General features: G+C 35.4%; 16 protein-coding genes, 3 long non-coding RNA genes and 1 pseudogene across 26 annotated transcripts; 6 read left to right on the forward strand and 14 right to left on the reverse strand.

Annotated features, from left to right (window-relative positions):
- Window positions 1-32,344: 32,344 nt before the first annotated feature.
- Window positions 32,345-34,000, reverse strand: LOC145628086 (peroxidase 57-like). Its single transcript, XM_081680412.1, has 5 exons — window positions 33,888-34,000; window positions 33,502-33,736; window positions 33,149-33,328; window positions 32,861-33,020; window positions 32,345-32,754 (listed from the first exon to the last, which is right to left on the reverse strand). Exons 1-5 carry the CDS (start codon window positions 33,998-34,000, stop codon window positions 32,345-32,347), a joined length of 1,098 nt encoding a protein of 365 aa, XP_081536538.1.
- Window positions 34,001-36,999: 2,999 nt separating this feature from the next.
- On the reverse strand, window positions 37,000-38,784 carry LOC145628087 (peroxidase 57-like; annotated as a pseudogene).
- Window positions 38,785-45,299: 6,515 nt separating this feature from the next.
- LOC145628088 (peroxidase 57-like) lies at window positions 45,300-47,359 on the reverse strand. Its single transcript, XM_081680413.1, has 5 exons — window positions 47,191-47,359; window positions 46,679-47,046; window positions 46,320-46,499; window positions 46,043-46,202; window positions 45,300-45,820 (listed from the first exon to the last, which is right to left on the reverse strand). Exons 1-5 carry the CDS (start codon window positions 47,357-47,359, stop codon window positions 45,411-45,413), a joined length of 1,287 nt encoding a protein of 428 aa, XP_081536539.1. The 3' UTR covers window positions 45,300-45,410.
- A 4,984-nt stretch (window positions 47,360-52,343) lies between these two features.
- LOC145627200 (peroxidase 57-like) lies at window positions 52,344-54,747 on the reverse strand. Its single transcript, XM_081679594.1, has 4 exons — window positions 54,456-54,747; window positions 53,692-53,871; window positions 53,112-53,283; window positions 52,344-52,983 (listed from the first exon to the last, which is right to left on the reverse strand). The coding sequence occupies exons 1-4, from the start codon at window positions 54,678-54,680 to the stop codon at window positions 52,559-52,561; spliced, it is 1,002 nt and encodes a 333-aa protein (XP_081535720.1). The 5' UTR covers window positions 54,681-54,747; the 3' UTR covers window positions 52,344-52,558.
- Window positions 54,748-55,852: 1,105 nt separating this feature from the next.
- Window positions 55,853-65,977, reverse strand: LOC145629270 (putative serine/threonine-protein kinase At1g54610). Its single transcript, XM_081681819.1, has 8 exons — window positions 65,085-65,977; window positions 63,361-63,645; window positions 62,866-63,183; window positions 62,244-62,471; window positions 61,351-61,451; window positions 60,644-60,758; window positions 56,958-57,437; window positions 55,853-56,375 (listed from the first exon to the last, which is right to left on the reverse strand). The coding sequence occupies exons 1-8, from the start codon at window positions 65,532-65,534 to the stop codon at window positions 56,169-56,171; spliced, it is 2,184 nt and encodes a 727-aa protein (XP_081537945.1). The 5' UTR covers window positions 65,535-65,977; the 3' UTR covers window positions 55,853-56,168.
- Window positions 65,978-73,003: 7,026 nt separating this feature from the next.
- On the forward strand, window positions 73,004-73,852 carry LOC145627201 (uncharacterized). The gene is made up of 2 exons (XM_081679595.1): window positions 73,004-73,500; window positions 73,611-73,852. Exons 1-2 carry the CDS (start codon window positions 73,204-73,206, stop codon window positions 73,620-73,622), a joined length of 309 nt encoding a protein of 102 aa, XP_081535721.1. The 5' UTR covers window positions 73,004-73,203; the 3' UTR covers window positions 73,623-73,852.
- A 424-nt stretch (window positions 73,853-74,276) lies between these two features.
- Window positions 74,277-75,149, reverse strand: LOC145627202 (uncharacterized). The gene is made up of 2 exons (XM_081679596.1): window positions 74,602-75,149; window positions 74,277-74,462 (listed from the first exon to the last, which is right to left on the reverse strand). Exons 1-2 carry the CDS (start codon window positions 75,127-75,129, stop codon window positions 74,454-74,456), a joined length of 537 nt encoding a protein of 178 aa, XP_081535722.1. The 5' UTR covers window positions 75,130-75,149; the 3' UTR covers window positions 74,277-74,453.
- A 4,251-nt stretch (window positions 75,150-79,400) lies between these two features.
- LOC145629271 (uncharacterized) lies at window positions 79,401-80,952 on the forward strand. Its single transcript, XR_014111627.1, has 2 exons — window positions 79,401-79,946; window positions 80,721-80,952. It is a non-coding gene; the product is annotated as an uncharacterized LOC145629271 (long non-coding RNA).
- A 3,258-nt stretch (window positions 80,953-84,210) lies between these two features.
- Window positions 84,211-91,962, forward strand: LOC145627203 (putative hexosyltransferase MUCI70). Of its 3 annotated transcripts, none has more exons than XM_081679599.1 (11): window positions 84,211-84,486; window positions 84,637-84,693; window positions 84,803-85,242; window positions 86,031-86,294; window positions 86,730-86,934; window positions 87,111-87,220; window positions 87,301-87,500; window positions 89,201-89,304; window positions 90,674-90,861; window positions 90,975-91,174; window positions 91,475-91,962. In XM_081679599.1, the coding sequence occupies exons 3-11, from the start codon at window positions 84,978-84,980 to the stop codon at window positions 91,679-91,681; spliced, it is 1,743 nt and encodes a 580-aa protein (XP_081535725.1). In that variant the 5' UTR covers window positions 84,211-84,486; window positions 84,637-84,693; window positions 84,803-84,977; the 3' UTR covers window positions 91,682-91,962. The 3 variants fall into 3 exon arrangements, with proteins under 3 accessions (XP_081535725.1, XP_081535723.1, XP_081535724.1); XM_081679597.1 differs by having other exon boundaries at window positions 84,214-84,486; window positions 86,721-86,934; XM_081679598.1 differs by having other exon boundaries at window positions 84,214-84,486; window positions 84,839-85,242; window positions 86,721-86,934.
- A 5,907-nt stretch (window positions 91,963-97,869) lies between these two features.
- On the forward strand, window positions 97,870-99,545 carry LOC145627204 (uncharacterized). The gene has a single exon (XM_081679600.1). It carries the CDS (start codon window positions 98,676-98,678, stop codon window positions 99,108-99,110), a length of 435 nt encoding a protein of 144 aa, XP_081535726.1. The 5' UTR covers window positions 97,870-98,675; the 3' UTR covers window positions 99,111-99,545.
- Window positions 99,546-113,623: 14,078 nt separating this feature from the next.
- LOC145629272 (uncharacterized) lies at window positions 113,624-114,288 on the reverse strand. The gene is made up of 3 exons (XR_014111628.1): window positions 114,162-114,288; window positions 114,006-114,047; window positions 113,624-113,920 (listed from the first exon to the last, which is right to left on the reverse strand). It is a non-coding gene; the product is annotated as an uncharacterized LOC145629272 (long non-coding RNA).
- Window positions 114,289-116,939: 2,651 nt separating this feature from the next.
- On the reverse strand, window positions 116,940-118,051 carry LOC145629273 (uncharacterized). The gene is made up of 3 exons (XR_014111629.1): window positions 117,892-118,051; window positions 117,484-117,531; window positions 116,940-117,249 (listed from the first exon to the last, which is right to left on the reverse strand). It is a non-coding gene; the product is annotated as an uncharacterized LOC145629273 (long non-coding RNA).
- Window positions 118,052-119,974: 1,923 nt separating this feature from the next.
- On the reverse strand, window positions 119,975-121,840 carry LOC145627205 (F-box/kelch-repeat protein At3g23880-like). Its single transcript, XM_081679601.1, has 2 exons — window positions 120,734-121,840; window positions 119,975-120,504 (listed from the first exon to the last, which is right to left on the reverse strand). Exons 1-2 carry the CDS (start codon window positions 121,767-121,769, stop codon window positions 120,428-120,430), a joined length of 1,113 nt encoding a protein of 370 aa, XP_081535727.1. The 5' UTR covers window positions 121,770-121,840; the 3' UTR covers window positions 119,975-120,427.
- Window positions 121,841-124,910: 3,070 nt separating this feature from the next.
- Window positions 124,911-126,112, reverse strand: LOC145628090 (uncharacterized). Its single transcript, XM_081680414.1, has 3 exons — window positions 125,878-126,112; window positions 125,676-125,801; window positions 124,911-125,584 (listed from the first exon to the last, which is right to left on the reverse strand). Exons 1-3 carry the CDS (start codon window positions 126,110-126,112, stop codon window positions 124,911-124,913), a joined length of 1,035 nt encoding a protein of 344 aa, XP_081536540.1.
- A 131-nt stretch (window positions 126,113-126,243) lies between these two features.
- LOC145627207 (F-box/kelch-repeat protein At3g23880-like) lies at window positions 126,244-127,607 on the reverse strand. The gene has a single exon (XM_081679602.1). It carries the CDS (start codon window positions 127,399-127,401, stop codon window positions 126,244-126,246), a length of 1,158 nt encoding a protein of 385 aa, XP_081535728.1. The 5' UTR covers window positions 127,402-127,607.
- A 1,877-nt stretch (window positions 127,608-129,484) lies between these two features.
- On the reverse strand, window positions 129,485-148,416 carry LOC145629274 (vesicle-fusing ATPase-like). Its single transcript, XM_081681820.1, has 21 exons — window positions 148,088-148,416; window positions 147,124-147,218; window positions 146,950-147,034; window positions 146,644-146,694; window positions 144,874-145,041; window positions 144,541-144,695; window positions 144,347-144,455; window positions 142,555-142,654; window positions 142,302-142,357; window positions 138,058-138,123; window positions 137,897-137,979; window positions 137,667-137,800; window positions 136,160-136,370; window positions 135,846-135,977; window positions 135,704-135,764; window positions 135,555-135,614; window positions 135,076-135,134; window positions 134,901-134,988; window positions 131,114-131,236; window positions 130,071-130,136; window positions 129,485-129,893 (listed from the first exon to the last, which is right to left on the reverse strand). Exons 1-21 carry the CDS (start codon window positions 148,244-148,246, stop codon window positions 129,750-129,752), a joined length of 2,205 nt encoding a protein of 734 aa, XP_081537946.1. The 5' UTR covers window positions 148,247-148,416; the 3' UTR covers window positions 129,485-129,749.
- A 5,922-nt stretch (window positions 148,417-154,338) lies between these two features.
- On the forward strand, window positions 154,339-159,834 carry LOC145629275 (putative ubiquitin-conjugating enzyme E2 26). Its single transcript, XM_081681821.1, has 8 exons — window positions 154,339-154,433; window positions 154,559-154,673; window positions 156,678-156,770; window positions 156,946-157,683; window positions 157,788-157,848; window positions 158,060-158,199; window positions 158,279-158,590; window positions 159,168-159,834. The coding sequence occupies exons 1-8, from the start codon at window positions 154,390-154,392 to the stop codon at window positions 159,432-159,434; spliced, it is 1,770 nt and encodes a 589-aa protein (XP_081537947.1). The 5' UTR covers window positions 154,339-154,389; the 3' UTR covers window positions 159,435-159,834.
- A 17,004-nt stretch (window positions 159,835-176,838) lies between these two features.
- Window positions 176,839-179,823, forward strand: LOC145629276 (ferredoxin--nitrite reductase, chloroplastic-like). Its single transcript, XM_081681822.1, has 4 exons — window positions 176,839-177,417; window positions 177,818-178,172; window positions 178,268-178,556; window positions 178,843-179,823. The coding sequence occupies exons 1-4, from the start codon at window positions 176,991-176,993 to the stop codon at window positions 179,581-179,583; spliced, it is 1,812 nt and encodes a 603-aa protein (XP_081537948.1). The 5' UTR covers window positions 176,839-176,990; the 3' UTR covers window positions 179,584-179,823.
- Window positions 179,824-186,990: 7,167 nt separating this feature from the next.
- On the reverse strand, window positions 186,991-192,411 carry LOC145629278 (protein WEAK CHLOROPLAST MOVEMENT UNDER BLUE LIGHT 1-like). Of its 6 annotated transcripts, none has more exons than XM_081681825.1 (5): window positions 192,330-192,411; window positions 191,627-191,710; window positions 191,324-191,511; window positions 189,394-189,653; window positions 186,991-189,257 (listed from the first exon to the last, which is right to left on the reverse strand). In XM_081681825.1, exons 2-5 carry the CDS (start codon window positions 191,704-191,706, stop codon window positions 187,323-187,325), a joined length of 2,463 nt encoding a protein of 820 aa, XP_081537951.1. In that variant the 5' UTR covers window positions 191,707-191,710; window positions 192,330-192,411; the 3' UTR covers window positions 186,991-187,322. The 6 variants fall into 6 exon arrangements, with proteins under 6 accessions (XP_081537951.1, XP_081537952.1, XP_081537955.1 ...); XM_081681826.1 differs by lacking the exon at window positions 192,330-192,411 and adding an exon at window positions 192,102-192,274; XM_081681829.1 differs by lacking the exon at window positions 192,330-192,411 and adding an exon at window positions 191,856-192,094 and having other exon boundaries at window positions 191,647-191,710.
- Window positions 192,412-202,330: 9,919 nt separating this feature from the next.
- On the reverse strand, window positions 202,331-232,546 carry LOC145627208 (uncharacterized). The gene is made up of 13 exons (XM_081679603.1): window positions 232,165-232,546; window positions 225,647-225,759; window positions 225,485-225,541; window positions 224,169-224,264; window positions 221,462-221,532; window positions 211,996-212,038; window positions 210,409-210,489; window positions 210,244-210,303; window positions 208,852-208,902; window positions 206,285-206,382; window positions 206,084-206,132; window positions 205,842-205,886; window positions 202,331-203,178 (listed from the first exon to the last, which is right to left on the reverse strand). Exons 1-13 carry the CDS (start codon window positions 232,514-232,516, stop codon window positions 202,738-202,740), a joined length of 1,557 nt encoding a protein of 518 aa, XP_081535729.1. The 5' UTR covers window positions 232,517-232,546; the 3' UTR covers window positions 202,331-202,737.
- Window positions 232,547-288,358: the final 55,812 nt, after the last annotated feature.

Genomic DNA, 288,358 nt, shown 5'->3' on the forward strand with positions numbered 1-288,358 from the left:
GTAGGATTGAGTATTTGAGAGACGGAGATTATGTGAGTCTCGGCTGGGGATTAGGCGGGTCTTTGGTGGGGATTAGGTGGGGATGGATATCCAAGTGGGGGTGGAGCGGAGATGGTTTTAGAGTTGTACCCGCCGGGACGGGGATGTGGATGAATGTTGGACCCGCCGCGGGGATGGGGATGGAGATGAGGATGAAAATGTTAGGTGGGGATGGGGATGGGAAGGCCAACATCTGCCCCGACCCGCCCCATTAATATCCCTACGGATTATTGGTTAGAGTTAACAAGCAAATGACCCAGTCTATTTCGTCAACGGCAATGTTGAATTGGGCCAGGTTACCAACATTTATAATTAAATACTCGTATCAAGTTTATTACAAATACTACTTCCTACGGATTGTATTATATGCAACTTTGGGGTATTATTTGTGAGATAAAAAATTCTAAAGTTGCATATAATATGATCCGGAGGTAGTAGATTGTTTTAAAATAAGAATTGAATTATAAACTTTTAACATGTACCGAAAGAAAAATAACTTCGTCATTTTTCCTAACTAATTTCTAATTAAATATGAATATACAATTTCCAAAAGTGCATAATTTCCATATTTAATTTAGAAATTTCAATTAAATTATATTATTAACTATTGTTAATAACTCGTAAATAACTAAACATCATAATATGTGTAGAAAACCAAAAATTTAAAGTTAAATAGGGTAGCTTAAAAAGGAAAAAAAATGGCATCATCCTTGCATTTTGGAGAGAAAAAATTAAATAAAAAAGTGACACGTAGACAATGATGACATTATATCGGTTGTTATTTTAGTGTATACAAGGCTGTACTCTTTAATTCCTTTATAAGGAGTAATATTTTTAAAAGCTAAATAATCACTCAAAAAATCAGTCATTTTTAAAGGGAACAAAAGTATATAAATGAGTTAAGAAAAACAATGTTAACCATATATTTGATTCAGGCGGGGAAAATTTATTTGAGAGTTTGACATGTGTATAATATTGGAGACTGATAATGTCACCAGTTGTTATTTTAATATTAGTTATAGATATAGATTAGGAGATGACAATCCAAAGGCCCATGATTATTTTTTAATAATATAAAATTCGGATGATTTTAAGCGGTCATATGAAAAATTACTACCATATTATTTTAATGATATATAATAAGATTGGTTCATTTTTTCACATTATAGAATGGCCGCAATTAATCTTATAATATCTACAATGTAAATATAAATTTTGAAAATTTTAATCCTACATAAAATAAATATTATTTGAGAAACTTAAAATAAGAATAAAAATTACATAAATGAAACTAAAAATTTGATATATCAAAAAAATGTTGATAATACTATTAAATACCATTAATAAAGTAATATAATTAATTACTTGGAAAAAAAAATATGTCACTTATGAACTATTTAATCATTAAAACATTATGGTAGTCATATTTCAAACGACTACTGTAAAATTTTCAATTCGGTATTTCAAACATTATTAGTTTACTACTTTCTCTAAGTTTTTTTTTTTTTTTTTTTTTTTTTTTTTTTAAATTTTTTTTTTTTAACATGTCTAATACAAATGATAGCTATTACGGAGTATGAAATTAAAGTGGATCAATTAATTTAGGGCTTATTCGTGATCGTTTTTAGTTTTTTTTTTTTTTTTTTCAAAACTAAATACCAAAAGGTCAAGAATAACTTTATAGTTAATACATTGACAATCAATACTGGGATCAAATTCTTTATTTGACTGTATTAAAAAGTCATACTTTGTTTCTTCAAAAAAAAAAAAAAAAAAGCCATACTTAGTACAACTTTTATTCAAGTATTAGATAAAATTTCCATACTCAATACACAACGTAGCTCAACTTAAAAATCGTACAAGCCTAAACACATGCAGTACCACATTAAGTTGAGCTCTAACCACTTAAGCTATATCTCAGATTTTCATTATTAATAGATACAAGTAACATTTGTACTTGTGAGTCTCGACTCTTAGAGCCTTAGATTAATTTACATTACTACAAACCTTCCTTATTTGGCCTTGATCGCCAAGGAGGACGTCAAGGGCTTGCATTTTAACCATAACACTTGCAAATTTTGCATTGAACAAAGCAGCATTTCGAGCAAATCTTAGAACAAAGCCCCTAGTTCGAGGATCACGAGCTAATTCTTGGTCAATTTCGAGGATTCCTCGTTGCTTGAGAATTTGATCAAAGAAAGAGTTGTCAAATTTGTTAGAGCTTTGTGAATTTTGATCAAGAAAGGTGAAATTGTTTGAATTGGTGCCTTGAGGGCAAGTAGGAATCAATTGTCGACGAAGGTTTGGATCCATTTTAGGGTCAAATTCGCTTGTCCCTTGGTACAAACGATCTTGGAAGAAAATACATTGCGAAATTCCAACCGTGTGTGCACCTGATTCAAAGAGTATTATTATTGTTTTAGGTCCCATACAACGTATGATATTCATTCATTTCAAAAAAGCTACTACGTATTTAAAATAGAGTTATAATGGTTGAAGGATAAAATATGTTGGACGGTCAACATAAAAAGAAATTAGGTTGTTTCAAGCCGTGGTTGTAGTAATAGTCAAATAGTGTACTTATTAATATTGTTTTGCAATTTGCATTGAACGTATGATATTCATTCACTTTACCAATTGATTGGCTTTAACGGTGAAAAAAATTACATACTTTCCTTCTAACCATTTGTACAAAATTTCATAAAAAAATATGTATAATTTATTTTCCTTCTAACCATAATTAATTTGTATAAAATTTTATACTAGAGAGAAAAAACAAATTATGAATGGAGCAAGTAAATAAAGATAAACAAAAGTAAATATTAATATTTAGATATAAACTCTGATATCTTACTAGTTATGAGTTGTGACAATCCCAAACTTTTGATCAAATAATCTATTTCATTGTTTTCTGACTTGATCTCTGATCATCAATTAAATATTCCTTTTATTTCATAACTAGTTTTATGTCCGGGCGATGCCCAGATGGTTGATAAAATTGTATGATAATATTTTTACTTGAATGTTAAATATGGTCAAATAATTCGTTCTGATAATGAAGGATATTTACACATACGATATCATATGGAGTGTACTTTTTGTAATTTGGTTTGTGAATAGATATCTATGATATAATTGACTTGAAATTACTTTTTTATTGAACTTAAATTATTTTTACTGGTTAAAACTTATTTTTACTGATTCTGTAATTTTTTTTAATAAATTAAATAACAATGCATTTATGCGGCTAGCCACACCTATGTAATCCCTATAAAGTTGACTGAGATCGACTTTAAATATTAGTGATATGATATGATATGATATTTGCAATACACCAAAAACCGTAATATAACTTAAATTGAGTAGTAGGAATGTAGGATAATATGTTATTTATAAGAAATGTTTCAGAAAAAAAAAAAAAAAAAGCTCCATTATTTTTTAGAAAAATGTTAATGGTCCTAAGAAAGAAAGTTGCATAAATAGGCTAAAAAAGAAAAGATTACGAGTAAGTAAGCATTAATCAAATTGGTCTACGCGTTATTTTGTCATAAATTTTAAAATTTATATTTCGTACTGTTTTAAAGATGCATGCAACATTACCTCTATAGTTAACTAGTTAATGCTCGAGCTATGCTCAATTTTTTCAATTAAGCTATGCTCGGTTTTTTCAGTTAATACATAGTTGGATTGCTTTTTTTTTTTTTTTTTTTTTTTGAATGAATAGTAGTTGGATTGTTTTTATTATAATATGAAAAATTAATTTTGATGGTTGATTTATTTAGTAGATCAATATTTGAAATTACTAATATGTAACAAACCTTTTTTTTTTTTTGATTCGGTCAAATTAAACATATGATTGTATATGTTAAAATTGAAATCATCTATTTATCTTTTTACCCTGATAAAATTAGCTTTTAGTTCTTATTGCTGTTAAATATCAAGTTTTGACACTATTATGATTTTTTTTATAAAAAATATATATATATATAGAAAAAAAATTACAATAAAAAAAAAAACAATAGTTTTGGCGGAATTTTTTTTATGTGGTGCTACATGTGTAATCTACAAATTTTTCTGAGGATTACTAAGTATAGTAGCTACATGGATGGTGGATTACATATACGTATATTGGTCCAACATTTAAATATGAAGACTAGTAAAATAGGGTGAGTCCATGTCATGCCATCTAAACTTTGTTTTGTTAATGGATATCCATTTAGCTTAATTTCTTTTCAATAGGAATTGTGTAAGTTGATTTAACGGAAACAAATTAGTTTTAGAAGATGAATTTAGCTTCAAAATCATTGTCTTGTATAAATATTTAATTGGGACATCTTAGGGTCTGTTTTGTATAGTTATGGTTTTATGTTTTTTGTTTTTCAAAATCATATGAAATATACATATTATATAATGAATAAAAAATTGGTCAAACTTATTAAAATCAAGATTATTTTGAAAATTAATAACAAAAAGTGGAAACATCTTTTTCTTGTTTTTAGTTTTTGGTTTTTTGTTTTCAAAAAATATTGAAAACTAAAAACAAAAAACAATGCCGAATAAGCCCCTGATTGTTATTAAGGAAAACTTTGCCTCCTTTAGTTTTAAAACGAAACATGAGGGCATAATTTTAATCTTTTCTTCACCTCTTTGATTTCCTAACCATAATCATATCAACCAAATTGAACCTAAAATAATTTTAGCAAAATGCTTTGAGCTTTAGAAACTTGCACGATTTAGGTTAGTAGTACCTCCGTTGCATATTATTTGCAATGATTAGACATTTTCCCTCTCTATATTATGTCAAAAAAAAATCGTTGTAAATAATATGAAACGGCGGTAGTAATTTCTTTTGATTTGTAATTAAAAAAAAACAAACATTACAAACTAACATGATAAAGTAAATAATACGAAGTAATAAACTTACCAAAAAGAGCAACCATTTCTTCTGGAGAAAAGTTTTTGTCAGCAAAGGCTAATATACTTTGTCTGACAGATCCGAAGGGGCTTGGTAGGCTCACATCTTGGGCTTCAGATATAAGTCCATCTCTTCTCCCCGTTTGTACTAAATAATCTGGTCCTCCACCCTATTTAAAAAAAAAAAATTAAAGATCCATAATTAAATATGTATAATTAATTTTTGATTTTGAAGATCGACAAAAAGGAAATTTTGACTTTTACCACAAAATAAAATCAAAAAAATGTTTTTTTTTTTACCACCAAAACTTCTAAAACTTTTATTTTACCACCAAATAAAAAATAAATTTTTTTTTACCCCCTATCGTAAAAACCCTAACAGAATTTTTAAAATACTTCGAATTTCGTGTCAAACACATGCTCTTTAAAGGTTTTGGGGGGCATTTTGTCCCTATGGATCCAATTTGAAGTCAGAATTGACAAAAAATGATCGAAAATGCCTCGTTTTGCGTGTTTAAAAATACCTCAATTTGCGTGAATACGCAAAACGAAGCATTTCCGGTAATTGTTTGTCAATTTTGACCTCAAATTGGACCCATAGGGCCAAAATGGCCTTCTAAAACTATGAAAAGCATGTTTTGCGCACAAAATTCGAAGAATTTTTTCTAAAAACGGTTAGATTTAACGGTTTTCTTGACGTTAGGTGGTAAAAAACGATTTTTCGAATTTTTTTTTGTGGTAAAATAAAAGTTTTAGAAGTTTTGGTGGTAAAAAACATTTTTTTGATTTTTTTTTGTGGTAAAAGTCAAAATTTCCTGACAAAAATTATGTAGCAATTTGATAAACAACGTTGAGAAATAATTTAAGAGCATGATATATTTTACTTACCATCTTGATAAGCTCTTTAGTAGCAATAGCGATGATATCAGCGCAAGAAACAACCCCTGGGCATTCTTCTTCTGCTACATCCTTCAAAGAGTCAATAAACTCATATCCTCTAACACTCAAATTAGGGCCGGCAAATTTCTCAGTCGAAGGTCCATCAAGTAATATTGATGCGTCACATCCCTAATTGAATCAAACATGAAAGAGTTACTTATTAATTTATTAAGTAATCATATAATAATAATAATAATAATAATAATAATAGTAATAATAGTAATAATAATAATAATAATACGCTATCTAATATATGATAGGTTGTAAATTATGAAACATACTAAATTACTAATGTGAAACTATTTATATTCATATTGTCACCATAGAGGATAACAAATTCAATAGAATGATTGAAAATGATTTGTACGTACATGGACAAAACAATCATGAAATTGCATACGAAGTATGGCCGGAAGAAGAGTTGGATCTTTAAGAAAATGCTCTTGGATTTTAGATGTAATGCTAGCTTCGATATCCACAACTCTATTAGGGCATAAACCTTTGTAGAAGCCTACTTGCAAACCAAAAGGTCTTGGAGAATTAGAAGAATTAGTATGAAAAGGGTTAGAAGGACTCATTGATGGAGTAGGAGCATTAGTGGGAGCATTAATCGGAGGACTAGAAGGATTTATTGAAGAGTTATGTGTATCTATAGGAGAGGTAGTTGGGGTTATTGAAGGTGTAAATGAGATTGTAGGACTAGGAGGGAAAATTAAGGGTTTCGCTAATGATCTAGGAGAATCAGAAGGACTTGGTGAAGGGGAGAAAGAATTGGTAGGAGGATTGAGAAAAGGACTTATTGGAGGTTTAGGTTGAACCGTAAAAGAACTGGGACTTAGGTTAGGAGATGAAAGAGTTGTTAGAGAATTACTAGGAGGGTTTGTGTGAAAAGAACTAAAAGGACTCATTGATGGAGCGGGAGCATTTATGGGAGAATGTAGTAAGGGATTAGAAAGATTATTTGAAGAGTTAGGTGTGTTTGTAGGAGAGCTACTAGGGGTTTCTGAAGGCGTTAAAGACACTATGGGAGAACTAAGAGGAGATCTCAAAGGATTCCAAAAAGAATTAGGTGGATTAGAGATAGAATCAGAAGGACTTATTGAAGGGGAGAAAGAATTGATAGGAGGATTAAGAGAGTGATTTATTGAAAACTTAGGATTGTTAGAAATAGGACTTATGGAAGGAGATAAAAGAGCTACCGGGGAGATAATAGGAGGGTTAGATGGATTTATTAGAGGTTTTGGATTTTGCATAGGACTAATTAAAGGAGAGAAGGAATTTTTTGGATGATCAATAGGACTCAAAGGATTCATTGGGATTGATGGGGTATGTGAAGGACTTATTAAAGGGGAAATGAGATCTTTTGGTGCAATTTTGGGAGGTTGTGACATAATTGTTGAAGGGTTTGAAGCATGATTCGGATTGCTAGGGCTTATTAATTGAGGGAAAGAAGTTATAGGAGGATTAATATTTTGATTAGGGCTTATTGATGGAGAAAAATGATTTGAAGGATGATTGTTAAAAGGGCCTAAATTTATTGAAGGATTAAAATGATGTATAGGAGAATTAATAGGACTAATTGAAGGGGAAGAAGGATTTATAGAAGGGTTAGGGAAAGGAGAAGGGGAGAAGGCATTATTAGGAGAAATAAGCGGACTAGAAGAACTTATTAAATGGGTAGGAGGATTTATATTAGGACTAGGACTTACTGAAGGGGTAAAAGATGCTATCGGACCATTAAAAGAACGGTTAGAAGTAGTTATTGGAAGATGATTAAGAGGAGGACTAGAAGAAAATATTAAAGGATTTGGAGAAGAGTTAGATGGACTTGCCAAAGGGGAAAAATATTTTATTTGGGGATTGAGAGGGGGACTAGAAGGAGCAATTAATGTATTACTAGAACTATAAGGACTTGTAGAAGGAATAAAAGTATATGTAGGAGGATTAACAGGAGGGCTAGAAAACTTAATTGAAGGATTATAATAAGGGTCATAATAAGGATCAGTTATAGGGTTAGAGGGGTTTGATGGAGTATTGGAAGGACTAGAAACGTAAGGATTTGAATTAAAGTTAGTCGGATTTATTGAAGGGGTATAAGTATTTGAGGGAGAACTAAATGGGGTTGGAGGAGAATATGTGTATTGACTATAAGGGTTGTTCGACCCATGATTAATGTTTGGGTAATTGCTTCTTTGTATTGCTCGTCGACTAAACGAACCAACATTTACCCGTCGACCCTTTTGCAAACCAGCGGAACCATAAGGTCTCCATTGATGGCCGTTTTGCTCTCTATATTGATCATGTGTACGTATATGATCCTCGGATGTACCAACATAATTATAAAGCTTACTTTGATGACCAAACTTCTTGGACCGCTTATTATACAAACCAAAGCCAGGAGGTTTATTACCAAGGTGGCTAAATTTGAAGTGCTTCTCATGCAAATTGGAACCATGAGACTCACCAAAATTGCTCATTATTAAAATGAGCCAAGTGGTTAATGCAATAAGCAACGTACCAGAAATTGATGTATTCATCATAAAATTACTACTACGTATATTGTAGTAAATAATTGTACTTAAGAAGTGATAGTTTTAAGTGTTTGAATAAGAGGAATTCTGGTTTTTTGTTCTATTCAACACATAACACATATATATATGAATTCCAATTCAACAATCAACAGGATACATAATACGTAGTACAATAATACCTTATTCACATGTCAACTGTAATGTATAGTATTTTTTTCTTGGCTCCTAAAATCATGCATTAACGTGAAAGCAAGATCCCTTTTGTCTCTATGCATTGTAAACATTAGTAATAATGAACAAATAATTACAAATAATTATACTTGAACATGAGATTATTAGTATATAAACATGGGATTAATGATGATGTATTTTATTGTTTCCATCTCTGATGTATTGTTATGATTAAAATATTAAACTACCTTTGTTATAATTATTTAAAATTGTTTTTGTAAACAAACAAGGAGTGTACGGAAGAGTGTATAGCAAGTAGAGTAACTTTTGTTTATTTATAATTCTAAGGTAATTTTACATTTTTTTTATTGCTTGTCTAAAATAATTATACCTTATTATGCTTTCAACTACCATTTCTATTATGCATTATTACAGCTGTCAAAAACCGACCCGAACTGGTGAATTCGAATAGTTTCGAACTGTTTCGAAAAGGAACCGAACCGCTAAGAACCTGTTATTTTGAAACCATAAACCGACCTGACCCGGTTTTTTAAAACCTGAAATTGAACCGATCCGAATGTTTGAGAACCGTTAATGAACCGTACTCGTTATCAAGCCAAACTGATACAACCCGAAACCGAGAACAACCCGAACCCGATAGTAACCCGAGCCATTGTAAACCGAAACCGTTTAAACCCGACAATAACTCGATAAACCCAAATCGTTTACAACCTATAACTGGTTAGGATTGAACCGTTTGTAACCCGTAATAAGTTATGACCGAACCGTTTACAACCCGTAACCGGTTATAACCGGTCATTGAAACTCTTATGCTCAAATATTATCGTCCTCTAACGAGTAATGGCTTATAGAACACTATATTGTATTAAAAAAATTAAAAATCTAAATTAAAAGCTAACTCTAGATTTGTTATTATTATTTGATCCTTAAAATCATTATATAAAAAAGGAACATAAAGTTAAACAACTAATTAATACTCTGTATGATCTATTGGAATAACTAAGTAAAGAATATTGAGGTTATACTAGATGATATACATTAATGAAACCCGTTTAAAACTGGCAAAACCAGTTGTCAAACCGACTGAGTTCAACTCAAACCGATTAAACCCGACCCGATTAGGATCCGATATAAGTTGACCTAAAACCCGCTTCAAATTGACAAATCCCGTTTTTAAATCGACCGAATTTAACCCGAACCGATTATGACCCGAATCAATTATAATTCGACCCGATTAGAATCTGACCCGAAAAGAAAGTGTAATAAAAATAAACCAAACCGAAACGACCCGAAATAAATTAAAACCGACCAGAACTAACCCGCTAATAATTCCAATCCTTTAAAAACCGACCCGTTACAAACCGAAAATCGATAAACCAAACGCAAAACTGAACCGAAAACTCGATTGACACCCCTATGCATTATTGCTTTTTCGTCAAAATTTTATAATTATTTGTCGAACGAAAATTAGTGAAATATTCCCAACTATAGGCATTCATACCAAATACGAATTACCCCCTCCTTTCCATAATAGTTGACGCTTCAGACTTATAATATGTGTCAATTCATTACTCAAGCCACCAATATATATAATTGAAAGTTAATACTTCGTAAAAGTTATTAAAATATTGATATTATGAAACTTCTATAGTGATACATACTTTATTGTTGAGCAATTAAATTTTGATGATTATAAATTAATGATGATTATCTGTCTAACATGTTTGTCTAGTTGTGCGTAGAAAGAACAAGTTATGTTGGAAAGGGTAGAAGGAACCTAAGTAATGACAGGTATATATATAAGGAACTTGAGCAATATATGATAAGCAATAGAGGGAACAACAGAGCAATGATGAGTGATGTTTGATGAACATGATGATGGCGAAGGAACCATGAAGGTAACTATATAAATAGGAGTTTACATATGTTAGCTTCACGAGGTAAGTATCCTATGCATATATAGGTTATGTATGTGTAGGAGTCTTTTAATTTAGTTTTGTTTTCCAGTTTGCTAGCTCTAGCTTAGTTTGGTTTTGTTTTAGTTTTCTTTATTGTTTTTATAAAAAAAAAAAAAAAAAAAAAAAAAAAAAAAAAAAAAAAAAGACGTTCTTTTTTATTCTGTTATCCTCAGAAGTTTTCTCATTTTGTCATCATTAAAAAGGGGGAAAATTATTGACCCTGATTAGGTCTTGATGATGATGTTAATGATTGAGCAAACTTCTATCTAATAAGAGTCTTTTAGTGTTTTGATGTTTGCAAAATAAGTAAACTCTGGGAGTTGAAGCGAGGACTGAAACAGAGGAACCTTAGAAGACTAAGGATGACAAGTAAAGCAGAAGAAGAGTTCTAGAAATGGAACTTCAAGGTGTTCCCTGACAGAAATATATCAACGGGTTGTAATGACTTGGTTCCGGTGTAATGCTGGGCAAAGGTGTTTCCTGATAGGAACATATCAACGGGTTGTAATGACCTGGTTACGGTGTAATGCTGGGGCAAAACCTGAGATCCAGAATACATCAAGACTACAGGATTCCAGAACAAGAGTTTCAGAGAAGCAACATGAAGATGGAGAAATAGAAGTATATTGCTCTAGGATTCATGTAAGTATGTTGGACATAAAAGTCGGTCTGGAACAAGTTTATATAGAACCAAGACAGTCGATTAAATTAGAGTTACTGACTTGTTAGGACCCCAGAGACTGTCAGAGTTCCGAAGCTAATAGGAACTTAAGTATGTACGTCTTTAAAAGTCGGTTTTAATGATATATATTTATCTAATACGTGCATATCTTTTAGGGATTTGGTTTTACTGAATAAAGATATTTATTTTCTAATAAATCCCTTTTGGAAGTTTGTTTAAAAATACTTTTTAAACAAAAAGATAAGTTTTGAATAAAATATGATTTTATATCTTATTAGTATTGACAGATTTTATTCTTAACAAAAAGATATATTTTCGGAAAACTTATTTTTAGAAAATATCTTTTAAACTTATCTTTTCATAAAACCTATCTTTTTCAAGATGAAATGAAAATTTCGAGGGTACTATAAATATGCTCATATGTATTCATTCAAGATTGAGGCTGACAAAGTGTAGTGGTCGTGCTTAATGATTTTATCCTTCAGCACGAAGCTAAGTCAGTCCTCCTGGTCAAAGTTCCTCTCAGGTTTTGGTTACAGTACGTCCAGTGAGTTCCAGACAGATCTCGAGTGTCCAACATATTAGTTTTATCTCTTTATTCATATATATGTATTTAGAATTATTCAATGAGATCTTGTAATGGGAAAAAGAGTTTGAGTATTTTGGGTATTGGGGTGTGATGAGTTTGAATTCTCTAAAATTCATGTATGTGTTTGAATTCTCTAAAATTCAAGTGGTTGCTGTGAGTGCACAGTGAGTGAAAGGAACCTGAGTGTGTCTTGGGTCAAGTGAAAGGAACCTGAGTGTGTCTTGGGTCAAGTGAAAGGAACCTGAGAAGTGTCTTGGGTCGGTAGGATGTGTTCCTTGGTGGAACTTGTGAGAAAGGTCTGTGTATAATAGGATGTAACTAGGTGTTTCGCCCTATTATAGTGAAATGGTTGTGTTGAAAATCCCTTGGTGGGTCGAGGTTTTACTTCCAGTTGGGCCCTGAAAGGTTTCCTCGTAAAATCTGATTTGCACTCTTTAAGTTCCTAACTATAACTGTTTTATATTCCACGAAAATTAGGCACTAGGAACTTACTACAATTCACCCCCCTTCTTGTAGTATACCATCTAAAATAACATTTATGTTTCACAACATTTTGTATGAAAATTTAGATTTAATACATCATTAACATCAATAATATTCCAACCTCCCGCTTCCCCCCCCCCCCCCCCCCAAAAAAAAAAAAAAAAAAAAACACTTGTAAATACAACATTTTGTTTCGGGTGATTAAATTGATTTTGTTTCAAATATTACAGTATATATGTAAAGTCCTGTTCAATTCACCTTAAAAAAAATATTCAGTAAAAATAATTTCAGTTCAACAACATTAATTTTAGTTCAATTTTGTTGAACTGGAATTATTTTTGTTGAACTAAAATTAATATTCTACGTAAAATTAATATTCTACGTAAAAATAATTTCTATATCTTTTTTTAGTTCAATAAAAGTTCAATAGCATTAATTTTATTCAAAATAATATTTTAGTTCAATAACATTAATTTTATTCAAAACTTATCTTTTTGTTTAAAAATGTTATTGAACTAAAATTAATGTTATTGAACTAAAATAATAACTGAAATGAATTTCTTAAAACTATGTTCTACATAGGTAACCTGTGAATGTATTTATATTTTAATATTTTTTAAAAGGAAAAATTGCTCCCATTAATCAGAACTTTGCCTCATCTGCCAAAATTAATCCCAACTTTCGTTTATTATCTATCACTCCCAACTTTAGAGGGTATTAATTTCTATTGCACCCAAATGACTTGCAACCGGTAAATCAGGTAAACATTTGTGATTAATTTTTTTGCACACGTGTCAATATGTAATTGGTTGAGAAAAATAAAGAAAATAAAAAAAAAAGAAAAATGTAAAAAAATAAAATAAGAAGAAGAAGAACAACCCAGCAGCACCCCCACCACATGAACACCACACCCACCACCACACGAACACCACCGACGCACACCAAACCAGCACCACCGATGGCTAAAAATGGCCGATATTGGCCACAAATGGCCGAAAATGGCCGATGTTGGGGCTGAATACCCTAACCCGATCGATTTCGACCGTTTGTGGCCGATTTTGTGGCTAGGCGTCGCCGATTTTGTGGCTGGGCTTCGCTGATTTCGAGGGTGGGGAGGGGTTATCGGTGGCTGGGGAAGGGTTATCGGGGGAGGGGAGGGGTTATCGGTGGCTGGGGAGGGGTTATCAGCGCTGGGGAGGGGTGTTATCGGGGCTGGGGATGGGTTATCGGGGGTGGGGGAAGGGAAGGGGTGGCTGGGCGGCGGTTTCTGGTAGCGGGGGAGGGGTTTTCGGGGAAGGGGCCGATTTTCCGGTGGGGTGGGGGTAGGGGTGGGGTGTTTTCCGGGATAGGGTGGGGGCTGGGTATTTATCTTTTTTTTTTTAAATTTTTGTTTTAATTTTTATTTTTGTTTTTCTTTTTTTTTTACCTATCACGTGTTGACACGTGTCTAGGTAAGCTGCTACATCAGGTTAGATGACCTGTTGGGTGCAACAAAAATTAATATCCCCTAAAGTTGGGAGTGATAGATAATAATCCAAAGTTGGGATTATTTTCAGCGGACGAGGCAAAGTTCAGATTAATGGGAGCAATTTTTCCTTTTTAAAATCAATAATCAAGCAACTTAAATATTATTCTATATCTTTTATGTCAAATATTATTTTTATTTTTATTATTATTCTAAATTTCGTCTACAATGCCTTTTCTGTATGGGTGGCTGACACACGCCAAAACAATGGTCAGGTAACTCTTAACCAACCCATTAACCCTTGATCAAGTAACCCCTTACTAATTAAGTAACCTTTGACCAAATGTAAACCCTAATCGATTAACCCATGACCGACCGAGTAACCTTGAGCACACAGTGTGACCAGTCACTGATGAAACTTTGTGTTTCTTCTATTATGAAATTTTATTGCTCATCATTATATTTTCTTTTATTTTTAAATTATGTTATGTCAAGCTTTTCATTTGTATATATTTTATGATTAATCTCATTTCACATATTTTTTTGAACTTTATTCTATTAATTTAATATTTACTACAAAGTGTGTATATTAGTTTATTTATTTTTGTTGTATAAAATGATATCTTATCAATTTTTTTATTTAACAATTCTTATAATTTTTATGGCATATCTTTAATTTTGTTAGATAATTCAACTTGCATAATCCTTTGAAAATTTAAACTATATTTTGTCAATATTTTTATTAAAAAATTATTCAATACCTTTATTTGATTTCATAAAATCATTTACCATTGAATTATAGCTAAATAACTAATTGAAAAATAAATAGCAAAAAAAGGCTCACTGAGAATCAATTTGTGTTGTTTTTGGCAAGTTTTATTGTAGGATGATAGTATCCATATTTATAGATTATTAATTATTTATAAGTCGTCTAATCATAAACTATTCAAGGAAATATATAATAGTATTAATCGTAGGTTGATATTCACATTATTTTGCTGTCGATTCTATTTCGTAACTAAATAAAAATCTATAAAGTAAATTGGTGTTGTAATAAACGTAGTACATCAATCAGTATGTCACATGTTAAAAACTTTTTTTGTTTGTTTAAAGTTATAGTTGTAAATAGTTTTGGTGGAAAGATATCAAATATTTTATTTTAAGTAGTTTTTTTTAATATTTGATATTCTAATTACTTTCTTGGAGCTTCTAATATATAATTTGATAAAAATATTCAAAAATACTAAATTTCTTATTGTAAAAATTTAGTACATAACTATATAACACTATCTTTGGCAAAAATTATGTTAAAAATAAATTTCTTATTGTAATAATTTAGTAGATTAACTTTGAATTTTTTCTTTTCACATACTTAAGTTTATATAGTTATCAATATATATTATGGAAGAATACATCAAATCTTTTATTAATGTATGAGTTGTTATGTTTTATTTATATAAGATTTGTATTTTAAATAGATTTTTTTTTTTATTTTTATTTAAAAAAAAATAAGAACACACCAGAATATGACCAATGTCATTGATGGTGTATCTTTTTTAAGTTTTTAAATTAACCAAAAATACAATTGTGCGTGGTGAGTTTGACATTTTTTTTTATTTTTTTAAAATATGTATGTAAAGATATAAACGATTGAAGTTATATGCATTGGCAAACGTGAAAACAAGAAACGTTGCAAGTAAAAAAAAAAAAAACACAGTGAAAGTATGTGTGATAGAGTATATAAACTGACCTTGTGCTTCAACCATCTGTTTAACCTTTTGGTTATATTAGTCCTTTAACATAGTATCAGAGCCAAAGTGAGACAAAAAGTCATGGGTTTAAATCTCATCCTCCTCGCGTAAGGTATAAAAAGGCCAATGTTACATCCATATTTCAAGCCCAAAGGGCTCTCATGTGAGGGAGCGTGATAGAGTATATAACAAATTTTGGGCTTTAAATATCAGTTTAAGCTTTTGGTTGAGATGATCCATTAGTAATAGGTATAATGATAGAGCAAATAAATCACTCACGAGCTTTAACCATCTGTTTAAACTTTTGGTTGAGTTGGTCTTCGAACATGGTATCAGAGCCAACATGATAAAAAATACAAAAGTTCAAATTTCATCCACCCCCATTATCAAGTGGAATATTTTACACTGGGTATATGGAGGCCCATGTCATATCCACACTTCAAGCCCAAAGAGCTCTCATATGAAGAGGCATAATAGAGTATATAAATAAATTCCAAGATTATTTAACCATTAGTTTAAGCTTTTAGTTGAGTTAGCCCATTAGCATATATATTAGTTATTTCGTCCTCGATTTTAACATGAAGGATATAAGAAATTAGAGGAAATATGCAAAATTCTATGTATGATTAAGTATCAATAAATCCGTAATAGTGCTAGCAATTGGATGTTTATTTATATATAAGTCAACATTTAAAAGAATAATTTCTTCCTTTTTTTGGTAAAGAACTAGCATACTACCTGTATCCAAATCGATCTCTTAAATCACCTGGCTGTTTGTAATATTTCTACAGATACTTTGAACAATAATTTCAATCTTAAATGTCAACTCAAATATACACCTATTTTGATGTTAAAGTCATAGATATGAATGCTTAAATTTAAACTAATAACTGGTGTGTGTCGGGCGATGCCCCGCATTGGTTTGTATTTTGTACTTCTTTAATTTGATAATTATGTTCAATTGTTTATATAACTAGTATGTGATCCGGAAGTTGCCTTGGATGTTACAATTTTTTTATTTTTTTTTTCAACCTCATATGTATTTTTTTTTTCTAATCTTGTGAAGAATAAATAAATTAAATAACCTCTAATTTGGAAAGAATATTTAATGTTAATTATATGAAATTTAAAACACTAATAAAATTTGGTCGAGATGGTAAGTGTGTAAGCTTTATTTGTTGGAGGTTGGGTTCGAAAATGAAGTTACAAGCTTATGTGTCAAATGTACTTTTAATAGTGACGTGGCATTGTGACATGGTGTCATATACGTTAAAGAGTGTCATGTGGTAGTGTGGCACTGTTCCTTTCCTTTAAAAGAAATGTCTTTTAATACTCCTTTAAAATAAGTAAACTCTGGGAGTTGAAGCGAGGACTGAAACAGAGGAACCTTAGAAGACTAAGGATGACAAGTAAAGCAGAAGAAGAGTTCTAGAAATGGAACTTCAAGGTGTTCCCTGACAGAAATATATCAACGGGTTGTAATGACTTGGTTCCGGTGTAATGCTGGGCAAAGGTGTTTCCTGATAGGAACATATCAACGGGTTGTAATGACCTGGTTACGGTGTAATGCTGGGGCAAAACCTGAGATCCAGAATACATCAAGACTACAGGATTCCAGAACAAGAGTTTCAGAGAAGCAACATGAAGATGGAGAAATAGAAGTATATTGCTCTAGGATTCATGTAAGTATGTTGGACATAAAAGTCGGTCTGGAACAAGTTTATATAGAACCAAGACAGTCGATTAAATTAGAGTTACTGACTTGTTAGGACCCCAGAGACTGTCAGAGTTCCGAAGCTAATAGGAACTTAAGTATGTACGTCTTTAAAAGTCGGTTTTAATGATATATATTTATCTAATACGTGCATATCTTTTAGGGATTTGGTTTTACTGAATAAAGATATTTATTTTCTAATAAATCCCTTTTGGAAGTTTGTTTAAAAATACTTTTTAAACAAAAAGATAAGTTTTGAATAAAATATGATTTTATATCTTATTAGTATTGACAGATTTTATTCTTAACAAAAAGATATATTTTCGGAAAACTTATTTTTAGAAAATATCTTTTAAACTTATCTTTTCATAAAACCTATCTTTTTCAAGATGAAATGAAAATTTCGAGGGTACTATAAATATGCTCATATGTATTCATTCAAGATTGAGGCTGACAAAGTGTAGTGGTCGTGCTTAATGATTTTATCCTTCAGCACGAAGCTAAGTCAGTCCTCCTGGTCAAAGTTCCTCTCAGGTTTTGGTTACAGTACGTCCAGTGAGTTCCAGACAGATCTCGAGTGTCCAACATATTAGTTTTATCTCTTTATTCATATATATGTATTTAGAATTATTCAATGAGATCTTGTAATGGGAAAAAGAGTTTGAGTATTTTGGGTATTGGGGTGTGATGAGTTTGAATTCTCTAAAATTCATGTATGTGTTTGAATTCTCTAAAATTCAAGTGGTTGCTGTGAGTGCACAGTGAGTGAAAGGAACCTGAGTGTGTCTTGGGTCAAGTGAAAGGAACCTGAGTGTGTCTTGGGTCAAGTGAAAGGAACCTGAGAAGTGTCTTGGGTCGGTAGGATGTGTTCCTTGGTGGAACTTGTGAGAAAGGTCTGTGTATAATAGGATGTAACTAGGTGTTTCGCCCTATTATAGTGAAATGGTTGTGTTGAAAATCCCTTGGTGGGTCGAGGTTTTACTTCCAGTTGGGCCCTGAAAGGTTTCCTCGTAAAATCTGATTTGCACTCTTTAAGTTCCTAACTATAACTGTTTTATATTCCACGAAAATTAGGCACTAGGAACTTACTACAATTCACCCCCCTTCTTGTAGTATACCATCTAAAATAACATTTATGTTTCACAACATTTTGTATGAAAATTTAGATTTAATACATCATTAACATCAATAATATTCCAACCTCCCGCTTCCCCCCCCCCCCCCCAAAAAAAAAAAAAAAAAAAAACACTTGTAAATACAACATTTTGTTTCGGGTGATTAAATTGATTTTGTTTCAAATATTACAGTATATATGTAAAGTCCTGTTCAATTCACCTTAAAAAAAATATTCAGTAAAAATAATTTCAGTTCAACAACATTAATTTTAGTTCAATTTTGTTGAACTGGAATTATTTTTGTTGAACTAAAATTAATATTCTACGTAAAATTAATATTCTACGTAAAAATAATTTCTATATCTTTTTTTAGTTCAATAAAAGTTCAATAGCATTAATTTTATTCAAAATAATATTTTAGTTCAATAACATTAATTTTATTCAAAACTTATCTTTTTGTTTAAAAATGTTATTGAACTAAAATTAATGTTATTGAACTAAAATAATAACTGAAATGAATTTCTTAAAACTATGTTCTACATAGGTAACCTGTGAATGTATTTATATTTTAATATTTTTTAAAAGGAAAAATTGCTCCCATTAATCAGAACTTTGCCTCATCTGCCAAAATTAATCCCAACTTTCGTTTATTATCTATCACTCCCAACTTTAGAGGGTATTAATTTCTATTGCACCCAAATGACTTGCAACCGGTAAATCAGGTAAACATTTGTGATTAATTTTTTTGCACACGTGTCAATATGTAATTGGTTGAGAAAAATAAAGAAAATAAAAAAAAAAGAAAAATGTAAAAAAATAAAATAAGAAGAAGAAGAACAACCCAGCAGCACCCCCACCACATGAACACCACACCCACCACCACACGAACACCACCGACGCACACCAAACCAGCACCACCGATGGCTAAAAATGGCCGATATTGGCCACAAATGGCCGAAAATGGCCGATGTTGGGGCTGAATACCCTAACCCGATCGATTTCGACCGTTTGTGGCCGATTTTGTGGCTAGGCGTCGCCGATTTTGTGGCTGGGCTTCGCTGATTTCGAGGGTGGGGAGGGGTTATCGGTGGCTGGGGAAGGGTTATCGGGGGAGGGGAGGGGTTATCGGTGGCTGGGGAGGGGTTATCAGCGCTGGGGAGGGGTGTTATCGGGGCTGGGGATGGGTTATCGGGGGTGGGGGAAGGGAAGGGGTGGCTGGGCGGCGGTTTCTGGTAGCGGGGGAGGGGTTTTCGGGGAAGGGGCCGATTTTCCGGTGGGGTGGGGGTAGGGGTGGGGTGTTTTCCGGGATAGGGTGGGGGCTGGGTATTTATCTTTTTTTTTTTAAATTTTTGTTTTAATTTTTATTTTTGTTTTTCTTTTTTTTTTACCTATCACGTGTTGACACGTGTCTAGGTAAGCTGCTACATCAGGTTAGATGACCTGTTGGGTGCAACAAAAATTAATATCCCCTAAAGTTGGGAGTGATAGATAATAATCCAAAGTTGGGATTATTTTCAGCGGACGAGGCAAAGTTCAGATTAATGGGAGCAATTTTTCCTTTTTAAAATCAATAATCAAGCAACTTAAATATTATTCTATATCTTTTATGTCAAATATTATTTTTATTTTTATTATTATTCTAAATTTCGTCTACAATGCCTTTTCTGTATGGGTGGCTGACACACGCCAAAACAATGGTCAGGTAACTCTTAACCAACCCATTAACCCTTGATCAAGTAACCCCTTACTAATTAAGTAACCTTTGACCAAATGTAAACCCTAATCGATTAACCCATGACCGACCGAGTAACCTTGAGCACACAGTGTGACCAGTCACTGATGAAACTTTGTGTTTCTTCTATTATGAAATTTTATTGCTCATCATTATATTTTCTTTTATTTTTAAATTATGTTATGTCAAGCTTTTCATTTGTATATATTTTATGATTAATCTCATTTCACATATTTTTTTGAACTTTATTCTATTAATTTAATATTTACTACAAAGTGTGTATATTAGTTTATTTATTTTTGTTGTATAAAATGATATCTTATCAATTTTTTTATTTAACAATTCTTATAATTTTTATGGCATATCTTTAATTTTGTTAGATAATTCAACTTGCATAATCCTTTGAAAATTTAAACTATATTTTGTCAATATTTTTATTAAAAAATTATTCAATACCTTTATTTGATTTCATAAAATCATTTACCATTGAATTATAGCTAAATAACTAATTGAAAAATAAATAGCAAAAAAAGGCTCACTGAGAATCAATTTGTGTTGTTTTTGGCAAGTTTTATTGTAGGATGATAGTATCCATATTTATAGATTATTAATTATTTATAAGTCGTCTAATCATAAACTATTCAAGGAAATATATAATAGTATTAATCGTAGGTTGATATTCACATTATTTTGCTGTCGATTCTATTTCGTAACTAAATAAAAATCTATAAAGTAAATTGGTGTTGTAATAAACGTAGTACATCAATCAGTATGTCACATGTTAAAAACTTTTTTTGTTTGTTTAAAGTTATAGTTGTAAATAGTTTTGGTGGAAAGATATCAAATATTTTATTTTAAGTAGTTTTTTTTAATATTTGATATTCTAATTACTTTCTTGGAGCTTCTAATATATAATTTGATAAAAATATTCAAAAATACTAAATTTCTTATTGTAAAAATTTAGTACATAACTATATAACACTATCTTTGGCAAAAATTATGTTAAAAATAAATTTCTTATTGTAATAATTTAGTAGATTAACTTTGAATTTTTTCTTTTCACATACTTAAGTTTATATAGTTATCAATATATATTATGGAAGAATACATCAAATCTTTTATTAATGTATGAGTTGTTATGTTTTATTTATATAAGATTTGTATTTTAAATAGATTTTTTTTTTTATTTTTATTTAAAAAAAAATAAGAACACACCAGAATATGACCAATGTCATTGATGGTGTATCTTTTTTAAGTTTTTAAATTAACCAAAAATACAATTGTGCGTGGTGAGTTTGACATTTTTTTTTATTTTTTTAAAATATGTATGTAAAGATATAAACGATTGAAGTTATATGCATTGGCAAACGTGAAAACAAGAAACGTTGCAAGTAAAAAAAAAAAAAACACAGTGAAAGTATGTGTGATAGAGTATATAAACTGACCTTGTGCTTCAACCATCTGTTTAACCTTTTGGTTATATTAGTCCTTTAACATAGTATCAGAGCCAAAGTGAGACAAAAAGTCATGGGTTTAAATCTCATCCTCCTCGCGTAAGGTATAAAAAGGCCAATGTTACATCCATATTTCAAGCCCAAAGGGCTCTCATGTGAGGGAGCGTGATAGAGTATATAACAAATTTTGGGCTTTAAATATCAGTTTAAGCTTTTGGTTGAGATGATCCATTAGTAATAGGTATAATGATAGAGCAAATAAATCACTCACGAGCTTTAACCATCTGTTTAAACTTTTGGTTGAGTTGGTCTTCGAACATGGTATCAGAGCCAACATGATAAAAAATACAAAAGTTCAAATTTCATCCACCCCCATTATCAAGTGGAATATTTTACACTGGGTATATGGAGGCCCATGTCATATCCACACTTCAAGCCCAAAGAGCTCTCATATGAAGAGGCATAATAGAGTATATAAATAAATTCCAAGATTATTTAACCATTAGTTTAAGCTTTTAGTTGAGTTAGCCCATTAGCATATATATTAGTTATTTCGTCCTCGATTTTAACATGAAGGATATAAGAAATTAGAGGAAATATGCAAAATTCTATGTATGATTAAGTATCAATAAATCCGTAATAGTGCTAGCAATTGGATGTTTATTTATATATAAGTCAACATTTAAAAGAATAATTTCTTCCTTTTTTTGGTAAAGAACTAGCATACTACCTGTATCCAAATCGATCTCTTAAATCACCTGGCTGTTTGTAATATTTCTACAGATACTTTGAACAATAATTTCAATCTTAAATGTCAACTCAAATATACACCTATTTTGATGTTAAAGTCATAGATATGAATGCTTAAATTTAAACTAATAACTGGTGTGTGTCGGGCGATGCCCCGCATTGGTTTGTATTTTGTACTTCTTTAATTTGATAATTATGTTCAATTGTTTATATAACTAGTATGTGATCCGGAAGTTGCCTTGGATGTTACAATTTTTTTATTTTTTTTTTCAACCTCATATGTATTTTTTTTTTCTAATCTTGTGAAGAATAAATAAATTAAATAACCTCTAATTTGGAAAGAATATTTAATGTTAATTATATGAAATTTAAAACACTAATAAAATTTGGTCGAGATGGTAAGTGTGTAAGCTTTATTTGTTGGAGGTTGGGTTCGAAAATGAAGTTACAAGCTTATGTGTCAAATGTACTTTTAATAGTGACGTGGCATTGTGACATGGTGTCATATACGTTAAAGAGTGTCATGTGGTAGTGTGGCACTGTTCCTTTCCTTTAAAAGAAATGTCTTTTAATACTCCTTCTGTCCCTAATTGTTTGCCCCAAACTATAAATTTACTTTATTAAGGCTTTGGGCAAAAAAATGGTGCACATGGGTTGACACAAATATCAATGAGAGAGATAGAAAGAGTGCAAGTGGGAAAACATGTCAAAAGTAGTATGGGGCAATCTTTTGGGGACACCCTAAAAAGGAAAGTGGAGCAAACAATTAGGGACAGAGGGAGTAGTTAGTATAGATGTCCCATAGTATTGTGTTTTCAAATCAATAACACATTTAAACTATTAGTTCTTAAGAAAAAATCTTGTAAGACTAAGCTTTTAGCTATAAATTTCTCTGATACTTAGAATATTTAACCCATTTTAAATTTCTAACAGGATACCCTACCGAATGAATTTAAGGGTCTGTTTTGTTCACCTTATTTTCACTTATTTCAGGTGTAATAAGTTCTGATAAGTTCAGATAAGTTTAGTTCTGATTTAATAAGTTTTGATAAGGGTTACCCAAATATAAATTACAACTAAAAATAAGTTTGAATAAGGTTTAATAAGTTCAGGTAAATTTAGATAAGTGCATATAAGTTCAGATTAATAAAAGTCTGGTAAATAGAACACACCTTAACTCCAACATCGATTATTGTGGATTCTAACCACAAAAATGATATCAGAGACATTACAATATGAGAATTCAAGAAATAATAATAGTAAAAAAAAAAAATCTTTATGTTATATCTTTTGGAGAATACAAAATGGAGTCCAATCAACCCCCCCCCCCAAAAAAAAAGGAAGAATACCCACTAATAAATAATGATTATTGTAATATGAAAGAGTATATAAACTGGTTTTCATCAGCTTACACTTTTTGACATAGTATAAATCATATTCAAGGGTCTCGACCCTTGTAGTGATAATTTAACATAGTATCAGAGCCAATAATGTCGCAAGTTTAAGTCTCATTCACCCCCACTTTCATGTGGAATATTTCGCGGTATGTACGAGTGGCCCATGCCATATCCCCACTTCAATCCCAATACGCTCTCATGTGAGGGTTGTACGTGATAGAATATAAAACATATTGTTATGCCTCAATAATTAGGTTTGTACTTTGGTTAAGATGATTCTTTAATACTTTTGATCAGGGGCGAAGCCAGGAACTGAAATATGGAGGGGGGGGGGTTGAGATTTATTAAGTAACAAAATATTGTATTTCCCGATGGTATTTGCGATATTATAAATTAGATTTGACTATATTTTATTAAGCAACATAAAGTATTTCATCAAAATAATCAACATTACAACCTATGAAGTCTTGCCTTATTAGTTCAAGCGAAGGATTTGTGTACGATATAAGAGTATAGGCTTGATAGTTCATTTGCACAAAAATCAATAAAATAAATACTTTTTTTTGGTGAGAAATCAATAAAAAAAATATAGAGGAATAAAGAATATTTTTTGTAAAAAAAAAGTTATGCAATTTACTAATTTAGTAAATTAGAATATAGAAAAAATAATTAAAGAAAGTTTGAAATCAAAACAATTGATAAACAAATAAAATGTAAGATTGAAGGGATAAAAGAAATGTAAAGTAAAAATAATAGTACTAGTAATTTTAAGTGGGGAAAAAATTCCCTTAAAAAAAGTGAGGAAAAAAAAAGTAGAAGATTGCCGTAAAAAAAAAAAAGAATAATTAAAAAAAACATAAAAGTGACACCCATAAAGATTAAACACCATACCAACATGTAATAAAGTTACATATTCCACTCTAACCACTAAGCTATACACTAGAAAGTTATATATAAGTCCACCTTTATTGTATATATCTATGGGGGCCAACCTTAAAAATACAAAAGCCGTCAATTGGGCCATGGGGGGCCGGGCCTCCACCAGCCCCCCCCCCCCCCCCTCCATGGCTCGCCCTTGCTTTTGATTGAATTGATCCTCATATAATTAGTGAACACTAGACCCTAATGTAGGTAGGACACCCTACACCCCCCTCTAAACGCGTCATTTAGAGTACTACCCACACCCTCCACTAACTTTCAATTTATCTCTCCTCACCCTTTTTTACATTTTCTCTCTCCACATCCATTTCTCTGCAAGTTTCTCTCTCATCAAAAGTTTCAATTGCAAAATTGTTTTAAATTATAACAAAAAAATCTTTAAGCACTATGAAATTCAATAAAACAAGGCGCAAAATCTAAAAAAGTAAGTTATTTTGTTTAAATTTGGAATGAAAAAGAGTATAAACCCTAGATTTTACAAATTTTTTTGTTGCGATGTATTTCGAAAATGTAATCGAAAGTTCGAATCATCAACCATGAAAATTGTATATCAATGTAAGTATTATACTATAATCTTAGTAATTTTTATTGAAAAACTAGTAAATTATATCAGTTATTCTTCAGTTTTGTTTGCATAGCGAAGGAAACCATTGCAGAGAAGAGAAACAAAGATTATAGTTCGTAGTTTTTTTTTTTTATTATTATTTCTTTATTTTTTTTTTTTTTTTAAATGTTCATTTTCATTTTGTTAAATGTTCATTCATAGGTTAGTATAACGTCATTCACATTTTAATAAATAATAAATGTTAATTTACGTATTGATAAATGTTCATTTTCATTATATACAAATGTTAATTTACATATTGATAAATGTTCATTTTCATTCTTATTCATGATCATTTCATTTTTAACAAGTAAATGCATTAATTTTAAATGAACATGTGCATATACTTAAAAGTTCATTTTTATACTACTAACTATAGCACCCAATTATATCATGAAGTAGTTATTTTTACAATTTTAATAAGGAATTTCAATAAGAGTGTGTGCTATATTGTAGTTGTCATGGAAATGATTCTTACAATTGCAATAAGGAGTGTGTGCTACCTTCAAAAATTTTCAATAACAAACAGAAGAATTATAAATTTTATACATTTTTCATCTATAATAATGCTCCTTAATTAAATGTTCAATTATAAATAATTGTATGTTCATTTACAACTATTAAATAAATATGTTCAGTTTTGAAATATTATATGTTCAATTACAAATATTAATTAAATATGTTCATTTTTGAAATATTATATGTTCAATTATTTATAATTGTATGTTCATTTACAACCATTAAATAAATATGTTCATTATTTTGGAAATATTATATGTTCAATTATAAATAATTGTATGTTCATTTACAACTATTAAATATATATGTTCATTTTTAAAATATTATATGTTCAAGTATAAAATTATATGAGTATAATATCTGTAAAAAAATTTAAAAATTATACACTTCTCATTAAAATCAGAAAGCAAGCTTTATCAATGGTGATTTGAGCTTCTTTATATTTTCCCTGCTTCTTAATCCTTTTTACTTTCCCCCTCTAACCCAGTCAATTAATTAAGCCACAATAACCACTGTTGCCTCATTGCCCCACGACCATTGTTGTCTCGATGTCGCCGCTGCCACAATAACCACCATCATCTCGCCACCACCGCTGCCATAACAACTGCAATTTGTTTGTAATTGCTTCGATTAGGCTTGCAATTTTCTTATTGAGTTTATTGCTTGTGAGTTAGGATCATTAATTGTTTTTTTAGTTTTTTGAAACAAAGGATCATCAATTGCTTTATTATAATTGATACCATGGTAATCTCTTCACACTCTTTATTTTATACGAGTACAATAATTTTTACATGGAATTGAAACTCAAAACAAAATTAACTTGCAATGGTAAACAACTAAAAAAGAAAAAAAAAGAAGTAAACGCAAAAAAGGACCAAATCACGTCACTTGGGGAGGGGGGTGTAGGTAGCAGAAGCTACACCAGGGTGTAGTGTAAAATTTTAAATCCTCTTACCCATTTGTTGAGTTGGTCCTCTAACAATTAGCATGAGCCTCCTCATACCCATTGCAAAATTTGGTTGGATGGGCTTGTAGCCCTCTAACACAAAACAACTTAGGTTTTTTGTCCATTGCAAATTTGGTTGAATGGGCTTGGTCCTCTAACACAAAACAACTTAGGTTTTTTTTTGTTAAATTGATCCTTTGACATGAAATTATTCTACCTTGACAAGATGTAAACCTTATACACAATACTATCTTACACGTCATCTAATTAGCTCGCAGATCTTGAAATTTTGGTAACAAAATCATGATTTCCCTCACATGTTTTATAAATCATGATTTCCCTCACATGTTTTATGTTACCACCATTACTTGAATTTCCAGCCTCTAAATCTCTAGCTATATATAAATTGCATAAATTGCTAAAACAATAAACACATACCAAATTTCTTACACTTTTTTTTAATTAAGTTCAACCATGTCTAGTCCAAAAATTGTCTCTGAAAGGGCTATGATGATTAAATTAGGACAAAGAGCAGTTAAGAAATTTTTAGATGAGATGAAAAAAGAAGATCATGAGGCGAAGATGAGTAACTTACACCATTTGATTTCACGGGGTGAAAAAAGCTAAGGATTGAAGAGCTATCCAAGGAAGAGTTGGATGGTTTCATCAAGTCTCTCCATGCTCTACCTGTTACCGAAAATAGACCATAAAATGTAAAGCATAATCATGCTTTGTTTCTATGTGTTTGACAAAAAATATGAATAAAATTTGGTTCATTATTATCTCCTTTCTAATGTTATTTGATACCATTATATAATTGTTTATGGGAAAATTTGTTTGTAAGGACCTTATATGTTTAAAGTGGTCTAAAGGGCCTAATAAATTTGTTTTGTTGTTTAGGGGGGCCTTGAGGTTGGAATCCGGCAATATTTGGTTGTTTTCTCCGACGTTGACCTCTCATGTGACCTTAAAAAGTTTTTATATTAAAATAAAGGTTATTATGTTGAAATAAAAGTCATTATGACATTACAAAAGCAATACGAGGTTATTTTTTATTTTATTTTTTTTTTGTTTTATGAAAATTTTAATATATTGGTCAATATGAATAATGAAGGTCACTATGTTAAAATCAGGGTCACTATGTTCAACATAACTCATACTTTAGATTCACAATAACATTAAAGGTCACACAAGTTTTAATACAGATTACTATGTTAAAAATAAGGTTACTATGTTAAAATTAGAGTCAATATGTTCAATATAGCATCATGTGTATATAAACCTCATGTGCACAATAATATTATTGTGGATTTGTGGACCAGGTCCACGCAAGATTAGTTGATTGGGAAAATAGTACATCTTACACTAATAAAGTTTGGAAAATACAAATATGTTTTTTATTAAGGTATTTTTTTGGACATGAATTAAGTTTGTTATTTTTAGATTAAAATATTGTTTATTGCAGTATTAATCCTTTCTACAGGTTTATATATGGATATAAATAAATTTTGTGCGGAGTATTAACTTTAGGCTTTAGTCCATTTGATCAAAATCAGAGCTTTTTGTTATTCGATTCCTAATTTATCCAACATTTGACCATGTTGACTTTAAGTGAGTTACATAGTACATTACAATAGAATAAGGCCATGATCTCTTCACCTTATTTTTGATGAACTAAAATATTTTTTACTGAATTGAAATTAGTTTTGCTGAACTGAAATTATTTTTACTGAACTGAAATTATTTTTACTGATTCTCTATTATATTTCTTCTTTAGAGTTACTGATTTTTACTGAACTGAAATTAATTTTACTGAACTAAAATTAATTTTACTGAACTAAAATTATTTTTACTTAATATTATTTTTTTAAGGTGAACTGAACAGGGCCTAATTGTCATTGATAATATAGCTAATGTGTTAGGATATAACTTTTTTTTTTTGATTGAGTCAATCGTTTTTATTAAATAATATATCTTTTATTTACCGTGTAAATCGATAACTATATACTAAAAGACACACCATCAATGACACATGTCGTTTTCTGGTGCGTTCTTAGTTTTGTTTTTTGTTTTTTTTTTATTTTTTAAATTGAAAGCTTATTTTGGGCAAAATTTTCTAATCAAGTTAAAAACAATTAAGTAAAATGTAAATAGCCATAATGGTAGCAAAATAATTATAACAAGAATTTATGTAGCAAATCAATCCTAGCAAGAGTTTTTTATTTTATTTTTATTTTTATTTTTTTTGTCTTTTTCAACAATCTTCTCTACTTTCTATACTAGACTTAGGCTAAATTAAATTTCATTTTTTTTTAAATGACTAAAGAATCAAATACGAAATATTTTTTCTAAAAAAAAAAAATTCAAATAATCATAAAACATATTTCATTCAAGTACTCTAATGTTTTAATTTAAGAAAAATAGTATGTATATATTCAATAATTTTAAGTAAAAATTACAAACACTCTTTTAATGATAACTTTGATAATATCAAAAATATTGAGTATAGTATTAAACTAATGATAAATTATGAAGAACATCGTGCATGGCAGGGGACCTAACCTAGTTAATATTTAAAGCATGATATGAAAGATTACACTCTCTCTATTTTGTAATTGTTTGAAAACTACACATTGATACAATTCTAAGTACAATTAGTTAATATGGTGTATGTAAATTGGGAAAAAATGAAATTGAGAAAGGTGACAAAAATTCTTATATTTACTTGGGGTGTAATGTGTACCTAAGATTATTTTTTGCATATTTTTGATAAATACTGTTAATTTAACAAATAATTAGCAAATGTGCAAGAAACAATTTTGGGTGTACTTTGTATTGAGTGTATTACAAAGTGTATTACAATAATCTTCATAAAATTTTAATTAATGATATAAGATATTTTGTTAAGTCAAAATAATTAGCTAGTCAAATAATACTTTACTTCCCTGTAATTCCCTCTTCCCTCTCCTCTCCTTTCTCCTCTTGTCCTCTCTTTTAGAATTTTATAAATTGTTGGTCGTTAAGCCTGAAATAGTCTAATTTCTCTTGAAATTAGACTATTTTCGACCCTTTATCTTGTTTTTCTGTAACTTTAATTTTTAGTTTTCTATATATCTACACAAGTAATATAGATATTCACTCGTCTCTCAATGGCGGACTCGTTATTTTTTGTTAGTATAGTTGTTTGTCTTTTGCTAGAGTTTATATGTGAATTAGGGCTTATAAAATAAATCGTTAGACTGTCTCTTTGAAAAGGCTGCATATTTCAGCGATATGTACGAGATATGTACCACAGTGCAGCATCTATTCAACGATCGTAGATTTGAAGAAAGGAACCTTTAGTTGATTCTATTTTATTTATGCATTTGTTAATTTATATTTCATTTATAGATGTCGTATGGATTCTTATTAATGAACTAATTTTGTTGAAAAAAAAATTTCCTCTATTTTTATTTTTAGTGCCCCATTTTAATTAGGCATGTCAATGCAAAATTTGACCAATTGTTCTTTAATTATTAAACAAAATATATAAATTATTAAAAAAAATTATATTTGAAGACTATTCTAACAAGCACCCACACGATTAAATTTGTCTTATAAATGAATCGATAACATTGGTTAAAGTGGTTTAAGTGTATAGTGCAAAATGTCTATATATAACACTTAAATAAACACAGAGTAAAATTAATTTCAGTTCAATAAAATAGTTTTAATTAATAAAAATCATTTTTTTTAACGAACAAATATTATAGATAATCTGTAAAATAATTTTAATTCTATAAAAATATTATAGAAACTAGTTTTATGCCCCGTGCAACGCCCGAGTTGTTTATTGAATTTTGAGATAAATTTTTAATTTATGTGTCAAATTTTAAAATATATCTCTAATACAAATTAGTTAGGAATTGATGTACTTTTGTGACGATTTAAACTACGTAATAGGCATGTAAATGACTAATAATAATATTGGTATTTTTCTTAGAGTTATAATCTAATATTTTTTTTGAATAAAATTATAATTCAATTTATACATATGAAATATTTGTATTTTATTGAAAATAAAACTCTCAACTAACAATTTTATCGTAAAATTCTGTCCAAATTTGATTGAAAATAGAATTCTAAACTAATTTTTTTTTATCCTATGAAGCCTATATTATCTAAATATATCCAACGTGGCGCGACACTTGACGAAAAGTTGGAATGCCAAGTGTCGTTGTCTCGTGGCATGACTAAAAGTTTAGCTTTATATATTAGTTGTATGATTGGGGCCACTATCTCTTTCTCCTTCCCTGAGGCAAATCGTGATATTGAGCAAGAACATACACCGCAAATCACCTCATCCCAGCAAATTAAAACCCACCAACCACCGCATCCTAGCAGCAAATCACCAACCACCGCATCACCAGCCAAACCCACCAACCACTGCATCACCAGCCGCAAATCGCACCGTATCACCGCAAATACATCGTCATCTTCGTTTTGAGGGGTTTTTGATTGATTAAGAAAATGCATCAATTTCTTCAATTTGGTTGGATGATTCAAGTGTATCAATGTTATTTTGTGATTTGTGTGCCCTAAAATCCTATATTTCTTTGAAAATTGAAATGAATTGAATGGGTAGTTGTGTTTGAAGGGGAAAGGGTTGTTGAACGAAATATTGGGTGCGAACTGCCGTACCTAATAGTTGCGTATAAAATATAGTCAAAGGTATAGATTATTGGGTTTTAGCCCATTTAACGGCCTTAATTTTGGAATTTTGACAATTACCACCTTCTATTATGTCCATTTTAGCAATTACCACCTTCTTTTTTTTTTTTTTGAAAATTACCACCTTCTATTTTCAAAAACATCAAAAGTTACCACCTTCTTGCCTCCCAACTACCACATGACGTCATTTTAGGCCCATTCTTTTCCTTCCCTCCCTATATCCCTCACATTTCTCATTCCTAACTCGATTCTCACCCCCCCCCCCTTTCACCTTTTTCCCCCAAAAAATCAGAAACACTTCAATTCAGTGCTCCAAATCAAAATTGACGAACAATTATTGGTGGTTTGAGGGAAAAAAAGTGAAAGAGGAGATGAGAATCCAAATAGGAATGAGAAATGGGAGGGAAATAGGGAGGTAAGGTAAAGAATGGGCCCAAAATGACGTCATGTGGTAGTTGAATTGGGAGGCAAGAAGGTGGTAACTTTTGATGTTTTTGAAAATAAAAGGTGGTAATTTTCAAAAAAAATAAAATAAAAAAAAAAAAAAAAATAGAAGGTGGTAATTGCTAAAATGGACATAATAAAGGTGGTAATTGTCAAAATTTCTAAATTTCTCTAAAGTAGTGCATGCACTTGATTGACTATACTTTGCCAACCTAAGTCATGATTACTGAAGTAGCTAGTTTAGCATATAAATTACCTAAATTGACCATTACCCTTTCAAAAAAGAATTAAAGTTTAAAGCTTAATACACAAAGGAGTTTTCCTTTAAAAGAAACAAGGATTTAAAACTCAAAAAGAGCCCAAATATACTAGAGACAATCTAAATCAAACAATTTAGGGATACACTCTTTGCGCAAAGAGAATTGAGACATTCTCGGCACTTATTATTATATTCCGTGCTATAAAAATGTGCGAGACTTAGTTGACTTTACTACAAACCTTCCTAATCTGTCCTTGATCACCTAGGAGGACATCAAGGGCTTGCATTTTAATCATAGCTCTTACAAATTTGGTATTGAATAGAGCACCATTTTGAGCAAATTGCCGAACAAAGCCACTTGTTAAAGGATGTCGTGACAAGGCTTGATCTATTGGTAAGATTCCTCGTCCTTTGAGGAGTTGATCAAAGTAAGAGTTGTCAAATTTGTTCGAGCTTTGTAGATTTTGGTCCAAAAATGCAAAGTTATTTGTTCTTGTGCCTCGGGGGCAAGTACGACTTAGTTGTTGACGAAGGTTTGAGTCCATATTTAGGTCAAATTGGCTAGTACCTTCATAAAGTCGATCTTGGAAGAATGAACAGTGTGATTTTCCAATAGTGTGTCCACCACCTAATTCAATGAATTACACATTTATAAGAATTCTTGATTATTTCCAATAATTATTAAATGGTTGATTCATAAAATAGAAAAAAAATGAGAGAAAATACAACTATACCAAAAAGAAGCACCATTTCTTCGGGAGTAAATTTTTTTTCCTTAAAGGCTAAGATACTTTCGGTAACAGATCCGGATGGGTTTGGAATTCTCACATCTCGGGCGTTAGATACGAGTCCATCTCTTCGTCCGGTTTGTACAGAATATACTGGCCCACCACCCTATTTAGGTAGATCCATAATTTGATTAAAAATGTTATTCACTAGAAATAATAAACATTAAGTTTAATTTACTAAATTAGAAGGGCAAAGAATGAGGATGTAAGTTTAGAACATGATTATTAATTTACCAGCTTAATAAGTTCTGTTGTTGCAATTGCAATAATGTCAGCACAAGAGACGACTTCAGGACATTCTGCTTCAGCCACACCCTTCAAAGTATCAATAAACTCGTACCCTCTAACACTCAAATTAGGACCCGCAGTTTTCTCAGATGATGGTCCATTAATTAAAATTGATGCATCACACCCCTGAGAAAAGAACCAACTCGTTAAATAAACCATATCTATATATTAAAACGAAATCTCATGTACTCACGTGAAATTTTTTGTTAATTATTTTTTTTCCATGACAATTAGCTACTATACTACAAATATTGAGCTAGGTTTGATAAAAAAAAAAAAAAAAAAAAAAAAATACTTACATGGACAAAGCAATCATGAAATTGCATGCGAAGGAGAGCCGGAAGAAGAGTTGCATCCTTACGAAAAAGTTCTTGGACTTTTGTAGTTATGGTAGCCTCAATGTCAACATTTCGTTTAGGACATAAACCCTTATAGAAGCCTACTTGCAAACCCGAAGGCCTCGATGGAGTATTCGAATAAATTGGTTTCGGACTTGAAGGACTTGACGGATTCGTAGGAAAAGGGCTCATAGGACTAAAAGGAGTAAACGGGGTAAATGGAGTGAACGGGGGTAAATGGAGTAAACGGGAAAGAATTGTCGTCTTCTAGTGAAGAATGTAAAATACGTGAATGTTTACGACCCTCTAATGTTGCTTGACCATCAAATGTACCGCGATGACCTAACCTAGAACGCTTTGGCAATTTGGAAGCATGACTCTCACCAACATGGCTCAATACCAAGATGAGCAATATGGTAGTTGCCTTAAGTAATAATGTAGCAAAAGTTGGAAGACTCATTATATTTATTGAACGCTCTCTTCACTTCTTTAGTACTAAACTGGTTAGTATGTTGCTCAATTATAATGATTTGTTTTTGTAATATGAGCAATATTTGGTGGTTTAGTCCTTTGAGAATGCATCACTTATATATGCTTGGAAGAGCAAGCATAAGAATTTTGTTTATTCAAGATACCAATTAAATAATAATGCAACATGGACGAAGTTTCTTTTATTCCTATAATGTAGTAAGATGATTAGAATTAGACTACATTTTCTTATTCGATTAAGATCTAACATGAGATTTATGCTTTTAAAAGCATATGATAGGGTAAAATCAATAGAACATGAAGCCGCAATGATATGGAATACACTAAAGAGTATGTAACATAATATGTATGCCACCTGTTTTAGTTTTTTAGTGACTCATTATATTATGCTTGGAGTTTTTGGAGACTTATATGTGGAGATCGAGTATAACATTTATAACCTCTATACCTCAATACAAAAAAGTTTTTAAGGTATTATAGAGGAGTTCAAACATTGGCTAGAAGCAAAGAGAACCACTCCAGTCTCTAGACCGGGAAGACCTTAGATCAAACTGGAGCAAAGAGAACCGATCCAGTCTCTAGGTCAAGATTTTATTTTTTTAAAAAAAATTGATTATTTAATTCAGTCTAATAATCCACAACCCCTTTAAAATAAGTCTGGTTTTTTTTGTTTAATATTATGAATGAAACTTGTATAATGATTTTATCTTCAATATGGTATAAATATTCTTATATTATGCACTGTATATTTATTTATTTATTTTTATGTTAGGTACTTAAAACAAGCCGATATTAATTGAAATTTAGTTAAACCTCTAACTCTTGAATTTTAAATATTCAGCCATTGAGTCCTATCTAATTTGATCTGGTCTGGATTAGTGAATAGTCCTAAGATATTCACTTACAGTCCCACAAAAATTTCCAAATATATGAGTAGCTACCTAGTATGGAGTACATTTTGGGTTCAAATAAGTTACATCATATAATCTTCCCTGCAAAATTATTGCTACCTTAAACATCGGTTTATTCCTAATGTATCTAACCTAGTTGTGATTAATTTTAAATCAAACGCCCTAAAAACTAGAATTATTGCATGTCACCCTACTTTTAGGACTACCTATTTAATTATATATGAACTATGATTAGCTTATATTTTTAGTCAATCTGCACGTTGTTCAAATGAAGAATATTACATTTTATTTACAACTTTTTTGTTAATTGTTTTATTTTTTTTAAAGATCATATTACATACAGCTTATATTAACGTTACATTAGATCTTAGACTTATTTTTAATGCCAATGAAAATGTTTGCAAACGAAAGTCAAATTTATAATTTTAATTAAAAAAAATGAAAAGTCAAATTTATTTTACCTCATCTATGAATATCCATGTGATTAACACATGTATTATAAAGTTGTTTGAGTTGTAGTTGATGTTTAGAAAGATTAAAAACTACTGCAATTGCCGTTATTGTTTGACTAGCTATATATTCCAGGTAGTTGTTGTTGTTGGAGAAGAAGTAGAATGTAAATGCACATGATCGATCTCCATGCTAGCATATACTCGATCGTCACTATATGTATTAAAAACTTATAGATTGCATGACTTGATTTTGCTTTTTTGTTAAAATGTTTGTTTATATGTATTAATATATATACTTGTGAATTGTGATATATACAGTATCATATAATCGTATACAAGTTTTTGAATAAGACTGTATTGAAGTCATATGAACGCCTTGTACTTGCGTTAGGCCAAGGGAACTCGGAACCCTAATATGTTTACAATGACTCACAAAAGTAGTTTTTTTTACTCGTATTTTATTTTAATTTATTTTTAATTTTTATTTATTTTAAGACACAATTTTTAAATTATAATCTTATATTGATACTATTAACATATATCAAAGGGTATTGAAACTTTTACGTATATGTATTAGTTTCTGCATCAATTTAGCTTAATTAAAAAATTGGGAAAAAATTTGGCACATATTTATAAGTGGATTTCATATTTATATATGCTAGCTAGGTTAGATGTAATTAATTTTAATGTTTGTTTGAACCTAATGATGATGAACGACGTAGGTTGGATTAAGATGATAGTGATCAATTAATTCAATAAGGCAATGAAATCTCTATGAGAAGAGGTTGAACAAATTATTGTTAGGGCATGAAATTCTCTATGAAAATAGGTTGAATAAATTGTTAGGAAATTGCGATTAATGTCTCTGATATGCATTCTATGAATTGTAGTTAATATGTTAGGAAAGCATAAACCTAGGTAAAATGTTTTCTCTGTGAAATCGACACTGACTTACCATATTATATATATTTAGAATGAATAGTTAGGCTATTAATTTTATTAGATGCGGGAATTTTAATCAAATTTTTGTTCCTTTTTCGGGGAGATGATATTGTTTCCTGTTTTACTTAGTTGGCTTTTATTTTTGGTGCGGTAAATCGTATAAGTTATATAATCCATATATATATATATATATATATATATATATATATATATATATATATAGAAATTCCATAGTTATAGGGATATTCTGTATGTTTTATTGTTTTTGCATCTTTCCCGTGCTAGCCATGCCATGTTGACCTTTTTATAACAACCTTATGCTACAAGCTTATTATAGCCTCGCCTAGTTGTGAGATTACGTTTAGATGCGTGGAATTATATTGGAAGTTATTTTTAATTGTATTGTTGTGCTACTTGAAGGAAGTTTCTACAAAAATAAAAGAATTGAATTATGGAAAGGTTAATTTATAGAGTAGAATCACCATAGATTTGTTGAATTTTTAATAGATTAAAAGTGAATTAAGAAACGAGTTGAAACTAAAAAGGCCTAGGAGCCCAATTACAATAAAGATAATCATAAATCAAACAATTTTGGGATACACACTAATCCCCTAAGAGAATTGAGATTTTCTCTGCAATTATTATTTTCCAACCTAAAAAACAAAAATGCAAGTCTTAGTTGACTTTGCTACAAACCTTCCTAATCTGTCCTTCATTGCCAAGGAGGACGTCAAGAGCTTGCATTTTAATCATAGCTCGTACAAATTTGGTATTGAATAGAGCATCATTTCGAGCAAATTGCCGGACAAAGCCACTTGTTAAAGGATTTCGTGTCAAGCCTAGGTCTATTGGTAAGATTCCTCATCTTTTGAGAAGTTGATCAAAGTAAGAGTTGTCAAATTTGTTCGAGCTTTGTGGATTTTGATCCAAAAATGTGAAGTTATTTGATGGTGTGCCTCGGGGGCAAGTAAGACGTAGTTGTTGAAGAAGGTTTCGGTCCATAGTTAGGTCAAATTGGATAGTTCCTTTGTAAAGTCGATCTTGGAAGAATGAACAATGTGATTTTCCAACTGTGTGTCCACCACCTATTTCAATGAATTACTCATCAATAAGTACTCTTGATTAATGTTCTTCAAAAAAAAAAAAAAAAAAAAAAAATTTCTTGATTAATGTCAATGTATGTTCATAGAATGGTTGTTTATTTTTTTTTTAATTAAATGACAAAATTATAAAGCTATACCAAAAAGAAGCACCATTTCTTCGGGAGTAAAGCCTTTTTCTTTAAAGGCTAAGATACTTTGAGTAAGAGATCCTGATGGGCTTGGAAATCTCACATCTTGAGCATTAGATACAAGTCCATCTCTTCTCCCCGTTTGTACTGAATATACTGGTCCACCACCCTATTTAGGTAGATCCATAAATAGGATAACAAATAAATATTATTTTCTAGAAACAATAAACATTGATTTTACCATGTTATGAGGCAAATAAATAGAATAATTTACTAGCTTAATAAGTTCTTTAGTTGCAATTGCAATAATGTCAGCACATGAGACGACTTCAGAACATTCTGCTTCAGCTGCATTCTTTAGAGTATCGATAAATTCGTACCCTCTAACACTTAAATTAGGACCCGTAGTTTTTTCAGATGATGGTCCATTAATCAAAATTGAAGCATCACATCCCTTGTATAGATATATAGGCAAAAAGGAATCAACTAGTTAATCAACAATGTCTTGAAATTAACAAGAAATCTTAAGAATTCATGCACGTGAAATTTTTTGTTATTCTTTTCTTCATTCCACTTACTACTGCCTCATTTAATATTAAGTTGCAACAAAGCAATTTTATACGTCTTTGTCGCAACTAACAGCTAACGAAGGTACAACACTACTACGTAATATATTTTAGATCATTTTGAAATGGATTAGAAAAAAATTACTTACATGGACAAAGCAATCATGAAATTGCATCCGAAGGATTGCAGGAAGAAGAGTTGCGTGCTTGCTAAAAAGTTCTTGGACTTTTGTTGTTATGGTGGCCTCAACGTCGACATTTTTGTTAGGACATAAATCTTTATAGAAGCCTACTTGCAAACCAGAAGGTTTTAGAGGATTATTTGGAAAATTAGGAGGTCTTGAAGGACTTAATTGTGAATTAGGAGCATTTATAGGAGGGCTATATATTACTTATTGAAGGAGAAAAAAAGTCGGTTGAAGGATCGAAAGGAGAATTAGGGTTAGGAGGACTAAATGGATTTGTAGGAAAAAGGTCTCGTGGGACTATGAAAGGGAGTAAACGGGGTGAATGGAGTAAACGGGGTAAAGGGAGTAAACGGGGCAAATGAATTGTCATCTTCTGGCGAAGGAAGTAAATCATTTGAACTTGTATGACCATCGTTGTTATGCCAATGACACTCACCAACATGGCTCAATATCAAGATGAGCCATACGGTAATTGGCTTAACTAATGTTGCAAAAAATGTAATACTCATTGTGTAGGTGGAGGGTGGTTTCGGGGTTATGGGTCGGGAAACGAAAATGGGGAAAGGGAAGGGGTGGGGTGCATAGGTGGAGGAAAGGGTGGTAGGGGTGGAGTCGCCGGCGTCGGGCGATTCTCTAGGACGTCGGACGCCGGAAGGGGGTGGGTTTGGGAACGGCGGTGGTGGCGCGGTGGGTGGGGCTGGGGTGGCTGGGGTAGTTTTAGGTTTTTAATTTTTTAATTTTTATTTATTTTTTATTTTTTTTAAACAAATAAAATAGTGACACGTATCACTGTGGACCACATTTAACGGAAGTCGTTAAATGGTGGTAATACCAATTTTTTGGAAATTTGTATGGTGTTAATACCCATATTTTTTTTTTTAGGTGTTAAAAATCATTTTCGTGTTTTTAGCAGGTGTTAAAATCTAAAAAAACCTATTTAGAATGTATTTTTATTGCTTGGTGTTGTCTTTAAGAAGATCAAGTTATAAAAATGGGAGAGCAAAAACTATTAGAATAAATTTTAAAAATTATACATGACCCATGAATTTCATTAATTTTTTGCAAAATGGGGATGCAAGTGCTCCCCTTGAGAGCCAAATACATCTTCCAATGTGGGCAGTGTTAGAGTAGAGTCAATTTCTAGTCAATTCAATTCGAGTTCGAGTTCAAGCTGTTGCTTTATAAGAATACTACAAGAGGGGGGTGAATTGTAGTTTGGAGGAATTTAGCTAACTTTTTGCGGAATTGATAAAATAAAGCTAAAGGAACTTTAAGATAACACAGAGAGATTTTACGTGGAAAACCTCTTGACCATAACAAGAGGAAAAACCACGACCACTTGGGATTTTAGAAAAGATTCTTCACTATAACAGGGCAAACAACCTATTACAAACTAAAGAATCAATCTTCAAGTTCCTCTATGAACTTGAAGTTCCCAACAGCAAGTCCCTCTACTTGCCACTCTTCTCTTCTCTATTCTCTTCTCTCTCTTTCTCAACTGATTTCTCTTAGAGTTCACTCAAACTCCCAATTCCCAAATTACAACTCAAGTAAATAAAACTCTAGTGAAAGTAATTAAGAAAAACACTTAAGTGGAATGCGACACTTGACTCTTTTAGAAAACAAGAAAGATAGATAGATATGATTGAGCCAGGTCAAGTTATCCAAGAATAACTTCAATATTTATAGAAAAACATTGCTTGGGAAAAACGCCATAACTCCTATCACTTGAGCCACCACTGCTGCATATCAACGCCACTACTTTGCACCACTTCCAGATTTTCAATCATGTCCTAAAAACCAGGGCACGTTGATCCTCTTAGAAGCAGTTTGTACGCAAGTGGTGAAGACTGAATCAACAGTTAGTAGCGCAAGTTTAGGGAGTTAGTTTTTCAAGGATATTTTTCTGAAATCAAAAGATATTATCTGAAGAACAAAATAGAAAAGATATTTTCCAAAACCGTTTTTCCTATTTTCTAGCAATCTAACAAATTCTATCTTTTTGACAAATTCAAAGACGCATTCACTAAGCATCACTTCCTAATTAAACTCACTTACATAAAACCTAAAATATATAAAATATCCCATACTTTATTTTCTCTAGGAAGTCTCTTCTCCGAGTCTTCTTTCCTTAGCCTCAGCTCTGATCTTCAGTTCCTTTATAGGAACACTGGAACTAATCTCTTTATTCTTTTAGCTCTTGTTCCTTTGCCTCAAGTTATCCCTGCAACTTGTCATAACAAACTACAAAACTCATAAGGCATTAGTCGATCTATTTATTTGACTTGTGTTATCATCAAAACATCAAGGGGCAACACAAGTCAATTTAGTTCAGGTTTGAAACATGTTCTTTGCATGTTACATGTTTGAGTCAAATTTGGTCCAGGTCAATTTTGGGTTGAGTCATTATCGTAAAGGATGAGTTTGGTTTAGGTCATTACTGTGTTCAATTCAATTATGAGTCGGACCGTTGTCAGGTTAGTTCAAGTACAACTTGAGTTATTATCATGTCCCTAATTCAAAAACACTTTGCATCAATTTAATAAATTTATGTAATATTTTTCACAAAAAATATAAGATTAATCCATTAACCATGAGTCCATCCACCCAACGCATAAAATTCCTAAAACTAACATGTCCATAGCTTATACTGAGTGAAATTTTAAAATTAAAAACTTATACGAAGTACTAAAGGTCTAATTACTTAAATCTAATTAATTTTCTAAAGATGAGATGTTCAAAACTTATATTGAAATGTCCAGTGACTTATATAATTTGTTTCACAATAAATCAAGACTCATACAATATTTTCTCTTTCAAGAATAGATTGCTAGAATTATTTTCTAATTATTTATTTGAGTGAAGAGTAGTATAGCTAATAAATATTAGTTTTGACACAAATAAGCAGATGATTTCCATAACATAAAAGTGTATGCCATAATAACTGGAAAAAAAACAAAATAATAATAATAATAATAATAATGGAACAGGTTGATTTGAATTCAGATCATGTCATTAATATCTTGGATTGAATTTGAATTTCAGCAGGTTAAATCAGGTCATCTCTAGGTTGGGTTATATTCAGGTGAAAGCCACCATTACTTTCTCAAGTTCAACAAAACATAGTATATGTAACTGATGAACTTGTATTTTTCACTAAATTGAAATTATTTTTATTAAATATTAGTTACATGCTCAAAATTTGAATAATCATGCATTGACACCCCTTGTTTTAGAACTACCTAATTATGATTAGCTTAAGCTTCTAGTCAATCTCCAAGTTGTGTTCAAATAAAAAGCAATTTAATTTATTCATAACTTTTTTTTTTTTTTTTAATTTGAAACTAATTTTATTTTCTTAAGATCATATTATTCACAAAATCACAACCAATAATAACGTTGTTACAGAACATATTTTTTATTTATTATGTTATGCTAATGAAGTCGAATTCATTATTTTAATAAACAAAAATAAAAAGTCAAATCCATAACACTTCATTATTTAAACATCCATGTGGTTAATCATTATTGTTAATTTGTTTTTAGGGAAAGGCATGAGATCAACACGTGCAGTATTTGTTATTTGAGCTGTTGCTTCTTTTAGAAAGGTTTAACATTATTGCAATTTTTTTATTTAATTAATGATAAGAAAATTAGGGAATATTAAAATAAAACGCTAAAAATTATTATACAATTGCTGTTATTGTTTGACTATAGGAAATCCAGGTAGCAATTGTTGGAGAAGTGGAATGTAAATGCACATTAGTATTAGGCTAATGTTGGAATTATTACCCTAAAGTTGGCATTATTCAAGAACAATACCAAATTAGAATCATTAAAAAAATCACCTAAATTTGAGGTTATTAAAACCAATTTTAGCTTATTAATTTGTTTTTGTAACATATATACTTTTATGTCTTCAAAAAAAGTTTTGATTAATTAATTTACTTAAAAATACCAAAAAAAAAAAATAATAAAGAGGGGGGGGGGGGCACATTATATTGCATTTTAGATAAAAGCAAATAATTTTTCTCAAAAAAAAAAAATAAAAATAAAAGCAAATTATATAAGTGGTTTTAAAACCATTATTCGATCAACATCATATGAAATTTTTTATGTACACTCAAGTACAAAATACATCATGGTTATTTCTTGCTCATTTAATGGTTAAATGAGCAATAACTATCTTTTTAATCATCAAAATAAACTACAAAAATACATTGGATACACTGTGCACTAAGGTATATATAACAACTTTTGCAAATCATAACAATAAAAAGCACCTACAAAATACAGAGTATATACCACTGTTTATGCTACGGTTAGAAACTAAGCAAAAGGACCTAAGATAACCGCCACATATGTACTTCTTTTTTACAAAAAGAAAACTGACTTCATCACATACAAGATAGCTAGCCAAACTACACTTACATACAATTTCTAAGTAATCTAAAAAACAATACAAGTACGAAACACCTTACAACTCATTACTTCCTCCGTTCTATATTAATATAACAAGGATGAGATTATGCATCCCAAAACAAATTTCATATGCTAATTATATATAATTTTGTAAGAGTAAAAATTATAAAAAGCTCATATTGTGAAAGTATTTTGTGAGACGAATCCAACAAGATTCCAGGTGACTATATTTTGCTTAACATATAAATCATGTTATATGGTCAAACAAGAGTGATGAATAGTTTCAAAAGTCCATTGTTGCAATATTAATAGAACAAATGAAATACATCGCAAATTCAATCAACAATCACCTTAAAAAAAACTTCATCTTAATCAATACAATATGTGAGTTAACATTGGCTTGAAATCCACTGATGCATAGTTGTTTGGGTGAAAATACTCATGAGGTCCTCCTGATCCTTTGGTGATTATGAAATCCTAGATATTCAATCATTCCTAGACGAATAAACAACGAAATTAATCATAATAGGAAAAAAATACCATCTCAAGGATAAGTTCTAATTATTGAAGCGTTTAAAACTTTATAAGGTTTACAAGTCACAACTAGTAAGAACACCAGTGGAAGTCCTTATAAAAATCCAGAATTGAAATCAAGAAGAAAATAAATGACATTTTTTCTTATTTTTCTTCTTCCTTCATGGGCTCTTAAAAAGGGTAGTCCGGGTGCACCATGCACCCGGAAAGAACATTAGGTATATTTAAAAGAACATGGGCGAAAAAAAGAACATTATAGATATTTATAAAGAACGTGAGCATAATATGTTCTTTAAGTTTGATCATTATGTTTTTTGAGTTTAAACAATATGTGCTTTACATTATACAATATGTTCTTTAATTTATGTACATTAAAAAAAATAATAATAATAAAAATCAATCACCCGAGTAATCAGGGAAAAGAACATGTTCTTTAATGTATTATCATGTTCTTTTTGTAAAGACTTTATGTTCTTTGGCTAGAGGTGATCAAAGTTAGACCGGTCCTATTTTGGGTGGGTTTTGGGCAGAATTTTTTCGCCCCCAAATCCGGTCGGACACAGCCCGTAAATTTAATTTTTTGGGCGGGTTTGGAAATGCGTTTTTATGCATTTTAGTTGATTTTTTTACTCGACCCGAAAAGCCCACACCGCCGGACCATTGTGGGCGAGTTTGGACACAAAAACTTCGGCCCAAAACTTAGCCCAACCAGAGAAGTGAGCCGATTTTTTAACCTTGGCCCGGCCCGCCCAATGATCACCTCTATCTTTGTCAAACACAAACATGTTCTTTTTGTCAAATATTATGTTCTTTTTCAAACACGTTCAACCACCCAAGTAACCATGAAAAATAACATGTTCTTTTTATAAAGACTTTATGTTCTTTATATTGTCATGTTCTTGTCAAACACAAACATGTTCTTTTGTCAAACACAAGTATGTTTTTTTTCAAACACTATTATATTCTTTTTTTTTTGCCATGTTCTTCAAAATATGTCTAATGTTCTTTCCGGGTGCACCATGCGCATGGTGCACCCGGGTGCACTATACTATTTTCATCAAAATATGAGCTCTACCATGTATGTCACATTTTTATTCAATTCCCACGTTACAAACTTACAATTGGATTTAAGTGACATACTCCCTCTGTTTTTAAATACTTGCTCCTCCATTTCTTCTATTTCTTCATGCACGAAGTTTTAAGAGAAATCAGAGAAAGTAATGAAATATGGGGATAGTGGGGTAGGTGGAAGGATAAAAAATTGTAAAAAGCAAAAGTAGTGGAGAAATTGGAGGAGAGAGAATATGAAATTAATAAAATATAATTTATGTTGGGTCTATTAGGTGAGAGAAATGAATTAAATATTATAAAAGCTTTCCAAATAAGGAAATAGAGCAATCATTTAAAAATAGAGAGAGTATATGGTTAATACCTTAGGAGGTTTATGCAACAAGGTAGAGAGGCATTAATTCGGGTGTTTGAGTCTGGTTTGGTGAGTTTTTTTTTTTTTTTTTTTTGGTGAAAAGGGTTTGGTGAGATTGGCTCGAATCTATTATAAATTTGAGTTATGATAAATAATTGTTTTCATATAAGTCAAAATCTAAATTCAGATTGAATGATCGATTCTGACACCTCTAAACGAGTACATATATTTAGAATTTGGTTCATGTTGGGTTACAGCCCATATTTAATTGCTCAATTATTTATTTTTTTTTTTTATTTTTTTTTTTTTTTTTTTTATTTTTTTTTTTTTGCTTACAGTTTTATCTAAATAGTGCACTTAATTGAGAGAATGAGAGGTCGATTTGTTTTCTTTATGTCTAATAAAATCATGGAGCATTATGAAGTGAAGGATCTACACATTTCTTTGGCATGCATATGGCTCACCGGCATACATGTTCAAAAATATTCAAAAACAAAATAAGAAGCTATTTGGCTATTAAAATGAATGAAATTTTAAAGCTTAATACATTATACATACATGTTTCGAAACTCAAAAGATCAAGAAGCCCATTTACAAATAATATACTCACAAATAAATCAAACAATTTTGGGATATACTCTTAGTGCTAAGAGAATTGAGAAAAGAATAATGTCTACGACTATTATTTCTCATGTTCTACAAATATGCAAGTTTAGTTAACTTTACTACAAACTTTCCTAATTTGTCCTTGATCGCCAAGGAGGACATCAAGGGCTTGTAATTTAATCATAACACTTGCAAACTTAGCATTGAATAAGCCAGGATTTTGAGCATACTGTAGAACAAAGCTACTCGTTTGAGAATCACGTGACAAAGCTTGGTCTATTGGTAAGATTCCTCGTCCATTCATGAGTTGATCTAAGAAAGAGTTGTCAAATTTGCTCGAGCTTAGTGGATTTTGATCAAGAAACGTGAAATTATCTGAGTTTGTACCTTGGGGGCAAGTACCACTTAGTTGTTCACGTAGGTTCGAGTCCATATTTGGATCAAACTGGCTTGTACCTTCGTAAAGTCGATCTTGAAAGAACAAACAATGTGATTTTCCAATCGTGTGACCGCCAGCTGTTTCAATAAATAACACGTTCATATATAAGAAATTTCTTGAACAATGTCACTATATACTATAATTGTAACAAAGGAATATTTTATATCTCACAAATAATACCCCTTTATTACAATTAAAAAGTAACGGAGGCAGTATATACATTCTTTTGGATATCGAAAGGTTATAAATTTAATAAATATTATGAAATTAATAGAGCTAAGGTAGAAATGTAAATTTACCTATAAGAAGCAACATTTCTTCGGGGTTAAAGTTTTTTTCACCAAAGGCTAAGATACTTTCGGTAACAGTTGCGAATGGGCTTGGAAGTTTTACGTCTTGGGCATTAGATACGAGTCCATCTTTTCGCCCTGTTTGTACAGAATATCCCGGTCCACCACCCTATTTAGATAAATCATACTGAGATTAATTAAAAGTGTTATTCAAAAGAAATACGAAGTAATAATAAACTTAAGTTATATCAAATTATGAGGGTGAACAATGAGGATAGTAATTTACCAATTGAATAAGTTCTTTGGTTGCAATTGCTATAATGTCGGCACATGAGACAACATCAGGACATTCTGCTTCAGCTACACTCTTCAAAGTATCAATAAACTCGTACCCTCTAACACTCAAATTAGGACCCGCAGTTTTCTCAGACGCTGGTCCATCAAGTAAAATTGAAGCATCACATCCCTGTTATAAATACGTAGACAAAAAAAATATTAGCTCATTAAATTAATTAACTAATCATATCTAGGAATCAAAAAGGAATCTCAAGTACTCACGTTAAATTGTTTGTTAATAATTTTTCATGCCACCTAATAAATAAAATTACATTATTTTTTAAAACAACATTAAATAAAAGAACTTACATGGACAAAACAATCATGAAATTGCATACGAAGGAGAGCAGGAAGAAGAGTTGCATCCTTGCCAAAAAGCTCTTGAACTTTAGTAGTAATGGTGGCCTCAACGTCGACATTTGGTGTAGGACATAACCCTTTATAGAAGCCTACTCGCAAACCCGAAGGTCTAGTAGGGTTGGAAGAATTTGGAGGAGTACTTGACGGACTTACTGGTGAAGAAGTGGGAGCATTTGTGGGAGGACTAACCACAGGACTAGAAGGCGAAGGCGAGGTTGTAGGAGGATTTGAAGGCGTTGAAGGGGCCGGAGTTGTAGGAGAACTCGAAGGACTTATCGAAGAGGAGAAAGAAGTAGGACTAGGAGGACTAGAAGAATCTGTAGGAAAATTAGGGCTATTCATAGGACTAAAAGGAGTAAACGGAGTGAAAGGACTAAACGGACTTTCGGATTCTCGTGATTCAAGTAAAACACGTGAGAGTTTACGACCCTTGAATGCATTCATTTGACCATCGAACTTACCTCGATGACCTATTCTAGTTCGCTTTTCGGGCAAACCCGAGCCGTGACACTCACCAACATGGCTCAATGACAAGATGAGCCATATGCTAAGTGCCTTAAGTAATGTAGCAAAAGTTGGAAGACTCATTTGGTTTTGTGATTTGAGAAATATTTTGGTGGTTTGGTCCATTGAGAAAGCAACACTTATATATATGAAAGGGTAGGAAACATGAGCATAATTTGTTTATTCTTGTTACAAAATAATGTGGTAACGTGGAAGTTTCAAATGTTGGTATTATGTAGTGTGATAACTAATGAGTGATCATTAGACTACATTTTCTTATTCGAACACGATCTGACATGAGATTTATATTCTTTAAAACCATATGGATCTCATATGAAACAGGAAAGCCGCAATGATATAGTATATACTAAGTTTAATGTATTTATCGGTTATTTATTACTATACTAAGTTTAATGTATTTATCGGTTATTTATTACTTCGTACTACGTATTAATTATATACAGAGTATATGGGATTTTTTTATTTTTTTTTGAAAACCCCTTAGGGATATAGGATTCCTTAAATTATATAGATCAGCAATTTTTATTTTATTTTATATTTTTAATCGGTTCGATGAAAAAACTACTAGATCATAACCCTTATATCATGAGTCAATCCAATCTGAATTAGCAGGTTAGACATTTTCGAATTGGTCAGAAAAGGATAAGTAGATTTCATTCCCAAATTGGTTCATGATGGAGACAAAAAGTGGATAGTATTATTTGATATATATATATATATATATATATATATATATATATATATATATATATATATATATATATATATATATATTTGAAAGGTGCTTTTCTGTCCACTATCCAAAGCTTAAATTAGAGTAAATCAACAATATTTATACCTAATTAAAATAAGATTTTCAAAATCACTCCCGATATATATTCCAAACATTTAAGTTGCTACCTAGCACGAGGTGTTGTAAAAATAAATGTTTCAAATGCTACAAATGATAGAATAAATAATGTAATTGTTTAATTAAAAGGAAGATGGTGTGGCGTGAGTCATCACTGAATTTGAAAACGAATTCTAGCGCAATCAGGATGTAACGATTTTACCTAGTAAAGTTGTTATGTATACCTTGAGTAGCAGAGTAATTTTTATCCCGTTGTAGACATGTAAATAATTTACGCAACAAACATGCGTAAATGGTTAATTTTCAATGTAGCAAAATTTTCCAATATGACCAATTGGGTGCACCTAGAAACAAGAATCCTAGATACATTGGCTAAATTAGACATTTATTCTTGAGATACTTTGTGGTAAGTTGATTGTCTTTTCCACCATTTATTAGTCATTGATACTACTAGCTTGCTAGATTACTACTCCCTACCATATAAATTAGACAAATTAGCTGTTCCTAATCAATCCACAAAATAAAACGCGCTCAAAATTAAAATAATCGCACGTCACCCCCAATATTAATTAGAACCACCTATTTAATTTATTTTATTATGATTAGCTTAAGCTAATAAGCTTTTAGTCAATCTGCCAGTGGATTCAAATGAAGCGTATTTCATTTTACAAAAACTTATTATTAATTAGATATCAGACAGCTTAAGAACATAATCTATATATTTTTAATGTTTATAAATTTTAACTTAATTTATTTAATTAATTAAATGACGGTGAGATTATGTCCAAAGTCAAATTGATCGATTATTTTTATAAAATAATAAGGAAAAAAAAAAGTCAAATTCATTATACTTTGTATATGAACATCCATGTGGTCAATCACTAAGATTAAGGTGATCTAAGAGTATAAAATGTTTATAAATTATAATGATGGAGAAAATGCTTGTTCTTTGCTAAAAAATTATACGTTGCAGAATGTTGATGGAAATTCCTTAAGTTGACTTAAACAATAATCCCACCGCTAAACTTACTTTCATTATTGATTAATGATAATCCATCATACAACGCACGTCACTAGGTCTCTTGTATTGGGACAATATAATGTATTATGTGTGTTTATACAACAAGTATATGTTTGTCTTCAAATTACACAAAAGTCACCCCTTTAAGTTTTTCCGCATTTTTTAGAATCAAGTTTGTTACACATAATATGTCTCTTGTATAGAAGGTTATAATTTTGATCATCTAATTAGTGTATTCTTGATACTTAGAAACATCTAAAGTCCGAGTTGACTCATGTTATTTCTAGCACGCGAATTAAGGCTCCTATGGCCGCCTTGAAGATTGATATGTCTAAGGCCTATGACCGAGTTAACTGGACTTTTATCCTCAAAATTCTCAAGGCTTATGGTTTCCCTGAGAAGTGGGTTCGATGGGTTGAACAATGCATTACTACTGTCTCTTACAAGTCTCTAGTGAACGGAAGGGTTACGGAATCTTTTAAGCCCGAATGTGGTCTTCGTCAGGGGGATCCTCTTTCCCCGTATCTTTTTCTTTTCTGCATGGATATTCTGTCTAGGATGCTCCTCCTAGCGGAAGATATTGACCTGATTAAGGGGATAAAAGTTACGAGGCGTTCTCCTTCCATCTCTCATTTGTTCTTTGCAGATGATGCGATGATTTTCTTTAAAGCCACGACCTCTTCGTGTGGGTATTTAGCTGATCTTCTAAGGAGGTTTGAAAAGGTCTCAGGCCAACAGCTTAATTTTCAGAAATCTTTCATTCGCTTCAGTCCTTCTACGTCAACTTCGGACAGGAAAATTTTCAAAGATATTCTGAAAATGGACCAGAAGGATAATTTGGGTTCTCATTTGGGATCCCCTATCGATTTCACTAGTAGAAGGGCGGATAACTTTCGTTTCTTGGTGGATAAAGTGGCCAACAGAATTTTACAGTGGAGCTCGCTTAGGCTTTCACAGTCGGCTAAGCTTGTCCTGATCAACTCTGTCCTCATCATAAGTATATCCTCCCATGTGATGAAATGTTTCAAATTACCGACCTCCACGACAAATGCGATCGACTCCATCATTGCTAGATTCTTCTGGGCTTCGAACAAGGAGAAAGGGATGCATTGGGTTAAGAAGGATATTCTGCATCTCCCAAAGGGGATGGGGGGCCTGGGGATTAGAGCAATGGGCACGCTAAATGAGGCTATGCTTTTCAGACAAGTTCAGAGAATGCACTGCAATCCCCAGCTTCTGGCCTCTAGGGTGCTATACCAAAGGGAGGAGAGTCCGCTTACTACTGGTCGTAAAGGATCAAAGTTAGGCCTCTCTCCATCGTGGGGAAGAAGGGGTATTTTCTCTATTTCCAACACTCTAATTGAAGGTTTTGCTTGGAAAGTGGGTTTGGGTGATAGGATCAAGTCGGCGAATATGAAATGGGTGAATGGTAAGGTGCCCATTATGGCCTCCAGCCAACCGTTAAGAGGGGTGGGGGCAGGAGTCGTTAGTGAGTTTTTGCTCAATGGTCCCGGGAGGTGGAATATTCCCCTGGTGAGGAAAAGGTTTGAATGGGAAAGTGCGAAGGAAATCTTGGGCATGGAACTGTCTAGTAACCAGGATGAAGATCTACTTTACTGGCCGCACCATAAATCAGGGAGATATACGACTAAGACAGGATATGCTTTCCTTCAGGGCTTAAGAGATGTGGAATCTTATCATAGCAGATATAAGGAGGTGTGGAAGATTTTGTGGCGTCTTAATATTCCTCCCAAGTGGGGCCTTTTTCTCTGGAAGTTATTTCTGAATGGTTTGGCAGTCAAGGCTAATCTCCATCATAGGGGTATTCCAGTGCAGTTAAGGTGTGACTTGTGCGGAGAGGTGGAAGAGGATTTCCAACATCTTTTTAGAGAGTGTGCAGTGGCACGGTATGCGTGGGATAGTTGTTCCATTAATCTCAACTTGAATCTTGCTAAATCTACTCCTGTGCGACAATGGATTCAGACATATATCCCGCTCTTCTATAGCGAGGATGGCATTCATAGCGATAGGATCATTAAAATGATAGTGACTCTATGGTGCTTATGGATAACTAGAAATGGTCGGGTCTTTAGAGGGGAAGATGGTGACGGGGAGGTGTGGCTCCATCATATGAACAGAGCAGTGCAGGAGCTGGAGACATTCCGGGAGAAAAAGGGTAAGTGCCCTCAAAGAATAGATGATGTGATGACTCCTGCGGATACTCGTCCACCGGGGTTTCTTTATACTTCTGTGGGTATAGAGGACTATACTATCCTCCACTCGCCAATTACAACGCAGGGGGTGACAGTTCTTGTTGATGGTTCATGGACGAAGAACAATGGCAATGCAGGGTTAGGATGGGCTTTTTCTTCAGATGGTAACATCTTTGAGGATGGTGGAGGGCACTTCTGCAAGGCAGTTTCGGCTTTGCATGCGGAGGCTCTTGCCTGCTTAATGGCCTTACGATGGGTTGTTTCGAAGGGGTTCCCTAGGGTTTTCCTGTTCTCTGATTCTTCTATTCTGGTTAAAACTCTAGGTAATCAGCTAGCAGCGGATATCAGTATTTTGTGGACTATCCGGGACATCCAGATGATGGCTGCGAATATTAGGACTTGTGTTATATGGAAGGTTAGTAGGGACCAAGTGGCTCAGGCTCACGTTATAGCTAATGACTGTAGAATTAATTTATCTTCTTTTGTTTCTTAGTTTCTTGTGTTTTGCTGTTGTCAAAAAAAAAAAAAAATCTAAAGGCATATGATGGACTTAGCAAATTATGATAGCTTGGAAGGTTGACAAAAGATATCACACTTTTGTTTGTTCCCATTTGAAGAATTTAATCTCGCTTTTATATGTATTAAAACTTTTTAATGTGAAAGTAGAACTAGTACATAACGAAAGTTAATTTTTTTTTTTTACTAATTAATTTGTTCATCTTGGAGAGTTTAAGTGATCGAGCATATGAGAAGAACATGATAGTGAAGTTGTATCATGTGTATGGTATAGTCGGTTGTTAAATGGATGATAGGAATCTAGTAAAAGTATTAGGTGAGACAGATTCATTATGTATACAGTGGGATACACCCTTCATCCTCAACGCAAGCTCAGAAGTCATGACTCCCTCCCTCGTCTCTTCATTAATAGTGCATCACGCATGCCCCAACATATATATTATGCATCAATCTCATGACAAAGAGTAGCTTAAAATTTTTCAAGAGTAATAAACTTCGTTGCAATTCAATTCAATTTGTTATACTTGTAACCCATAAAGTACAAAATGTACCTTGCCTCTTAGGTACGAGAAATCATAATTCCCTTCAAAATAAATGTAGATTAACACCATAATAAAAATAATGAATGATCATCACAAAATCCAAATTATTTAATTTGGATTTTAATTACTTTGTAATAAAGTCTATCCAAAATTTTAGATGACTTAACCAATTATACCCTTGTTAACCATGCGACAAGTTGTCCTAATTTGTCCATGTAATCCGGTAAGAACATTAAGCCTAGCCAATTTATCCAATGCCAATGCAAATTTAACATTAAAATCAATTTTGTTAGCTGCTAAATCTTCCACAATTCTGCGAGTTGCTCTATCATAAGCAATGTCTTGATCAATTTGGAGGACTCCAAGATTTTTTATGATCGAATCGTAGAACTTTTTGTCTACTTCATTAGGAGAAATTTGATCTAGATCGACAAGGTTGGTCTTCATCCCATTTTCGGGACAAGTATTTTTTAAAACGTTTAGAAAAGTGCTATCGATTCTAGGGTCTGATCGTCCTGCTTTGCCGTTGAAGTTGTACATACGGTCTTGAAAATTAACGCATTGTGCTTTTCCAACCGTATGTGCACCTATATATGTACATTGATAAATGGTAATTAGTAGAAACAATAGTGTGTGCACGTTAACAAAAACATAGTTCAAATAATAAAATTTAATACGCGGTATATATTTAGGGCTATTCGTTTATATGATTTACCCAAAAGGAGGACAAAGTCTTCAGGAGTGAATCCCTTGGCACCAAATGTTGTTATGGCTTGAGAAACGGGCACATTTGGAGGAGGTAAGCTCATGGCATCGCTAGCTAGAGAGGTTTCACCGTCACGTCTCCCTGTTTCAACTTTATTGTATGCAATTGCGCCGGAACTTGCCTATATAATTTTTATACGTGTATAAATAATAATAGTACTTAATGTGAGACAGTTTCTCATAAAGTAATGACAAAAAAAAAAAAAAAAAAAAAAAAAAAAAGGCCTATTTGACACTTGTATTCGTCAAATAAATTTAATGTTTTTTTCTTTGAAACTACTTGTATTCTATCTTTAACTTTAGCACCTAATTTGTTAATGTAAGTATTTTTCGTATATTGTTAATAACTACAACTACCTTTTTTACGATTTATCAAAATAAGTTATATATGATCTTTTTTCATATCGATATGGTAGTGAACTAGTGATACCTAGCTTTGTACATTCTATCATAAATTCGTAATAGCTCAATGGCATCAAATTAGAAACAAATTAATTTATTAATTAAGCAAAAACATTAAATTTACGTACCAATTCAACGGTTGCTCTTGTCACTATAACAATAATATCAGCACAAGAAACCTTGTTAGGGCAAACATTCTCTACGTCTCTCTTAATATCATCAATGAGTTCATAACCTCTAACTGATCTATTTGGCCCTGCAGTCTTCTCAGTGTTTTCTCCGTCGAGTAGAAGTGATGCATCACATCCCTATTCAAAACATGATTAACATCGAAAATATATTAGTTGTTAAGTTACAAAATATAGAAGTAACCAACTAATAGACCATCAAGCATTCAAGCATTAGATGATAGGAGAAATTAAACCCTGTTTAACTACAAAGTTAGAATACAATAAAAGATATAAATTTTTTCTTAGTTATGCAAATTTTATACAAATCTAACTTTAATACCTAAAACTTAACTATGTTTGATAATTATATATAATTGGTATTCATGTCTTAACTTTAATTTATGTAATCAACGTTGTGCCCCAATTCTCAACAACAACAAAAAAAAAAAAAAAAAAAAAAAAAAAAAAAAAAAAAAAAAAAAAAAAAAAAATTGATAGGAATTTAAGATGAACATACATGCATGAACTTTTTAAAACTTATTTAACCTTTTCTTTCCGAAGGTAAACTGAAGATGCCTACTAAGTCATTTTTATTTTGTTATTTACACCTTTCTAAACAATCGGTTACTCATAACTTCAAAAATAATTCAAACAAACAAGTACATTTTAATCATAAATCTAGATGAATACTAAATGAATCAAGAAGGGGCATTGGAGTATACCCTAACAAAGCAATCATGGAAGAGCATACGAAGCATGGCAGCTGCTAGGGTTTTATCACTCAGGAAAGCCAATTGCACTTTCCCACGGATAAACTCCTCAACCTTAATATCACCACACTGGCCATTGTAAAAACCAACGACCAACTGACCGTAACACTGGCCGGCCAGGGTCATGACAATGAGCCCGAGGGCTAACAAGGCCATCGACGAATTGTTCCTCCTCATGACTACTTATCTATCACCTTCACCTCCTTCCTGAAACGGTCTAGTTATGAGTATATAAATGAATGGGAAAAGAAATTGGAAATGAAAATCATTTATAGAGGACATTTATCAAAGTTATGGTTTTAATGTAATGTTATAAGGTAGATTAAGTCCATGCATATAATGCATGCTACGTGCAACCTACTAATTAAATGACTATTTCCCATGTCTTTCTTTGTAAAGCATGAATTTGATACATTGATTGTATTTTTAAGAATAGTTCAATCATTTTATATTGCCAAATTGCCATTTTTATATAGAGGCCTTGAAAAATGAAGACTAATTGAGAATATTATTTTGAAACAGTATGGAATCACCAATTTTTAAGGGTCTAATTGAGGATCTTAGTGGCCCTACACCATTTAGTAAACTCTTCATCCACCTCTTTGATTCTTGTTTGTACTCCCTCTAACCCTCGGTTTGTTTCTAGTTGTTTCACTTTGACTTTGGACATGTTCTCAAAACCCGATACAAACATATAAAATCATGTACTCTGTAAATTATTTTCGGGTTTGTCTCAACATAATTTAATACAAACTATGAAGTAAAGTTTGTGGTTTAAGATAGTTAAAAGTTTTAATGATTCAGGTTATGCATTGCAAACTTGCATGTCAATGTTGACAGATTTATACTCTGCATCCCCTTTTGTTTGCTCATTAAAGTATTGATCAATCATTAATAACTATATACGAAGTACTAAAGACGCCACAACAATACACGTATCATCTCCTAGTGTGTCCTTAATTTGTTTTGTTAATATAGTAATTACTTAAAATAAACTATTTATACTACATATCTTTTAACACAACTATAAATAAATAAAGGTTCTCCGTAATAATTTCATAACACTAAAGTTAAGTGATATAGGAGTAAGATGTTTTCAATGTTGTCAGACTGATAAAGAATAATTTTTATAATAACGGTGCATGACATAGGATCTAAACTAGTAAGACGCTCCAACATAGTTGACATGATCTTTTGAGTTACTCGAAGCGAACCCTAATAAGCTGCTGAGGCAGTACTACAACCAAAATTTGTCATCTGCAGCTGCTGAGGCGGTAGAGAAGCATACAGATGCATCTATACTCGCCACTAAGATGATTCTATAAACTATCTTAATTGACTGCTAAGTATGCTAATATTTCTGAAGAGAATTAACACTACAAGAATGTCATGTATTGATACAGTATTTGCAGATAAATAGCTGATTACATGTGAGCTGTAAATTAATTGGAGGAGCCACAAGCTTGGCAGCAAAACGGCTATATTAGCCAACTTAACTGGGTAAGTTAAAACTGTACAAGGAAAAAAAAAAAATGGATTTCTCCTAAAATGAAACGTGACTCGTTACTCCAGAAGCCAAAAATCACAGATTTCAGCTTTCTGCGGCAATCTCTTTCTAGCCAAATTTGTGCTCTAAATCTTTACATTGATTTTATCTACTCTGCTTCAACGGCCAGCAACAAACAATGAAGTGGACGATACCTGCTTTCCTTCAGCCTGCATCTTTCTGAGTTTAGCCTTGTCAATTCGTGCTCTCCTTACAGCTTCTTGAATATGGCGATCATGATCTTTCAACATCTGATCCATGTTGCTTGAAGGGACTATTAGAGGTCCTGAGTAGTGAATTTTGCTGCCCTTTGACCCGTAGCCAAGCTAAATAATAGTGTAAACAACACAAAAGTTTAGGGGCACAGGATTGAAAAAGAAAAGAAGCTGATCCTAGTTATTGATTTTGCAACTACTAGTTGAAAAACATAGACAAAAAAAAAAAAATAAAAAAAAAAAAAAAAATTAATTTAATTAAATTTAATTTTTTTAAAAAAATAAAAAAAAAAAAAAAAAAGATATAAATTGAGGATGCCTACTCAAGTTTTACTTGAACCAAGGGTACATGGTTTTAGGATGTTGCAAAAGCAGATCAAGTGGTTTAATAATTCCCTCCATTTCAAATTACTCAACACATTACGACTTTCAACACTATTCACAAACTCTACTTAACTAATTTTTGTAATTTATAAATAAGAAGAAACAGTTATATAGAAACTTCTTAGATTTCTCTCAATGTGTATTTTCAAAACACAATGTTTATAATTTTTACTTGTTGATAAACAGAGATATTTATTATGACTGAAATTATGCATTGGCTAATGTGATAATAAATGTATCATTTAATTTGGAACGGATGATATATTAAGATAAGTATGGCTAAAAGAACAGATGAAAGAAAGAACTTACAAGCACAGGATCATTATTGCTACTTCTTCCATCTTCGTTTTGATGAGAACTTGCAAGACCCTGCCCTTGATCTGCTTGATCTCGCCTCTTCATAGACTCTGACGATTCTTTAAACGATCCAGGGAACCTCGCTACTAGTTTTGGAGCACCAGATCGCAGAGAACTAGACTTTTCTCTCTTGTCCTCAGATAAGAAGCTCCTCCTCGCTGTCATTGGACCAGACAACGTTGATGTATCAGCCCCATTAGACACATTGGAAGCATCGTCCAAGTTCTTCCCAGCCTTCACCCATGCTGCAGGGTTAACAAGTGGTCCTGAATGCGATGCTCTCTTATGATGGAGCCCATGCCTGCTTATACCAGAATCTTCTGCTGCTTGAGATGCTCTAGGGGGTTCGATTGGAAAGCCAGAAGCAACCTCCTCTTGGTGAGGATTAAACTTCTCACTTCGACTCTTTGAATTGGATTGAGCCTGCCTCTTCTGAAAGCAGCATATACATGAGTACAGAAACAAAGTCCAAGAAATGGAAGGTAGAGAAAGTAGAAGAAATATATAATCTAGTAAATGGTGATTTAAGAATTTTTTTGGCACAAAAATACTTAATCAGCAATGGAGGAACATGGTGAAGGGAAACAGAATATATTTTACAACTGTCAGCAAAGGGACATGACACGACATTACTCAGAAAAATATCTAAGGCATGTCAGCTATTCTGGCAAATCAAAATATAGGATAAGTACTTCCTGATCTATTCAGTATCACTTCGGGTTTCCACTTTCCAGTTTTTAATTTACAGTTCAACTTTGATTCTTGTTTTCAAGAAATATAACTGAACTCACAATGATAGGGAATGGTCCCTAAACTAAATATCCTTCCATGTTAGGCATAACCATCCACCCTTCAACAATTATAAACACAACCAAAGTTTGGAGGGAATTATTAAACCACTTGATCTGCTTTTGCAACATCCAAGAGCCTTGCGCTTTTCCCAGAGCCTTGCGCTTTTTAAAACTAAGAACCAAACCATATTGTGAAAAATATCACTCTTAGGTATTGAGTTGCATCCAATAGCACGAACCTATCCTTACGGCTTTACTTGGATTGGAGCATAAAGTATCAAAGATGATAATAAAATTTAAAACACAACGAATGAAAGTCGATACAGGTGGAGGTAGAATAGATGAGGTATTGATTGCGCAAGGAGGGAATAATTAGGGGGATATTTCACCCTCTTATTGAAGGTCAGACAATAGTAGAGCACTCTATTACCCCAAAATTGCCCATTCCCTCCCTTCTTGTAATATCACTACCGGTGTATGCAAAAGCACACCTAGGCAATAGGGGTGAGCTCTTTTTCAGATCTAGGCTAAACACATTTAAAGTACACTTGAGGCACAAAAGAGGAACAGAAGGGGCACATCAGTCAATTATTTTGAATTTTAATGTATAGTACTAGGTTAAATCCCGTGCCATGCACGATCATAATTAAACTTTACAACAAAATTTATAAAAAATGGTGTTAATTCAACAAATTTATCCAAAAAAAAAAATATTTGTAACAAAATAATATAATAGTCTCTAATTAAAGATATTGATGCTATTCAAAAAAAAAAAAAAAAAAATTAAAGATATTGATGGTCAAAGTTGTGTCTCAACAAATGTGCAAATTCAACCATAAGTCGGTCATAACTTATAAAAAAACAGAGGAACATAATATAATAAAATGATTTTGTTCGGTTGTTCTTATAAACGTTATGTATATTTGTAAGATTTATACAAAGTATCCTACCAAAATTATTATTCCTATTTTTAATTAAAATAAATTTTAAGTCGGAGGAAAAAAAAAACTAATATTATGATAATCTTGGATGATGATATATGTCAATACCTTAATTTAAAACTATGTTAGTATATTTGTAACTAAAAGATTTATAGTATATAAAATATATGTTGAAAAATAATAATAAAAATTTAAATTGAGTATGATTGGATTAAATGTGTTGTCAAAATGGAAATAAGTATTATGGTAGGTTATAAAATGGAAGTCATTAAAATTTGGCAAAAAAAAAAAAAAAAAAAAAAAAAAGGAAAGATAAAAAGGCGGGAAATTTTTTTATAACATCGTGACAAGTGTCACTTTAGGTTCGCTTTTAGTATAAGTTAATTGATGTCTCATTTCAATGAGGCCTACTGAAGCAAACCCAAGGCACAAAAAGACCCATATTGCCTTTAAAAGTTTATTTTTCTAATAGATTTTAAATATTACACACCTCAGCTCACTCGAAACATAAATACGTAATTAAGTAAAAGCCCAACCCATGGCCAGTACAAATCTCTAATACTCCACTACCCCAGGCCAATAATATATCTGACCCAACAACATGATGTGGCCTGCCCTAACCTAATCAATGCTAAGTTCAAGGCCAAGCATTACGATCAATAATTGGAAGCAGGACTTCTTAAGATCAGAGCCATTTATAGGCTTGACATTTTGCAGAGTTTAATCACCCCTAACGTGCCTCTGATCCATGGCTAGTCCAAATCGAGATATTCAGGCCAAGAATATATAACCCAACAGCATGATGTGGCCTCCCTAACCCAATAAATGCTAACTTCAAGGCCACAAATTACAACCAATGATTGCAAGCAGGACTTCTTGAGATTTGGGCAATTGTTAGCTATTACCATTTTGCACAGAAATTAACCATCCTATTCTGCTCCAACTATCTAACTTCCATTGAAATCATTAAATCAAATGGTAACTAATATGTTATAACAGTAATCCACCACTGAAATAATTACAAATAAGATCATGAGATAATGTCAAAATCTGTTGCACAAGTTGTAACTCATAACTCATCCTGAATGGACAAACTTGCAAAACAGGGGTTTCTAACAAAAACATTCTTTTACTTAATTTTCCTCCATTCATTCAAAATTCCGACTCAAATAATAATTCAGGTTGAATATTGAGATTGTAATGAAAATCTAAAATTCTAGGTGAGGTCAGGTTAGAATAGGCTCTCAAGCCATGTCATCTTTTGGTGGATTCCAGAAGCGACTGCATGCATATTAAAATCCCTTCCTATATAAAACTATACTGTTACATTTCCTTGCCATCCCAACAACAACATCATCAACCCCATATAACCCAAGTGAGGTAGAGCCTATAGAATCCAGAATTGATAGTCTTACTCATAACCAGTCTAGAAAGGCCAAAATAAATGAAAATGTTAAAATAAATACTTCCTCTGTCCCCAAATATTGCAGGATGGGGCATAGATTTTACAAAGAGGAGAGAGATAGAGAGGAATAAAATAGGGACCCATGTGATGAGAGAAAAAGAGAGAAAACATGTGCAAATAAGGAATTTTTGCATATTTGTGAAACTTCCTAAAATGGTTAATTGTTGCAATATTTGTGGAATAGAGGAAGTATTTATCACATTTTAGACAGATACACCACGGCTATGGCTCATGCAAAGTGCCTGAATAAGTCATAAACTCATAATGAGCTCAAGATATAAGCCAGAATAAGTTATGGAGAGCTTAACCACAGTATATTCAAAGAGAAATACGCCTACTAAGAATCCCTTAGCCAATCTCAATATGTGGACTGCTACTGCTGCAGGAAGCAGCAAAAAACACCCAAAAAAATTCATTAAAAAAAATGGAATAGAAAGGTACCTGCATGGACACAGCTAATTCAGCATTGGCATCCGGTGCGGGAATGGCTCGGGACTCTCTTGTTCCCCTCTTTTCAGGGTCACCCCTATGAGCCCTGCTTCCAGCAGCTCCTTGTCTGCATGCATGCACAAATTCGTAAGTTCTCATTTCTCAAAAAGGGCCGGAGGGGAGAGGGGTGGTAGAAAACCAGGAAGTTGATATGTCTACTTTCAGTACGTTATAGATCAGCCTACAGTTCAGTTGCATTGAAGATTGTGGAAACAGAAATGAAACCATACAGTTCAGATTACAAGATGATGTGGGGATGGTATAAAGAGTGTGCTGACATGTCCTCTTTCGGCATACTATAAATAAACCTTAAACTACACTCTAGTGTTGTCCTTGAAGATTGTGGAAACAGAATTATAGGTAAACCAATTGTTCCTCAAAAATAGTATTAGGACACCAATGCTGCCATAAAGAAAAATGTCTCACTACATTCAAATTTTAGAATACTTGTCCAACTTCTGTCATTCATGTTGATCAAAAAGGGACTATAATTTCTAGATTGCAAGTAGATGTCAAATCCGGGATGTCTATCTGTCTTAAAAGTCATTGCTCTGTTCATTGCATTCTCATTAGAACACTTATTTTCAGTATAGGAACCTTCAGAGCCAAAGCTAATTAGAAATGCCAACATTTAAAAAAAAATATATGAAAAAAATCACCTTCTAGCCTCCTCATCTCTCATTTTTGCATCAAACTCTTTGCTTGGAGGATATTTCGGCAAGCTTGATGGATCACAGGGAAGTGGTTTCGTAAAGAAGAACTGAAGAATAAAAAATACACTATTAAGCACAGGACGCAGCTTGGAAAAAAAAAAAACTAAAAATGTTCACGATACACAAATTAAGGATGGGGATCAACACAAAAATATAATACTCTCCAAAAACGTCAGTTAATTCATAACGTTAAACTAAATAAGTAACACATATTTCCCTCAAAAAAAAAAATTAAGTAACACATAAATCAGGATACGAGGGGAAAAAAGAGAGGTAGGAATGAAGGGAAGATGCAAGAGAGATAAAAGCTATCTTCAATAACTGAATCTTATGCTAGAACACATCTATCAGAACATCAAATAATGCAATACTTTCTAGAAAATGAAGATGAAATTCAAAGGAAATCAGTTGATACCCCATCAAGGTGAGTCTTTAAGTCGCTTAGTGAAGGTTTAGCCGTTTGGCAACCTTATCACAAGCTACAGCTTAATGATGAAATTAAAATTATTATGTATAAATATCTGATACATAAAAATCTCAAAAATGGTTTGGAAACCAAGAATATAGCCAAATGCCAAATATTCTAAGGAAGTAAAGGTGTCAAAGAATTTAAAGTTGAAATGAGCTTGAATATCAAAAGCTCTAACTTCCCATCAATCAATCAATCAAAGCCTTAATCCCATAAGTGGGGTCAGCTACATTAAGCAAAAGTGATTATTCCGTGTAACATTCCATAACTTCCCATCAGAATACAAAAAACATCGAAAAATGAATACTACTTGATTCAATGTAGAACAGTCCTTAATTTCTACAGATACTAGTAGTTAACAAAACTCTACCTCACTCTTTAAGGCCGAAGATGCAGAGCCACGGTCAGCAGGATCAACTGAAAGTAGAATTTCCAAAAGGCTTAGAGCTGGAGCAGGAAAGTCTTTAAATGTATCCGCAACACGACGAATGTATGGTTGTTGGGGTTTGAAGATCGTTGCATGAGGTAACTTCGATTTTTTCCAATAATCTTCAGAAGGTGAGCCACAAAGCTTAAAAATTTTGTGTAATTGTTCCACCTATAAAACATAGCCAGAGATAGGGCATCAAACCATTTTTCACAAGAACCAAGGTTGGTCCTGATCGGGATATTCCACTGTCAAAATATTCAGCATGGAAATTAAATGCTACAACAAAATCTCCAAAACGTACTTATTTACTTCTAAAAAAAAATGATTTTAATTATTGGATACTACTCCCTCCAAATTTCAAATTTAGCTTATCTTCAAGCATAAGACGCATGCAAGAAGATGACAACCCCTCATCCAACTTTATATATAACTGTTAACTTACCCAATCTTTCACAAAAATAACTACACAGAAGCCAGAAAGTACAGACCTAACAGTGCCAACTGCATCTAAAGTGCACATTTATTCAATTTTATATCCTTGAGAAAGAAATAAACCAAATACCTCTGTTCGTCCAGGCATTACTGGCTTGCCAGCATAGAGTTCAGCAAGTATGCAACCAGCACTCCACAAGTCCACAGATGTACCATAATAAGTTGCACCAAGTAAAAGCTCGGGAGGACGATACCAAAGTGTTACAACTCTGCTTGTCAGAGGCTGAGTTTGACGGGGGTCATAAAAGCTTGCCAGACCAAAGTCTGCAATCTTCAGTATCCCATTGTTATCAATTAAAAGATTAGATCCCTTAATATCCCGATGTAAAACTCCCCTGCTATGACAGTGTTCAAGTCCACATAACAGCTGTTTCATATAGCACTTAACCTGTACATATATATGCCGGTTAGAAGATTGAAACACCATGCAGGAGGAAAGAATCAAAAATCTCAAATAATTAGAAACAATTTTGTTTTCATTAATTAGGCTTTCTTACATGGTAAATGCTACAAGGACAAACTGAGGAATTAGAATGCAAAGATAAAGAAACTAAAGACTATATACCTGTGGTTCAGTGAACTTTACAGCTGGATGAGAAGCAAGCCCTGCAAGGTCATGCTCCATGTACTCAAACACAAGGTATAAGCTGCAAGACATCCTTGAAGTAACAAGACCCTCCAGTTTTATTATATTAGGATGGTCTAATCTACGAAGAATATGGATCTCTCTTGCCATGAAACGAACACTTTCAGGCTCCAAGTTGTCGAATCTTACTTTCTTCAAAGCAACAATTTTCCTTTTTTCAAGATCTCGAGCTCTATAGACATTACTGTAGGTGCCCTGCCCAATCTGAGAAGAAATGACACAAATTGACAAAGAGTAAGGAAATATGCCTAAATAAACCAGGCCATACTAATCATATCAGGTTATCAATTTAAAAAAGATACATAATGATCAATCATGCTTGGAACTGTTGAGCATTTATCAATGAAAATTAGAACCCTGACAAAAAGTGAATGCAGAGACTGCACTTTTTCATCAAAACCAGTCCACAATATGAAAGGGAAAATATGAGTCACTAATTCCTCCACCTAAATCTTTGTATTGTTTGGTACGCGGGAAAAAATGTAGGAATTTTATCTTTAAATGAATTAGATTTTTGACATGGTGTTTGGTTGACCAAATGTAAAGAAAATGGGGGCCTGGGGGGAGTTAAGATTCTGGGGAATTTGCAATTTCGACAAATCATGGGAAATAATTTACCTAGCCTCCCCTTGGTTAATTAAAATTCCTATGCCAATTCATGGAAATTATACTTTCCCTAATGTCAACCAAACTTAGTCTTGGCAACTCCCATAAATTACAAACGGGAAATTAATTCCCATAATATAGAACTTCCTATAGGAATTAAATTCCTACACAAACAAAACAAGCACTTAAGTAACTGTGTAAGCCACAGAAATAAATATATAACCCTGTAAACCAAAAAGGAACCAGTAAAATATGTATCCAAGTGGTCATTAGGAAGCAAGTCATAAGACCATCCATCAACACCATTCGCAAAGATAAATTATCTAGCCTTTGTCCAGTAAGACAGTTTTATACTCAAGCATGTGATTTCATCTAAACTGGGAGAGTAGAGATCTAACAACTTCAAAAGCATACTCACAACCCACAATATATTCCTACAGGGTCGCTGAAGAAGTGGCTCAAGTGCTCACTGATAGTCAAAAATTCAACACGTCAAGTATTTCTAATGATGTGTTCGTAGTAGTACATGCTTCGTAGAATTCAGATGTTATTTCAACAATACTTTTTAATCTTTCTGACCAATTCTCCACAATGCAGACGCATTTAATAATAAATACATAAACAAACAAAAGATCAAGAAGAAACTTGAAAGCAACCTGTAAAATAGGACGTTTCCTATAATTTAGTATAAAACCATATTTTCCAAAAAAAATCTTAGACATGCTAAAATATTACGATTGACCAAGTAAAGCTTTACCCAATTCTTCATAAATTCTAAGATAAATTAAAAATAATCCAATTGACCAATTAGTTCACCTAGATATCAACCTAAATTCAACTCTAGTCCAAACTTAACACACATAACCAATAAGCAACAATATCAGCAACCAATTAAACTGTCTTTTTTTGGTATTCTAAATCCTAATTATATCAGTAACATGATTGAATTAAATGCACCAAAATCAACAAAAAAAAAACCAAAATTGAATTACATAACAATCCAAATCAATAATTACAACGGATACATTGAACCATACCTTATCCAACTTCTCAAAGGAATCCGCCCGCCGTGGCACCCATCCTTTAATAGCCTCCCCAGCAACGGCGGCAAGCCAAGTCGGCCACCCAGCAGCAACCTGCTCTCCTTCAACAGACACCGATTTCGGAATCGCCCCAATCACCGGAGGATGATGATGCGGAATAACAAGCTCCGGTTTGTCCCTCTTTCGCTCGAAACTCTCACCATGTAAACGAATACTCCCATTATTCACCTGCTTATCAATCAACATCACCTTCTCATCACCTCCATTACCATTACTGCTAATACTATGACTACTATGATGAGTATTCCGATCTTCCCTCCTCAATGAAGCTACTCTTGATGAAACCCTTGCCTCCGACGATACCGCCTTACTCGAAAGCCGTTCCCTTGGACTCTCCTTACTATCATCTTCAATTGCAGATGGTTTGCAACAAATGCAACCCATTTTACCCCCAATTTCACACTAACACTCCTTCACTGGAAAATCGCATCACTCCATTACACTACAAAAGGAGGCAAAACCCAGCAATTTCGCACAATTCCCAGTAAAAATTCAATACCCATCATCCCAAAAAAGGGGAAATTGAAATTGAAATTGAAAATCCCAGAAAATTCAGCTACAAGATCTGAGTCAAATTCGTACAAAACAAACCCTAACTTGCAGTAAATGTCAGAGTAAATAAATAAGTTAAGCTAATATAAACAAAATCATCAAACCCTAGGAAAAGAGTAAATTGGGTAAATAATTAGGATTGAATTAAAGCATAAAAAACAATGGATCTAGGGCTCCGATTTCCAGAAATATGAGAGGATGAAGAGGAGAGAGAAGAAGAAGATGCATTAATTTGGTTGAGAATGTGAAGAGAGAGAAAGTAGAGAGAGAAAGAGTGTATTATTCAGAGTTTTTACTGTCGAAGAATTTATATACGTTTTTGAGAGAGAGAAGAGTGAGACATAGACATTCTTTGTATTTGAGAAGAGGGATTGCTCACTCGCTTCTCTTTGACGCGTGGTTTCTATAAATAGAAAGAAGGATGATTAGTGAGAAAATTAGCAACTTTATTAATTAATTATGGTTGGTTACAAAAAATGTTGTCTTTTTTGGGTTGTTTAGGGGAAATTATAGGTCATTTGGTCAGATATTAGAATAGATATTATAAGGGTCTTCATAATTGGATACCTGGTTTTTGGGTAATTGAAGTGACGGGAATAATTTTTACGAATAATGGTTAAGAAGTAGCAGATGATGATTTGACAATAAAAATTTGAAATCAGTTTTCATGGGTTGATCAATGGGTACTCAAAATTTATTTATTTATTTATTTATTTTTAAATCTCCCAAATCCTAATGCTCATTACAAACACCAACTTAAGTAATGTCGTCAAGAATTTTGAAATTGTTGAGAAAGGTTTGAGTTATGAATGAATCTTTAAGTTAAGTATAAGGTTTTGGATTTGGATGATTTTGGTTAATTGACTTCGTGTATAGTTTTTAAGTTATTAATATTAGTATAATTAATTATTATACAACCATTATTAATGTACCCTTAGTGGAAGATCGAGAAGATGAAATTGGTTGCCTCAATTATTAGGAATGAAGGACCATGAAAATAAGAACTACATAATGTAGAGACTTTCTTTGCCTTTTTAAGTTCATCTTGTTTATCGATATGCTTGGTTGAATGTCAATAGCATGATAGTAGGTCTTTGGTAGACAGTTAAGACGACATAGTTAACTAAAATAAGTAGATAGAGCACCATTAGATGAACCATTCCCCTAAATTGATTCTCATTGTTGATATTCCATTTTCATTTTGCTTAGTTTGTAAATGAATTGATTGGTGGTTCTTCTTCCCAAGATTATTAATTTTTTTCAACATCATTTATCTCCTAAAAGAGACTTGACACTTGACCTAACTTGTCATAAATCAATAGTTATAAGTGCTCTCAAAACCTTTTGTATGTTGAAATTTTGAATAAAAGCTAGTAATTGGCCCAAGATATGCCCTAGGTCATTATATGCCCTAGGTCATTATATGAAATTACATGGAATTTGTTTTACTATGTTTGACTTAATTCACACTTATCTTAATTTAATTTAATTTCTCACATTTTCATTCACTACATTTTGATATTTTATTTATAAATTAGAATAGGAAATATGACATAACTTAGTGTAAAGACATGGTTTACTTGAAGCTAAATGTTCCATAATACCATTTTGATGATATAGTGCCAACCATATTGCCCGTAAACTTCATTTGGGATGCTATCCTATTACTAATTTGTGGTTGGTGCACCCGGGTGCACCATGCGCATGGTGCACCCAAAAGAACATTTAGTATATTTAAAAGAACATGGATAAAAAATGAACATGTTTTTATTTTCTTGTAACTGCAAATCCATCACTCTCTTCTCTTGCAATTTCTCACTCCTCTTTCCCTTCCTATCACTCCCTTTCTTGCTGTCAATTTTTTCTCTCCTTTACACCATCGTTTTCATTTAAGAATTTCAATGAATTTGGGTAAAAATCATTTCCATAGTACTCATTTTCTCTCTCCATAACTTTTCTCTCTATCTTTTTCTATTTTTCAAAAAAAAATTCAAAATAGCAAAATTGTTCATCTTCAAAGTGAAACCCAAGAAAAAAAATTGAACTTATTTCAACAATTCAACCTTCAAACTTAAACAAATGGTGGATTCAAGTAAAATGTAAGTATAAATTTTGTACATGCACATTGTTTTCCGTCAATAATTTTAAAGTCAAAGTGTTTAATTTTGTGAATTTGGGGTTTTTTTAAAAAAAAATAATAATTAAAGCTATAAAGTACAAGTTGTTCAAAAAAGAACAATTAGAGGAGAAAGAAGAATAGTAATGAATTGAAGCCAACTGGAAGATAACCAAGTAAGGTTAATTTTTCAAACACTAGCTTGTTCTTTTTCAAACACTAACATGTTCTTTTTATTCCATGTTCTTTAAAATATGCCTAATGTTCTTTTCGGAGGTCATATTCTTTGTCAAACACAAACATGTTCTTTTGTTGAACACTATTATGCATGTTCTTTTTCAAATACTATCATGTTCTTTTTCAAACACTAACATGTTCTTTTTATTCCATGTTCTTTAAAATATACCTAATGTTCTTTTCGGAGGCCATGTTCTTTGTCAAACACAAACATTCTTTTTCAAACACTCGTATGTTCTTTTTTTTTCTTCTCATGTTCTTTAAAATAAGCCTAATGTTCTTTCCGGGTGCACCATACGCACGGTGCACCCGGGTGCACTATACTATTTTCATCCTATTACTCCGTGTAAATTTAAGTAGAATAACAAATAGAGCAAGTAAACATTGAGGGATGAAGGGACGGATCGGATAATCCGTAGTAGAAGAAAGAACTAATTATCCTGTCAATTTTTTTTTCTTTTTTTTTTTTTTTTTGTAAGCAACCAAATTGCCAAATGGAAATGTGTTTTTTAAACTACCAAATGGCAAAGTGTTATTGATAGGTACCAAAGTTTAAATGAGAAAAATACAAGTTTATCAATATGATAAACAAAATTTGTTTATCAAATGGCAAAATTACAATTTTTTATTAAATATGGGTCTCATTGTTGTTGATACATTTACGAAAATGCCATAATGACTAGGCATTTATGCTGTTTTATTTACCATTTTGTCATTTGATAAACAAATTTTGTTTATCAAATTGATTGATTGGGACTTCCTCGGTTAAAATTAGTGCACATAGCTAGATTATTTAAAAGCAAAGTTCATATATTTACATTTATTTGCCTACGTAAAGGCCACAGTTAGAAAATAAATAAATTTAGTAATTGCTTACACCATAATTATGCTTACACCATAATTATTAAAGAGCATGTTTATCTAAAATCCAAAGAGAAAATGAAAAAGATTTTATCCAAGGTTAGATCCTACGTACCAGTACAAAATTCACTTGAACAAAAGCACAAAGAATATTCACCGAACAAATGGTTGCATGCTGACTGCTTGTAGCCTTGTATGATTGTATTTCATTCAACCAGTGTCATTTTTATTGCTAAAGGACTGACTGGTATAAAGTTCAAGCACATAACTAACTTAAAATACCAAGCAAAGATTGATGGAGTTGGTGGAGAACTCGCCTTGTGACACTAACTACAAAATGCTTAGGACTTATTTAGGACTAACTAACTACAAAATGCTTGGGAGTAGGGGATTCTTTTACCTCCCTCCTCTACTCAAACTTAGGACATATTTAGTTCACCTTATTAGGTGGGGTTTTGTTAAACTTGTAATATTATTGATATGTAATTTTCATAATTTTTTTCATTACGAAATTAAAGATATTTAGCGATAAAATAATAATTTGATCTAAGCTCTTTTTTTTTTTTCAAATTTAAACTTTTTATTTCTAATTTGATCTGAACTTATTTTTTCTGAAATAAGTAAAAATAAATAGAAATATACAATGCCATACGAAAGCAAAGGAACAATACATTGTAGAAAGAAAATTGCGAACTTATAGAAGAAGACGTGTGAAATGATATGCCAAACTTTAGTGGGTCCATTAATAATCTACGACTAGATGAAATGATTTTGTTAGTAAAACAAAATCTGGGCAACAGATATCCCAATATATATGCTTCCTTGACCCACAACTTCATAATTAGTTTAACCCTTTTGGTTAGTGATTCAGTGATTCTGTTACACTTTATGTCACACTACATAACCCTTTTTATATTTTTGATTTGAGATCACATCATGAAAAAATGGCATTATTACATTGCTAACACCGAGCTAGAATGTGCAAATCACATCATTAATCCGGGACAACCATGAACAGCCATAGGCTCTTGCCAATGTTTTGGGTGAATGTGAAATTGTGAATGTGATCAGTTTAATTATAATTTGTTCTTCTAATATGTTGGCGAGAATGGTGTACAAGTCATCATGCACCCTACCTATTTGGAAATGAGTTTGATTTTGCGTTGTAACTTAATGTTACATCGTTCTAAATTAGTTCACTGATAGAGTATTTATAGTACATAAGGAAGCATTAGATTATGACTAGATAGACACATTATTAGAGTATTTGTCTAAATACATCAGCTAATAAGAATAAGGGATGTGTTTAACTATCAACCTACGTGAGTAAATTAAGGGATTACAAAATAAACTAAGGGCTTGTTCTCTTCACCTGAAATAAGTAGATATAGTATGAATTTTGTAAGGTCTGATCTGAATTTTTATGATCTAGTCTGATTTGATCTGATTTAACAATTTGACTAAGGGCCTGTTCTCATACGTTGAAATTTAGTTCAGTTCAGTTCAGTTCAGTTCAGCTGAGTTCAGTCAATGAGAACAAGCCCTAAATTTTGATCCGCGTTTTAATACTAATCTATAAAGAAAAACATTATCAAAAGAGATCTTATTAGATTCGTCTCATCATGAACTTTTATAAAAAAAAAAAAAAATTTATACGCAATCAACGATAAATAAATGATAATCAAAAGTTCTTATCTGGTCTGATCTGAATCTTTCTGATCTGGTTTGATTGATCTGAATTATTAAGGAATAAGTAATAATTATCTGAAATAAATTGAAGAGAACAAGTCCTAAAAAGAGTAATAAATAATGATAAGAAATCATCATCCTTTATACACCCCCGCAAGGTTGACGACCGAAGGAAAAGTACAACCCTCATAACTAAAAGGTACTTCCTCCTTTTATTTTTAGCTGATACGTTTTCTTAAGTCACGTTTGTCAAGACACAACTTCAACCATTCATATCTTTAATTACTGATAAACAAAAATTATGAATATTTGATAATTTGAAAATATATATCATGACGAATCTAACAAGATCCCACTTGACTATAATTTTCATTATATATAAACCATAAAACACAAACAAAAGAGAGTATGTAAATAGTGCTAAAGTCAAACCATGTCAACTAAAAAAAACGGAGTAGTATGTCATAATTTAATAGATTACTACGGATACTCTTATTCAATGCAATAGTGATATTGAAAAACCTTTTTCCAATAGTTACAATTTATAAATATTAGAAAATATATGTATCTCCTCAGGAGAGATTGTTATATACACCGGATGCCCCGTACGCCTATGCGTATTTTGTTCTCATTTTGAGAATTGTTTTTCATTTAATCATTAAATAAAGAGCAAAAAACTAACTTTGGGTTAGATTAGTGTACGACTTACCTCAGTGTATATAGCAAATTCTATCCCCTTGGCCCCTCTCCATCGATACCATCACTTAATCTAAGGGCCTGTTCCGATTGATTAAACTCAGCTGAACTGAACTCAACTGAACTGAACTGAGCTGAACTGAACTGAACTGAACTAAACTTATTAATTAGTGATTTTTAACTACGGATTAGTGATCTTTGATTATTTATTGATTATTTATTACTATACATATGTGTATATTATTATTATTATTATTATTATTATTATTAATTATTGATTATTATTATTATTATTATTATTATTATTATTTATTGATGATTATTATTAGTAGTATTATTTCAATTATTATTGTTATTATTATTATTATTATTATTATTATTATTATTATTTATTGATGGTTATTATTATTATTATTATTTATTACTTATTGATTATTATTATTATTATTATTATTGTTAATATTATTATTATTATTATTATTATTATTATTATTATTATTATTATTATTATTATTATTATTATAACTGAACTGAACTGAACTGAACTGAATTTCAACGGAAGAGAACAGGCCCTAAGTAGTGACATATTACCGCCAACAGAGAAGGTATGAGCAAGCAGGGATATGATATTGGCACGCACGATAAAAAAATAAAATGAACTATACACGAACAAAGAAATGCATAACTAACCACACAAGTGAGATGATAATTGAAGAACGTGAAGAAGCAAGGAACATGGTAATATGGCCTACTTACAATGGATTCTACCTCTCTAACAAGCAGATTTAAACACAAGGATGATGCTTGGGTCGCGTATTTTGACTAATAAACACAAACTTACAGGCAGAATTTGGAGGGATCGACTTTGTGATATCTATTATAACATGTGAAGTTTTCTGGTGTGTTTTTGGCATTAAATTAGTTGTCTTTGGTCTCAAACTTGTTACATACAAATGAGGGAAGCGTATAGGGATTGAATCATATATATGCTTGGGGTATGGCCGTATGGGGATTCCCTTACTTTCACCTCAATTCTTAAATCTTAATTGCCTACGTAACTAACTGGTTAAATGGTTATACTCCAACGAGGGTCCTTCTTACCAAAAAATTAGAAAAGAAGGCAATACCTATATTAGGGTATGTCCTGTTCAGCTTATTTTCAGTTTAGTTCATTTCAGTTATTAATTTTTTTCTCTCATAAAATATTCAGTTCAGTTCAGTTCAGCTTCAATAAGTTTAGTTCAGGTCAGTTCAGTTGAGCTCAGTTCAGTTGAGCTCAGTTCAGACCCTAGATTTATTACAATATATTATAGGGTTGATATCAAGCATAAACTACCCTAGTAGTAAATTAAATTGGATGTAATCTAGTGTTGTTCAAGTGATGTATGTTGGACCCGAGTCATCCACCCACCTTGTTGATATGAGCTGCACACACAATATTAGTAAAATATTATCAGCTTAGCCCACACAGAATTGTTTTTGGGCTCCTTTTCAAAAGGCCTCTAATGGATCGGAGTGTGCACGTGTAATAACTTGGATTGCATACCCTCAAGTCCTCAACGCCAACCCTTTGGTTATTGCTTAGAGTCTGTTACATATAGTACTGATTATTTCATTCACAAAAAAATACCCGAATTCGAACAACTTTAAGACCTTCCAGATGTGATATATAGCTAAATTCCATCAACAAAAGGCATACCATAGAAAAGGCAGAATATATGCTGACAATTTTTTTTAATTTTTTTTTTTGCTTAGTAATAAATTTCTAGATTATGTTATATGTAAACCTACCAAATCCTGCATTTCTATATAATGCCCCTTAAATTGTAATTTTCTTAGCATCAAACAATAAGCCTATAATATAGAAAATAAATAACCAAAATTAAACTAGTTTAATTCGAAATGGCCTCTTGTAGACCAGTAGTATATGACAAAAACTCCTACTATGGTACTGAACAGGCCAAAATTAACCAACATGGTGTGTCTGAATATAGCACGGTTTATAAGCATGAGGATGTTGTGGCTGCAGGCGCGCCAAAGCATAACCAGCATCATCATGAGCAGGGGATAATCGGTAAGATCACCGGGATGTTCCATAAGAAGAAGAAGAACCGAGAGGGGCGTTGCCATGATGGTAGCAGCAGCAGCAGCAGCAGCAGCGACAGTGACAGTGATCATGAACGCTGTGAGCCTAGGAAGGTCTGTATTTTTATTTTATCTAAGAGTTTTTAAGATTGAATTATTTTGAAAGAAAATTTTAAGTTTATTTTGTGTTTATTGAATTTATTGTGCATATTTGGTTTATGCAGAGGTGTGACTGAAGTCTAGGACTGGAAAATCGGAGTTTGTTTACTACTTATGACTTGTATGAAGTGTGATGATTTGTGTGTAATATGTAATGTAATGTGTAACCAGAAATCTATGTACAAGTTTTACTTTCCTAAGATCAAATAAACCCAACTTTGTATTACTAGTAGAACTGTTTGTTGCACTATACTACGTATATAATATGTGTTATATTGCGTTCATGAGCAACCGGTCACGTACTGATAAAAAAACACTTCTCATTTTTGGGACGTTTTTGGAGGAATCCAACCAAAGTTGATCACATCTCATATTGCATCTATTCCCTATTTGTGTGCACAATATCAACAATCATTATGTTTAGTGCAATGTTAAGGGCCTTAAGGCCAGGGCAACCATTATTTCTTTCTCTTCGTGTAAAGAGAGCCACAAATGGCGATATTAACCAGCAGATTTGATACCAAAGGGTTTGCCTCAAAAGCCTTAACCTGCTAAACTAATTGGAAGCCACATCTTATGTTGATTTTTTTGTTGTCTTAAATTCTCAATAATTTGACCCAAATTTATTTACTGTGTTTTTATTTTCTTTTACAATGACTTATTTCCATCAATTTCGCAATAATTACAGTTTCTCTTGTAAAAACAAAATTAATTTGAATCCAATCATAATATCTTAAATATCTAAATCATATTCGAGTTTTTATTTTGTATTGAAAAGATAACATTACAAACATAGTGCAAACAAATTCATTAGATAAAAAAGTACAAACTTTCACTCATTAATAATACTTAGATCATTATGTTTTTAATCCACAGCAAGTCAGCAACTCCTTCCAATCTTCCATAAATTAGCATCTCTGCATGCATGTAACAATACAACAAATACAATTGTTAGAAATTTCATATTTGTATTATTTTTTTATTTTTTTTTTTTACTATAAACTTATTTAAATTAAAGCAGAAAAAAAAAAAGAGGAGTTGAATTATAAATCATACGTCTAAATGCTTGGCTCCTTCCTTGTGGTCATGACACTTCCTAACATGGCTAATTACCACTCTTTCTTTTATTTTCCTCTCAATAACAATTGTTTCAGTTTCCTCATCAACGTCCGAATCTGCAAGGCCGGCGGCCCCATGGCCGAAGCACTGCCTTAACTTGTGACCTCTAGGGTTACTTGTAGTAGTCACCTCGTGTTGGTGCTTGTTATTAGCAACTTGACCTTGCGCTTGCCCATGCACAACTTTGACCTCAGTATTCCCTTTCTTAGGGTGTCCGCCAACATCCTGGCACGGCTTGTTGGCGGCTTGCCCATGTTCATTTTTATGCTCAAATGTTACATGCTTGTAATTAGGGTGTCCAACATCGTTTTGATGCTTGTTAGTTGCTTGCTCATTTTTCTTTTCATTCCCATGCTTCTGCCAGAAGTGGAAGTGAAGTTTTTTCTCATTGTTTTGCCCGGTTTTCGGATTTTTAGTTTGATCACAACTAACTTGAGCAGGCTTACACAATTGCATTGTAGCCATTTTTATGAAATTGATGTAGGATCTTTTGCTGGTTTATGCTATAAGAGAAGTATTAACATTAATTTTATAGGTGTTCTTTGTCGATGGGTATTTTTCTTTTGCTTTCAATAGACAATATTTTATCAATTATTTCATAATGGGATTAATGGTACATATTCTTATTTTAGGCTTATTCATTTCTTTCAATTTAAAATTACCATTATATGTGATCTTGAATTGGTAGAGAGAATCATGTATAAATTAATTTATCATAGCAATTTGGCTTATCATTTCTTTCAATTTAAAATTAACATTATATGTGATCTTGAATTGGTAGAGAGAATCATATATAAATTAATCTATCATAGCAATTTAAAGTTTTTAGTCTCTCTATTTTGATTGAATTTTAAATTGGGTGGACATGAGTTTTTCATTGATTAAATATATATAGAGAGATTGGAATATATATTCTTAAGAACCAATTCACTCAATTGAAATTTCAACAATTTAAGTTTTACAAAAACAGGATTCTCAGTTGTGCATGCATTTGCCCAAAAAAAGTAACACACGTCACACAACTACACAAGCCATACATGAACATAAACCAGTTTGTAACTCCTAAAGAAGATGAAACTTATACGTAGTTATTGTGTTATGTTACATAGCCGGTCTGTTTCCCTTCTTAAATTAGTAATATAATAACGCTCAAAGAGACCTGTTGTCTCACTTATTAGCTCTCTTATTAATCACAAAGAGACCTGTTACACTAAACAAGTCTCTTTACCAAAGAGATCTGAGAGCTAGAGACCTCCTCTTAACAGGTCTCTTAGCCCTATTTTAACAGGTATCTTTGGCCTTTATTGTAGTAGTGCTTGCTAAGAATAATGGAGAAAGTCATGTAGATCGAGAAATAAGGAGTTTTGTAAATCATACTTAGTACCTCAAATTTGTTCAAGTAGAAATATAGACTAATAAAATATTGACTCACTTAGTAAGGTTCTTACCTCAAATTCTAGAGATATATATAGGGTTTGAATCCTACTAAGTGAGTGCACTTGAAGGTAAAGAATTTTATTTATTTATTTTTTTTTTTTTTTGTTTTTGACAAAGAGGTAAATTCTTATCCTCTCTTATACTCTCAAGTATCAAGGTAAACCCATCTGTCACCCGCTTCATCTTTCACCTACCCTTCATCTTAAAGCGGATTACTAAGGGCCTGTTCTCATTGACTGAACTGAACTGAACATAACTGAAATGAACAGAAATTAATATTTTATAAGAGAAGAAAATTAGGAGCTGAACTGAACTGAACTGAACTGAGCTGAACTGAACTGAACTTCAACGTAAGAGAACATGCCCTAAATCAGGTAGATTGAGTCATCGATATCCGATCCAAACAAAAGTCACAAAAACATACTTTGTATCATGTAATAGTAGTTCATTATCAAAATAATATGTCCATATTGAAAAGAATATAATGTAAAAGAACAAATAATTCATCGTAAAGAATGCCATAGAGTTCAGCCTCAATAATAAACATAAGTTTTTATATTGACCACATGCACCATTAACTTTGTACAAGTGTTAAAATATGCAGATGGGGTTGATTTAATTTGGATCAGGTCAATCAAATTGGGTCAAGTAATTTTAGGTTGATTATGGGTTTCAATTAAGATATATTTCGGGTAGAATAATTGAGTATGAGTAGAGGTGGGCAACGTGTCGGGCCATCGTAGGTCGTGCTTGGTGGTGGCTCGTGTCGTGCCTGTATTTTGGCGTGTCGTGTCGTGCCGGGCCACCATTTAGCACATCCCAACCCACGACACGACACGGCCCACGTGCTAGGCCGTGTCGTGCCGGACACTGGGTCGTTCATAATATTTTTATTTTTTTAATTTTTTTGAACAACTTTTAGTATGGATACACTATTTAAATAAAAAAAATTATTAATTTATGTTTATGTTTTTTTTATTGTTATATTATTATTCTTTTTATTATTATAGTTATTTATTATTATTTATTATTATTTACGTTATTTTATGGTCGTGTCAGGCGTGCCGTGCTGGTGGGCCAAACTACCATGCCGCCCGCGGGTTCGTACCGTGCTCGTGCCGAATTCTTAAAATTGTGTTCACGACACGGCCCATGGCCCACTCCTTGGTGACCGTGCCACTGGCGGGCTTGTGCCGTGCTGGGCCAATCTAGTATCGGGCCCGTGCCGCCTGTGGGCCGGCATGCCCACCTCTAAGAATGAGTCACTTTTGCTAGAGTAGCACTATTATTCATTTATTCTGTTAAACATGTCTATTCCACTAAACTTGAAAAAAATACATTATCATTGCATCAAATTCGATTCCATCTGGCTCTGATAAAACTATTGGACCTTTTATTATTTCTTTTATTGATTCTTCCTTTCCAAATGTTTCACTACTATGAAGAATTGGGACTCTTTGGGTAACTATGATCGCATAATGTCACTTTAACCAAAGGCAGCATATATCATTAATATCAATATGCAATGTATGATTCCCAAATTCCATTGAATTGTCCACTAGCTATGACAAATTTGCTTGAGAGGAATTTCAGGAAGGTCAGATTTTCTGAGTAGTAAAGATAAGTTAAGAATATATACCATTTTTAACTCAAAACTAAGATGTCACACCATCAATTTCAGGTGAGGCGGACTTTCAATAATAGTGAATTATTAGTGAGTCATTATTTAAAGGTTTTTTTAGATTTTAACACCTGCTAAAAACACGAAAATGGTTTTTAACACCTCAAAAAAAAAAAAAAAAATGGGTATTAACACCATACAAATTTTCAAAAATTTGGTATTACCACCACTTAACGGTTTCCGTTAAAAAATTCCGTTAAATGTGGTCCACAGTGACACGTGTCACTAATTTATTTGTTTAAAAAAAAAAAAAAAAAATTGAAAACCTAAAACTACCCCAGCCCCACCCACCGCGCCACCACCGGCGTCCCCAAACCCACCCCCTTCCGGTGTCCGGCGTCCCAGTGAATCGCCCGACGCCGGTGACCCCACCCCCACCACCCTTTCCTCCACCTACGCACCCCACCCCTTCCCTTTCCCCATTTTCGTTCCCGACCCACAACCCCGAAACCACCCTAAACGGGTTTTAGGGTTTCGTTTGGGGTGGTAGGGAATCGATTAAGGGAGGGGGAAAGGAGAGGGAGGGCGTTTCCGGGGGAGGAGGAAGGGGAGGAGGGGCGTTTTCCGGAGGAGGGGGCGTTTAGGGTGGTTTCGGGGTGGTGGTCAGGAAATGAAAATGGGGAAATTAAGGGAAGGGGTGGGGTGCGTAGGTGGAGGAAAGGGTGGTGGGGGTGGGGTCGCCGGCGCCGGGCGATTCTCTGGGACGCCGGACGCCGGCAGGGGATGGGTTTGGGGACGCCGGTGGTGGCGCGGTGGGTGGGGCTGGGGTGGCTGGGGTAGTTTTAGGTTTTTTTTTTTTTTTAAAAAAAATTTTTAAAATTTTTATTTTTTGTTTTTTAATTTTTTATTATTTTTTTGGCCAATAACAAAGCGACACGTGTCTATATGGCCCTACTTAACGGATTTGTAAACGGAATCAGTTACGTGGTGGTAATACCCAATTTTTTGAAATTTGGTTGGTGTTAAAATCAATTTTTTTTTTTTTTGGAGGTGTTAAAAACCATTTTCGGATTTTTAGCAGGTGTTAAAATCTAAAATAACCTTATTTAAAATAGACAGTCCCTTGTTCACATCAATCTCACAACGTTACTCCTTTCTGTCCATTCACTTTTAATTAATCGTAATATGGGTTTGCATAAAGTTTACTGAAAATTTTATTTGTGAAATAGAGTTGATCGATGAAGAAATTTTTACAATGTCCTCTAATTTGGACTGGATTGATCAAATTTTCTAGTTTGACTAGATTATGACTTATTTGTACAATAACATTTGACTAGAGAGTATGAATTTAACTGTACAATAAATCAATAATCTTTTAGATGAAACATTATCAAATGAGATTTCATTAGATTCGTATTAGTCAAGGGGAGAGAATAAAGTGGTAGTAGACTAATAATAATAATAATAATAATAATAATAATATAATCTATAGGTTGTATCTCCGTTTTCCACTAATTTTCTATAGGTACTTGTGCAACTGCTCACATATTCGGCGGGATCGGATTTACTATAACTAGAGGAGTGAGGGCCCAAATTGTATCTCGACTCTCTACTAATTTCTTGTAAATCAATTAATTTTGTTGGTTTTTATTTTATAATAATAATAAAGAAAGTAGAATTGATGGGAGAAAAATAATTCAGAGTATAACTCTCAACAAAAAAATTATGGAGTATATGTTCGCCTTCTCCCCCACTATCAAACTCCTATATAAGAGTGCGAAACTCCTTTGTTACAACTTACAAGTGCATAACAACTTATCTTCTATACTAGACAACTTAAGTGTACTACTAGCAATGAACTCATATCCTTATTACCCTGGTCAAACTGACCACTACAACCATCAGCAAGGCGGCGTATACCATACTAACAACCACCACAACCAACACACTGTCCCGTATTACGGCCATGGTGGAGGCCATCATGGCTATGACAGCCACCACGCTACGGCCGTCCCATATTATGGCCATGATGCCCACCATGGTCATCATAACAACCACCACGCCACCCCGTATTATGGTCACGGTGCCGGGTTAGGCGGCATGGCTCAAGGTTTCATGAACCATGGAAGTGGACACCATGGGATGGGTTACAAGAAGAAGAGCAAGAAACACCACTTTGGACATCATGGTGGTGACAGCAGTGGCAGTGACAGTGATTAATATGGTAATAATTAAGACTTTTGTACTGTATTTATATTAACTTACTTTTTTTTTTTTTTTTTTTTTTGTTATGGATTAAAATATAAGTGTCAATATTAGAGGTTACAAATAGGTTAATCTGATCGAAGTTTATTTGGTTTGACCTGTTTGTCATCATTAAGTCGGTCCAGTATTAACTTAGATTATTATATTTATGTTGTGTGACATTTAAATTATGTGACTCGTATCTAAAAACGGTTTATTACAGTAGATTAGATACTTAGGGCCTGTTTTAATAGACTGAAATCAGCTGAACTGAATTGAACTAAGCTGAGTTAAACTGAATTGAATTGAGCTGAGCTGAAATGAATATTTTATAAGAGAAGGAAATTAGGAGCTGAATTGAACTGAAAATAAACGTATAAGAACAGGCCCTTAGTCACGTGAAATCTCATATGAAGATGTCTAGTTCAATTTTGGTCAAAATTCTGTTTTTATAAATTTCAAATATATATATCAGAGTTGTGTAGAAAATTTTTATGTACGGATTTATTTTGCCTAGTCTAATTAAACATCTCCTACATCATATGAGATTAGGGAATCAAAGGCACGTACGACCCCATAACTTTTTCGAGCGATGACATAGATACTATTCCCTCCGTGCCCTTAATACAATGCCTCTTTTGAGCATTTATTCCTCACATAATGAAGAGAAAAAGGCATTAAGGGACGGAGGGAGTAATAATTAATCACGTTAATTTTGCTAATTAATTAATGTTGCTTGGCTTTGATGACACAGGATGATCGAGCAAGTAAGCGAAGAGGAATTGGAAATCTGAGTACTCCGATATATAGTCCGATCCTTAGCTAAGCTATCTGATCCATGCATGCAGGAGTTTGTAGTAAAATAATAAAATGGCATATCATCAGCTTATGATCAATGTGTCTAATTAATGAGTTATGATGTACTAGTACTACTCTTGTTCTTTGTACTAAAAATTATATATGAATGATGAACTTTTTATCTATTATATATTGAATTTTAAATATCGGCTTCTCATCTAATAATTACCATGCATGCATAATTTTTGCAATTGTATGATTAATGGAAATTTATGATCTGAATTCTTGATAGTATTCATTGACACATAAGCCAAACTAAAATATCTCAAAGAATGTATACTTGTATTCCTTCCGTCCCTAAATTACATTCCTACTTCTAGCATTTATTCCTTACCTAATAGAGAGAAGTAGGAATATAATTTAGGGACGGAGGGAGTATTAAAGATTTAAAGTTCTGTTTCATATAAAAGTATTTCAAAGTTTTTAAACACTGATTATACTCCCTCAATCCCATCATATAGTGTTAGTTTATTTGTTTTTTTGTGGTTAAATATTTAAAAACTTAAGAAAAAAATATCATTGATATGTACATTCATGGGAGATATATATTGTTGGATACTTCACAACAACATTTTCATAAAATCAAATTTTTTTTCTCCATATATAATTTATTTATTACCCGAGTGGTGGGAGAAAAATTTCACCAATTAATCCTTCCACGCACTATGTAGTAAAACCTTGAAGATGAATGAAGCAAGATATGATCTAACACAACTTGAAAGTTTGCACCTCTCAAATTCTCAATCCTCTCTTTATCTTAAACCCTAAAAGTACGTATGAGCAATTATGTACAAGATGCTATTTCGTTCTCTGTCAATATCAATCTCTCGTCATGACCTAATAATGAAATAACATGAGTATATATATACATGCAAGACTTTTCTCCTTCGTGCGCAACACGCATAGTCATGACGAGAGATTTTACAAAAAAAATATGAATGACTTTACAAAACCTTGAAGATGAATGAATGCAAGATGAACGTCTTGTGCGCAACTGTGCGTGTGCGTATTCTCCTTCGTGCGCAACACCCTCTCTTTCCATGCCCTTTTGCTCATGCCTTAAAGCATTGTCTACACTTCTCAAACCCAATAGTATTATCTCCACACACCATATACCCAAATTTGTGCATTCTGGGCTCATATTTGACGTCATTTACAAAAAAAATATGCGCACAAACTTTTAGTGCATGCGCAAACATTAGAGATGCATGTAATTAGGTTATTTTTAGTGAGCCACTAGCCAATTCATATGAATGGGGGTATGGGATCGATGATTGCAGAGGGGGACCTTCCACCGGAGCCATTCGGGGCCAGACCCCCCCCCCCCCCCCCCCCCCCCCCCCGTAAATTATTGTAATTAATTAGTCAATGAACTTAAAATATTATGGTACAAAGATTAGTTTTGAGCAAGAGGTAAACTTTTTAAATCCCCGACCCCTCTAATATTTTTTGCCAAGATCCGCCACTGGATGATTGGAATGAAAATTTGATGGCTTAATGAGCGCTCATGATATGATGGGAAAGATGCTCAACGCTCTTGTCAATGACGGTGGTGTAGGGCCCTTTTAAGTTCAACTCAAAGTCCATTTTTATATATTCCATTTATCTCATGTTTATAAAATAATTTTTAATAATGTAAAATTTAATAGATTATTTAAGAAAAAATAAAATAAAATGCGATTATATTTCTTTTGCTTCTATTTAATTATATGTGTTTGATATTCAAATTTAATTTGACTTCAAGCCTTTAAGGGAAATTTAGGACAAGTAATTTGAGTATTAAGTTGGTGTGGATATTCAATTTGCTTAGGATAAGTTGTTACATCCATTTTGTAATAATCGCAACCATTTGACTTTTGCAAAATTAAAATGTTTACTTTAACTATACTTTTATTTTTACATTAATTATTAATGATCAAAGTTATACTCCGTACATTATTATACATGCCGGTCAAAGCGTGCAAATATACAAATCGGAAGGAGTAAATTTAGGTGGGGGTTTTTGCACCCGCCCCGCCCCGCCTGCGGCCTGCCTGCCCATCTCTAGTGACATGGTACCGGCCTGGATCTACCATATAAGAGCCGTTGAACATGTATGGGAAATGTAGAGAAAGTGGAAAATAAAACAGTAAATGACATATCATATGATAATTTCATATCATCATTATCATTAAGATATTAATTAAAACTTCCCTAAAATCAATCAATCAATCAAAGCCTTAATCCCAAAAGTGGGGTCGGCTAACATGAACCAAATTTGATTATTCCGTGTAGTCATCAACATAAATCTTTCTCCTCCATCCCTTACGATCCAAAACTTCATCCTCACGTAAATCCATGCACTTCATATCCTTCCTCACTCCTTCCAACCAAGTCATCTTTGGTCTCCCTCTTCCTCGTTTAATCCCTCCATGGTCCCACTCTTCCACTCTTCGCACCGGTGCACCCTCGGGTCTCCGTCTTACATGTCCAAACCAACGCAGACGATTTTCCCTTAATTTATCTACAATGCCCGCCACACCTACTTTCTTGCGAATAACCTCATTTCTGATTCTATCTCTTAAAGTGTTTCCACACATCCACCTTAACATGCGCATTTCCGTAACCTCCATCTTTTTAATATGCTCTTTCTTAGAAGCCCAACATTCTGTACCATAGAGCAACACTGGTCTTATGGCAGTCCTGTAGAATTTTCCCTTCAACTTTAAGGGAATGCTGCGGTCGCATAGCACTCCCGTGGCCGCTCTCCATTTAAGCCACCCTGACTTAATCCTGTGGGTCACGTCTTGATCAATGTCACCATTCTTCTGGATGATCGACCCTAGGTACTTAAAACATTCACTCATGGTCAAATCCTTTCCATCCAAACTCACCACTTCATTGCTTGTCCCCCTCTGAGTGCCAAAACGACATACCAAATATTCAGTCTTACTCCGACTTAGCTTAAACCCTCTAGATTCCAACCTTTGCCTCCATTGCTCCAACTTGACATTAACCCCATCCTTAGTCTCATCCACCAAAACGATATCATCTGCGAACAGCATACACCATGGAACCTCATCTTGAATTGGTCTAGTTAATTCGTCTAGAACCGTTGCAAAAAGAAAAGGGCTTAATGCAGACCCTTGATGCAATCCGATTGTAATAGGGAAATCTTTTGTCAACCCTCCGCATGTCCTCACATTTGTTGACACATCCCGATACATATCCTTAACTAGGTCTACATACCTTCGTGGGATACCTTTCTTCAACATTGCCCACCAAAGTATCTCTCTTGGCACCTTGTCATATGCCTTCTCTAAATCAATAAAGACCATATGAAGATCTTTCTTCTTTACCCACATAATATAATCAAAACACATTAATTATAATATTAAATGAAATTATTCCCTGACATACCTGTTTAGAATATCACGCCTATAAAATTTTGGTTTTAATCCTATCCAAATTCTATACTAATCTTTCTTCACCATTCTTATCATTTTCACCCCCAATAAAATAAAAAAAATAAAAAAAAAAACCCTATTATTTCGATCCTTATTGCAAGAACCCTAGAATTCATTTTGATTTTATTTTTTGCCGAATTAGATAATCTAATCTTCCGAATATCCCTGCTTCTACTACTGATTGAGCGATTTGCTCATAATTCTGCTAATTTGGAGGTAATGTCGCAATTTTATGAATATTTGATTGTTTTGATTTTTAGCATTGTTACTCAATCTGTAGTTTCTTTTGAAATTTTTGATGCATTGCAGCATTGGTATGAAAATTCAGCGTTAATTACTGAAATCGATTAATGTTTTGTGATTCAGATTACTGATTAAATTTGCGCTTGGAATTACATTGTTGACTTATTGATTTATTGTTTGGTAAGTGATATTCTATCTTTAATTTGAATTGTTGATTTGATGAATGTATTGGGTTATGTAAAATGCAAGATTTTTTTTGATGTTGTTGGGTTGATTTGTTTTGGTTCAGATTATTGAATTGCATTGTTATTTGGGATTGATTTAGGAGTGAATAAGTTGGTGAACTATCGAAAAGTCGAAGGCATAGCAAAATTTGCATAGGGGAGTTAGTGTTTTTCATTGATGTGAGAAGGGGTACTGGGGAATAAGGCAATGAGAGGTCAATTTGTGGGTTTGAAGATACAATGACCACTAAGTCATTGGGATTACGTACCGGAAGTAATGGATCACTGCATTTACAGCAATCGAATGGCCTATTGCAGAATCATACCTCCTATGTCTTCCCACGGAAGTCATCGAAAGTGCAACTTTCAAGTTACCGGGAAAAGGAAAGGGAAAGGTGCATCCCATTTGTTTGTAGATACTTGTGCCGAGGAAAAGTTGGAATGGTGATACTGTTTGTCTTTGCCCTGCTGATTTTTGCTTCAGGCTTCTTCACAGTTAACAAAGGTTTGTTAAATTCTGCTTTATTTTGCTGAATTATCCTTCAGTAATTGTGCTATTTAGCGACTTGTGTTTGGCCCCATTGTATGATCTCTTATACAGTACACAAGCTGTCTACTGTAATATTTTACAGATGATTGAAAAGTTTTTGTTTTTAAGTCGCTAGAATACAGTTACTATGTTCTTATTAGGGCATGCTTAGACTGAGGGAAATGTATTACTAGGGTAATAAAAGTTAAACTAAGCAAAATGAAAGTAAATAGAGAAGGAGGAGATAGTGATGGTGGTGCTTGTAAGAAAAATTATGTAGTGATGGTGAGGTGTAAAGTGAAGAAAGAGGCTCATTTTGGGGTAATAGCTACACTAGGGGAAGGTGTGTAACTATTACCCTCACTATGAGGGTAATAATTCCTCCATTTCTCTCATGGAACAACTACCTTATGTCATTTGTAAATACCATACCTCCTACAACACCACCTCTAATTACTTATGTTTTTTCGAGTTTGACTTTTATTACCCCTTTATATATTACCCCCCAATCCAAGCATGCCCTTAGTAGTATTATACTTTAGAAGGATTGAAGATGAAATTATTATTGAGCATTTTGTACATGATAGTTTTCTGGCTTCTGTATCTCTTTCTCTTTTTCCCCTGTGACTTTTCTGTGCTGGTCTATTTGAAGTTCTTGATTTTAGGACAAAATATTTTATCTGATGCAATCAAGAATTCAAGATAATTATGGCATTACATTGTGTGTTTAGCATTGGTGTAACCTTTTGATGTTCTATGTGTAGAAACGAGTGGTAGCAACCATAGAGGTTTTCTTGAAGCTCTTCAAGAGACAAAAGTTCGTGGAATAAGTGTTATTAGTTCCCTATCTTCAACTCCTACATCAAAGAATCTTACGAAGGATGGAGACAACTCAACATTACAAATTACTGGGAATAGGAACAGTGGAAAATCTCTTGCGTTTATCATAGATCCTGGGCTTCATCCATGCAAAAACTTCACTTTTCCCCCTCCTCCTCCACATAGCACTAAACGGATCGGGCCAAGACGTAAGGCTCATAAATCTATTGTCTATTACCTCTGATTTTTGCATAGAAGTTAGATTGAGTTTCTCAGTTTTGATTGACCATATATTGATCAAACCTTTCTGGTCCATATAGCCCATATGTATGATTGATTACATTCAACAAGTTATGAAATTTTTCTCTTTACACTTAAAGTTGTGAATTGAGATAGAAAAATCACTGCAAATTTGGCAAAAGCACAAAGTTTTTAATTGTTTTATTTTATTCTATTTATATATCAGCGATTGATGAAATTTGAATTTAATTAAAATTTATAGTTTTTATAAAACTGAAATTAATTATATGTACCGAAAGAATTCTTCCCCATTGAATTCTCAATTGTCATTTTTTTTTAAAATTTTTTTGATGTTGGTCCGTGGTTAATGTTACTTCTCCTTTTAAATGTACTAGCTTGTCCAGTATGTTATCTATCAAACAAGCAAGCTGAAGCAAGTATGCCAAGTTTACCATCGGCATCTCCAGTGCTTCAACATTTGACTTTTGTGCAAGGGGAGAACTCTACTAAAAGTGAAACTCATCGAGGTTCAGACTTTGGTGGATACCGTTCTTTGAAGCAGAGGAATGACTCTTTTGACATAACAGAGTCAATGACTGTACACTGTGGGTGAGTACTGGCCATTATGGATCATTTATAGAACTCAAATTCTAATGTAGAAGAAAGTAGTCTTTCAATTGGCGACAAACACAGATAACTGATGTTGCTGTTTTGGTGTCGCTTAAGTATTAAATTTAGATTAGATGACAGTTTTGCTTTTTGTATGATGATGTGTTCTGTTACAGGTTTGTTAACAGTAGTAGGCCTGGTCGTGGAGGTGGATTTGATATTGACGAAGAAGATCTTCCTGAGCTGGACAAGTATCATGATGTCATAGTTGCATCTGCAATATTTGGTACATATCTACATCTCCACGATTTGTAAAAACTGTGTGTATTATTCTGACTTTCCTTTGAAATTTGTGGTCTTATGTAGGAAACTATGACATTATACAAGAACCAGTAAATATTAGCGAGATTGCAAAGAAGCGTGTTCCATTTTATATGTTTATTGATGAGGAAACTGAAAATTACATGAGAAATAAGAGTATCTTAGATAGCAGCAAGATGGTGGGCCTTTGGAGAATTATTGTTGTCCGTAATGTTCCATACACTGATGCAAGGCGCAATGGAAAGGTAGAACATGCGACAGTGTATTCTTGTCAATTTTGCAGAACACTAGAGCATTAAATTGGCAAATGAACCTTAGAACAGTGATAGATTTTTGAGTATTGTCAACATTATAAGCCTTTTGCATTACCCGACTTATCTTTTCACAGCTTGTCAACTATAGGATTCTAACTTTTTAAAAGCTGGCTTACCATAGCTAAAGCTAATATGATAACCTCTTGGTGAATTGCCTCTTTCAATCATTTCTTCCATCTAGTCTTATACATGACCTGAAGCAAATAAGTGAAGTGTGGCCAACAAATCATATAGAACATGACATCTTGTCTGAAATTCTCATTAGAGGAGTCTTCTCCAGCTACTTAAGGCTCAGTTAAGTGCTTTCTCTGTGCCCCTTTTAATTGCTCTCTATCACATATTTTTCAATCTGAAATCCTGAATTAAGAAAGAAACCAGGAAGAAAGAGAGATAACTTGATGATTTCCTTTCTATGGTTAAATCTATAGCAATTAGAAAATCAGGAAAATGGGAGCTTGTTAAATAGATAATTGATGTCCTGGGATGGGGTTTCTACAAGGGATGCATAGCACAGTGTGTTGGCCCAAATCACTACCATGAGTATTTCACTGCTACCCTTTTTTGCAGTCTTCGTTTAGGTGCACATGTTTAGCAGTTTACTAAACCTGAGTAGCCAATCAATCAAAGCCTTAATCCCATAAGTGGGGTCGGACCTCAGCTACATGAACCAATAGTGATTGTTCCGTATAGTCATTTACAAAAATCTTCCTCCATCCCTTACAATCAAATACCTCATTCTCAACTACTTATCTTGAGTAGTCAATTGTTTTAAATTTAAATATTAGTAAATTTTTGGTAAACACTAACTGTAGTCCGCATATGAAGTAGTTAACGTAAATTAACATTACTTATTTAATTAAACCAGTTGCACAAGAAAGTTTGGCACGGGAGGCAGTTACACCTTCCATTATGACTCTCTCTCTCTCTCTCTCTGAGTTTTAGTATACTGTCAGATTTCCGTTGGGTAGAATTCCTCTGGCAAGGTTCTGGACTTCATTTGCCATTTGGATCTTTGCTGATAATTTATGAAACTGTTATGGATTTCATATGTCCATACTGTTTACAGTTGCTGTTTCACACTTTTGGATGAATTAGCTCTCCTTTCCTCACCCATTGCTACTGCTGTGTACTTGAAGTGAGGTCTTATAATATGCAGACATTATTACCTTTTGATTGACCGCAGAGCCAGCCTTTTGATACTCTCTTACAATTATCCATATCCATTGTAAATGCATACCATTATACATGCTCTTGATAGTGGAGCTTAGGCCATATTAGAAGGATTTAAATTACTTTCCCTTTGATTATTTGATGTCAAGAAAAGTTTTCAGAGATGTGCTATTTATGAGCAGGATTTTGATTTTGTTTCCATTGTTTTAAAGTTTGCACAATTTTGATCACTTAGTTGATCATCCATTTTATGTTCAGTATGTCTATCTTTACAAGTCAAATTGCTTGCTTCAGCTATAGTATGCTGTTCTTCTTCTAGTCAAAATAATTTATGCCCTCCTTCCTTTTCTTGTCCTTTCTGGGGCATGTATTGCGCAGAGCAGGGTGAGCAATACAAGTAGTAGACTATTTTATTTATATTATTTTAGACTCTTGCTGATGATGGATATATTTTTTTGCAGGTTCCTAAGCTTTTATTGCACAGACTCTTTCCCAATGTCCGATATTCAATATGGATTGATGGAAAACTTAAGCTTGTACGGGATCCTTATCAAGTTCTTGAAAGGTAATCGTATCTGCAAATAAAGACTTGTGCGTTGTGCCCACTTCATTTTCTGGATGATAACATGTAGACAAATAGTTTATGGTATTCCCTGTGCTGTCATTGATGCTAAACGTATTTGTTAACCTCATCATAAGGGTGTGTAAAATTTGCTATTCATTTTTTTATGTATTGGAAATGAAGGCTATTATTGACAATATGCCGAACAACAATTGCTAAAAACAATCTACCACTCTCCGTATGATAGGCAGCATATATAAAATATCAATACAAATTTTTAGATCCTGTTCTACCTATGGCTTTGGATCTTTTTGGCACCCATATTATGGCTCAATCTTAACCATGAATTATCGTTGATGTAAAAAAAATAAAAATTGATTTTCAAGGAAATCCACATATTATGGTATATAGCAAAATAACCAACTAATCAGGCTAATCTCATAGAGAGAGACAAATTACTGAATCGCAATAACATCAATTGATTGGTGGCTGAGAATGGGAATAAATTTAACACTTTTGTTGATGGAATATGTTCCAGAAAGGCAGATCCCCATGAAAGATTTCTTTAGATGAAAAGTGAAAAGAACGCAAATGGCCTTATAAGACTATTTGGAGTGCTGAAACATTAAATAATTTAAACCTTGTGTTGATGGAATATGTTCCAGAATGGCAGATCCTTGAGAGCTTTCCTTCTACAAAAAGAATAAGCATTAACAAGGATGTTTAGTTTGCTGGTTTTTATCTGAAGTTATAATGGTTTCATAGTTTCAGACTTTGGTGCATTCAATCCTCAATAGTAAATCAAATTACATGAATGACTTGCTTAAGAATAAATGACATTGTATCAACTCAACCTTTTTCCTCCTCTTTTTTTTAGTGTTGCATTTTGTCAGTTTTCTTTCTTTTTTTTTTTTTTTTCATTTTCATTTCAAGAAAGTTGATGTTTTCTGATATAATAGGTGGAAGAGTGGTACCAGGTCAATAAGTACCTTTCTGAATATTGAGTTATCATCCCTTATTTCTAACACAAATAGATGAGTCAATTTGGTTAAACTCTCTTAAATGAGTTGTTTAAAATATGATAGGGTTTGTGTGTTTGGGGAGAGGGAAAGAGGGGGGGGGGGGGGGGGGGGGTGTATCATTCTTTTTATGATTTATTTTGTGCAACCTAGCAGGAATTTGCTCATTTATTTACAATTAAAATCTGCCAACCCTCATCCAAAGATATTTTTTATGCACCTGCATTTATCTCAACAAATGATGCAAAAGTAACTGGGTGCATTTCTTTTTCCATCACCTGAATATGATTTGTCTAAATATCCTTTGCCTATCTTACCGTCTCATGCTTTCAGTTAATATATGGCATTATCAGGTTCTTGTGGCGTGAGAATGCGACCTTTGCCATTTCAAGGCACTATACAAGATTTGATGTGTTTGTAGAAGCTGAGGCAAATAAAGTCGGGGGAAAATATAACAATGCCTCTATTGATGAGCAGATTAGTTTTTATCGTAATGAGGGTTTGACCCCATATACTGAGACAAAATTTCCTATTACTAGTGGTGCGTAAGTCAAACTTGCTTTCATCTTCTTTTTCTAGTTTGGAGAATCCATTGTTTTAATTAAAATTATCTACCAATTTTTAAGTTGCAATGTATTGATTGATTTTCTGCAGATGTTCCTGAGGGTTGTGTGATCGTTAGAGAGCACATTCCAATTACAAACTTATTTACCTGCTTGTGGTTCAATGAAGTTGATCGTTTTACTTCTAGAGATCAGCTAAGCTTTTCTATTGTTCGTGACAAAATAATGTCGAAAGTTAACTGGAGTATTTACATGTTTCTTGATTGTGAAAGACGGAACTTTGTGATACAGGTAATCTCATCATAATATAACATAGTCTGATCACTGTATGAAGCATTGATATATGTTGAGCTGCTGAAGTGTGTTATCTATCATACTTGCCTACCAATTTTTAAATTGATAAATAAACAATGTTAAGGTAAACCATCAATTTTTTTTGGAAGGTTTGTGTTGATGCAAATTTAACCAAGCATTATGTTGGGATCTCTTCCTGAAAACAACTAACATGCTAGAGTATGTGTTTGATTTTTAAAGAATGACTAGGATCCAAATTCATTTTTTGCTGATTTTTATAAATTAATCAATGTGCAGGCATACCATAGAGGAGTTATAAAAAATCGGCCCCCTCCACCACCTCGTAGAATCATAGTACATCGAGAACCAGCTATACGAATGTCACCAACTATAAATAGAGAAGTGGGTAGGAAAATTCCTTCAAAGCGTGGAAAAGATAGGAAGTCTGGTTCAAGGCGTCACCGCAAAGTTGTTGCAGGTAGCAGGGACAGCAATTTTTCCTAAGGGGTTCTTCCGTTTTATGTCTTTTTCTTGCTTGCTTATATTTTTTAGCCCACTTGATCTCAATATAACCTTGAAATTAAAATTTTTGCACTGTGAATCCATTACAACATGATTCATCAACAGTATAGATAGTAGACTAGACATACTGCTTGTAGGACAGTTAGGAAGAAAAGCAAAAGAGAACCCATTTGGTTGAATCGATTTGTCAATATCGAACTCACAATTTTACTCTTGTAAATACATTTTAATGAAAAAATTTCATACAAGTTTCTCTTATCTAAGTTCATGGGTGGTGGTATTGTGACTACCTGTTGCTTGGCTCTTTATTTATTTGTTTACTTAGTTAATTTTTAATATGAGACACTAGTGCCATATTTCTATATTTGGGTTTAAATCTAATTCTACAGTATGTAATCTAATTTGTACCATGAACCTTGAGCTTAAGGTGTGTTATTAGCCTAATTTAGTAATTTATACCATTCTACCAATGTCCTTCAGAAATTAGTAAATTCTCACAAAATTTGTCTCTAAAACCTCAATCTCATTATTCAACAATGGATGATGACAATCTTCGCTTTTGGATAAGTTTTGTGTCATCAATGACAAACATGGCAATGTTTTTCTTGGTTATTTTCACATCCATCTTCTTTACATAACCCTCTGAATTTTAACTTCAGCCCATTAGCCCAATACTACATTCGGCAATGGTCATGGTCGCCATGACCATTGCCTTAACAACATTACGGTTTCAGTATCACTTCTGGCTTTGTAATCCAATTATAAGCATCCTCTACAATGAAGCCGATGTCTCAATGTTCTACAAACACCATAATGTCCCTAAGCACCAAATTTCCGCTTTCTGCAATAGTCCTGCAATACATTCTTATCACCTGGGTACCTTCCACTGTTGTTTCAAATGATGGCTTGCACTGCTTTCTCTTCTATGGTTTCGGACATCAAGTGCTGCTAGCTTAACCTAACTGTCAAGCTCACGTCGGACAAAGGTTGGACTATTACTTACCCTCCATGCTCAAGGTGACGTGCAACCACATTGAGGTCCGTCGTCTTCTGGCTAGGCTTGGTGCTTCCATGAGTTCCATCCCTTGCGAAGTCAATTGGAAAGTCCTTGAATTTAAGGAGTATTTGTTTTATTCAATTTTTCTGCTTCTCTTTTTTGCCAAATTAAGCCACTTGTTTTGTGAGGATATGTGGTTAGTTTTATGGATGGATTGATGAAGTTTAAACAGGGTGCAATCTAATTGTTCAAGCAGGATCCATTTAGGTCTATTATTATTAATTGTGAGTGAAACACTTTAAAAGTTTTCAATGCATCTAATTTCAAAGCAAGTCTATTCAAGGCTGTTCATTTTCATGTAGGAGTTGGACCTTTCAAATAGGTTCATTTTGTTAAGATTATCTGTAACACTCTCAATTTCTTTGAGTTAATCCCTCTTTGAGTTCAAGTCCATTTAGTTAAAAAAATCTTTCTCTTCCATCTCTTTATCCTGCTATATGAGTTCACTTGGATAAACTCAATTTGGGCAATACGAGTAGTGATAGACCACTATCAGATATGGGCTCGTTGGGCCCATACTAGGAGCAAAAATGTAATTTCACGTATTATTTACCCATGTTGTAAAAATGCAATCTCTCTCTTCTCAATAACAGTACATAAAATAAGAATAACAGTATAAAATCAACAATTGGTCTTAGGTGCATCCTTATGCACCTAAGATAGGTGCAACAAGGGAGGGCCCAAAACGCACGGCCCAAATTAATAACCCAAACAACATATCCGCGATCCGCCAAAATCAACACTACGCTCTACAAAATGAACATTTAGTAAAAAAATATGAACATGAAAAAAAAATGAACATTTAATAATAAAAAATGAACACGTAAAAAAAATGAACATTTAATACTTATAATGCATATGTTTCTTCTTCAAAATATATATATATATATATATATATATATATATATATATATATATATATATATATATATATATATATATATATATATATATATATATATATATATATATATATATATATATATATATATATATATATATATATATATATATATATATATATATATATATATATATATATATATAATGCATATGTTTCATAATCATATTATTTTTTATTTCTTCAAATTTTTATGTTCATAATTAAATGCATTATATTCATAATAATATTTTATATGTTCATACATAATTTAAAATATTCATAATTTTTCGCATATTCTTAGTTGCACACTCATGCATATTTACATTATGAATATTTTATATGTTCATACATAATTTCAAATATTCATAATGTAAATTAGTTGCACACAAACCAATAATAACAGTATAGAAATTAATAATAACTAAGCATCGACAAAAAATTACTGGCGTCAATTTCGACCGAACTCAGCGATTTCCAGTATAGAACTCACCGTTTTTAATGGCTAGAGTCATAATTTTGTGTCTCTTGTTTTTGGGTTATGTTTTTTTGGGTGGTTTCCGGTGATTTATAATGGAGGTAGTTGCGTGTTTTTGGATTTCGACCAAGGTAGTAGCTGGTGGGGTGGGCTTCTTGCTGTCGGAGGTGAAGGTGTGGTGGGCGGAGGTTTGGCCGGCAATGGGAGCTATCCATGGAGGTGGGGAAAAGGGTTTAAGGAAAGAAGAAGATGAAGAGGAAAGGGGAAAAAATGTGGTATTGGGTAGTATTACCCAGTATTACCCATACCATGGTAGTGGGTAATACTTACTCGACAATATCTCTACCTACAATGCCTTATTATTATTTTTTAAAGACAAATACAGCAAATTCAATTTATTAAGTTAAGGTTTGTCAAAATTTGAAAATTTTAAGGGAACGGATTCATATAATTATGTTCTTAATTTATATCCGTATTCTACAAAAGCTTTATTTGTTTCTCTTGATAATTTTAGAAAAATTGTTATTGTGATTTTTTCTAAATAGGTAAAATATATTGAAAGAATGCAATGAGAAGCTAAAAATAATAATGTTCGAGAAGCAATACAATATTAGATGGACCAATAATACCAAAATAGAAAATTGGTATATCTACCCTCAACCTTGAAGACTAATCATAAATATGTGGGACAGAGGAAATGATACACATGTTTTTAAAGTTACAACTTTATCATTCCCAAAAAAGACTAATAAAATATCTACCATCATCATCTATATATTAATATATTTATGAAAAATTTAAAGTACAGTCGCTTGTACCTTGCTTAGTACAGACAAAAAATACGAAAGAATATGTAGTTGTCTTGTAAAAAACATATAGATGTTTTATAAGAACAAATAATTGTTTGGAAAATTTGAAAAGAATAATCCCACATTTAGCACATCTGCTCAAATTAATCCTACATTTGCATATTCAAGAAATAATCCTACCTTGTACCCCCATTTTCCCAAAATGGTCCTTTTTACTTTCAACCTAAACAGGTTAGATTTTTTTTTTTTTAAAAAAAATTTCCTTTAATCCCTCCTCTCTCACCTTACCCCTTCCATCACTGTCAACCACCTCTACACCACCACCCACATTCTTAATTCGACACCACCACCACCACACACCAACTCCCACGCAGTCACCGCACAACCACTTATCCCTGCTCCACCCTCCACGTACAACAACAAAAAACCACAAATCACTACTAATCCCCACCTTCTGCAGTCCCCATACGACCATACTCAACCCCAACGCAGAATTCCAACTCCAACACCCCTGCCTTCTCTTACCAATGTGCACTACTTGCGAGCTCTGGCACCACCAAAAGCTTACCCCTCGGGCGAGCCGTTTCAGTCCGGCGATGAAGGGTGTGGTCGTACACGGGCTGGGAGTTTATTTTAATTATTTTGTTTTTTTAGTTATTTAAAAATAGGACCAATTAAAAGGTGATAAGTGTCAAGTCACCTTCTAAAACAGGTTACTAATGTCATAAATCGGTAAAAGAACCATTTTGGGAAGATGGAGGTATAAGGTGAGATTATTTTTGGAATACGCAAAGGTGGGATTATTTTGAGCAGATATGCCAAAGGTGGAATTATTATTTTCAAATTTTCCTAATTGTTTTATAAAAAAAAAAAAAAAAAATCTAATTTTATGTTTTTTTATATAATTTTTATATCTAAAGAACATTTGCAATATTAATAAAGAAATATATATATATATATATATATATATATATATATATATATATATATATATATATATATATATATATATATATATTATACAAAGGATTATATACATTTGTATGTTCTTTTCATTTGTATAATATGTTCTTTCCACAAAGCGTCTGTACGATGCAAGGTACAAACGCTTGTAGGAACCACGCACTAATATATTTAAGAATTCCATTGCTATTGTTAGAAATTAAACATGTGACTATGCCAACAATATTTTTTACAGTTATAAATTTTCTTATGTGGTTGACTATATCGTGTGACTAGGGTTACTTATTCAGGGTTAATTCATGACCGACTGAGTAACCCCTGACTAAATAAATACCTGACCGACTTAGTAACCCCTGAATAAGCAACTCAAGTCACAAATAAACTGAAGTAGGGATTAATTTTGACGGATGGAGCAAAGTTCGGATTAATGGTGACTATTTTTCCAATAAATAAATAGGGTTTAGGCAACCTAAAATGTCCATTTTTAGTTTAGCTCAAAAATCCGCTAATTTACAAGTTTGGGCACAATTTTCCAGCTCAGAGCCTATTTTTCAAGGTTAAACTTCAGCCGACCTGGCCTGTAATCACCTCTAAGTAACATAGAAAGAAATGGTAAAACATCTTACTAGCTAGTATTTACAATCAAGGATGATATAGAACTAATTCAATCTTTATAGGGTAGAAAAGCTGTGGATTTAATTATTGGTTGGAAAAATTGCTCCCATTAATCTGAACTTTGCCTCGTCTGCCGAAAATAATCCCAACTTTCGTTTATTATCTATTGCACCCAACTTTAGGGGGTATTAATTTCTATTGCACCCAAATGACCTGCAACCGATAAATCAGGTAAACATTTCTGTTTTTTTTTTTTTTTTTTTTGCGCACGTGTCAACATGTAATTGGTTGAAAAAAATAGGAAAAAAAAATTAAAAACTTAAAAAAAGGAAAAAAAAAAAAAAAAAAGACCACCACCAGCAACCCCCCAACCACCGCCAAACCCTAACCGTTCCCCTAGCCCCACCGAACACCGGCCGGCCGCCGCCATAAACCCATGAAAACGGCCGGCCGGAACCCCTAAATACTGAAAACCACCCCGCCAACAAAACCTACCCCCGAAATTACCCTGTGACGCACAATCCCACCTCAGAAACCACCATAACCACCACCCTGAAAATCGCACCTAGCCGCCGTAAACCCGTCGAAACCCCACACAGGCGCCGAAAATACCACCCAGCTACCGATAAACCGCCGATAATTACCAACAACTTCATCCCAAACATCCCTAGACCGGAAATTCCCACCCAACCTCTTGGGTGGGGGAGGGGTTTTTGGGGGTGGGGGAAGGGAAGGGGTGGGTTTCGAGGGAGGGGGAAAGCTGGGCGGTGATTTTCGGCAGCAGGGGAGGGGGTTTTCGGGGGTGGGGGTGATTTCCCGGCGGGGTTGGGGTGGGGGTGTGGTGGCAGCCGCTGGGTATAGGTGGTTTGAGGGGTTTTTTTATTTATTTTTGTTTTTTGTTTTTTTTTAAAAAAAATTTAAGCCAATCATACGCTAACACGTGGCTAAATAACCTGCTACATCAGGTTAGATGACCTGTTGAGTGCAACGAAAATTAATACCCCCAAAGTTCGGTGCAATAGATAATAAACGAAAGTTGGGATTATTTTCGGCGGTTGAGGCAAAGTTCAGATTAATGAGAGCAATTTTTCCTTATTGGTTAGTCAATCCATGGTTGGTAGTAAAAATAGAGATCCATCAACTTTTTTACAAAGAAAGACAATTATTGTCTTATTGCAATTTATTCTTAATGTAGGGTGAAATAACAAATTTATGGATCCAATGCCGACATACCAAATATACAAAAATCTTCTACGACTACATTGTACATTAAATTATTTATATTTATTAAATTATTAAATTATTGTTACTACTTGTATAAAATTAATCAATAGCATTGTCTTCTAAGATCCAAAAGGCAATCGTTTTCTAAAAGAGGGAACCAAATAGCCAGTGCCAACAAATCAAATTAATATCAAAATCAAAGAGATGGCCCCTCAATCAATCTTCCGTCCTCATCCCTATATTTTAATATTATATCATGTTTTATGTCATATAAATCTTTATCTTTGACCCTAACTTAATAACTCATAACACCCCAACATTAATTAATTATTAAATTAATACTTAATTATAGTAAATCTCTTTAATTAGAAGTTTAGAACAAACACCATTAACCTTGATACCAAATCCAAATTCATTAAATCCCCAATTTTTTTCCTGATTTCTTCTCCAACCCATTTAACTTCTAACGTGCAAAAACTCTTTCATGCTCCCTTCAATTTTCTTAAATGCAGAAAATTTATTTGTGGGTCCAAGATTAAAGGTTTCAGTCTTTTCTTCTTCTCTCTTCTAGTATTATAAGTTGAATTAATGGTTGATTAAACTTGTCGATTTCATATTTCTTGATCAAGTTGTAATCTTTAGGTGCTTAATTTTTCTGGGTTTTGATCAATTGTTTTTGAATTGCTCTTATTTGTGCATATAATTGTAGAAATGTAAAATTGAATTTAGGGTTTATAGGGTTTTGTGATTATAATAATTAATCTTTGTTGGGATTGTTAATTGGAAAATTTGCAGTGAAATGGGTATATATTAGGAATTCAGCAGATTAATCTTGGGGTTTGAGAAAGAGGGATTGAGTAATTTGTTTAGAGGTTGAAGATTAAGTTTTGGTGTTGTTGAATTAATTTGGTGGAAAGTTGGATAATTCAAAACTTAAGGGTTTTTAGGAAATGGGTTCTTCTGGTTTTCCTGTAATATGTCTTCTACACTCAGTAATTGCTCTTGCTTGTGGAGCTATGATGATGTTTTATACCAAAGAAATCGCGGTATTTGGTCATGGTAAAGAAATTGGTAGTAAACTTCAAGGATCAACCCCTCATGATGAGCTATTAATCCAAACATCTGAATCATTTTCTGGGTTGCTTCTGTTTGTGATTGGATTTCTTCTGTTTATGGTTGCATTTGTTAAGGACAATAAGTTTCAGAGCTTTTTTGCCAAGGGATGTGTGATCCTACACCTTTTGATGGCTGTTTGGAGGGTATACTTTGAGACGAATGTCGAGGATCTTGCCCATGATTTGCCTAGGCAGGTTGTTGGCGATGTTGCATTAGCACTTTCATGGGTTTTCTTTCTCCTCTATTCGTGGCGAGAGAAGTATGATTGAGTGTTATGGTAATGGCCTAATGGGGGTTGTGCAAAGTATTTTTTTTAGCTTTTACAATGGAAATTGCTGATCACTACAACTATTTCACATTCTTTGGTTGCACTCGTGCACTCTTTAGTGATCCAAAGAATTTGATTTGAAGATCAACTTCGACAAACGAATTCTTCAAAGGTTTTTAATGCTTTCTGTGCTGCTGATTCAGTTATGAATTAGGGTCAAATTATTGTAAAAGCAGAGCTCATATGCCAGTTTCATGTGCTACCCTGGTACCACATCCTGAATAAAATTGGCCTGTGTGTTATTGAGTGTCCTCTTCCCTGTAAAAAAAAAATGGTAAAGCTTGTCTATAACTGCTAGCTTGTTATCTTTAAAATCTATCCAATCTGTACAGCACACAGTGTAAATTTCGTAAATAAATGTCACTTGTCATTGTAAGTATTGTTTGGTTGATATATGATACGATCTTATACGCATGACCATCTGCACTCTTCTGTTAGTTCTGCTTCTGCACTTAAAGGTTGTTATTATAGAATCTTTCGATGTCTTATTACCAGTATTATTTGATTCCTCTGTTGATATTGGAAGACCTATAATCATATCAAAACTAACAGGTGAAATCTTGCTCTTTTAGCAAGCAGAATGAGCTCGTTATAGGCAGTATACAAGACAAATTATAATCTCCATCTACTGCGAAAATAGTCTTTACTTGAGTGAAGTTTTTCTGATGCTGAAGTATGTGTCTTTGAATGACTACTATTAGAGCTCAACAATCTTCGATGTTACAATTTGATACATCCTAATGTGAGAGATAAATTACCAGTTTGGCAATTTGTGGTGCTAGTACTCCTTTGGAAAATCGGATTTGTTCAGTGCTTTGTCCAGGTAGTTTAGTTATCTTCATGCTTCAGATTGTCTTATGGTGTTCAAATCAAGGTTTGCACCCTGCAATTTGGTTTGCAAGTACGTTAGACATGTCCACAAATCACACGTGCCATTTTTATATTACTCTAGTTTGGGGCTTCAGGCCACTGGCCATTTCATGGGTGACACAGCGAATGTGGAACACCCTCTTCTACTGATTATGCGGTTATGCCTGTTATCTCATGGATGTTTAATACAAGTAGAAGTTTGTAATGCTTTTCTAACCGTGTGTTTTGGTTCCTCTGTGATTGTATTGTATTAAAACCGAAAGCTAGGCTTATAGCAAGCAGAAAGATAATTTTAATTTTCAACACTAATGTTTTACCGTATAAGTAACAGTAGAGTGAAGTCAGTGAACCATATTAAGTGCACACAATATAAGTGTGTTCAATATGCATGAATTAAGGCTAAAAAGCCAATAGCAGAGCGATTTTCCTCAATATTATTGAAGCAAACAACAAATTTCTATCATGCACTTGTTTAAAATAAATTCTCAAAGTACCGTCCATATAGGATTGGTCTTTGGTTCAACCTAAAACCACTAATGTCAGCACTAAATTCTAGTCTCTTTGTATCACTCTAAATGTAGATGATCTCTCCTAAGACTCTAATAAATGGATATTATTCATATGAATATCAAAAGTCATACTTGTCCCGGGTATTGGGTAGTTAATGAGTCGATGCACTAGTTTTTTACCTGAACTGTTAAACCCAACTGTTTCGAACCGATCCGAAAAGGAACCAAACCATTAAAATTCCATTTTTTCCAACTTGAAACCGAATTGAATCGAATTTGTGCAAATCGTTAATGACTTGACCCGTTATCAGGTCAAATCATAACAACCGAAAATTGAAACCAACCTAAACCAATTATGTTCGAACCCGATAATAATTCAATCCATATTAAACCGAAAACCGTTTAAACCCGACAAAAATCTGATTAACCTGAACTCTTTCAACACGTAACCCGCTGTGACCGAACCATTTATAACATGTAACTCGTAAGGGCCAAACCATTTACAACCCATAACCTGTTGAGACCGAACTGTTTACAAACCGTAATCCATTATGACTGAGTCGTTTGCAACTCGTAACCTAATATGTTTATGATCTGATCCTTTTCAACCCACTATTCAATAAACCAACGTATTGACTTAACTCGGTTATAACCTAACCCGTTCCTACCCATTATTTGATTAACCAGACTCGATAATGTGACCGAACCATTTATGTAACACCCCAATAATTCTCCCTTTTTCAAACCACTTACTTTAAATAAAATAGTGGAGAACCATTGACATGTTACCGCCACGTGTTAAAACGTTAAGGCTTTATCAAAGTATCGCAGCGGAAAAATCAAACTTAAGTATTTAAAATAACACAATTTAGAAAACGAATAAGTCAAAGCTTACAAATTGGAACCATATAAGGCCCTTATTTAAAACCAAACCAATATTAAAAATCCAAAACATAAACGAAATAGCAAAGCATAAATAAGTTCAACACAAGAATCGAATACTCTCAATCACACCAATCCCTTGACAATGCGTTTGTCAAATCCCTTAACTTCACATCATCAAGCTAACCTGTGCATACTGCTCCCCAATAATACAAGTGTAATAATTGGATCATCACAGGGTCATTGAAAGGCGAAGGCCATGACCAAAAGAAAACACACACAAAAGCACGCAATCAGCAAAGCTGAGTACATACAAGCTACAACGTACCAAACCTAGCATGCTCAATTAATTAAAGTAAATAAACATACAATGTGAATTCAATAATCAAGACTCCACACTTAAACAATTCAATTGACTCAACATACTACTAACCAATTCCAAACACTTGACTCATCATATTCAATTTAATAAATTTAATTTAGTTTGGAGTAAGCAATAGACCAGGTTGTCCAATCCAGGTCCCAAATGACCATTTGAAATAAAAGTTTAGCGCGATGCAAGAATGGGCGCGACTCCATTCTCACAAAGTTAGTCTAGGATAATCAACATTACTAGCTCAATTAAATAATGTAGTTCAAAACTACATAACACATTGTACTCTGAAAATAACCTTTATCAACTCAACCTCGAATAATAATACAAACCTTTACTCAACTCTTTATCCCGTAAGTGTGCCATGCTCATTGTTCTATACCTAGCCTTGGACATGGGTAATTCGAATAAAACCAACAAGTATAAAAACTTGAATACTCCCAATAACTAGAAAACACCTTGAACCAGACCACATACGGGTCAATTCCCACTGTAGGGGACCATAGAAAAATAAATAATAAAGATGGTACCTCATTCTTAACTCATGATCATTATCTCATTACCAACATGCCAAGGACTAAGGTCTATAACGCCGAGCCTCAAACCAATAACAAAATAATCATTCTCAACCTTTTGATCGCATAGTCTGATCAAATTATCGTTCACGTGATAATAAATAATATCTCAATAATGGCACATGTTCCCAAATAACATAACAATTCACTTCATAAAACGTCTCAACCCTAATAGGGAAATAATACTAGCACCCAAAAATAATCAAATCCCAACCCAAAAATAATACTCTTCATTAGCAACCCTAAAACCTCGATAAAACAATACTCCTTATGGAAACAACATTAGAACCCTAGAAAAATAACACAATCATTCAATATAACAATAGTAGCAAGACAATTAAATCAGATCATATCATAAAATTATATACGTCAATTATATATACATACACTCAAGCATATGAATATCCAATTATACAATAATAATATAAGGTAATAATTAATAAATTCATTCCATTTAAACCATTAAATTTCAATCCTTTACTAATCCAAATGTGGTTAACAAACCAATCCAATAAAATTATGCTTGTATCAACATTCCATACAAACAATTAATCCAATATAATTCAACATGTTTGCATCCATAATTCCATACAAACATAATCAATTCACCAAAACATGTCTCATAAACATAAGCACATGAATTAATTAAATGTATAACCAAACAATTTTCATCCAAGTGTTCTCTAATCATGAAACTAAGTTCTTTTCTTTGGTACCTAAACATGATACTACTTACAACGAAGTAGACATGTACGTACCTCATACAAACAATCCTTTTGAGCCACTTTTAATCACTTAAAATTCTCCTAGGGAATAATCACTTCCTAGAAAACAACCAACAATTAATATTACTATCCCAAGTAATTTCCAACAATATAATATGATGAAAAACTTATTAAAATAAATAAAACATATATTTATATGCTTAATTAACTTTAAAAATAATTAATTTTATTAATCAAACTCAAGGATAAAATTTTAAAAATAAAAAACTTCGTTAAAAATGAAAAACTGCCCGAAAATCATATTTAGAGGCAGAATTTGGCCACGAGAGGGTGGTGCTCACTACCAAAGGTAGTGAGTCTTTCTTAAAACATCGTTTCCACATGGAAAACACTACTTTTTTGTCAAAATCGGATGAGTTCAGAACCTGATCGGGATTAAAACGGGATTAATATTAACGAACCGAAATCTAAACATTAAAATACGAATTTACGTGTTCAAAATAATCTGGAAACTAATTAGTAATATAATCACCAAAATTTCAAAACATCATTACTATAAAAGCCCTAAATCAATTGTTCATAAAAACCCTAAAATCATGATTTTCAATAAATTGAAACCCTAGGTTTATAATTCATAAAATATGAAATTTATAACATAAATATAATCTGAAATTTATAATCTTTATACCATTAAAATATAATTTAATACTAAAAATATAATCTTTATACTAAAATCAAAACCCAAAACAATTAAAATAACATTAAGCAAAATAATGAAACAAAGGAGGATGAAAATAAGACTAACCTTTTTGTGTGGGAAATTTTGGGGATGTATGGGGTATTTATAGGAGAGAGAGTGGTGTAGGGTTAGTTTTAAGATTGGGCCTCATAAAATTAATGGGCCAATTAAGAAAAGAAAGTGGGTTTGGTTTGTTTGCTGGATATAAATTAGTGAAGAAAGGTTCATAAAAAGTTCTTTGTAATAAAATCGTTCATCAAACCCAAAAATAATTTGAAACTTTTGAAATTAAATCCGAAAAAAAATACAAATAAATATTATGAATAAAATATAATTTCATTAATAATATATTTAAAAATACGGGGGATTACAATCTACCCCTCTTAAAAGAAGTTTCGTCCCGAAACTTAGCACAAAATCCCATAAATTGCAAAACTTTTGCATAAAGCCATTTCAAAAATTACAAAATTATATCCCAATTGTGTCATAATATCGACACTAATACTTTATCACCATTCCAATTTACGCACTTCACTAGATGCGTAAACAAATAAAATCGCTATGAAAAGCATGAAAACACCATAAAATAGCATAAAATAGGGTAAAAAGCGTGAAATTATACGCATTCTACCCCCCTTAAAGAACAGGAGTTACGCCCTCGTAACTCACCTCATTAAACAACTTAGGTTATCTCTTTCTCATATCATCCTCGGCCTCCCAATGGCTCATGTTTTCCTCACTTTTCGAGTATACCAAAATATCATCAATAAAAACAACTACAAACTTGTTCATGGAATACTCGATTCATCAAGTCTATAAAAATTGCAAGTGCATTGGTCAACTCAAAAGACAAAACTGTAAACTCGTAGTGCCCATATCTAATCCTAAAAGCAGTCTTAGGTATATCCTTATCAGCCACTCTTAATTGATGATACCCCGAACGTAAATCAATCTTGAAAAACACACTAGCTCCCTTCAATTGATCAAACAAATCATCGATCTTGGGTAGTGGGTACTTATTCTTTATTGTGACATTATTTCAACTCTCTATAATCGATCCACAATCTCATGCTCCCATATTTCTTCTTCACAAAATACATCCAAAACTCATTCACAATTGGCACATCTTCCACATTCACTTACTACTCATTTCCAAGTCTTGCACACAACAAAAGAACAAAGGATGCCCCTTACGTACAAGTTTTGACAACTTTAACGCAGAAATAATCCCAATACCATTTGGTTTCCCAAAACGTCTGTAATACACAATCTCCCCCAAAGAACTCCTTAAGTAAACATTCTTTATCTCACAATCAATCTTATATTAGCTTATAAGTGGCTAACCAATCTATTCCCAAAATGACATCAAGGTCATCCAACTCAAATTCTATAAGATCAGATGGAAAATCAGTCTCTCCAATCCTCAAAGGTAAACCCTTATGTATCTTGGTGCACCTCACAACCTCACTAGTAGGCAAACTAATAAGCAAGTCAATCGAATTTGGTTCAACTAGTCCTAATAGCAGCAGCTAAAGCATCATTGTTAGCCATCCTCCTTCTCTACCTAGAAATGTAACACACTCTTAGGCTGACATCAGCGCGAAAAAAACTCTTCTTGCTTAATAAATCACATTCATAATCATCAAATATATATATTAAGGTAGAAAGGTGGACATGGCCACACAATCGCCCCTAATAAGTCACTTTCAAAGGAAATGATTATTTATTTTTAATCATTCCTACGCACACGAAAATTAAATAAAATAATTCCCTTGATTCAATTCCACCAAAATTCATGCATCAAGTGCATAACATCATTAAATTAACACACATTAGTAGACACATAATTACATGCTTCACACAAATAAATTAAATCATTTAAACATTTCACATTACACAAAGAATCTCATTCCATTCCATTCCATATGACATGCTTTAATCCTTAAACATGATACTAAGTGATCACTCAAGTTTGCACCATTACATGAACATACACAATTAAATAACTTGCATGATCACTTCATACAATATAAAAGCATTAAGTAATTAATTACAATGCATAAAGAAATAAATAATCTATTCTATACGCCCTTTCTAATGCTACCCAAATCTCACCGATAAGCAAAATAAGCACACAAGTTAGGAATAAAAATAAATAATTAAATTCATTTTATTTCAAAATAACAAAAATACTTTGAAAATATATAAAACAAATAAATAAACTTTTTTTATTAAATGCCGAAATAAATATATTAGAATAGAATAATTTTTGAAAATCTAAGTTAACTTTAAATAAGGTAGTCGAATAAACTCATTAGATTTAAAACGTTAGGCGCCTAAAAACTTTAAATTAATTTTAGTGGTAATTAAATCGAACCTAAGCTCTCAGATACCACTTTGTAACACCCCAATAATTCTCCCTTTTTCAAACCACTTACTTTAAATAAAATAGTGGAGAACCATTGACATGTTACCGCCACGTGTTAAAACGTTAAGGCTTTATCAAAGTATCGCAGCGGAAAAATCAAACTTAAGTATTTAAAATAACACAATTTAGAAAACGAATAAGTCAAAGCTTACAAATTGGAACCATATAAGGCCCTTATTTAAAACCAAACCAATATTAAAAATCCAAAACATAAACGAAATAGCAAAGCATAAATAAGTTCAACACAAGAATCGAATACTCTCAATCACACCAATCCCTTGACAATGCGTTTGTCAAATCCCTTAACTTCACATCATCAAGCTAACCTGTGCATACTGCTCCCCAATAATACAAGTGTAATAATTGGATCATCACAGGGTCATTGAAAGGCGAAGGCCATGACCAAAAGAAAACACACACAAAAGCACGCAATCAGCAAAGCTGAGTACATACAAGCTACAACGTACCAAACCTAGCATGCTCAATTAATTAAAGTAAATAAACATACAATGTGAATTCAATAATCAAGACTCCACACTTAAACAATTCAATTGACTCAACATACTACTAACCAATTCCAAACACTTGACTCATCATATTCAATTTAATAAATTTAATTTAGTTTGGAGTAAGCAATAGACCAGGTTGTCCAATCCAGGTCCCAAATGACCATTTGAAATAAAAGTTTAGCGCGATGCAAGAATGGGCGCGACTCCATTCTCACAAAGTTAGTCTAGGATAATCAACATTACTAGCTCAATTAAATAATGTAGTTCAAAACTACATAACACATTGTACTCTGAAAATAACCTTTATCAACTCAACCTCGAATAATAATACAAACCTTTACTCAACTCTTTATCCCGTAAGTGTGCCATGCTCATTGTTCTATACCTAGCCTTGGACATGGGTAATTCGAATAAAACCAACAAGTATAAAAACTTGAATACTCCCAATAACTAGAAAACACCTTGAACCAGACCACATACGGGTCAATTCCCACTGTAGGGGACCATAGAAAAATAAATAATAAAGATGGTACCTCATTCTTAACTCATGATCATTATCTCATTACCAACATGCCAAGGACTAAGGTCTATAACGCCGAGCCTCAAACCAATAACAAAATAATCATTCTCAACCTTTTGATCGCATAGTCTGATCAAATTATCGTTCACGTGATAATAAATAATATCTCAATAATGGCACATGTTCCCAAATAACATAACAATTCACTTCATAAAACGTCTCAACCCTAATAGGGAAATAATACTAGCACCCAAAAATAATCAAATCCCAACCCAAAAATAATACTCTTCATTAGCAACCCTAAAACCTCGATAAAACAATACTCCTTATGGAAACAACATTAGAACCCTAGAAAAATAACACAATCATTCAATATAACAATAGTAGCAAGACAATTAAATCAGATCATATCATAAAATTATATACGTCAATTATATATACATACACTCAAGCATATGAATATCCAATTATACAATAATAATATAAGGTAATAATTAATAAATTCATTCCATTTAAACCATTAAATTTCAATCCTTTACTAATCCAAATGTGGTTAACAAACCAATCCAATAAAATTATGCTTGTATCAACATTCCATACAAACAATTAATCCAATATAATTCAACATGTTTGCATCCATAATTCCATACAAACATAATCAATTCACCAAAACATGTCTCATAAACATAAGCACATGAATTAATTAAATGTATAACCAAACAATTTTCATCCAAGTGTTCTCTAATCATGAAACTAAGTTCTTTTCTTTGGTACCTAAACATGATACTACTTACAACGAAGTAGACATGTACGTACCTCATACAAACAATCCTTTTGAGCCACTTTTAATCACTTAAAATTCTCCTAGGGAATAATCACTTCCTAGAAAACAACCAACAATTAATATTACTATCCCAAGTAATTTCCAACAATATAATATGATGAAAAACTTATTAAAATAAATAAAACATATATTTATATGCTTAATTAACTTTAAAAATAATTAATTTTATTAATCAAACTCAAGGATAAAATTTTAAAAATAAAAAACTTCGTTAAAAATGAAAAACTGCCCGAAAATCATATTTAGAGGCAGAATTTGGCCACGAGAGGGTGGTGCTCACTACCAAAGGTAGTGAGTCTTTCTTAAAACATCGTTTCCACATGGAAAACACTACTTTTTTGTCAAAATCGGATGAGTTCAGAACCTGATCGGGATTAAAACGGGATTAATATTAACGAACCGAAATCTAAACATTAAAATACGAATTTACGTGTTCAAAATAATCTGGAAACTAATTAGTAATATAATCACCAAAATTTCAAAACATCATTACTATAAAAGCCCTAAATCAATTGTTCATAAAAACCCTAAAATCATGATTTTCAATAAATTGAAACCCTAGGTTTATAATTCATAAAATATGAAATTTATAACATAAATATAATCTGAAATTTATAATCTTTATACCATTAAAATATAATTTAATACTAAAAATATAATCTTTATACTAAAATCAAAACCCAAAACAATTAAAATAACATTAAGCAAAATAATGAAACAAAGGAGGATGAAAATAAGACTAACCTTTTTGTGTGGGAAATTTTGGGGATGTATGGGGTATTTATAGGAGAGAGAGTGGTGTAGGGTTAGTTTTAAGATTGGGCCTCATAAAATTAATGGGCCAATTAAGAAAAGAAAGTGGGTTTGGTTTGTTTGCTGGATATAAATTAGTGAAGAAAGGTTCATAAAAAGTTCTTTGTAATAAAATCGTTCATCAAACCCAAAAATAATTTGAAACTTTTGAAATTAAATCCGAAAAAAAATACAAATAAATATTATGAATAAAATATAATTTCATTAATAATATATTTAAAAATACGGGGGATTACAATTTATAACATGTAACTCGTAAGGGCCAAACCATTTACAACCCATAACCTGTTGAGACCGAACTGTTTACAAACCGTAATCCATTATGACTGAGTCGTTTGCAACTCGTAACCTAATATGTTTATGATCTGATCCTTTTCAACCCACTATTCAATAAACCCAACGTATTGACTTAACTCGGTTATAACCTAACCCGTTCCTACCCATTATTTGATTAACCAGACTCGATAATGATCCGACTTGATTTTAACCTGATATGATTTGAACTGAAACATGCTTCATATTGGTTAAAATTGCTTCCATAGAGACCCAATTCAATCCAAACCGATTATGACCTTAACCAATAATGACTCGATCCGATTTTTGACTAGAAACCCATTTTCAAATCAAACTTGTTAACCAAACTGATTATGACCCGATTACAACCCGAACTGTTTTGAACCATAACCCGCTTTTAAACTGGCTTAACATTTTTTCTAACTGACCCGGTTTAACCCAAACTGATTATGACCCAAACTGAATACAACATGATCTGATTAGGACTCGACCCGAATGTAAACTGCCATTTATAAAACCAAACCAAATTGACCCAATAATTTTCAAAACCGACCCAAACTGACCCGCTAACCATTTCAACCCGTTATAACCCGAAATTACACTCCTAACCGTGTGTCTATATGGGCTGGACTAGATAATATCATGAATTGATCAATAATTGGGCTTTAAGGCTTTAAGTACATTTTGAATTAATGGGTCAAACCTTACTCCGTATTACGTAATTACCCACAAAACAGTAGTACGGTATTACGGAGTACACAGTACAATTTGTACAAACGCCCGAAAATAAAACACGTCGTTTCTGAAATTTTCTTCCTCCTTTCTACAATTCAACCTTTTCTTTGCGTTCTTCTACTATTCTGCTATTCAACTTCATCCCCGTTCTTTTGCTGAATTCTAAGGTATCATCTCTTTCAATTCTTAATCCACTGTTTTATTTAGATTTTGAAATTTGAACAATAAAAAGCAGTTAATTTATCTAATTTAATTGCTGCAACAATTGGGTGTTTCTTGAATAAGAAGAAAAAGGGTGTTTTTCAAACATAAATCCAATTTATTTTATGAATATGGTCATATTTATGATTTATGTTACTGAATCAAAGTTATATGTTCAACCCTTATGTTAGTTTTTTACTTTATTGTTGTATTGCTAGTGTTACATTAGATTGAAGTAATTTAAGTTTTGCTATTTTGATTTTTAGATTATTAGAGGAATTTAAATTGTACCCATTTCTTGTTTATTTCTGATTGCAGTTGGGATTTTTCAGAATTTTTAGGGGGAATGACTGAATTATTATACAAATTTGTAAGAAATGTGGATTGAATGGTTTGAATGTGTTTTTCTGTTCAGGGTTTTAATCATGGGAGGAGTTGCATCCTCTAGTAATGGTGTGCCAGTAGAACAAAAGAACCCGGAAACGGTTTCGAAAGCTTCCGAGCAAGATCAAAAGCCGAAAAAGAAGATATGTTGTGCTTGCCCTGAAACTAAGAAGCTGAGAGATGAATGTATAGTACAGAATGGTGAAGATAAGTGTACTAAGTGGATCGAGGCGCATAAGCAATGCCTTCGTGCTGAGGGATTTAATGTTTGATGAAGAATTGGAATTGGATGTTTCGAATTCTTGAAATTTTGCCAAATAGGTAGTTCTTTTTCGGGTTATACACTTGTTGATCACATTTATGTGAATAAAAGGTATCAAAACTATTTGAGATGAGTATGTTGTCTTGCAGTTAGATATCGTATTTTTGTGATAGAATCATTGAAATTGATCATATAGACATGTCATGATATTGTATGCTACAATTTGCATTCTTGTTGATAAATTTAACTGGATGGTCTGACTATTCTATCTGATGATTGCTGACTTTGATATGAAGCCTAGCCCATCTTTTGCAGTTATTTTGCTATCGTAATTTATAGGATTGCAGAAAAGTGTGTTTTGTCTGCGTTTCAGCCGAGCTTCCAAAGGGATTAATTGATTATCGCTTACCAGTCCTTCTAGAAAGGGTGCTTCTTACAGTCACAGGATACTGTTATCAAATGTATGTGCTATTTGTATGATGTTGTATAATGTGCCAAGTAGAACCGTAGATGTGTTAATATGGTTCACTGTAAGGAACTTGGGGGGTTGCTAGCTTATGAGAAAAAAGTCTTTTTTCAAGAGCCAAGTCCTCTCAAGAATAGAGTTTATAACAGTTTATTAGTGACTCAATTCAATGAGCAAATTGATAATGACATGAGCTATTAGAGAGAACAATCAATAGACCTGAGGACTAGTTATGGTTAGAGACTTAAATTGGTGTTTTGTTGGTGTCCAGAAGTTGGTTGCTTGATGAGGAACCATCTTATATAACCATAGAAGTTAGGAAACTTAGGATCTGAACAGCAGCTTAGTTGAAAATGTATTGTAATACATATTTTTTTTGGCCACATCAATTGGGCCTTCTCACCCAATTATACTTGGTGAGTTGGTGGCACCTTAATATGAGAGACCAAGCATCCATATTAAGTTGCAAACAAACTATTCTTCAGTGGACACAGAGGAAGTTTTAGGCATTTAATCATTTGGCAATTGGCATCAATATGAGTGTAATTTTGGCTTGTGAGATTTTGCATGATTGATAGTTCTTTTTTGGTTGATTCATTTCCTGAGATCACAATTATGTGAATATAAGGTATCTGACAGTTTTAGATGAACATGTTGGTCTGGAAGCAAGATGTCAGACCGGTAGACTCTTGCCATCTTTGTTATGGATTTTCAGAAGTTGATGGTTTAGACATTTCAAGATGTGGTATGCTACATTACATGTTGCTCTTCCTTATTATGATCCATGATTTAAACTATATGGTCTAAATCTTCTGTTTGACATTTGGCAATTGCCATGAGGTCTCGAAGTAGTTATTTAGTAATTATGGTCTCATTTCTTTTTAGTGGATAATCATTGCTTTGGATTTTCTTAATTTTAGCTTCTAGCTAGGGTAGTGGATAATTATTGCTTTGGATTTTCTTAACTATAGCTTCTAGCTAGGGTGTATTGCTGTTAGATAATGTTTTGTTAGCATCTTAAGTAGCTTAGCTGTCTAAGATGAGTGAAGTCAGATTATCGAGAATAAAAGCTTTTATACAGAAGTAGTATGCAGAATGGGAGGTAAACACATAGCCCACATTGGCTGTTATGTAAACTCTCTCTTTTTGTGGTCTTCCCTGATGAGAAGCTTACGCCATAAACTAAATTAAGGAAAAGCTTTGTTGCAGTCTTGGTTATGTCAAGGAAAAATACAATGATCTGAAAGCTTGTGAATTCTTCCATGAACACTTTAGTTGGGTTAGGACAAAGAAGTGATTTGGGATCTTTCTACCAGACCTGGATGAGATTTCATTTGTTGGACCACCATATATGTACTGCTTGATATTGTAAATCATCTTTTCTTCATATGCAACTCAGATTATATTGTTAGGTGAAAATTCTTGGTTATTTTTGAAGAGCATCACTACTTTGCTAGTAGATGGAGCTTTGTGAAATAGATTAGATGGTTTATAAAACACACTATTAGCCATAAGATGTATGATAAGAGTTGGAAAGGTTGTGTTTGCTGCATCAGTTTAACAAGGCATGGAAGGAAAGTAATACTTAAGTTTTGCATGGTAGCTTGCCAATGAACTAAACATAATCAAATAATCTTTGGTTGAGTTTCCTAAATTAAATTGTACTATGTGCAATGATGAGGGTTTTGTTTTCTTATTTTATCTATCTTTCTCGATTTTTACCCCTAGTAATGGGCCAGTTCATTTTGGGCAAGAGTTGTGGTAGCCAAGTCAGACACTTAGATGCGTGTTCATATCAGATTTGAGTACCCGGGTGTGAGTAATATGAGTCCTAGGCAGTTCTTTCCCCTGGATTTTGATCTTTTTTTTTTTTTTTTTTTTTTCTTGCTCCTGTAATTTTTCTTCTTGATATTTGTGGGTGGCTTCTTACCATATTCAGGAAGATGTTACTGACAAAAATACAGAGCAAAGAAGAAAGAAAAGACTACATGACCATTTACAACTGTCGTAGATCCATCGTTAAATTCATTATGTGACCATCTCTCCCAATTCTTTTGGGGCCTTGGGAGCATTTCAAAATTTCTAGTCTTTTAATGCTAAGCTGCAAATAAATTATGTCATGTAACATTGAGTAGATCTTAACTCTTTATAATTTTAGGTTTTGATATACTCATCTAGTCATCTACAGTTGTGACACAGAGTTTGTTCATGATGACTAGAAGAAGATTGATTGTTTGGCATCATGTTAAGTGTATAATATCCTTCTGTGTTTAGTTGAATAAGAGAGGAAAAAAAAGCTGAAAATATTTGTGTATTAGAGAATAATTATAAACAGCAAATTATACTATAATGATATTAGAAGCTCATATGAGTACAGAGCACAAACGTGATCCTCAGGTGTCGAAAGCAAAGTTAAACATATCTCTGTACAGAAATATGTCTCTTATTGAAGTACTATATCATCTATAAATAGCTTATATATATATATCCTAAGATCATATGAGCTACTATAGGTAAGTAATAGGTGCTCAGTGAGGACCGCACTTGCAGTCAATGCATCGGCAGTTGCTGCCGCACTTGCAACCATGCTCGGGACCCTCTGTCATCATGAACTCCGAGTACCTGCAATGTGATGACCATATTGTTTGTTAATCGATGGGGGGTTCGTTGTACATGGGAAAAAACCGAATTAAGCCATTGAACTTACTCAGTCTCGGTGACCACAAAACCATATTGGCTTCCCTTCTTCCTGCAAGGACAGTGAAAGAGTTGTCAATCTTAATCTGATAGGAATTTCACTATGCTTTTAGAAAACTTAGTAAAACAGCACTAAAGTCTATGAACTCCATAAAACAAAACTTACACACACTGGCTCCTGTCAGCACAGTCACAGTTTCCGCACTTGTCTGCCATTGTTGATTGAGAGTGAAAGACTACAAGTTTTGGGATTCAGCGGCGTATGTCCGCGAGTTACTTATAACCTGAGTTTGTGCAATGTAGGTCAGTATTTATAGAGGAAGAGCTAGCTAAGGTTTAGGTTCGATACAAGGGGTTGCTCTAAGAGGATCAACACGACACGCAAGAGAGGCACCATTCAAAGGGAATCTGATGAATTGATGGATTTAAGAAGGTGGTGGTGCCCTCCCAATGTGGGGGATTTTGGCATTGGCATTCTATTCTTCTCTCGAGTCTTATGTTATCTTTTCTTTTATGGGATCGATCAATCGTTTTCTTATCATCTCTTTTGTGAGTTCTAAAGCTTACACTTGGAGCTTGAGACGAACTAAACCTTGTCGAGTAATGATAAATCAATTTCCAATAATCGACCAACCTTAATAATGTTAATTTGTTATTTTGGGAGTGTATGCACGATTTGCCTAAGCCTTAATTTACCAAAATTACTGCTCTGTTTTCAATTTTTCTTGAAATCCACCTATAATTGTCTATTGAAGAAAAAAAATTATTTGGCTAAATATTCTAATTTGAAATGCATGATTTCTTCCTTACAAATGGGGTTTGCATTTTTTAATGTAGTTGATAATTATATCTATCACCCGAAATTGAATCGTCTATTTTGTTGCTATTGAAGCAGCTTTAAGAATCGATAGTGGTATTTCTGTTTTATTGAGAGAAGGCAAATAATTTTGTCCTTCCAAAGTTCCAACTTAAAATTGGGAACAACTCTTGATTATGTATGTAATCGCCAATTACCCTCCATTGCATTTTTTTAAAACCAAGGATCATATAAGAATTGATCAAAGCCGGTAAGACTTAACCAAAGAGGGAACTAGGGCATAGAGACAGAGATGAGAGCATTTACACGTCATATCATGAGTCATTGGCTAAACACCAATTCATCCTTACCCGTACTTATGTATGTTCGAGAGCTAACACCTCATAAAAACTAAAAAAACTTGTACATAACCTTAATCAACAAATACTCTTTGAAAAAGCCATGCGCCCATTGCATCTATGAGAGATCAAATTGCTGTAAAAGGAAAATTAGAAATGGACAATAGAATCAGAATAATTTGCTTTTTTTAACTAATGAGAGGATGAAATTTAAGATTGAAAGGAGATAACAAAAAGGCCCTTTAATTAATTTTAGATGGCTAGCATTACAATTGCTTGTAGCCATGAACCATGACCGAGAATCTTTGATGTGGAAAGTTTAGTCTAGTCTACACTTTTATGGTCTTATTAGTTATTATTATGGTGCAACCTTTTTTATCCATGCAAAAACAAATAAAAACCAAAGTAGTACACAAATTAGGGATTATTGTCACATCTATTTTTTCAAGTGCTCAATCTATAATATTCTTCCTATCAAGTCTATGTCATATTAAAGCCATTTGGATGTATGCTTCTTCATAAGAATCTAAGCTTTAGCAATTGTGGCTCGGCCAACTTGTTATCAAAGTGAGTCTAGATGTTGATATCTTGTACTTCCTCGTTGCGTAATGCATTTGTTTGATTGTCGGTTCATTGGGTGGTTCGTTTAATCTGTTTAATTTGATTAGCTGACCGTATAGTTTAGTTTAGTATAGTTTCGTTTAATCTGTTCGTTTTATTTTTTTTTTTTTAATTTTTTTTAACAAAGCAAACAGAGTAATAATATCAATTAATAGATAAAGAGTCCGACAATACATACAGATTAATCTCAGAAGGGCGGTCATGAGAAAAATTTCACCAAAAGGTTGTCAGGAGAAAATTTCACCTAGAAACTTTTTCATTTTGGCTATGAAGTAATGAAAGCTAACTTTGTAACTAGTATGTTATAAACCTTTATACCAAACTTCATTTTTTGACTGTTTAATGAATTAAAATTAGTGCAAAAGTCAACTAAGTTTTTTTTTAATTATTTTTTTTTTAATTTTTTTAAGGCCTCGCATTCCTAAACTAATTAAAATATACTCTATATAACATGTAAAGTTTGTATTTTATAAATTACAGTCATTTTAAAAAAAAAATATGCAAATTATAACCCGAATGTACTAATAGTTATAAATTGTCACCCAATTCAATTTTTTCACCGATTTGCATGCTGTAAAATATCCCGTCAAGGTTTTAGGGGTTATTTTAGTTCTTATGGAACGAATTGAGCTCAGAATTGACAAAAAAAAAAAAAAAAAAAAAAAAATAAGCGTCTAGTTTTACGCATTAAAAAATATATTGATCCGTGTGCAACTTTTTTTTGCCTTGAAAACGAGGCACTTACGTTAACTATTTGCTGCTAAGTAGCTTGAACTCTTTGCTCCTCTTGCATCTAGTTTTCACTTTCTCCCAATTTTTTTTCAAACGACAAACTTTCCTCTTCAATCAATCATGCAAATTACTTGCATTGCATCTATTAAATCCAAAATATTCCCCCATTCACTTGAGTTGTAACTGTTTATAAGGTCGATTATGGTAACTTGTAAAGTTGGCTGATTTATATACATACACTTTCATCGCTATTGTACAAGATTAAACACGTTGGTAAGGTATTATGTACAAGATTGAGGGATCGGATAGCTTAAGTGGTTAGAGCTTGCCTCTCAATTTCAAGAGATGTTGGGATCGTCTAGTTTTAATTTAATTGGGGTTTCTTTTGGTTACAGACAACATAATCATAAAATATGAACAAAATGAGACTGATCAATAGCTAATAATAAATTCGATGCAATAATATTGATAGCAAATATAATTAGGCACAGGGCCATATTACAAAGCATACAAAGTAACAAATTATTCCAATAATAAATAAGTCTTCTTATACATAATGTATAAGGTACATAATTAAGTAGATTAGAAGCTCATATTAAACAACATTAGATAATATGATAAGGCCTTCCATCTAATGAGGTTGCTTTGCTTAGTGAGAGCAGCATGAGCAGCTGGTGCAGGCGCAGCTAGCGCCGCACTTGCAGCTGTCGCAGTTACCGCCTTCCATCACCATACCATCGTAGAAGCTGCATGATCGAAGGCAAAGAAGAAGCAAGTTAAACACCATCAATGATTTATTTGCTTTATAATATAATAGATTAGATGTTAATTAAGCATTATTACTACTCCCACCGTCTCTAATAGTTCAACTAGTTAAAACTTTTAGAGATACTAGGAGTAGTAAATATTTTGTTACGTTTACGACTTTATATACCGTGATCCCAATAAGAAGAAATAATCTTGACATTTTTGGAACTTACATGACTTCATCAGCCACGGTGTCAATTCCGTACTGGTTTCCCTTGTTGCTGCGAGTGCAAAATTGGTCAATAATATTAACAACCAATATAAAACAAATTGCTCATTTCAAGACAAATAAATTTATATTCAACTTTTTACTAAATTCTTATTGTATTCTTTGTTAATACATATTTTTTTTCACATCATTTTATAATAAAGAACAAAAATCATGTTTTCAAGTCGAGTAATATATTGAATGATATGTATCAAATGTAATTTTGTAGCTGCCATTCGTTTAACCCCTTAGATTATCTCAATTTGTAACACATCAATTTGTAACGAATTATTAACATGTACTAATTTGATATGTACAAAGTTTGATTATGCATAATTAAGCATGAATAGTTAGCTAAATAAAATGCACTTACACACACTGGGTGCTGTCAGCACAGTTGCAGTTTCCACATTTGCCAGACATGTTGATAAGTTGATGAATTTGAAGAAAACTCTTAAGAGGTTTTGAGCTTAATAAGATATTTGTAGATATGAGTTTGTTGTGATTTTATTTGATGTAATATTGCTTGCTATTTATAGATGAAGAAGAGTTGAACAATTGCTTTATTTTTTTTAACTTTAGGAGATATTTATGCAATGTGTGGGTCCAATGGAATACATGCACATTTAGGGGATCCTCTTAATGTAGCGTTTTTTACAAGTGAACCATCCAAAACGAATATTTTGATTAATTTTTCAATTGGTAAAAGGGGTCTTCGACTCATATCCTCCTCCCATTTTTTATGCCTTTTTTTTTTTTGGGAATTTTCTAAGCTATGTTCTTCGGTTTCTAAGCAGTATCTATGCTTTTTCAAAGTTCACCTCATGATATTTTATCAATAATACCCTTTAACATCCATATCCGATAACGAAAGTTAAGTTATTTTATCAACAATGGTATCGTGGCGTTATTAATTTGACACGTGTTCCGTTCTAATTGGTTTAACACTTTAAAAAAAAAAATCAGAAAATAAAATAATAATAATAAATAAAAAGTTATTGATAACGTTAAAGGTTATTGTTAATAAAAATTAGTGAAGTTGAGGGCACAACTTAGACGTTTAAAAAAGCATGGGCACAACTTAGAAACCGAAGAAATTTGGGGGCATAACATAGAAACAAACACCCCCCCTTTTTTCTATGATATTCGAATGTAATGTAATAATTAATCAGGTTTTGATTGATATTTGATACCTTCTTGGATAATTCAGTGTAAGACAAAAATGTTTTTTAAAACTATTAATAAAATTAAGGTCATATTAAATCAAACCCGATTCTAATAAAATCATATCAAAACATCTAATTACAAACAAACAAACAAAATATGTCACTTGTGACCTTTACACAAAATTTAAGTCGTTGGAAGAAAGTAGAGGATTGAATCTCTAACATGATTAGTATGCGAAAATATTAAGTTACATCCGAAAGTTGTATCTATGTTTGCAACTCTAGATTATCTATGTGTATGTAGTTCATAGTTTATAGAAATATATGGAAGTTTGTGCTAGGTGTCGTGGGTTGTGTAATGAATTTGTTAGCTTATGATCACCATGTATTCCTCCATCCCACTTGTCATGTAATCGGTATTACTATTTTAGTTGTCTCATCGAGTTTGTCTCATTGAGTTTGTCTCATTTTCTTTATGGTATATTTTCTCTATTTAACGACTTATAGTATTCTCTTTTTCAAAAACACTTCATTTGCATATGAACTAACTCTTAAAAGCTGAAATTATGAATATGGAGCAATCTTAATGGGATAGAAGTAGTTCGTAAATTTTACAGTTTTCTCAATAGCAAAACATTAAGCTCTTTTATAATGTCCTGATCCAATATCCACTTTCATGCCTTTCTTTTCGCATAGATTGTTGCTAGTGTAACACCATGCTCTTAGGCTTTCGGCACTAAGTAGTATTAATTATTACAATGAGGTATCCAACTATCCATGAAATAATATATGCATGGTAGAAGAAGCCCGGTGAGTTAAAGACCCTTATTAGAGTCCTCCCTATTCGCCCAAGTGAGCTCATAGACCTAGCAAGCGAAATCCATGGACCGATGAGCACCAAGGAAATTAAACATCTTACTCATTTATAACTTTTGATCATTGTCATAGCAGTCTGGACTCTATACATAACCATGTACTCTTTCCCCTAGCATCAAGAATCAATGGTAGGGGTGGCTATGGAAAATTCATTAGCAACGATAACTTTTACCTTGGCAAATTATATATAACCAAGGAGAGTAAAGTTGGGTTTCTGCCTACAAATTGCTTCTTCAACATGTTGTACATACATATAATGGTTTCTGTAGTTGCTCTTAATGCACCTGTTGAAGGAATTACAAGATACAGTATACCAATTGGTAAGATATGAATGCATAAACATTAACTACTACGAGTTTACAAGTTATTTCAGCTATTGCCAAGTTGCAGAACCAATTTTAACCAATTCATAATGTTATAATCAAACTGTTGATATTTTTCCAATATAAACAAGTTCTAGCTGTTAATATTCAAGAATTAAGGAGCAGCAGGCCAGTTACATCAGAAATTAGCATACAATTGCAAGACTGATGCAGCCAAAGACAATTACAGCAACCATACGAGGATTTTACCTCTAGTTGGCTGAACTTCACATCAAACATAAGACGAACAAGTAGACGTTAGATGCTACACTGCCTACATACAATTCAGAAACTTGTTTCTCCTATATTGTGTTGTTCACTAGTTCACATCCCTGTCGTATAATGAATAGACTCCCATATTGTGTTGAACACTAGTTCACATCCCTGTTGTTGTATAATGAATAGAAAAATGAAGACGGGTGGTGGATAGGATAGGATGAAGTGGTGATCTATTTTCAGGCAATCCAACCAAGCACAAAGGGTGAGATGGGCATGTTCAAGTCTTCTATAACTCGATCAACCAACTTGAGGTGCCGTTTCTGTCCCAATTAGATCCAAGTATGCCAATAAATTTGTACAATGCTAAAAGGAAAGATAAGTGAGATTAGACTCTCAACATGTTGATGAACCAAGTATACACCATCATCAAAATACATTCCTGTGGCATGCTCAATCAGCTTGAGCTACCACTTTTGTGCTACCTAGATCCAAGAATGCCAATATAGTTGCACAGTTTTAAAGGGAGAAATGGGTGAGATGAGACTCTCAACATGACAAAATACTGAGCACACACCCACATCAAAATCAATACCTTGGGAATCTTCGAGCTCTTCTAAAGTCGGATCAACCAACTTGAACTGCTGCAAATGTTTAACCAAACACAAACCAGCCGGAGAAAAAGCAAGAAGGTCTTTACCAACTGTGAAAGGCATTGAGAATAATTTCTCCCAAGAATCATTACCATCTTGTTGCTTCAGAATCCAAACACCATAGGACTGATCACGTGCACGACAAAGCAACGATAAACACCCTTTCATCTCATAGCAATCAAAATCAATATACTCACTAGGTGAAACCGTCACTAAGATTTCTCTACACTTTTCGTCTACTAAATTAAAACAAACAACACGTTGCTGAAACGAACCCCCCGATTTGAAAACATACCAATACAGAGAATCACCAGCAAACACTCCCTTCACAATACCCTCAGACTTAATCAAATCATCCTCACCACTCGAAAACTCTATCTGTTTCCACTTTCCTACTCTCAACGAGAAAACCCAAAACTGGGTACGCGATTTATCAAGACTATCATCCTCCTCATAAGGGCAAAATGCCGCGAATATCCTGTAATCGTCAAGAGCTAATGCATAACCAAAACCACATTTACACAACCATTTACCAGAAGGAGTGCTAATTTTACGATATTTACGAATACAAGGGTTCCACAAAGCAAAACTATTGACATTATACCTATTCTCAGAAAAATACAGACATATCAAACCATTAGAACAACCTACTTCTGTTGGTTTTCGCATAGTATAGCTCAATTGAGCATCCAATTGAACTAAATCTTCAAGATTTTTATTGTGTTCATCGTAGGATAACAAATAAAAATCACGCCAATTAACAGTATTGTTGGAAATAAACTTAGATATCAAAAAATGAGGAGATATTGAAGAAAATTGAAGGTGGTGTTTAGCGAATTCACAAGTAGAAATAAGATTATACCAATTCTTACAAACAGATTTGAATCGAATTAGGGATTTTACCGGGAGTCTGGGCAGAATGTGGTCGAAGATCAAGTCATCTGGAATGATTAGGGTTTTGAGAAGCTCGTGATTCATCTTCAAATTAGGGTTTTAGAATCGGAGTTTGCCCAATTTTGGTTGAAGTTGAAGTTAAGGTAAGAGGGAAGATTCTATACAGTCGTTTTTATTTACTTCGAGAAAAATTCATATTTTAAGAGGTGTAGAGCGTTGACTTTTGATTTATTGAGCCGAGATGAATTGAATTGAAGTTAGCTTAACTGAGTTGAAGTGACTTGTTTATGAGAGAAAGAAATTAGGAATTGAACTGATGTTTATGAGAGAAGAAAATTAGGAATTGAACTTATTTGAATAGAACTTAACTAAACTGAAATTAAGCTGAAAAGAACATACCATAACTAGCTAAGGCATAGTGGTAAGATAGTTGGCCAACTCACAATTTTTAATTAATACTCCGTAAGGATTAAAAGAAAAGCCAAATACTCTAATAAATAAAATATCTTATATAAGTCTCTTAATTGGTGTGAATTAAGAAGTTAATAGAGTCCGTCTTTAAAGCTATGGCTTTTTTTAAATAGATCGTTGATTTTAGGTTGACAATATTATTGTACCGGAAAGAAAACCCTACAATTACATAATTGATTGGCCCGCAAAATATTGGGTAATTGTGAATCAAGTGTTAGTTCCTTTGCTACAGAGAGTCCAATTGTGATGTGGATTGGCTCGTGAACTATGGGGTAATAGCGAATCAAGCGTTAGTTCTCTTTGAATTCAAAGCGGTCGCTCGAGATCTTAATGTCGTTTTATTAAAAAGACTTGAATGGAGTAGCTTGGCCAAGGATGGTTCCTAAATAAGTTAGCTTCGTAAAGTTGTAAATTTGCAGGTTTGCAATAAGCCACTGGCATTAGTTGTTTTCTTATTTTCCTCTGTTTTTCTTTTCGTTTGTAAAGAACATAATTGATGATTGTAGTTGATAATTGCCAATCAACTATTGAATTGTTATTTCTATACATTGTAGTATAACATACATTTTCAAGTTATAATTAATACCTTTGATTAATAAGAGCTTGTTTGGGATCATTTTTGGTTTTCAGTTTCCTGTTTTTTTGAAAACCAAAACTAAAAACAGGAAACAAGAAAATAGTGTTTCTACTTTTCTGTTGTCAGTTTTCAAAATTATCATGATTTTAATAAGTTTAAATAATTTTTGATTCATTATGGGATATATATCATATATTTTTAAGAAACAGAAAACCAAAAAATAGAAAAATACAACAATGTCAAACGAACCCTTAGTTTATTGTTTTGCTTACACAATTTTACTCAATTTGGGTATAATTTCATAGCCAATTTATGCACAACCTATGTTTACTCCTACCAACATACTTCTTTTGCCATACCGGGATTGTGGCAAGCTTGTGCCGGGCTAACAATTATTAAAATAGATTCACTGGCTCTCTTCTATGATAATGTAAATTAGAGCTGTCAATTCGGATAAACGGATCGAGTTAGTGTGAGTCGGGTCATGCTTGAGTCGGGTCATACATCTTATCGGGTTTGGGTCGGGTTTAGGTCGGGTTTAGGTCGGGTATCACTCGGATCGGGTGAAAAATAGGTCGGGTTATATTCGGGTCTTTAAGGGTTTAAACGAGTTAGGGTCGTTCTCGGGTTCGAGTCGGGTTTGGTTCCAGTCAATTATATACGGGTTATAATCAGGTCGGGTCTTTCTCGGGTTCGAGTCGGGTTCGATTCAAGTCAATAATTTGCGGGTTATAATCAAGTCGGGTCATTTCCAAGTCAATAATAGCAAGCTTTTTTTTAGTTATTTCATATGGCACAATGCCCATCTTGAATTTTAATTTCCTAGAAAACCATATGTCACATTTCTCAATTGTTTCATCCTTGAAATTTGTCCCTAAAAACATATTGTGAAACTAACCTCTTAAAATTCAAAGTGAAATATTGAAGGAATAGAGTTAGGATCGGATTCAATTTTCATTCCAATACCAATATGAGATAACGACCTATACATATTGATTCAATAACAAGTCGGGTTGAATTTGGGCCGGGTTAATAACAAGTCGGGTTGATTCGGGTCGGGTTGAAATTCGAGTCGGGTTTGTAGCAGGTCGGGTTAAATTCGGGTCGGGTTAGGAAAAAATAGGGTTAAATTCGGGTTGGGTTAGGAAAAGATCGGGTTGAATTTGGGTCGAGTTAGGAACAGGTCGGGTTGAATTCGGGTTTTAATGGGTTAAAACAGGTTTGGGTCAATTTCGGTTAAGGCCGGGTTCAGTTCAAGTCAATAATTTACAGGTTACATTCGGGTCGAGTCGTCTCTAGGTCAGTTAATGTTCGAGTTCGGGTCTCAAATACTCGGGTCAACTCGGATCTAGGATTGGTTTCAGTTCGGGTCACCATTTTTTTCAGGTTCGAATAGGTCAGGTTAGGGTCGGTATTTCGGGTCGGGTCAGCTTTTGACAGCTCTAATGTAAATCAGATTAGTTATCTTTTAAAAGCAAATGAATTACAAATCTTGGTATACCGTTAGATAAGATGTACTATATGATGCTACACAATAAGATCCTTAATTTCTTTATTTATTGTGAAAAAATCATAAAAGTTGTTGATAATTTTCCAATATAATAGTGTCAATATTCAAGAATTGAATATGAAGGTGTTTACATTACAAAATCATACATAAAATTCCACGATTGACATTATAATATTTCATAAATGATCCTTGCAACCCACAACCAACATGACAATAGTTATAAATAAAGTTAGGATTTGACCTCTGGTTTGACCTCTGGTTAAAACTTACAGTAAATTCAACACATCAAAAACAAACCGCAAGCAGAAACTAGAAAGACTGATAATAGTCCAGCTACAATGCCGACATAAGACGCACATACTTTGCTTCTCAGATGTGTCATTCGCATCACTACCTAGTACCTACATCATTTACCGTGGTAGTATATGTGATGAGACAATAAACCATTTCCATGCTACAAAGATCCAAACAAGCAAATATACTCCCTAGTTTTAGAGTTCTAAAAGGCAAAATCAGACTCTCAACATGCTGATGTGCTACTAAATTTGCAAACCCACCAAAATCAATACCTTGAGGAGATAATCCATTTTCATACTACTTTGGTTTTTTTTTTTTTTTTTTTTTTTTGACACAAAACACCAAAGAGCTTCATTAAGAAGAAGGAAAATCAGGGTACATCAAGAGTAACAGCACACTCGACAAAAGGTGGAACAACATCAGTCCACAATTGCAAAACAGTAAAATTTCTACTAGAATTAGCAAGAGTATGAGCGACCTCATTCCCATTTCTACCCACAAGACAAAGGGAGAAAGACGAGCAATAAGAAGCAAGCTTTCGAATGTCTTCGATGATAGCACCCGCAGCAGATTTCACCTTCAGGTTCTTCCTCAGTTTATGGTAAAGATTCGCACAATCAAGTTCCAAAACCGAGTGACTGAAGCTAGCATCCAAAGCCATACACAAAGCATTTCTAGCAGCCATAGCCTCCGCCACTTCAATTTCATAAGTGCCTACCTTCAAGCAGCATGTAGCCATCAAAACTTTCCCCATACAGTCCCTCACCACAGCACCAAACCCCACTACATTATCAGCAAAGCAGGAAGCATCAGAATTAACTTTGACAAGCCCAAGGCTCGGAGGAGACCACGAAGAAACAGCTCCAGCAGAGCAGCTCACACTTGGGGCAGAGGCCTCGTTGGCTTTAGCATATTCACCCACCAGGCTCGAAGCTTTCACAAGGACCTCTTCAATTGGGGTGATTCTATTCTCGAAAACAAAAGCATTACGCTTCAGCCAAATTCCCCAAAGAAAAGCCCAAAAATAATCCCACCAGAGCTTCTCTTTATAAATAAGCAGTTAGAGAACATATCCATCCAAAAAACAGAGAAAGAAAAGTGCGAGGGAAAATCCAAACGAAGAGGAGAAAGATACCATAAAAGTTTGGCTTCAGGACAGAGGAAAGGTGAGTGGGCCAAAGTCTCAACATCGGAGCCACAGCACTGACAGGTGGTATGCACAGCCATACCACATTAGGAGAGGGAACCCCTAACAGCCACACTGTCATGGAGCACACGCCAGCCAGACAATTTTATCTTCGGGGGAATATTTGCACCCCAAAGCCTCTTCCACACACAATCATTCACAGTCACAGAGGGGGAAGCACGCGTCACAGCCATGGCCTTCAACTCAACATAATAAGCACTCCGAACAGAAAAATCACCATTTTTGGTGAAGTGCCATGCCCACTCATCATCCCCACCAAATCTGGCTAAGGGAATTTTCATAATTTCATCAACCTCCCACGCAATAAAATGAGTGTTCAAAATCTCATGGGACCAGTCACCATCACTCAGTAGTTCACAAACCATAACAGGTTTACAGCCAGGTTAACATAGTTCCAAAGGGCGAGATAAGACTCTCAACATCCTAATGTGCTACTAATTTCTCAAACCCGCCAAAATCAATACCTTGGGCATGTTTCACATGTCCTAGAACTGGGTCAATCAACTTGAGCTGTCTCTCCAAAGGGCGAAACAAGACTCTCAACATGCTGATATGCTATTAATTTCACAAACCCACCAATATCAATACCTTGGGCATGTTTCACATCTCCTAGAACTGGGTCAATAAACTTGAGCTGCCTCTCATGCTCTATCAAACTCCTGCCAGTTGAGGAGAAAGCCAAATGTCTGAAGGCATAATAAAAAGGAAATGAGAACAATTTTTCCCAAGAATTAATATCATCCTGTTTCTTTAGAATCCAAACTTCACACAACGAAGGATCATACCCATTCTCATAGCAACGCAACAATAAACACCCTTTAAAAACCTCAATCTCAACACAATCATAAAAACACTCAATTGTCACCGGAAATTCTCTTAACTGTTCATTGACTAAATTATAACAAATAATGCGTAACAAACCTCCCGATTTGTTGACATACCAATACAGAGAAGTATCAACAAAAACACCCTTCATACCACACGCAGAGTAAAAAATTTCGACATCATCCTTCGATAGACAAATCTGCTTCCACTCTCCTAGTGTCAACGAGAAAACCCGAACCCGGGTACATGTATCAGCATATGAATAAAATGCACCAAAAATCTTATAGTCTTCGAGAGTTGATGCATAACCAAAACCACAATTCAACAAGGTTTCTCTAAAATCAGTGCTAATTGTACGACATTTACGAGTAGCAGGGTTCCACAAAATGAATTTAACAGTTCGTAAAGCTTCATAAAAATAAAAACAGATCAAGCCATTACAACAACCTACAACATAATATTCATGATTGAATTCGGGCAATTGATAATCTAATTGAGCTAATCTCATATTTTCATCGTGTTCATCGTAGGACAACAAATTGAATTCACGGAAAATACCCTGAATTCCAAACAAATCCTTAATAAGTAGAAAATGTGGTGATGCTGATGAGAATTTTAGATGAGATTTGGCGAATTGAGATGAAGAGATAAAATTATACCAACTCTTACAAACAGAATTGAATTGAATTAGGGATTTTACCGGAAGTCTGGGTAGAATATGCTCGAAAATCAAGTCGTCTGGGATGGCTAGGGTTTGTGAATTCGAGAATGGAGGTTGAATTCCGCCCAAATTTGGTAAAATTTGCAGATTCCAATTTGTACCCTCCATAATTTCTTGCTCAAAATTGGGAGAAGATAGTGAAATTAACAAGTTTTGGAGTATGAAAAATCTCAATTTAGGGTTTGTATGCCCCAAATACTTCACTAGATTTCTACCTCTACGCCAAATGGCTGGAGTGTTATTATTGTAAGGGGTTGTTTACTTGTTTGGTTCAAAACTACAATATTTCTCTAAAAAAATTTAATAGGAGTATGACTGTATGAGTACTCCATTTTTTTACAACGAAAAAAATTTGACTTATACACTCTCTTAAGTCTCAAGTATGTTTAAGTATGAGAAAGCAAACCATACAATAACTTGTAATTATTGTAAATATATGTAAGAAACTAAGAATTACTCCGTAGAAAGTGACATAAAAAAATTAGAAAATGTTATACATAGCCCTTAGGGCTACATATAAGCATTGAAAACATTCTTGAAAATTGTTTAAATTTAGAAAATCATGACAATAACACACTAATTACACTGATTTACGCGTGTTTTTATCATGAATTCCTATTTTTATACAATTTCCAAGAGTGTTTTTAATGCTTATATATAGCCCTAAGAGCTATATATAACATTACCCAAAAAAATTACTCAACTAGAACTAAAAAGTGACAAAAAAGTAGTACAATTTTTATTAAGAGCACCCACAATGGTGGGGAGCACCCTCCCCCCAACTCTCTCTCTTTCCTCCATTTGAGCTACCTCACCATTGTAGGAGGTGACTCATTGGTAACCCATAGGTTGGGGATGCCCTCTCTGGCAGGTCACCTGACGCCTCGGCCCACGTGAAGCTCAACTCATCTTTTCATTTTATTTTTTTTTTTGCCATATTGTGAATTAAAACAGTACTAATAAATCATGGTGAGGTATTGATAAAAGTACGAGAGAGAGTAGTGGGGTTACTCACCATTGTAGGAAAAATAAAGGAGTGACTTAAGAGAGTGACTCAAGAGAGTGAAATATGATGTGGAGGGAGAAAAGTAGGGAAGAGAAAGTAGCGAGCCACTCCACCATTGTAGGTGCTCTAAGAGCGGGACTAACTATCCATAAGTATTAAGACTTGGATTTTACTGACATGGCACAGGTCATATCATGTTTTTTTTTTTTTTTTTTTTTTTTTTTTTTTTTTTTTTTTTGCATATCAAGTTTAAAGACCTAACTACAAAATTTATAGAATTGAAATAGATAGGTCTTCGTGTACATATATAAAGCACAAATGAAAGTCAAAGTGGTGTTTATGAATAGTGGACAAATCAAGATATGACATTTAATTTTAAAACGATGGTTGTGCAAAATACAGTAAAACATATAGGGGTGTTTGGCAATTGACTTTTTGCCTAGCTTTGGGCTTTTTCGTTTGGTCAAACAGTCAAAGAATATGTTTGGTAGTTGACTTTTTTTATTGGCTTTTAAACTAGCTTTTCCGCCAAAAGCTAATAAGAGTAGCTTTTTCTATTGGCTTTTGGATTGTTGGCTACTTTATCACTAATAAACAACTAACAACCATTGATAATTTTACCAAACACTTTTGTAAACAGGCGGCTTAAACAATAACTTAAAAGGCCAATTCATACAGTTAATACTTCCAGCTAGTCAAACAAACCAACAGCCAACCGCTGATTGCCAAACAACCCCATAGTCATATGGGATATATTTAAATTCCCTCGATTTATGTACACCTTGATATTTGAAGACTTGATCAGGGAACACCTTCATTATAGTAGCTAGAATCTTGTAATACAAGAAAAATTTATATATGGCATGCAGGTTACTAGGTAAATGGTGATGTGTGGATTCAGTACTGCTTTACTTTTGAGCGAAGTGGGTGTGAAAATATGAACACGATTTTCGTAGATAGTTCAATACCATTAATAAATAATATGCATATCAATTACCTAACATAAAAATTAAATAAATAATCCCGGAAATGGGTAGAATATAAAAAACCAAGGTCTGATTCAACATATGCATATCAACTACCAGGTGAAATAAAAAGGAACAGCCATGAGTTGGAAACAATGGATTGAATACTGAATCATTAACACTGATTTGACAAACTCAATATCTGCTCGAACTATAGATATATATGTGATACTACATCGATTAAATAATAAATTTGCAAGGCACGATACACTCCAGCTAAATCTCTACAACACCATAATTAGATTGCTGGGGCTCCAAAAAAAGCTTGAACCCAAGAAATCATAAACAGAGGATAAAAGATTGTATAATCCCATGTATAATTACCATCTGTTCAGAACTTTTGCTGAATGACTAACGAGGAAAAAATCACAGAACTAGCCACAAAGTAAGCAACAGTTACAGAACTCGACATTGGTATACTCAAATCAATACCGGACAAGGTCCTGAAGACAGTCATAGAAGTGAGATATATCAATCTTTTCTGTTCCAGAGTAAATGGCTTCTGCTTTGCCGCCATACTCTCCTTGAGCAGCCATTTCTATTAGCATATACACTTTCTTGATTGGCATCTGCAAAGAAATATGATTAATTAAGGACAGCTATAACGTTTAGGAAAACTTAACTCTCCCTTTTAATTGTGCCCTACACCTAAAGCTTTCCTTGAAACACATCATAAGCCTTCAATGTATAGTGAAGTTTAAACTTTAATCAATACGGGGAAGGGAATTGAAAGAAGATCAACTTACATCGTTAAGGGCCTCAGCAGCAGAATCTATGTCATCTTCTGAGAATACATTGAGTTGTTGCAACACCTGAGGATAACAAACAAAGGAACAAAACTTAAAACCTGAGCAAAAGAAAAAAAATAAAGAAAGAAAAAAAAGCATAAAAAGAAAACTCCAACCACCCTTTTATTGATCAGATGTCAGTGGCACAAGTTTTAGCCCTTTTAGGTTTAAGTAGTGACCTGCCCTAATAACCTGCCCTGATTTCATAAGGTGGGAATAGGTAAAACTGCAAAAGTTTGGTTGGGGAGGTGTGGGGGTGGGGATCAAAACCATACCCATGGGTGGTGGGGCGGGGGTGTATTTTTTAGGGCATACCCGCCCACTCCGAATTTCACTAGTTATAAATATATCTCCAATTTAATATGTTGAAAAGTATTTATCAAAAAATTTAAATAAGTAAAAAATATAAAGCATAAATATTCAACTATACTAGAGTATTGTATTTTTACTTTTATTTAATTATATATTTTGAAATTAAAATTTAATCTGGTATTCAAGGTGAATCTGGGCAATGTAGGTGGTGGAGTGGGTTAAGTACTTAAGTGGGTGTGGATACTCAGTTGAAGGGTGGGGTAAAAATGGTTTAAATTTTGTGCACGTTGGGACAGAGATGAAGATAAAATTTATACCAGCGTGGGTAAAGGAGAAGAGATGGGGATATATATTCTAAATCTACCACAAAGATAACCTAAATTTCATTCATCCAAAACACAAAAGACATCTACAAACAACATTTTGCACCACAATTGTTAGTCTCACACATCAGCCTGGGGAGGTGGATGACTAACTAAACATAATCAAAGAATAATCCATTTAGTTGTGACACTATTATAAGCCCTAAGACCCTAGGGCAGACCTAGGCAATAAAAGATTACTTCAATAATAGCATGCTGAACTCTGAAGACTGTAGATATACACAATCACATTACTACTTGAGCATATAGATCTAGATCTCTTTATAGTAATCATTTGAACATGGAGATGGAGACTGATTAGGTTACCTTTCGGGAATCTTCAGTTTTCAATGTTGGAACATTGTACGTGACTGAGAATGCATCACGAATGCCAATCGAATCCAAGAAACCAACTTCACTGGTAGTCCCAATCACAAGAAGTTTCTTCCCCTGGAGAAAGACAGATATTAAGACTAGATATGGAGCAACTATGATTGTTTCAGAAGAGTCTACACATTCCACTAAGTGGTTTTATTTTAAAACATTAATTAATGGCTACTAAATATGAATTTCATGAGTAATGCCAAACTGTAAACATCCTTTGAAACGCACACATACCAAACTACTAACCCAAACCATTACCAAACTGACAAGTATTTAGTACACAGGACCAATAAATCTAAGATAAAAGAAGGCATGAGTAACAAGGGCTTCCATCCCAAGTGAAAGTGTCAAATTAAAATTTACAGTTACCCCCATGGTACAGGAATGTTAGCAATTGCCTCTCACAAAATGTGGAAGCAAAGAGATAAACCCCCCCCCCCCCCCCCCCCACAACAACCTTCCTTTTTCTTATTTCTCCAGCAAAAACCCCAACAACACCAAATTTGATCATTTATTAAACTCTTTCAGCACAAGTTCCACAAAATATTCAACATCAATCAGCAACGCAAAACAAAATAAATGGAATTTTGATCTAAGGTTTGAAACTCCATTATGCTGCTTATCATTACTAGAACAGAAGGATCAGTTACAAAGATAACAGGCTAGCAACTTGAGGGAAATCACAATACAAGGAAGATAACACGGTTAGGAAGGATAAACGAGAGGTTAAACGAGGGAGAGGGAGACCAAAAATGACTTGGTTGGAAGGAGTTAGGAAGTATATGGATGTGCATGAGGATGAGGCGTTAGATCGTAAGGGATGGAGGAGGAGGATCTTTGTCTATGATTACACGGAATAATCAAATTTGGTTCATGTAGCCGACCCCACCTATGGGATTAAGGCTTTGTTTGTTTGATTGATTGATTGATTGACAATACAAGGAAGATAGTATTAGAAGAAAGAACCCGATGGTGCTGAAATGCTGTTCAAGTAAATCGAGAAAAAAATGAAAATTTCATGGGATAAGATCAAATGTAATACCAATGGAATTGGATCACAGTACAATGCTGGAAGAAACAATATTGACAAGAGCTTATCCAGAGATAGGAGGAAATCAAAGAAACTCTTTCAGCTACCAAACCCCTCCTCAGAAGGGCAATAAAGGGGTAAAATAGCAATTACCGCACTGATAATCATTGTTCACATTATAAGATAACCTCAAAATGAAATGCTGATGAGTTTGTTTACCAAAACAAGTCCATGTTCACACAGCATATTCATTACTGTACATTTGAGCATCTAGTATACGAATATTGACTGGATGAAAGAACAAGTCATTTTTCATATCAAGCTTCAATTCCTCAACAAATCAAGAAGCACAATCATCAAGGCCCAGTTCTATCTAGCTCATAAAAAACCACACTAGTAAAACAACTTTGAGCGGAATCAATGTGTCATTTTACCAGATGCAGTCTATGATGCAGAGCAAATGGATCATGTAACCAAACTAAAGTCATCTAATACAGTTTGTCTATTCAGTGTCTCTTAAAGGGTGTTCAATTACAACCACTACAATAAAAATGCATACCCCTGTGGAAGCTATTCTGATTCACAAGATAACATTATTAGAGTTTAGCCATGGATGGGCATTTAGATGCTCCACCCTTGCAACTCTCAAGGACAAGTAGAGCTCAAAGGACTAAAAGAGGCTGAGTTGAGTGATCAACCATTAAAATGTTTTATTTATTTTGCTTGTTTGTCCAGATGTTAAGAGGTTCATTATATAGCGCGGCTCATTCTGTGCTGGAGACTAACATCTGAGAACAGGAAAAAGAAAATGCTGCAGAAGCCATCACTTTCTTAAGAAAGCTCCCGAAGCCATGACCACCAATAAGGTATAAATCTCGCAGGACTTACTTACTGATTTGGTGACTCAAGCAAGTGCATACATTGTGAGACTGATATTCTCGTTTTATATAATGTTCTCCCCTATCAGTTTAAGCACTTTATGAGCTTATTTGCACTCTTCAGAACAATTTTATCCAACATTTTCTCCAGTTGTGGTTTTTGGTTTCTTCCTCTATATGTAGGTTTTGACAGTCCGTTATTCTACCCATTTGAATCAACCACGGAAGATTTTTGTGATTAGGGAGCTTGTGACTCCAAATAATTCATGCATTATTTGTGTATGAAGGGCTTTTTGAAGAGAAGAGTTCAGCTTAGGTCAAGTGAAAGCGAAAACTGTCTTAAAGCACAGTTGCTCGGTCCACCAGGCAAGGTGGCCTGACACGAACTTCAGAGTGCATCAAGGTTGTGATAATGAAGTACAATTAAACTTAAAATTCACCCCACCTCCCCCCCCCCATATATATATATATATATATATATATATATATATATAGGAGGGATCCGGTGAGAATAAGTTCATATGTGAGAATTCATACTTATATGAAAACTGATTTTAAATTTAGAACATATAAGTAAAAGTTTAGAACATACGAGTAAAAATTTAAAACATGTGTCTGAAATTATAATTTAGAACATCTATGTGAGTAATATGTTTAGAACATTTGATTTAAGAATTAGAACAAGTGATTAAAAATTTATTAAATCTGTTTTATAAAATTTTAAACATATGAGTAAAAATTTTAACATCTGATTTAAAATTATGAACGTGTGAATAAAAATTTAGAACAAACTGATATAGAATATAGAAAGTGTGAGTAAAAAATTTAGAACATACAAGTTAAAAAATAGAACATACGTTTTAAAATCTGGAACATATAATTAAAAATCTTAGAACACACATTTTAAAATTTAGAACATATAAGTTAAAATTTTGGAACAAGTTATTTAAAATTTATGATATTAAACTTAACTAATTTATGGTTTAGAACATGTGAGTACTAAATTAGAACATTTGACTTAATTTAGAACACCCAAGGAAAAGTTTAGAACATCATATTTAAAATTTAGAACATACGAGTAAAAATTTAGAACATAAAGAGTGTTCTCACATAAGAAAAATTCTCACGAGAACCTCCCCCTATATATATATATATATATATATATATATATATATATATATATATATATATATATATATATATATATATATATATATATATATTATCATTATTAACGGACCTAGACTTCTTAGTCGGAGATGAAAGTCTCCAAAGTTGGGTGTACATAGCCTCATCCTCATTACCTATACATCTTTATTCATTCAACACACAAAACAACAAGGTTATCCTTAGATTAATTGCAAGATAGGCAACAATCATAACAACCTTTGTTTGTGGAAGACAAGCTACAGACCTTCCAATGGAAGACAAGATACAAACCTTTCAATCAGTACAGAGAAACTTGTACTTCCTAAGTTTTTCTTTTTAATTGCACCATTTTCTTTTTTGAGAAGTTGCATATTGATTGCACTATTTCTTTATTTGATATGTTTTATTCACTTTTTTCTTGTGTTCACACACAAAATACCCCAATTACCCTTGTTCACATGTTATAACAACAATTATTACCCCACCTTTTCTCTCTCTTATTTGTTTTTTCACATGGGCACAGATGACATTCTCTAGTTTTTACACTTTTCCTTAAATCTTGTGCCCATTCAAAATGGTGCAATTAAATAAAAAACGGAGGAAGCATATATTAGAAGTAATCAGAGAGTTGTACGAAGAATTATTTTCAAGGCATGGGAATACAAGCACAAACCAGTGGAGGAAGTCGTTTCAAGAGGACCATCAGTGTTTGTGAGATAATATTTGAAAACCGTGGGCCGATTGCCACATACTCAACAAGCCTGCAGGAAAACAGTTGAGCTATATAGATCCACTATAGAGAGAAAATAAAAGAAAAATACAAAAGAATAACATTTTGTCAGTGTCACCTCTCAATATCATCAAGTATTATTATGCTCAAGGGTGACCTGTAAGCATCCTCAAAGACCTACAAATAAAAATTAAAAATTAAAAACAAAACAAGGGTTAAACTCAAGATAGCCCAGATTGCAGTAATTGTGCACCTCAAACATATAACCACATGGATAAATAAAGGGAGAAAGAAGCACGTATGCAATAATGCCACATGTCTAATGTGGCAATTGTATGCTTGTCCATAAATAACAGTATAGCAAGTATAGAATGATATGTGGTAATGAAAGAAACATATTATTAAAACATGATAAACAAGACGCTATAGTCCTCACCTTATACTCACTACGTTTGGGAAAAGGAAAAAAAAAATTGATCAATAAAGTTCAAAAATAAAATCAAATTGAGATGAGTACAAATCAGGTTAAGAGAATACACACTAAGCTTACTTTTCACAAAAAGTTATAGCTACAAAAGAAGAGTAGTAGTAATAAACCTTGACAATATGTGCACATTTTGTACTCTCACTGAGACCAATCATGGATTCCGCTGAAACCTATTCATTAATTACAGAAACATAAATATGATACGTTCCAGTTATGGATCTTGAAAATTGCATGATCAGATCGTCAAGTTGGAACTTACAATCTTCACATAAGGAAAATCACTACAGATACCAACTGTAGCAGCCATTGCAGTCTTCCCACTACGGAGGTGAAAATTAGGAACAATTAGTTATCCAAAAAAAGCAAAATAAGGTACAAATGTAAGAAGATATATTTATTACCTGCCACTTTCACCTTCCAAAAGACATGTCAAAATTGGGCTACCTTTGCTAATTTTTACTTGTTCAGCAAGTAGCATAGTCCGTTGCTGGATATGCTCATGACGAACACCACAATCCACCATGCCATTTAACCTACAAGTTTTAGCAGAGATGTGATATAAAACTCAGACAAGGTAGATGAATAGGAAGCATGCGATTACAACAAAAGGATCATCTCATAAACCTCCAGATGGAAGCGCAGTATAAGCCAAAGCTAATTAATACTTTTATATCAATATTACATGTTATAGCACAGTAAACCCTTAATGCCCTACCTGCAACGTTCAAGATCACTAGTAGATGCTCCAAATGCTGGTTTAACTTCATCAACTGCTTCTAAAAAGTCCTTCATGGTAACTTTTATGTTCTCCTCATCCACTGGCTTATTAAGATCATCCATGTTTAATTGTCGGTTCAAAGCATATGATACAGCACTCTTTACAACACCTTCAAGCTCTGCTCCACTGTAATTCTTTGTTCTAGCAGCTGCATTAATGTGGACAAGTGTTAACGCCCTTAAATTATTTAAGAAAACTTTCATCAAGGTCTTTTCCAGTATATCTCATACACCACAGCACTGGACTCATTACATCATGAAAAAAAAAACCAAGTTAACAAGATTTAATTTCTTATCGTGTGTGTGTGTTTTTTTTTTTTTTTTTTTGGTGCCACAACACATCAAAGGTTTGAAATATACTAGGTACAAAAGCAATATAAAATCATAATACCATTTCAATATTTATAAATAATTTGCAAGAAAAAAAAAACCCCTTAAGTGGGGCATCAATTTTCAGTGATACTTCACACTAAAGGGGGGCTAAGAAATCCAAATCAAAAGGGAATGAAATCAAGAATGGCATAGAAACAGAAAAGGAAAGAAAAACCCTATTATGTAAGTCGTTTGGGTACTCTCACCACCTTTCCTTCTCCCACTATGCTCCACCATTCATCACTCTTTCACCACCATATTCTCCCCCTCTCTACATGTCTGTTCTATTGCCCCCCTCCTCGGCACCTAATCAAATCACCCATTCATGGAATCATGGTGATGTAAGTAGAGGTGGGTGGGATTTCGTGAATGTTTGAATGGGTTTTTTTTTTTTCCTCCATCCCTTATATCCAATTATTGTGGGTGTTTGGGGGTTGATTTTTGGGGTAGATGGTGCAGGGGGAGTTATTGGGGTATGTTGTTTTATTAATCTAAACAACACTGAAATCAAGTTATTAATGGTTATTAATCTTTAATGAATATAATCAACCTTAAATAAATGTTTTGGACGGAAAGTATAGATGGGTCTACTAAGAGTACAAACTGGAGATAGTGCAATACCTTCCATATATATGCAACAGGTTGAATACACACTGCTTAGATAAAAACTTTATACTCCCTTCCTTGTATAATACTTATACTCCATTTTGTAACATTGGATGTTTAATGCTGTAATTTGAAGCAGATGAGGGAGGGGGGGGGGGGGGGGGGGGGGGGGGTGGGGTAAGGCCTTGAAACAATTAGCTAAACAATCATTCGTCAACGTTGCAATTACTCTGGGCATAAGCCATACGGGAACAGCAGTCAGGTGAAATTCAAAATTTTGCATTTCATCTCTATTGTTTTTTCCAAATGCTCATTTAAAATGCAAAATAATAATTGTTACATGCATCAATGCCTCATAATATGACAAAGACAGTAATTTCCTAGTGGAATGCCCAACACCAAAATTCAACATACGTCAACAAGAAGGGCACATGTGACTTCAAAACATTCACAACTAAACCACATACCCAGTTCAGCCAAATTAACATCTGGTGCAAGAAAGGAATTTTCTTTCATCTTGGTTGTATGAATTTCAAGAATTTGAAAACGACCAGCTTCATCAGGGAGGCTTATTTCCACCTGAACCTCTAAACGTCCAGGCCTGCCAGAAGTAACTATGAACATGAGTATTCAACAAATCCTATATTAGACTCCCAATGAGGTACCACTTATTTATAAATGAATATTAACAGCTCACCTTAAAAGTGCTTCATCAAGCAAATCTTTTCTGTTAGTCATACCAATCAACAAAACATTATTGAGGGCCTCCACACCATCAATCTAAAGAACAAAAAGCTTTTAGTAAAAGATTTTCTGAACATCTATTATACACAATGAAACAGCCAATTTGTAAGATACCTTTGTTAGGAGCTGGTTGACAATACTATCATGAACACCTGTACCATCCCTAGTTGAGCCTCTTGACTACAAATTCCATCAAAAGAGCATATTATATGCTTGAATAAACAGACACACAAACATACGAAGTAAGAAGTCCCACAAGGACAATAAAAGATCATAGTGTAAACATAGAGTTGCAAAAGGGCCTATGCCAATATGGTGTTTTAACAACAACAAAGCCTTAGTCCCAAAATGATTTGGGGTTGGCTATCATGAAATGTAATATGGAACCATCGCGAAAAATGAAACAAGGAAATTACATAGATAAGTTAAAAAGAAGTAATAAAGAAAAGTGAGGAAGTTAAAATAAAATAAAACAAGAGAAAACGTAGGGAGCAAGAAAACAAGGGATGTATTACGTGGAAACCCGGAATTAAGGAAAAGGCATATCACAAATGAAATTTAAAATTTTTTGGAAGTCTTACAAAAAAGTGTGCTAAGAGGAGATGTAAGGGGAGGGGGGGGGGAATAATGATGTGATGGAGAAGTTAGATAGAATCTTAAGGTAGGAAGAAAAAAAAAACACTCCCTATGTTTCTGAAAGTTCGACTCACTTACTGTAGACCCTTGTTTCTAGGACAATTTGTAACAAGTGAGTGGTTATTATAAGAAAAGGGTGGAAAGGTGAGTGGCGTAATGTAATCCCCCGTATTTTTAAATATTTTATAAATGAAAATTTATTTTATTTATAATATTTATTTGTTATTTTTCATAATTTAATTTCAAAATTTTCAAATTATTAATCTGGGTCGAAAATTATTTGAACAAATTATTTTATGCACTTTTATTCTACAATTTATGTCCAATCACACAAGCCTAACCCATTTGTTTACTTAATCGACCCATTATTTTTATGAGACCCAATCTTCCTATTTACCCTACAATTCTTTCCTATAAATACCCCATGAATCCCCAAAAATTTCCCACACAAAAACGTTAGTCTTATTTTCTTTCTCCTTGTTTTATTAATTTGTGTAATTATAATTATTGATTTATGGGTTTTGATTTTATTGTTTGAAATTAATTTAATTAGTATCAAATTGTATTTTGATGATTAAACTTTATAATTTCAGATTTTATAAGTGTCATAATTTTCAGATTTTGTAAATTTTATAACCTAGGGTTTTTAATTATTGAAAATCATGATTTTACGGGTTTTATGAACAATTGATTTAGGGATTTTATAGTAATGATGTTTTGAAATTTTGGTGATTATAACTAATGATTATTTTAACTTAATTCCATATTATTTTGAACACTTAAATTCGGATTTTAATTTTTAGATTTCCGTTCGTTAATATTAATCCCGTTTTAATCCCGATCAGGTTCTGAACTCATCCGATTTTGATGAAAAAGTAGTGTTTTTCATGTGGAAACAACGTTTTAAAAAAGACTCACTACCTTTGGTAGTGGTAGTGATCACCACCGTATCGTGGCCAAATTCAGCCTCTAAATATGATTTTCGGGCAGTTTTTAATTTTAACAAAGTTTTTTTATACTTAAAATATTATCCTTGAGTTTGATTGATAAAATTAATTATGTTTAAAGTTAATTAAGCATAAATATATGTTTTTATTGAAGTTTTAAGTGCTGGAAATAGTTTCTAAGTACTACTTTTGATGTTTTATAAAGAGGGTTTAATCACCCATTAAAAAGGGAGATTATTAGGGGTTTTTAAATAATTTTCAGATTTTTATTAAACTTTAAACTTGCTGTAATTTCATGTATAAGAGTGTATTTTAAGGTTTTTATGAAGAAAATTCAAAGAACTATATATAAGCCTTTAATTTTCACTAAAGGGAAGGTTTTAAAGTGTTGTTTGATTTGGATTTTGAAGGTTTTTAAGTAAGTTAGTATTGCTGTAAATTTGATTGATTGGGTCTTGATTGAGATGTTATTGTTTGGTTTAGGAGAGGAGTTTATTGAAGGTGATTTCTAGTTTTAAAGTGGTCAACCGAATTGTTTACACAAGGTACGTACAAGTTACGAAACCTTGCTTGTAGGTGCATGTTTAAGGACGGATCGAGAACTTAGTATCATATATAGGATTGACTGGGTTAAATTGTCTGGTTATACATTGTGAATTTCAAATGATGTGCACTAGTTTATAATGCAAGTATTATTTGTGCTCTAATTATGCAAGGTACGCTTAAAGGCAAAAGTATGTGATTTGTGTAAAGATTAAATTATTACTCATTCATGATTATGCAAAAGGGTATGTGATTTGTGTAAAGATTAAATTATTACTCATTCATGATTATGCAAACAGGATGAGTAAAGGAGGAATTCACGTCTTGTAAGACGAGGTTAAGGTTTTGGGGTGCCTTATGCACTCAAGGTGTTTATACACCGAGGTAGTAAAGGAATAATTAATAAATGTTGTTTGTCACTAATAAATCAAGATTTAAATTGAGAATTTTCCATGTTTGATTGAATTGTGTTGGGATGTTTGTATTGTAAAGTGTATGAGTCATCACCAAGTCTAAACCTATAAATCACGTAAAGTGCAAGATGGATGAGCAATAAAACTCTGGATTATGCACTTCTGGAGTAATGACAATCAGGGGTTGGAGTACATGGGGTATTAGCCGTGTACTTTTATCGAGGCCGTCTGATCTACGAGTCTCCTATTTCAAATATTATTTTTCTAAAACTAGGAGTTAGGTGAGATCTCATACTAACTACGGTCACGGAGTCGCGCCCGTGGTCGTTGGATGTTTATTGATGTTTCCGAAAGGAGGCATGGGGTTTTTCTTTTATTGAGGTTCCAAATGGGACATGGGTTGGACAACCTTGTCTATTGCTAAATCCAATTAACAAAATAAATGAGTCAGTTAATATCAATTAGTGAGGTCTTAATAAATTTGATAATCGAGTCATGAATTGAGTCTGTATTTAATGATGCTTGTGCTTGATTGTTAGTAGCATGTTAGGTATTTTCTTAATTTATTTCGCAGCTTGTATGTACTCAGCTTTGCTAACTGCGTGCTTTTGTGTGTGTCTTTCTTTGGTCATGGCCTTCGCCTTTTAATGACCCTGTGATAATCCAATTTTTACACTTGTAATATTGGGGAGCAGATTAACCACAGGTTCTTACATACGCAGCATTCGCATCAGGGTTGTGGGTTGTGGGATTATGAGTAGAGAGTTGGTTATTATTCGCAGTTTATTTCTTTTCATAAATTTAAATTTATTTAAACTATGGTTTTATTTATTTATTACTTTTGTGGCGTTTTGAATAAAGGCCTTAAGGGTTCCAAGATGTAAGATTTAATTTGGTTTTTAACCAATTGTTTTGAAACTTATATATACTTGATTTAGTTTTCCGCTGCTATTTTCTGAAAAAGTCTTAACGTTTGAACACGTGGCGGTAGCACGCCAGTAATTCTCTTGGATTTTGTTCAGGGTATTTACAGGTTTCAAGAGAGAATTATTGGGGTGTTACACGTAAGAAAAAAATGGATTAAGAGAAAGTGAGTGGAAAGGTGTAAAGAGTGTGGGGTAAGACCGGTAGTTAGTAAAAGTGAGTTGAACATTCTGACACACCCAAAATAAAAAGTGAGTCAAACTTCAAAAACAGAGGGAGTATGATGTTTCTCAACAACAACAACAAAGCCTTAGTCCCAAAATGATTTGGGGTCGGCTAACATGAATTGTCAAAAGGAATCGTACAATATAAAGAAACGAACATAACAAAACCATCATTTAAAATAGTTTGAAAAAAGGTGAGTAAAGTGAGTAAACGAAAGAGCATTTAAGAAAAATAAAGGGAGTTTTAAAGGAAAATCAAGAATAAAATTCAAGAAAGTGTTAAAAGAATGGTTTAAACATTTAAGTTGAAAATATAAAGGTTTGAGAAAACTTTAGCAAAGGAAAACAAAACATTTCATAAAACATTGGTGGGCTAAAAATAAAATTTAAAACGAAAATAAATTTAAAAGTATATATATAATCATGACACGTCATTGACGTAAATTTTCTCCCTCCACGCTACCCTGTGTGCTCGCGTGCGCGCGTGGATGTGCGTGTGCTCGTGCGCGTGCATGTGCGTGTGTGTGTGTGTGCGTGCAAACAAGTGCACAAATATGTTTTGCCAGGAACAAAGCAGTCAAAATCTGAAACAATCCTGACTTCCTGAGGTGATGACCTGTCTATAACAGAAACAAAGAACTATGAAGCTGTCATTGCACTCGCTGTTTTACCTTACAGATAGCATCTATTTCGTCAAAGATTATAACATGCAAATCACTTTGATCCCCTGAAAAAGCACAAATTAAAAACTTAGCAATAAAAAAATTTTAAAAAATAATAAATAATAAAAAAAAATAAAGAAAAGAAAAGAAAAATGCTCAGCTAATTACATCCATTACTTCATTTGTGATCAAAGTCAATAAAACCAGCACAGGCAGCTCTAAGTATAAACGCGCCACATGCAGAGTATATATCCCACATTACCTCGAGTTCTTTGGTCTTGCTCAGCATCAGCAAATAGATCCCTGATGTTCTTCTCAGTCTCACCAACAAACTTGCTCAATACTTCTGGCCCATTGACAATCTGAAAAATAACAAAAAAAACATAACTCAATAGTCAAAATGTACTGCAGCAGAAAAATTATATGGTATCTCAAATGAAAGAGAAAACTCGAGAAATAGTTGCAAGAACATAAACTAAACATAATCTATTTGATATAGAGAGATAAAGCAAAGACAATATGTTTTTTAGGCATTTGACTGTGGCTCAATGTCCATGATACAAACACTCAATAAATCACAATCACAAGTTGAAGTAGCAATCTCTATCACTTCATTTTGACTTTTCATTTCAAAAGAACAGAGATTCCACAATCTCAAGTTAGACAAATATAAAGTAGTTTGTCACAATTAGTTTCCAGATTGGTAATTCCAAAATTCAAACTCAAACCAATATTACTCATTCATTCAACGTCTCAACAACCACAAAGGATTGCATATTCAGATTCTCGGAACTCATAAGTCATAACAGTTAATACCAATAAGGGTCACTTAAATTAGTTAACCCTTCCTTCAAGAAAAGAAAAGAGCGTCCCAGCCTTCATATGCAACAGATCAATTTTCAAAAAGACGGTTGACTGCCTGAATATTAACACCTCAAGTCTGGGGTTTGGATTTTGGATTTTTTTTTTTTTTTTTTTAAGGGAGTCTGGGGTTTGGATGTGAAACTCCTCAATTCACCAATTGCAGGGTGAGAATCCCAAAATTTGAATATTTAGAAAAACAATTAAAAAAAAAAAAAAAAAAAAGGAACTAAGACCTAGGTGCTTTAGTCCAAGAATAAAAGTCACATAAATTCTATTATTTCCTGTAATTGGGGTAGTGACAGAGCTTGCCGGAACATGAATTAGCACAATTTCAATTAAGCCTAGGCCTAAATATGATGTAAAACACACAGTTTTCATTCATTGCACACCTCAAACAAGCCATGAAAATTCATTGGTATTCTGCTACTCTCTTTATTTCACTGTGGATACATCTCTGCCCACTATTTTCCTTTTTGTTTTGCTTTTTTGTACCTTTTTTACTTTTAAATTTTAAGGGTATGTTAGAATAGCCTCAAATTATGAGATTCTGAATGGTCAAGATCAAAGGTAACATGTATATTTTAAAAATATACTCAGTATATAGGTTACAAAAAATAAAAAAAAAAAATTAGTTACGCCTTCTCTCAAACTTCCCAAATTATGAGTACCAAGTTGCTCATGAGCCAAAAAAAAAATGCAAGTTCGAGCATTTGGCTAAACTACATGTCAGGGTTCCAGCTCTTCCATGGTTCCATCTACCCTCTCTCATGTTATCTTCAGGCAGCATGTTATCAGCCAACAAGCTCTAATCCCCCAAGCAAAATGAAAGTTCTTCTTCCTAAGTCAACCAACAGTTAGGCACTTCTAAAGAACAGAATAGCAAGTTCATGAGAAGTATAATTTCCTTTCCTATGTCCGATGGAGCTACTTTAACATCACATAAAAGACAAGTCAGCAAATGCGCTTCAAGTTCTTTCAATCACATAACTCCAATACTCCGTCCAACATCAACAGATAATGCAAAACATGTAATATGCCCACTAGCCAATTTTACAAATCTCATTTCCTCTCAACCTATACAAACTCCAAATATATATATATGTTTCAAAGGTATAAGGCAAAGAATAAACTGAATCAAAATCATCACGGGTGCATTGAAGCTACAAAACCCCTCCTAACATCAGACATACCTTTGGATCCTTTCCATTTAACATTTTTCCAATCTGGCGAGCCATCAGAGTCTTGCCAGTACCAGGAGGACCAAAAAGAAGCATTCCTTTAACATGCTTGATACCCAATCTACAGTAGCCAATATGGAATACAAATCAATGATACATATATTCATCCTTCCAACATCATAGTAAATAAGGTTAGAAAAAATTACTTGCTAGTAACATGGGAAGGGAAAACCCTGGAGGCAAAAGCTCTTCGAAATATATCTGCAAACTCTGTACTCAATCCACCTATACCAAGTTCCTTCAAATTGAATTCTTTTTGTTTAAACAGGTTGCTGCTAGCAGATTCACGTTGATTGATAATCTGAAGAGCAAAATAAAATAGAGTCAGTTCTACAACAATTTCAATAATCATATATACTTCCAGATCTTCCACAATTTCAAAATATAGTAAATTGAAGAAGAAGAACAATCACATAATTAGAAATTGAATTCTAGAAATGTCCAGTATACATACTCAAGCTCTGGAATGGAGACCTTACCTTTATTCCACTGCCACCGGCTGCCTCAAAAATTGTGTATGTGTCATCTGACAGCATCCCTCTTTCACTATCTGACTTTTCCTGTCCTTCAACAACAGCCTGGTTGACTGTGAAAAGAAAATTATTGCCTAGGTACTCAAAGACTACCTTTTGGCCTACCGTCATAACCTGCAGAAATTAAGTCATTGAGCAAATTTTTAAGAGGTACAACAGAACAAAATACATCACTTCACTTATTCATTCTTCAACACCCATTAAGGAAAAACAGCATTTCTTGAAAACAGACCATTAACAATAAAAATATAATACCTGAGTCTCAATTTGTAGGCATTACTTCACAAAAACACAATTGTTAGAAACTTAGCCAATTAAAGTGTAAGTCATTTCATTTAGAGTCACATAATAACTATTTTTTTGTCCCCGACTAAGAGTACCTGTTCCACTAGAAGGTTATTGACTAACATCATATGCTATGGTACCCTTTAACTCTTGATATGAATGCAAAATTAATTTGGGGCATACGTGGGATGGTTTGATTCATTAACTACCAGCTAAGACTCTTGACACACACACACACACACAGGTTTACCTTGACAAGAACCGTCCGTCAGACGAAGAGTTTGATCTCAAACACACAAAACTAGTTTACCTTGAGTCTCAACTCTTAGGTGTGCCTCGTACAATGGTCCAAGTAATATAGCTAAAGTGATGTGATGGACTGTGCCACCAAGCCATGATTCAAGGTGTACGCAAGAAGAAAGAAAGACAGAGAAGGGAATGTCCAGGTGGAAAGGGGACAGAAGCAATAGCCAATAAGAGAGCAGCACACCAAAGCACAAGAAGACAAATACGTTGAATGATCCACTATGTTGTTTGCAACAATGCTGATACTCTATTAGAGTGAGGACAAAATCCATTAATGTCAGGTTAATGAAATGGCTTGTAATGCTTGAGTATAAAAGAAACTAGGGAGTAGTTGTAGTAGTAATTTTTCATCCAGAAATTGAGTGACATTTGAATGAGAGATTAGTATCCTCAAGCAACCATTGAGAGTTATAGCCTAAAGCTATACTTACCCTTGTAACTTCCGCTTATTTTCAATCAAAGACTCAAGCTTTCAGCCTTTATCCTACCTTGTTCGTGTTTACTGTTACATTGACATGCTTGTGAAACTAGTCTGTAACAAGTGAACCTTAGATTGGCAGCAAGACCAAAGCTTTTATGATATATTTGTTTGACAAAAAGGTCCAAGTAATATAGCTAAAGTGAACCTTAAATTAGCAGCAAGACCAAAGCTTTTACAATATTTTTGTTTGACAAAAATTTGTCAATTAGATGAAGAGGGTGGATCAGTGGAATGCCTGCATGCTTTCTTGGAAAGTAGGAATGTGGGCACTTTGTTTGATAACACTGACTAAAAAATCCTTGATGTTCAGTTATAAAGGCCCATGAAACCGCAGTTACTGAGAGAAGTGGGCTTCTGTGTTTAGTCCTTTAATAGATTTGCATAGTAGCCATAAAAAATTTATAAAAAGAAAAAACATGAGTAATAAAGAAAAGAAAGGGCTAATTCCTATTTTTTCAGTGTGCAGATCCAGCACCACAGATTCGAAGCATGCAATAATTTGTCTGGTCAACAAGTCTCCTCTTTATATTCATAGATCCAGCACCACATGTATATTCACACATAAACTAAAGCAAACAGAACAAAAAGTAAAAAAAAAAAAAAAAAAAAAAAAAAAAAAAAAAAAAAAAAAAAAAAAACCTTGCCTGGTCAACAAGTCTCCTCTTTATAAGTTGAGCTACAACAACAGCATCAACCTGATAACAAAGAGATTTCAGCAAAAGCTTCATGGAAACAAACTGTATGGCACCAGAATTAATATGCCCATGAGGCTACAAAACAAGAAGGGTTATCTGATTCTTACTGCAACGACATTAAAGAAAGTGGAAGCATGGGGTTGCCAATTAGGAAACACCCTTTTTCAAGAAGTAAAAACGTGTAACATTGGAACATAACCCAGATATATAAACCCAAAATGAATACAGTTTCAATGGAAGTTAAGGCGAACAAACCTGTTCGTCTCTAGCTTTTGCTCTTGATAAATAGTCCAATTCAAGGGTAAGCACTGCAAGTTTAAATTCCTGAGGAGGAACGAATCTTCAAACAAGAGAAAAGTTAAAGTGTCAAACATGAACTTTGAAAATTATCAATTGTATGGCAAGTATCATAAGATTAAACTACCAAACCTTTTGACAGATATTGGATCCCCAGTAGAAACCCTCAAATACTTCCGTTGGACAGAATTAAGACCTATGCTCCCATTGGGTATGTCATTATGCGCTGTGTCAACAATTAAGGAGACAACAAAATTCAACTACAAGGATCATCATAACCAGCACAAAATAACCCACATCAGAAAACCAGGGACATGATTGTGGATTCACTGTGTTTTGCGACTTTAAAGTCGAATGATCCCAATTGGTGGCAAGTCTACTCACATTTGACCTATGCAATTCAACAACACAAACCCCAATCCCACCCCGTCCTAAGCAACTTGAAAGACATAACTCACAAGCACAAAATGCCCCACTCCACCCACCTCGTTAACATCGTCCAGACAGATGCCCCGCCCCGCCCTATTCCATTTCATTAACAACTTGTCCGGTGCAAAACCCGGCTCATTGAACAAGTCTAGCCATAACTACTCACCATTGAATTATGCAATTTAACTACACAAGTCACAAACTCAAAATTACTCAACCCAAACCCAATCAAAGTAACATACGTGACAGAACTACTCACAATCAACTATTGCAAATGTAATTTCATTAATGCCTGAAGCACTTTCACTTTGTTTACTTGCCCCACTTTCCCTTTGGCACTCTACTTTCCACGGATGGTTTCGGTTCATGTTAGCCGACCCAAAACTCTTTTGGGATTAAGGCCTTTATTGATATTGTAATGCCTAGAACATTTTGAAACAACATTTAAGCAACTAACTAAGAACAACATGATCTACACTTCATACATCTCACTTGCACTAATTCACACCCAGATTCAATCATCACAATGCGATTAATTCGCACATAAATTCAAAATAATCTTAGCATAATCCAATCACATAAACTAATTTCACAGCAAAATTATCATCAATAAACAAAAATAATCATTCAAAAATCAAAATGCAAGAAAAAAAAAAAAAAAAGGATATCCAAGAGAAAGAACCCATGAATCGCCGACTAAAGCGAAGACGAGGCGCGAGCCAGGGGAGGAAAAGCGGCGAAGATCGGCGAGAGAGCAGTAGACGAAATTGGTGTTGACGAGTTCTTTGGCCGGTGTATTGGTGACGATCATAGTATCATTCGCCATTTCTGGAAATCACAGAGCTTGAGAAAGGGAGTAAAAATGGCGGATTTGATGAAATTTTAGAGCGCTGGATTTTGTTATTACATAAAATTTTGGATGATAGAGGAAGGAGGAAGAGCTTTCAATTGATCACGGTGATTTTTTTGTTAACTTTGGCCGGAGGGAACAAATCATATCCTACAAGGGCAAAATCGTATTTTGATACACTTAGATCAAAGTGTCTATTTTACTTCAACTTAATTTCAGTTCGGTTCGGTGCAATTTAACTCCAATCAGTTTGGTTTAGTTCTTAATTTTCTTCTCTCATAAAATATTCATTTTAGCTCTATTCAGTTCAGTTCAGCTCCAATCAATTCAATTCAATTCAATTCAGTTTAGTTTAGCTCCAATCAATTCAGTTCAGTTCAGCTCAGTAAATGTGAAAGGCCCTAAAGCTCTATTCACTTGACTTTAAAAAAAAATATTCAATGAAAATAATTTTAGTTAAGTAGAAATAATTTCAGTTTAACAAAAATGAGTTCAGTTCTAGTAAAAATAATTTCAATTTAGTTAAAAATCAGTATTTTCAAAGAAGAAATATAACAGAGTATCAGTAAAAATAGTTTTCGTTTAGTTAAAATAATTTCAGTTCAGCAAAAATAAGGTGAAGTGAACGGGGGCCTAAGGCTTCATTTTCTTCAATTCTTCACCGAACTAAAAAATAAGGAGTAACGGTTAAGTGCACAATTGGAGACTTTACTATGATGAAAATTGTATCATACACCCGGATATACTATGCGCATGGTACACCTGGTCAAAATACAAGGACTTAAAAAACGAGGAAAGAACATTGTGTACAAACAAAAATTCAGCTTTTATCACAACAACAAATTCATCAATTACATCTTTCGATTAAAATATTATTCGAAACTATAAATCAACTCTGTAATATATTGAATCACTTTGAAATTCAAACTAGCCTTTTGTCCCATTAATGCACAGGTTATTACTTAGATTATTTTTCTTGTAATGTGTTGCTTATTTTGTGTTATATGCATTGGTGTTGTTTTGTACTCCCTCGATTTTTTTTTTTTTTTAAATAATATCATGCTAATAAAGAGAATATAAAATTAAAATATTAAGTTAATTGATAAAACTTAAACGAAAAAAATAGTGAGGCTGGAACTACAAAAAAAATGAAGGAATAATGAAATACTATGTAGAGGTGTCAAACCCGAACCGACCCGAAAAAAATTATCCGTTTCGAACTGTAACCGATCCGATTTGATCCGAGAAATTCAAGACCCAAACCCGATCTGTAACCGAACCGAACTCAACCCGAATCCGAACTTGACCCGATCTGGACTTAATCCGGCACCGATTTGATCCGACCTGAACTCAACCCGAATCCGATTTGACCCGACCTGAACTCAAACCGAACCGATTTGACCCGACTCGAGCTCAACCCAATCCGAAATTGACCCGACAAATAACCGATCAGATCCAATCTGTTTTGACCCGAACTGATATTAACCCGACCCGATTTAAACTCGATTTGATTTTTACCCAATCCGAATTTAACCCGACCATAATTGATTATTGACCTTTTTATTCAAGTTCTTATACTATATATTTACTAATTATTAATAAGTTAACTTTTTTACTACAAAGAAATAGTCTGGAGTCTTAAGTTTACTACAAACCCATCACGTGAGACAATCTGACTAAAAAGTAGATGGGGTTCATATAAAGAGCTCTCTCTTCCTATCTTTCTCCTTTTTTCTCTCTCTACCATGTGTTTTTAGAATATTTTAATCGTTGTTTTACAAATACATAACATTCCTTCATTACTACTTCCTCTACAACTATGCATTATCCTAGAATTATAGACATTATACATCGTACGGTTATACACACACTACGTACATATGCAATAATTTATGCTCAAATAAAAAGAATGTACATAGTAACAATTAACTATCACTATGTATAATGTCAAGTTTTTAATATAAAAATTGAATTAGTAATAAAGTAATTCTAACAACTCTAACAAATATCTTATACAAATTGAATTAGTAATAAACTAAATTAATAGTACAGAACTCATAACCTCACAAGATTGTACAATTGATGAAGAGTTGTAACCTTGTAATAACCTTAAAAAATTGATATTCTATTTTGTATATATCACCATATGTAACTATTATTACTCATCAATATATCACTAGCTCGGTCTCACTTATATAGGTATGATAAGTTATCGATAATTATTCAATCTCAATTTTCCTTTAAGATAAAAATTATACATAACTTGATCAAATGAGAAAACTAAAACTTCGTGCTTCATAATTAATAATCATATTGAACCAATAATAAGGTAAAAACTCAATAATATCTCTAGATTAAAAATAACCTTATTTGGATATGAATTTGGTCAGCTCGACCAAAATCCAGCCAAACACAAAAAGGAATTAAATCGAAACTGACCATTTAATGAATCAACGGATCAACCTTATCTTAATCAAACCGAACCGAAATCATCCGAACCGAAATCAACCCGACCCAAATTCATCCGACCCGAAGTTATCCGGTTAAACCCGATCCAAATTTATCCGAACCGAAAGTGAACCGATCTGGAGTTGACCCGACCCATATCCGACCCGGACTCGATAGACCATGACCCGAATTTGACCCGATCCGACCCGACCCGAGTTAAAAGGATAATTTTGATCCGAACATATCCGACCCGAGTAGACCCGACCCGAACAGACCCGACCCAAACTCCATCCGGTTATCCGAATTGACACCTCTAATATTATGTATTGTTTAAGTTATATTGTAAATTTAGGAGATGAAATGAGTTATGTAATGTGCATTTTTTTTTTTTAAAAGCAATGTAATGGCATTATATAGTTTTTTTTTTTTAATAACTTTATTTTATTCTAGTGGAAATGGAACACTTCATTTTCTTACATTAAAAAAAAAAAAAAAAAAAAAAAAAAAACCTTAAACATTAAATTTTTTTGTTTTAAAAAAATTATACAAAGGGAATACAAAAAATAAATATTAAGGGAGGTGACATGTGACATGTGCCATGTAAACTAAGTGATTTGTGGTGACATGTGGCATGTGAGTGATTGTAGTTTGTGTTTTTAAGTAGAGAAGTATCGGTAGATAGATAGATTTAGATTAAGGTATAGATTTGAATGGTTTTACTCTCTATATAAACTCAATTTGTCTCTCTCTTAACAAAAAAAAAAGTGAAATGTTCTTTTGCCAAAGTAATATGGAATCTAAATAATAAAATCAAGGAGTGTAAATAACAAATATATGTCCTTAAATCAAGGAGTAAATCGAAAGGTCTTTACAATTTTTTTTTTTTTTTTACTTTTTTTTTTTTTTGTGTGTTATTTTCAGAAGTCGAAGATAATGTCCTTCATATATGATGAATGTTTTTTTTTTGAAACATTTTTTGGATCCATATTCGTATTTTAATTGGAATGGAATAAGTTCTTTGAGTCGGATCAATATGTTTTATAGGATTGAAGTATATGTTCCTTACCTAATACTTTGTATTACACATAATGTTCTTTAAAGTATATAGATTATACTGTTTCAAAAAAGTATATAGATTAAATATGTTCTTTGAGTATTGACGATTGATTTTTTTTTTTTTTTTTTTTTATTCTTAAGAAAATTGTAGATTTCTTTTTTCATTTGTTGAAATGATATCTTTCATTATGTGGCATCCTAAAAACTAGGAGGACACAGAGTCTTAGGAAAACTATAGGGTAGAGACCAAAAGAAATATAGTTAGTAAGGAACTAAGGATACATGCATTTAATTGTTACCTAGGTTAGGTCCCATGCCATGCACGATAATTTTTAATAAGTATTTTTCTTTTTTAAAATTAATACTATATTAAATATTTCAAATAATTTATGTTGTATTCATATCTAGAGCTATCAAAAGCTAACCCGACCCAAAAATTTTACTCGAACCCGTTCATGTCTTTACCTGTTTGAAGCTGAGAAGTTGGTGACCTGAACCCAATATGACCCGACCTGAGACCAACCCGAGACCCAAGTTAACCTTAGGATCGTGACCCAAACTAGAATGTGACCCAACCTGAGATGACCTAATCCAAACATAACACTAAAGAATAACAAAAATGGCAGTAAAAAATCACACTAAAAATAATCAACATGTATCATCCTTGGTAGTATTGTTGAAGTATCTATAGTTGATTATAGATTGTTGATTGATTAAAATTCCAATCATAAATTATTCAAGGAAATAACAAAAGTATCATTTGTTGATTTGATATTCGCACCATTGCTTTGGTAGAAGCCGATTTGCTTTGAATTTATAAAACCCTAACATTTCTTCCAAAAAAAAAATGCATTTTATTGTTTACATATTAAAACAAAAAAAAACAAGAAAAAATATATATAATCTTGTGTCTTTCTTAAATAAAAAAATATTCGTATGTTACAAATTATGTTAAGAATATTTGGGAAAGATACATCATCAAATCTTTTCGGAATTTGATTTGGGCACACCCTTAATTGATTTTGGCACACCCTTATGTGAGAAGAGCATAGAAAAACGTGCTCTCACATAGGGGTGTGCCAAAATCATTTCCCAATCATCTCTTATACTCTATGTACTACCTCCGTTAAATATTATGTGCAACTTTTGCCAAAAACGAATGATCAAGGTTATGTGCAACTTTCCATTGTCTTTCATATTTTAGTAAACAAAAAGCTTACAAAACTTATATACTCTTATTTAAAAAATCAGATTTGAGTAATTAAGTGGAGTGATCTCATTTTCTCTTTTCTAAGTGGGATGGTCCCATTTTCTCTCTTCCTCTTAATAAAATTAGATTTCCTACCCTTTTTTAAGTAAGGTGGTCCCATTTTCTCTCTTCCCTTTCTTTAATTACTTTCCATTACACTAGCTAATCTTTGCCCTTCAAATTTTGCATTGGTAACCGCTACCTCCTCCAAATTTGCATATAACATTTAATAGAGGCCGTATAAGTAATCATTATTATTTATAAGGAATATGTATATTTGTTGCTTTTATTTTTCAAAAAAATAAATAAAAATAAATAAAAACCTAAGGACACACCGCTGGTGTGTCTTTAGTATATAGTTATTGATTGATAGGAGAGAGAAATAATAAAATAAATATAAGTGGGATTGGTAGGAGAGAAATAATAAACTAGTTGTAGATCCTTAACAAAAGTAAAATTGTGGAAAACTGAAATTCCTCGAAAAATTGGAATTCCTACAAAACATGAAAATTAATTTACCCCTTACCTTGGCCACACAAACTTGCCACATAAATTTTTTATTTTATTTATTTTTTTTACATTATTGCCTAAAAAAAATTACATAATAGTTAAAATTACTGTAATACATGAGAATTATATTTAGTTAGGACCTGTTCTGATCATACGTTGAAATTCAGTTCAATTCAGTTCAGTTCAGCTCAGTTCAGTTCAACTCTTAATTTCTTTCTCTTATAAAATATTCATTTCAATTCAGTTTAGTTTAGTTCAGCTGAGTTCAGTCAATGAGAACATGCCCTTAACCAAACAAAACACCATAACTTAATTCATGGGAAATACAATTTCCTTTATGTCAACCAAACATGATTTATATTTCCTAGGAATTGCAACTTCCCAAGCATTGCAACTTCTAGACTAAATTAAGTTAAAAGTTCAATTAAAATAAGTATTAGTTCATCATAAATAAGGCAAAAAATAATACTTCCTCCATTTTATAAGATGGTAAAAACTAATACTTCCTCCATTTTATATGATTTGCAATTTTGAAATATTTCAAATATATATATATTTCACAAATAATATCCAAAATTACAAATAATATGAAACATACTTAGCATAAGTGTAATCTTTGCCGCGGCCCCACACTCGAGTATATATTAACAGACTAAACACATCATCTAATCAATCCGGTTAACCTGTTTTCAAATAAAGGTGGACCATGAGAGTGACTAAACAACTCCGTACCAATTACTAGTTTACTACGTATAAACCTATTTAAAGATTTCCAAACCAAACAACACAAACTTCCTTCTTTTGATCACACAATTTTATTCTCATTTTTCTCTCTTTTCTCTGCATTTCGCCGGCTATGGAGGATCCTACGATTCCAATTCAACCTCCTCGAAAATCCAAGTAATCATCTCTTATTTTAAAATTTCTGGGTTTTGATTATTTTTCATAAATTTTGTATCTTTTTTCTTGAATTGTCATTTTTCTTTAATTAATTTGATTTTTTTTTTTCTTCTGGGGTTTTGAAGGAAGAGAATGTTTGCTGGGAGTAGTAGTAGCAGTAGTTTGTCGTTTAAAGACCCTGATGTGATTGAAATTCCGCGTCCTTCTACTTGGAAATCGAAGCCTAGAAAGCAAAATTTGGTGAAATTCTTGAACTATTTTGTTGTAAAATTTTGTTAAATTGAATTGAATTATGTGGGTTGATCACTTATTCATCTGATTTTTCTGGGTTTGAGTTGATTGGGCTTGTTTAATTGTATTAGTGTAGAAATTGATACTGTGGTTCGAGTAGGTTTTATAGTAATCATACATTTAGTTCATAGAATTTGATTTATTTTATGGCTTAAGTATTAAGTTAACTTAAGTAACATTAATTGACACATGATTTTGTCATGAATACTATAATTTATACAAGTATCACATTAGGAAATGCATTAACTCTTATATTTGAATCCTTAAGGATTTTGCATAGAAAAATTATTTATTTATGCAATTTTGTTTTGATAATTTTAAGAAGAAATGAGTAGTCTTGAGCTTTAAAATTCAGAAGTTGGAGTTTTAGAATTTTGAGTTGTTGATTATGTTATTGAAATTCCTAATTTTTGGGTACTTGATAGATTTATATATGCACTTGATTAAAGGTTTTGAAATGGTTAAGGTTGAGACATTGGAAAATTAAAGTTAAGTGTATCTCTCTTGGCTTCATTTTGATTATGTCAAGGCACAAGATAACGTTATACTCCGTAGTTTTGTGCAAACAATAGGTTGATGTATCATATATGGAGGTGAGGACTGGATAGTACATGTGTGCATGGTTGGTTGATTTGAAGTAAAAAAAATTTGGCATTTCATTCCTGTGTCTTGTGCTGATGTGATTTGGGTTATATTAATTTTAGGAGCTTACTGCATTGAATCTCTTTGAGCTTTTGGTTTGGGGAATTAGACATTTAAACCCTATTTATTCTTAATGCAAGTTAATGTCTCATAACCACAGCAAAAATTAATTTCCTCTTTCTCTCTCATTTCCTTAGTGCTAGTGAACCATTCATGGCCATTTAGAGTTCACAAGAGGCAATTATGAGTCCATATCATAACTTTTTTGTCTATTTTTTTTGGTTTATCAAAGCAATCCAAATACAATTTTGTTATGTCTACACACTAGAAAAAAACATAGAAAACTTTCAAAAAATATTGTGATGTCACCGACCTTGTTATGACAGTTTGTATACATTCATCAATTTTAAGAGTTTAAGTAACTGGGAGATTGATTTTTGGAATTATGAAATTCACATATGGTAGTTTGAAAGTTTTCCTTGTTTTTGTTTAGAAACATTATTTGTTCCAGGAAAAATATGGTCTTTCAGCTGTGATACTAAACTAAATCAATCAAAGCCTTAATCCCATAAGTGAGGTTGGCTACAAGAACCAAAAGTGATTATTCCGTATTTTCACTCACAAAAATATTTTTCCTCCATCCCTTACGATCAAAACCTCAATCTCATGCAAATCCATGTGCTTTATATCCTTCCTAACTTTTTCCAACCACGTCTTCTTTGGTCTCCCTCTTCCTCGTTTAACTGCTCAATGATCCCACTCTTCCACTTCAACATGATAAGACTGCTGGTTTTTTGTACTGCTGCATTTTATTGCTAACAAGCTGTTGTCTTTGTTATTCAGGTCATATTACTCTAAAGTAATAGTGACTCTTGAACACCCCTGAAATGGATAGTGCTTTAAGTTATTAATAATATCTGTAATCAAAGGTTGCTTATAATGAGCTAATTTTGCAGTTGGCACTCTTGGCAGGAAAATTAAAGCCATTTTATCGTTCCTTGGGTGCATGTTGAAGCTACTATTTATTTATTTATTTATTTATTTATTTGTCATATTATTTTGGGCTCTCTTTTTTATTTTCCTTGTACCTATTGTTTGTATAAAAATGAATTGCTCTCTATGCCTTATGCAAAAGCAATGTGATTTTTCTAGAATATGAATCAGTCACATCTCTGTTTTCTGTATACATCTAGGATATGTGCTGTAGGTTTTTTTAGTTTCCACGTCAATACATTTATACATTTTTCTTGCTTTTATGAGTTTTTGGAAGTGTTGGTGCTATGAGTTGATTTGTTTATTCTTTGCATGAAGATTGTTGGCCATGAGATCATTGTTGTTGATGATGAAGATCCTGCTGATGCTGTAATCATTGGTGAGAAAGCTGCCTCTAATGGTAAAGGAAAGGTAAAATTGTTTCTAGGCTAGTAATTCACATAGTCAATCTTTTCTTCATTAGGGTTTGTTATTTTTTTTGTTTTATTTTTTTTTCCTTTTATTTTATTATAATCTATATTTATTTTTGGTTCAAGGTGGAATTTTGAATTTATTTATTTATTTATTTTCATTGTACAATCTACAGAAACCTATGCTTACTGGACATGAAGTGATCACCCTCGAGGATGAGTTTGATGGATTTGATTTTGGAGATGTATCCTATGATGATCAGTATGCTATGCTGCAATCTCATGTTGATAGTGTAGACATTCCATCTAGAACAGAGGCATTTGCCCATTTGAAGCCAGCTTCAGCCGCAATTGAGAAACATGCAAAACCTGCGAGCAATTCTTCTTTATATGGCTCACACCCTTACTCTAAATTTAAATATAGTGGTTCCAAGGTGGATCACTTCAGTTCAACAAGCTCCCATAAATATCACCAAATTAATGACTATTTGTCTGTGTATCCTCCTCATAAATTAAAGCATTCTTTCTCCACTCTTCCAACTTCTCAGAAGCATGCCCAAACTAGTGGCAATGTTCTACCAGTGCCTCCATATTTGTTACCTGTGAATTCAGCTACTTTGAATTTTCCGCATATGCCCTACTCTTATGGAAGTGCATATGCCCAACCGTCACAACATTCCATCCATGGAATTCAAGATCCTATTTTAACTAGTAGTAGCTTTACTAGTGCATTTACTAACAACAATTCAGGGCTCGAGGGAATATGTGCAGACATATCACCACCCTCTTCTGATGGGCAAGGCAATTCTAGTGAAAATTCTATTTTGAAGAAGCTGGAACAGTTTAAGAAATTTGACACGCTAGAGGATCACGTAGGTCATTTTTATGAAAATAAAAATGTTTCTTTGAAATCGGTGAGGTTATGGATACTTGTGCTTGTATTTCTGTCCTTAGCAATAACCTTATAGAGCAGCTAATGATTTATATTGTTGTTGTTTTTTTTCCTAATTCTGAATAGTCCAAAAGCTGGGTAAATAAAATTGCGGATGAGTGGAGGATGCTGGAAAAGGATTTGCCAGGTTCATTTTGACTTTGCACTTGTGTTAAATTATGTCAGTTATCAATATATTAGGCATTTCGATCATGTTTGAAATTGCCACCAAATCCTGAAAAAAAGTTCAGACCAATTCTATTAATACCATGCAGGGGCAACTTATTAATAGTTTAATACCTTTGTCTTGTCTTGAATTTACATTATTTGCTGATCGCCTATTTTCTTATCTTCTGCAGATACAATATTTGTTAGGGTTTATGAGGCTAGGATGGATCTATTAAGGGCTGTCATTGTGGGAGCAGATGGTACACCCTATCATGATGGTCTCTTCTTCTTTGATGTTAATTTCTCTGCCACCTATCCAAACAAGCCACCAGTATGTACCTGATTATGGATATATTGTCAGTTCCTTATTTTGCTAAATGTATCTAACAATGTGGAATTTTATTGTCCAGCATGTAAATTATCATGCACATGGTCTTCGAATGAACCCTAATCTATATAATTGTGGCAAAGTATGCTTAAGTCTTCTGGGAACTTGGAGTGGTTCAAGAGATGAGAATTGGCGACCTAACAAATCAAATATGCTACAAGTCCTTGTCTCAATACAAGGGCTTATCTTAAATGAAGAACCGTATTATAATGAGCCTGGTTATGCACATTCCAAAAGTACCTCTTATGGCATCAAAAGTTCCAAGAATTACAGTGAAAATGTATTCCTTCTATCGCTGAAGACGATGCTTTACACATTAAGGAACCCACCAAAGGTAAAGTTGTGGCTATAGTATAGCTTATGTTCTTTTTTCAGGGAAGAAATTCTAGTGATGTTGGTAGTAGATTAGTTATCCCTTTCTTTATAATTTTTGTAAAGTTTAGGGTATGAACTAGTGTTATGCTGTTATCTTCCTATTATTTCAGGCTTATAAGTAATCTCGATGTAGTTGATCTTTTGTAGCATTGCACATTGCAAGGCACTTATCAAGATGGCATCTCGTGGAAATGTTTCATTAATGCTTACTTTGAATTATGAAATGGCTTTGATATTAGTTGATAGTGTATTACTGTCCATAATATGAGCAAGTTTGTTATTTTAAACAGGTGGATTTTCTGATATGAGATTGAAAAATAACGTATATGTATGTGGATTTACGTAGTTGTTTCATTTACTTGGAACAGACTGAACTTTACCATAAATTTCACCTTCAATGTTAATTATAATGGTAGATTCTATAATTCAGCTGAGATTGTGATTGAACTCCATGATGGTTATTGTGGACTTTGTATGTTTTGTAACAAGGCTTTAGTTTTCAAAAATTTAATATAGCCCCTTTGTTTTGGCTGCAGTATTTTGAGGACTTAGTTTATGGGCATTTCTACCAGCGTGCTCATGATATACTGGCAGCTTGTAGAGCGTACCTGGATGGTGTTGAAGTTGGGAGTTTTGTCAAAGGTAAAACCCAAACTACCCAGGGGAAGAAAAAGACTTGCTCTCAATCGATCAAGATGAGTTTGCCAGGCTACATCAAATCACTCGTGGAGGCTTTTACCAAGATTGGTGTCAAGGGATGTGAGAAATATTTAGTACCTATGGACAAATGCACTAAGAGATAACCGACCAGATGTAGCCAGTTGACTCCCCTCTGGATGTGCAAAAGTTGACACTCGGAACATTTCTATGGGAGCAGAGCTGCAATTCTGGCAACCCTTATATTTGGAAATTGGAAGGCGGGATCAGGGAAGCTCGGTATATATTCTCACTAATGCTGATTGGTTTTACCTTTTTGTCACTGTATATAGGCGTAGTTGATGTTGGGAATAGCTTTAGATCAGAATATGGCTTTTAGAGTACAGCTTATTAATTAACATGCTTCTTTTGGCCAGAACTTAGTTATCAACTATTTTAGTCAGTTAGCTGCTCTCTAACACTGAAAAGATTAAGCAGAGGAATTAGAGAATCAGAGATGTTATTTTGTGTAGAATTTCCTTTTCTATGCTATTGGTTTGGTGTTCAGTGACATCTAGTTTCTTGCAGTATAAGAGATTAAGAGTCCTAGGGATCTTTGGAGCTGGAAAGTAAGTTATTCTGCGTCTTTGAGAGTCGAAATCTGAAACAAGCTGATTTCAATTGCTGAATTGTCAATATTTCTAGTGATAAAATCTGATTTTAATCTGATCTGTATTTCATGCTTGTGTCTCTTCTCTAGAATATGAATGTAGCTAATCTTAGGAAGATTGGCGGTGAATATAATCCCAAATTTTTCTCTAATAATGCTCCAAATTTAATCCCAGTTTGTTAATTCCAAAATTTTCGACTTCTTTATAATAATTTTGGATAAACTTGATTTTTTTGACTCATGAACTTGATATCATCCATACTTCAGGAATCACGTTCTCATAATCATCTCAAGCGGTCATTGTATTACCACTTTAGCGGAGATTGATTTATTATACGAGTAATAAAAACCCGTTCAAAACTTGGAAAAGGGAAATGTACTTATCTATTGTATGTACACATCTGATAGCAAAAGTATAGCTCTATTGTTTTTCCTAATACTGTTAAAACCGAAAAATATGCCTTGAATGTGGATGAGGAGAGGAGAGGCAGCTGCCAAGAACACAGCTGGTGGAGTGGTCGTGGAGCGTTCGGAATGAGAATTGGCTATTCGACCATCTGGAGGGTGCCTGCTGCTTGGTAGGTGCCTGCTGCTTGGTGGGGCAAGATGAATTTCGGTGCTAAAGTGGTGGTAGAAGTTAGCTTGGGTGTGGGTACAACAGTGGCAGTGGGGTGGTGTCTTGTGCTACTGTCCAATTTCAGGAGCTGTGAGGGCCAAGAGTGATGGAAGCCAAGGCGGGTTTTCGAGGTTGAAGATGGCACTGGAGCTGGACTTGATCAGTTAGTGGTTAAGACTTATGGGTATAGATACATTGCCCTTTGCCATATGAACACTTCTAGTCTTATCTGGCTTATTCCTTTCTCTTCTTGCACACAATTGAGATATGAACTCGTTAATAGCACATTTCCCCTTTTGACTATTATAGCTTATCTCAAGTTGATTACGATTTTACATGAAGATCACATTTTCTTTTATACAAAATTGGGATAAACATAGAAAATGACCCATTTGTGGATTTCTTTTATACGAAACTTTCTTTCTTTCTTTTTTTAACCCCATCCATATCCATTCATCTTTTATACCTCTTGATTTTTTAAATGTGTTTCGGTTTTTGACTTTTTAATTTTGAGATGAGATTATTACTCTATAAATAAGAAGAGCTTATAAAAACGGAAGGAATAGTATCTCTTTAATTCGTACTATTTGACTAAAGTTAATCCCAAAATTAAAGTTTATCACAATATTGAAATCATATTCTCCATATTAAATAGAGAAAAAAAAAAAAAAAAAAAAAACTATGCCAAAAAAAAAAAAAAAAAAAAATGAAATTTGTATTCACAAAATTTATGCTTGTATTGTATTTGGAAGAACAACTTGAAAAATATTCCTACAAACAGGGCAACTCTGCCTTTTCTTGAACCATTCATCTATACAATCAGAATGAAATACATGACAACATCCAGGAAGAACCTTACACATCTCATCATCTTCATAACCTTCTTTTAAACAAATCGAACACCCGCTTCCTCGATTCGACACGCGATCCTTAGCCACTTCTATGAACTTCATAGCCGGTATGAGATCAACTAGTCTCAAACCCTTCGTTTCTTGTTGGTTTTTGTTGCTATCATTATCGTGTTCATGTAACAAGGCCACGTTCAAATTATGATCATTTTCGAATCGATATTGAAGATGATCTAATGCTTCAATATCCGTGTTTTCGATACGAGGCTTGCAAAGATGGATCAACAATGTGGTAGCAAATAAGAAGATGTTTAGAAGCAAGCCAATTCCTGCAACATAATAGAACTCACCATTATCTGAACTACCCATTTTTTATAAATTTGTATTTTTTTTTTTTGGATGATGAAATTTAAATCTTTTTCTAGAAAATGAGTTGGAGTTAATTTGTACAACTAATATTGATGATGAAGGGGATAAAGTTAAACATACATTATATTAAAGTGTAACAATAATTGCTCTAATTCTAATAATATAAAAACAAAAATAATTTAAACAATCATGCATTTAGATGACGAGTATAGGAAGTTTGAGTGTGTCAACTGTAAGTCTATTATTGTGGCCATTGTGGGATTTGTTTCTTCTTCGAGAGAGATTTAGGGGCCGTTTGGTTCGCTCAAGGGAATCGGAATGGAATGAAGAAAGGTAATTAAAGAGAATGGAATGAAACCCATTCTTTTTAACATGTTGTTTGTTTTAAAAAAAAACACTCAACAATCACACCACCACAACACAACCGCAACACCTCCAATTTCAACACAACCGCAACCCACAGCCTAGCCACCGCCCCTCCCGCCGTCGTCGCCCCTGCTAGATGTTCGCCGCTCCTCCCGTCCTCGAAAAACCACCCCTCCCAATCTCCCATCACGCAAAACCCCTAAAAAACCCTCCCTCTCCCCTCAAAACCATCGGCCGCCGTTACCCCCACCCTCGAAACCCTAGCTTCTAGGTTTTCGAGGGTGGGGGTAACGACGGCCGACGATTTTGAGGGGAGAGGGAGGGTTTTTGCGTGATGGGAGATTGGGAGGGGGTGGTTTTTCTAGAACGAGAGGGGCGGCGAGGGTCAAGGCAAGGGAGGGGTGGAGAAGGAACGACGATGTCCGGCGACCATGGGGGGAGGAGCGACGATCTACGTGCGACCAAAGGCAGCGACTGATGAGGATCGCCGTCGAGGGAGATCGATCATTCGGCGGCGACGTGGCGACGGTGGAGCAGCGATGAATAGGGAGAGGCAGCAAGGTGGCTGGACGGTGGTGTAGGGCAGCAAGGTGGTGGTTGGTGTGAGGTTGGTGGTGTAGTGGTGATGAGGGGAATGGGAATGCAAAAGGGGAGGGGGGTGGGGAATGGGTGTAGAGGGAAAATGGGTGAACCCAAAAATAAAAGGGGTAAAGGGAATGGGGAAATGTGGCAAACAAACAATAACAAAGGGAATGAAACCCTCTCATTCCCATTCCCTTGTTTATTACCCCCAACCAAACGCCCCCTTAAGTTTACTAAGATTAATTACTACTATAAATGAAATAATCATAATTGTATTGTAATCAAAAGTATTACTCCGTATTTTTTATGTTAATGTCATTTTTTTTTTAATAAGTATCAAATGCGTTAAAAAAAAGGTACCTATGTGTGTTTCGAACCTAATTAAATACATCTTTCGCCTTCCCATTTAATATCATAATCAAGCTTTATTAATTTCCGATTTAAAGAAAAAAAACTTCTTCCATCACAAAGAAAAAAAACTTCTTCCATCACATAGTTAAATTTTTTTTTTTAATGTTACTTACATATCCTAATTCGACCATTTTTTTCTATACTTCTTTCGCCTTCCCATTTGAATATCATAATCAAGCTTTATTAATTTCCGATTTTTTTTAACATAACTAGAAGAAATATATATATTAAAAGGCTACAGCCTTAGTATTTACAATAAGCATCCCATAATAATTACAATGATGATCTTTGTAGCAGCAAAAAATGCCTATGCAATAGGCTTTAAATACATCCGAGATTAAGCTCCTATAATGAGCTATATATACAGCAGTACACAACACCAAGGCTACAAGCCACCAAAAAACTACACTAACAGTTATAATTAGCCATAAAACCAACCCAAACCAAAAGCTGTAGACATCCAAAACTGAGAACAGAGAACCTACATGATTACTGAGCACCTGTTGCTGCTGCAACACGCTCCCTTTCAACTTCATACAGATCAGAAACGCAGTCAGGTACAAGGTAGTGAGTTTTATACCTAACTGCCATTTCTCTTCCAAAGATAGCAAGTCTATGAGCTAACTCATTAGCCTCTCTTGGGATATGAGTCACCACAACCACCTCAAACTTGGAAAGAACAGTAGCAACATCACAAATCGCAGCAGCTAACTCGTGGTGTGGATTCGGACCAGTAGTCATGAGCATATCTCTAAGAACCTTAGCATCAGTTTCAACAATCACCCTCTTAACCATTAGATCCTCAGCAATCGAAAGACCATCATTCAAGGCATACAACTCAGTGAGAAGGGGAGAAATAACATCATATTTGCAGGAGAAACCCACATACCAAGAGCCATTCGACCTCCTGATAACACCTCCTCCAGAAGAAACAGCTGAATTTAACCAAGCACCATTTGTATTAATTTTGAAATAACCATCCCTAGGAGCTTCCCAACCTGTAGCTGATGAACCTGATCCATTGCTTTTCCTTTTGTTATTCATCTGTAATAGAGATACAGTGATCTTATAATCAAAGAAAAATTTGGTAAAAAGAGAAATTGGGCCAACTTGTTTATTTTCAAAAATTGTATTGTTTCTATGTAACCATAAGTGCCACAGAGCAGTACCAAAAATTAGTTTCCATTTCCTATCCAAACCTAGATTATAATTAAACCAAGTTCTCCAAGACGAATTTTTAAAAATATTAAAATCAAAATTTTTTGGAAGATAAACTTTTTCAAAGATATCATTCCATAAGATAGAAGATGCAAAACAATCTCTAAAGATATGTATATGAGATTCCGAGAAAAGATTACATCTTGAACATATAGGTGAAATAAGATGCATATAACTTGCCAAAGTTTCAGCTACTGGAAGAATCGAATGGGCACAGTTCCACAAAAACATTCTATATTTAAAAGGAATTTGAACCTTCCATAAACTCTTCCATGAATTTAAACTAGAAGAAATTAAACACTTCCCTTTTAAAAGATGATGATAAGCTGATCTAACATTGAAGATACCATCCTTGCTCAAATCCCATGTAATGAAGTCCTCTAGATTAGCAAACCTTGATAAAGGAGTAGCCTTGATCATATTGAGAATATGCTGGGGAAGAAGGTGTTCTATATCATTCAAGAACCATGATTTATTCCTAATTATGTCAGAAACCTTCCAATTGAGCATATGAGTAGGGATATCACTAATAATGCTGTCTTTCAAGGGAGCAGTACCTAACCAATGATGATGCCAAAGGGATGTAGAAGTCCCATTACCAATCCCCACTCTTAAACCGGAAGCAAGTAATTCCCTCCCCTTCAAAATATCCTTCCAAATCTGAGAATTAGAAGGACTAACATGACAATCAAACAAACATGATTTCTTAAGATACTTTTCATTGAAAATTCTGACCCAAAGTTTCTCAGGTTTTGTGAGCATAGTCCAACCTAATTTAGCCATAAAGGCTATATTCCATAATTTTAATCTCCTCACTCCTAATCCCCCTATTTCCATAGGCTTAGTGACATGATTCCAAGCTATTCTTGTAGAATATCTAGTTTTATCAACCTTATTCCACAAAATTTTTTTACAATTCCTTTCAATATCATCACAAATAGCCATCGGAAGGATACTAGTTTGCATTAAATAAACAGGATAAGAAGAGAGAACAGACTTAACTAAGGTACATCTCCCTGCCATGTTCAATAATCTAGACTGCCATCCTTTAATCTGATTAAAAGATTTATCAAGCAAGCCAAAATAATCACTCTTTTTTAATTTGTTAGGGTGAATTTCAACTCCTAAATATTTTCCAAAGGAAGTAGTGGAGGTGAAATTAAACTCAGTGATCAAATCTTTTCTTATATTGTGATTCATTTTCTTTGGAAAGATTACAATAGATTTATTTTGATTAACTCTTAATCCAGAAATATCACCAAAATCCTGCAATACTTTCATAATTAGTTGAATATTACATTTCGAAGCCTGTCCAAATAGGAAAACATCATCTGCATAAAAAATATGAGACAAAGAAATTGAATTTGTTACCCTCAAAGGCTTCCAAAGTTTCTGATTAACTTTACTCTCTATCATCAAAGAAAGCCTCTCAAGGCATAAAACAAAAATATAAGAAGACATGGGATCACCTTGTCTAATTCCTCTCGAAGGAGAAAACTCACTAGTTATTTCTCCATTCCAAAGGACAGAAATTTGGGGAGAAGTGATGCAATACATAATCAAGTTAACAAAATTCATTGGAAAATTAAAACCAATTAGGGTTTCCTCAATGAAATTCCATTCCAAGCTATCATAAGCCTTTGTTAAATCAAGCTTAAGAGCCATTATGTTTTTCCCAATTCTAGCCTTATGAAAAATGTGAGATATTTCTTTAATAATGATAACATTGTCCTCAATTCCTCTACCTTGAATGAAACTAGATTGCAAGGGACTAATCAAACTATCCAAAAATGATCTAAGTTTACAAGAAATTAACTTAGTGATCAACTTATAAACTGTATTACACAACCCTATTGGTCTGAATTGAGTCAAATTAATCGGATTATCAACCTTAGGAATTAGAGAGATATAAGACTTGTTGATATCCAGATTAAAAGAGCCGTTAGCAAAACTATCAGTACATAATTTAGGAAGAATATGACTAAAAGCTAGCATCCCAATTCGCTTGAAAAAATCTTGGCTGAAGACCATCAGGACCTGGACATTTCATAGGTTCCATGCTAAACAAACAATTTTTAACCTCAACCATACTTGGAATGTAATTAGATAGAAACCTATTATCATCAACAGATAAATGATTAGAGGGATAAAAAGATCCAGAGCCACCCCTATTCCTAATTTTGGATTGAAAAATATTTTTATAAAAGTCAGTAGCCATATTTTTTAATATCGAATCATCAGTGATCCAATTATCATTCGAATCTTTAAGACACAAAATCTTTCCTCTACTTTTTTAAATTTTGGCCAAAATATGGAAGTATTTAGTATTTAAATCACCATGCTTTCGCCAATTAATCCCTGCTTTTTGAGCCCATATAATTCTTTCTTTGTCATATATATCTTTTAATTCCTTTAATAAATCTTTTTCCAAATTCATCAAGAATACCGAATTCTTAGAAATTAATTTAATAAATCTATTAATTTCCGATTTAAAGAAATTAACTTCTTCCAAGTTCCATCACATAACTTATTATATATATTTTTTTAACGTTATTTACATATTCTAATTTGACCATTTTTTATGGGGAGTATTAAATACAGGACAATTTTACCTAAATAAAGAATAAGTTATTTTTTTTAAAAAAAATATATTCCAATTTTGTCCTTGTTTTAACTTAATCCTTTACACTTTTTTTTAAATGATTAAAATTAAATCTTGTACACTCCTAACTATATAATCATCTCAACTGTTTAATTTACAACCATATTCTAACGTATTCAATCTTGTATCTTATTTAATACAGAGTATTCAATACTATACAAATTCCTAGACAATAATGAAGTGCACTAAGACATTTTTTTGAGGTATGAAAATTATGTGCTGTAATAGATGAATAATCAAACAACATAAAATTTCCATCTTATACGGCTAAGATTTTTGAAGGTCTCTAGCATCCCCCTTATACAATTTTCGGGGGTCTCAAGTACCCCCCGGCTATGATTTCCGGGGGTCTTCAATACTCCCCGGCTAAGATTTCCGGGGGTCTTCAGTACCCCCCGGCTAAGATTTCTGGGGGTCTCTAGTACCCCCAAAAAACAAAGTCGGGGTACTTATAATGAAAAGTAATAACAATTCAACAAAAAAATTAAACAAAAAAAACCTAAGACCGGATGGTTTATTATGAGCGGTGAACGACTTCTTCGTCTCTAGGGCTCAAATTGAAGAATTTTAAGGGAAATGGTGGAATGAAATGAATTGCAAAAAAAAAAAAAAAAAAAAAAAAAATGGTGACTGAAATTGTGAATGAAATGAAACAAATTGGCAAGTATAATGAATTGCAAAATAAAAAATGTAAAAACAAAAGTCCTGGTGAAATGGCAAATCAGTTTTTTCATTTTGGAAAAGGGTATTTCAATCATTTTATTATTTTCATATCATTAATTAATTTCTGCATTTAGGTTATTTTGTACTGCATTTAGTACTTGCGTTTTTTTATTTAATATCCACCTTCAAATCCACCATCTCATCATCAAAATCACTTCTAACCCCATTTAAACCAAAGTATATGTTCTACGTAAGCTTGTCACTTCATTCAACAAAATAAATTATGCTTTGAGAGGTAGATTCGAAATCATAACCTTCAACACATAAAGGTCATACATTTATATTATTACATCTCAACCTTCATTAACATTTTAAATTTCACATAACATTATGTATTCCTTTCACTTATTAAGAAAATTAGAGGTAATATAATTTATTCATTTTTCACATAGAAAATAAATCCATATGTGCTAAAAAAAAAAAAGGTTAACCGTCGAAGCAACACCCAAACCACACACTAGCAATACAAGCATTCGAACATAATTATCAAATTAAATAACGACAAACATTAAATTAAAGAAGTACAAACTAGTAACTCGAGGCATTACATAGGCCGCACACTAGTTTATTATATATAAAAAGGGTTATAAAACAAAGTCTACATGCCATGTGGGTTCTTTAACATTCACTATTTCTCATTCCATATCATAAAATTACATTAAAATTTTTTTTGTAAAAGTTGTCTATACAAAATTTGAACACACCCCCTTTAAAAAAATGTTTCTGTTTTTTTTTTTAAAAAAAATCTAAAATCTAGAATGTATTTTCTTTATTTATTTTATTTTTATTTTTATTTTTCAGAATAATTTGACAAAAAAGAACATCAATTTTGCATTTGTAAGAGAGAGAGAATTCACTTTACAAGTGCAAGAGGCTTTCTTCTTAAAATTATATGACAATACAACCACCAAGCTAAGTTTGGCCTGGCCTAGTGGTAACAATAGTACCTTCCAACCTTGAGGTTAGGGGTATAATCTCCACTACATACATTTTGAGGATGGGGATCCCTTATTCTTCTCCGTTCACTCTGAAAGTGTCTGACTTAAAAACAGCAGACCAAAAAAACCATGATGTGTCTATTTTATGTAATGTTTTACCCCGCCTTTATAATCAGGAGTTTTTTTGGCTCTTCGGACCTATTTTTATTACTAATACGCATTTTCTAGTGTTTTAGTAGATTTGTTATTATATTTATTATAGGAAATTGCGGATTTTAAGGCATTTTCCAAGGTTATTTAGCCACTACGAGCATTGGAAATGGATAGGGGTGAACATGGTCTGGTTTGGTGCGGTTTGAATCCAAACCAAACCAAACCGCAAAATGCGATTTGGTCAATTTTTCAAACCAAACCAAACTATAATAGTATTGAAACCATAATAATACGGTTTGGTACGGTGCAATTTGGTTTTCGGTTTATGTTGAGACGATATATTTTCTTAAAAATGCCAAATAATACTACATTAACTTATAATAAAGTTTAAATAATTAGCCTAACGGATTAAATTGTATTACAAATTTACAATGAAAATAAAAATTATTTTTTTTAATATATAATAATTATTTTTATTTATTTAAAAATTATATAAATATTAAAAATACAGTTTATTGGTTTACGATTTGGTTTGGTTTATAAATTTTGAAAAACCAAACCAAACCGTAAATCGTATTTACAAAAAATTCAAAACCAAACCGTTAAAATACGTTTTGGTCTGGTTTGGTTACGTTTCAGACCAAAATGGTGTACAACCCTAGATATGGAGCATGCACATATGACCGGTGTCTGAAACCCATTATCGTGGTATGAGTCACGGACCCCAATGATTAAGGGCTCGGCGAAGGAGAACCCAAGACTTGTGACCATTTCTTAGCAAGACATGTTAGTTTTAAAGCATTAGATCAAAATTTCTAAGTCCAAGGAAGAGATTTGAAGAATGGGCCAAGCAAGGAGTACGGGCCCATTGAACAAAGAAAAGGTAAGGAAGCCCAAGGCAAGCATGGGCTCTTGCCCAGTGCACTCGCCCGACCAGGCAAAAAAGAAGCACACGAGACTCGTAGGCGCGCCTGATCGGGTGGTTGAAGAAATTATGTCTTCAATAAGTGCAATTACTAGATATATCAAGGATCACTATTATAGAGATAATTATTCTTTTTTTTTTTTGAAGACATGTAGATAATTAGTTCATTCTATTTGGTCGTTGTTGTCTAGTGCTAGATATGGCAAATGATCTTTGGACCAGTTAAATAGTCAAGCCAAATAGAATAGATCCTATAAGTCACACAACAAGGATATTGGGTCAAACAAGTAAGAAGCCTATTAATGGGCCTCATGAGATCATGACATACCATATGGGGTGTTGAGCTAGAGTAGTTTGATTAGGACAAGGAGTTTGGGCTTGACATGAACTCTTATTTAGAGATATGATCTATAATTAAGATTCATGACTTAGTTTGAATTAACAATTAACAATCAGTGAATTATAACTCTAGGAAACCAAGTCCCAAACCCTAATCTCTCTCTCTCTCACTCACGGCCCTCCCCTCTCTCTCCCTATCCATACGACCGACCACCCCTTGGTGGCGCGTGGTGGTGGATCATGGTTAGTTTGTGTCTCTCTTCTCCGTTGAAGGTTGATTGAAGCGTTCAATCGCAACTAACTAACATTAGAGAGGTTTGATTTATGCCCGTGGACTAAGTAGAGGAATCACTCTTGGGGTTCTTTATCTCTCATTGTTCTTGCTCAATTGCACGTGGATTCATGCTTCAAAGGTATTATTATTTGTTCTTTATGTGTTATGCATTGATCTTGGTGTTTAGATGCTAATGAATATGATTCATGCAATTCCGCTTATAGTATCAAAAGTCATACAATGGGGTATCTAGCTAGGCGCTCGTTTTTCAAGCAGCTTTTTAGATTGTTTTTATTCTTTTATTTTAGGATACTCTTGCTTAGTTTAAATACATTTTCTAAGCGTGGTTAAGGAAGTCTTTTCATTAGCTTAATTCCAGATTTTTTAGTTTTAAAGATTCTCCAGTTAATTGTTCTCTCAACATTGTTCCTCATTCATTTATGCAATTCAAAGTTTCCTTTATTCCCGTAATTATTTATCCCATTTTATTTCTCGCGATTTATTTCTTGATTTAATCATGTTTATTTTAATTGGTTTGATTAGTATAGATTGAATTATGCGTGAGTTTTTTTTTTTTTTTTTTTTTTTTTTTTTTTTTTTTTTTTTTTTTTTTACTACGGTGTTGGGGTTCCATGCATGAATAATATGAAGGGACGATTTATTATTGTTGATTATTAATGTTTTAGATTAATTTCCCTTTGATTGTTATAATGCTATATAATTAGATTTTGGCCAGGTTTAGTTGTATTAGTTAGTTATTACGCAATGTTATTTCAAGATTCGAAAGATGAGCTTAATAGTAAGGCTATTTTCCATAGGTAAAATTAATTTATGTATTGTTAAGTCAAGATTCTGAAGATGTGATTTAATACTACTTAGATTAATTCCATGCTTAAAATAAGTTGCAGAAGCCATTGTAATATGCTTAACTTATGCATTGATTTTTTTTTTTTTTTTTTTTTTTTTTTTTTTTTTTTTTTTTTGACAAAGGAATGCATTGATACTTGATTGTTGTTTGTCGTTGGTGAACTTATGCTCGAGTCTTTTATTTAATTGATTTCTTTTTAATTCATTCAAACACGACTCGTTTCTTAATAATTTAGATTACAATAACTTATTAGGAATAGAAGAACATTGTTTCCTTGTGGATTTGACATGCTAAAGTCGTATCACCTAATCAAAAGTAATTCCTAAAACCACTAACTAAAATAGATAGGGAAGTAGGGTCGAATCCACATGGAAACAAGTCTTTCTATTCCTAATTAATTAAAGCAATCTAAATTATTAAGTAACAATTTAATAATATGGATATAAAACTAAACTACGGTGATTAAGAGTAAAGAGAAAACAATGAATATAAGGCCTAGCACTACAAAAATAAAAGCTTTTTAGCAACTAAGTTTGGCAACAGATTTTTAAAATGTTGCTAAATAGCAACGAATCTAAATTTTTTCATTGCCTAATTAAAAGCGACATTTTATGCTTTAGTTTTTAATAAACAATGACTACATATTTTTGATTTGTTGCTTTTTAAAACAAATTGTCTTACTAGTTGTTACTAGACGGCATCATATTTTTCTCTTGTTGCCAAATAGTAACAAACTATGACAACAAATATTTTATTTGTATTGATTTAGAAACAAACAAATACAATGAATTTTTGAATTGTTTCCATTAGAAAAAAGTCTTCTAAATTATTGTTGCTAATTGATAACGTATTATTTTGTTTGTTGCCATTGGAAACGAGTTGTGTTACATATTGTTGTTAATTTATATGTAAGCCACTTTTTGCTGTAATGTATAAAATTATTTGTTGCTAAAATGACATCAAATAGAAACGAATTTCAATTTCGTCTCTAATTTAGAGACGGATTTTTGATTTTGTCCCTAATTTGGAGACAAATTTTTCAATTTCGTCTCTAATATTTTGTTCACTTATTATAAATTATATGCATAGAAGTAAACAAATAGTACTTGGTATAGTTGGTAAGAGATTCACCATCTGACTTTGAGGTCGCAAGTTCGACTCCTACCAAATGCAATTCTTGAGACTGGGGATTCAAAGAGCCTTATATGCTAAGTCGAGCCGAGTTGACCTAACCTGAGTGAGATTTCAGATTGGTAAAGGCCGAGATCGGGTTGAACCGAATTGCTAATAGGGATTGGGTTTTTGTCTCGTAGTGTTGATAGCAACCAATATTAATGATTTGTAGCTATTTTTATGAACCAACTTTAATAATTTGTTGCTATTTTTAGGAACCAACATTAATAATTTGTTGCTATTTTAGGAACTAACATTAATAATTTGTTGCTAATTTTAGCAACAACCAATGGTAATCTGTTGCCAAAGTTGGCAACGAATGCACCAAAAACAGCAACAATCATGGAAACTATATTTAAATTGATGCAATATTGCAACAAAATTGCTTTGCAACTGGTTTCCAAAATCCCATGGCAACAAGCCTTTTAGCAACAACAAATTTTTGTTTCCAACTCGTTGCTAAATAGAGTTGGCAACGGATTTTTGGTGAATAACAACAAATTTTAGTTAATGCTATATTGATTTTTTTTTTGTAGTGTAGGGCATAGGTTCACCAATAAATAACATTCCAGGGTAAGACATAATAATTAATCATCAATGCATCAATTAATCAGATCATAAAGGGCTTTCTCTACGTATTACAATCACATAATTAATCTACCGGTATTAAATCTCATCTCTCGAATCTCAACTTAACCATTTATAAATTAACCTGACTATTGAAACTAGACCTAAACATCAATTCTCATCTCTCGAATCTCGAATCAATATTGTCAAACTCATGCATAAAAGATCAGGCCTAATCTAGTCACAGAGCATTAAATCAATCAATAGGAAATTAATCTAGCATTGATAATCAACAATAATAAATTACCCCTTCATATTATTTATGGATCCCCACAAACCCTAGAATGGAAACTACTCACACATAATTAAATCTAAACTAATCAAAGCAATAAAACAAGACATGATCAAAAGAATAAATAAATAACTGAGATTAAGAGAAAAGGAATCGTTACCAAAGTAATCTGGAATTAAGAGTAGAGTTAAGAACAAAGTATTAGAGAGAGAAACTAATCTAAAAGCTAAGTAGAGAGAGAAAATCTAAGAGAAGAATTAAGAAAGAGTGAAAGAAGATCCTAAACTCGCTTAACGGAAAAGTATTTATATTAAGCAAGAATCCTAAACTAAAACAAACTTAAACGACGATTAAATCGCCTAATAATAACACGCGCCCGATCGGGCCCGCCTTTTTACTCATCAGGTACGTCTCCCGCGCCCGGCCGGGCGCGAGTTCGGGCGCCAGCTTCTTTTCCCCCGCCCGGCCGGGCGCGCCTTCGGGCGGGAACTCCTTTGGCCGGGCGGCACTCTTGGGCCACTCTTTGGACTTCGATTGGGCTCCAATTCTTCAGGCCAATCCGGATTTCCTATTCGAGTCTTGAATACTCGGTCCAAATGCCCCGATATCACATATACCGAGCCCTTAATCACCGGTTCGATGGCTCTAACCGGCCCTGGGCTATGAAGGATGGTCATGCATCTCCAATGCTTAAGGATACTCCATAAAATTCCGGGAAAATGCTCCAAAAGTGCAAATCCCTACAAAAGTCAACCAAATCTACGAAAACATTGAAAAACACCAATTAGTAATAAAAGTGGCTCTAAAGAGTCAAAAACAATACTAATTATGACCAAGGGACGGGGGTAAAATACTATATAAAATGAACATATCAGGATTCAATCGTACTTCCCTATCTATTTTAGTTAGTAGTTTTTGAAATTACTTTTGATTAAGTAGTACGACTTTAGCATATCGGGTTGAGTTACGATCAGGGTCTTTTTCCTTATTGTAAATATAAAAAAAATTAAAAAAATATGACAATAGAAGGTCTAAAGGGGTAGCTCCTTAGTCTAATCAAGTGTTAAACTCTCATGTTCTCATACGTTTTTTTTTAGTTCAGTTCAGCTCCCAATTTCTTTCTCTTATAAAATATTCATTTCACTTCAGCTGAGTTCAGTTTATGAGAACATGCCCTTAAGCTTTTATCAAAATCTTTCTCTATAACTAATTAATATGCTCATTTACATAATTGCTTACATTAAGTTGAATAAACATTATTAATGGTACAAACCATTGTACAATTAAATAATTCCAATACTAAAAAAAAAATAAAATAAAAAAATCATGTGATCATTATATTGCTCTTAACTTTCACCCCTTCCTTTGCTATTGTCACAAAAAAAAAAAAAAAAAAAAAAAAAAAAAAAAAAAAAAAAAAAAAAAAAAAACTTTCACCCCTACTAAAAGTTAGAAACTGAATTATTGAATGCACTTCCCTTTTAGCCCTTAGCTTGTCATGGCTTACCACTATTAACATAACTACATATGCTGTACATTAAAATAAAAAAATTAATAGTGCAAAAGCCACTTGAGCTTTGGTGTGTAACAACAAAAAACAGAGATCTTTAGCACATTGAATTTTGCCATAAAATCGTCAAAAAAAAAAAATAATAATAAAACTTTGCCGTAATACGTGTTCAATTTTAACACTTCTCCATTGTATTTTTCATTTATCATACAATAGTATTTTAAAAGCTTGATGATGAAGTACATTTAGGTCGTTTACATTAGTTCATGACATTTATTTTGAGATGATGCAAGCTTAGTGTCGACCATGGTTTAGGTAGACACGTGAGTTGTCTAGCCCAACGCAAAAATGGTTCGTTTGGCATAAGGTACACTGGATCACACATAAACAACATATTAAATCTTGACACAAACCCAACATGAGAATGACAAGCTAGATCACTTTTTCGACTAGTTGATACAAGATCTATATTAGTTACATGTGGCTTTAAGCTTGGCACGGCAAGTTGGCTTGGCTAGCATGGGTTTGTTTTTAGAAGACTAACATAACACATTTTTTTTTCTTGGTCCATTCTAGGTTGAATAGGTTCTCATCTCATGAAGGATGCTCATAAGAGAATTCAAAGTTTGATTACACCGCTTAATTGGGCAAACATGTGATCCACAATCTTCTAAATTAGATGCACCATGACATAAAAAGAATAATTTCGTTAGATGTCATCTATTCAGTGACAAATTATTAGACGATATTTTAAGTACCAATTTGATTTAAGCAACATTTAGTGCCTAAACCTTTTTTTCAATTCCTTCCCAAACATTTCCAAAACGAAAAATAAATTCAAATTTTAATCAATTAATCATTCATTAAGGTAGCTTAAAAATTTGCAACTCAATTGTCTACATTATTTCCTTCACAGAAATTCCTTTACATTAGTTGGTTCATTCATGCATGTAATATTTGTTACTTTGTAATAGTTTGTATTGCCGTTTAAAGTATTGTAACTAATCTGTCTTGACTAAAGATGACCTAATCCAAAAGTGACTTGCTCTAGATTTCAATCCATATAACCACAATGATTAAGCATAATTTAAACTCGAACGATACCCCTATTCTACTAGACCCAATTGAACTCCACTTAGTTACCTGAATTAATATCTCTAATTATAGTTGATTGTTTGAACCCCTTTTGTCCCCAATTTTTTTGTTTTCCTATTACTCCATTTTATAAAACTGTCACGCCTTCCCATGACAATGTATCTAGATTTAAGATTTGTCATTGCTTCCACATATATCGTAAAGAATGTTGATCTACACGACTACACCAACGAGATTATCACCTTTGGTATTAACTCATTCGTACTCTTAACTTCCAACTCTCCAATATGTTATATACACTTTGTAGTTGTAAGTTTGTAACATGACAGAATTTTTAAAACCCCTAAAGATTTTCTGTTCATTTTTTTTTTATATTCATTTCAAAATCTTAGAATAAATAAATAAACAAATAAAATGAGTTAACATAACTCAAATTTAAAAATTGACTAGACTATACCTGAATCGAACGTGATCTCATATTCTCATGGAACCTAACGCAAATTGACATTCTGGTGTATATATAAAAGGCGTTGGACAAGAAATGGGTATAGTAACGTGGTTAAGTAATGGCGCATAGCAGCATAATTGTTATTTACATGGCAAGTAAGCTATAAGACAAAAGAGTGATGTTTTTTTTTTTCTTCAAGCACATTAAAAATACCACTGTAGTAATAAAAAATCACAAAAATTAAGTAAATTTACTAATTAACTTTCCTATAAACATCCCAAACAAATAGCATCTATACGTCTAGTTACACCCTAATAATGTAAACTTTAGATATCTCTTGTATCTTGGACCATAAAAAATAATATTTGGCGGCTAGGCAAGAAAGAGCCTTCCCCTGGTAAAATATCATGGGGTGACCCTTTAGCCGCTAGTTTTGGCTGGCAATCAAATCCACTGACTATCGAACACAACCAAACATTCAACCAAAATGACCCTTAACCATTTCCAAGAGTCCCTTTTACTTGTGCTTATTTACTAGTTGCCACACTCCTCTCTTTCTTTGTCTTTCTCTCTCTCTTCCTCCTCTATTCATTCTTCAATCTTTCATAAACAATTCAATCCATTAATTATCACCATCTTTGTTGTTTTTGTAGTAGAACAGAGCAAAAAAAAAAAAATGGCATTACTTCCTGTTAACAAGATCATACCACCAACATTAGCTTCATCTAGGAGAAATACTAGCCTATCATCGACAACGTTATCGTCGAGTGTGATAAGATGCAACCAGATTAGACCCCAGAAGGCTGGTGCTGTTTCGCCTGCGGCCGAGACGGCACCGGCTTCATCTATTGATGCAGCGAGGCTGGAGCCGAGAGTTGAAGAGAGAGATGGGTTTTGGGTTTTGAAAGAGAAGTTTAGAGATGGGATTAATCCTGCTGAAAAAGTTAAGATTGAAAAAGACCCAATGAAATTGTTTGTTGAAGATGGGATTAATGATCTTGCTACTTTATCAATGGAAGAGATTGATAAAGCTAAGCATAATAAGGATGATGTTGATGTTAGACTTAAGTGGCTTGGTCTTTTCCATCGTCGTAAACATCATTGTAAGTTTTTTAATCATTTTTTTTTGTTTAGTTTTTGATTTGATATTATTAGATCGGATTTTATGATTTATTTAGTTACTTTTTGAGTGGTTGATTACTTATTTTGGCAATTGTTTCTAATTTGATTGTTAAGTCAACCAATTTTTGTCGCAATTTAGATCATACAGTCGAGAGCATGATGTGCATTATACGTAGCCGTTCATAGTGAAAGGACATGAATAATATTCGGAATCCTGAAATTAGATTGGTACACTGTAAAACCATTGCCTGTTAGTGTTGACTTTATTGACAATAGATTGTATAGAATGATAATGAACTAGGTAGGTGAATTGGTATTGAGAATTTTAACAAATTGGAGTAAAAGTCTGATGGATGAATGTAAATTTGGTGATATTTTTAGATGGGAGATTCATGATGAGATTGAAGCTGCCGAATGGGGTAACAACGAGTGAGCAGACGCGGTACCTAGCAAGCGTGATCAAGAAGTACGGGGAAGATGGGTGCGCGGATGTGACCACAAGGCAAAACTGGCAGATTAGAGGGGTTGTTCTGCCTGATGTGCCTGAGATCATTAAGGGTCTGGAAGCTGTTGGTCTTACCAGCCTACAGAGTGGTATGGACAATGTGAGGAACCCTGTTGGAAATCCTCTTGCAGGGATTGACCCTCATGAGATTGTTGACACCCGACCATTTACCAACCTGATTTCGCAGTTTGTCACTGCTAATTCGCGTGGAAACCTTTCTATTACCAATCTGTAAGTCTGTTTGAGACCCCTGAAGTGAAATAGTCGAATTGATTAGCTATTCTTTGGTTCTTATTTTTGGCTGTTTGTTTTGAACATTGGTACAGGCCAAGGAAGTGGAATCCGTGTGTTATTGGTTCCCATGATCTTTATGAGCATCCTCACATCAATGACCTTGCTTACATGCCTGCAACAAAGGATGGAAAATTCGGATTTAATTTGTTGGTTGGAGGATTCTTCAGCATCAAAAGGTGTGAAGAGGCGATCCCTCTAGATGCTTGGGTCTCAGCAGAAGATGTGGTTCCTGTCTGCAAAGCTATGCTTGAAGCTTTCAGGGATCTCGGCTTTAGAGGAAACAGGCAGAAGTGCAGAATGATGTGGCTAATTGATGAGCTAGTGAGTACTCATAACCAATCCTACTTCTAACTGTTTATTACACCTATTACTATGTACTTATGGAGAAATTCGTTCTGCTTTTTTCTCGACTATCTGTTTGGGCCAATTGATCAAATACTAAGTTGAATACGACCTCACTAACCTTTTAAACATGTCTAACCATCTAACTGATGTACCAATAGACCTTGGGATACTGCTTTTTAGACAGTGATGTGTGCCCACTTAACTCCAATATAATGCAAAGAGATTCTAACTCTACTGCTTTTTTTTTTCTTCTCAATTGTAGGGTATGGAAGGATTCAGGGCTGAGGTGGAAAAGAGAATGCCTAACCAAGTCCTGGAAAGAGCATCTTCTGAAGAGTTGGTTCAGAAACAATGGGAAAGGAGAGAATACTTAGGAGTTCACCCTCAGAAACAAGAAGGCTTTAGCTTTGTTGGCCTTCACATTCCTGTTGGACGTCTCCAGGCCGATGAGATGGAAGACTTAGCTCGTATAGCTGATGAATATGGTTCTGGTGAGCTCCGTCTGACAGTGGAGCAAAACATAATCATCCCAAATGTTGAAAACTCCAAAGTTGATGCACTACTAAACGAGCCTCTCTTAAAAGAGCGGTTCTCCCCTGAGCCACCCATTTTGATGAAGGGGCTTGTGGCCTGCACTGGGAGCCAATTCTGTGGCCAAGCTATCATTGAGACCAAAGCTAGGGCACTAAAGATAACAGAGGAGGTTCAACGACTAGTGTCTGTGACAAGACCTGTTAGGATGCATTGGACAGGGTGTCCTAACAGTTGTGGGCAAGTACAAGTGGCTGATATCGGATTCATGGGCTGTATGGCTAGGGATGAGAACGGTAAGCCTTGTGAAGGAGCCGATGTGTTTGTAGGAGGACGTATTGGCAGTGACTCACATCTAGGTGAAATTTACAAAAAGCAAGTTCCGTGTAAAGATTTGGTGCCTATCGTTGCTGAGCTTTTGATCAACCAATTTGGCGCTGTTCCTAGGGAAAGGGAAGAAGCAGAGCAATAAGCTGCTTTGGGTGCCTGCCTGTTCTTGACAATTGTTACGCGTACCCCCACATGTACGATTGTTTTTTAAGCTTGCATAAGATCCCATGTACGCCTGCATAACAAGATGCTCGAGTTATGCTGTTGGGAGCATAAATTAGATTAATTTGTTTCTTTTATAGGCATTGTAAAATGTCAATAGCAAACCTGCTTTTGTTTATAGGCGTTGTGAAAGTTCATTATTCATTCGATCATTTTCTCACTAATATCTTATTGCTTTCTGTTTTACACCTTTTACTTGAGTTGTTTTTTTTTCTCTTTTCTATTGCAAATTTGCAAGAATTGTCAAGCTTTAGGTCCTATCACACTCGAACTTTATGTATATTAGTAAAAGGTATATAAAATGACTATAAATAATGTATGGTTGGTGCACCCGGGTGCACCATGCGCATGGTGCACCCGGAAAGAACATTAGGTATATTTAAAAGAACATGGGCGAAAAAAAGAACATGGGCGAAAAAAAGAACATTATAGATATTTATAAAGAACATGAACATAATATGTTCTTTAAATTTGATTATTATGTTCTTTGAGTTTGAAATATATGTTCTTTATATTATACAATATGTTCTTTAATGTATGTACATTTAAAAAAAAAAAAAAAAAAAAAAAAAATTCACCCGAGTAACTAGAAAAAAGAACATGTTCTTTACTGTATTATCATGTTCTTTTTGTAAAGCCTTTATGTTCTTTGGCTAGAGGTGATCAAAGTTAGACTGACCCGACTTGATTTTGGACGGGTTTTGGGCAGAATTTTTTTGCCCCCAAATCGGGTCGGACCCAGCCCGTAAATTTAAATTTTTGGGCGAGTTTGGGATTGCGTTTTTATGCATTATTTTAGTTGATTTTTTAACTCAACCCGAAAAGCTCGCACGATCGGACCATTTTGGGCAGGTTTGGGCACAAAAACTTCAGCCCAAAACTTGGCCCGACTCGAGAAGTGAGCTGATTTTTTAACCTTGCCCCGGTCCGTCCAATGATCACCTATATCTTTGTCAAGCACGAACATGTTCTTTTTTGTCAAATATAATGTTTTTTTTCAAACACGTTCAACCACCCAAGTAACCATGAAAAATAACATGTTCTTTTTTTACAGACTTTATGTTCTTTGTAATGTCACGTTCTTGTCAACAAACACAAACATGTTCTTTTGTCAAACACATGTATGTTCTTTTTCAAATACTAGCATGTTTTTTTTTTTTTTTTTTTTCTCATGTTCTTTAAAATATGCTTAATGTTCTTTTCGAGTGCACCATGCGCATGGTGCACCCGGGTGCACTATACTATTTTCACATTATAAAAGGTGCATGAGACATTTAAAAGTTGTGCGAAAGTGTACCACCCAAGCGAGTGATAGACTTGCTTATGTTCCTAACCTTCAAAATTATTATCTTAGACACGTTTGTTGAAATTTGATCATCCAACTTGTTTAAGTCCAATAATATTCATATGCTTATTCATATTCATTAGAGACTTTGGAGCAAAATGATTGTTGGTTAATTTATTTTTTTGTATAGATGCTGTTGTAGGACTTTTTATTTATTAATATCTTATATCGTGTTTAGTTTACCTTGAAAACTTATGTCATATATCAGCTTAGCTGACGGAGGAATAGTTAAGAGCTTAAAAACACTTTATTATATAAAATACTAGATATGACACGAGATCTATAGTTATGTATATAAATTATTAAATTTGATTAATAAGTATCAAAATCATAAATTAGTCGAGGAATAATAAATAAAAGTATGTGATAGATTGATTTTGTATTTGCATATTTTAATTGTACCTTCTAATACACAACTAAAACAAAAGTAGGCAAACTATTCAAGCAATTTTTTTATTACTGTAAAATAGGTTACAAACTATTTTAAGAATATATTTTTGGTTTATAGTTTCCCAAATTATTTTAAATAGATTTGTGAAATTTATTTAAATTTAATAATTACTGCATTAATATGGAATCTGTATATAAAAAAATATAGGGAAATTTTCTTTGGTGAACCCCAGCTTTTTCATTTTCCAAGTGGTAAACGTTTTCAATTTTTATTTTCAATGGTAAACCTAAATTATTGCTTACCATTAATAATGGTTATTTTACTAAAAATCCTTAACTTTAGTTAGTTTTTTTTTTTTTTTATTTTTTTAATAATTAAATTATTATAAAAATATTTTTTTTTAAAAAAAAAAAAAACCCCTCCCCCACCCAATCAGCAGCCTCTCCCCTTTTCCGGCGGCTAGGCCCCCACCGGCGACGCACGAAATCCCCCACCCTCGGCCGGTGAACACCCGAACTCCCCCACCCTCGGTCGACAATACCCCCCTCCTGTTTTCGGACACCCACCTCTACCCCAAATCGACCCAAACCGCCCCAAAATCCGACAACCACCTCCATTTCTCCCTAATCCGACACCCACCTCTACCCCAAACTACCCTAAAATTCGCCCCAACCCTTCCCCGAAATTACCCCTCTCCTGTTTTTCGGACACCCAAAACCCTAATCACCCCCCTCAAACCATTCGAAAACCCGAAACCTCCCTGAAATTCGTTCTACCCATTTTCTACGGTTTCGGATTTTAGGGTGGTTTCGGGTTTTTAGGGTGGTTTCGAATGGGTTTTTGGGTTTGGGGGGCCGAAAAACTAGAGGAAAGGGAGAAAAGTACAGTCGTCGGCGCCAATGGTTGGGTAGGGGCGTCGGCCGCCGATGGTTGGGTAGGGTGTCGGCCGCCGAGATGAGGTGGAAGGGCTGGAAGTTGGTGGGGGAAGGGGTGGTTAAATTTTTTTATTTTAGTATAATTGTTAAAAAAATGAAAAAAAAAAAAACTAACTATGGTTAAATGTTATTGTTACAAAAAAAAAAAAAAAAAAAAAACCTAACTATAGTTAAATAATTAGATTAAATCATTATTAAGGTTACCAATTGATTATTCATTCTATTTGGGGTTTACCATTGATAATTAATTTTAAGAATGTTTACCACTTGTAAAATTAAATAATTGGAGTTCACCAGTGAGAATTTCCCAAAAATATATTATTTTTGTAAATGATTTATTTCCTTAATTAATAGATTTTTTTTAAAAAAAATAGGGACAAGTGTCATTATTGGTGCGTCTTTTAGTGTATACTAGTTCTTTACCAGAGCAACACTCGGATATTCATTGAAAAAATATTTTTATAAATTAGTATAGGTTTTGTATACAATTAAATATCTATTTATGTTATCAAATTATTATAGATGACACACGTTAATATATAATATCTCTATTTTTATAGTTTAATTTGCTAACATATTATGAATTTAAAATTTAGTTAGAATTCCTTTTATTAGTAGGAAATGAACAATTTAATTTTATAGATTAACAAATGAATATTCAAGGGGAATATAGAATATTTTCTAATCTTAATACATACATAAAGTTTTTTTTTTTTTAGTTTTGTAGTTTTCTATTTGAAACAATAAATTTCGGTTGAATTGATCAATTGATTTAGAAATTTGAAGGATAAAAAATCATTAATTTACTATGACTCTACATTGTTCGTTGGTTCACTTTTCTTATTTATTTATAGTAGTTGTTATTGTGCTATTTTTTAAGATTGTTTAGGCTATAGACCTTTTTTAAAGATAATTATCTTAAAATTATCTAAAGAATAAGAAAATTTAAAAAAAAAAACTATAGCGAGAATTTTTTTAATATAGACACGACAAGTGTACTTTTGAGATACTTTTAGTGATTACTTTAGTATATAGTATTGATGATTAGTAATATAAATAAGAACTAAAACCCTTTAAAACAAAGATACTCACATGCATGGTCTCACTTTCATTTTTTTTTTTTTTTAAATTATTTTTTCTAAGTTTATGCATGTAGCCACATTATTTGAGTAAGAATTAGAAAAACGGAGGTAGTATGTTATATTACCATATTTGACTTTCGTAGCTTACCCTAAATTAAGTTTATTCAATTCATTATTACATGTTTACTTAATCTAATAATAATGTATGACATGTTTATTTTGCTGTTTTGATTGATTTAGCATCGCGTCTACGATGATTCCATATCGGTAGGAACAATTGAATCAGTAATGACTAATCATCAGGTATGTCAATGCCTCACAACATAACAAGCCCTTCAAGATTTTGCAATCATCATTCAAAGTTTAAAAGCTGATTTATCCGCCTATTCATAGTCTATAATAGTTGTCGACAGTGGCTAGCTAGAAGTGAGAATTCTTGAATTTTTTTTTTTCATGAAATTGTAATTTTTTTAATTGTTAATTGATCTTGACATGTTGAACTCTAATAGAGACTATTAGTAATTTTAAAACTCATAATTTGATTTTATTTTTCCTTTGCAATCAGCAGACAAAGCAAAAAATTTGGCTAGGGAAAATGTATTCAAATGCTGCTAAATATGTTGGTCCGGTTAATGTGAACATTAAAGTGATATGCGATGAAATACAAATGGGAAAAGATTTTGGAATTTAGGGAGTTGTTAGTGCACTACACACGGACTTGTATGTGGGAGAACGTTGCTTTGGTGACTACTTTGTATATACTACATCCGTTCTTATTATTGCAACAACGGAATATTTTATCTCACATATAATAACCCATTGTTACAAATAATAAGTAATAGATGTAGTAATATATATGTGCAATATATGTATAATATATAATATAAAATGAGTTTGTTTTAAGGATTTTAAAATCATTATTATGAAAGGTTTATATAATGTTTTTAATCTTTTTATTAATAATTTAGAATAATAAATTCATTTATCATTGTTTAAAAATTAGTTAAATAAAATTGATTTGGAATAATAATATTAAAAACGAAGATATACTTTTTCATATTGGATGTGCTGACGAGACTATGTTGTCGTCTCGACCCTTTGTACAAGCCCATTTCGATGTGGCTTATCGTTTAAAATTTGGAAAAGTTTCTCTGTAATCTCCCTTGACCTTTTACGGCCGTCAGATATGTACTAACAAATTTTAATTTTGATTTTACTAATAATATTTCGTGAGAAATCCTTATCAAGTGGGGGATAATACTTCAATTTAGATTTTTAACTATTTGATAAAACAACATAACCTTACTATTTACTTCGTTGACTAACATAATATTCACTCTAATTGATTGGATGTTAGATGATGTATCATCAACCATAGTTGCAATCTAAATGACTCAAGGTATGGGTTCAAAACTTTTTTTTTTTTTTTTTTTTTTAAAGATGTATAATGATGTTATGATTCAAATACTAATTAAATTATCAAATAGTAATTAATTATTACACTACGATAATACATTTTATCTTCTTTTATATATGAATCTGAAGGTTCAAAAAGGGTTGGAGATGTAAAGGCTAGGGAAGATAAATTGAAGATATTTTGAGGTTGGGTTCGTATTTCATCATATACCCAATACATCTTCCTATCCTATCAATGTATTTTGGTTACAACTTTTGATTTTTGTTTTATATTTATGTGTTTAATTTAATTAATGGTTTTTTTTTGGTATAAATTTAGGTTTATTATGTTTATGTGTTTTATTGGATCACCTATGACTCAAGTGATTGAGTTAAAATCAACAAATTTATGTGTTTATGCGTAGTATTAATGTTTATGTCGATTTTATGTAGCATTATTGGTGTTCTTTGATTTATTTGTTATTCATTATTATAATAAGATTTAATAATGATAGTTAATTGAAATTAAATGAATCTATTAACTAATACTAAACAGAAGATGATGATATCATCACTGCCCACTTACGTGTCATTCTCTTAATAAAAATTTTCTCGCCTAAATGCAATGATGACGTCATCTTTTTTTTTTATTTAAAAATTTTGAATTATCCTATTTAACATTTTTTAAATTTAAATATTAAAAGCTTTTATCTTACAATTAAAACCTATCAATTTATTGAAGGAAATTGAAACAATTTTTAATAACACACTAATAAATGATCTCCTATATTGAACTATGAATTAGACGACGTCGAACGGATATTATATCATAGTTTTGATGAAAATAAAAGATTTTAAATTACAAAATGTACGTAATTATTATTTATATTCATGTATAATAGCGATTTATCATTAAAATGTACAAATTAAAAATAGGTTTTATATAAACCGTGCATCGTACGGAATCTAACCTAGTTATATATAAAATAAAATTATAAAAAAATTATAGATTAATAATTTATAAAATACATCATTTTGGAGGGAAAACTTTTCACAAAATTATGCCTAGTGCTCTATCCGGTGATTATTTTAGTATATAGTATATATATATATATAGCTAGATAGATAGATATAGATTAGTTCTTTGCCTGAGCAATTCGGATATTTACAGAAAATATTTTTTACAATTAGTATAAGTTTGTACTTTGTATATATCAATAGATTGTGTATACATTTAAATATCTAATTATGCTATTGTATTATTATAGATGTGATACGTTAATGTAGAGTATTTCTATTTTGTTATTTGCTTGTAAGTTATGAATTTAAAATTTAATTAAACTCCTTCATTATTGGAAAACCAGAAATACATTTTATAGATTAACAATTAAATATTCAAGATAATATACATTTTATAGGTTAACAATTTAAAAAATATTTTTATTTATTTAAAGTTATTATGTTCTAATTTTTAGGCTGCACATTCTCTCTCTCTCTCTTTTTATTTATTTTTATTTATTTTATTTTTATATATCAATTATCTTATTATTTTTAAGGAAAGAGAAATTATAGTTTTTGGCCAGAAATTTTTTTTATTGTGAACGCGACACGTAAACTATTAGGATAAATTGCCTCAAACAAAAAAAATACTATTAGGATAAATCCCGATGATTATTTTAGTATATAGTATTAATGATTGATTATTGATAAATATTTAGTCATTATTAATAAGGGGAAAAAAAGTCATACCAAGCTAGGAAAATTCTTAATAATATCCTTATGACGCAGGCTACTTGACTTTAAATTAAGTTACAAGTCTCCAACATTTGAGTTCAGCAAGATTGATCTCAAAATTAACTAGTGCATGAACTAGCCAGGCTATCCATTTTTCAAGGTCAATCAAATGGACTTGTTCATTTTGTCATCTGAAATCTCAAAATTAACTATTGCTCTCTAAGATACAAAGATGTGAGGCCAACAATGGAGAGGCATACTAAAAAAAAAAAGAACCAGCATTCAAATGTTATGTATAAAATGCCATATTAGTCCAAATAGACCTTTTGATTTAACTTGAAAGCTCCTATATTTATGCGTAATTATGAGCAAAAGATGCAAGAAGTACATAAAAAGATTTTTTTTCTAAAATGCCGAGTTTTAATATAGAATAAAAGATACACTCTTTAACTGAACTCAGATTATCAATCAAAGAAAACCCAACTCCTTATCATCTATACATGGCATTCCATCTCCTTTGAATCTTTACTATAACAAGCTCCAAAAACAGGCTTCTTTAGTGCCTTGAAAACCCCTCAGTCGTTCGATAAACATGTACATAAGAATGAATGTAAAGCTCAAATATACCAAGCAAAAAAGAGAAGTATAAAAGTGTAGATACATAATTGATAACCATGTACAGCATAGAAACTGTTGATGCCGCTTCAGAAGAAGACTTTACGGAAAGAAGGAAGAAGAATGCAGCAGCTGACAATGACAAACCACTGATCCAGGAGCTTATGATGTCTTCTGATTCTGAGAAGATTTTCTCTTAGTAAAGAACATAAGGATCCTTGGAAACAAAAACCTACGCTTTTTCTTCAATGTGTTACTCAGCCCAAACATACCCTTTGGACTTTTTAAGTTTTCCTTAGGACTTCCTGGGTCCGGGGAAGTGCTACTGGTAGCTTTAGACTGGGCTATCTGCTCTACATTCTTCAGACCAAGTCCTTGTCCATATTGGAAAGGAGGGGATGACGAATCAACTACCTTCTCAATTTTGATTCCCTTCAATTCCGGTCCATTCTCGACACTCTTTCTAGGGCTATTAGCTGCACCTAGGCCTAATTCTGCTTTACGCCTTTGTTCACTCTCAGCCCTCCACTTCCTTAACTCCTGTTCTACACCCAATTTCCCTTCCTTGGCCTTCTCGGCTCTTTCCAAAGCGATTCTCAGAGCTTCCTTTCTTTCTTCTACCTCTTGATTTGCTTCTTCCAATTGGGCCAAGGATTTCAACTCAGATTCTTTGGCTACCTCAATTTGAGACATTGCAGCAGCTACCTTCAAGTTGGCTTGCTCCTCTGCCTCATGAGCCCGTTTGCTCAAGTCGTAGTACTCTTCTACAGAAAGTGTCACCCTGTTAGGTGAGTCATTGTCTTCAACATTAGTTTTGGTTGATTCACTCTCTTGGAGAGCCTTGATTGCTGCAAGGGCTAGCTCCTCTGAAGCTTTGGAAGCCTCCATCTCCTTCCGAGCAGCAAGCAATCGGCTATCCATGGTATTTGCTCCAGCTTTAGCTTGGTCAGCATCCTCCTTTGCTCTCTTCAATTCTTCACGAGCCAAACTAACAGCGGATTTAGCCACATCTGCCTCTTCAGAAGCATGCTGCAGTTGCTTGGGCAACTCTGCCATTTTCTCTCTAGCTTCCTTCTCTCTCATCTGAACCACAGCTATTTCTGACTTGATTTTCTCCAACTCGGCCTCAAGAGATGCAACTGCAATTGAAGCCATGCCTTCTCTCTGTCTTAGGTTGGCTAGTTCCAACTTTTCTTTCTCAAGCTCTGACTTTAATGAAGTGGCGGCCACCTTAAGGCAGTTCACTTCATCATTTGCTTTTTCAATATTGAGCTTTACATCTTCAAGTTCCTTAGTTGCAGCAGCAACTGCTACTTGCATATCGGCATGAGTTTTGTTCACTTGAGCTGGTGTATTGTCACCATCACTAATTTCTTGACTTACTTTTGACTCCATGTACGCTGCTAGTTCAGCTTTTAAATCAGCAAGAAGTTTGGATGCTGAGTTCAAGTTAGTTTTCAGTTCCTTAGCCGACTCAATTTGCTGGTTTAGTTTCTCCAGATCTTCTTCTGCCTGTTTCAATTCTTTGTCCCAAGTGAGACTATCTTGGTCCTTGGCCATAGCTGCTCCAATCCTTTGTTCCTCCGCCTCCAGATGAGCAGCATGTGCAGACTCTAGGGTTTCCTTCGTAGTAATCAGCTCTATGGTATACTCCTCCACAGTCTTCTCAATCTCTTTAGATGCAGAGACAGCCTCTTCAGCTTTCTTCACAGCTTCTTCTTTCTCAGTCAACAAAGAAGCATGTTCTTTTTGCAGCGATTGCAGCTCTTCCTTAACGGATTTAAGGTCAGCAATTGCAGCAGCATGTCGAGCTTTAGCCACCTCAAGCTGTTGCTTGGCTGCCACACTAGCTTCGTGGGCAATACCTTGTTCCATCTCTACAACTCTTAGCTGGGCAAGTTCAGAATCTTGCTTTGCCTGACACTCTTCTGTCTGTGCCCTTTCCAGATTCAACTTAAGTTCCTCAACAAGTCTCTTAATGTTTTCCAAGTCCTTCAGTATCTGGATCTTTGACTTCTCAGCCATCTCGGACTGCTCCTTGTACAGGGGGATCTCTTGCTGTACCTTTGTAAGCTCTTGTTCTATGATTTTGCGCCTCTGCACATACATAAGCAGAACTTCTAAATAACGAGAAACCAATATGTTAACAATATCTCATGTTCAAGACTTAAGGCAAAGTACTGGTCTGCAAAGTACTAAACCAAACTAAAAACAGAAAATCAGCTATATTAACCTCCACAGTCTGAACTTTATGAGCTTTCCAGTCAACAATGCCTCCAAACTTAGAAACTGCTTCTTTCACAGATTCAAATGGTGCTGCTGTATCAATAAGAATTCTGTTTAAGTCATACTCAGCAGTAACGTTGGAGGGACTAACAGGAGTTCCACCTCCAACTGCAGCCCCAGCAGCCTTGCCATTTGTGGCAACATCTCCGACAGAGGGAGCCTGAATGTCTTTTACAGAATCATTGACAGAAGCAAGTTCTGGAGAATCTGAAATGACATAAGTAAGAGTGTGTTGAAAAAAGAATGAAATGAAATGAAACAGATAAGAACAAAGCAATCTGTTCTGATATGTGGTTTCCAAAAACAAGCAGATCTAAAAATCTTTTTTTATGAGATCTAAAGTACTACATATATGATATTCACAATCCTAGGTACTTTGACATATCAGCTCAAATTGACCTCAACTGTTCCTAGCTTAATATGCTCTATAGTTTGATTGAAGCCATTGTTTGTATACCAAGTATAGTGCAAAGTATGAGAATTATTTGTCACCAGCTTTCACAATGCTTTTTTGTTTTGCTTTCAAGTACCTGAATTTTATTTTATTTTTTCCTTATTTATCCCCCTTAAAATCACCCAAAAATGTATCCTATGTTACTACAGGAAATTAGCAAGACCTAGATCAATTAATTTCACTATTTACATCACATAAAACAAACCATTATGCATTATGAAACCAATGCACTAAGGAAACAATGCAACAGAAAATAAAAGAAAAAATATCAGAAAAATGGATCCCCTCGGCCCTCCCTACTTTAATTCTCTATTAATATGGAGCAGAAACTCCCCCATTCCCAGAGAGAGAAAAACATAGAACCAAAAGAGAAAGAAAGATGGCAATATATTCTTTCTAAAGCTATTTATTTAACTTTGGCACTTGAAAATATAAGTACATTTAGATTCCTTACTTCTAAATGAACCAATTTGAAGTAGTGGGAAAATGACACTAACACTAAATTTCTAACAAAAAATTAAACAAAGAGGGCAAATAATCTACAGCTTGTTCCATAAGAAAATCCTTTGTTCAGCTAAAAGAAAACGAGCAGCAGACCGATCATGTAGAGACAAATAATCCTATGCTCATGTACAAGCACTAACAACTGCTGAAGTATGCCACTTTTTCATCAAATTAATAAATCACCCGCAACATTATCAACTGACCTCCCACAAATTATTACACCAACTTAAGGAAACATAAGTTTGTGCTTATTTTGGGCTACTGTTCTGACTACTGAGCACAACTTTATAGTTCCAAGAAACCACGTATGTTCTTGTATCCCAGTATATAAATCTAACTGAAAGTAGTATGTTCTTGTATCCCAGTATATAAATCTAACTGAAAGTAGTACAACACAGAAGTGCAAGTGCACAACAGATCCCATGTGCAATTGAGAGTTGACATATAATAATCAATTTCAAAGCACTAACAGCACCTGAACCCAAGTATCCTTTTGTCAATTCAATAGACCCCTCGACTCATTAATATACATATCCCCGACAACTAGTACATATTAGCTACAGGCATGAGGTTGCAAAGCGATCATGTACAGCAGTACAGACATGAGTAATACTCTTGTTAAGGATGTTTACTAACGATCATTCACAACCATCCAAGCTTCATGCCATCAACTTTTTCACATCAACCACGAAATCAATCACCATTCTATCACATGACACATGACATATAGTCACTATTGGCCCTTCCTCAAACTACTAGACCATCAATATAGTTATCATTAATTTCTAGCTCACCCCACATGCCTCCTTACCTACAATTCTACAAAGAAACTACATGTGTTCCCTTGATATAACTAACTAGTACAAAATATATGTGGAACGCACAAATTTATAAATCAAATTCAAGGCAAAAATAATACCTGAATCCAAATTATTCTCTAGTTGTCCATTCAATGGACCATCTGACCCATCAACACCACCCGAATTATTATCCGAAGCCCCTTCAACCGGTACCGATGACCCGGTACCCTCATCCAATTTTTGCGGATTAGGATCTTCCCCAGATTTTTCATTGTCTTCTATGCCATTAGATAATTCCATATTTTCACTAATTCATTAATAATCACAATATCAATAGTTAAGCATACACTTTATGAAACCAATACTAAACTAGGAAATAAATTAATAGAAGTTGAATCAATACAAGATGGATCATAAAATACCTTGAAGATTTTGTGCTGACCTGTTCTTCCTCAGACTGAGCCAATGAAATCTGTGGATTTTCTTCAATTTTTGTACCCATTTTCCTATTAAAACAAAAAAACTTGTTTTCACATAACGAAATTTAACCTTAATCAAACTTCCAGCAGCAAAAAATCTCTAAACTTTAAGCTGGGTACTCAGAAAAAATTAAAAAAGTGAATAAAAAAAAAAAGCTTGAACAGAAATTACCCAGATAAAATTCAACCCAAATTTCAATAAACCAGCTCAGAAAAATTCAATATTAAAACCCCACCAAAAAAAATTGGAACTTTTTTATTTATGGGAATTATTTTTTGGAATCCAAGAAATTGGGTTTTGATTAATCAATGAAAAGAAGGGTAAAGCTGAAAATTAAGGAGGAAATTAAGCAGAAAAAGAGAAGAGAAAGTTTGAAAGGATATGATAAATTAATAGAAACTTTTCCTTCTACTTTACCTAATTTTTATCTTTAAGATTTTATTATGAAGTTGATTGGAGGGAGAAATTTTTGGGGAGAGCTAGAAAAAAAAAAAAAAAGACCAGAGATTTTGATGGTAGAAATTTTTAGTTCTAATCAAACCGGAAAACAAGGTCAACCTTTCTTTTTTGTGATGTTGATTTGTAGCTCACACTAATTTAGATTGAGTTTTATTACCCAAAAAAAAAAAAAAATGCAAATCTTACAAGTAGTAATTTCTCTCTCTCCTCCATTGTCCTTGACTCCGTGCATGCAACGGGATTTCTTGATTGGCTATTTTTTTTTTTTTTTTTTATTTTTTTTTTTTTATAATTTTATATTTTGCTATTATTAGTTGGACTATTTGGATTTTGGGGTACTCACTTGGCTCACTCTAACATTTATGTTGGATTATGACAAATTGACAACTATTGTAAAACAAACATAACAACTATTTTTTCATCCGGAAAAACAAAATACAGCTACTATTATACTTTAGGAAATTTTATTTTTTACCACCTTGCAAAAGCACTAAAATCTGTACTACCACCTCCCAAAAAAAAAGTATTACTTTACCACCTTATACAAAAAATTAATATAGGTTTTACCACCTCCACCTGACTCCGGTGACGGAAACTTATTGTGGGTCCCATTCTAACGGCTACTTTTTTAAATTTGGCCCTTTCTTCCTCGATTTTCCGATATAAATAACCCGTTTTACCAATTTGTTGAAAAAAATCCACTGATTTTGGGTTTTTTTTTTTTTTTCGATTTGCTTCCAAAAAGCTCAATTTCACTGTGCCCTAGCATTCCCAGCATCGATTTGTTCCATATTTGTGCTCATTTAACAAAGTTCACTGAGACAGAAATTGGAAGGAGGTACGTTGTTCAATTAAATCTCGAATAAGATGAATTCGTTGTAAATTTTTGCAATTGTTGTCTGAATTATGTCGCAGATGTGATGTTTGATTTTAATTGTGGATATGACTTAAGAATTGAGCCCCAATTTCGTATTTTCAACATTAGGGTTCATGTTAGTTTCAATTGAATTGGGGTTTTTTAAATTTGAATTGATTATTGTAATTAGGGTATGGCAATGGTAATTTTGTTCAATTGGGAGTAATGTTGATGATGGTGCTTGCCAATTGTTGCAGGAAATGTCTTCCATAAGTTATTCACCATCAAAAGAAAAAAAATGTCAATGCGGATTACCCATGGCAAGGCTTACTTCCTGGACTAGGGAGAATCCGGGACGCAAGTTCAGGTCCTGCAAGTTCTATGACCTTGTGACAGAGACAAGGGGTTGTAAAGCCTTTGAGTGGGTGGATCAGCCAGATGGAACACCATGGAAAACAGAGGTGAAGGGTGAGATTAATGACTTGAAGAGGGAAGTAGATGATGTTAGTGGGCAGAGGAGATGCTTGTTGAATGAGATTGATTCCTTGAAGATCAAGTGTAAGGCACTGAATTCTGACAGGAAGAAGATGAGCATGGAGACTCATGGAAATGAAGGATCATCAAAGAATTTGGCTATGTTTATGGGTGTTGTTGTGTTTTGTTTCCTAGGTTTGGTTATGGCCTTGTATTTTGCTAGATCTTAGGATTAGTGTGAACATTTGGAAATTTAGGCAAGGTTTTATGGCTTTTGTTAGGGTTTCCATTTCATGTTATGTATTTGAACATTTGCATTTGCTTAATCAAATGAAATGAAATGTATTGAAAAGTTTGCTCTAACTTGTAGTGCTTAATTTAGTTATTCCCATTCATTTTAGTAGCAAAAAGGCATATTCACATATGCATACAAAATGTTGAGAAAGATTTGCAGCAAAAGAGCACTACATAAGTTCACCTTAAAAAACTAAGTTGTCCAACTACACACATGAAATTACTTAAAAAACTAAGATGTTCATGAAGTACAAATTCTCTAAACTATTACAAGCTGTTCAAATTCTTTGTCCTGCTCCTGGTAACTGGCAGCTTGGGCCTTGCTTCTGTTGCTTGGGCTGGCTGAGATGAAGACTCATATGGTTGGGGTTGACATGAGCTCTTTTTTCTGCCTCTGGTGGTGGGTTGAATCAGAGATTGATAGGGTGCTGATGATGTTGGGGCAGTTGCTGTAGGCTGGGATGATGCTGCTGCAGTAGTAATCTGTGGTTTTGGCATTGTCAATGCAGCCTGCATTTCAAAAAGAACAGAAGTCATCAATTGCTGATTGTTACTCAACCTAAAACACATACAATGAATGCAAAATTGCATGTATATACCTATTTTGCAGCTTTAGCCTCACTTTTCTTCCTTTGCTCTTTCATCCAAGCTGTCTACAGTTGTGGCCTTCCCCCTTTGGGATTTGGTGCAGCCTGTTGTGTTTCTCTGGTGCAGGACCTTGCTTACAGGTTTTGGCATAATGTCCAAACCCACCACAGTTGCTACATTGCTTTTTGATCTTTTGTTTTTTCCCCTGAGAAGTAGCAGCAGAAGACCCTTCACCTTGTTCAAGCTTCCTTTTTTTTGCTTTTGGTCTGCTTGGCTGAACCTTTATCACAGGTGGCAAAGGCTCTCTAAGCTGGACCCTTTTCCCAATGCTTTGAACCAGGCATTGCAGCTATGGGAGACTCATATGCATCTAGGTAAGTGACCCTATAATAGTGAACATGCACATACAACTCTGGGTCCTCCCTCTTGTCCAAAATGCAAGCATAAGCATGGGTACAGGGTATCCCTGTCAACTCCCACCTATAGCAAGTGCATGTCCTATTTGACAAGTCAACAACGCACTGGTCATCTTTGTACTGAACCTCATAGGTCTCTCCCCTAGAAGCCACCACAGTACATGCCCTAGCATACTTCTTAATGCTATCAAATAGCTTGTTCACATATGGTGTTAATAAACCCTCCCAGTTAGAGGCAGCCTCCCACTTATCATTACTTCTCTTCATCATGTACCTTCTTAACCATTCCATTTGGGTAAGAATGGGCTTATCCCTAGCTTCCCTAATCACAGCATTAAATGTCTTACACATGTTGTTTAACATGTTAGACTTGCATGTAGTTGAGAAATCATGCATAGACCAGTGGTGGGGGGGGGGGATATTTGCAAGGTACTCATAAGCTTCATCATTCAGGAAGTGAATTGACTCCATAGCCACCTCAAATTCAAACTGACACACACACACAAAGACACACAACATAGATTCAATACTCCAAATTGTACAGCAATGCCAAAGTTATGATATACAACAATGCTAAATTCAATACTCCAAATTGTACACACACACACAAACACACATATGCAAACACAAATATCCTAGACTGTACAAATAATAAACAGTAAAAACACACACATGCAAACACATGAAATTAAAGTGAAGGCATATACCACTGTGCTAGTTGCTGCCCAAAAAAGCTCCTTGAAAGTGGCCCCATGAAATTGCAATTTGAAATTTGCCCAAATGTGTCTCACACAGAACCTCAGCTCTGCCTTTGGGACAACTTCAGCAAATGCTTCAATCAAACCCTAGCATATTACAAAAGACACAAAAGTTAAACCATATAAATGCAAAAAAAAAAAAAAAAAAAAAAATAAATAAATAAATCAAAAACCAGAAAGAAGATACTTACTTTCTGCCTATCAGACATGAAAGTCAAGCCATGTCCTTTATCAAAGTAGCCTAGTGACTCCATCAGACTTTGAAGAAACCACACCCAGGTCTCCTTATTCTCAATTTCACATGTTGCCCAGGCTATTGGAAATATGTTATTATTTCCATCTTTACCTACAGCCACCAATATTTGTCCAGGATATGCTCCTTTAAGGTGGCAACCATCCACCCCAATGATGGGTCTGCAACCAGAGACAAACCCAAAACACAGTGGAGCAAGGCAAATGTACATTCTCATGAAGATTGGCCTCTGTATCTGATCCATTGTATCCACAACCACATTGCAACTGCTACCTGGGTTGTACTTTAGGAAAGCTTTCCCATAGTCCCATACCCTAGCATATTGCTCAGCTGCACTCCCATAAATTACCAATTTGGCCCTGATCCTTGCCAACCAGGCCTTGTAATACCTAACCTTTATCCCCAAATCATTCAATGCCCTCTCTTGAATCTGTCTTATCTTCCACCCTAGGTTACTCCTAAACTCCTCTAAGTACCTGTCTGCTAGAAATTCAGCTGTCAACTTCTTGTTCATCTTTGTCCTAACACACCTATGCTTCAACACTAAAGACTTAATCTGCCAAGCATCTGATTTCACTAACCTAGAAGCATAGAACTTAAATCTACACTTCCTCCCTTTCACACAAGTACACTGAACCAACCTACAACTTTTCTTGTTGTACTGACAGCTACACCTTCTTCTACAGTAAGTTGTTATCCTTTTGTTGTCATTATGCAATAGGTAGTACTCATACTTATTCTCAATTGCATGTTGCCTCAAAGCTTTCCTCACCACTTGAACATTGCTGAACTTTAAACCCACTTCAAATTGGATAGGCTTGGAGAAATCTGTTTCAGCATTAAACCAAGTACAACCACCATTGTCATCATCAGACTCACCATCTAAGCTCCTAAGTTCCTCAGAATCATCATCAGCTTCTTCTTCAACCCTCACTTCAAGTGATTTCAGATGTCTGTCAATGTCAACCCTAGGATCCTTAGGCTCCTCTTCTTCACCTACACCTTTCAAGCTGCCCGACACCTCAGTTCTAAGCAGATCTAGGTTTTGCCTCAACCACTCTTCATCATCTTCATCATCATAAATATCCTCTTCTCCCTCCTCCCAATCCAGTCCTAGATCACTGTGCTTAGAATCAGAAGACTCAATTCCTCCCTCCCTATCACTGTACTCATCTTCAAACACCAACTTCTTCCCTACACCTTGCTTCTTCTTGCCTGCACCTTGCTTCCTAGGTTCTTCACCCCCAGATCTAGCACCAACAGCTCCCTCAAGAACCTTTCCCTTACCCTTTTCAGCTGCAGTAAACTTCCCAGAAGCTCCCTCACCTAACTTTCCCTTTCCCTTATCTTTTGTTATCTCTCTATCTATAGCTGTATGCACCCTTTCACCCCTGTCCTCAGCCTCTTTGTCATGAATCTCAATCCCTTTTAACCTTGAGCTTCTCCTAACTTCTAAGATAGTATCCTTTGGGCCTATCTTAAGTATTCTAGGCCCACCCAACTTCTTTTTAAGTCTGCTCCTCTCTTTTGAAGTCAACTCATTACCATCTGTAAGCTTAAATGGTGTTTTATCAGTTGCTTGAATTTGCTCATGGCTAGTCACATACATCTCTATTTCCCCATCTTTATTCACTGTCTCAAGGAACCCCTTTACCTCATCATCACTATTCAACTCCCTTTTACCAGTTACCCAAGACTTCCCTTTCTGTTTATACCAACAACTAAATCCCTTAGGCACCCTAACAGTAGCATACACAAAACCATGTATAGCTGACTCCCTCAAGTAGTGTACATATATGCTAGAAACAGTAACATTTTTCCTCACATAAACCCAACCACCATCCCAATTTAACACCCTTCTATTTTTACCAACTAATGAGGGTATAAATGCACCCCCCAATGTCATTTTAAGGTTCACTTTATCCATCCTAGCTGTAACATGTCCAACAACAACAAAACAAACCCAACAATGCACAATCTCAGTATTTAATTGAACAATTAATCAATCCAATTTACAACTACTCACAAATTACAACATGCAAGACCAATTAGGCTACACTGTGCACTTAATTAACAATTAACATATATATATATATATATATATATATATATATATATATAACCCTAATCAACTAATTAATTAACAATAACACAGTTTAATCAAGTCAAAGATTCGCATAATTAGGGTTTATAATTGTTTAATTCACATATTCCCAAAAACAGCAAATTTTACCCCAAATTACTCCCAATTACCCACACAAAGTACAGTAAGGAGCTAAAAAATACCTGTTTTGTCATAATTCGAGATTCTTTGTCAGCAAAGACTCAAGCTTTTGGACCTTTACGCGTTGAAGATGAAAGATACCTCGCTGAGTGGCTTCGAAATTGTGGTCCCAACTACTCTTGCTGAGTGAAGAACTGTGCGACTTAGGATTTACTTTTTGAGAAAGATCAGAAAATGAGAGGAGAGAGAGTAAAAGGTTGAATTTCAGAGAAAAATTGATGAGAAATTGATGGAGAGAGGTGAGAATTGATGAGACTTCAGAGGGGAAGGTGAGAAAAGGAAGAGAGAGAGGGAAATCGTATTTTTCGTCTTAAATGTGGAGGGAAATGTTAAATGGTGGGACCCACAGCAAGTTTCCGTCACCGGAGTCAGGTGGAGGTGGTAAAACTTATATATATATTTTTTATAAGGTGGTAAAGTAATACTTTTTTTTTTGGAGGTGGTAATACAGATTTTAGTGCTTTTGCAAGGTGGTAAAAAACAAAATTTCCTATACTCTATTTATTTTATTTATGTAACACTTTGATTGACATATAGTTTTAGGTCGTTGAGTTAAAATAGTTAAAATATTGTGTATGTATGGTTTATTGAATAGTTAATTTACGAGCCTTCAAAAAGAAAATAGTTAATTTACGAAGTATTTTTTATTTTTAAATAGTGGGTTACATTTTAAAAGTAAAGGATATGAAAGGAAAAAATAAAAATAAAAAGGAAAATTTGTAAATTACCACCCAAAAAGGGTCCTGTTCTGAAATTACCACCCATCAAAAAAATTTATTTTAAATAACTACCCATTAAATTAAAAAAACATTTCAGATTACCACCTTTTTTGAATTTCCGGTGGAATATCCGGTTGAGGGTCCCACATAACGGCTATTAACGGCTAATTTGACTCTTTTGACTATTTTCCTCCCCAATTTCTCTTGTTTATAAATTCTCCAACTTAAATTCACAAATTTTGCTCCAAATTTCCCCAAATTTGAACTGATACTGTGTGAAGAAGTTATCTACTAAAGTTCAGACTCTCAATTTGCATCTAAGGTAAGAATCATTTACTTCATAAATTAGGGTTTTTGCCAATTTAGGAATTAGGGTTCCTGGGGTAGTTAAATTGGGTTTTTTTTTTTAAAAAAAAAATTAGGTTACCTTTTTGCAATTAATTGGGCGTTTATGTTAGATTTTTGCTAATTTGAGTTGATGTTGTCCAAATTTGTTGAATGATTGTGTTATTATGTTGAATAATTGTATCGTATGTGTTGTGTTTTGTGAAAGAAAGTTGAATGATTCATTGTTGCATGAAGTTGTAAGCTAGTTCTTTTTTTTTTGTTTTTGGATTATGTCTTGTAGAAATGGAGAAGGATAAGTGAAGTTAGGGTTTTGATTCAACCTTAAAGGGATGGTTGAGAATTTGACAGAGAAATAAAGGAAGAAAAAGGGAAAAAATTGATATTTTGGAAGAATTAAGTGAGGAAATTGGTGAGAGAAGTTGAATTTTAAGTTTAATGGAGTTGTCAGAGTGTTAGGTCGAAGAAAAGAAGAAAAAAAAAAGAGGGAAGTTAATAAGGTGGACCCACAATCGGAAATTTCACCAAAAATTCAAAAAAGGTGGTAATCTGAAATGTTAAACAAGTTAAAAAGAAAAATCCAACATTTGCACTTTTTTCTCCTAAAAATCCAACCTTCAATTTATTCCTCAAAAATCCAACCTTTATACCCCACCTTCTCCAACAGATCCATTTGACCTTTAACTTGTTAAACAAGTTAAAAAGTATGTTTTTTTTTTTTTTAAATTCACTCAATTTCCTTTCTCACTCCTCCTCTTTCTCTCTCCACCAATTCCTACACCACAACAACCAGTACGCCACCAATACGCTAAACCACCAGAACATCAACAACACCAGTCAACCACCACAACCCATCCCCTAACCACTCTCACCACCATAGCCCATCCCGTAACCACTCTTACCAGAACCACTCTCTCACCACCGCACCCATCCCCTAACCACTCTCACCACCACCATGACATGAAATCCCACCATAACCACCCCAAACTACTCGCACCGCCACCACAACCCGTAACCCAATCACCACCACCAAAATTCGAAACCCGAACCCAGCCAATTCGCAGCCACCACAAAACCGCCCCTTACACACCCTCTCACCACCACGTACAAACCCAAATTAGTTTTTTAGGGATTCAATTTCGAGGAGGATCGCCGGCTGTAACTAGGGGAACAATAGTCGGCGACGACTTTAACAAGTGTTCGAGGTGGATGGTCGGAGGTTTTCTGGTTAGGATTTGTGGTGGTGAGAGGGTGTGTAAGGGACGGTTTTGTGGCGGTTGCAAATTGATCGTTCGTGGTGCCTGGTCGGAGGTTTTCTAGTCAGACTTCAAGGGAGATGGACTTCACCGGCGTTTGGGGAACGACTGGGCGCGAACGGGAAGCTGTGCTGTGCGCCGGCAACGAAGGGGAAGGGGAAAAAGGTGGCTGACTAGTGGAGGTGGTGGTGTTTGGCGGGTTTTTGGTTTTTTTTTTTATTTATTTTTTATTTTTTCTTTTAATTTGTTTTTAATAATTAAAAAATTAATTGACCTATTAAAAGCTAACACATGGCATTTGACTTAATAAAACCGGTCATCAACAGGTCATGGATCTATCAGAGAAGGTGGGGTATAAAGGTTGGATTTTTGAGGAATAAATTGAAGGTTGGATTTTTAGGAGAAAAAAGTGCAAAGGTTGGGTGGTTATTTAAAATAAATTTTTTAATGGTGGTAATTTCAAAATAGGACCCCTTTTTGGGTGGTAATTTACAAATATTCCAAATAAAAAATAAAAAAGTATGCATAGGGTGAAAACTGAGAATAGGGATAAGGAAATATACAATATAATTAAACAGTGTTTATAAGGAGATATACAATATAATTAAACAGTGGTAATTTCCATTAAAAGATGTGTTTCATTAAAAAAAAATGGTTGTATTACTAAAGTGTTGTATTTAAAATAAACTGGAGACTTTTATAAGGTTAATAAGTTGTGTGATTTGTGAGAAATGAACTAATTAAGATATATGATTAGAGAAATAAATAAAGCTTTAAAGGTAGCTGATAAATTGCGTAAACAGTAAACATTAGCATGTTGCAATATATCAGATTCTGAGGTAATAGTTTGGAAAACACAAACTTTACAAAAAATCCGATTTACATTATTTATTGAATGGCGGTTGCTGGCAACTTCTTCTCCTTCCTCTTTTAATGCTCATGGCATCTAAAGGAACTGATACTTGACGATATTGACATCTTTCTCCACTTCAACACTACTTTTGCTCTAAATCTTAAAGATTAATCCAATTCTTCAATTATCTTTTCCTCCAATTTCAATGATGCGGTGATAATCAAAACTTCATAATTCCTCCCACTTTCTGCAGTTGGTAACGGAGAGGGAGAAGGGGGTTGAGGGTTTGATGGAGGAGAGAGAATTTGAAGGTTTGTTAATGGTGGAAATGTTTAGTTTTGAGAAGAGATAAAGATACGGAATGAAAGTAGAGCCATTGAGTTAACTTTTGCATTTTGTGTTTATTTTTTTTATTTTGATACTCTGTTTTTGTGAAAAAAAGGGTCACTTTTGGGAAAAAAAGGGTCACTTTGGTGAAAAAAAAGGGTCACTTTTGTAAGAAAAAGGGTCACTTTTGTAAAGAAAAAGGGTCACTTTTATAAAGAAAAAGGGTCACTTTTCGCAAAAATGTTCGATGTACAATAAAATTATTATAAATCGGGGGCATGCAAAAGGAATACATGGAAAATGCATATATAATTAGCTAAATACATTAATATTTTTATGGTACTGGCTTTTCTAAAATTCTTAAAATGGTTCTTTGAAACAGAGGAAGCGGAGATTTTTACATGGTGACACTGTTTTTCAGCTTGTACATTAGCATTTTCGCCGATTAAGCTACCTTGAAGCTAATAGCCTCTTCATATTTGATTCATGTGGACTAAAAAATGTCTAAATTTGAACCACAGAGTAGCAAATTCACTTCAAAAGAGAACCAAAAAACTGTACTATTTTGAGCTTGGGAGTCTATCAAATGATTAAAGGGGAAAGTAAATGCTAATTGCTCCCTAAGACTTTCTAAAGTTAAACCATCTTCCATCTGAATGGCACTTTGTATTGAGGTGCATGCATCTTGCAAAACTAATTTTAACTTCCATCACTATTTCACAGAAAAATACTCCAAGCCCTGAACAAAACTTCGGAATTAAGAATATGAATAACGAATAAATATTGACAACCACAGGAAAAATGTATCACTTTACATTTCATTGTGTATCAACTCACTTCCTATCGAAAAAACACAAAAACTGCCTACCAGGCTACCCTCTACTAATCCTATGTAAGTATGTATATAAATGAAACTAGATATTACAACAAAATCAGTACCTTCCATATATATGGCATATTCCCATATTCTTGTGAACGATTTCTGCCCATTAATACTGGATACTACAGGAAATCTGTTAACATAATCAGCTGCAGTAGCTGTCCAGAGAGGAACAGAGGAAGATGAGCCTGTGATATCTTAGTAGCGGCATCATATACCTCAAACATATCCATCCAACCTCCAAGGCTTCTCAGGATGAATTGTGCTTCCATGGATATAGGATTCTCAACATCACAAGAATTTGGATCGTTTCTTTTCTCTCTTCCTCTCTTTTCTGGATCCATTTTCTTCGTAACCATTCTTACCGGTGCTTCCATTCTCTTTGACCTTCCCAAACGATTTTGATTTCGAAGCCTTCCTCTTCTTACCAGAGGAAGAGGGACTACTACATTCGGCATTGCCACCACGAGGCAGTGGTTCTTCCTCATAATCATTGTCAAATTGCCAATTACACAAGATATCCTGCTTCTCATCATACTGTGAATCCAATGCTTCACCAGCGCCTGGAAGTAAATTGTTGAAAGTCAACTCGCCTTTAATTCCTCCCTTTCGTTCCAACAAAACTGGGTCTGGTCTAATAATTGTTCCAAGAATACTTTTATTGGGACCCAAATTCATGATGGTTTTGGTATTTGTAAGCGTCGCATAAGCCATCATGAATGCTGATCTTATCTGAAGAGGGAAACACAACAGTTGAGAATTTAGCAGCAGAGTAATAAGCAATGAGCCAATGACTCACCACTTCGCCAGTACAAAAGATACAAACTATGTTTGAGAGCTCAGCTCAGGATGAAACAGCAAGAGCACTAGAATCAGAGAGTTAAGACATTCAAGCAATCAAAGTTCCAAATAAATACTAGACATGCATCTAGATTCAGCTCACGATGAAACAAGCAAGAGCACTAGATCAGAGAGTAAAGACGTTCAAGCCATCAAAGTTCCAAATAAACACTAGACATGCATCTAGATTCAGCTCACTATGAAACAGCATGAGCACTAGACTCAGTGAGTAAAGAGGTTCAAGCAATCAAAGTTCCAAATAAAAACTAGATATGCATCTAGATTCTAGAGCACCTGTAAGAACAAAGTTATAAACAAAACAGAACTACACATGGTCCTAGAAATAAATTCTAAGATCCTAAAAATAGTCCCAAAAAAAGAGTGCAATTGTACATGAAACAGATGATTCACCAAAATTAATCTAGGTTAATTGCAACCACCAAAGCAATAATAGAAGTATAGCATGTAACAGAATATCTCAATAGTGCTTAATCTGGCTTCTTTGGTTACAATTTCATATTTTACCTGTGCCCACTTACGGTATGGCCATTATTCAATTCTAGAACTTGTAAAAATAATTAAATCAAATTAACAATTAAAATTTCTTCAGTTTGCATTCTTATCATTCAACAAAGTAAAGACACTTTAAAAAGTTGCAAATTTGTTACAGTATAAGCTTGTAAAAACACACTAGAAGGGTTAAGCTCTTAATTTCTATGTGAAGGCATCACAGGAGAATATGCCCCCAAATAGCATCTAATAGGTTCTTTGTCTCACTTGAGTCTTAGGTATTGTTTGGTCGAACAAAAAAATGAGGCAATTAGAACATCATGTGAATTTGAAAATGACAGGTTTGTTTGGTTGGCTAAAAAAAGTGGAAATGCAGGAATTGCAAATTCATGGGAAGTTTCAATTCCCACATAACATGAGAATTTAATTACCAAGCCCCCCCTTGGTAACTCAAAATTCCCATGATTTGCAAATGGCTTAGTTACAACCAAACATGTTTAGCTAATTCCTAGGAAATTTGATATTGAATTGCGACTGTCCATGAAATTTATTTCCTATATCAACCAACATTACTTTAAATATGTAGAAGATATTATTAGAGAGATAATGCAAGGAACTAAATCATATACAACCTCTACTTCATATTATGTGAAACATTTGCTAAAAATGGATGTTACACACTGTGCAATAAATATTTTCTTTCCTTTCAAGTTGTAAGTTCTCTCCATATCTCTCCTCATCACATGTATATCTTTCTCTCTCCATTTAACACTTACAAACATATTTTGCTTAAGAGTCCATGTCAAGGCCTTTGTTGCACATAATATGAAGCGGAGGTAGAACAAGGATCTCAAAGATTCCCAAAGTAGCATCCGTCTTAACCACCAAATAATTTCCCTTAAGCTGGCAATCATAACTTTAAAACAGAATAGAAATATGGAAGGAGCATAATTCAATACCCATGAAAACTGAGCCAAAAGTTAGATGATCGAAAGTCATTTGCTCGGAATTTTGGAAATCAAGAGCTCCATGACATGATAACACTCTCACCACCTATAATGCTTGGACTAAAACAAGTATTCAACTTGGGTATAGATCTGAGAGTGGGCATGAAAATTCTAAAATAAAATATATCAGGACACCTAAGAAGTCTCCAAATTCAGATATGATAACTGTAATGCTAATTTTTGTTCTCACAATTGATATTCATGTGGTCAAAGTAAATACGTTTGACTATAATTTATGAATTTTCATACAAGAAAAAAATGTTACTCATATCATGTATGATTTCATTAGATTCATTAAATGTGTATCTTTGAAAATTGAAATACAATATATTTTTTTTATATAATGTCACTAGAGTGCAATTAGATATTGATGTTCAAATATGTGCATTAGAGACCGCATACAATGCAAGTGAGTAGAGCAAATCAGCAAAATGACAAGTATTAAATAATAATTGGCACTAAAGTAAAATCTTATTAGAAAAGGAATAAAGGGTTGAAGGGAGGAAAAAGTTGAAAAAGGCTGCATAGAAAACTCAAGGGTTACCATCCTGGATAGATGAAGGAGCTGGATGTGCTTATCCCATGCAATAAAAGACAACATTTTTTTTACTCCAATGCCTAAAAAATTTATATCATAATAATACAAAAGCGAAAAAAAAAACCAGAAAATGACCAGGAAAATGCAGAAGGTGACTAAGGGGAGATATGAAGACAAAACAAACCCTAAATAAAGTCACTAAGTCATGATTATTTTCCTTTCTCTACAAAGCACTTAAACGTAATGGTGCCTCCAGGATCCTACCTCAATATTTAAAGCATCTGCTTATTTGTTATAATTACCCAAATCCTCTCATGACATGTACAATAATGCAAGATTAGGAAAGGAATTCGCATGCAGACAATGAACCCTTATTCACGTATAAAACTTTCACTGCAGAGAATTCAATGATAAAAAAAACTCCAGCAGATTAAACAAATCTAACTAATTCAAAAATGTGAGCAAAGAGAAGAACAGAGTTGTCCAGGAAAAGAATATACCTGAAAGTAGTTAAAAGAGTTCTTCCCTATGTCATTTCCAGGTGTCTGCATACAAACAAAAGATAGTGTCTACTGAGTAAAAGGAAAATTCAACTTTTTAAGGAAACTAAGAGAGCTAGCAAACGATTTTTAATCTAAGAGCATAATGCAAAAAAGAAAATTTCTCAAGTGTCGCAAGCACCAAGAAAATAAATATGAAGAACAGCAGAAGTAAATTTGAGAGAACAAAGCGTAAGTTTGACCTGCGGGTCTTCTATTGATATAAGAAATGGGCGTCCCTTAGTTTGGAACCTGGAACACAAACAGAGAATGTCATGTTGTGTAATGTATGGGAAACCATCATCATGAAAATTTAAACCATCAATCAGTCAAATGGCCAAAACTACAAAGCAAAACATGATTCTTCAAAAAGACAAGAGTTTCCAGATAAAAAAGAAACATACCCTTTGCGACTCTTTAAATAAAAGGTTCCTGTTCCATTACAGGACACGCCAACATCCCAAGTGTTTAATCTATGAGCATAGAACTCAAAAAATTTAACCTGTTTGCAAAAAGAAAAATCTGCTTATAACATATGTAGAGAAGCATGCAAATTAACAGTAATAGCTAAGACTCACACAGCTTCAATGTCCTTTAAAATTGATTAGGGAAATAAACAAATCAACAAAAAAGAGAGCGAATTCAATCCCAATTAACAATGCTATCCCAAAGTTAAGATATTGTACAAATCTACCTCTAATCAGTATTCCCCAATAACAAACCATGCATATTTTCCAATACATATAACCTATAGTGAGTGTAGTACTTCCTCCGTTTTTTTTTTTTTTTTTTTTTACTTGCAACACTTCCCTAAAAAGAAAATGTCACAATACTTGCATCACACCATATATGGAAACTTTTCTTAGCCAAAGTCACAAACTTGCCCTTACTTAACCAACTTAAGTTTCTTTAATTAACCCACTTACCCACCCTTTTTAGAGTAATTTTCTCTCTTCTCAAAACCCATACATACCCACCTTCTTTAAAGTAATTTTCTCTCCTCTCAACCCATACATACCCACCATAACCACCAAAATCACCACCACTATTCCCACCATAAAAACCACCCACCTCACCAAAATCACCACCACTTTGTTCGAATACACAACCCAATCCCACCGAGCCACTGAAACCACAACCAAAATCCCACCGAGTCACCGAAAACACCACCCACCTTTACAAATCTCGCCAAAACTACCACCCTTCTCCCCAATTCGCGCTCCTCGCGCCATTTTTGAGGTACACAATTCATCTTTCGAATTTCAATTTGTTTGATTTTAATTGAAAATTTGAATTTTTTTTTTAATTGAATTTGTTTTTGTGATATTACAGAGGAAGAAGACAGGAGTATGAACAAAGTGGAAAGGCTTAGAAGTGACGGTAGCAGTAGCTGCGGGATAAGTTTAAAGCAGTGGGTGGGTAATTAAAAGTGTTAATTGAAGAGTTAAAAGTCATGTGGGGACTTTTGCAAACGGAGGGAGTATTACCTTTTCACATTTAACCTATTTGCAAAAAATAAATGAATTACTTCCTCCGTTTTTTTTTAAATGCAACATACCTTGGCATGCTTTTTAGGAGTTGATTAGAGTAGGTAAACGTGCGGCTTTATCAAAATACTTTGAATACCAAGATTAGACAAGGGTTGGTACTACACGCATGAATTATTCTGATTAATTTGTCCATTCACGATGCTTAATTTCTACCTCAAAGTGTGCCAAGGTGTGTTAATTATTTTTTTTTTTTTTTAAAAAGTTAAATTTTTTTTTTAAAAAAAAAAAAAAAAACAAAATAAAAATAAAAATTGAGAAGTATTAAATAAAACCTATGTCCAGCACCACCATCCATCTCTCCTCTCCCCTGTACTCCAAATAAGCCTCTGAAAAGCATAAAAGTTCATAATTTCAATTCTATATGAGTCACTTTACTTCTCCTCCCTCCTTTAATCAACATATCTCACTAAAAACAGAAGAAGTCTATAATTTCAAAAAGCTACGCTTTAAATTGAATTTTTTTTATGGAAAATCAGTAGAACACACTAACAACCATCAAAAAGCTATCAATCCTCAAATTGAACAACTCCAAAGTTGAAAACTTACAATTTTCAACAAGTCCAAATTCTCTAACCTACACTACCTACATCTCTTAATAAAAGTATCAAATTATCAGTTGTCTTACTGAAAACTTGAGACAGAATGCTACTTAGGCCCTAACCTCTTCACCTTACAAAAATAATACTTAGTAAAAACAATTTAAGTTCAGTAAAATTTATTTCAATTCAATAAAATAATTTAGTTCAGTTAAAATAATTTATAATCTAAAAAAATCAATAACTTCAAAGGACTGATATTAGAGAATTAGTAAAAATAATTTCGATTCACTAAAATTAATTTTCGTTCAATTAAAACAATCTTAAGTTCGGTAAAAATTATTTCATTTCACCAAATATGAGGTGAAGAAAACAAGGCCTTAGATGGAATTTCCAAATTTACTTTTACCCGTGGATGCCTTAGTGGCATTGTAGATAGACCCCGCAATTACAAAATGGAATTTCCTTAATTTCATCAAAAGAAAAAGGATGAAAAATTTAGAATGTCAATTCCAGTTAGGAAATTCGGATAACCTCACTACAGAAGAAACTCGCTTTGACAAACTTCAAAATGATAATAAAAAATAAAAATTTGAAAAAATTAAAAAAAAAAAAAAAAAACAAAAGAACTTGCAAGAAACGGCCACTAAAATTATCATCAATACCATGTGTCTCAACATTCAGAGAAATATACATAGTCCTCATCATTTCAGACTTGTAGCAATTGCTAGTAGATTTTAGTTTATTAAATATAGAAAAGACTGTAAGCGGAATAAAATGTAATAAGGTACATGATTGATACGGAAATCCGTGACTCCCATTCTCTGTAAACAATGAATTAAAATTTAAGAGAGAAAATTGAGATTTCTTATCATCGTAACATACCAATAATATTCCCAAGTTCTGCTCTGGAGACCTTTGGCAGTCATTCACACTCTGTGTATACAATTAAAAGAGGTTAGAAAGTCGATACAAATCATTACAGAAAATTGCAAGTTCAGTTACACAAAAGGCGCTAACTTATAATTGGCTAATAAGTACAAAGAGAAAAAAGTTAGTCTTACAGAAATTACTACCTCTGTTTCATATTATTTGCAACTATTTAACATAATGTGTAAGTAGATAGTGTCTACTCATTACAAATAATATGAAACGGATAGTAGAATAAACAAGCTAAATTTCTTCTTTGGAGTCATGAGCCACAAAAGAGCAATAATACTGAAACATTCACGGCATTCCCTCATACTGTACTAAGGGGGTGTTTGGTTCAAGCATATTAGGTATAAGGTATGGGTTTAGAATGACCAAAACCCATACCTTGTGTTTGTTTCCAGAAATTTCATTTTTCAAACCCATACCTCAAACCCCCAAGGTATGGGTTTTTGAAACCCAGGGGGGAGGTGGGTATGACTCATACCCATACCTTTAAGTTTAAAATTAAAAGAAAAACTATCATTCCTAGATAAAAACCAAATATATGAAATCAAGTATCAAGTTCCAACCCCATACAACCCAGGTTTCATTCCTCATTCCAAACCCATACCATTGTTTGAACCAAACGCCCCCTAATAGGTTTCAAGAGGCAAAACAAATTCTCAAGCATAAGATGGCAATCTCTCTATTTACACTTTAATAATCATATCACGCATATGAGAACTAATTCATTTTAATGATCCAGTGGAGCAGAAATTAAGAACGAATTTGGTGAGTTATTCCTGAAGATGCCTCATTTTCAAATAAATAATGAAAAAGTAAATATTAAAATCCAATATAATAAATATCTTGTTGGTAACACTAATACCAAATTAACAGATATGTAGAGTACATTAGGTTTTAAAAAACAATTTTTCAATTCCTCCCCTGCTCCGCAAAGGATAAATCTGATGTGCTATTCGACAGATCAATAGTATACAGTTATACACTAAGAATGAGGAGTGAACTACGAGCAAACAGAAGGAACAAAGTGCCTTCTCTTTCCGTCTTTCATTCTTGTAATTTTTTTACAATACCAGAAGAGGGGGGGGGGGGGGGGGGGGGGGGGCGGGGAACAAGAGAGTATAAAATATATTCTTATCTAAAGGTGTTCTTCATTTCTTCAGAGATAATATGAAACTTTAGAAAGAGTGATCAAGAGGAGAATGAGGGAGAAAGCTAGTTCAAGGAATCAAATTGCTTCGTTGCTACGCACATTTACAATGGAATCTCTATGGTCTCTCGCACAAAACAATACAACAAATCCTCCTATTCACCAACTCTAAAGATTAAAGTTTCACTTACTCGCAACATAGCAATCAGCATGGCAAGCAGTGCATAAGAGCCAACACCTCCAGAGTAAACCTATAATTGAGCAGAGATCATGAAGTCACATGGAATTTCAACTCCCAAGCAATTGAAAAGAAGTAGACAGCACATTGATGCATAGGTTAAAGTGCAATAATGTACCTCGTTCAACTCTCTCTGCTGCAGGAAAACCTTAAGAATCAAACAGAGAGGCCGCAAGGGAGGCAACCTTGATATTGCATCCTGGAAAATATATTACAAATATATTATTGAGCTATTCATTTTAGACAATAAAAATGATAAATATAGCCAAATCAGTAAAGCAAGAAATAAAATTAAACTCTACGGTAGTAAACGTTGAAAAACCCATCATTGCATCAATTAAATCTTGATCCAAATCCCAATCCCTGAAAGTATAGACACACATGGATGCTACAAGGCGGGGAACCAAATGGAATGAGAAACAGAGAAATATTGGGTTTATCTATCCATTTGTTGCATTCAGGTTGGAAGCTCCCATATTCAACAACAGTCTTTGGTGCCTAAACTGCCTCCAAACACATCCACTTGCTTCACCCACAAGGATAAAGGAAGGACAGAATCCAGATATCTTCCTACTTTATCCATATATAAACACAAGTCTGAACAGCTGAAGCAATTTATGTAACAAAATAAATCAAATTCCAGCCAAACAGAAACCCAAAAATGTCACATCAACCAATTATCATATAGAGAACTCTTTCGGTACACAGCCAACCATTGAAAGGCTCCAAACATTAAGATCACCATTCCAGTCTGTATCTTCAAATTGTGCAATTTATCAAACAAGAAATGTACGTCCCAAACTACCTATTTCACAGAATAGTGCTACAATCTGAGGAGACAGACCAAATATTTTGAATATTTTAATCATAAAAATGGAGGCAGCTACTTAAATAAAAAAGGTTTAGAGCTCATCAGATTGAATTTAGCTAGTTTTAAAGAGATGCTATTTACTTCTCCAAAAATAAAAAAGGTAATTCAGAACAAACTACCTATTAGTTATCGAGGTTTGAAAACAACTGCCTAATAAGTGTGTTTATTTAAACAACTACCATTTATCAAGTCTTGATTCGAGCAAAACTACAAAAAGACAGATTTCATTAGCAGCTTCCATCAATAAACTTCACTTAAAACAATTTCCCTCCCATTTCAAAATCTTCTTCTCTTCACAATTCCAACAAACTCCATTGAAATTCAAAAGCATTTACTCAAAATCCACCATCTTTCAACATTCATGCAGCAAATTGAAAACCTTGGCAATTTTCATTTTCCGACATAATAAAATAAAAAATCTCGGAGGTTTCAAATGGGGGTTTACAATTGTTGAGAATCTTGAGATAGTTATTCAAATCTTTAGATTAAGATTGTCAATTGACAGTAATAGTTCTATTCTTTGGATTAATCATTGGGAGAAACTGTTCGATTAACCCATTGCAATTTACAATTACCGCAAAAATTGTAAACTTTTGTTCATTACTTCTGGAATTCAATGGAAAGAGGGTAGAAGAAAAAAGAAAAGAGAGAGTAATTACGTAGAAGATTTGAATAGTGAACATAAGTTTTAACTAATAACAAGGACTAATAGGTAGTTGTAAAGGATGATTGTCTTAATATGATAGTTAAAAACTGCAAATATTATGATTTTTTTTATAAGAATAGCTACATAATAGAATACTGAACTTTCTATGAGAAATAGGATTCACCAACCTGGATATACTCAGCAGCTTTGGGACCATTGTCAACATCAAAACTACAACAGCAAAAATCCATTAGATTCCAAAGCAGATGAAGATATGATCAAGTAAACACTTACAATCCAAATTTTACTAATCAATTCATTTTCACATCCAGAACATTAGGATCACATTGTACTTCATTGAAGTGGCCAGCACGTTTTAGTATTTTACTTTATTGCATACACCTCGACCATCTTTTCTTCTCGTGTTTTTTACTATTTCCCAATCAAGCTTTTCACCAACTCTCTTTTACAACATAATCAAATAACTTTTTTTCCAAGATAAGTAGACTGATGACTTGATATTTCAGATGATTACAGGGGAATGGCTTGAGTGGTGAAGGTTTAATTTCCAATTCCTGAAATTAATGCACTAGACCTCTCCAACCACCACCCCTAATTTTCCTTCCTATGAAACTATTGGAAGTCATTTTGGTAGCCTCAAACAGAATATTTCGATCATTCCAGCCCACATTTTTATTTTAATTGGTAAAACAGAATAGTACATTAAGCTACCAAGAGGGTGTTAACTTTATTCAAAAGGAGGGTTACAATAAAAAAAATAAAACATCATGCCAGTGACTCAATGCATCACTTAGAAGTCTCCTAAAAGGAAAAATGAGTAGACGAAAACTCAATCCCACAATCAATAAACAGGACCATCGCCACAAAGTCAAGATATAATTGATCCACAAGTCCACACCCAAACCAGGATTATAAGAGGGGCTCATACACTTCCTTATGATGATCCACTGATTCCTTTACATATATGCTATGTTACTCAAACTCACCAAAAAAGTGTCACACTCACCCATGTCCAACACGAATGCATCGAGTTTGGTGAAATGAAATATCCGTGTAAAATAGCATCCACAAGTACAATAACTATCTTCACCAACATAATCAGCAAGATGCAGATTGTAACCCATATTTATTAATACCACAAGCAACCTCAAAATTTCCAATATATCATAATCAACATTACCAAAAAATTCCCTAAACAGCTACCATGCCTACCACACATAGATGATTGGATGTAAACTTTCTTTCAAACCATATTCAGAAAAGCAATATCATTTATGACACATAACAAACATAAAATACAGACAACATCAAGAGCCTTTGTGATAATATCCAAAGTCAAAGGCTAGTCATTTTGTATACTTTAGATGGGTAGAGGAAACTGAGGAATCAAATTAAGAAAGAAAGCAAAAAGGAGGCTTTCAAACAGAACAATCCAGCCCTCTGCAGAAATTACCTTGTCAAAAAAAAAAAAAAAAAAAAAAAAAAAACACTATTGAGTAGAAACCAGAACAAAATAACTGAAGAATATTCTCTTGTGCATGATACTCCCAAAACCCAATTGAAGACCAAGGCTAGTACAATAGAACACACCCCACCAAAAAGACAACAGAATATCTATATAAATTCTACAGGGCAAAACCACAACCAACTAACCACATACCAGGAATCTCGAAAAAAAAACAGCAGTCAGCCAGAAGCTCTAGAATTACATATTAACTCCCTCTATAGTACCCAACACAAACATGGAAACAATGCTGCACAAGCCTTAGATAGCTTCCAGGAAAAAGAAAGTCATACAATTAACAAGAGATAAACATTTCTTTCCCTTTTTCAATAACTTAACTCCTGAAGCAAAACCAGCCAACGCATAACGTGCTTTGCTATTTGGAATCCTCAAAGGTGCCAGAATTGTTAAAAATATTTGACAGATCAGAGTTCTTTTGAATGTTTTTCGATTATAATCCATCATATCCAAGCGTATACAGGTAGCAAATAAAGGTCATTCAATTACAAAAGAAGATGAATATCTCAGTAGAGAAAATATTCTTCTCTTCTGAAATTCCCATCAACAACAAGTCCTTCCATAATAAGTGACTGCCATTAAAAGCTGGTAAGATAAAAGCAGCCACAAAATCTTTTAATAAACACATTACATGAATAAAAACTAGGAAAAATTGAAAAGAATAATCCCACCTTTGGCACTTCTTCTCAAAACAATCCCACCTTTGAATAATTTGGGAATAATCCCACCTTTGCCCCCCATCTACTAAAAACAATCCCTTGACCGGTTTATATCCTTGGTAACTTGTTAAAGAAGGTGACTTGCCACGTGTCACATTCTTATTGGTCTTGTTATTATTTTTAAATAATAAAAATAAATAAATAAATAAAATCAGCACCCACCTTCCCCTTCCTGTTCATCTTCCCTCTTCCTGATCCCCCACCCGAACAGAGCACACCCACCGTCACACCTATGCCGGAGCAGCTCCACTTACAGCAGCAATAACTCCCCGTCCACCATCGTTCACGCCTCCTTCCAAAACGTGACATTCTTTCATAGCTTCAAGCCTTCAAGTAATTTAATCCCATCACTGCACAAACTCATCACCATTTATTTTCTCTTTTTTTTTTATTTTAATTCTGACTCAATTTTCCCCCCAATTCCTCTTTCCAATTTTAATTCAAAGAGGTAGAAAAATCAGTGGAAAAACCGGAGTAAACTACACCGCCCCACCTCCCGTCCCACTCCCCACCCCCTTCGACAAACAGCAGCCCTCTATCCGCTGCCGATGAACAACAAACCTTCCCCGTCAACAAACAGGAGCTTCGGTGTCATGGTTAATTTCGGGGTCATGGTAATTGTTTAAGGTGGGCTTTTGGCGGGTTTCGAGGTGGGGTTTGGGGCGTTAATTTGATGCTGTTGTTGCTGTTATAAGTGAGGTGGTGAAGACGGCGGCGGCCAGGAAGGTGGATTGAAGGGGTTTTTTGGGGTTAAGGTGGGGATGAGGTATGCCGGTCTAAGTGGGTGAGGTGTTCGGAGGAAGAAGGTGAGGTCACGTGGTGGTTATGGAGTATTGGTGGATATGGAGGAGGTGGTGGTCAACTGGTCATGTGGCTGCCATGGAAGAGGGAGGTGAGAGCTGGGAGGAGAGGGATTAAAAAAAAAAGTCAAAATAAAAATAAAAAAATAACCTGGTAAACAAGTAGTAGGTAAACGGGATTGTTTTGAGCAGATGGGGGGCAAAGGTGGGATTATTTCCAGATTATTCAAAGGTGGAATTGTTTTGAGAAAAAGTGTCAAAGGTGGGATTATTCTTTTCAATTTTTCCTAAAAACTATTGAAATTCCATCATTAATAAAACTGTCATATTTTAATCACTAAATTTCAAAAGCCTTTATATTGCATTACACACAAGTAAAGAAACCAGGCAAAGTGTTGTGTAACAGATGATCAGGGCAATGAAGTTAAAAAAAGATATTTAAGTCTTAGAATAAAAAGTTCTAGGTGCCAACAATACAGAAACGGCTTGATTCACTTATACAATAATGCCAAAGTCAAACTCTTGGTCGGTAGCGGTGATTTGCATCATAATGCTAGGACTTAGCTAAAAACAGAGGATTGTAGTAAAGAAGAAACAGAGAAAATTTAGTAAACAACGGATATTTTGTATTGAAGATCAAGGCAATCAAGCAATACAAATGCTCTTCATTCGAGAGGAAGAGAATCTCTCCAAATTCATTCACTCAATAATAATTTTCATAATCCTCTCTACAAGCAGAATTCCTTATTAAATACAATTAGCCATAACAAACTAACTGCTTAGGGAATATTAAACTAGAAACGGAATTACTAAGTTGCCCTTAAGGCTAACAAACTTGTAACAGAAATTCCAGCTCATTCTTCCAGCACATTCAGCCATTAGATGCAGCTGATTTAGTCTTCCTTCGAGCATAAGTGAATTGCATAGCAGGCCTGGGCTCAACATTGGGCTGATGCCTTGCAATACCCCCTTCCCAAAGATTCACCTTGTCCTCAAGGTGGAAGTGAGGGAACCTGCAGTCAAGTTCAGTGAAGTCCTCCCAAGTTGCTTCCCAATCAGGCAGCCCTTTCCATTGAACCAGAACTTCTGTAGCAGCCTGAGTAGTCCTCACTCCAAGAACGGCTTCTGGCTCCACTTCAAGCACCAACTCAGAAGTAAGCTGTACAGGCAAGGGAGAGGCCTGATGTCCTGTTCCTATGGCTTGCTTGAGCTGGGAAATGTGGAAAACAGGATGAATGCGAGCTGTAGCAGGGAGTTCAAGCTTGTGAGCAACCTCCCCAATTCGTTGAAGCACAGGATAAGGACCATAATAGCGCGGAGAAAGCTTCTCATTCAACCTTTTAGCCAAGGACTGCTGTCTATATGGTCTAAGCTTCACATAGACCAAATCCCCAACCTGAAAGGAACCATCTCTTCTGCTCCTATTCTCATACTGCTTCATATAAATCTGAGCTTTGGTTAAATGGAACTTAAGGTCATCTAAAATAGCATCCCTCTCCAACAACTGATCTTCCAATGAAGAGACATTAGTGCTACCAGGTATGAAGCGCAACAAGGAAGGGGGATCCCTCCCATACACAGCCTTAAAAGGAGAGCACTTGGTGGCACTGTGAAAAGCAGTGTTATAGCAGTATTCTGCCCAAGGCAGCCAAGTAGCCCATGTCTTGGGTTTCCCATTGACAAAACAACGCAAGTAGGACTCCACACCCTTGTTCACAACCTCAGTTTGGCCATCGGACTCAGGATGATAAGAGGTGCTCCGTTTCAACTGAGTGCCTTGAAGCCTAAATAGTTCCGACCAAAAAATACTCAGAAAGATTTTGTCCCGATCAGAGACAATAGAAGAAGGCATGCCATGAAGACGGATAATTTCCTTGGAAAAATTTTGAGCCACGATTTGAGCAGTGAATGGATGCTTTAAAGGAATGAAATGCCCATACTTGGACAACCTGTCAACCACCACAAGGATTGAGTCCCACCCCAAGGATTTGGGCAATCCTTCAATAAAGTCCATGGAAACGTCCTCCCAAATTTTGTCCGGAATTGGTAAGGGCTGAAGTAACCCGAGAGGAGAGAGAGTAGAAGTTTTATTTTGCTGACAAACATGACAACATCTGACATAATTATAGACATCCTTCCTCATGCCTTCCCAATACCATTCCCCAGCCATTCTCTGATAAGTCTTAAGGTCTCCAGCATGACCACGGTGAGTCATGAAATTCTTTTAGAAACAAGGATATAAGCTCAGAATTCCTCGGAAGCACCACTCTTCCCTTGTACTTCATAATTCCTTTCTCCAAAGAAAACCATTTTGGAACAGCCTCCCCAATCTGCAATTGCGATATCAACTTTTGCAAGACTTGATCCCTGGTAATGAACCCACAAATAACCCCCCAGCTCAGACCACATGTGCTAATTACAGCAGAAAGTTCAGATGAGAATTGACGCGATAAAGCATCAGCCACCTTGTTACAAGGGCCAGGTTTGTAGTGAATTTCAAAAGAGTAACCCAGCAACTTACTCACCCATTTTTGATATGCTTGCCCCACCTCTCTTTGTTCCAACAAAAACTTCAAGCTCTTTTGATCGGTTCGTACCACAAATTGTCTTCCTAGAAGATAATGTCTCCATTTCTCGATAGCAAACACGATTGCCATAAGTTCTTTCTCATATATGGGCTTCAACCTAGCACGCATCCCCAGAACTTTGCTGAAGTACGCAATTGGGTGTACTCCCTGGAGCAACACAGCTCCTAAACCATGACCTGAAGCGTCTGTTTCAACAATAAATGGCCGAGAGAAATCAGGCATAGCCAAGATAGGGGCCTGAGTCATGGCTGCCTTCAATGCCTCAAAAGACTTAGTAGCCTCTTCTGTCCAACCCCATCCCTCCTTGCGAAGCTGATCAGTTAGAGGGCTAGCTATCAAAGCATAGTTCTGGATGAACTTCCTGTAGTACCCCGTAAGCCCCAAAAAACCCCGGAGCTCCTTAAGACTTTGAGGTACAGGCCATTCCAACATAGCTTGAATCTTGGATGCATCAACTCCAACCCCATCTGCTGAAATTACATGACCAAGGTAAGCCACCTTAGCCTTCCCAAACTCACACTTTTTAAGGTTAGCATAGAGGTAATGTGTAGCCATTGTGGACAGAACTTGCTGCAAATGCTCTCGATGCTCTGTCATAGACTTGCTGTAAACAAGTATATCGTCAAAGAAAACTAAGACGAACTTCCTGAGAAATGGTCTGAACACGTCATTCATTAATGACTGGAAAGTGGCAGGGGCATTGGTGAGGCCAAAGGGCATCACCAAAAATTCATAATGACCCTCGTGGGTTCGAAAAGCAGTTTTATGAACATCCGACTCCTTAACCCGAATCTGATGATACCCAGATTTAAGATCCAATTTAGAAAACACAGTAGCACCAAACAATTCATCTAACAATTCATCAATTACAGGGATAGGAAATTTATCGAGAATAGTCTCTTTATTCAAAGCACGATAGTCAACACAGAAACGCCATGAACCATCCCTTTTTTTGACCAAAAGCACAGGACTAGAAAATGCACTAGTAGAGGGCTGTATTATACCTGCAGCAAGCATATCCCTCACCAACTTCTCGATTTCATCCTTTTGATATTGCGGGTATCTATAGGGACGAACTAAGATTGGGTTTGCTCCACTCTTCAAGGTGATAGAATGATCCACCGACCGTTGAGGAGGTAGCCCATTGGGCATTTGAAACACCTCTCGAAACTGAGTTAGCAGAGGTTCGAGAGCTTCTGGAAATGGCGGATCCTCCTCCCCCGATCCTTCCAGGTAATTGAACTCCAACAGAACACCATGGCCAGCTTTGGGTATGGTCTTTACCATCGCCTTGAGTGTGATACAAGATCGTCCCAGCTGCGGATCACCCCTCAAGGTGACTGACTCCCCTCCCGCCTAAAAACGCAATGTCTGTGTTTTCCAATTAGAAGAAATTGTCCCCAATTTTTCGAGCCATTGAACCCCCAAAATAACATCAGAATTACCCAATGGAAGAACAAGGAAGTCCTCCCTGACCACGAGTCCCTGCAGCTCCAACAACACCCCAACGCAAACCCCTTCTCCTTGTACAGCAACCCCTGTTCCAGCATGACACCAAAACTCTTAGACTCCGTAATGGGTAATTGTAAGTGGTTCGCCGCCACCGTTGAAATAAAATTATGAGTTGCACCAGGGTCCACCATCACAACCACCTTGCCGCCATTGATCACTCCTTCCAGGCGCATAGTTTTAGGGCTGGTAATACCCATGACCGAGCAAAGAGACACACCAGGGTCAACCGCAAAAGGAGGAGAGAGTGGCGGAGATGCGGGTGCTTCAATTTCAGCAGCCGCGAACTCACCCGTCTCGCAAGCATCCCCGTCGCTGTCATCCACCGTGAGCAACACACTCAGTTCGCGGCGGCGGCAGCTGTGATTTAAGTTCCATTTTTCATCGCAATGGAAAAATAATCCCTGCTCCCTCTTCTGCTGGACCTCCTCCGTTAACCGCCTTATTTCTCCGGTGGTTTTGGAAAGTGGGGTGATGGTGGCGATTCTGGGAAAGGTGGGTGTTAGTGTTTAGGTTGGGGTTTGTGTTTTGGTTCGGGTTATTTGGGTAGGTAGTTTGTGGGTTGGATCTCTAGGATGGGTTTGGGGTTCTCCAACTGGGTAGGCTAGGATTGGGCCTTGGTTTTGGGCTGAGCTTCAATTTCTCCTCAATTCTCATGGATAGCTCCATTGCCCGATCCAAAGTAATCGGATCTAAGATCCGAACCTCGACCCGTACATCCTCCCTCAATCCATTGATATACTGCCCTTTTGCAATTTCTTCAGGCACCCCTTCAATCGGAGCTAGTAGTTCAATGAATCGGCGACGGTAGTCGGCCACCGAGCCGGTTTGCTGGTGAGCAAGCCACTGCTCATGGAGGGTGCCCGTGGCGGTGGTGCGGAAGCGACGGAGTATCAACTTCTTCAAATCTTCCCAAGTGAGTAGCGGGTGGCGCCTGTGTTCCCACTGGTACCAAAGCAGGGCGTCGCCGTCGAGCGCCACCACCGCAACTTCCAACTGATCTTCAGCCGACAACCGATAAAAATGGAAGAAGCGTTCAGCTCGGAGGATCCACCCATCTGGGTTCGTACCATCAAACAGGGGCAAACCAAGCTTTCTCAACCTCCAACTCGATTGACCACCATCACCAAACTCCAGACGGGGTTGCGCACCTGCGAACGGGTTGTCCCACTGATATGGTGGTCCATTTCCCAAGGGAGATCGGTTTTCCGACCGATTCCTCTCTGCTCCAGCACCAAACTGGGCAGTAAGGTCGGATTTGAGCGCTGCCCGGTGATCTCCTGTGCCACGCGGCCAGGAACTCCGGCAATCTCTTGCTCCAATAAATCCAAACGCTGCGCATGAGTCAAGCGAGCCATCTTCTTCTCCGGTAAGAATCGCAACTGCTCTGATACCAAATTTGCTAGGACTTAGCTAAAAACAGAGGATTGTAGTAAAGAAGAAACAGAGAAAATTTAGTAAACAACGGATATTTTGTATTGAAGATCAAGGCAATCAAGCAATACAAATGCTCTTCATTCGAGAGGAAGAGAATCTCTCCAAATTCATTCACTCAATAATAATTTTCATAATCCTCTCTACAAGCAGAATTCCTTATTAAATACAATTAGCCATAACAAACTAACTGCTTAGGGAATATTAAACTAGATACGGAATTACTAAGTTGCCCTTAAGGCTAACAAACTTGTAACAGAAATTCCAGCTCATTCTTCCAGCACATTCAGCCATTAGATGCAGCTGATTTAGTCTTCCTTCGAGCATAAGTGAATTGCATAGCAGGCCTGGGCTCAACATTGGGCTGATGCCTTGCACATAAGAATCTCAGTGTTGGGAATATTGAGCAAGTATCAACCATATAAGGCAAGCCAGAGCGAAACTCAACATAAAAAACACTATGTTCTGCTAAACAGCACCCCTGCCCCCTATCACAAGCACATCTAATTATTGGTTCATACTCATTTTCACATCAAACAGCATAAACACACACAAACACTCTGACATACCAGATCCAAAACTACCAACAGTAAAATACAACCAAGCATTACACAAACCAGTTCACACACTCCCAACATTAGAGGACAACTAAGCAATAGGACAGCACAAACAGCAGAAAATACTGCTACAAAACAAGCTTTCACATTCTAGTCTGCCTAAAACCAATTGCTGCTCACAAAAAAGCAACACATGAGCAAGAAATAGAAGACTACTCAAGAGAAGATAAGTAATTAACCAAAAGGGAAAAGAAAAAGGGGGAAAAAAACAGAAAATGGGAAGAAACCAGTAAAAAACAAGTAAGGTACACAGGAAAAGATTTACCCACAAAACTTACTGTATTACTGCCCGAGCAGTATCATACTTTCCATTTATTTAATTAAGAGGTAAGTCGAAACTCGAAACGCAAGATTAGGTTCAAGATATATAGTGAGGGCAACAAAAAAGTAATCTAAAACTTGTAAATAAAGACGAGAAGTTTTACAAAGAGATATTGACCCCACCTAATGTCAAATGCAACATCAGTCACCTTCTCCAGAAATTTAATAATCGGCACCCTAGCTTTACCAATCACCTGAAAATCCATTCACAGCATGTTAAATACTGTGTGTCCAGTATACATAATAACGAAATTACAAATTGATAAAGCAAATTCCAATTTATAAGAGGCACTCTAGTTAATAAAAAAAAATGGAAAATAATATTATGGGAAATTCTCTTTGGTAAACTCCAACTTTCTAATTTTCTAAGTGGTAAACATCCTTAAAATTTATTATCAATGGTAAACCATAGTTATCTTTAATAAATCATTGGTAACACTAATGATATAATTAATTGATTCCTTAACCATGGTTAGCTCAAGTAAGTTACTATTTTACAAAAACAAAAAAAATAAAATAAATAAAAATAAATAAAAATAAAAATAAAAAATATTTAAAAACCCAAACTCCTCTCAGACCCCCTAACCACCGGCAGCCCACTCCTTGCCGCTGTCCAGGCGCCCACCTCCTGGTCAGAGACGCCCGCCCTTCCCCACCATGACTGGCGACATAGCCTCCCCCTCCCCTACCTAAAACCACCGGAAAACCCAAACCAAAACTCCCAAATCCCCAACCCGAAACCCGTAAAAAAACCCTCCCCCAACCACTTTGAACTCCGAATCAGGCCCTCCCCCACCCTCGAAACTTCGTAGCCTAGGGTTTCGAGGGTGGGAAAGGGTCGGATTTGGGTTTTAACCATCAGAAAACCACCCAAAACCACCAGAAAATCGAAACCCGTTTGGGTTTGGTTTTGAAACCCTAAACGATTTGGGTATATCTTGGTGTTTTGGGGTGGTTTTAAGGGATTGTGAACTAGGGAAGAGGGTCGACGGGGAGGTTCACTGGTTTTCGGGGTGGTTTGGGGTGGGTTCGTGGTCGGTAGTGGGGCGGTGAAGATTGAGAGAAAGAGAGGAGGAGGTAGGGGATCGAGATTGAGAGAACGAAAGAGAGGAGGAGGAGGTGGGGGATCCACGGCCGACGCACTGGCAAAGGTGGAGCTGGGCGCCGGCGTTGGTGAGGGAGAAGTGGATGGTAGCCGCCGGCATTAGGTGCAGCTGTGCAGGTGGCTAAGTTGGGTAGGGAAGGGTTTGGTTTTTTTTTTTGAAATATATTTTAATAATAATTTAATTATTAAAAAATAAAAAAAAAAAAACTAACTATAGTTAAGGATTTTTATTAATATAACACTTATCAATGGTAATCAAAAATTTAGGTTTACCATTGATAATAAATTTTAAGAATGTTTACCACTTAGAAAATTAGAAAATTGGAGTTCACCAAAGAGAATTTCCCTAAAATTATTAACAAAATTTTAGAAAGCACAATTTCACAAAACAATTTCCTTTTTGAATCGGAGAATGAAACAATACTTCCCCCGTCCTTTAATTATGGCAACATTTTGACTTTATACAAAAGTAAATGTTAGTATATAATAATTTGTTGGATTAAACTCAAGAAGTTGACCCAAGGGGGGAAGAAGAGTCCCGGTGAGCTAGAGACTACATAAAATTATCCAGCACCTTGACAGAGAGAATCACTGAGTAAAGTGAGGTGATGAGTGGACCTGTCATACAATAGGATTTGATAAAGTATCACCATGTTTGGGCTATATTTTGGCCAGTAACTTCAGGGAAGGATCAAATGTTTGTTTAGGACTCATAGCATTTATATCCAGGTTTGACCAGCCAAAGTACAGATGTTAAGACGCCCATTCTCTTCCTTTCTTTGAGTAGGACAGATGTAACCATGGCATTGTAATATGCAAAATGTGTCTCACAAAATCGTATCATAATAAAGATTCATAGCCAGATCCAATCATACAATTGACAAATGAGTCCAATAAAAGTCAGGCTAGATCCATGGATACAAATAGCTCATGATGACTTGTTTAGGAACATTCTCATCATCTCATGATCTCATTTCTTTCCCTTTCATAGTAAGTTTTAATGTAAAGTATAAGACGAGTATGTGTCAAGTAAATAGTGCAGAGGACAAACCCACTTTTCTCAAATCAATTTCATTTTGGGTTGGTTTATGGCAGGTCTACTTAGTGGTGAGTAACATAGTTTGATGGCAAAAACAACAAGGCATTGGTTAGAAGTTCAGCACCAGTGACCAGTGTGTTAGGGATGAGAAGGCAGATTAACAGGTATTTCGAAAGAAGCAGACTTGAGTCATCTATGTTCGAAAAAAGAACCATGTATTTCATGCACATATTAAAACACTAAGCCAGTAGTTACATCCAAAAGTTCACTACTTAAAATATATAAAAGCACGTGAACCTTTTTCATGTTTCATAAAAGGCTAGCACATAGGAGAAAATTGTAATCATCCATTGGCCACCAAAACCAATGGGAAGCTTATACCAATTACTCTTCCACTCCCTCTAGCTACTCGGCTCCCAGATATTCATCCTCGATTAGAACTCCCAAGATAATAACTTGAAAAAATTAAGAACAGACTAACTTAAAGGCAAATGTGCCATGTAAGACTTCAGTGACTACAAATCCATTCTCCAGATAAAATGATACCGACTCAATATCCTTGCTCCTTTACAATTTAGCTCATTGAGTGTTTTCCAAATATTAATAATGATCTCAGATAACAGTAAAACAATACCACGACTACTCATACCATTACATTTGTGCTAAATTCTTGAAATGGCATATACCTGCATCTTTTTCGCAATACCCTTTTGTGACAATGCCCTAGACAGAGCTTGTAAGCCAATTTGTGGAGTTTTGATATTTGATTCGAGAATCACAACCTGCAGTTAACAAGAAAACTTATGTTAGACGTATATAAAAAAAATTTAACGCATTACAGTCATACAGCATAAATAAAATAAAAAAATATAAATATAAATAAAAAATAAAAATGGTTCCTATTAAACGGGGACAATTTTAATTTATTTTTTTATCTAGCTATAAGAGCGAATTCATATATTCCTAGCCCCTTGTGGGGTTATAGCTTGTGTGAGGCCAAATAATTTTCATGAAGAATCCCATGATTATCTTGTAAAATTTGCAATATTTCCTTCAAGCTTTCCTATATTAGATGGGATACAGCTATGAAGGGGGTAAGAGGAGAAGAAACAAACACAAAACAATTTAAAGGCAGCAGTGTTTTTGAAGATTTAAAAATAAACACAAAAATACTGCTGCCTGTAGCCCTGTTGCTTCATTCTTGTGGTTCGATGTCTCCAGTATTCATCAAACCACGATAATAAAAGCAACAGGACTACAGGAGAAATCAAAAACAATACCTAACAAAAACAATAACAGAACATTATGTCAATTAACAGACAGGAATGCAAGTTAAGCAAGGAAAAAATTGATAAGAAACCTATAAGTTGGTAAAACACTTTGAAGGCATAAAAACATACAGAATCAGTACACTTAACAAGCGTTAGAAAAAGAAAAAAAAAAAAAAAAAAAACACCCATTCAGACCAAAGAAATTTGCAAATCCGCACACACCCTTATATTAACCCCACTCCTTCACCCCCCCCCCCCCCAACCCCCTCTCTCTTTCCCCCATAACACACACCCATGACCCACCCACCCCTACCCCTGAATAAAAAATAAAATAATTAAATAAAATGAAACTGAAAAGCTTGAGTGATTTATAAAGATAGGAAATAGGTAGTGGATGGACCTGAAGTAAACAGTAAACAGCAACATGGAGTACATCACAGCTCTAGTGTTAGTCTATTATATAGATTGTTTTGAATGATCCACAAAATTAGGCTTTACTCGAGCATACAGCTGACATCTTATCTCATAGGAAAACATACTAAGAATAAGTTCTCTTACATTACATATTATCATTCTTCACAAGATTAGCCCAAAAGGCACATATTAGTAAGAATGCTTCACTAGATTGGCTAAATAATATAAAGTATTGAATTAAAACAGCAAAATAAAATAAACTGAAAAACTGAATGGCTAAAGGAACTAAGCCTGAAAAAAGGAGGCAACATACATACATCAATGTCACTTGATGGCAGATAGAGCCCTGTTCTATATGAACCGAAAACCTCTACCTGAAAACCAATAGAAATAATGAACCACACTTAGAAGATCTGTAGGTGCAACAAAAGAAAAAAAAAATTAAGGAGGCAAAGCCATTTATGAGAGTCAAAAAATACCCTGCAATAGGGCCATATATATTTGATAACATCAGATACACGTTCAATAGCTGCATTGCGCGCTGCAGCTTCTTCAGGAGTTGGGGAGAGAAAATCACAGAAGTCCAGGATCTCTGCGAGGCCAAGTCAAAGGTCATATTATACGCAAATTCTCTACTCCACTAAGTATACAACCATAAAAGTATTTCAAATTTAAAAATGTAACACAGTACATAGCACTCATACATTCAGAAAGTTAAAGTCTTTTTTTGCTTCTTTTTTTTTTTCTTTTTTTTTTTTTTTTTTGTGAAAAAGAACCTGGTTTCAATAACAGAGTGGAGGCAAAACAAACCAGTGGGGGAGAAAAGTTAATTGTTTTAGGAGCTTATTAATGTAGAAAGAAGATGCAACAAAACTTGGTCCTTCAATAACAGAGTGGAGGCAAAACAAAACAAACATATTATATTCATTGCTCATTATCTAAACTGCTAAAAGGATCCTTAACTGCCATTCCTGTTGATAAAGATGTGACCCAAATATTCTTATTTATTACAAGAGGTGCATGCCTTAGTTTCTTCTTAGCTCTAGTCCTTCAACAAGTCAACACAGCTTGTCAAATCAAGGACTAGGTCCAGGAAAGCAGCAGACAATCAACTGGCAACAGCAATTGCACCAGACAAGTCCAAAATTCTAATCCCATTAAATAAACTACACAAAATTCACAAGTGACCTAGAAGAAGACGCAATGTCATTACATCAATTTCAGCAATATTTTCTTGACCCTCATATTGGCTATAGGCTCAATAGCAAGTTCACTGACCTTTCCGCCTATTTAGCAAGGAAAATAGAGAATGAATAAAAGGTTGCAGTGTAGTTTTGCCTTCATCAGCTGATCAGCCATCAGCATTCATCAACTACTCATAAATTCACCACCATAGTAATTTACCTACATAGCCTTATTGGGGAAAAACATGGCCAACAAAGACCAGGAAAAAGCTTGCAAGAGGCCCCTATATCTTTCTCATTGTAGGTAGAGATCTCTTTCAAGAAGGCAATTGATTTCTTGGAGTATGACATGGAACAAGTTTGATTTCCAAAATCAGTACATTTCCTTTTCAGTAACCATCACCCTAAAGATTTCTATACAAGTACACACTTAATTCAGCCTGTCTTTTTAACTTTTTTTTTTTGGGGGGGGGGGGGGGGGGGGGGGGGGAAGCAAAAATCAGCACAGGGATTTTTTGAAAAGTGTATAGACAAGCCATAACTGAGCATCTTGCTTGGAAATTTGGGAACTATAGTTCTAAAACCTTGAGCTCATATTCTGCCCACAATAGTAAATCAAACACGGTTCGAGGTAAAATAAAAGGGAAAATCATTAAAGTAGGCACGGATTACTGCAGATTCAACATTACTTAGAGAAGATAATAAAAACACATGCAGCCACATATTCTATAACCTTCACTAATCTATTGACTACTGAGTACTGCCTCCCAACAATAAAATTCCATTTCTGTTTCATTAAACATTTTCACTCTTCAAAAATGTCACATTAGTTGTAATCATGTTGAGGGCCATATTGTTGAGGGCCAAATTACATAAAATTAAATGTCACACTAGTTGTAATTAGGGGCCTCTTGCAAGCTTTTTCCTGGATGGCTAGTGATAGTGTAATTAGGGGCCTCTTGCAAATTCAAGCATCTAGCCCTCAACAAGTGAGGGTGTAATTCCTGGATTTTACACTTTTAGACATTAGGGGACTCTTACAAATGCAAGCTTTTTCCTGGCCTCTTCCAAGCAGTTGTAATTAAAGGCCTCTTACAAATTCATCTGGATGGCTAGTTGTAAAATCCAACTGCTAATTACACTTTTTCAGCATCTAGCCCTCAACAATTTTACACTGTCACTAGCCATCCAGATCACTTGCACTTTAATTTTGAAAACTTGCCAACATGACCTCCATCACTAACAGATTAGAATCACATGAGGGAGGTGAATTTGGAGGAAACCCATCCTTAGAATTGGACAATTCTAGGAAAATTCAAAAAAAAAAAAAGAAATACTACCAAAAAATCTTTTTCTCAGCATCTAACCCTCAACAATCTCATGCCATCACAAGCCATCTACATCACATGCACTTCAACTTCATGAAAACAAAGCAACATAACCTCCATCGCTACAAAAATCAGAACCACACAAGGGAGGTGGATTAGGAGAAAACACATCCTTTGAATCGGCCAACTTCTAGGGACAAATTTTTTTTACAAAAAAAAATTAAAATAAATAAAAAACAACTGCTAATTACAATTTTTCACAGCATCCAGCCCTCAACAATTTCACAACATCCCCTTAGTTTTAAAAAGTGCCCCTAGGCGCTGTTGAGGCGCAAGGCGACACGAGGCGCAGGCCAAAACACCTCTGCCTTCCTAGGCGTAGCGCATTCCACGAGGCACGCACCTCATGCCACCTCCACCAAGGCGTAACGCGCAGTGCCTGAGACGCCTTATGTTTAAAAGCGTGAGATAAGGAGATTCTGATTAATTTTTTAAATAAAACACATTTGTTTTTCAAATTGAAGCTACCTAGTCTTTAAAGTGACGATTCGAGCAATAGCCTCTTGTTAATTGAATAAAATCGCTTCAATTTGACCCCAAATTTGAAAAACCCTAATTTACGGGTTGCTTTGCAATTGAAGAATTGGTGGGTTGTTCTGCGGTAGACTTTGCCGGATCAATTCCCGGCGGTTTCCGGCAGCGAACAGCGGCCGGCGCCGGTGAAACAACCCAGGTAATTGTTTTATTTTCCCCCCTACTATTCTCTCTCTTCGACCTCTGCTCTTTGCCATTCATTCATTTTCTGCTTCTTCTTAATAACGTAAATATTTATATATTCTTTATTATTTTATCAGTTTTTTTTTAATTAATAAAATAACAAAAGCTTGCTCTCCTTTTGACAGTTAATCACGTGACCAGTCTCTCTGACCAGCTTTCCTCTTTTTTTTTTTTTTACCAAACAAAATAGTTTTAATTATTTAATATGCTTAAATCTGAGTACTTTTAGAAAAATAATTGCAAAAGAGCAGAAAATATTTTCAAAAAGCACCAAATAAAATAAAATAAAATAAGTATCACTTTAATTTGATTTTAATAAAATTTCAATGGAAAACAATAAGTAAAATGAAAATAAATAAAAAATTAAAAAGTTTGTGCCTCGTATCCAAGAGGCGCGCGCCTCCACTTTGTGCCTCGTGCCTAGGCTCCGGGGACCCTTTGCGCCTCGTGCTTTTTAAACTAAGAACATCCCTAGCCATCTACATCTCATACACTTTAACTCCATGAAAATAAGCCAACATAACCTCCACCATTCCCAAAGCAAATGACCATTGTGTGGCCATTTATCATCACCAAAGTTTAGATCTAGAAATTAGATGGTGAAAAACAGCCATTAAAAGTAAACTTTTTTCACCTTATTCTACTATCAAGGCATCTAGTCAGAGCAAAGGGCAAGACATAGCACATAGGCAACAAGATAAAGGATGAAGAGGATGGAGAATTAGGCATTAATGGAGTCACATATGTCTGATTGTTGTACAAACTAAGTTTTAAAACGCGCAAGGCACACCAAGGCGCAAATGGTCCTTGCAGCCTAGGCGCGAGGCGTAAGGCGAAGGCGCGCGCCTTTTGTATGTAAGGCGCACGTATTTACATATCTATTTCAAATTATTTTTTACTTTGATTGTACTAAATACCAATTAAAAAGATTCATAATAAATTAAATAATAATATATGTAAAGCTAAGGTAGTGTAAATTTGAAAAAGTGTCCATCATTCTTCAATTTATAACTTATATCTTAGTTATTTTCCTTGAGGCGCAAAGGCGCAACTTACCAAAGGCGCTTTGAGGCGCGCGCCTTCCGTAGGTGACTGAGCCTGGGAGTGAGGCGCGCCTAGGCGCGCTTTTTAAAACCAAGTGTAAAAAATATAAGAAGGGGAAAGAGGGAGGATAAAGTTGGAATCAGTAGGCATGCATGAATCTGGAGAGGAAAAAGGGTAGCTAAAATGAGAATTCCAATCTTGAGGTTTTGAGTTTTATATAAACAAGATCAAATAAATGGAATTGGGAGTGGATTTCTAGGTATCATCCATTTTAAACGCAAGAATTTGAAACCAAACCCCATATTTGATATCATATGTCGAACCAAATACCCCCTCATATACCTAACCCCTCATGCTTTTAATCTCTATCATCAATAGGGGAACTAGACAGGTAAATGAATTACGGATTACCAATATGAGATATGGGTTTGGAATGGTTGAAACATATGGCAAGAGTTTCAATTTTAGCGGATGAAAATTATATGCATTAATGAACTACACCAAAACATGGAAATAGACATCAAGCTCCAACCCCTTACCACCTAATTTCATTCTTAATTCCAAATCTATACCACTTTCCAAGCCAATCACCCTCTTAATTTAGCCAATCCCCATACCCTACTCACTTCCTCTCTCCTCTTTCTATGCTTGTGTGTCATTTGGTTTGGTTGCAACTAAATAGAACCTAAGGAAGTAATTCACAATACTACACTAGTATAAAGACTAGAATAGACCCGGTCTACAATAACTTATTGTAAACCCAACCTTCTAGTATATCATACGAATGTGATTATATCATACGAAATGTGATTATATTATTACAAAAGTGATTATATCATCTTGAAACTGTTATGTAAATATATCGCTCAAAAAGTGAATTTATCATTATAAAAAGTATCAAATAGTAAATTACATCATTCAAAAGATGATTATTAAATTTTATCATCCTAAAGATAATTATATAATCTCATGAAATGGTTTAATATGAGATCAAAATATAACTCATAAAAAGATAATTATATCATCTAAAAAAGTGATTATATTATCCAGAATGTGATTATATTATTTGAAAGTATCAAATTTTAGGTCTACACTAATTTATTGTAGACCGGGTCCATACAAGAGCAATTGCTACACTAGGCTCAACATTACATTGACAAGGCATGATATCTTCAGAATTCTTTATAGCACGCAAAAGAAAACTAAAATATGTTAGAAAGACAAACAGTTCTTGTAAATTCGCTAAAGTTATGGTGCCTTACTTCATAAACAACATAGCCTTATATGCTAAAATAATGATGCCTTCCTGTGAATATTCATAGAGCCCAACAACAACCAACTTCTCACACATCTCAGATGCTTGAACATTCACACCACATAAATGACCAAATATAGAGTTCACCTGACACAGCTAATAACACTACCATACAGCATTAAATTCATGACAAGTCTTCTGTGACAGAAGCTTATATATACAGAATAGTAATCTTATCACAATACAGACCACATCTACAACTGTATCCCATGTTATTCAAGGAAGAGAAGAACGGCAATAACACTATGTTTGGATAGAGTAAAATGGAGGGAAAGGAAGAGAAGAGAAAAGAAGCAATGCATCATCCTTTGTTTGGATATCTAATGCAAGGAGGGAATGGGAGAGAATTGGAAGGATCAATGTCCTTCCCCTTTAATAAACCAAATTCCTCCATTGTTGGAGAGATTTAGAAGGAAAATAGAAGTTCACCTTCTCCTTCGCCTCAGCTCCCTTTCCCTTCCCTCTGTTTCCTTCTTCTCCCTTTCCCTTCACTATTGTCATCCAAACATAGTGTAGTTCTTGTTCATGTTGTTTCTTCAAAATAATGAAAAAAATAATATAGTGAAGAGTTTAAAACAACAGAAATAAGGCATCCACAAGAAAGTCACGCCTCACACTAAATGGTTAGTGATGATTGATGAGTGAGTTATTACTTTTCAAAATCAAACACCCTCGTACTTGCCATACGTTGCTTTTACTGAAATTGCATGCAACAAAACAGTAAGCAATGTCTGTACATCTTCCAACCCTTACTCCTCATCAAAAATTCTGCACAGAATGCTATTGCCTTTTGCCTATTCTCATATACCCGTTGCTTATACAAAACAAGGTCAAGTATGCTTCCATTCAAATATAGCAAATATGATTAAAACAAGCCCAAAAGACGGGCAACTGGTCTTCTATTCACCAGGTAAGAATGAGATGAATAAGAAAAACAGAATGGCTCACTCATAGTTTCACCCTCAGTAGCATGAACTCACAAACTATCAAAAAATTCACTTTCTCCCAAAAACTCTCGTTCCCATGAAACTTCTAGCAACATTTATAGCAACCCACATAATGAAATATTTGCACGCCTCGAAACTCGAGTATATGTTTCAATCCTCAAAATTACAATTGATGCCCAAAACACAGGAAATTAGTCCCTAACAGTCCTTACCCAATAATGTCCACATCAATATACAATCATCTACTTCATAACAATCCAAAAAAGGGCTATACTCCTAAATTATAATCACCCATGACACCAAAACAAATAACATACATAAATTTGCTATCCATAAAATAAAACTACAATCTTTGATACAAATTACATAAATTAAACTTATCATATTATTGTCCAAAATTACCTTTATGAAGTTGAAGCATAGGACTCTTGAACCGGCAATCGGCCCGAAACCAACCACTCTCGAGCGTCCACTCCGGCGTCCGATCAGCATCATTTTCTCTCTCCTCCGCAGCAACCACCTTAGGCGGAGGAGTTGGATCAATTACTTCATCCGAAGCATCATCGACGTCAAGGGAGAAGTAATCGGTTGCGGCGGCGTCAGTGGAGGCGGGCTCCAATGACGTAAGAGAGATTTCATTGCGGAACACAACGTAGTCGCCGGCATCTTCGCCGCCAGCAATGGTGGTTTCGACGGCGGCGGAGGGAGGTAGGAAAGGGCTTAGGGTTTCATAGGAGTATTCGCCAACCGCCATTGCAATTGATTCGTAGCTTCTTTGCTCCTTCACTTTCTTACACTACTAATGTGAAAAAAGTTTTGTTAATGGAAAAAAAAAACTAGGGTTTTTCTTTTGCTTTGATTTTTTTTGGGGGGAATAATAATTTGTGAAAATTTCATATTTGATACCAATAAAAGAACCTTGTGATACATTTGATATCGGTTTAATTTTCTTTTTTATTTTGCTGCCACCCAAATCTCTAAAATATATACTACGTATTTCACTATCAAATGTTTATGTCGTTAGTGGGGTTCAACCACCATCCAGCCGCCTTCCAGCCACCCCTCTACCTCACTGCCACTTTCCTATCCCCATCAATGCTACCCCGATGGCCGAAATCTCACTGCCACCCCTTTCCCCTCAATTACCACCCCCTCGCCCTCCCCCTGTCGGTGCCGGCGCGACCCCATTCCCCTCCTTTTCCCCACCTACGCACCCAACCCCTCTTCCCTTTTCCCGTTCTTGCTGCCCCGACCTCCACCCCGAACCAAAAACCACCCCCTTTCCCTTCCTTCCATCGAAATCGGCCCCTCTCCCCGTTCCCCCACTAAAATCGACCCTCCTCCTTTTTCTCCACCTAAGAACCAACACCCCTAACCCTAAACCACCTAAACGAATTTTAGGGTTTCGCTTATGGTGGTTTTGAGGTGGTGGTTTAGGGTTAGGGATGGTCGAAAGGGGAGGGGGTCGATTCCGGAGGAGGGAACGGAGAGAGGAGGTTGATTCCGATGGGGGGGTGGAAGGGAAAGGGGTGGTTTCCGGTTTGGGGCAACAAGAAGGGGAAAAGGGAAGGGAGGTTGGCTACGTAGGTGGGGGAAAGGAAGGAGGTGGAGTCGCCGGCGCCGGTCGAAGCTCTGAGCGCCGACCGTCGGCAGGGGGGAGGTGGAGGGGGTGGCAGTTGAGGGTGGCTGGGTTATTTATTTTTAATTTTTTTTTTTTTTTTTTTTTGAATAAGTGTAGTGAAATTTTAATTATGTGATTTTAGGTGGTACAAAAAATAAAAATAAACAGGTAGCAAATGTGACACAAGGTTCTTTCGCTAGTGGCAAATGTCAAATTTTCCAAAATTTTTCTACTCTGGATGCACTGTACTTGTTTTAACACTAGCCTTTCAGCACGTGCAATGCTCACGTTGTTTTTAGGGATACAATATTATTTTTATTTTCTGATATGTTTTTACTAGTTAATGCCCGAGTCATTTAATATATGTGTTTAGGGTATTTTTACCCTAGACACGTGGACCAATGAGAGGTCGCCACGTGTCGAGCTCAGGATGGCCCAGGTGGCTCAATATCCTCTTGACACTTGGCGCCCTCAGATATGTTTCTGAAATGGCGGCTTTCAAAGGCCCAAACTCCTAGGAGCGCCGTAAAACGGCGCAGCCCACTAAAATCTAGTTCAAGTGACCTAGGTAGGGGCACATTTTCCAACGACCCTATAAATAGGGAGATATTTCCCCATTTTGGGGACACATTCAATCATTTATTACACCCTTATTCTCTTACATCAGAGAAAGACCTGAGCTTGGAATCCGAGCAGATACCCACCTAAATTTTCGTTCTTTATTCCGTTTCAAGTTATTAACTTGATCGTCGGAGGCAGAGCTCCAACCACCCGGAGTCTCCGTTATTTTGCAGGTACAGCTCAGCCGGATCAGACTTCGTGACGTAACTCTCCCAAGGGACAAAAACACCCAAAACATTTGGCGCCGTCTGTGGGGAGAGTACCTCGAAGATGGTTCAAGAGTCTGTACCACCCCCTAACCGTCTGGGAGAAGACCCAGAAGTCTTTACAGACCATGAGGAGGATGAAGATCCTCAGGTCGAAACCTTTACAACCGAAGACGGCTCTCTCAGAATCAAGCGCATCTGGCCCAGAGAGACTCTAGAGCGGGGCGCCTCCCAGGCGGGTCCGAGCAGGCCCACTGGGCAGCCGGAAGGGGAAACCCAAACGGCAGCTGGATCAGCCCCTGTCACCCGAGACGAACTCATGAGATTCATGACAAGTTTCAAGGGTGAAATTAAAGAGTTGATCACCAAAAGCCGGGCTGGCCCAAGTAAAGGTCAGTCGGCGAAGAAGACTCCTCTAGAGAAGGGGAAGTCAGTCAGAGACCGGCAGCCCACTCCTCATCCAAAGGAGAAGGCAGTCGGGACCATTGATTGGTAAAAAATTCTCCTTCTTGGGAAGAACACCAATAACACTCGCCGGACTAAGCAGTCGGTGAGAAGTAAAAAATCAACTCTTGATGCCCGGGAGATCATCAACCGGAAGAGAAACCAATCGCTATCTGAGTCGGCTTGATGAGAGTCAGACAGGCGGCAATACCGTCCATTCTGGCCCTCATATGATTGGAGATGTCCCGTATGTGCCTACTCAGGCTTTCGGGCAGTATCCCCCTCACTTCATGCAACCGACCTTCTTTGGGGGTCAGGCGGCATACCCAAATGTCCAGCCATTGGACTGGCAGCTTCGCCTGGGTGAACAGCCTTCTGCGTTCACTCGGGAGATAACCGAGGCGGCTCAGCCGGCCAAGGTTAAGAACGTGTTGGTTGGTACCTATGATGGTACCACCAATCCGAAAGACCACCTCATGGCTTACACCAACCTCATGTATCTACAGGGGTTGGATGATACCACTTGGTGTCGATGCTTCCCGGCTACATTGAAGGGCATTGCCCAACAATGGTTTGGCAATCTGCCAGCCGGGTCCATCGATAGCTTTAGGAAGCTTGCCTTCCTGTTTGCTTCCAACTTCTCAATGAACATCCCTGCTAAGAAAACAAGCCTTGATTTGAGCACTGTTAAGCAGGGAGAGAGAGAAGGGCTGCGCTCATATGTCAGGCGGTTCAACCTGATCAGAATTCAGATTCAGGGGCTGTCTGATGAGGTAGCTTTTACAGACTTTTTCAAAGGTCTGAGAGACGGGTCGACCTTTAAGTTCGACCTAGTCAGAAAAGGGGCTTTCACCCTACAGGCGGCCCTGAGGGAGGCGGAAAGCTACATTCAAGCTACCGACCTCTGCTCGCCTGGAGGCCAGTCGGACTCTAAGAAGTCTGACAAACAGAAAGATAACCGGCCTGCTTAGCCGGCTAAAAAGAAAGAGGAGAGCAAGAAGAGAAAAGAGGTATGGGCGGTTAGTGACACTCACCAGCCGTCCCAGAAGAAGAAGAAAGAATTTAAATCGTACGTCCCAAAGTACGAGTTTAACAAGGACTGCAACTCCATCCTCATGGAGATAAAGGACCGGCTGTCCCTAGAGAAGCCGAATCCAATGAAAAGTTTCATTCAATCCAGGAACAAAAATAAATTTTGTCAATACCATGAGGAAGTCGGCCATGACACCAACGACTGCTTCAGCCTTCAACGGACGTTGGACCGTCTGGCTGACAAGGGGATGCTGAAGTCCTATATTTCTAAGTCCCCAGTCGGGGCAAAAAAGAAAAACAAGGGTCAGTCCTCCAAGACTACCCCCCAGCCTGCTAGTAGTTCGGATACCGACAAGGAGCCGGTCTACACTATAGCAGGCGGGTTTTCATGCGGTGGCCCTACCATCAGGGGCACCAAGAGCCATCTTCGAAAGATGGACAAAGATGATGATGAACAGGCGGAAGCCAGCTCCTCCTTCCCAGATGTCTTGATCACTGAGAAGGACAGGGGCAGTGTCCGCCGCCCGCATGATGACCCGGTGGTCATTGAATGTAAGGTTGCTAACCAGCTGGTTGGACGGATCCTTATTGACACCGGTAGTTCATCAGACATCATCAGCCTCCGGTGCTTGCAGAAGATGAAATACAATATCAGCAGCATGCATCCGGTCACCCACCCCTTGGTTAATTTTGGGGGTGGGATGGTCTACCCAGCCGGGAGGATTTACCTACCCATCCGGCTGGGAGAGAAGGGCCAAGGACGACATATTGTCGTCAGGTTCTTGGTCGTTGAGGAGTTGACCGCCTATAACATTATCCTTGGCAGGCCAACCCTCAACGTAGCCAAGGTAGTAATCATCCCATCTCTCATGCTCATCAAGTATGAGAAGGATGACGGCACTGTTGGTTCCCTGAATGGGGATCAGAAGACGGCTCGAGAGTGCTACCTCTTAGCCGTCAGGGACACTGTAACCCCAGGCGTCCAGGAACCAATAGACCTTGACGATGTCAAGGATGCCGACCCAGCACCTGCCCCACCAGCAGCCGGTAAGAAAAGAAAGGCACCTCTGCTGGTGGAGGTGAAGAAAGAGAAAAAATAGCAATCACTGACCGGTGAGCGATCAGATGAGCTCTGTCCCCAACCGGCTGGCGAAAGCATTGATCTCCATCTGGATGACAACCGTCCAGAACGTACTGTTAAGGTCGGGACGATCGCTCATGCTACGTTGGGTGCAAGCTTGCACCTCCTGCTGAAGGAATTCAAAGACATTTTTGCCTTTGAAGTGGAAGAGATGCCAGGCGTCAGCCCGGATCTCGCTGTCCACAAACTCGCCGTGGACCCCAAAAAGAAGCCCATCCGGCAAAAGAAAAGAAACCACGGCGAGGAAAGAAGTCAAGCGGCAGCTGCCGAAGTCAAAAAGCTGCTAGACGTCGGGTTCATTCGGCCTTGTAATTTTCCCGACTGGGTGGCCAATGTAGTCCTTGTTAAGAAACCGAATGGGACCTGGCGCATGTGTGTTGATTACACAGACCTCAACAGGGCGTGTCCAAAGGACAGTTACCCGCTTCCAAAGATCGACAGTCTGGTCGACTCTACAGCCGGTCACGCCTTGATGAGTTTTATGGATGCCTACTTCGGCTTCCATCAGATACCCCTGTGGAAGAAAGATCAAGAGAAAACGGCCTTCGTCACTGATCAGGGGTTATTCTGTTATACGGTGATGCCGTTTGGCTTGAAAAATGCGTCGGCTACGTTCCAACGAATGATTAATACTGTCTTTGTTAATCAAATTGGGAGGAATGTAGAGGCATACATTGATGACATGATAGTCAAATCCAAACAGCAGGCGGATCACCTTGCTGATCTCCGAGAAACCTTCACCACACTCAGGCGGCATAAGGTCATGTTAAATCCTAAGAAATGCGTCTTTGGTGTTGAGTCTGGGAAGTTTCTCGGATTCCTGATTGATCAAAGGGGGATAGAGGCTAACCCTGAGAAGATACAGGCGGTGATTGACATAAAGTCACCCCGCACTGTCAAGGAAGCGTAGAGACTAACCGGTTGCCTGGCTGCTCTGGGGAGATTCCTTAGCCGGTCAGGTGACAAATGCCTTTACTTCTTCCAAGCAATCAGGAAGAAGACCAGATTTGAATGGGGGGATGAGGCCGAGGCGGCCTTTCAACGGCTGAAAGAACACCTCCACTCTTTGTCAAGACTTGTTAGTCCATTGCCTAGGGAGGTGTTATACATGTACTTAGCCGTCTCAGATCATGCCCTCAGTGCCGTTCTCCTTGCTGAGAGAGACGGTGTTCAGCTTCCGGTCTATTTCATTAGCCATGTCTTAAAAAATGCTGAGCTCCGGTACCCCTGACAGTGTAAAGTCGTATCCCCTAATCAAAAATAAATACCTAAATCACTAACTAAGGTAGATAGGGAAGTAGGGTCGATCTCCACGGGGAAACAAGTCTTTTTACTTCCAATTAATTATTATAATCTAAATTATTTAAGTAACCAATATTTATAATTAAGTATGAGACTAAACTACAAAGAATAAGAGTAGGGAGAAAACAATATATAAAGGGATCTAGGGTATAGGTTCACCAATAAATAATACTCCAGGGTAAAACATAGTAATCAATCATTGACATTGCATAAATAACATGATTAACAGGCTCTCGCAATTTATTAATCAACATAGATCTAACAGGCTCTCGCAATTTACTAGATCTAAGTCCTCATTGGAAATAGCCTTTAATATCAAATTAACATCTGCTCGATTCATCAATTTAATATTGCTATACTTTTACAAGCCGCAATTGTAAAACATTAAAACAATCCAATAAGAAATTATCATGCAATACCAACAATCAATAATAGTCAATCATCAATGCATCAATTAACCAGATTGTAAAGGGCTCACGCTACTTATTACAATCACACGATTAATTTATCGGTATTAAATCTCATCTCTCGAATTTTGACTTAACCATTTATGAATTAACTTGCCTATTGAAACTAGACCTAAACATTAATTCTCATCTCTCGATTCTTGAATCAATATTGTCAAACTCATGCATAAAAGATAGGCCTAATCTAGTCACAGAGCATTAAATCAATCAATAGGAAATTAATCTAGCATTGATAATTAACAACAATAATTTACCCCTTCATATTATTTATTAGATCCCCATAAACCCTAGAAATTAAACTACTCACACATATTAAAAACTAAACTAATCAAAATAATAAAATAACTCATGATCAAAGAAATAAAATAAATAACTAAGATTAAGGGAAAAGAAATCGTTACCAAATAATCTGGAATTAATCAAAGAAACAATAACAAAGGTTTAGAGAGAGAGTTTAGAGAGAGAGAGAAAGTCTAAGAGAAAAGATTAAGAGAAGAAGAAGTCGAAGTAGAGAATACTAATTAATCCGTACAAAAACGAATTTAAACAAAACTAGAAAACAACTCCTAATTAGAAACTAATTGCTCGTCAAAAACACTTCTCCAGAAACACGCGCCCGATCGGGCTAGAGGCCGCCCGATCGGGCGCGCCTTTTTGTTGCACAGGTCTTCTTAGATGCCGCGCCCGATCGAGCTAGCAGCTCACTCGATCGGGCGCGCCTTCCCTTGATGGCACTCCCACGCGCATCCGCCTGATCGGGCGATTGCTTGCCCGATCGGGCCCGGTCTTTATCTTCAAGGCTTTGGACTTCGATTGGGCTAGATTTCTCGGCCCAATCCATATTTCCTCTCGGGTCTCGAATACACGGTCCAATTGCCTCGTGATCCAAATAACCGAGCCCTTAATCACCGGCTCGATGGCTCTAACCGGCCTTGGGCTCCATAAGTGGTCGTGTTCTTCCAATGCTCGTAGTTGCTTCATAAAAATCCCGGGAAAATGCTCCAAAGGTGCAATTCCCTGCAAAACTTAACCAAAACAACGAAAACACTAGAAAACACATATTAGTAATAAAAGTGGCCCTAAAGGGCCAAGAACACTACTAATTATGACTAAGGGACTGGGGCACTTGAAGAATTCCGTCTGAATCAAGTGCCCAGGTCAGATAACAACTAGGCGGATGCATTGTCCAAATTGGCTTCATCCGCCTGCTGTGATACTCCTCGGTCGGTCTTTTGGGAAGTTCTGGAAAAGCAAAGCATACATGAAGAGCCCATTGAAACCTTAGACCAAAGCTCTACCTGGATGGATGCCATCCGGGCTTATCTTTCAGACGGCACACTTCCTGATTCACCACCGGAAGCAGCCATCCTGAAGAAGCGAGCTGCAAGCTACGAGTTGAAAAATGGAGAACTCTTCAAGGCAGGGTTTCTTAAGCCCCTATTGAAGTGTGTTACCCCAGAAAAGGGGAAGGAAGTTCTCGAAGACTTGCACTCTGGATTCTGCGCCTCCCACATAGGCGACAAGTCCCTAGCCGTCAGAGCCAGACGACATTACTTTTGGCCCACTCTTGAAGCAGACGCCAAGGAGTTGGTGAAAAAATGTGACAAGTGCCAAAAGTTTGGTAAACTTATTCATCGTCCGACTACTGATCTGACGGCAATCCACAGCCCAATCCCATTTTCCAAATGGGGCATGGACATCTTGGGGCCTTATACGCCTGCACCAGGCGGAAAGCGTTACATTTTGGTGGCTGTGGATTATTTCACCAAATGGGTAGAAGCTGAGTCGGTTAAAAACATCAAGACAAAGGATGTCATCTCCTTCATCTGGAAGAACATCATCACCCGGTTTGGGGTACCTATGTCTATGGTGTTTGACAATGGCCCTCAGTTTGAAACCCCCCAGCTCAAGACTTGGTTAGGAGATCAGGGAATCTCACATGGTTTTGCATCAGTCGGCCGACCCCAAGCAAACGGCCAAGTTGAAGCCTTCAACAAACTCATCTCAGACGGCATTAAAAAGAAAATTGAACGGGCCGGTGGCCTATGGGAAGAAGAATTAATTCATGTCCTATGGGCCATCCGGACTACTGCTAAAGGGGCAACCGGAGAAACCCCATTTCTTATGGTATACGGTGCTGAAGCCGTCTTGCCTATTGAGAATTACGAGCCGACTCTCAGAGTTATGCTCTATGATGAAGAGGCAAATTGGGAGGCCATGCAGCTGGCATTGGACTCCCTCCCGGAACGTAGGGGCAATGGTGCCTTGTGCCATGAGATATACCGTCTGAGGATGACCAGAGCTTATAACAAGAGAGTGCACAAGCGTCCTCTAAAAGTGGATGACTTTGTGTTACGGAAAATGGAGGCAACCGGTAGGGCCAATGAGCTGGGAAAGCTAACTCCAAATTGGAGAAGGCCCCTACCGGATCTATGAAGAAGTAAGGGATGACACCTACCGCCTGGAAACCCCAGACGACAGGCGTCTGCCTAGAACTTGGAATGTAGACAATCTAAAAAAGTACTACTTCTGAGAATGTAAACTTTTTGTAAACAGTGAGTCAATTAATGAAGATTCAGACTTTGTTTGCAAAATCGAGTTATTGCTTAAGTACCCATCCGGGTAATACCTAGGCGGATTTTTCTTTACCTAACTAAGTTTGACACTTGGTAAAGGTTGCATTTGTTGGACCGCCTGGGTAATACTCGAATCCCTTGTTTATTTAAGTTTAAGTTTAATACTTTGTTTATGCAACTGCCTGATTATCTGCCCGGGTAATACCCAGACGGACCCGCTTGTGTTAAAAAAAAAGGGCTAAGTTTGATACTTAGTGTAAATTTAATACTGACTAAAAACTAAGCACAAAAACGTTTAGTGGCTATACAACCGGTCTCAAACAAGACCAGAGGCTAAAATAGCCGGATGGTTGCTCATTTTATAAAATCGCCTGTCCCAGCATGGACAAGGGCGTCCGGCGTCTAAAGAACGAATAAGTTTCCTAATACCGGATGCCCATAGGCATCAGTCGGTCATTGGTAGAAATTCTTACTTGGGTTATTTATTCCAAAGTTGCACTCACTTCCCCTATCGGGGCAAAGGATTGTGTAATGGCTATGCGTTAACCCCGGACGGAATATAACCGCCTGGGTAAGAAGCTCAAAGCACCCGCTTTTATGGTCGGCTGTGCACTTGGTTTGGGGCAATCACCATTGTGATTAATTGGCCTAAAAACACTCCATACTTCTCCAAGTATCAAGTGTTTTCAAGCCAATCAATCAGCTTGACACTAAACCAACCACATAGCCGCCCAGGGGCAAGAGCACCCGGATTGCAAATTGCCGCATGCTTTTTTAAGTTAGGCAAAATACTAAAGAATTGCAAACAGATGAAAAATTCAAATTGAAAAAACTCAAAAGACATATAAAATCCGACTGAGTCGGAATACTTCATTTATATTTGAAATGGCACAGAGGCCAGAATAATTGTTAACCGGACACATCCGGTGAAGAAAGAAAGTGAAAATGTTAACCCAACCCCATGGTTGGTAAAAAGATACAACAAAACACGGCATGCAAGCCGGTAAATAACATTGATTGGCATATTGCCGCAGAAAGGTGGGAGGCTCGCCTAAGGCTGAGGCGGAGTCTTCTCCGGCTGAGTTTGGCTGGCTTGGCCCTCTTGATGATCATCCGCCTGCTCCTCATCATCAGAAACTTCATATCCCTGTTCAGCAGCCCAGTCTTTGAAGCGAGGCGGAGGAGCATCACCCAGTTGCTGGGCATCATACACCTCAGTGGCGTAATCATACCTCAGCTTATAGACCTCAAAGTCTATTTCTGGGTAAAGGAGGCCCCAGGTGATCTTCAGTCGGGCCAAGTTGTCCCGTTCATTTTCCTCAGTCAGCCGGGTCTACTCCCGGGCCAGCTCATCCGACTGCTTGTTGCGCAGGGTCATGAGCTTGAGCTTCAGGCGGTCATTGTCAACCCGGAGTTGGGCATTCTCCTTGTCAGCATCTTCTAATGCCTTGAGATCAGATTTGGCATCTTTCAGCTGCTTGTCAAGGTCATCAGCCCGGCTGTTAGCTTCATCGTTTACAGCCGTCAAACTCCGGATCAGCTCCTCCTGTTTCAACTCTACTGCTTTAATCTTTAAATTACACATATAATCAGAATGTTTAGCAAAGTTGAGGTTTTCTAGGGCCCTCCGTTTGGCGTCATTTACCTCTTCTTGCTTCCGCCTGAAGGGGACCCGGAGATTGTCCACTCTCACCATAGCCTGAGATAATAACAGCCGGTTTATGAGTTACTTAGTCATTTAAGATTAAAGGCATCAAGATAGAGGAATCATTTACCTTAGCCAGAGAACCCATTATCCGGTCGAAGTCCACGACCTGCAGATCAGGTATGGAGGCTTTCTCAGACCGGGTGAGGGTCCGCACCATCCGCTTCGCGAAGCTTGCAAGATCTGGCTGGTTAGGAGTCAGATCTGCATCAAAAGTAGTGCTTTGTGAGATAGAAGCAGCGTAGTTGGCATTCATCCGTTGCCGGCTGCTGACTGACCCTTTTGAAGAATCAACCTTGGTCTTGATTCTCATAAAATCAAGTGGCCAAGGTATCTCAGTTCGTTCCTTACCTTGAACTTCCGGATGGGTCTCCGGCTTGTTCTCCTCCCTAGTGGTTGCTGCACCGCCTGCAACCTTAGGTGGCTCGCCACCCTTTGATGCCGTAGAGGCTTCCGGTGCTTTCTGCTGCTCTGAGCTTTCACTCAGTTTTTTCATAACAGCAGGGGATTTGCCCCCAGTCGTTGGACGAACGGATTGGGCAGAAGTTTGTTTCTGGGGGGGTTCCTTCCTAGCGGCTTTGGCAGCCAGAGCCTTCTCCAGATCATCTCCCTGCCTTTTGAGCATCTTGGAGAATGAGCGAGGAATTCTCTTGACGGACTCCTGAAAAAGAAGCAAAATATAAGTATACCCAACCGGTATATATATATATAAAAAATGCAAACATAAAGTCAGGCGGTCTTACCCCGCCTTTCTTCGTATCTTTAGCCTCGACGGCTGCCTTTTTGGCAAGGGCCGCCTCCTTGCGCAGTTGCGCCGCAGATTTAGCAGGAGTCTTATCCTGGTCAACTATCCTCAGGGCTTCTTCTGCAAAAAACAAGAATTTAAAGTTAGAAAGAATTAAGGCAAGTTTGCAATAAAAATGAAACACCAATTATTCCGGATGAGAAGTACTCTACCCCTGGGAAACATTGTACTCAGCCCGCAGGCAGACAAGAAGCACTCGTCCTTGAAGTAATCCGGATGGGGGATCCAGTTCTTGGGAACAATAATGTGAGTCCCATCCCCCATGGGCTCAGTTGTGGTTTCAAAAAATCCCGGCTCCATGATTTGCTCCCGGGCTTTAGTAGATAGTGCCGGGAGAGGGCATTTACGTCCAAGAAGAGCCGACTCAGTATTGTACCGGCGTAGTGTCCGGTTGTGTCTTAGGGTTGGAGAGGAAATCAAATAGAGCTTATCCTTCCACCCGGACCACTTGGACACTTTGTCCAAAGTCATTAGATATTGGGGCAAGGTAGTCAGCGTATACCATGCCCCATGGCCGCTTGGGGCCTTGCTCAGGTAGTGCATATGAGCGAAGGCGGAAAAGCTGGGGTTCAAGTTTTGGAACTCGCAGGCGGCGATGTAACTTAATATGTTCACCCACGAATTAGGGGTGAGCTGCCAAACCCCCATATCATACCCCTTGAGGATTTTCCTAATCCCGAGGTGGAGGGGGAACCGGAGGCCGGCTTCTATAACCGCCTCATAGCAGATGAAGTAATCATCTGCATGGTCAATGTCGTCCCCCCAGGCCATCACAGCATCAGCCGGAGGGACAATAACTTCCCAACCCCTTCCAAATGGATGTTTCTCTTTAAAGGCCCTGAACCCGCTATTAAGAAGGGCAATGTTACTCGGCAGCATCCGGGTCCTTTTGGGGTTGGGGTTGTCAGCAACTTTGGGCGGCTGCTGATAGTCAGCCGCAAAATCTCCCTGGTCAGAGCTGGATGATTCCGCTCTTGATCCCTGGCCGGCCTCAGCGTCGCCGGCTTCATTGGAGGAGGCGACTCCTTCGCCGTCCACTTCTCTTACTCCAGAGCTCCCGGAGGTAGAGGGAGCCTCTTCATCAAATCCACTCTCCTCCCAATTCCTCTGTTCCCCATCCGGGAAAACCTCATCGGCTAGCACTCTCATGGTGCGCCGGCTTTTAGACCGCCTGGCCGTTTGTTTCGTTCTGGCCATTGTGTCCTGCACAGACACAGAGAGGGAGGAATTCGGAGATGAGCATATTGGTTCCGACAGTCCAGAAGAGGCACCCCCTGTTCTAGACTCAGCCGTTCCGGGGGATCGGCTGAGTGTCCTAGGCAGTGCCGAGTGGGTAGATTGGGAACTCATTTATATTTTCTATTTTCTAAAGAAGGCCGGGCATACAGGCGGAAAAAATGGTATGTAAATTGAAAGGGAGGAAAGCTAAAATGGTATAGGCTGTTACCTTGCTTTGACTCTGAAAAATCTGAAAACCGCTATAGCCGGTGAGCCGGGTGATGTACTGCTAGCACTCGGAAGCTTGAAACTTGCTGTTATGCTGGCGGGAGCAGAGAAAACTCTCTCTCTAGAATCTCTCTTTTTCTCTCTCTCTAAAAAGTCAATATGAGTGTAAAGTGTGAAAAGGAGGGGAGGTAACTTTCTATTTATAGAAAGGAAAAAAGGGGGGGAAAATTTTGATTTGAAATTCAAAATTTTACCCGTTGCTGTTCACCTATGAAAGGTGGACACGTGTCACAGGCCCCACGTGACATGCACGTGCGACCTGTGAGGGGCAAATGTTTAGGGTATTTTTACCCTAGACACGTGGACCAATGAGAGGTCGCCACGTGTCGAGCTCAGGATGGCCCAGGTGGCTCAATATCCTCTTGACACTTGGCGCCCTCAGATATGTTTCTGAAATGGCGGCTTTCAAAGGCCCAAACTCCTAGGAGCGCCGTAAAACAGCGCAGCCCACTAAAATCTAGGTCAAGTGACCTAGGTAGGGGCACATTTTCCAACGACCCTATAAATAGGGAGATATTTCCCCATTTTGGGGACACATTCAATCATTTATTACACCCTTATTCTCTTACATCAGAGAAAGACCTGAGCTTGGAATCCGAGCAGATACCCACCTAAATTTTCGTTCTTTATTCCGTTTCAAGTTACTAACTTGATCGTCGGAGGCGGATCTCCAACCACCCGGAGTCTTCGTTATTTTGCAGGTACAACTCAGCCGGATCAGACTTCGTGACGTAACTCTCCCAAGGGACAAAAACACCAAAAACAATATGGTTAATTTATCTTAACTTTATGCATAATATGAAAAATTAATTCTGTTTATGATTATTTTTTTTGTAAGGAAGTTAAGATAATAAATTTTAACTTATCTTCTATCTTATAAAACAAACTTCAAGTTTATACGTACGTACGTACGTATATATATATAAATATATATATATATATATATAAAAGGATTTTTTTTACTTTTACCACCAAAAAAATTCACAAAATCATTTTTTACTACCAAAATTTTTTAAAGTTTTATTTTACCACCAAAAAAAAATTCTAGAAATTGTTTTTACCACATACTGTCAAGAAAACCATTAAATTTAACGGTTTAAAAAAAATGAGGTGACATATGGCATTCGTGAAAAAATTAAATTTACATGTGACATGGTGGGGATGATGGTTTGTGTTTTTAAATACAAACATTCATACATGTATAAAATTAAAGCTAGTATTTTTTTTTTTAATTTGAGAAAGGGGATTAATAAAAGAAAGCTTAAATCAGGTGACATATGACATTGACGAAAAAAAAAAATAAAATTTACAAGTGGCATGATAGTGACGATGGTTTGTGCTTTTAAATACTAAGTAAGATAGATAGATAGATAGATAGATATAGATATAGATTCGCATAAAAAAGAAAAATTTGTCAAAAGTAAGTACTCCGTAAATCTTTACCCAGTCTTCTTAAATACAAGGGTGTATGCTTATGGGTGGCTCCGCGAGTTCGTGATGAAATCAAACTCGACTTTATGGCTTGGTAAATTTAAATCTTAGACGAATCCTTATTACCATGAGCGTTTTTGGTTTGGTAAAGCATAAATCCCTAAGGCTACCAACATATACGTAGAACGAGTACTATTGTGGCAAAATAGGTAAGCTAAATATGCATATGTGACAAGGCCAATTAAATTGCAAGAATACAATTTAAGAATCTTTCAAGTCTCATCTACTCATCTTAATTCAATATCGATCACTCAAATCAATAAAAAAAAAGACCTAAAATCCTCCCTAGTGGAGTCGCCAAATTATAGGTGTCGATTGAATCGGTGGGATCCTTCGAAGAACTCCGCTATTCAGATAGCTGCAGCTATCACAGCATGTTCTAGTATCTAGAAAGATTATAAGATTAGAGTTCTTGGTGAACCTTACACTAGTGGAGATAGCTACGCTCACGAGAAAAATAGACGCTTGAGCCTACTTATGCATGTTGTAAATGTGTTTGACAATCTTAGGAAGCGGGATTTGACACATACAATTAGGGACAAAAAAATAGTGAGCCGCCAACAATTTTTTAATGGAACTTGTAAACAGTTCACGGATCATTTTAAGGCAATCACGATAAAGGGCAATGATAGGCAACAATGATTAACCCTGAAGGTTACACCCCATTCATAATTCATGAGATTACTTACTCCATATGGTTCATAACCACGAATGGAGGATCATGGATGATGGTACGAAGTGAGTCGTGATATGGAAGCCACTTCGTATGTATTGGTCTCTACTCGATTCTTATAGTGAAAAGTTTAACTTGTGACCTCAAAGGCATACAAATAAAGATTTAATGTGCTGCAAACTAAATTAGGCTAAATTGATTGAATGTTAATGCACACATAATTCTAAATATTAATGACCACTTCAATTAACAATAAGATTAAAATAAAGGGAACCAAAACTGATCGTCCAAGTTATATTATTAGTCATGATTTTCATTACATATTTCTTTTAAATATGCAAAAGATGATCAACAATACAATAAAACAAACAACAATATTGGAGGCAATTTAACCGTAATACATTAAAAACATTAAAAAAAATAAAAAAAAAATTGTTAGGTTTATAATAGGAATAAAAGGAACATCATTCCTTTCTTTAATTTGATTGCTTTTGCTTGCAACTATAAGACAACAAACAAGGTAGTAACTTCAAAGAAATTAATAAATAATATTGGAAATTAAATTAAATAAAAATAGAGTTGATTTTGGTCCAAACCCTCAAACAATTCTACCTTTCACGCCTTGAATTAAGTACAAAACTTCGAGTATTGTATGGACTCCATGGACTACTTTGAGGGAATGGTGAAATATGAGAGGAAGGTTTAATCTTAGAGTATGTGTGACAGAGAAATTAGAGGAATATATAGAATGTGTGTTGGTGCCCCGAAACTCGTAATTTGTATCTATAAACAGAATATGAGGAATGAGGTTCGTAACTATAGAATTGAGGCGCCGCTAAAAGGTAAAGGTACCACAACACGACACGGGTACCGTGTCACGGTACAAGTGTCGTGGCACAATACTTAATTAAACCATACAGTGGTATCAAATTTTATCATTTAGAGATAAGATGATGCGTAAAAAGATAAAACCCTGGAAACATAAGTATCGTGTCATGGTACCGCTACCGTGGTGCGATACCTCATACCGTGTCAATTTTGTTAAATGATGTTTAATTGAAACATTATTTGATTTTTATTAAACACGTGATAATTAGGCATCATTTATGTCATTTAGGACTCATTTTAGGTTAGGGTTTTCTAATTTTACCTTTTGGGCTTAATTAATAATAATTAAGAAAATGGATAGAAAAAAAAAGTGATCGAGATAGAAACGAGGTTTAGACAAAGATACATTGACTGTTTGGGCTTTATGTAGACTAGTTCATAAAAATTTGTTGGATTAAATATGGATTTTAAGCACTCCAAACATTAAATACTCAACCTAACCAATAATGGCAGTAAAAGGTTGTTTATCATCGGGTTTGGTTTTGGTAAGGCATTTTTAGGTGTCTACATAACCCATCAACAATTTTTAGGTTGGTAAAGAAGGGAATCATCAACCCATCAGGTCACACACTAACATCATAAAGCCAACTGTAAGTGCAGCACATAAAGTATTAAAGTACAACAACTCCATTAGATTTTAGGTCCAACCCTTCTGAAAATCCCAACACAACCAACAAGCTCATGTTACTCTATTACTTAGTGCACATTGACGAAAAATGGTAAAATAAATTACTAAAATACTCTTTTTAGAAAATAATAATTAATTAGTTAAGAAAATACGCTAAAAAAATACAGGGTATATATTACAGTAAAGATCAAAGAAAGAATGTGCAATAGATGAATACTATTTATTTACTTACATGTAATTAATGATTTTAACTTACATGGATTGAAACATTTTTGTCAACTGATATGTCCAATTTATATAGTGTTTTACCCCCGTCCCATGGTCATAATTAGTAATGTTTTTAGCTCTTTGGAGGCACTTTTATTACTAATTTGTGTTTTCTAGTGTTTTCGTAGTTTTAGTTGTATTTTACAGGAAATTGCACTTTTGGAGCATTTTCCTGGGTTTTCATGGATCAACTACGGAAGCTAGAAGGACACGACCACTCTTGAAGCCCAGGATCGGTGAGAGCTGGTGATTAAGGGCTCGGTATGAGATACCAGGGCTATTGGATCGATTAATCAAGACTCGATGAGGAAACTTATATTGGGCCGAGGAATTGAGCCCAATCGAAATCCAAGCCTCGAAGAAGAAGACCGGGCCCGATCGGGCAAGCATACGCCCGATCGGGCGGCTGCGCGCATAAGAACTCTCAAGGAAGAGGCGCGCCCGATCGGGTGAGCGTAAGCTCGATCGGGCACGACACACCAGCAGCGGGCAAGGCAAAAAGGCGGGCCCGATCCGGCGCGTGTTTTTCTTAGAGCTGATTAGATTAGTTTTAATTTTTGTTTTGAGGATTGTTTAAGTACGAATTATCTACGTAATTTTGGATTACCTTCTTCTTTAGATTTTCTCTCTCTACTTAGGATATTTCTCTCTCTTAAATTCTCTCTCAACTTTTGTTCTTAATTACTTTCATTAATCCAGATTTCTTTTGGTAACAATTTCTTCTCTTTTAATTTCAGCTATTTTATTTACTTCTTTGATTATGCTTTGCTTTATTTATTTGATTAGTTTAGTTATGATGATGCTTGAGTAGTTTTATTTCTAGGGTTTATGAGGATCTAATAAATGATATGAAGGGGTAATTTTGTGATTGTTAATTATCAATGCTTGGTTAATTTCCTATTGATTGATTTAATGCTATGCAATTAGGTTTGGCCAGATTTAATTGTATGAGTTTAGCAATATTAATTCGAGATTTGACAGATGAGAATTGATGTTTAGGCTTAGTTTCAATAGGCGGACTAATTTATAAATGGTTAAGTCGATATTTGACAGATGAGATTTAATACCGGTAAATTAACCTTGTGATTCTAATACGTAGCGAAAGCCCTTTATAATCTGATTAATCAATGCTTGATGATTGCTTATTATGATTTGCCCTGGAATATTGTTTATTAGTGAACCTATGCCCTAGGTCTTTTTATATTTGATTTTCCCCTACTTTATTTCTTTTGACCTTATTCTTCGTAGTATAGAATTTATTCACAATAATATTGGTTACTTAGATAATTTAGATTATAATAATTAATTAGGAGTAGAAAGACTTGTTTCCCTGTGGAGTTCGACCCTACTTCCCTATCTACTTTAGTTAGAGGACTTAGGTAATTACTTTTGATTAGGAGATACGACTTTACCCTGTCAAAATTTGGCGTCGTTGCCGGGGAAACGATTTTATTTTTATTTTCTGATTATTTTTTGTAGTCTAGATTATCCCCTTTTGTCTCAGAGAACATTAGTTCTTTGAGGCAATTCTCATATTTGTCTTTTAGTTCCTTGTTTATGCCCAGGTGTTCCAGATCAGGTTACATCCCATTCGATCCTGAGATCGAGCGTTCTTTTTATAGGCAAAGGAAAATTTATAAACAAAATCTGGCGGGTTCCGAGGAGGACAATAGTCGAAGAGATCCTCCCTCTGATTCTAGTGACACAGATATTCCTTCAGATTCAGAATCAGAGATGACGACCCAGAAGAAACTCAGTGACTACTCGCAGCCGAAGCTCACAGATTTCCGCACCTTACTCCCACTTCGGCACTAGATGGAGTTCAGTTCGAAATCAAGCCCCAATTTATCACTATGATAGAGAGGAAGCACTTCAGCGGAGCTAAGGGTGAAGATCCTAATCTTCACATCGCAGATTTCTGCCAGTATTGTAACACTATTAGACAAGCCACAGGACCAAATCAGGGAGATTCTTTTTCCTTTTTCATTATGTGGCAAAGCTAAATTATGGTTTAATGGTTTGAATAGAACTGCTCTTGGTATTACTGACTGGGAAACTCTGCTTTGAATTTCTATAATAAATACTATCCTGCAGAGAGAACAGCGGTACTAAGGAGTGCTATTCAGAACTTCGCTCAAGAGGCCGACGAAACGCTATATGAGGCTTGGGAGAGGTTCAAGGATCTACAGAGAGAGTGCCCCCACCACAATCTAGCACAATGGAAATTGATCCATGCATTCTACAATGGACTTGGAAATTCTTCTAGATCAGTGCTAGATTCTGCAGCCAGTGGGAGGTTCATGAATTTAAATGTGGACGACGCAGGACAGGTTATCGAAGACATGGCAATACACAATTCTCAATATGGGAATCCGAGAGGGTTTGCAAATAAAGGAAAACACAATGTCGATTCTGTATCCTTTTTGCAAGCTCAATTAACATCTATTTGTCAAAAATTAGATAATCTTACTGTTGCTCCTAACTCTGTAGCTAATGTTTCTGTTGTTGCTAACAATGAAGCTTTTTGTGAGAATTGTGGAATTGTAGGGCATTGGGAGCAAGATTGTAGGAGCTCTATGGAACAAGTTAATGCCTTTCAAACCAATAGGCAGAATAAACCATATTCCAATTCCTACAATGCCGGTTATAGGAACCATCCGTATCTTTCATATCGAAGCACCAATGTACAAAACCCTCCACCTCCACAACAACCACAACAGCAAACCCCACCACAGCAAAAATATTATCACCCTAATTTAGGCCAGAAAAGCCAAGCATCACCCTCATCATCTTCCGACCCTGCCATGACAGAAATTAGAGCAATGCTTGCCAATATGCAAAAGCATATGGAGAGTAGGGATTCGCAAATTGATTCCATTTTAGCCTATAATAAAATCATGGACAATCAAATTGCACAACTTTCATCTACCCTACAATCCCATCAGCAGGGAGCTCTACCATCACAACCTATCCATCCTACAGATCATGTCAATGCAATCACTATAAGGAGTGGTTCACATTATGATGGACCTCCTATGCCAAAGGAAGATAGACCAGTTCCTGATCTAGATTCCTCTATACCAAACGCTAATCCTGATAGCCCTGAAGGGCTACAAATAGATACTAACTCTACTAATGTTTCTGTGCAGGGTAAATCGCAGGATAAGGGAGGAGATGTGCAGAGCCCGGTTATCAAACTTCCATTCCCTAATAGACAACTGAAGAGTAAGTTTGATAAATAATTCGGTAAGTTTTTAGAGGTTGTGAAAAACCTGCAGGTAACAGTTCCTTTTACTGATTTAATCACTCAAGTTCCTGCTTATGCTAAATTTATGAAAGACATTCTGACTAGGAAAAGGGCCTTTAATGAAGTAGAAACTGTAGCTTTCACAGAGGAGTGTAGCGCTTTATTGCAAAACGAATCTCCTCCTAAATTAAAGGATCTCGGTAGTTTTTCTATCCCTTGTCATATAGGGAATGTTTTTATTGATAAAGCTTTGTGTGATTTGGGTGCTAGTGTCAGTGTCATGCCATAGTCTGTCTGTGCTAAACTTAATATGGGAGAATTAAAAGTTAATAATATAACTTTGCAAATGGCAGATCGTTCGGTAAAATACCCCTTAGGTATTTTAGAGGACGTCCTTGTCAGAGTTGGTAAATTTTTTATTCCTGTTGATTTTGTTGTGTTAGACATGGCAGAGGATACGCAAATACCCATTATATTAGGTAGGCCTTTTCTCCATACTGCAGGAGCAATTATAGATGTTAAAAATGGTAAATTAACCCTTTCTGTAGGTGACGACAATGTTACTTTTAATTTAGGGAAAGTTTTGAAAGGGCCTATGCTAGAGGAAAATTGTTGTTATATTGATGTAATTGATATAATGGACGATATTTGTGATGATAGCTTGCCACAGGTTCTTGCGAGGGATCCTCTAGAGGAAGTTCTCTGCGGGAATTTATCTAGAGACATTGCAAGCGTTTAGGATAATGAGGTACAAGATATTGAAAAGGCTATTTCCTTAAAAGAGTTAAGCACCAAGGAAACAATGAAGGTAGTAAATTTAGTTCAGGAATCAAAACCTGCAGAGGTCAAGAAACCTGAGCTAAAACCTCTCCCTTCTCATTTAAAATATATTTTTCTTGATGAACAGGAACTATACCCCGTGATCATCAGTACTGCACTTACTGACCTACAAACTTCCCAACTTCTAGGGGTTCTCAAAACCTATAATAAATCTATTGGGTACATTATTGATGATCTCAAGGGTACTAGCCCTGATTTTTGTATGCACAGGATACATCTAGAGGACAACTATAAGCCCTGTATTCAACCCCAACGAAGATTAAATCCCAACATGCAGGAGGTAGTCAAGAAGGAGGTTATGAAACTACTTGATGCAGGTATTATCTATCCTATTTCTGACTCCAAATGGGTAAGTCCTGTGCTGGTAGTGCCTAAAAAGGGTGGGATGACTGTGATAACCAATGAAAAAAATGAATTAATTCCCACTAGAACTGTCACAGGGTGGCGTATATGCATTGATTATCGTAGATTAAATATCGCCACTTGTAGGGAATAATTTCAAGCCTTTAAAATCCCACTAGCTTGAAACCCACTGTGATCATACACTAAAGTACGGTGGCGTCCAAAAGGGAAGAAGATAGAGCAAAAGAGTCGCCAACAAGTTTTTTTTAGGAACTTGTAAACCATTCACGAGGTGAAGGTTACACCCCTTAACGATCCAAGAGATCGTCAACTCCATAAGGTCATGAAACAAATAAGGGTCCGGGGATGAAGGTACAAATCCAACCTAAAAGAGATTGAACCTGCCCTAATAATAGGCCTCTACTTTATTCTGCTCGTATTCATGTGCGCTTTTTGACTAACATGCAATCAATAGGATTAACCCTAAACCTGTTTAATCTATGTTGGTTGAATATTAATGCACAAATAAACTATTATTGGCGATTACTTGAATTATAATCACAATTAACCATAACAAGATTATTAAATATCTTATTAAGCGTGATTACAAGTACCAATTCCCTTTAAACATGCAATAAAGGTGATCAAGCAATAATAATAAATAATTTATCAAGCAACAATAATAATCATAACAACGATAACAATAATAATTATAATCATCATAAATAAAATAATCATCAATTGTAACGATTATAATCATAATCATGTTCACGTTAATATTAAAGCATAATAATAGCAAGATCCTAGGCATGATACTAACAAGATTAATAACAAACCCTAGCATGTCACTAAGCAATAAAAATCAAATCTTTAGCCCTAACATGATACTAACAACCATAAACATTAGGAAGAACATAGGAAGCATCGTAACAATCATATTTAATATATTTATTACCCTAGACATGATACTAGGAATATCATAATAACAATATAAACATGATTTCTACATCATAATATCAATAAATCAATTAAAGCACTTACTTTGATGCCTCGTACCTCTTTCTAATAACAAAATACACACGTTAGTAACTTCAAGGAAAATAATAATCAAAACAATTAAATTAAATAATTGAAAGAGAGATTTGGGACCAAACCCTCAGAAATCAAAACCTTTCACGTCTAGGGCGAAGGCAACTTCGAATATGGCTAGGTGTCTCTAGATCTTGTGAATGCGGAATTTTGTATGAAAAAGCAAGAAAGAATTGAAGAAAGAAAAGAATGCTAGAGAATTAATGTTTATTGAAAATTGATGAATTGTAGATGAAGATGATGAATGATAATTGGTGAATGGAAACTTGCGAATGAAGAGAGTTGGTGAATGAAAACGAAGTTTTTGATACGATATTTATAGAGAAAATCAGCCAAAAAAGATAATTTAACAAAACAGAGTCTGAAAATCGCAAAACAGGATTGGCGCCAACCCTGGCTAGCTGGCGCCAGGCACCAGTGGCTAGCGCCAGGCGCCAATGGCTAGCGCCTGGCGCCAAGCCTGGTTCCAGGCGCCAAGGCCTGGGGTTGGACGCCAAACTGGATTTCAATGCGTTTTTGAAAATCTGATAAATTTCCCGTACTGGAAGATAAAATAATATAATTTCTTCGAAAATGCTATTTGATCTTGATTAAAACTCTTAAAAGTCCTAATTGAATTAGGAATGAAAAGAACCTTCTAGAATATTCTAGAAGACTAAAACCATTCCTAATTGCATTAGGAATGATAAATCATATTAGGCCCTCCCCTAGATCATTGGGCCGTACATAAAGCTCAAACCGGGCCCAGTTTAGTAAATTGGCCATAACTTCCTCAATATTCATCGGAATTGGGCTTATAATATATCGTTGGAAAGGTCTTTGCAAGCCCCATCCAACTACACCAATATTGGACCCATATCATGGACCAACCAAACTGGATTGGCTGTTTTCTTAAAATAAAGTTTTCCAAAACAGGGAGAAGAGAAAAGAAATAAAACTTTCCGCAACACTAGACCTTTCCACACTTTCGTTTCATTCGATTATGATTCGACGTGAAAGGTACTCATCACCGGGTTTGGTTTTGGGGAGACACAAATGGGTGTCTACAGAAGCCCCCACTTTGACTGAGTTTGGAGAAACGCGAGTTTCGAAAACAAAAGTCAAAGTATCGATAAGGACGGAGAATGATTCAGAACGTTCTGCGATCCTAAATCACTCTTGTAATGCCGATACCTGCAAAACTAGCGTTAGTTAAACAGATAAAAGAGTTAAGAAACGCGTATCTTGCACCGTCGAGCACACGTCTCTGAAAGTAATCGATTGTTGCCGCTTTGCTGTTGTTTTGATGACCTCCTACAAGCTAGAGAATGCCATCCCGCTTGAAAACCGCTACGCCTGTAACTGCTTCCAAATTAGAAGATTGCTTCGCCTGAAACTATCCTCCCCACTGTGATAATATTCCACGTCCAAGGGAACATCATCGAAGATTATTTCTCTTGAAACAATATCCATCCGCATTGATAATATTCCACGTCCAAGGGAACACTATCGAAAATTATTTCTCTTGAAATAATCTTCAGTTGCATTGATACGATAATTTTCCAAAGGAAATTACCGAAGATCCACGCCCGTCGATCTTTAAAAGTTCGCCTGAACTTTGCTTCCGCTATGCCTGTACGTCGGCGCTCTTTTACTTTGAACCTGTATGTCGGTGCCCTTTGCTCTTGAACCTATATGTCGGTGCCTTTTACTCTTGAACCTATATGTCGGTGCTTTTTGCTAATGAGCCAATGCTTAGGCGCTTTAAGCTAAGTGAGACGATCTTTTATCAGGTCGATCACTTTACGTAATCAAGTCGATTACTTAATCATGTCAAATTTCTTAGAGGGGCTAACTGGCGTACCAAGGAACCCAAAAAATATATTGTAAAAGGCTAGCAAAACCCCAACAAGTGGCTGGCTGCTTTGGCGTCGCTGAAAAACTATCAGCGCCAGCCTAATAGCATTAGCGCCAGGCGCTGGCGTTGGCGCCAGGCGCCAAGCCCATTTTGTGACGCCAATGCCTAGGGACTGGCGCCAGCACGGGATTCTCTTTAAATTCCCGTTTTCAGTTCATTTCTTGGCTCTGTTTGTCGCGAACGCTGCTCGAAGAAACCGAAAGCTTCAATTGATCATTGCTCACTCGTTTCTCAACCGAATTCGCTCAAATTTGTTGCAAATCAAAGCTCTTTTCATCTATATTCCCGATCTATGTAATTTTTCCTCAAACTCACACCGGTTTTTATGAATTCTTGGCATGTTTATTCACGAATTTCATGAAAATTCGAATTCTATAATGCTCAATTTGCTTTGTTTATCAAGTTTTATGCCATGAAATTGCTTGATTATGTTTGTATATTGCCTTGGGAGTAATTTGAGACTTTTTTGACTCAATTTGGTGAAGAAATGAGCAATCTGCCATTGTTGGACCTCTTAAGGTCGTGAAGAACAATGTGGCTCGTTCTTGACGTTTTTGCTAGCAATTCTTGTTCAATTTGTCACAATAATCATTATAGTGTTGCAAGAAATTGTTTGATTGCTTGAAAAAATACTGTCATGCTCAATTTGATTTTGTGCTCTGTTTTAGTACTACGTACTCTGTATTTTGCGAACATAGTATCATGCGGCTAGGCGAACCTTAGATACTATAGAACCTTAATTTATGATGATTCTGCACAATATAGCATGGCTAGACAATGAGGCTCAGGTTCATGGTCCCGAAACACTAGACGGGAGCATGAGCCCGTGGAGGACGACGCCACGCCGTCCACTTCGCTTGGTCGGCTCCCGGAGTGGGACGAGCAGACTTTGTTCTTTTCCCCTATCCACCACATTTCTGAGAGGGTGAGACGGGGAACCGAGCCTGGGAGGACACGACATCACGACTCTGGCTGTGATGGTCTAGGCGATTTATATAAGATGCACATTGCCAGAGACCGTGAGACGAGACTCCTATGGGAGTCCTGCGGGCTAGTTGCTCTGTTCGAGACCTCCGTGGCTATGATCGCCTCCAGCGGGGGTCACCACGTAGTACGCGCTTTGGTGGAGTTCTTCTGGGATACCACCAACACCTTTCATTTTCCCTGGGGCGAGATGATGGTCACCCCTACAGACTTCAGTCTCATCACAGGACTGGAGTTCACTTCCGTACCGCTGCCGTTCGACGGTGGGATCGACGTATTTTCTTCAGAGGTCGAGTAGTTGTTGGGGCCGATTGCTATTCGGGCCCGAGCTGAGGTCGAGACAACTCAGTTCAGTGCTAGAGGGATTCGCCGCTCGACGCTGGCAGCGGCTCTTGATGATGATGCGACCACCCGAGAGCAGCGGGTGCGCATCTTTGTGCTGATGTTATTGTCAGGGACATTCTCTCCTGACAGGGGTAGTAGGGCATTGCTTTACTACCTCCCTGCTGTCCGTGATCTCCAGCGGATCGGGACTTATGACAGGGCCAGCTTGGCCTATGCTGATTTCGTTTGCGCTCTGAGGGACTCGTGTCGTCATCGGTCCTTTAGGACGAACGTTGCTTTGTCTGCTTTCTGGAAGGTCGTAGAGGTAAACATTATTCCCTATAAAGTTTAGCCCTACATATTAGTTAGCCTTTACTCACGTTTTTAACTTTTTGTAGATATGGTTCTACGAGTACTTTCCTTCTGTTGCGCCGGCGAGACCATCGCCGAGGGGATATCCGGTGAGCGCCTCTTGGGGCGGCCACCATGTGGACATGTCTACTGCACGTGTTCGGAGACAGATCATCTTGGTACGACTTTTAGTATTTATCTTGCTCTTTTGTGGTGTTTTAGACATATTCTTGCCTGATTGGTACTTTTTATAGGGACCTGATGTAGTGTACCGACCGTGGGGCGGTTGGACAGTCCCTGGATTAGCCGCACAGTACTCTGCTGAGCGTCGCTATTTTTTGGGGACCTACGGAGCGGTTATGTATTTAGGAGAGAGAGTTGCTAGACAACACTCTTCTGATGTTTTCGTCGTTAATGTTCCTCCGCCACGTCATATGTTCGACGAGAGACAGTTGTCGAGCATGGCCGAGGGATCTGGTTCCCTCTGGCGGTCCCATGTGATCCTTGGGCGGTGTTACGCTGAGGAGCTACTACCTTTATTAGCTCTAGCCCCTGTACCGGCTGAGGATGTGAGGGTAAGAGTCTTAGCTTTTTATTTTTCGCTAAGTAGCCCCCAAGTAATACCTTACTGATTTCTTTCTGTTTTATCAAGATGGTCCCACTGAGTTTGTGCCGCCCCGTATGTCTCTTAACTACCAGGGGGTATACGGGCCGATCAAGGAGATGATTTCTCCGGCTCCCGAGGGCGAGCGCTTCGTGGAGCGGTCGATTCCTCGCCACCAGACCAGGGTAAGCCTAGTTTTTAATTCAGAATTTTGTATTCAGTTATCATGTATTTCCACTGACTTATTTTTCTGACAGTTTTCACGCGAGGTGGTTTCGGCTATGGCACGATGTATAGATGCCTTCCGGAGCCAGCTCGTCCGGATGAGGAACGCGGCTACCTGTCGTCGGGACGATGTTGTCCGAGAGGTAACCTTTCTTCACTTATTTTTTTTGTTTTTTTTTTTTGCATTATGGCTTCAGTTTTACCTTGTTTTTGATTTAATTCTTTTTGCAGGGTCAGCCCATCGCTTCTTACACCCGTACGAGACCTGAGGGGCGGAGAGATCCGGCGAGGTCTAGCTCGAGACGTCGTCGAACTTCGTCAGGAGGTAGAGGTGGTCGTTCCGAGGCTGCTTGAGCCGACGTTGCTGAGGGCTCAGGATCTTCTTCTGAGGGTGTTCCTGCTGCACCGGTAGGAGAGGCTACCTCGGCTTTCAGAGGTGGTGGGATGTACGAGGTTGGCTCGTCATCGCAGCAGCCTCCGCGGTCTCAGCCTCAGGTTGATCTTGGCTGGAGCGGTCCTGTCTTGAGTCTTCCTCCTCCTACGGAGACTGGAATTGGTGCTGAGGTTGTTGCTGGTGGAGAGGTGACTTCCTGTACGGCGCAGTTTTATGGCATGATGGGCCTACGTCCTCCGGCTCCGTAGTCTGTTTCTGTATATGTATTTTATTTTGACTTATAGAACTTTTGCCTTTGACTCATTATTTAGACATTTTTGTATTTTTTTATGTTATTGTAAATTTATTTGATTGTTTATTATTATGTTAGTGCATGTTAGTGTGTGCAAGGGAAGTGTGATAAAAATTTTGCGCAAAAATTCCGTCATTTTTATTATTGATGGACGATATTATCCGACTCTCTCCCCCAAAAAGAAAAAAAAAATTAAAAAGGAAAAGAAAACGGAAAAAATGCTGGTTTTTTTGAAAATTAATATAAAATCCAAAAAAGAAATAAAATTAATTAAAAATAATTGCTATATTTAATTAATTAAGAAAAAAGATAGAAAAAATATTTAGAAGAAATTAAACGGGGCCATAAAGTCATTAGCCGACTCAAGTTTAATATCAAAACGCAAACTGAGCACGCGCGGCTTCTCTGCTGACATGGCGCCAGCTGGCGCTAGACTGTGAAATTTTATTTTATTAATGAAATTTCAGCTTTCAATTTTATTTTATTAATGAAATTTCAGCTTTCAATTAAATTGTTACTTTAAATTTATTTTATTAAAGCAATGAAAATCGAAAAAAATTAATTTTCCAGAAATTCTTCGAGTACGGAAGTCGAAAATTTTCCGAAAAAAAAAACACCGAAATTCGCCTAGATTTTATTGCTGAATTGGCGCCAGTAATTGCAGTTTGGCGCCAGCTATTGAGGTCTGGCGTCAGGCGCCAATACCATCGGCTGGCGCTAATGGCTTCTGGCTGGCGCCAGACTCTGTTCTGCGACGCCAATAACTTGCCGACTTTGTGTTGTATTTTAGTTGATTCAGAAACGCGGAGATGTCGAAAAATAAAGTGGCCGCACCCGTAAAGGGTTGCCTACGTATCCTTTCCTAAGGAATCAGGCCGAACGTAGCTCTCTTGAGTATCCTACTCAAGTAATCATGGGTAGTATTTTTTAAGTTGGTCAAGATTGGTCATGTTTGAGAATTCATTGCCATCCATATCAGTTAATTTTGCTGCACCACCTGACAGGATTGTTTTGACAATGTAAGGGCCAGACCAATTAGGTCTAAACTTTCCCCTTGGATCTAAAACATTTTTCCTTAGTGCTTTTAATACCAAATCTCCTACTTTGATATTTCTTGTCTAAACCTTCTTATTAAAATGTCTAGCCATACGAGTTTGATAGCACTGAGTGTGATGTAGAGCTTCTAATCATTTTTCGTCGAGTAGGATCAATTCTTCATATCGTGCCCTAGTCCATTCAACTTCATCAAGTTTACCCTCTAGCGCAATGCGTAGAGATGGTATTTCTAGTTCGACAGGTTGTACGGCATCCATTCCATATAATTTTTAGTCATTTTCTCGATGATAGTCTTTAAATTCTTATTAGCTGCCTCAACTGCTCCGTTTGCTTGAGGTCTATAAGGGGACGAATGATGATGTTGGATACCATATTTATGTAGCAATTCTTCACATTCGGCTTGAAAGTGAGTTCCATTGTCACTTATCATTTCATGTGGGACTCCATATCGACAAATGATATTTCTCTCGATAAAGAGTGCTACATGTTTTGCAGTGAGTTTAGCGTATGATTGCGCTTCAACCCACTTTGTAAAGTAATCAATTGCTACTAGAATAAATTCGTGGCCTCCTGTCCCTGGGGGAGTGATTTTGCCAATTATGTCAATTCCCCATGGAGAGAATGGCCATGGTGATGTGTAGGTGTACATCAAAGATGGAGGAACATGTTGTAGATTGGCATAAATTTGACACTTAGGGCATCTTTTCACGTATTGATGGCAGTCCCTATTCATTGTAGTCCAATAATACCCTTCTCGCATTATTTTCTGGACTAACATTTTGCCATTTACATGGGTTCCACAGATTCCTTCGTGAACCATTCTCATTATTCTTTGTGCATCCACCTTTCCTACGCATAGGAGAGCTCGACCTTTAGGTACCCTTTTATGTAGCTCGTTGTCTATGAGTACATATTGAGAAGCCAAAAGTCTCAATGCTCGCTTTGCTCTTTTGTCAGCATGAGGAGGGTATTCTCCATTGGTGACATAGTTGAGTATGTCTGTGTACCATGGTTCTTCTTCTTGTTCCTCTTCTTCGTCTTGAACTGAGTCCTCATCTTCTATAGCCTGTATATATGCTGGTTTGTGCCTTTTTTCGATAGTTAGAGGCATTTGCTCGATTTCCGTGGGAATCCTAACCATTGAGGCCAATCTTGCCAAGGCATCAACAAATTGGTTTTCTTCTCTAGGTAGATATGTGTATTCTACCTTCTCTAACTGATCGGTAAGAGTTTCCAGATAAGTTTGGTAAGGGGCTAGGCTTTCGCTCCTTACTTTCCACCTTTTAGATATCTGATTGATAATCAAAGAAGAATCTCCGAATATCCTTAGCTTCTTTACTCCCAATGCCAGGGCTGTTTCAAGGCCTACCACGCATGCTTCATATTCAGCAGCGTTGTTGGTAACGTCGAAATCAAGCTTTATTGAGATTGGGACGTGTTCTTCTTTAGGTGATACTAGTAGCACTCCGACGCCATTTCCCTCTTGGTTTGAGGCTCCGTCGAAATACAAGGTCCAAGTATCATCTTCGGTGACCATCAAATCTTCATCTAGAAATTCATTGTCCTGTATTGGTGTCGAATCTTCTATTAGAAAGTCTGCCAGAAAGGTTGACACTACAGATCCTTTAATAGCTTTTTGTGGCATAAACCGCACATCAAACTGGGCTAAGTTGACTATCCATCTTGAAATACGTCCATTGAGTGTTGATTTCTTGAACAAATATTTGAGTGGATCCAATCGGGATACTACGAAAACGGTATGTACCAACATGTAATGTCTCAACTTAGTTGTGGCCCACACCAAAGCGAGGCACAATTTCTCGAGTGGTGTATAGCGTGTTTCGTATTCGAGCATCTTCTTACTTAGGTAATAGATTGCATTCTCTTTGCTTTCTACCTCTTGTGCTAGCATGGCTCCCATTGTCTCTTTGGTAACCGTCAAATATAACCTAAGAGGTATTCCGGGAAGTGCTGGCGCTAATACGGGAGGATTTGTGAGATATGCTTTGATCCTGTCAAAGGCTTTTTGACACTCATCATCCCATATCACTGGTATATTCTTCTTGAGCTTTTTGAAGATTGGTTCACATATCGTTGTCAGTTTTGATATGAACCTACTTATGTATTGCAATCGGCTAATAAATCCTCGAATCTGTTTCTCGGTCTTTGGCGGTGGCATCGACATGATTGCTTTAATCTTGGTTGGATCTATCTCTATTCCTCTAGAGCTTATGACATATCCCAAGAGTTTGCCCGAGGTGACTCCAAAAGCACATTTTGATGGATTCAACCTCATATTGTATTTTCTTAGCCTTTCGAAAAATTTTCTTAAGGCTACTTGATGGTCTGGACGGTCCTTTGATTTCACAATCATGTCGTCAACATATACTTCAACTTCTTTGTGCATCATGTCATGGAGTAAGGCAGTTGCTGCACGTTGGTAAGTAGCACCTGCCTTTTTCAACCCAAATGGCATTACCGTGTAACAGTAAGTGCCCCACGGTGTGATAAAGGTCGTTTTCTCCATGTCTTCTTCTGCCATGAGAATCTGATTGTACCCTGCATATCCGTCCATGAATGAGAGAAGCGCGTGATTTGCCGTGTTGTCTACCAGAATATCGATGTGTGGCAAAGGGAAGTCGTCCTTTGGACTTGCCTTATTTAGATCTCGATAGTCGACACACATCCTTACCCTTCCGTCTTTCTTTGGAACTGGGACGACGTTGGCGACCCATTCGGGGTATTTGGATACCTTGATGAAACCTGCAGTTATTTGTTTTTGAACTTCTTCTTTTATTTTAAGTGCTACGTCGGGTTTCATTCGACGCAACTTTTGTTTTACAGGTTTCATTCCTGGGATTAATGGTATAGTGTGTTGAGCTATTTCTCTGTTAATGCCTGGCATATCTTCATATGACCAAGCAAATACATCGATAAATTCTTTAAGCAAGTTAATTAAATCGGTTCTTTCTTGTTTATTCAACGTTAGTCCGATTTTAACTTCTCTTTTATGAGTTGAATCATTTGAGATGTCGACTGTTTCAGTCTCTTCAATTACTGGTGTTTTCTTTTCAAGTATTTCCATTGCTTTAATAATTTCTTTATCTTTTTCATCGTTAGCTAAGCAATGCTTGTCATCTTGGGTTAGGGAAGAACACGAGAAATAAGGAGAACGAGAAGTATTATTATACTCTGAGATCATTACATCAAAGAGTGATATGTCATCGGCGAAGCGTCAATAGTGATTGGAATTCCTCCAACTATGGCTTTCACTTGTTGGTGGAGAGATGAAGGGACGGCCTTTAGATCATGGAGCCAAGGGCATCCTAACAACAGATTGAATGAGGCTTTGATGTCTACCACTTGAAAAGTAGTAGCATGTTCTATTGCTCCTGCCGTCACATTTAGGGTTATTTTGCCAAGAGCTTGACGACGAGTATTATCGTAAGCTCTTAATCCTTGTGTGGACGGAGTTAAATCCTCATCCCTTATGCCGAGCATCCTCGTAGTCCTAAGTGGACAGACATTGATAGCTGATCCATTGTCTACAAGAGTCATGGGAACATTCATCCTTTTGCAGACTACCGTGAGATTTAACGCCTTGTAGTGTTTGTCACCTTCTGGGGGTAAATCTTTATCAGAGAAGGTGATTAGATTAATCGGACTAGGGAGGTCACTTGTGAGGAAGTTAGCTAGTCCCTCAGGAGTGGTGTCAGAATCTATCCCGATTTTATCCAAGGCATTCATTACAACCAACCTATGTTCTCGAGATGTTGCCAGGAGTTTCCATACATTCATCTCAACTTTTGTCTTCTTAAACTGTTTAACGATGTCGTTGTCTTCGATGATAGGTATGGGAACTTGTTGTACAGTAGGCAGAGGTTGTGTTGAAACGGGAGGTTGCATTCTCCCGGATCTCGTGAGGACGTCTATTGATGAATCTTCTTCAGCCCAAATGTCGTCTGTGGTGTATGATACAGAAGGTGAAGGTCCCACTATGTCCTTTAGGTAGACATCTTCTTCATCACTGTCCCATACTCCATTAACAGTTATGTCCTCTTCTTGTTGAACTTGGATTAATTCCTTTTCATCAATCATTTTCTGCACCAAATCCTTGAATTTGAAGCAGTTTTCTATGGTGTGCCCCCCTGACTGATGGTAATGACAGTAATATCTATCTGTCCTTTTTAATGATTTGAATGGTCTCGGTTCGAGAGGTTTGACCTTGCCACTCTCGGAGAGCATTTCGAACATTTGTGCATATGGGATCCCAATTGGAGTGTAAACCCTATTGCCCTTCTTGGGTTTTTCGGTGACTTGTAAGGGAAAATACTTTGCCTCATAAGTCGTTTTCACTGGTATGAATTCTCTTTTAGGTTCTTCCTTTGGATATGGAAGTTCATCATATTTCTTGTGAAGTTCGTTTACAACTTTGAGAGTTTCATGTAATAGTTGCGATGTCTCCCTCATAAACAGTGTGAGAAATTGTATGTCTTCCTTGTTTGCTGGTTCTGGAAGGTTATCTCTGACATCGAAAAAGATCTCTTCTCCTCCTTCTTCGACATTGGTTGCTTTGACAGGCTTAATGAGAGATGAGGGGTCAACTTCGCTTTCTTCATCGAAGATAGCCAAAGTATGAGCTAGAGGTGCATTGTCAATACTTGGCTTCTTACTGGCAGGGGGGAACGACAGTTTGTTACTGTCAATTAGGTCTTGGATAGCTTCCTTAAGCTTCCAACAACTTTAAGTAGAATGGCCCCTACCTTGGTGATATTTGCAATGTGCGTTGGGGTTCCAGTTAGCCGACCTCTTCTCAACTGGTGGATCCCCGAATGGTCCAATGGGAGTTATAAGACCTTTTGCATTTAATCTATCAAATGCGGTGTCATAACTCATGCCAATAGGAGTGAAGTTCCTCCTAAATGGTTTCTTTTGTCCTTGATTGTTCATGGCGAGGACTTCTCCTAGATTAAAGGTGCTAACATTATTTGAGTGGGCGGTTTTGGAAGAAGAAGGATTGTCGTTCTTCTTTCCTTTCCAGCCACTGTTGGAGTTATTGTTGGCAGCTTTAGATTTAACCAAGTCATCTTCAATATTGATCCCAATATCATAAACAGCCTTAAAGGTATGAAGGTTATTTTGATATTTAAGATGTTTGGAATATTTTTCTTGGAGATTTTTAATGAACATTCTCACGGACTCTTTTTCACTTGGTACCTCGATCATTTTAGCTGAGGTTTCTCTCCACTTGTTAAAGAAAGAAGTGAAGCCTTCATTCTCTTTCTGTTTGAGGATTTCAAGTTCTCTATGGTCAGTTTCGACTTGAATGTTGCATTTGTACCTATCAACGAAAGCGTTTGCTATGGATTCCAAGGTAGAGGTCTTTTCTTTTTTGAGAGAAAAGAACCATTGTTGGCAAACGGTCTCGAGAGATAGTGAGAACAGAGAAGGGAAGACCTTCTTATCGATACCCTTGATACTCATTATTGTTTCAAATGCTCTTAAATGGAAGTAAGGGTTGTAAATTGCCCTAAATTTTGGGATGTCATTGGCGCTGAACTTCTGCGGAAGAAGATCTTTATCCACCGAGACCCCTTGGGATGTGAGTTCTTGAAATTTGTAGTCACTGGACAACTTGCTTAGGCTCTCTTGCATGAGATCCATTTGTTGTTGTTTCACGGGATCATCGATCTTAAGTGCGAGAAGCTTCAGTGTCTCAGTTACAGTAGCCAGTTGGTTCTTGAGGTCATTGACTTCTTCTTGAGTTGCCATTATAACTCTTGCTTTCCTCTTGCGGGCTATAGGTTTGTCGAAAAGTTGGACTTGTACGAAGAGGTTATCTTTGATTAATCGTCCTTCCTTTCTTGACCACGCGCTGTGAACTAAGCCAATTTGCGTTTTAATTACTTGACTCGAATCAACTTGACTTTATGGTTTTTATTTTTTTTTAAAAAAATAAAAAATGTACATATTTTTAGGGAACTAAGTATTATTATTTATTGGAGGATTAATATCCGACTTACCCCCCTTAAAAAAAAATGACGAAAAAAGCGCGCACACAAGACTCTCTTAATCATGGTCAAACATGTGTGTTGGTGTGTGCATTGAGTGTAAATGACATGCTTGGACTCTTGTGTAAGACCATGGGACTTAGTGCCTAAACTCGAACATTGATTCAATTAAGCATTATTGTCAGCAAAATTAACCGAATTAAACAGAAAACTGATTAATTAGACATTAGGTGATGACTCGACAAATAATCCGAACTGTCGGCCAAGCGACAGGACTGGCGTCAAATTATGGTGATTGGCGCCAGACAATTTAGTAAATGTCTGGCGCTACACACTATAACGTGGCGCTACAGCTCAGACTTTGGCGCCAATATTGGAGCTTCGGCCTGGGACTGTTTTCGGTATTATTAGTCAACTGGGGTATGTCTAAAGTCGTACTAGGTCAATTCCGATTAAAAAAAAGACTTTATTGACTCAAATTAATTAATTAATTGATTAATTAGGCAAAGTTCTTTAAGTCATTAATTTTAGTCTCAACACAAATCAATAAACGGTTAAGAGAGACATAGAATATATATGCACAACAAATAATGCACAATTAGTCAAGTAGGCAAAATATGATGCAATGAGTTCGCAACCTAACCATGACTCTAGTTCTCTAAAGTTCGGGATATGGTTTAGTCAATAGAGGGTCCATGGTTAATTGTCCGGATGCACCGCGCGGAAGCCTAACCGTGAAGGGTTGGCGCGTGTGGATGGGACACCGCGAGTTTTAGAAAAAACTCACTTCCATGGTTTGGTGTATTCAACATCTAGGATGTACCCTTTGTTGCGAGGAGCGTTCAATCGGGTAGATGGAGCATGAATTCCCAGAGGGTTATGTCCATATGTAGAACACATATGGGTTTCAGAAAAGTGAGAAAAAAATTCAATCAGGAAGTAGGATCGAGCAAACAATACGAAAAACCGGTCGAAATTAGAACGCATATTTCTGGCTCGGTATTGGGGAAAATTGGCGCCAGCAAACAGAGACTGGCGCCAACTTTTAACTGTAGCGCCTGGCGCCAATACTGGCGTCTGGCGCTACGGCTAAAAGTTTGGCGCCAAGCTCTGGCCCCTGACGCTACTTCCCACATGCCTCAGCAGCTTTCTGTGCTCGATAAAATCTTCCAGTTTCGCGCGGTGTTATTTCAGTCCTAGTTGTGAAAGACATTTCTCAAATTTCCTACGTGTAAAATCCTATGTTTTTGACTCATTACATATGGTCTTTCCAATGAGAACCTTTTTTATGCATATGACAATAATGTTAATCAAAATTACGCACATGAAATACTTAGAACTTTTCGAGTCTCATCCACTCATTCTAAATCATTGCCGAAACAAATTCAAGAATTAAAATAGAAATCCTCCCCAGTGGAGTCGCCAAAAACTGTAGGGAATAATTTCAAGCCTTTAAAATCCCACTAGCTTGAACCCCACTGTGATCATACACTAAAGTACGGTGGCGTCCAAAAGGGAAGAAGATAGAGCAAAAGAGTCGCCAACAAGTTTTTTTTAGGAACTTGTAAACCATTCACGAGGTGAAGGTTACACCCCTTAACGATCCAAGAGATCGTCAAATCCATAAGGTCATGAACCAAATAAGGGTCCGGGGATGAAGGTACAAATCCAACCTAAAAGAGATTGAACCTGCCCTAATAATAGGCCTCTACTTTATTCTGCTCGTATTCATGTGCGCTTTTTGACTAACATGCAATCAATAGGATTAACCCTAAACCTGTTTAATCTATGTTGGTTGAATATTAATGCACAAATAAACTATTATTGGCGATCACTTGAATTATAATCACAATTAACCATAACAAGATTATTAAATATCTTATTAAGCGTGATTACAAGTACCAATTCCCTTTAAACATGCAATAAAGGTGATCAAGCAATAACAATAAATAATTTATCAAGCAACAATAATAATCATAACAACGATAACAATAATAATTATAATCATCATAAATAAAATAATCATCAATTGTAACGATTATAATCATAATCATGTTCACGTTAATATTAAAGCATAATAATAGAAAGATCCTAGGCATGATACTAACAAGATTAATAACAAACCCTAGCATGTCACTAAACAATAAAAATCAAATCTTTAGCCCTAACATGATACTAACAACCATAAACATTAGGAAGAACATAGGAAGCATCGTAACAATCATATTTAATATATTTATTACCCTAGACATGATACTAGGAATATCATAATAACAATATAGACATGATTTCTACATCATAATATCAATAAATCAATTAAAGCACTTACTTTGATGCCTCGTACCTCTTTCTAATAACAAAATACACACGTTAGTAACTTCAAGGAAAATAATAATCAAAACAATTAAATTAAATAATTGAAAGAGAGATTTGGGACCAAACCCTCAGAAATCAAAACCTTTCACGTCTAGGGCGAAGGCAACTTCGAATATGGCTAGGTGTCTCTAGATCTTGTGAATGCGGAATTTTGTATGAAAAAGCAAGAAAGAATTGAAGAAAGAAAATAATGCTAGAGAATTAATGTTTATTGAAAATTGATGAATTGTAGATGAAGATGATGAATGATAATTAGTTAATGGAAACTTGCGAATGAAGAGAGTTGGTGGATGAAAACGGAGTTTTTGATACGATATTTATAGAGACAATCAGCCAAAAAAGATAATTTAACAAAACAGAGTCTGAAAATCGCAAAACAGGATTGGCGCCAACCCTGGCTAGCTGGCGCCAGGCACCAGTGGCTAGCGCCAAGCGCTAATGGCTAGCGCCTAGCGCCAAGCGCTAATGGCTAGCGCCTAGCGCCAAGCCTGGTTCCAGGCGCCAAGGCCTGGGGTTGGACGCCAAACTGGATTTCAATGCGTTTTCGAAAATCTGATAAATTTCCCGTACTGGAAGATAAAATAATATAATTTCTTCGAAAATGCTATTTGATCTTGATTAAAACTCTGAAAAGTCCTAATTGAATTTGGAATGAAAAGAACCTTCTATAATATTCTAGAAGACTAAAACCATTCCTAATTGCATTTGGAATGATAAATCATATTAGGCCCTCACCTAGATCATTGGGCCGTACATAAAGCTCAAACCGGGCCCAGTTTAGTAAATTGACCATAACTTCCTCAATATTCATCGGAATTGGGCTTATAATATATCGTTGGAAAGGTCTTTGCAAGCCCTATCCAACTACACCATTAATGTACCCATATCATGGACCAACCAAACTAGATTGGCTGTTTTCTTAAAATAAAGTTTTCCAAAACAGGGAGAAGAGAAAAGAAATAAAACTTTCCGCAACACTAGACCTTTCCACACTTTCGTTTCATTCGATTATGATTTGACGTGAAAGGTACTCATCACCGGGTTTGGTTTTGGGGAGACACAAATGGGTGTCTACACCACTAAAAAGGATCACTTCCCTCTTCCCTTTATAGATCAAATGCTTGAGAGGTTAGCTAATCATAAATTATTTTTCTATTTGGATGGGTATTCGGGATTTTTCCAAATTCCGATTCACCCTGAAGATCAGGAAAAGACTACTTTTACATGCGCTTATGGCACTTTTGCTTATCGTAGAATGCCCTTTGGTTTATGTAATGCACCCGCTACCTTTCAACGTTGTATGATGAGCATTTTTTCTGATTTCATAGAGTCTATTATGGAAGTCTTTATGGATGATTTTAGCGTGTATGGTTCTTCATTTGATTCATGCTTAATTAATCTCGCTAAAATTTTGAAAAGATGCAAAGAGTGCAATTTAGTTCTAAATTGGGGAAAATGTCACTTTATGGTGACAGAGGGAGTAGTCCTAGGTCACATTGTACCTGATAAGGGCATACAAGTAAACAAAGATAAGATATCAGTAATTGAGCAATTACCTCCCCCAGTTAATGTTAAGGGAGTTAGAAGTTTCTTGGGTCATGCGGGGTTTTATCGCCGCTTTATCAAAGATTTTATAAAATTGCTAACCAGTGACTCAACTTTTGCTTAAGGATGCTCCTTTTATTTTTACTGATGAGTGTCTTGAGTCTTTCAACAGGATTAAGCAGGCTTTGATATCAGCACCCATCATATGTGCTCCCGATTGGAACCTTCCTTTCGAGATCATGTGTGATGCAAGTGACTTTGCACTAGGAGCCGTGCTCAGACAGAGAAAGAACAAGGTTTTGCATGCTATTTATTATGCAAGCAAAACTTTGGATGAGGCCCTAGTCAACTATGCCACTACGGAAAAGGAGTTTCTTGCTGTTATTTATACTTTAGAAAAATTTAGATCATATCTTGTTGGTTCTAATGTCATTGTTTTTACTGACCATGCAGCATTGAAGTACTTGATAGCTAAGGCGGAATCAAAGCCAAGGCTACTTCGATGGGTTCTCTTACTCCAAGACTTCAACATTTGATATGTCCATTTTATATAATGTTTTACCCCCGTCCCTTGGTCGTTATTAGTAGTGTTTTTGGCTCTTTCGGGCCACTTTTATTACTAATTTGTGTTTTCTAGTGTTTTCGTAGTTTCAGTTGTATTTTACAGGAAATTGCACTCTTGGAGCATTTTCCCGGGCTTTATGGATCAACTACGGAAGCTAGAAGGACACGACCACTTTTGGAGCCCAAGATCGGTGAGAGCCGGTGATTAAGGGCTCGACAATTGGGATCCCGAGGTATTCGGACCGAGTGTTCAAGACCCGAGGAGGAAATCCGGATTGGGCCGAGAAATCAAGCCCAATCAAAGTCCGAGCCATAAAATGGAGCAAGGGCCCGATCGGGCAACCTCTAGCACGATCGGGCGCGGCAAGGCAATGGTGTTGTGCGTGCTATAGCGCGCCCGATCGTGCGAGCATCTAGCACGATCGGGCGATGCTGCTGGGAAGGAACGCGATGAAAAAGGCGCGCCCGATCGGGCGGCCCTTCGCCCGATCGGGCGCGTGTTTTTATGTAGCCTGATTAGTTTAGTTTTAATTTTTGTTTCAGAAAACGTTTAAGTACGATTTTGTACGGATTTTTAGATTACCTTCTCTCTTAGACTTTCTCTCTCTACTTAGAATTTTTCTCTCTCTTAATTCTTCTCTCAACTTTTGTTCTTAATTGTTTCCATTAATTCCAGATTTATTTTTGGTAACAATTTCTTCTCTTTTAATTTCAGCTATTTTATTTACTTCTTTGATTATGCTTTTATTTATTTATTTGATTAGTTTAGTCATGATGATTTGTGAGTAGTTTAATTTCTAGGGTTTATGGGGATCTAATAAATGATATGAAGGGGTAATGTTGTGATTGTCAATTATCAATGCTTAGTTGATTTCCTATTGATTGTTTTAATGCTATGCAATTAGGTTTGGCCAGATTTAATTGTATGAGTTTAGCAATATTAATTCGAGATTCGACAGATGAGAATTGATATTTAGGCTTAGTTTCAATAGGCGGATTAATTTATAAATGGTTAAGTCGAGATTCGACATATGAGATTTAATACCGGTAAATTAACTCTGTGATTATAATACGTAGCGAAAGCCCTTTATAATCTTATTAACCAATGCTTGATGATTGCTTATTATGAATTGCCCTGGAATATTGTTTATTAGTGAACCTATGCCCTAGGCCTTTAATATTTGATTTTCTCCCTACTTTATTCCTTTCAACTTTATTCTCCGTAGTTTATATTTTATTCACAAAAATATTGGTTACTTAGATAATTTAGATTATAATGATTAATTAGGAGTGAAAATACCTGTTTCCCTGTGGAGTTCGACCCTACTTCCCTATCTACTTTAGTTAGAGGATTTAGGTAATTATTTTTTATTAGGGGATACGACTTTACCCTGTCAAAATTTGGCGCCGTTGCCGGGGAAACGGTTCTATTTTTGTTTTCTGATTATATTTTTGTAGTCTAGATTATCCCCTTTTGCCTCAGAGAACGTTAGTTCTTTGAGGCAATTCTCATATTTGTCTTTAGTTCTTTGTTTATGCCCAGGTGTTCTAGATCAGGTTACATCCCTTTCGACCCTGAGATCGAGCGTTCTTTTCATAGGCAAAGGAAACTCTATAGACAAATTCTGGCAGGTTCTGAGGAGGACAACGATCGAAGAGATCCTCCCTCTAATTCTAGTGACACAGATATTCCTTCAGATTCAGAATCAGAGATGACGGCCCCGAAGAAACTCAGTGACTACTCGCAACCGAAGCTCACAGATTTCCCGCACCTTACTCCCACTCCGGCTCTAGATGGAGTTCAATTTGAGATCAAGCCCCAATTTATCACTATGATAGAGAGGAAGCAGTTCAGCGGAGCTAAGGGTGAAGATCCTAATCTTCACATCGCAGATTTCTGCCAATATTGTAACACCATTAGACAAGCCGGGGTCACGCAAGACCAAATCAGGGAGATTCTTTTTCCTTTTTCATTATGTTGCAAAGCTAAATTATGGTTTAATGGTTTGAATAGAACTGCACTTGGTATTACTGACTGGGAAACTCTTGCTTTGAATTTCTATAATAAATATTATCCTGTAGAGAGAACAGCGGTGCTAAAGAGTGCTATTCAGAACTTCGCTCAAGAGGCCGACGAAACGTTATATGAGGCTTGGGAGAGGTTCAAGGATCTACAGAGAGAGTGCCCCCACCACAATCTAGCACAATGGCAATTGATCCAAGCATTCTATAATGGACTTGGAAATTCTTCTAGATTAGTGCTAGATTCGGCAACTAGTGGGAGGTTCATGAATTTAAATGTAGACGATGCAGGACAGGTTATCGAAGACATGTCAATACACAATTCCCAATATGGGAATCCGAGAGGGTTTGCAAACAAAGGAAAACATAATGTCGATTCCGTATCCTTTTTGCAAGCTCAATTAACATCTATTTGTCAAAAATTAGATAATCTTACTGTTGCTCCTAACTATGTAGCTAATGTTTCTGCTGTTGCTAACAATGAAGCTTTTTGTGAAAGGTGTGGAATTGTAGGTCATTGGGAGCAAGATTGTAGGACCTCTATGGAACAAGTTAATGCCTTTCAAACCTATAGGCAGAATAACCCCTATTCCAATTCTTACAATGCCGGTTATAAAAATCATCCTTATCTTTCGTACCGGAGCACCAATGTACAAAATCCTCCACCTCCACAACAACCACAACAGCAAACCCCACCACAGCAAAAATATTATCATCCTAATTCCGGCCAGAAAAGCCAAGCATCACTCTCATCAGCTTCCGACCCTGCCATGACAGAAATTAGAGCAATACTTGCCAATATGCAAAAGCATATGGAGAGTAGGGATGCGCAAATTGATTCTATCCTAGCCCATAATAAAATCATGGACAATCAAATTGCACAACTTTCATCTACCCTACAATCCCGTCAGCAGGGTGCTCTACCATCTCAACCTATTCATCCTACAGATCATGCCAATGCAATCACTCTAAGGAGTGGTTCGCATTATGATGGACCTCCTATGCCAAAGGAAGATAGACCAGTTCCTGATCTAGATTCCTCTATACCAAACGCTAATCCTGCTAGCCCTGCAGGGCTACAAATAGATACTAACCCTACTAATGTTTCTGTGCAGGGTAAATCGCAGGATAAGGGGGAAGATGTGCAGAGCTCGGTTATCAAACTTCCATTCCCTAATAGACAGTTGAAGAGTAAGTTTGATAAACAATTCGGTAAGTTTTTAGAGGTTGTGAAAAACCTGCAAGTAACAATTCCTTTCACTGACTTAATCACTCAAGTTCCTCCTTATGCTAAATTTATGAAAGACATTATGGCTAGGAAAAGGGCCTTTAATGAAGTAGAAACTGTAGCTTTCACAGAGGAGTGTAGCGCTTTATTGCAAAACAAATCCCCTCCTAAAGGATCCCGGTAGTTTTTCTATCCCTTGTCAAATTGGGAATGTTTTTATTGATAAAGCTTTGTGTGATTTGGGTGCTAGTGTCAGTGTCATGCCATCGTCTGTCTGCGCTAAACTTAATATGGGAGAATTAAAAGTTACTAATATAACTTTGCAAATGGCAGATCGTTCGGTAAAATACCCCTTAGGTATTTTAGAGGACGTACTTGTCAGAGTTGGTAAATTTTTTATTCCTGTTGATTTTGTTGTTTTAGACATGGAAAAGGACACACAAATACCCATTATATTAGGTAGACCTTTCCTTCATACCGCAGGAGCGATTGTTGATGTTAAAAATGGTAAACTAACCCTTTCTGTAGGTGACGATAATGTTACTTTCAATTTAGGGAAGGTTTTGAAAGGGCCTATGTTAGAGGAAAATTGTTGCTACATTGATATAATCGATATAATGGATGATATTTGTGATGATAGCTTGCCACAGGTTCTTGCGAAGGATCCCTTAGAGGAAGTTCTCTGCGGAAATTTATCTTGCGACAATGCAAGCGTTTGGGGTAATAAGGTACACGATATTGAAAAGGCTCTTTCCTTAAAAGAGTTAAGCCCTAAGGAAACAATGAAGGTAGTAAATTTAGTTCAGGAATCAAAACCTGCAGAGGTCAAGAAACCTGAGCTAAAACCTCTCCTTTCTTATTTAAAATATATTTTTCTGGATGAACAGGAACTACACCCCGTGATCATCAGTACTGCACTTACTGACCTACAAACTTCCCAACTTCTAGGGGTTCTCAAAACCCATAAGAAGGATATAGGGTACAGTATTGATGATCTCAAGGGTATTAGCCCTGAGTTTTGTATGCACAGGATACATCTAGAGGAAAATTACAAGCCTTGCATTTAACCCCAACGAAGATTAAATCCCAACATGCAGGAAGTAGTCAAGAAGGAGGTGATGAAATTACTTGATGCAGGTATTATCTATCCTATTTCTGACTGCAAATGGTAATTCCTGTGCAGGTAGTGCCAAAGAAAGGTGGGATGACTGTGATAACAAATGAAAAGAATGAATTAATTCCCATTAGAACTGTAACAGGGTGGCGTATGTGCATAGACTATCGTAGATTAAATATCGCCGCTAAAAAGGATCACTTCCCTCTTCCGTTTATAGATCAAATGCTTGAGAGGTTAGCCAATCATAAATTCTTTTGCTATTTGGATGGGTATTCGGGATTTTTCCAAATTCCGATTCACCCTGAAGATCAGGAAAAGACTACTTTTACATGCCCTTATGGCACTTTTGCATATCGTAGAATGCCCTTTGGTTTATGTAATGCACCCGCTACCTTTCAACGTTGTATGATGAGCATTTTTTCTGATTTCATAGAGTCTATAATAGAGGTCTTTATGGATGATTTTAGTGTATATGGTTCTTCATTTGATTCATGTTTAATTAATCTCGCTAAAATTTTGAAAAGATGTGAAGAGTGCAACTTAGTCCTTAATTGGGAAAAATGTCACTTCATGGTGACAGAGGGAGTAGTCCTAGGTCATATTGTATCTGATAAGGGCATACAAGTAGACAAAGCTAAAATATCAGTGATTGAGCAATTACCTCCCTTAGTTAATGTTAAGGGAGTTAGAAGTTTCTTGGGTCATGCGGGGTTTTATCGCCGCTTTATCAAAGATTTTTCTAAAATTGCTAAACCACCGACACAACTTTTGCTCAAGGATGCCCCATTTATTTTTACTGACGAGTGTCTTGAGGCTTTCAACGGGATTAAGCAGGCTTTGATATCGGCACCCATCATATGTGCTCCCGATTGGAACCTTCCTTTCGAGATCATGTGTGATGCAAGTGACTTTGCGCTAGGAGTCGTGCTCGGACAGAGGAAGGACAAGGTTTTGCACGCTATTTATTATGCTAGCTAAACTTTGGATGAAGCCCAAGTTAACTATGCCACCACGGAAAAGGAGTTCCTTGCTGTTATTTATGCTTTAGAAAAATTTAGATCATATCATGTTGGTTCTAAAGTTATTGTTTTTACTGATCATGCAACATTGAAATATTTGATAGCTAAGGCGGAATCAAAGCCAAGGCTACTCCGGTGGGTTCTCTTGCTCCAAGATTTCAACATAGAAATAAAGGATAAAAAAAGAGCAGAGAACGTAGTGGCAGACCACTTGTCACGCATCAGGTATGATGAGGGTAAGGATTCTCTACCTATAGATGATTCTTTCCCTGATGACAACCTATATGCAGTTGTAGAGAAACACCCATGGTATGCAGATTTTGCTAATTATTTAGTGGGTGGTACTCTACCTCTTGACTTGTCCTACCAACAAAAAAAGAAATTCCTTTCTGATGTTAAACATTAATTTTGGGATGATCCTTTTTTGTTTCGTGAGTGTGTAGATGGATTATTTCGCAGGTGTGTTCCCGAATGGGAAGTCCACGGTGTGCTTACTAGTTACCACACCTCACCATATGGAGGACATCATGGCCCCACTAAAACGGTGGCTAAGATTAATGAGTAAGGTTTCTATTGGCCTACAATGTTTAAGGATGCTAACATGTTTGTGCAGGCTTGTGACTCTTGCCAGAGGACAGGAAACATCTCGCGGAGGCATGAGATGCCCCAAATAGGAATTCTAGAAGTTGAGATTTTTGACGTTTGGGGTGTTGATTACATGGGACCGTTCTCTTCTTCAGAAGGGAACCGTTATATTCTTGTCTCTGTCAATTATGTATCCAAGTGGGTTGAGGCCATCGCCACTCCTACCAATGACGCCAAGGTCGTCCACAAACTTTTTAAGAAGACCATCTTTCCAAGATTTGGTGTACCAAGAGCTATAATAAGTGACGGAGGATCTCACTTCCACGAACGGAAGTTGGACACCCTCCTCAAAAAGTATGGTGTCTACCATAGGACAGGTTTAGCCTACCACCCCCAAACTAGTGGCCAAGTTGAGGTTTCCAACCGTGAGATCAAGGCCATTCTAGAGAAGGTGGTGTCAAAATCAAGGAAAGATTGGAGCGACAAGTTAGACGACACTCTTTGGGCATACAGAACCGCATTCAAGACCCCTATAGGTACTACTCCGTATAGACTCGTGTACGGAAAAGCATGTCATCTCCCGGTCGAATTGGAATATAAGGCATATTAGGCTATTAAGGAGCTCAATCTGGATGCCAAACTAGCGGGAGAAAAGAGGTTACTTCAACTTAATCAACTCGATGAGTTTAGGTTGATGGCCTATGATAGTGCTCGAGTCTACAAAGAGAAGACGAAGAAGTGGCACGACAAGATGATCCTTCCGAGAGAATTCAAGGAGGGTGATAAAGTGTTATTATTCAACTCACGACTTAAACTTTTCCCAGGAAAGTTAAGGTCAAGGTGGTCGGGTCCTTTTATCGTAAAAAGGGCCAACAAATTCGGTTTTGTGGAAGTTTTCGACGAACATGGTAACGAGTTCAAGGTTAATGGCCAAAGACTCAAGCTATATCATGAGGGGGCTACAATTGGTGTTGTTGATATACATCACCTAAGTGGTTCCGATTCACTCTGAGTTTCACTGTGGTAAGAGGGTCGTGCGGGACCTATATAAACCAGCGCTTTGCGGGAGGCAACCCGTATTTCTTGCTTTCTAGACTAGTTTTCCTTTTTACTTATTTTTTTTTAATTTTAGAGAGGCAAGGAGAGTGAAATTTTACCGTTTATAAGTGTTTTTGTATAGGTATAGGTTTAAGAGGTCGAAAGACTTAGAAAAATTTGAAGACGAAGAAAAAGCTAGGGAAATCTGACTGGGCACGGGCCCGATCGGGCGGAGCTTGCCCGATCGGGCGCGCAAGCAAGGCAAAATTCCAGCCTTAAATTCGCCCGATCGGGCGCGCAAGGAGAGTTGGAAATCGGGGCTTATTTTGCCCGATTGGGCGAAGTTGCCCGATCGGGCGCGCAAGTTCAGTCGGAAACTCGAGGAAATTTTGCCCGATCGGGCGAGGTTGCCCGATCGGGCGCAAATCGAGTGAAGGAAAAGATATATCAGGCGAAGCTCGTCCGATCCGGCGAGTAATAAGGCGAAATTTTCGTTCGTGTTCGTGCCCAATCGGGTGGAGCTCGCCCGATCGGACGCGCAACTATGGTTTTGGAAATCAGAATTATCCGCCCGATCGGGCAAGGCTTGCCCGATCGGGCGCGCCTATTTTGGCCGTCCCTTTAAACTTTTCCTCTTCTTTCTTTCCTCACTTTCTTCTTATTTCATCTTCTTCTCCATTACTTTCTCTCTCTAAAACCTCCATTTTTACACCTTCAAACTCACTTATTTTTCAAGATCTTCTCAAATCCTTCCATCAAAACTCAAATTTTTTTACATATTTTTAATCCTTTCATATTTCTCTACAATCTACACCCAATTTCCACCATTTTCTCTCAATTTTCTCTAAACCCTAAGAGAGAGAAACTATTCAATTCCTATATTCTCTAATCTCAATGGCTTTCAAGAGATCAAGAACAGTAAGGGGGGAAAGCTCAAGGCAACAAGAGGCGAGAATTGACCCGGATTTGCAAATTCCGGGATGGGAGAGGGTGGTCATCACCACCCAAGAGCAAAAACAGAGGATGCTCAACCTCATTACGAGGCAGGTAATTCCCACTCGTTTTATTCATCACCCCACCCTTATTAGATTAGGAATTGATAAGCATGTAGAAAAATTATTCAAGGGAGTTGGCATGAGTGGTTTCTTTAACATGCATTACGATACTTATGATTATTAAACCTTAGAATTAGTTTCTAGTTTTAATGTCATAAAATCAAATGCTTTAATTTCTCATGTTCAATTTCGATTATTCAATAATGATGTTAGATTGACATTGAAAGAATTTGGTAAACTTTTTGAGTTGAAATCGGATAGGCTCCTTGAACCGCCCCAAGACAACATTGTCGTTGTCTATCAATCCCTTACGAGGGATCCCAATTTGAACCTCCAACATGCTAAAGGCACTTGGATACAACATCTCGTGCCAAATATTTGGCAACGGTTTGTTGGCCTTACCATTTTTGGAAGGCATGAACCCGCCAATGTTAGGCGGGATGAGCTTGAATTGCTAGGGTCATACATGATCCCTAGGAGTGAACAACTCAATATAGTCCATAAAATGGCCAACCACTTCCAACGGGTGGCCAATGCGGCCGAGGCGGGTAGGTCTAGGGTACCCATTTACTTTGTTGGCCTAGTTACACACATAGCAGTCAAACACCTTAGCTTTGTTCCTAACGATGACGGTAAGGTAGCCGGCCTAACTATTATGGACCTACCCTATCTAGGTGGCCTTAATTGGATTAATGTCATGGGAGGGGAGACTTGGTGGGTGATTCAACAGGAATCGGGTATGAGGGATAATGCTTTCACTTTACCCAACCCCACCTTGACCAAATTTGAGAAGGGGAAGCCTTCTTACACTTTCGAGCTTAACGGTCAAGGTGAGGTTCAACCACCTCACTCTTCACCTCAACCCCACCAATCTCCCGTAGACCACTCACCTCATCACCATTCACCACATTATCAACCACCTCCACCCTTTACATATGATATTCCCACTTCCTCTACCAACTACAACATAGACCCCAACGCCCCTTATGACTTCTCGGCTTTTAGGAGCCAATTAGATAGGATTGAGATGGGGCAAGGGAGAGTTGAGGGTTTGGTTAGGGATTTGGACACTAGAGTAGGATCTCTAGATAGAAGGGTAGGGTATGTGGAGAGGAACCTAGGGAGGGGTTTATACCCCATGTATGATGACTACGCCCGTCAGGGGGCTATTCCCCCCGATTCACTTGTCCCCGATTGGTTCCAATATCCGCAAGGTGGATATACGAACCCAAGTTCCTTTGGTACATATGTCGACTATTCATCGGCCCATGGTTATGGGACCGATGTACCTTTTGGTGGACTTGGGGGGAATGTGGACCCTAACTACTTTGCAGGTGGTTCGGGTTATGGAGGTGGTGGCTCTAGCCATGGAGGAGCCGGTTCTAGCCACGGAGGGGGCTATTCGGGGATGGATGAGGATGAGGAGTAGGCTTCACTCCCAAGTCAATGAGGGCATTGCTTGATTTGGCTTGGGGGGGTGTTCTTTCACTTGGTAATTCTCTTCCTTTTCTCTTTTTATTTGCTTTCTAGAGTAGTTTTTATTGCTTTCTTATATATGAAAAATACAAAAAAATTGAAAAAAAAAAAAAATCAAAAATACGTTCCAATGAATTATGAATCATACTTCCCCGTGCCCCATACTTAAGAAAATTTGTTTTGATTCTTGGTTATTGATAATGAGCATTGTGGATTTGTTGGGCATGATTTGAAGTTTAATTGCTTGGATTCCTAAACATGAGTCAGTTTTGCCAACTATTTGTGAATATAGTGCTTGACTAGTTGATTTGGTTAGGAAATGTGTGATAGTTCCATAATTCCTGGCATGTCAATGAATTTGAGTATTGATTTGCAACTATGAGTAGTGTTTCATGACTTATTATTATGCACATGAGGAGGACGAAGGCGTTCATTCTTTTAGGTAGCCTTCAGAGTATTAGATACATATGTTCCCTTCTTGTTACCCATGTTGTTGCTTGTGCCCTTTTATTGTTTATTTAGCCACATTACAAGCCTATATGAGCCCCATTGGTTACTAGTCCCAAGCTTGGCTTGGGGGAGCTATTAGTTGGTGAGGTGAGGGAGTTGTGGTGTGCACATTATTTGCACAATGTGGGAATAAAAGAAGAGTTATTGTTCTTTGATTTTTGATTGGAAAATATTGATATTGTGTTTCAAAGTTGAATTTTCCAACATGAGTAAAAAAAGAAAAAAAAAGGAGCAAAAGAAAAAAAAATTAATGCTCAAGTGTTCTATTTGAAGGTTGTTCAAAAGAAAAAAAAAAAGAGGAAAAAATTCAAGTAGAAAAAAAAGAATGAGTTCAAAGTTTGTTTTTTCACTCAAAGTTCTACATTATCATATTTTTATGAGTGATTATTGTAAGTGTTGGGATTGTTTATGATGATTAAAGTTGTATTTGGTGGTTTTTGTTGGAGTTAGTTATGTTGATGGAGATGTATGATCATAATTTATTTTGATCATGGGTTTATTAGGATTTGGCTCCCTTAATGCATAGCTTTTCTCTCACATAATCCCAAATTTATCCTACCTTTACCCTAGCCTTACATTACAAGCTTTAAAGACCTTCCGACCTTGTTCATAGAAGTTATGTAAATGTGAAAGAGTTGTTTATCAATGCAAGTTATGACTTGGCATATTTGAGTCGACTAGTAGGATGAGCGTTCATTGTTTTTATACACACGAGAGTGTGAGTTGGGAGGGCATTGTTCACATTAAAGGGGTTGGTTGGAGAGCGATCGAGTACATCTTTTACTTGCCACATAAATGAGAGTTGAGTGTCTGAGCACTAGTCTTGAATTCTATATGCTCTTGGTTTGCTCTATTTGACAATTGTTGGGGAAAAAGGGTGATTAGATGAATAAGATTGATTGATGTTGAAGCATGTTCATTAGATTTGCCTTGAATCGTTGGTGCTTGATTTAATTATTGGGGTAAAGTATGTTTTATATGCTCATTGATGAGCTCTTTGCTTAAGGACAAGCAAAGGTTTGGCTTGGGGGAGTTTGATATGTCCATTTTATATAATGTTTTACCCCCGTCCCTTGGTCGTTATTAGTAGTGTTTTTGGCTCTTTCGGGCCACTTTTATTACTAATTTGTGTTTTCTAGTGTTTTCGTAGTTTCAGTTGTATTTTACAGGAAATTGCACTCTTGGAGCATTTTCCCGGGCTTTATGGATCAACTACGGAAGCTAGAAGGACACGACCACTTTTGGAGCCCAGGATCGGTGAGAGCCGGTGATTAAGGGCTCGACAATTGGGATCCCGAGGTATTCGGACCGAGTGTTCAAGACCCGAGGAGGAAATCCGGATTGGGCCGAGAAATCAAGCCCAATCAAAGTCCGAGCCACAAAATGGAGCAAGGGCCCGATCGGGCAACCTCTAGTACGATCGGGCGCGGCAAGGCAATGGTGCTGTGCGTGCTATAGCGCGCCCGATCGTGCGAGCATCTAGCACGATCGGGCGATGCTGCTGGGAAGGAACGCGAAGAAAAAGGCGCGCCCGATCGGGCGGCCCTTCGCCCGATCGGGCGCGTGTTTTTATGTAGCCTGATTAGTTTAGTTTTAATTTTTGTTTTAGAAAACATTTAAGTACGATTTTGTACGGAATTTTAAATTACCTTCTCTCTTAGACTTTCTCTCTCTACTTAGAATTTTTCTCTCTCTTAATTCTTCTCTCAACTTTTGTTCTTAATTGTTTCCATTAATTCCAGATTTCTTTTTGGTAACAATTTCTTCTCTTTTAATTTTAACTATTTTATTTACTTCTTTGATTATGCTTTGATTTATTTATTTGATTAGTTTAGTCATGATGATTTATGAGTAGTTTAATTTCTAGGGTTTATGGGGATCTAATAAATGATATGAAGGGGTAATGTTGTGATTGTCAATTATCAATGCTTAGTTGATTTCCTATTGATTGTTTTAATGCTATGCAATTAGGTTTGGCCAGATTTAATTGTATGAGTTTAGCAATATTAATTCGAGATTCGACAGATGAGAATTGATATTTAGGCTTAGTTTCAATAGGCGGATTAATTTATAAATGGTTAAGTCGAGATTCGACATATGAGATTTAATACCGGTAAATTAACTCTGTGATTATAATACGTAGCAAAAGCCCTTTATAATCTGATTAACCAATGCTTGATGATTGCTTATTATGAATTGCCCTGGAATATTGTTTATTAGTGAACCTATGCCCTAGGCCTTTAATATTTGATTTTCTCCCTACTTTATTCCTTTCGACTTTATTCTCCGTAGTTTATATTTTATTCACAAAAATATTGGTTACTTAGATAATTTAGATTATAATAATTAATTAGGAGTAAAAAGACCTGTTTCCCTGTGGAGTTCGACCCTACTTCCCTATCTACTTTAATTAGAGGATTTAGGTAATTATTTTTGATTAGGGGATATGACTTTACCTTGTCAACATCGAAATCAAAGATAAAAAGGGAGCAGAGAACGTAGTGGCAGACCACTTGTCACGTATCAGGTATGATGAGGGTAAGGATTCTCTACATATAGATGGTTTTTTCCCTGATGACAACCTCTATGCAGTTGTAGATCGACACCCATGGTATGCGAATTTTGCTAATTATTTAGTGGGCGGTACTCTACCTCTTGACTTGTCCTACCAACAGAAAAAGAAATTCCTTTCTAATGTTAAACATTATTTTTGGGATGATCCGTTTTTGTTTTGTGAGTGTACAGATGGATTGTTTTGCAGGTGTGTTCCCGAATGGGAAGTCTACGGTGTGCTTAATAGTTGCCACACCTCACCATATGGAGGACATCATGGCCCCACTAAAACGGTGGCCAAGATTAATGAGTCAGGTTTTTATTGGTCTACGATGTTTACGGATGCTAACATTTTTGTGCAGACTTGTGACTCTTGCCAGAGAACTGGCAACATCTCGCGGAGGCATGAGATGCCCCAAACAGGAATTTTAGAAGTTGAAATTTTTGACGCTTGGGGTGTTGACTACATGGGACCGTTCCCTTCTTCAAAAGGGAACCGTTATATTCTTGTCGCCGTCGACTATGTATCCAAGTGGGTTGAGGCCATCGCCACTCCTACCAATGATGCCAAGGTGGTCCACAGACTTTTCAAGAAGATATCTTTCCAAGATTTGGCGTACCTAGAGCAATAATAAGTGACGGAGGATCTCACTTTCATGAACGGAAGTTAGACACCCTCCTCAAAAAGTATGGTGTCTACCATAGGACAGGTTTAGCCTACCACCCCCAAACTAGTGGCCAAGTTGAGGTTTCTAACCGTGAGATCAAGGCAATTCTAGAGAAGGTGGTGGCAAAGTCAAGGAAAGATTGGAGCGACAAGTTGGACGACACCCTATGGGCGTACAGAACTGCATTCAAGACCCCTATAGGTACTACTCCATATAGACTCGTGTACGACAAAGAATGTCATCTCCCGGTTGAATTGGAATATAAGGCATATTGGGCTATTAAGGAGCTCAATTTAAATGCCAAACTAGCGGGAGAAAAGAGGCTATTTCAACTTAATCAACTCGATGAGTTTAGGTTGACGGCCTATGATAGTGCTCGAGTCTACAAAGAGAAGATGAAGAAGTGGCACGACAAGATCGATGATCCTTCCGAGAGAATTCAAGGAGGGTGATAAAGTGTTACTATTCAACTCTCGACTTAAACTTTTCCCAGGAAAGTTAAGGTCAAGGTGGCCGGGTCCTTTTATTGTAAAAAGGGCCAATAAATTTGGTTCCGTGGAGGTTTTCGACGAACATGGTAACGAGTTTAAGGTTAATGGCCAAAGACTCAAGCTATATCATGAGGGGGCTACAATTGGTGCAGTTGAATTACTTCACCTAAGCGGTTCCGATTCACTCTGAGTTTCACTGTGGTAAGAGGGTCATGCAGGACCTAGATAAACCAGCGCTTTGCGGGAGGCAATCTGTATTTCTTGCTTTCTAGACTAATTCTTTTTCTTTTTTTTTCTTCGAGAGGTGAGGAGAGTGAATTTTACCTTTTATGAGTGTTTTGTATAGGTTTTAGGTCACAAAGTACGGAGTTTTCAAGAGAAAAAAAAAAGGCAAAGAAAGAGAAGCTCCAGGCCTGGGTACGGGCCCGATCGGGCGAGCTTCGCCCGATCGGGCGCGCACCTAAGGTTAGAATTGCAGAAAACTTCGCCCGATCGAGCAATGACGCCCGATCGGGCGCGCAATATTGTTTTTATCGGAACTTAATTTCGCCCGATCGGGCAAGGAGATCAGGGAAGAAATCAAGGGAAATTTCACCCGATCGGGCGGAATTTTGGAGAAATCGAGTCCCACAAAAAGAAATATCGGGCGAGCAAAGGGCGATTTCCAGGTTCGAGTTCGCGCCCGATCGCGCGGAGGTCGCCCGATCAGGCGCGCACTTTACAAATCTTCCTCAACCACCTTCGCCCGATTGGGCGCGCCTTTTTAATCCGGGGTTTTAAACTTCCTTCTCCCTTTCTCTTTTCTTTTTCTTCCTTACTTCTTTCTCCTTCACACTTTCTCTCTCTAAAACCTCCATTTTCAAACCTTCAACTCCACCTTCAATCCAAGATCTCCTCAAATTCACCCATCAAAACCTCAAATTTCTTACATATTCTTAATACTCACACCTTCCTCGACATTTTCCACCCATTTTCTCCCACTTTCTCTCATACTTCCTTCAAACCCTTAGAGAGAGGAAGCTCCAAATACCCAATTTTCCACATACAATGGCTTCAAAACGTTCAAGGACACATAGGGGTGAAAGTTCAAGGTCACAACAACCCACGGTAAACCCGGAGCTTCAAGTACCGGGATGGGAGGAGGTTGTTATCACCTCGGAGGAGCAACGAGCTAGGATGCTAAACCTCATTCATCATCCCACATTAGCTAGATTAGGCCTAGATAAATATGTGGAAAATTGTTTAAAGGTATAGGCATGAGTGGTTTCTTTCAAATGTGCCATGATACATATGACTATTTAACATTAGAATTTATCTCAAGTTTTAATGTTATTAAAATGAATGCACTAATCACTCATGTGCAATTCCGATTATTGAACAACGATGTGAGATTAACTCTTAAAGAATTTGGAAAGTTGTTTGATTTGAAATCGGATAAACCAATCGAACCCTCTCAAGACCACACTGCCGTGGTCTACAAGAGGCTAACTGGGGAGGATTTGGCTAACCTCCAACACGCCAAAGGGACGTGGATTCAACATCCCGTCCCAAAATTTTGGCAAAGATTTTTCGGCCTCACTATTTTTGGGAGGCATGAACCGACAAATGTGAGGAGGGATGAATTGGAACTATTGGCATCCTATGTAATTCCTAACGCTGAAAAATTGAACATACCCCATAGGATAGCCAATCTCTTCCAAAGGGCGGCCAATGCGGCCGAAGCGAGTAGGTCTAGGGCGCCTATTTATTTTGGGGGGTTAGTGACCCATATTGCCAAAAAACACATAGGTTGGAACCCGGATGGGCATAGGAAAGTTGTAGGCTCAAACCTCATGGACCTAGCCTATTTAGGGAGTCTAAACTGGGTGCAAACCGTGGGGGTGACACTTGGTGGATAGTCCACCGACAATCGGGTAGGAGGGACCAAGCCTTCACCTTACCCAACCCCGCCTTGACCAAATTTGAGAAGGGGAAGCCTTCTTATACATTTGAGATTAACGGTCAAGGTAAGGTTCAAGCACCTCACCCTTCACCACAACCCCACCAATCTCCTTTTGGGGGTTTGGGGGGGAATGTGAACCCTAACTACTTTGCAGGTGGTTCGGGTTATGGTGGTACTGGAACGAGCCAGGGTGGTGCCGGCTCGAGCTATGGAGGAGGATATAAGAGGATGGATGATGATGAGGAATAACTTCTCCTAGCTACCCTTCCAAGTCAATGAGGGCATTGCTTGATTTGGCTTGGGGGGAGATTTCTTGTATATATGGTAACTTTCTTTCTCTCTTCTTTATTTATTGCTTTCCTAGTGTAGTTTTTATTGCTTTCTCTGATGAAAAAATACAAAAAAATTCAAAAATACGTTCCAATGAATTGTAATTCATGCTTCCCTGTGTCCCATACTTAGAAAATATCGTTTTGATTCTGGGTATATGATAATGAGCTTTGTGAATTTGTTGATAATGATTTGAAGTTTAATTGTTTGGATTCCTAAACATGCGTCAATTTTGCCAACTATTTGTGAATATAGTGCTTGACTAGTTTATTTGGTTAGGAATGTGTGTTAGTTCCTGGTATGTCAATGAATTTGAGTATTGGTTTGCAACTATTAGTAATGTTTGTGTAGCTCAATATTATGCACATTGAGGAGGACGAAGGCATTTGTTCTCTTAAGAAGCCTTCAGACGATATTAGATACATTTGTTCCCTTCTTGTTACCCATGTTGTTGCTTGTGCCCTTTTATTGTTTATTTATCCACATTACAAGCTTATTTGAGCCCCATTGGTTACTAGTCCCAAGCTTGGCTTGGGAGAGCTATTAGTTGGTGAAGTGAGGGAGTTGTGGTGTGCACATTATTTGCACAATGTGGGAATAAAAGAAGAGTGATTGTTCTTTGATTTTATGATTGGAAAATATTGATATGTTGTGTTACAAAGTTGAAATTTCCAATATGAGTTAAAAAGAAAAAAAAAAAGAAGAGCAAAGAAAAAAAAGTTGTTTCATATGTTCAAATGTTCTTTTTGAAGGTTGTTCAAGAAAAAAAAAGAAAAAAAAGAGTTCAAGTTTTTTTAAAAAAAGAAGAAAAAGAATAAGTGGTTCAAAGTTTGTTTTAATTCACTTTATTCCGTATTATCATATTTTGTGAGTGAATATGTAAGTGTTGGGATTGTGTTGTATATATGATTGTTTGGTGAACTTTTTTGGAGTTGAGTTGTGATTGGAGATGTTTTGGTCATCACTTGTTGTGACCTTGGGTTTTACTAGGATATGGCTCCCTTAAGCATGGCTTTACTCTCACATTTTCCCAAATTTTTCCTACACT

The sequence above is a fragment of the Chenopodium album genome, chromosome 4 (assembly GCF_948465745.1).
Source record: "Chenopodium album chromosome 4, dcCheAlbu1.1, whole genome shotgun sequence".
NCBI lineage: Eukaryota > Viridiplantae > Streptophyta > Magnoliopsida > Caryophyllales > Amaranthaceae > Chenopodium > Chenopodium album.

Coding starts and splice junctions, on each gene's coding strand:
- LOC145628088 (XM_081680413.1), bottom strand. CDS start 47,359: ATGGACCAAACCACCAAAATATTTCTCAAATCACAAAACCAAATGAGT. Junction 47,047..47,190: donor AACTAGAATAGGTCATCGAG/GTAAGTTCGATG, acceptor ATTTTCCTACAG/ATTCTTCTAGTCCTCCTAGT. Junction 45,821..46,042: donor AGAAATGTTGCTTCTTATAG/GTAAATTTACAT, acceptor TTATTGAAACAG/CTGGCGGTCACACGATTGGA.
- LOC145629275 (XM_081681821.1), top strand. CDS start 154,390: ATGGAGGATCCTACGATTCCAATTCAACCTCCTCGAAAATCCAA. Junction 154,674..156,677: donor AGCCTAGAAAGCAAAATTTG/GTGAAATTCTTG, acceptor CTTTGCATGAAG/ATTGTTGGCCATGAGATCAT. Junction 156,771..156,945: donor CCTCTAATGGTAAAGGAAAG/GTAAAATTGTTT, acceptor TACAATCTACAG/AAACCTATGCTTACTGGACA.
- LOC145628090 (XM_081680414.1), bottom strand. CDS start 126,112: ATGGTTTGTGAACTACTGAGTGATGGTGACTGGTCCCATGAGATTTTG. Junction 125,802..125,877: donor CTCTGTGACTGTGAATGATT/GTGTGTGGAAGA, acceptor GCTCCATGACAG/TGTGGCTGTTAGGGGTTCCC. Junction 125,585..125,675: donor CCTGAAGCCAAACTTTTATG/GTATCTTTCTCC, acceptor TTATTTATAAAG/AGAAGCTCTGGTGGGATTAT.
- LOC145629270 (XM_081681819.1), bottom strand. CDS start 65,534: ATGGGTTGCATTTGTTGCAAACCATCTGCAATTGAAGATGATAGTAAG. Junction 63,646..65,084: donor CCTTTGAGAAGTTGGATAAG/GTATGGTTCAAT, acceptor ATTTCTTCTCAG/ATTGGGCAGGGCACCTACAG. Junction 60,759..61,350: donor AGAGATGAGGAGGCTAGAAG/GTGATTTTTTTC, acceptor GCATGCATGCAG/ACAAGGAGCTGCTGGAAGCA.
- LOC145629274 (XM_081681820.1), bottom strand. CDS start 148,246: ATGGCGAATGATACTATGATCGTCACCAATACACCGGCCAAAGAACTC. Junction 146,695..146,949: donor CAAAAGCTAGAGACGAACAG/GTTTGTTCGCCT, acceptor CTTTGTTATCAG/GTTGATGCTGTTGTTGTAGC. Junction 144,696..144,873: donor CCGGTGGCAGTGGAATAAAG/GTAAGGTCTCCA, acceptor TTTGCTCTTCAG/ATTATCAATCAACGTGAATC.
- LOC145627200 (XM_081679594.1), bottom strand. CDS start 54,680: ATGAGGAGGAACAATTCGTCGATGGCCTTGTTAGCCCTCGGGCTCATT. Junction 53,872..54,455: donor TCCATGATTGCTTTGTTAGG/GTATACTCCAAT, acceptor TGTTTTGAATAG/GGATGTGATGCATCACTTCT. Junction 53,284..53,691: donor CAAGAGCAACCGTTGAATTG/GTACGTAAATTT, acceptor AAAATTATATAG/GCAAGTTCCGGCGCAATTGC.
- LOC145627202 (XM_081679596.1), bottom strand. CDS start 75,129: ATGGCTACAATGCAATTGTGTAAGCCTGCTCAAGTTAGTTGTGATCAA.
- LOC145629276 (XM_081681822.1), top strand. CDS start 176,991: ATGGCATTACTTCCTGTTAACAAGATCATACCACCAACATTAGCTTCA. Junction 178,173..178,267: donor AACCTTTCTATTACCAATCT/GTAAGTCTGTTT, acceptor ACATTGGTACAG/GCCAAGGAAGTGGAATCCGT. Junction 178,557..178,842: donor TGTGGCTAATTGATGAGCTA/GTGAGTACTCAT, acceptor TCTCAATTGTAG/GGTATGGAAGGATTCAGGGC.
- LOC145628086 (XM_081680412.1), bottom strand. CDS start 34,000: ATGAGTCTTCCAACTTTTGCTACATTATTACTTAAGGCAACTACCATA. Junction 33,737..33,887: donor AAATTGCCAAAGCGTTCTAG/GTTAGGTCATCG, acceptor TACTCCTTTTAG/TCCTATGAGCCCTTTTCCTA. Junction 32,755..32,860: donor AGAAATGGTGCTTCTTTTTG/GTATAGTTGTAT, acceptor TCATTGAATTAG/GTGGTGGACACACTATTGGA.
- LOC145627207 (XM_081679602.1), bottom strand. CDS start 127,401: ATGGAGGGTACAAATTGGAATCTGCAAATTTTACCAAATTTGGGCGGA.
- LOC145627201 (XM_081679595.1), top strand. CDS start 73,204: ATGGCCTCTTGTAGACCAGTAGTATATGACAAAAACTCCTACTATGGT.
- LOC145627208 (XM_081679603.1), bottom strand. CDS start 232,516: ATGGCGGTTGGCGAATACTCCTATGAAACCCTAAGCCCTTTCCTACCT. Junction 221,533..224,168: donor GTATTGCGAAAAAGATGCAG/GTATATGCCATT, acceptor ATGGATTTTCAG/GTGATTGGTAAAGCTAGGGT. Junction 205,887..206,083: donor TATCAATAGAAGACCCGCAG/GTCAAACTTACG, acceptor GTTTGTATGCAG/ACACCTGGAAATGACATAGG.
- LOC145627203 (XM_081679597.1), top strand. CDS start 84,978: ATGACCACTAAGTCATTGGGATTACGTACCGGAAGTAATGGATCACTG. Junction 86,295..86,720: donor TAAACGGATCGGGCCAAGAC/GTAAGGCTCATA, acceptor TAAATGTACTAG/CTTGTCCAGTATGTTATCTA. Junction 87,501..89,200: donor ATGCAAGGCGCAATGGAAAG/GTAGAACATGCG, acceptor ATTTTTTTGCAG/GTTCCTAAGCTTTTATTGCA.
- LOC145627204 (XM_081679600.1), top strand. CDS start 98,676: ATGGGTTCTTCTGGTTTTCCTGTAATATGTCTTCTACACTCAGTAATT.
- LOC145627205 (XM_081679601.1), bottom strand. CDS start 121,769: ATGAATCACGAGCTTCTCAAAACCCTAATCATTCCAGATGACTTGATC. Junction 120,505..120,733: donor AGAGCTCGAAGATTCCCAAG/GTATTGATTTTG, acceptor CTTTCCTTTTAG/CATTGTACAAATTTATTGGC.
- LOC145629278 (XM_081681825.1), bottom strand. CDS start 191,706: ATGGGTACAAAAATTGAAGAAAATCCACAGATTTCATTGGCTCAGTCT. Junction 189,654..191,323: donor AGAGAATAATTTGGATTCAG/GTATTATTTTTG, acceptor ATGTCATTTCAG/ATTCTCCAGAACTTGCTTCT. Junction 189,258..189,393: donor ATAAAGTTCAGACTGTGGAG/GTTAATATAGCT, acceptor ATGTATGTGCAG/AGGCGCAAAATCATAGAACA.